This window comes from Plecotus auritus (genome assembly GCF_963455305.1).
Source record: "Plecotus auritus genome assembly, chromosome: 3".
Classification (NCBI taxonomy): Eukaryota; Metazoa; Chordata; class Mammalia; order Chiroptera; family Vespertilionidae; genus Plecotus; species Plecotus auritus.
This window is the reverse complement of record NC_137772.1, coordinates 31,348,323-31,588,151: the sequence shown is the minus strand read 5'-3', so window position 1 is coordinate 31,588,151 and position 239,829 is coordinate 31,348,323. Positions and strand designations below refer to the sequence as shown.

Sequence of the window (239,829 nt, the reverse complement as noted above, 5' to 3'; positions counted from 1 at the left end):
GTCTGGGGTTGGGGTAGGGATAGATGAATTCTCTATCTGAAAAGAACTGTGGTGAGGAGTAAATGAGCTGAGAGCAAATGGAGAAGGCTGTTGTGTGCTTTGAGCATGTAGGGCTCTGAGGTCGACATGGGCCAGGTTCTAATTTGTATGGAAGATTAAACCTACCTCCAAGATTAAGGACAGGACAACACCTTTGAAGTCACACTGAAGTTACAGTTGGGCAGACCCTCCTGATTAGCTCCTCTATCCCCTCCACCCTCACCTCATCATCCCCAGGCAAATGCAGTGGGCTTAGGTGTCTTCTCCTTTCAGGGCCTATAAACATGTTAAAGCACTCACTGGACCAGACTTGCCCGTAACATTGTTTGATTTCCATCGAAGGATTTACCATGTGCCAAATAAGCCTTATAAAATTTGGGGACCCAGACCATCTCTGTCCAGTTTCTGACTCCCAGGCCTCTGGGGGCCAAATCTGAAGGAATGCTGTGTCCTCCACTTTGCAGGCCACACACTTCTGTTTGGCCACTAGAGCCACCTCGTGCACCATTGCTGTTTTACATCAGTTGTGCTAGCTGCTCTTTGGGTCAAGCACAGTATACTTACATCTCTCATCTTCATAACAACTTCTCTTCACCCCGTTTTACAGAAGCGGAAACTACAAGCTAAAGTTATAAACAGCCCATCCAAGATGAGAGCTGGGGGAAGACCCAGGGTTCAAATCCATGGTGCAAGCCTCTGAGACTGGAGCTTTTCAGGGCTGCAAAGGCACCTCTCCTTCAAAGACACTTTTGATTGCTTAATACATTTTTTGATAACCACTCTCGAGCCCTTGAGTCCTGAGGAATTGGAAGAAAGCTACAAAGGAGAAATCTGATAAGACATTTGGAAAAAAAAAAAAGAAGTTAATTAGTTTTACGGATGATTAGAGTGCTTATTGCCCTTTTGCTTTTGCAAATGCTTCACCAAGTTAATAATGTGAAGGAGATAGGGAGCCTCTTTTGCCCACAAAACCTTCAGCTGCAAACTCTTCCAGGAGCCCTCACAGTGAGCTGAGTCCTCACAGGCATTGAATGAGGCTCTTCACGCCCCCTTCCCCGCCGTGCATGGAGCTTTGTGCTCAGTGATTGATTTGAAGCACATGAGTGACTGGACGGCTCATTTATTTCTATAATTATCTATTATAAATTACCTTGGCAGCGGCAGAATCCAGTGCACCTCTGCAGAGTAGAGAACAACATTTGTCCTTTGTCACGTTTTTATATTTGCTGTGCCTCACAAAACAACTGAACGGACTAGAGCCCTGTCATGCACGACCACTACTGTTGGTTCATTCTCCATAAAATCCGTCTAATGTATTTTTAAAGATACAGCTGGAATAGGAAAGGCAAGTCTATAGCATGTGAAGTACAGAATCAAAACCAAATGCCTCTGTCCTGTGTTTCACACATTCACTCTTTAACTTACACTAATTACACCCTTAGACAATCCCTTACTAAATTAACAGCCAGTATATAACGTAAATAAAATAAAATTACCGTGTAGATATCCCCTAGGGAAGGTCTGCATTCTAAAGTCCGTTGTGCGCAAACTCAGTTTGCGGTTTCAAAGCAACAGATTTAAAGGACAGGCAGAACACTGAAACCAAAGACAGGGTGGCCCTGCTACTTACAAAGGCGAATCGTTTACTTTCTCCCCGCCTGCCTTCCAGTCGGAAAAACAAAGCTAGTATTTTATTAATTTTGTTACACGTCAGGTTCCTCCATCAGATTTACACTCCAAGGTAACGGCTATGTTACATCTTTGCAGTTTCCAAGGCTGTCCTTGTGTTTATGTGCAGGTTGTTTCAGAATTTACCTCACCTCAGACTGGGCTAGTCTTTGTTCTTTCCTGATCATTTTATTTAATTATGAATTATCTTTATTTTGTAAATTTATTTTGCTTTGGTTCTAAGCTCAGAAGCTACTAAGACTTCAACATAACAATCCAAAATGTTAATAACATTCACAAATGTATCGCGCTTAACTTTTTCATCTTTGGTTTAGTGGGGTCAAAAGTAATATGTTCAGGAAAGCAAAGCAGGTAGGAAGGAGTAAGGAAAAAAGACCAAGAAGGAGGGAGGAAAGGAAAGAAATTGGTTTTGCTTGCTTGATGGGAATTTTGCTTGCTCTGCTCCAAATGTACACTCCAACCCTCTTATTTTAATTGTCAAACTGTCTAACTTTTCTATTCAGATTAGCATTTCTCCCTAGGATCCTCTAACAGATTTCCATGCAAAAAAAAAGTCACTGCTTAAGCTCTATTTCCAAAATTCCACTTGTAAAGTCATGAATTTAGAGCAGACAATCGCTCTATGTCTTTATCGAAAATGTTACCAATTGAAATTTAATTTTAAAATCTCTATTTGAATAATAATGGTCTATAAATATATTAATACTTCTTATTTTAATACTATTAAAAATTAAGAGATAAAAACTCAATATAAAATTGTATATTAAAAAATCTTTACCAATTGACTTCTACCATGTTACAAAGCTGCTATTTCTTTATGTGGTTTTTTTTTTTTAAGCTCAGCATTTTTCCCCTCTGGTGAGCACTGTTTTCTTCCCAAATGTCACTGGCATGTTGCATAAAAATTTAAGATTTTTTCTGTAATTTCATCTAGCTTCCAGGAAAGCATTTGTAGTTTTTGCTGCAGGACATACAATCAGAAATACTTTTGAAGACAGCAATTAATGTGTTTGATGCAGAAAAAACTGCACTATCAGTTACTGACAGGATCACTACATGGAATGAGTTACTTGAGAAAATGTGTATTTGGTTCAGAATTGTCCCAACTTTTTTCTCCATTCTGTAAACATGCAGAGGACCAGAGAGGAAGCCTGGAGAAGAAGAAAGGGCACCCTTCTTCTTTCTCATGCCCACTACACCCTTCATGACTTACAGAGCCAGGCCACCAGTGCCCCTCAGGGGCCTGAGATGAGCTTCACCAGGTGATTAGTAGAGTCAGGACAGGATGATGTTGGTCCTGCTTGGGACCATCCTCCATGAGCCAGCCTAGTGCTGCCCTCTGCTGGCCAAAGGTTCTGAATTGCTGCCCTGAGACACTGGAATTGCAGCTTAATCAGATCAATTGGCTTAGAGAATAAGTCTAATAAGCATTATGTTAATAACACAATTTTCATAATTCTGCAAATAAGTCTCTCGTATACTAGTCCTAAATCTTTGCTTTACTGAAAAAAGCTATTGTTGGAATAGTTCATCTCATTTTCAGAATGCTTGCAAGACTGTTCCACTCTGCCATCAGTTAAGAAAAAGTGAGAGGCAGCCAAGCATATTGCAAAGTTCTTCAGAAAGCCTTCGGTTCAAATCTTGCTACTAGATGTTATTACTTCAAATTTCAGTTTTCTCATCATTAAGATAAAATGAACATTTTTACCTTACAAGCTTTTTTTTTTTATTTTTTAAGTACCTGGGGAGTATTTGAAAATCAAGGAAGGAAGGAAGGAAGGAAGGAAGGAAGGAAGGAAGGAAGGAAGGAAGGAAGGAAGGAAGGAAGGGAGGGAGGGAGGGAGGGAGGGAGGGAGGGAGGGAGGAAGGGAGGGGGGAGGGAGGGAAAGAGGGAGGGAGAGAGGGAGGGAGGGAGGGAGGGAGGGAGGGAGGGAGGGAGGGAGGGAGGGAGGAAGTCATATCTGTACCAGAGGTTATGGAAGGTCTATTAGTAGATGTCAATATTTGAATTTTTTCCAGATTACATTAGAAAGACCAACAAAGAGATTCATTTTATCACACTGAATCTATTTAAAAATGAAACCTAATTCAGCATTCCACACATGTAAATATTTAATTATTTCATGTCCTAAAAATTAATCAAAGATCATTTGAAAAGTAGCAAAAGGCCTGAACATGTAAAATTATTTCAATAGTAGTAATCAATGATCAGAGGCCTGGTCTGTAGAGATTCATTGATTCCGTAAGCACAGAGGTTTATCTACCTGTCTCTAAAGTATCACCATCCACTTGAAATAGATGAGTCACAAACAAGATCACATATACAAGGGAAAACTTCTGCAACCATATTTTAAACGAGTAAAGTTAACTAATTTGTTAATGAATTCAAGTCATGTTGTTTTATATCTTACTTTCTGAAAGAGAGCATTCCAGCTCCAGAGTCTGAAGTCCTAAATTTGAATCCACATTTGGCCGCTGGGCAAACACTTCGAGATGCTGGAGAGTATCTTTGAGATGGACACATCTTAACCCATAGGCACCAAGAGACCTCGTACCAGCAAACGACTGCTACCTGGGATTAAGTCTGACTGCTGCTTCTCCTCTGATCCCAGAACTGCTCATCTGCTCCTTCTCCTCCCAGCCAGGAATCCTGGTCATTCTTTTGGTGTTCACCTGGTCTTCCATGCTAACACATGGGGTATAAAATATATGTCCATATGGAGGGTTCACTTTTCTAAGTAGAAAGTAAATACTGTACATGCTTAGTAAAATTTGGAACCTTGGTGAAATATGAAGTTGGCCAGAATAGCATTGAAAGGGCCCTGAACAATAAATTGCCCTTGTAATTACAGCTCACAAAGCTAGGTGTAAGCCAGGCCTTATACACTAAGCATAACCAAGAATGACTTCCTGATAAAATAGGAGACTTGCCAGGCCAGCATGACTCAGTGGTTGAGCGTCAACCTATGAACTAGGAGGACATGGTTCGATTCCCAGTCAGGGCACATGCCCAGGTTGCAGGCTTGATCCCTAGTGTGGGAGTGCAGGAGGCAGCCAATCAATGATTCACTCTCATCACTGATGTTTCTATCTCTCTCTCCCTATTCCTTCCTCTCTGAAATCAATAATAACAGATATAAAATAAGTTTTTTCGGGGGAGAAACCAAGATGGCGGCATAGGTAAACACCTAAACTGCTGCCTCGCACAACAATTTCAAAACTACAACTAAAAGACAAAACGGACATCATCCAGAACCCCAGGAAGGCTGGCTGAGTGGAAATTCTACAACTAGAAGGAAAGAGAAAATCACACTGAGACTCAGAGGAGCTGTGGAAAGCAGAGGTACTGAGGCGCGCACGCGAGAGGGCTGGCAACTGAGTACGCGGCTGGCTTTCTCAAGCAGGAGGGAGACAAAAGCTCCTGACTGCACTCAACTCCAGTTCCGGGCAAGACTCTGGGGACCCAGACTCATTCGGGGAGAAACTGGACTGTCTGGCAGCGGGCGGAATTCAAGGACAGCTTTCTCTCAGAGGTGCTTGCAGCGATTACCACGGGACACTGAGACACAGGGGCCTATTAGGGCAGGGCTGATGGGAAACCAATGCTGTGTGCTCTGCCCTAAGACTCTGCCCCATCCAAGCTGAGCACAGAAGCTTTTGCAAGTCTTGTCTCATGAGGGTGTCTCCAGAACAGAAGTTCTCCCAGCGTAGACACAGCTGATCCTCACAGCCAATTGGCCTGGAGGTCAATTCCTCCCAGTGATACCAACAACAATCAAGGCTTAAATACAACAAGACTATGCACACAGCCCACAAAGGGGTGCACCAAGAGTGTCCACCTCCAGTAACTGGGGAGGCTGAGCCACTGGGCCCTCTAGGACACCTAGCACACAAAGCTACTCTATCAACTCAGGGAAGCATCCAAAATGCGGAGACAAAGAAACAGGTCACAAATGACAGAAATGGAGGAAAGCAAATGACTGGGTATAGAGTTCAAAACCACGGTTATAAGGTTTTTCAAGAATTTTCTAGAAAAGGCTGATAAATTTAGCGAGACCCTCGAGGATATGAAAAAGGACCAACTAGAAATTAAGCATACACTGACTGAAATAAAAAATATTATACAGAGATCCAACAGCAGACTAGAGGATCGCAAGAATCAAGTCAAAGATTTGAAATAAAAAGAAGCAAAAAGCACCCAACTGGAAAAGCAAAAAGAAAAAAGAATCCAAAAATATGAAGATAGTGTAAGGAGCCTCTGGACAACTTCAAGCGTACCAACATCAGAATTATGGGGGTGCCAGAAGAAGAGAGAGAGCAAGATACTGAAAACCTATTTGAAGAAATAATGACAGAAAACTTCTCCCACCTGGTGAAAGAAATAGACTTACAAGTCCAGGAAGCGCAGAGAACCCAAACAAAAGGAATCCAAAGAGGACCACACCAAGACACATCATAATTAAAATGCCAAGAGCAAAAGACAAAGAGAGAATATTAAAAGCAGCAAGAGAAAAACAGTTAGTTACCTACAAGGGAGTACCCATACGACTGTCAGCTGATTTCTCAACAGAAACTATGCAGGCCAGACGGGAGTGGCAAGAAATATTCAAAGTGATGAATAGCAAGAACCTACAACCAAGATTACTCTACCCAGCAAAGCTATCATTCAGAATTGAAGGTCAGATAAAGATCTTCACAGATAAGAAAAGCTAAAGAAGTTCATCACCACCAAACCAGTATTATATGAAATGCTGAAAGGTATTCTTTAAGAAGAGGAAGAAGAAGAAAAAAGGTAAAGATAAAAATTATGAACAACAAATACATATCTATCAACAAGTGAATCTAAAAATCAAGTGAATAAAAAAATCTGATGAACAGAATAAACTGGTGAATATAATAGAATCAGGGGCATAGAAAGGGAGAGGACTGACAATTCTCGGGGAGAAAGGGGTGTGAGGGGGTGCGGGAAGAGACTGGACAAAAATTGTACACCTATGGATGAGGACAGTGGCGGGGCGTAAGGGCAGAGGGTGGGGTGGGAACTGGGTGGAGGGGAGCTATGGGGAAAAAAAGAGGAACAATTGTAATAATCTGAACAATAAAGATTTATTTTTAAAAAATATATAAAATAAGAGACTTGAATAGGAGGAAAAATCTTCTAATATAGTATCTAAGATGTACAGAATACAAAGGAAAACCACCTGTCATAACAAGAAGCAGGAAAAGCACAACTTGATAAGGAAATGAATTCACATAAACACTACAGCAAATCAGATAGTAAAATTGTCTGACAAGGTTTTTAAAGCAACCATAATAAAAACGCTAAGATCGTAAATGTTCTTGCCATAATACACACAAAAAATAGTGACTGTGTAAGGTGATGGATGTGTTAATTAGCCTTGATGGGGTCATTATTTCACTATGCATTATCAAATCATCACATTGTACACCTTATACTTTCACAATGTTATTTATCAACTATATCTCAATAAAACTGGAGAAATTAAGGATATACATAAATTAAATAGGTAAATGTGTCCTTTAGATTTATCTTTATTACTTAGAATCCTTCTGCCTCTTAACACACAGTTACATGTCCCTTTCTAACTATAAAAATGCAACAAGATATTTCAAGTGAAAGGAAAAAGTTGACTTTTATTGTAGGTTAGATGAGCATTATCTTTCTCAGGAAATGTCCTTCTTATCCACCTCAAGTTCCTTTTAGCATCTGGTTAAGATGAAGAGAAAATGGTCTTCTGATATTAAATCAATATCAAAGCAGGATAGAAAGAGTGTTTTATGTCAGGTTTCCACAATGCCAGCGTCGACTGTGCGATAATGCTTAAAAATAATGCTGCGGTCCCTGCCAACAATAGACTCAAAATTGCAATTTTGGCAAAATAAAGAAAATGATGGTTAAAAAATGGTTTTCTTTTGTAATGATCTCATAGGTCACAATTTTGAAAGCAAGGACACATTTCTTGCAAGGCTTGCAGAATACATGGCAGGCAGCTGGGGGCCGGGGGGGAGAGCCATTGTCATATATTTAAACTATGTAGAAAGTAGTAAAAAAGATGGAGAGGAAACCGAGATTTATTGTGTGCCTACTAAGTGCCAGGAACTTTACATAAATTATCCTCACAACAATCCCTGAAAATGTACTAGGCTGACACCTTTAGCCATGGTTCTCAATCCTGGCTGCACAAATTGCAGGAAGAATTCTTTCAAAATACCATCAGGATCTCTGGGGTTGGGCCCAGGATGGGTGTTTTTAAAAAAATCTCCCCAAGTGATTTTCATGTGCAGCCTAGGCCTCATCCCTTGGGATAGCACAAGATGCACCCACCCCTCTGCCCTCCATCCCCTCTCCCAACCTCAGGCTTCTGGCTACCTTCTGCTTTTCCTCACAACAAGGCCTGGCTCTTACCTGCCTCTGGATTTTGACTCTTCTTTCCGATCTCTGACAAAATGCAATGAAAACAGCAGCTAGCCATTTTATTTTTAACTCAGCGCTCTATTTTTTAAAAAAATTTTAATGGTGAATCACCTCCATGGAAACTGGGGATAAAATACCTATCCTGTCTACTTCATGGGGCTGTGATGAGTATATGGTACAACAAATGCAACATGGTTTTGTCAGTGCTAAGATGCTGAATAAAAAAAATTTTAAAAAAGATGCTGAATAGTGGAGTTGTAGTGGAGCCAAAAATGTGGGTGTTTGAGTCCGAATTCTTGTCTCTCGAAAACAAAGAATGAAGACAAAAACAATTAATAGGAGCAAAGTTTATTGAGAGCATTTATGCAAATTAAAGTCTATTAGTCTATGTGTAGAGTCCCACAAGGCCATAAGCCACGTGGGCGATGGGAAGCGCCATTTACCAGCGCCCAGAGTAGTTTAGCATCCAAGCTAATTAAAGTCTAATAGTCCATGTGCGTGCGGGGGATGTGCTTCCCTGCAACAGGAATGTCAGGTATCCATTGTGTGCTCCGCCAGAGGAGACGGAGAGGACAAGAGAAAGCAAGTGCCTTTTAACTTAGGGGGTGGAGACAGTCTTGCTAGTTCCTGATTGCTCTTTTCGAAGAATTCTGCCTTAATAACATTTTTGGAATTGGTTTTAAGCCTCACTGTCTTGTGATTGGTTACCTACAAGCTGTCTACCTTACTAACATTCATACATTGTAAAGCTCATGTCTCCCACACAGGCCCTTCCTTTCCCACCCAATTGGGGTGTCTTAGTAACTCTACCTAGTTGGGTTTTACTTTCCCTTCCCGTGGTCCCGCCCCTATCTACCTATTTTTTGTGCCTCAGTAGCACTAATTCCAATGGACAAAGCTGGCAGGCAAGTAGATGCCCACATGTGAGATACTTTCCAACTCCATCCTGTTCTCATCCTTACAGACAGCCACTCTGCGGCATTGGCCAGGTCATGATGTCCTAGTTTTGCCCAGATCAATTTGAGCTCTCCACAGCATTAGACTACTATCTTTTCGTGGTGTCAGGAACACCATTTTTTCCAGGTTCTGTAAAACCAGCTGTTCATTGTTTTTGTCTCCTTCAGTAGTTCCTTCTTTCATCAACCTCTGGAAGATGTCTCAGGTGCCCAGGAACAGTCAGGGCTGGGATGGGGGCCAGATACTGAGAGAACCTTCTGGACACAGCCCTCACCAGTCATCCCGTGATTTATCCATTTGACTGTGAACTCCTGAAGGGCAGAGGCCACATTTTATTAATACCTATATCCCAATATCGATATATTGCCATTCAATAAGTGTTCGCTATGAATAAATAAATAAATGCTGATTAAATACGATTCAAAAGGCACTTAGGGGAAAGACCATTTGTGAATCATAAATATTTAGAGCAACGACCAAAGTGTACTTAAGCACTTTATGAGGCTAAGAAAAGATACTTTTACCCTTAATTTTGGCCTTGTGAAATAACATAAATGATGTGTGATATTCATTTGTTTGGCATAAAACCAATAACTTGAAAACAGTATTTCTTTGAATTGGAACTTTAACCTGCCTTAACTGCACGCAGTTTCCTTGGAGATGATGACAGCCTCCACCTGCGAGGGCTCTTAAGTCACCATTTCAGTGTCCCAAGGTCCACCAGCCCAGGGCTCCCTGCTCATAGGATAGTGGTATAAGCATGCATTGTGAGTGGTGTGATTGTTCTCACTGCTGACATCAGCTGGTTAAATATCCCACTTTCCTTCATGGTAATTTGTAACTTGACCCCCAATTCATTTAAGCCATTTAAATCTTCTTATTTTGTTTTTTTGTTTTTAATCCTCTCCCAAGGATATTTTTTCCATTGATTTTTAGAGAGAGTAAAAGGGAGGGAGGAAGCTGGAGAAGGAGGGAGGGAGGAAGAGGGAGAGAGAGAAACATCCATGTGAGAGAGACACATCCATTAGTTGCCTCCCGCACGCACCCTGACCCAGGCTGGGTATCAAACCTGCAACCCTTTGGTGCACAGACCAACACTAACCGCTGAGCCACGCCAACCAGGGCTAAGTTTTTTTGTTTGTTTGTTTGTTTTGTTTTTTTTGTTTAAGCCGTTTAAATCTTCTTATTGCTAATTACAGATAAGGAGTTCCATGAATTTACTAATTGTGAAAAACAAATACCTTCATTGAGTATGCAGATTTGCCTCTTCCAAATTAAAGGAGGTTCTCTCCCAGTTCTGGGATCCTGAGATTAACAACCAGTCTGTGCACTCTACCTCTGATCTTCATGGTTTTACAGACTTCAGTCTTGCCCTTGAAGGCTTCCTATTTCCAGACTGATAACTGTCTTTCTAATCTGCTTTTTTCCAAGAAGTGACTATTGCAATTGATTGCCTCTTGATATTTCTCTTGCTTTCTCCATGTCTGGAACTTTTCCTAGTATTTCTGGAATAGATTTCACACTAGCATATTGTCCTAAAATATGCTAAAGTGTATATATATATATATATATATATTAATCCTCACCCAAGGGGATGCTTAGAGAGGAAGGGAGAGAGAGAGAGAGACATTGGTGTGAGAGAGAAACATCAATTGGTTGCTGACCGGGGATCAAACCCATACCCAACTATGTGTCCTCACCAGGATTTGAACTGGCAAACTCTTGGTGCACAGGATGCCCCTCAACCGACTGAGCCACTCTGACCGGGCCACATTTATCTTTAATGCCTTTTTGGATGACCTAAGGCATTTTGCTGTACTCATTGTACTCATAAGCTGCTGTTGATAAGAGACCAAAATCAGAGTGTTTTCTATAATATGAATTACTTCCCACCTCATATGCAAACAGATCACCTATAAGTCCAGGCAAAGCCCATCCAGACTATTCGGTTTTCCAAAATGCATTCAGAGTTGAACTTTTCTTATTTCAAATGGTGGAGAAACTGTAGAATCACTAGGGCTAGGAAGGACCTTGACAGTAACTCTGATCCATTTTCTTCCCTTCAGAAGGACCTATTTAACCCATCCTAGACAGGTGGAAATTATTTCTATCTTTACAGTCCTTCAAAAAAAAGTGATTCCATTTCCTTACCCAGCAATCAATTCTTACTGGAACATCTCCTTCTTTCGACCTGGATACATCGAGCCTATCTTGAAGAAGCGTTTCTGCCAGGAAACTTCTCTCCCACTATAACCTGAATCCATGTGTTTATTTCCTCATGTCCTTTGCTAAGTCAAGGTGTAGAGCTGCTCACTCCTACCCTCTGTGTAAGGTGGCTTTATTAAGCCCAGCAACTGGGGTTGACTTCGATTGGTTAGATTCCAACTGCCTCATCTGTCTTTGTTGGAAGGTCCAGGGCTGAATGTATGCACACCCCTCCTGCTTCAAATGTGTGCTCCTCTCAGGCCTTGAGATTCAGACAGAAATAGAAAGACCTGGGGTGCCTGCAACCTTACTGCAGGATCTTCCATGACCCTTCCTAAAGTGGGAAAAAGATTAGAGGAGAAGCAATGAATAGAAGACTCAGCCTGGCCAAGTGCTGGAGAGGTCCCATGGGAGCTCAAACCACAACATGCTAGACAAACATTACACCCTCAGACTCTACATGCTCAAGCTTGGGGCTGGGAAATGGAGAATTCATGCCTTTGAATCTGGAGATACTCCACCCCCACCCCAAGTGAAAATGCAGCCCTAAGGACTTCACTCAGTTGCCTGTTTGTTGCCTTCTCCAAATACAAGTATCCCAGGGCCTGAATTTCCTCACTGGAAATATTCCACAGAGAGGCCCTTTCTCACAAGAAGTGCAAAAGACCTTGCTGAAACCGGTTTGGCTCAGTGGATAGAGCGTCAGCCTGGGGACTGAAAGGTCCCGGGTTCGATTCCGGTCAAGGGCATGTACCTTGGTTGCGGGCACATCCCCAGTGGCGGGTGTGCAGGAGGCAGCTGATTGATGTTTCTCTCTCATCGATGTTTCTAACTCTCTATCCCTCTCCCTTCCTCTCTGTAAAAAATCAATAAAATTTATAAAATAAAAAAAAAGTGCAAAAGACCATCTCAAGACAGGACAGTGGTAGCTCAACCCCCAACACAATGGTTTATCCCTATGACAAACTTATGGCAAACTGTGCTTGTTGCAAAGTCTCTATGCATCCCTACTCAGATGTGAATCCACGAACTAGTCAGCCAATAAGTAATAACTGAGTTCCCACCCTGAGTGAACTTAAGCATCACGAGAAATCCAGCATGGTGCTGAGTCCATGGAAGGATTTGCTGAGAGCTCTCTTCATTTCCTCTTGTCCTCTCTAAAGCTACCCCAGCAACTAGAGCTGGCCTTAGCAACAGGAGACTAGAGTGGTTCCCCTGAACCACTCCCACAGTCTTTCTCTGCTATCCTTGGTCTCGAGACAGCATGGTAATGAATGAGCAAGGGGCTTGGAGCCAGACTTGTGGTTGTTTCAAGTCCAAGTCCACTATTTTCTAGTTGTCTGATCTTGGGTGAGTTACTTATCTCCCTGAACTGAGTCCTCAACTCTAAAGTTTGATGACACAGGGTTATGACAAATTCTAATAGTTTCTACCATTATTTTTCCAAAGATTCCTTTTGATGGTGGTTAGCAACCTGTGGACATGATCATTTTAAGCTGAATGCTGGGATTGTCCTTCTGGACACATCTGCACTGTCAGCCCCTGATTTTCCTAAACCTTCAGGGTTTATGGTTATTAGACTGGTTACTTTATAAAATACCTGAGATTAATTGACTTATATGACAATGAAATGAATATGGATCTCTGTCATTCCATATTTTAATGAGAGTCATATTTAGAAATAGATTTGCATCAATGATTCTGTATTCTTTATTACTAAAAAGTAAAAAATATAGATTCTTATATTTTAGAGAATAAATAATCATAACATATAGGCATGTCTTTATGTACTAAGCACCATTCTAAATGCTTTATAGATATTAACTTATTTAATCCTCACAACAATCCTGCGAGGTAAGAACTATTTTTATCCCCATTTTAAAGATGAGGTAACTGTGACATAGAGAATTAATTGAGGGCCCAAAGTCAGACAGCTAGAGAGGTCAAATCAGGCAGGTTGGGTCTAGAGTCCATGGTGGTATTCAATGCCTCATGCCTTAGAAATTATGGATCTTTCTTGGAATTATGGATCCATTCCTAAGAAGGCTTCTAAATCCTTTTTTTAATATGAATATTCTAGATACATACATATATACATACATACATACATACATACATAGAAAAAATAGGTCGTGCTCTATTTTTTTAGGGTCCAAGAGTTCTATTACATATGCCATACATATTTTCCATCTTAATCTGAAAAATTCAGCATATTGAAAATTATGCAATAATTATTGAAATTATTGCCAGAGCCCTGCCCTATCCATACCCTTGATTGTGCTTATGACCAGTACTCTGCAGATAGCATCTTAGAGAGACAATGTTTTGATGGTAATTATTAAATGACTAGAAGCCCGGTGCACAAATTCGTGCACAAGTGGGGTCCCTCAGGCTGGCCTGTGCCCTCTTGCAATCGGGGACCCTCGAGGGATGTAATAGTGTGCAAAGCGGCAGGCAGCCGGGGAGGAGCCCATGTCTGAGCTGGGCACCACGCTGCTGCGCCTGCTGCCACCACCTGATAGTGCTACCACAGAGGCGGGAGAGGCTTCCACTGCCTCAGCTGTGCTTGCCAGCCATAAGCCCGGTGTCTGGCACCCATCAGTCAACTGAGTGGCATTCCTGCTGTGGGAGAAAACTGACCACTAGGAGGCAGCTCCTACATTGAGCATCTGCCCCCTGGTGGTCAGTGGGCATCATAGCATCTGATCAACCAGTTGTTCAGGCTTTTATATATATAGTTTGGCTAATCTAATTGAATCCTGGTGAAATGAATTTGGTGGGAAAAAGAAAATATAATCATGATGACTCAACTGATCATGTACTATGCTCACAATCAAAAGAGTTAGTTGGGCTACTGAATCACAAAATAGGCAAATTAATTGGTATTTTACATAAACCAAAACAACTCATCTATTATGAAAAAATGTTGTTAATTAAAATTTTATTGATTTGTCTTATTTTCCTTGCTATAAATATGAGTTCATACATGATTTCACACTTGTACATATTTAAGTGCTGGCATAATTTTTTAAATAAATCTTTATTGTTCAGATTATTACAGGTGTTCCTCTTTTTTTCCCCCTGTAGCTCCCCTCCACCTGATTTCCCACCCCACCCCATGCCCTTACCCCCCGCCACTGTCTTCATCCATAGGTGTAAGATTTTTGTCCAATCTCTTCCCGCACCCCTCACACCCCCTTCCCCCTGAGAATTGTCAGTCCACTCCCTATGTCCCTGATTCTATTATATTCACCAGTTCATTCTGTTCTTCAGATTTTTTATTCACTTGATTTTTAGATTCACTTGTTGGTAGGTATGTATTTGATGTCATTTTGTTGTTCATAATTTTTATCTTTACCTTTTTCTTCTTCTTCCTCTTCTTAAAGAATACCCTTCAGCATTTCATGTAATCCTGGTTTGGTGGTGATGAACTCCTTTAGCTTTTTCTTGTCTGTGAAGCTCTTTATCTGACCTTCAACTCTAAATGATAGCTTTGCTGGGTAGAGTAATCTTGGTTGTAGGTTCTTGCTGTTCATCACTTTGAATATTTCTTGCCACTCCCTTCTGGCCTGCATAGTTTCTGCCGAGAAATCAGCTGACAGTCGTATGGGTGCTCCCTTGTAGGTAACTAACCGTTTTTCTCTTGCTGCTTTCAAGATTCTCTCTTTGTCTTTTGCCCTTGGCATTTTAATTATGATGTGTCTTGGTGTGGTCCTCTTTGGATTCCTCTTGTATGGGGTTCTGTGTGCTTCATGAACTTGTAAGTCTATTTCTTTTACCAGGTAGGGAAAGTTTTCTGTCATTATTTCTTCTAATAGGTTTTCAATATTTTGCTCTCTCTCTTCTTCTGGCACCCCAAAAATTCAGATGTTGGTATGCTTAAAGTTGTCCCAGAGGCTCCTTACACTATCTTCATATTTTTGGATTCTTTTTTCTTTTTGTTTTTCTGGTTGGGTGTTTTTTGTTTCCTCATATTTCAGACCTTTGGTTTGATTCTTGGGGTACGTTGATCTACAGTTGACTTTCTATATATTCTTTATTTTAGACAGTGTATACTTAATTTCTGACTGGTCCTTTTCCATTTTTTTGGCATTCTCATTAAGATCCTTAAAGGTCTCACTAAGTTCCTCAGAGATTTTTAGAAGATTCTTGAGTAACCTTATAAATGTGGTTCTGAACTCTATATCATCCAGTAGTTTGCTTTCCTCCATTTCTTTCATTTGTGACATGTTTCTTTGTCTCCACATTTTGGCTGCTTCCCTGTGTTGATGGAGTGGCTCTGTGTGGTAGGTGACCTATAGGGGCCAGTAGCTCAGCCTCCCAAATCACCTGAGGTAGACGCTCTTGGTACACCCCTTTGTGGGCTGAGTGCAAAGTCTTGGTGTAGTTAAGCCTTGATTTCTGTTGGTACACTGGGAGGAATTGTTCTCCAGGCCAATTGGCTGTGAGGACCCGCTGTGTCTATAATGGAAGAACTGCCGCGCTGGAGACACGCTTATGGTGCAGGACTTGTTTCAGTGGGGCTTTGGTGCTCACTGAGTCTGCCTCTTGAATGTGTCACTTATGGATGTGAGGAGTTGAAATCTGGTGTCTCACACTGACCACTAGGTACACTGGCTTCTGGATCTCCAATGGGGTGCAGGTCAGCTACTGTCTGAGGCCACCCAGCAGGAGCTACAGTGAGAACTAGTTTTCTCCTCTTTGCTTGGGGCTTGGAGGTTTTAGAGCTGTCTGACCCGGGCTTCAAGTTTGCTAGGTTAAGCTGCGATAGGGCAGGCCATTCATATGCTAAAGCCGCTACTTGGAGCTTGGGTGGGTTTGTAGGTTGTGCGGGGCGGGGTCTCAGGAAGACACTAGGCTAGGGTGTGGCAAACAGCGATGGCTGCCAGTTAGCCATCTCTGTGTCTCTGACCACGTCCCCGTGTCCCGCGCCCCAGCACAGTAAACAATTATTCCTGCGTGCAGCTCTGCAAGCAAGCCACCCTCACTTTCCCACCCGATGGCAGACAGTCCAGCTTCTCCCCGTAGGAGTTTGGGTCCCCTGCGTCTCCCCAGAAACTGGAGTTCAGAGTAATCGGGGGCTTGTCTCCCTTTGGGTTGAAAAAGGCAATGCCTGTCGCCAGCCCAGATCACGCGCCTCCGTACCTCAGCTTCTCAGCGCTTGTGCACGTCTCAATGCTCTTTTCTCTTTCCTTCTAGTTGTAGAACTTCCACTCAGCCAGCTTTCCCATGGTTCTGGGTGATAGACGTTTTGTCTTTTAGTTGTAGTTTTGAAATTGTTGTGCTAGTCATCAGTTTAGGTGTTTACCTACGCCGCCATCTTGGATCCTCTTTCAGGGCTGGCATAATTTAAAAATACTTTGTTGAAACTGTGGAGCAACAGTATTTTCTTTTTCAAGTGAGATCCATATATTTCTCCAACTTGAGAAACAGCAGCATAAAATAGATAAGTTATATTATATTACATATAATGTGTTATATATATGTTTGAAATGTTGGTTCTAATCTATCTCTTGGTGCTAACAAATTTCAGTTTTTTATTGCTGAATGTATTAGTACTTACTTTGTTTTAAAAATTCTGCCTGCTACTAATTGGATGATTAATGCAACTTAATTTCACTAGGATTCAGTCTACCCATGGGTAATACTAAGACAATAATGCTGGTGCCATAGGGAGATTGTGAGTACTGAATTGTATGATGGATGTGAAGGTATTCCAAAGAGTCATGGCATAATGTGAGTTCTCTGTGAGGGTGCATGTATGTATGTTTTTATTATATTAATTCATGTTGAACTTAACTATTTACAGGCTGTATGCATGTTCTCTGCCCTTCTTATTTTGAAATAAGATAATCAAAAATTTGCTTAACCTATTAATCATTACATTTTTCTAAAATATAGCTTTTCTTCTGCTTATTTTCAAACTAGAAAGTAAAACTATTTTCTCTGTATGCTTGAGAATATTAATAGCTTTCTTGCATTTTTCTTAGCTTTATTAAGTATTTATCAATTTTGACAACCAAAAAAAATAAATAGATTTCCAGGTGCAGAAATTGGTAGTATATTTTCTGCTCTGTTCCCAACATCCTTCTTGATGATGCACAGCAATATTTTGTTGACATTTTTGTTGACCACAGCAGTACATTGGGTTTTGATTTCATCTGTCTGGGCCAGAATACTTCACTTGAACATTTCTCTTAACCTCAAACTCCACCTGTCTGCAAATGAGCCTCGTCATCTCTCCATCTGCCTTCCTGCATTTGTACCTTTGTCCTTCTTATCACAACCTAAAATTCTTGGGTTTGACTCCTCCTTACCCTCTTCTTGTCAGCAGATTTATCCATTCTTCCTTCTGAATTCCTTCCAAACCCACCCTTTTCTTTCACTTCCATTGCTAGACCCCCAGTTCATCCATCCATTCATTCAAAAGGCTATTTAGGCTACAATATGTCAGGCATTGTGCTGATGCTAGGAATCAAAAGAGAAGTAAACTCCAGTGTCTGTCCTGAAGGTCATGAATTAGGCAAGATGACATGCACTTACTGGGCAGCCGCCATCTGAGGCTTGCCTGTGACTCGGGTCGGCCCTGGGTGGCTGGGGGGCTGAGAGGACTGGGGGACTCCAGAGGCAGAGGTATACCACGTGTGCATAGGGTTCCAGTAGCTCTGCTAAGAAGAAAGTATAACTAGTTTGGCTTGTTCAAAGAATACTTCCCAGGTAAGTTGATGCCTGAGGATATAATGACAAGTATTAGGAACCTTCAAGAGAAAACAGATAGGAAGGACAAACTATACAGACAGAGGAATCTGCCCCCTTACCTAATCTTCAAAACTGGGATAATCATAGCTCTTACCCAATGAGGCTATTGTGAGACATAAATTTAAAGAGATAATGCATGTAAAGTGTTTAGTATCTACCACAGTGTAGGCACTCCATGCCAGTTATTATTCTTCAAAGAATGTACAATCATATTAGGAACATAAGACATAAAATTATGAAAAGCACCCTAGCAGATTTTGCTTAGTGGATAGAGCTTTGGCCTGTGGACCAAAGGGTCCTGGGTTTGATTCTAGTCAAGGGTACTTTGCAGGCTCCTCCCCAGCCCAGGCCCTGGTCAGGGTGCATGCAGGAGGCAACCAATCAATGCGTTTTTCTCACACCAATGTTTGTCTCTGTCTTTCCCTCTCTCTTCCACTCTCTCTGAAAAATCAATGGAAACTATCCTCGGGTGAGGATTAACCAAAAATAAAACAAAATAAAATTATGAAAAGCTTCACAGAGATAAAAATATTTAAATAACATTCTACTGGCAAAAGGGCTAAAGTGAACACTGCCTGTTATTTATCTCTACATTATTTATTTTCAACAATACACAGCTCAATACCTCTATCATTTACTCTCATATTCTATCATCCCTATCATATTCATCATATGAGAACATATGCCTGCTGTGTTCTACAGGCTTTGCTGGATGCTTAACATGTATTATTTCTAATCCTCACATTATCTATAAGGTAGATATTTGATTTCCCACTTGTGCATGAAAAATATTAGACCTCAGCTTGGTAAGGGGCCTGCCCAGGTGGGTATCCTATCTAATAAAGAGGGAATATGCTAATTGACCCTCACACCATCGCAAAGATGGTGGCGCCCACAGCCAATAATGAGGGAATATGTTAATTGACTGCCCCGCCCTCAAAGATGGCGGCACCCACAGCCACAAGATGGCGGCGCCCAGTCCCTTCAGCCCGCCGGGACAGCAGGCACGCGGCAAGGCCGGGCCCACCCCCAGGCAGGCCCAGCCTTGCCGCTCCTGCCTCCAGAGTCCCCAAGTCCCCTCAGCCCCCCAGCCGCCCAGGGCCTCCTGAGGCTCAGGTAACCAGGGCCAGCCGAGGCTTGCACTGCTGGCAGTGGCAGCAGCAGAGGTGTGATGGGGCATCGCCTTCCCCTGATTGCCGGGTCACCTCCCACCCCTGAGGGCTCCTGGACTGTGAGAGGGGGCAGGTTGGGCTAAGGGACCCCCCTCCAGTGCATGAATTTTCATGCACTGGGACTCTAGTATGTCATAAGTGGCTGGTTGAGGTTTGAACCTAGGCCTGTCTGCTGTAGGACACACTCGCTCAGTCCATCAGCAAGGTGAGAACACAACTTAGAAAGTCATATCTCATCAACCTGCCTCCTCCTGGAATCCCTGAGGTAGGTGTCACTGTGTGGCCCTTCATCCAGACAATTTGTGAAACTGTTAAGTGAAACCAGTTATGACAATGTCCTGGCAGGGACCCTTGAGAATGACAGAACCATAAGTCAGAAATGGATCAGACTATTTTGAGGACAGCCCAAAATTAGATTAATCTTCCTTAAAAGGTAGAAGGGGAACTGAGGAAGCATTTAGCAAGAAGGAGAGGAGAAAGTTTGAATAAGCATGAGAGGAGGCAGGTGGCAGGAGAATGTCCTGGTGAGTAGGGCGAGCAGGACATCAGGGCCATCTGGACACAGCCAGGGAGGAGAATGCTGGTGGGCAGACAATTTCAGACTGGTGGAGTTGGGGGTAGTAACCATAGCTTTGCAAATAAAACCAACTTCATACATAAGGAAGACATCTAAATGGGCAAGGTTTTGAGATCCCTGGCATTACCCATATCCTCTATTGAGTGTCCTTGTTACTTCTCTGGCCCGGTTTATCCACTGGTCCCCATTTTCCAGCCACATCGTCCACAGCCAGTGTCCTCTCCTTTCTAAGGCTAGTTGCTCTTCCAGTTTCAGTGGCCAGGGGCTGGGCTTTCCTGTCCTCTTGAATTTCCAGAGACACAGTGGGGATATTGAGGAAAGCTTTTCCTAAGGAAACCTAGGAAATCCAAACACAACAGCAACAAAGAAAATAGAAAGGCATAGAAATGGCTGAACTTTGAGAATATACATTTCTTATATGCCACAGCTCAAGTCAACCTCTGATTACAATGACAACAGCATATGCTGTTTCCTCCTCTCCAGCTATAAAAGCATGCTCCATATGCAGCTGTCTTTGTGGTTTTCAGCCAAGTAACCCACATCCTTCCTCAATATCACTGGGATAATAGCAGCAGAAGTCTTTATCTTGGATGGGCTGAAGGATTAGACACATGTTGCCAGTCTGAGATGAGGGGAGCCTTTGCATATTCTACCTCAGCTTGCTTCCTGGTGAGGGATGTGGGGCACTTCTTTCAAGAGGGCAGGTAGCACCCATCCTTAATGTCAATGACATATGGACAATGTGCAGAGAGCCAAGACAGGAGCCCAGTTACCAAAAGGGACTTCAAAAGATGACTTGGACATAAGGAATAGGAACCTAGTTACAGATGCTGAAGTATGGGGCCAGAGCAGGGTGGCTGCCAGACAGACATGGTGCTAGGTTTGGGAAGAACCAGTGCATGACCGGATCTCTGTCAGGGCTATGGCTGCCAGTGAGGGCTCTGGGCTTGCTGTAAGGATGGGAGGAGGGAGAAGCAGGGAGTCTGGTGGGAAGCCTCTCAGTCTTACTTTTGGGCCCCTCATCTTCCCTCAAGGATGCTTTCTTTCCAATATGGCTCCTGGCCCCACAACCCCTGGGTCAGGTCTAGTTCACTTCCAACCTCAGCCCTAGTTCCTACAAATTCAGCCAGAGGTTGGAATTCACCTGGCCCCTAGGGCCAGACCTAAAACTAAAGTGATTTTTCCTAGTCCTTGTCTTTTTTTAAAATACATTTTTATTGATTTTAGAGAGAGAGGAAGGGAGAGGGATAGAGAGATAGAAACCTCAATGAGAGAGAAACATCAATCGGCTACCTTCTGCATGCCTCCCACTGAGGATCAAACCCAACCTGGAATCAAACCGGTGACCTCTTGGTTCATAGGTCAATGCTAAACCACTGAGCAACAGCAGCTGGGCCCTCGCCCTTGTCTTGTTCTCTCTTTTCTCTTGATCCTGATGTCTGAGGTCCAGTAAGACTAATCCTTGAGCCAGAACAAATCAGGACATGCATGACTCTTCCCTGACATTCCCAGGAAGAGGTGTCTGGTTTTGAGTTTATATATCTTGCCCAATATTACATATTCTAGTAGCTTGGGAGGAAGGGAAGGGACAGCTTTGGGGTTTTACCTGTAATACAAATGCTAGAAAATTACCCAATGTATATTCAGCACTATCGAAGTAAGAGGCTGCCTTATTCTATGTGACAATCCTGGCTCTTTAGACCAAAAAAATTAAAAAATTAAAATAAATAAAACCTACATACGTAAAGGAAAATAAACTAGGCTAACCAGGACAACTAAGAAGCACCCAGGGAAAGCTTCCAGGCCCACCCACTCCCGGGCTAGAGGGCTCCAAACACATCCTGCTCCGGGTCCCAGGCATAGCTTCTCCTAAAATTAGCATATAGATTCTGGCCTACAAGTCTGCCCTAGCTCTGGGTTAGAGTGGTAGTTTATTAATTTAGCATAAACTAATAGTATTGTATTTCTTGAACATGAAAAGTTGAGGGCTTGTGAGGCCAACAGGAAAGAGCTTGGCAGGCTAATATACCCAACTACAGATCCTCCACCCCTCCCACGCTGACGTGAGGTGCCAAGAACACTGAATGACTCCAGCAAAGGACTGCACTATTTATTACCCAAACGTTGTTTTCCCATGATCTATGTAAAATAATAGCTGCAAGTGCATGAACTCACAGGGAGAACGGAGTGGAGGATGGAGAATTAAAGTAACTCAGTCAGGGCTTAAATTGCATCTCTGCCCTCAACCCTGGGAAAATAGTTTCTTTGTCTCAGTTTCCCCAGTGCTCCAAAAGGATCATGGTGGCTTCCCGGCTTTTTGTGTGTGTGTGTGTTTTACATATATTTTGATTTCAGAGAGGAAGGGTGAGGGAGAAGGAGAGGGAGAGGGAGACAGAAACATCAATGATGAGAAAGAATCATTGATCGCTGCCTCCTGCACACCCCCTACTGAGGGTCCAGTCCACAACCCAGGCATGTGCCCTGACCTGGAATTCAACTGTGATTCCTAAGTCGATGCTCAACCACTGAGCCATGCTGGCCCGGCTTCCCAGATTTTTGAAACAGATGTTTTTGTGGATCTCTATCCCTTCACACCTCATATAAGGAAGGGCAGACCTGTACCTAGGACAGTTTCTGGGGTGGGTTAGACAGTAATTATGGAATGAATAAGTGAATGCCTAGAGGAGAAAATTCCTTTTATGATGGGATAGAAGCCTTATGAGTTTCATGAAGAATTAAGATCTCTAGTTGCTGTAAATAGAGAGGAGGATGGAGAGAACTTATTTCTAAAATAAGTTGTACAGATGATATATTATCAGAAGTTGCAATACAATAAGAATAGTAATTTCTTATTATTTGATGATTTAAGTGTGTCTCCTATTTTATGGCCAAAGGAGCCCTCCCAACAAACTGGAGAAGAGCAAAGACAATAAAAAAAGGAATGATACTCTTAACCTGCTGTTTGCCCACATTTATCTGATATATGGGTGTTCAGGAAAAAGAAACAAACCTATTTACAGCCACAGAGAAAATGTTGTGCACCTAAGGCGCTGGCTGACACCACCAATGCGTCTTGCCAAAGGTGTCTGGGAGGGAGAAGGTCCGGCAGCATTGCGCCTGCTGCGTCCAGGGAATGCCCGATTTCTCACAGGGCTCACTGTGTCTCTTCTCTCATTAAGCCTCCTTTTTTTCCTAAGCCAGGAGCATTTAGTTACCTGCACAAAGCCAGGTATCTCTGGCTTTAAAATCTCTTCCAGAAACAGCAAAACTTTATAATCAAGCTAGTGTTGTTGATTTATGTGATAGAGATAATTTCATGGGGGAAATAAGGTATTACAGTGAAACATCACTGTGCCTCTAGTAAAGATAAAAGGTTACATGAAATTATTCCTGGAACTAACTTTTGATAACCAACTTATTAATAAGAAAACTGCTTTAATATTATGAATTTCTGGACATTAAAGTTCTTGGCAAAAATTCAAGATGAAAGGATTTTTTTTCTATCAATCTGCATTTGAAGGCATGTTTCCAAATGTTTTATGGGAACTTTTATCATGAGGAATTCAAATCGAGTTTTTCCCCCCCACTTTCTTAGAACTGTAAAGACAATATGTGGGGGTGTTGTTACCTAAAAGATTAGGCCATTAAGAGACAGGGTATGAAATTTTGGATGAAAATTATAAAGCAATAACTTAAAAGTATACAACCAATACCATTTTTCTTGTGTTGAGGGAGAGGAAGGTAATTGGAAACAGTAGAAGCTAGAAGGGAGGAAGCAGGAAATAATTTTACATGAAGTGCTGGGTTTCAGGAAACTTGCCTTTGGCATTAAGAAACAAGCAACTTAGATGATGCATAACTATTGTTTAGAGGATAATAGCCCAAGACCAAGCACAGAAAAACAATAGGTGGGAAGTAAGATGTTTACCCACCTGCATTCCTGACTTCAGTTTATTAATTTTTTAATCCTCACCCAAGGATATGTTTTTATTCATTCATTCATTCATTCATTCATTAGAAAGAGAGGAAGGTAAAGAGAGAGTGGGGGCAGGGAGAGAGAGAACGAGAAAGATCAGTATGAGAAAGAAACAGTAATCAGTTGCCTCTTGTAGGTGCCCCGGACCCAGGATCGAACCTGCAACCTAGGTATGTGCCCTGACTGGGAATCGAACCTTTCTGTGTACAGGGTGACGCTTCAACCAACTGGGTCACACAGGTCAGAGCTTTGACTTCAGCTTATTAACCTTAGTTCCCCTGCCCTAGGAACCAGGTATTATTACTGATTAATCAGAGAAGCCTCATCTGGACCGATTGTACTATATGGAAGAACCGATCTACATTTCATTCATTTGGAATGAGAATTGCTCTTAGAAAATGTGGACAATGTTCCAAAATACTTTTCAGGGCTTTGCAGCTAATGGAGAGATTTGTGCTGGAGGGTGTCAGTTTTGATCACGTCCCACCTCTCGTGTGAGAAAGCTGGTGAGCATCCTTCACTGGCTTTTGTCATTGGAGGGTTAACAATTATGTCCGTTGAGGGTGGTGTCTGTGGTGTGGGAGGACAAGCTTGATGTTTACTGTGAGAATTGCTGTCGAGCTTTTCTTTTCCATGTGGAACTATGGCTGTGCCCTAGAGTTGAGATGAGGAAGATTACTGATGTGGTGACGCAGCTTAATCACTCTAAAGGCCCTGGTGCCTGAGAGGCCACCACGTGTCCTCTCCAGGACATTCTTCAAAGTGCATGACCAGCATTCCTCAAAACTGCTGAGGTCATGAAAGACAAAAAAGACTAAGGAATCATTACAGACCAGAAAACAGGGAGGTTTCTTAAATTCAGCCCAGAGATCTTAAACTTTTCATTTGGAAAAGTTAAAGAAGATTTACAAGAATAGTACAAAAAATATCCATATATTTTTATGCCCAGATTTAGCTATTGTTAACAAATGCCTTTTTGCTTCAGAGAGTGCTGGGGACTGAGAGAGAGAGAGAGAGAGAGAGAGAGAGGGATCTTCCTGCTAAACTATTTGAGAGTAAGTTGCCTACATCAAGGGTATTCTCTAACATAACCAAGTGCAGCTATCAAGTTCAGTACATTTAACACAATATTTTTATCTAATCTACTGTCTGCATTCCAATTTTATCACTGACCCAATAATGTCTTTCAGCCCACTTTTTCTTCTGGCACTGGATCTATTTATTCTAGGGTCATATATTGCTTTTGATTTTCTCATCTCCTAGTCTCCTTTACTCTGGACCATCCCCCCAGACTTTCGCTGCCTTATTGTTTTAATGACAATAAAAGGCATCTATGGTGTTGGCCCTATTGTCTAACGGGGAGGGGAGAGCAGCATTCACAAAGCCACAGAGGTTTGGGGTGGGGTGCATGTAGGCTGAGGGGCTGGCCCACTCTTTCCAGCAAGGTCCAGGGGCATCAACAGTCCTCATCTGAGTCTCTCCTTTTCCTTAAATTCCTACAAATTATTTCTGTTGCATAAGCAGCTGGGTAAATGCCTGCAGGCAGAAGGGGCACATCTCACGCCCTGGACGGCCTCTGCATTGCCTTCCTTTTCTGCCCTGAAAGGTCAGATGGGCAGGAAGAGGGAAGGACGCCAGGGTCTCCCAAAACCCTAGCCCATACCCAGAGAAGGCAGCACTGGAGAATGTCCTGAGAGCCAAGTGTCACCGAGAAAGAGGAGGGGCTGAACTGCTCCACACCACTGCCCTGTGTTCTCTGCGTCCTGCGGTCACTGACAAAGATCAGCAGAATTCATACGCCTGCCCCTGGGCTTATGGGAACAGGTCTGACAGAACCGAAGGGAATGTGTTAGATAAAAACACCCAAAACCCGTTTTTAGGTTCTATTTCAGTTATTCGGGCTAGCTGAACTCTGGCTAACTCCAGATATTTCAGAATTTGGGCATCTTCTAAGGAAAAGTGAAAAGCCCTGGAAGCACAATAATAGAACATGAGTGACTTTTTTTTTTTTTTTTTAACTAAAAACACTTAAGAAATCACATGTTTAAATCAGATTTGATTTAGCTGATACTGATTACTCACTTGTGGTGGATTCCAAATTACACTCTGCCCTTACTTTTTCTGTTGGAAAAAAATCAACGTCTCTTTCAAAGACAGGATCCTGTGTTTTCCTTCATTCAGCATTTAAATTACCCGTCCTTTCAAACTGGTTCTTTTTCTGTCTCATTCACCAGCAGGCATTGGTTTCTATTCTGCAACACTCTGCTAGCTTTCTCTGTCAAGCCAGTGCTCAACGCTTAGCAATTAGGGACGCAAATTAACTAAGTTGCCAACCCAGAATTAGAAGAACTGGGTTTCCCTTTTTATTTTAAGAGCGTGATGAAATGCCAAGGAAAAGCTGCTGTGTCAGTCGGAATGCTTTCAGCAGCAATGAACAGAAAACCCAGCTAAAGTGCGGGGAATGTGTCCCCTGACCGGCACTGTATTCCTGTGATGATGCTGAGGCTGATACTGAGCAGACAGCAAATGAGCATCTGAGCCTTCATTTCTTTCCTGGGGCTGTAGTTTCACCTGGGGAGCTTCCCAAACAAACCTGGCCAGGACTCGACTGCCAAGTCTTCTGAGTCCATCACTTGGGGGGTGGCCCTTGATTGATGTTTTCTCTAAGTTGCCAGATAACAAGCCAGTTTGATAAGCACTCTTTTGGGTCTTTGTCCTGTGGTTTGGGGTAGAAGCATCTGTCTAATTTAATTAAGCACTGATTCAAGGAGCCCCTATATTGCGCCCAGCCTGAGTGAGGTCCTAGGGCAGTGGTTCTCCACTTGTAAGGACCAGCAGAATGTGCTTGGCAACTTGTAAAGAATAATGATGCTTGGTTCCACCCTTGAGATTCTGCTGCATTTGGCCTGGCTGGACCCTGGCATGGGGATTTGTCAACGCTCCCCATGTAATCCCAGGTGTAGACAAGGTTGAGAGTCACTATGCCCAGGATATAATCATGTTCTGCTGAATGAATGAAGCCCAAGGTGAGTGGGCCCCTAATTGTACGCTGCATGTGGATGCCATTCCCCAGATCTGATCATTCAGGCGGGACCCTACAGCACACCTCATTTCTTCTCCAAGCGTGTGTGCTGTCTGTGCTAACATACTAGGAAAAGGGATTCAAATTAACAAACTTTTCTAGGTCTCTAGGCTTGAAGTAAATCTTCCAAGTTAATTTCCTTGAAGGACATAATTACCCTGAGCTGAGGAGGGCTTGTGTGATCCTAGAGCAAGGAATTGTGTGTGTGACTTACTACTATTTAAAAGGAAATAAAATATTCATCACTGAGAAGTGGAATTCCAAGAGCCCTGCAATGCAGGACCTTGCTGGAGGATTTGCCATTAATAAGCTTTGTGACCTTGGGCAAGTCCCCCAACTTTCCTAATCTTACCCATCAGTAAAATGAGGAGATTGCAGCAGCTGATCGCCATACTCCCTTCTAGCATTGAAATGCTACAATTCTATACTTTTTTTTAAATTTTTTTATTGATTTTTTTATAGAGAGAAAGGGAGAGGGATAGAGAGTTAGAAACATCCATCAGCTGCCTCCTGCACACCTCCTACTGGGGATGTGCCCGCAACCAAGGTACATGCCCTTGACTGGAATCGAACCTGGGACCTTTCAGTCCATAGGCCAACGCTCTATCTACTGAGGCAAACAAGCCAGGGCTACAATTCTATTCTTCAACATAACTTCCTTATACAAAATGCTGGTATCCATTTCCCAGGCCCCTATAAGAGGAATCAAACAATAAAGATTCTATTTCAAGTGTGATAACCAGCTCTCTCTTTTTTTTTTTTCATCTGCTCAGTAATCACATACAAATCATCTGAGTTCTTCAAGGCTGTTGTTTCTCATCTGTGGACTCTGGTTAACAATGCTGGTCACCCACCAGTCCGGGAAGATTCATTTGATCATGTCTGTGAAGTGCCTGACCTCATCAAAAGAAAGTGCTCTATGAATCCAAGGTATTAAAAATAGGAGTGAAACCAGAAGAAGTTTAAACTCAGGGGTAGAAATTTCCTGTGCAGCTCAATAAGCTGAGAACTCCAAGAGAGCACATTGCACGACTGAAGGTGAAGGACAGCGCTCTACTGGGGGCGCTGGAAACTGTGACAGTCTATGAGGCATCAAAAGGAGAGACAACACTGTAGTTAGTTGCCAACTATTGGTAAGAAGGCCTGTTTTGTGACCAAAACATGTAGATGATAAACAGGATCACACATTACAGTGCCTAGCTGCTCCGATGAGGAGACAGGGCAACTTGGAATAGGGGATGAGCAGTGGAAATTCGGGGATAGGGTCCTAAACCTTTTCTAGACCTTGAGCAGATCATCCCCTCCCTGAGCCTCATCTAACAGAAAAGGGGTTGACCAGATAACGTCTTCAGTTTAAAGTCCTATAACATGTTTGCAACAAGACTTTGGTCAAATCCCTTAAGCCTCTGGGGTCTAATTCTTCCTGCTTGAGAGGGAGTGGCACGTGGTGGCCAAGAGCTCTCGACCAAAGCTGTCTTGGTTTGAACCTCAGTTCTGCCACTTTTAAATATTTCCCCCAACATTTTGTGACGACAAACTTCAAACACAGAAAAGCTGAATGAATTGTTTAGTGAACACCCGTGTACCCATCACCTAGATTCATTTTATCCATATCTGTTCATCTAGTCAGTTCTCTGTTCACCAATCCCTCTTGTTATTTATGTATTTCAAAATAAACTTCAGTCATCAGCACAGTTCCTCTTCAGCATAATTCTGCCACATTTTAGTTGGGTGAGTCAATGTCTCTTTATGTATGTTGACCTACTGGTACATCTATCGTTGTTGTGAAGTTAATGTACATAAAGTACTTAGGGCCAGGCACCAAGTAATTGTTACCTATTGTTATTGGAAAATTGAGACACTGCAGGACTCACTGTTCCAAAGCAATGGTCTCCAAACCAACTTTGCCCCAGAAAGACCAATTGTCTGGATGCCATTTCATAAACAGGATGCAAGATTAAGGAGAAAACTTACACAAGAAATTGTTCCAATGTGCCCAAGAACTGTCACTGAATGGTAGGGGCATTGCTGCTTGCCCTCAGCCCCAGGCTGCCACAAGCTAACCACTCTCATGCCTGCTGACGGAACAACTGAAAAGGCATGTCTGTTTAGAGAAAACATTCGGACCAAGAAAACAGAAGGCTTTGCCTCACAATCAAGTCATCTACTTATATCATTCTTTGTCACATTTTTTTCTTCACAAATAATTCCAAACTTAGTGAAAGAATAAATAAAACACCTATTGCCTTGACTTAACTATTTGTATTATCCTTTTTTCTGATCCATTTCGTACAGATATCATGGCAATTCACCCTAAACAATCTTAGCATGTGCCTCTGAAAAGTAAGGTTGTTCTCCAGCACACAATGCTCTTGCCACAAACCTAATTCCTTAATACCATCTAATATAAAGTCTAATGCCTTTTATTAGAGAACCTAGTCAAGATTCATGCATTATATATTTTTTACTATATTTTATTGATTTTTTACAGAGAGGAAGGGAGAGGGATAGAGGGTTAGAAACATCGATGAGAGAGAAACATTGATCCACTGCCTCCTGCACACCCTGCACTGGGGATGTGCCCGCAAACAAGGTACATGCCCTTGACTGGAATGGAACCTGGGACCCTTTAGTCAACAGGCCAACGCTCTATCCACTGAGCCAAACCGGTCAGGGCTATATTTTGTTTTTATGTCTCTTTCATCTCGTTCAATCTAGAACAGTCCCAAAACTTTCTCCCTTCATTGGTTACCTAATATTGGCTTTTTGGAGAGACCAGGCCAGTTTTTGTGTAGCATACCCTATATTCTAGATTTGCCTGATTGTTCCCTCCTGTTATTCTTTGCTCTATATTGTGTATTTCCTGTAAACTAGGAAACTGGTCGATTTCATTTCTAGAGTTGGATATAAGGGCATATTTTATTTGTTAATATTAGAAGATTTTCCTCCTTTCTCTTCATGAGGAAATTTAAGTAAGATCAAAAATGGCATATGGGCCCAGCCAGAGTGGCTCAGTTAGTTGAGCATCATCATCTTGTGCACCTGAAGGTCTCAGGTTTGATTCCTGGTCATGGCCCCTGGGTTGTGGGTTCGATCCCTAATTGGCATGTAAGGAAAGCAACAGAATCTCTCTCTCTCTCTCTCTCTCTCTCTCTCTCCAAATCAATCAATAAAAAGATTTTTAAATGGTAAATAGTGGGTCAACAGAAACATAGTTTATTAATAAATTTACTTATTAATAAAAGTTAAACTCAAGTTATCCCTTCAGTTTTTTTAGATATATTATTAAAACAAGTGTGACCTCCATTATCCCACTAAAAGTTTATTTCACTGCAATTTAGAGGCATATTGACACTCTTCACTCTTTCATGCTATGTTTGTGAACCAGCTACCAATTCAGAGGAATCACTATAATGTTAATAAACTCAATGCCAATTTTACATTCTTTTTTTTTTAAGCGGCTTTATTAATTTCACATCATGAAAAGAAGATTTTTTTCCAAAAACTGAGTGAAATTGCCTTGCTGGACAGAGAGTTTTACACTAAGACAAAACATTATTCAATTAGAAACTAGTAAGAGGAAACATTAAAAGGTTTACAGAAAATTAAATCACAAAACTACTAGCTTTTGGAGCAGAGGCCGAATTATTAGCTTCAGTGGAAACCTTAGGATTCAAGGCATAAAGCAAAAGTCATAATGATTATCAGGTTCAGGAGTTTGGAAGCATATAACATGCCTCATTTGCTGCTCCTTACTCTTTCTCCTGATTTCCATCTGCTGCTTTGCGATCTTTTCTACATTATCTCCCACTGCACTGTGATCAACACGCTTGTTAGATATGGCCCCTAGAAAACTAGGGACCAATGGCTTAACCCACCCCAGCCTGACATTTCCTCCAGGCTTCTGGGCTTCGCCTCCTCCCAAAGTTCGGGTCCTCCTCATTCTGCACAGGGGCCTGGTCCCCTCCTCCGTTTTCCTGTCAGGCGTTTTCCATGTTGAGATTTTTTACTGCTCGTTCCTCTTTGGACTCCATTGCTCCTGCTCCACCTTTGCCTCTGGGGGCTTCCTGGATGGGCTGTGCACCCTCAGGGCCACTGGGAGCTGCAACCGAGAAGGGTGCGAGCCTCCACAGGGTATCACCAATTTTACTTTCAAGTTGAAAAGAATCTATATATATTAAAGCCTAATATGCAAAGTGCCCCCTCAGGAGTTCGACCCACTGGGAGTTTGATGCCTCACTATGACATGTGCTGACCACCAGGGGGCGGCGTGGAACAAAGGGAGGGCCCGGCTGGCAGCTGGCAGCCACTAAGGACCCTACCCATGCACGAGTTTTGTGCACTGGGCCTCTAGTATTCCTATAACACTTCTACCTTTTATAAAAGAGATTTTTCTTTTGTTTATAGTTTATTTGAAATGATAATTCTGCTTTCTTGTTACTTTTTTACTCTGAAGAGGTTTAGAACTGGTCTCCCCAAGATGTCCTCTCTGGCATGTGAATTATTTTTAGCTGAATGCATCAAGACCCTGCAGGTTCACAAGATACTTTTACCTCTCCCTCAAAGAATTTTAATTAGGGGCCATAAAGACAGTTATCACTAGAAATAACATTTTGGGACTTATCTGTAGGGCAGGGCAAACTTCTAATTACTGAACATCTGTTCTTCTTCTCATCTTGTGACTAACCTTCCTCCCTTGTGAAGCCCTAAGGTGATGCTTAGCTCGAAATGTCATTTATACATCATTTTAACTTTCTGTCTTTGAATCACTCATGTGTGTGGGGTGTCTGACTCTCAGTATGTGGGATTCCCATACATATTTACGTAATTAAATTTGGTCATTTTCTCTTGTTAGTCTGTCTCATGTCTATTTGAGTTATAGACCAGCTGAAAGAACCCAGCAGGGCAGAGAAAAGTTTGTTTCTTCCATGCAACCTCTTAAGCCTCAGAACAACTAGAAAAGGAACAACAATTCATGTGAACTGAAATCATTAGACTCTAAGTGACTGGTCAATCATTTGCTAAGTCAGATCTTTTCCACATGGTCCCTCCATTACTGCTAAAAATAATTTACTCTTGAAATTAATTGGATTTTATAAAAAGTACCTTACTGCCCCCTGTTTCAGAACTAGAAACAGAAATTATAGCATTCACAAGGCAACTTAGTAAATGATTTGAATGTTACTTTGTACATATTTGGAATTTGCTTTCCATTAACACATTGAAGTCTTGCATAAAGCTAAAATGCAAACACATTCTTCATTTAAAAATAAGCAATCTTAGCCCTAGCCAGTTTTGCTCAGTGGATAGAGTCTTGGCCTGCGGACTGAAGGGTCCTGGGTTCAATTCCAGTCAAGGGCACTTGCCCAGGTTGTGGGCTTGATCCCCAAGAGGGGGTGTGCAGGAGGAAGCCAATCAATGATTCTCATCATTGATGTTTCTCTCTCTCTCTCCCTCTCTCTTCCTCTCTGAAATCAATAAAAATATATTTTTAAAAGAGCAATCTTATTTAAAATTAGTAAAAAGTGATCCCATTGAGGTTGTTCAGTCTAAAAGGCATAGCTATCAGCATCAAGCACAAAGTCGAATACCAGCGTGGGGCTTGGAGAAGCCGCCCCAAGGTGGTTCCTGCCTCCCCTGCTCCCAGACAATGGCGGCAGACCTCCCTCACCCTGACTCGGACAGGCACTTACTCACCAGTCCTCCTCTGGTTCAGTCGGTGTAGTGGGCAGCGTTGAGATACGGGGAATTTGTGAGCTGGTTGGAAAGCACTGTCCAAAAGCAGAAGTAAATTGGATGATGTTTCCTTTCTGAGCTCCTGCCCCCCTGTCATTGTCTCCCATACCATAGGCCCCAGAGCCACACCTCAGAGAACACTCCAGCAGTCCTTTTCCTCCCTAAGCAGTGTCTACAGCCTTGACCACAAGTCCTGCCTCACAAATATCATCACTGCCCTCTGGCTGCCACACTGGAAGGACAGTGGTAGGTGCACAGGGTTGGATAGTGTCCCCCAAAAGTCATGTCCAATCAGAACCTATAAGAATGTGGTCTTTTGGGGACCTTTGTAGATGTAATCAAGTTAAGATGAGGTCACACCTAATACTGGCCACACCTAATCCAGTATTACGAGTGTCCTCATAAGAAGAGGGAAATTTGGATACACACACACACACACACACACACACATACACACAGGGAGGGAAGGAGGCCATATGACAATGGAGGCAGAGATTGGAGTGATGTCTTTACAAGGATTGGTAGCAAACACCAGAAGCTGGAAGAGACCCAGAAAGATCCCTCCCTAGAGCTGTTGGAGGGAGCAGGGCCCTGCTGACACCTGGATCTTCGATTTCTGGCCTCCGACTGTGAAACAATAACTTTCTGTCGTTTAACAGCCTTGTTTGTGGTACTTTGTTCCGGCAGCCACAGGAAGCTAATACAGGAGGTACTGATGACTAGTAAAGGCTGCCCTTTCTAAAAGCAGGATAATGACTCAGACTAGAAGGAAAAAAATCTCAGATGGTGAGAGTGACACAACATGGAGAACATGTGTGGAAGGAGGGCCTTCCTGTCACACCTCAGAATGAAAAAGGAGCATTTGGGAAGCTGCTTTGATATGCATGTCTTGAAGCAAACAAAGACATTTTGATGTTGCTCTTCTGAGCAACTGTGTTAAAAAACAAACAAACAAACAAACAAACAAAAAACCGCCCTAACTGGTTTGGCTCAGTGGATAGAGCATAAGCAGGCAACCAATTGTTGTGTTACTCTCACATCGATGTTCCTTTCTGTCTTTCCCTCTCTTTCCCTCTTCCTAAAAATCAATGGAAAAATATTCTCAGGTGAGGATTAAAAACAAAAAAAACCACAAAAAACCCCCACCATGTCAATATGTGAAATTGTAACTTTACTTCCAAGGAGTGCTCACAACAGACATCCCTGATCACCTCACCCATCACTCCCCCCAGCCCTCCCTGCTGGGGAGAGGCTTGGCCTGGGGAGGAAAATTCATTCAATCCTCCAATGAAATAATCCAATAACTTTCAAAAGGGTGGAAGTTAAATGTGTGTGTGTGGCGGGGGGGGGGCGGGGGTGGTGATGGGTGTTTGTTTTTTTGAGGCCAAATAAAAAATGTCTTCACAATTGTTCAGTGGGTTAGAGTGTCATCCCAATACGCCAAGATTGTGGGTTCAATCCCGGTCAGAGCACATACAAGAATCAACAAATTAATCCATAAATAAGTGGAACAACAAATTGATCTCTCTTTTTCTCTCTCTCTCTACCCCCCACCCCCGCTCTCTCTCTCAAATCAATTTAAAAAAAATTTTAATGTCCACCTCCCCTGCCAAGAAAGCAATCCAGTCACATGCCCTGGAGCAGAATTCTATCTTTACATCATCAATTGCACCAAAATCACAAACATTTTTTCTCCCCCTTTGGTCTCATTGTTTGCAGACCAATAATAAGAAACACATGACACGCACTTTGATGTTAATGACTCTATTTCTTACAATCTTTAACAAAGGCTCTATCACACCAGGTTCTTTGGCAGTTCTTTAAGAAGAATTTACAAATGAAGTAATAAGCCAACTTGTGTACTTTTTTAAAGGCAAAAATGAGAAAAGCATGTGAAAGTGTCTTTTAACCTTTCCTTGAAGAGGAGGTCTTTAAAATGATAGCTACCGGACCCAAAATCTGCATCCAGAATTTTAGTCCTCCTGTGGTGCGACCACATAATGCAAGCTGTGTCTTGTGGTAACCTGAAATATACATTTTCTAATGACCTACAGTTTGGGGTTAAATTAAATATTGAAGCAAACTCCAGAAATATCTACAAGGAAACACACCAGCAATATTGTATTGATTGTGCTAGGCTGTTTAATAATTAATTCACTCACCTCGGTTTTTGAATGTCCTTCTGTTTATCCCTCAGCACCACTAACAATTGAGAAAGGGACTGCCTCTCCAAACTCCTCACCAGGTGTGTCAAATTCTAAGCAGAGTGCTAGTGTGGGGAAAACGAAGAGAACGGATCGCTTTGTCTCTACTTCATGCTAACCACCTGGAGCTCCTGAGCTCATCTCTTCTTAGAGCAAAAAAAAGACCAAATTTGTTCTTCCCCTCCACAGGGTGAATGAACATCCCAGGATTGTTCTAGCGATTGTGTAATACATAGTCTGTTCAAGCATGGTAAGAACCAAATGGGTATTCGTGAATGTTGGGTTATGGTTGACTTTTGTGGCTTTGCTCCAACCTGATTAGTCCTGGACATTGTCCCTGGGCATGAAGACCATTGCTGTCCTGGTGCTGAAAAAAAACTAGTTCAGTGGTCCCCACGAAGTCTGAAAATCAGAAACACTTGCCATGTTTCCACTGCTTTGCAGATAGTGATCACTGGAACGGTGAGCCGAGGGTTTTTCCCGTGGTCGTGTCCCATGACGCCGAAGAATGAGCTCCATGGACCAGAAGATGTAAGCAAAAGTGTGGAAAATTTATTACAAGCAGATTCAGACTCCCCTCACGGGGAGGGAAGGCCCAGTAATGGGCTGCCCCACTTAAGCCTTGTAGTCCAGGGGTACATATTTGCTACAAGCCTGCTCTGTGTCTACCTGTGTGGTCATCTGTTTGATTCCCTCCTTGTTCTTGCCCAGCAATGGTCCGGAACTTTGTTTCTACGTGTATGTACACCTTGTTGCAGGCCCTCCCTCGGTTTCCCATGCCTTCCGCTCTGTGTCCAAAAACATTTTATTATTTCTGCTCATTTGGTTTCTGTGATTAGGCTTGCTCAAACTGCTGTGTCTGTCCCTGCCTATGTTCCACCTGCCTTTGTTTTCCACTGGACCCCTGCCCTATCTGCCTGCACTTCAAGTTAACCCTCTCAATATGACCTGTGTCACACCTCCAACCCAAACATCACACCAAGAACTTGTACTCAAACCCAAGGAAGGAGCAAACCTGTGCACATCCCTGGTTGGCCATCAGTGCTGAGCTTCGGAATGTGGCCGAGGTCGGCTCTGTTTCCGGGTCTTACCTAATTCTTAACAGGCCTGATCGAGTTACAAATTTAACAGCTAAACTGGTGAAAATGATCTTGTGGAAAGGATTTGCCAACAGGAAGAGTTTTGGATTATTCTTTCGGCGTTTGTGTGTTTTGTTCTGTTTCCTCAACATTGACAAAGAGATGGTGTACTTCCTCATTCCATCATAAGGGCAGGAGAAGGATTAGTCTCATTTCCCTGCTTCAGTTGTCAGGTCTCACAGCAGCACTGGAGGCCGATGGCCAGCTCCCGCCTTAGAAGGGAAAGGAGCAGACATCCAGCTGTGGATCTCACAGGGATTTGGCACTTTCATAAAGGTGCTGGGGCCTGGGTGGAGCTGACAGTACTGACCTCCACGCTTATCTCAGATGACTTGGACTTAATCCAATAGCATGGGAAAGGGTAACAGGGATAGAGGCTTATAAACTGAGGGGCGATGTTGAGTGGAGATGACCATTAGGACCTTAAAGGAACAAAGGGGCCAGGCAAGGAAAACGGCTACCAGGCACTTTGCTTGCTGGTCTTGATCTGATTCTCTAAATTTGTGAGTTTCAGGATTTAAGTAGCATATTTATTCAAATTTGGCTTCCCTGCATGACCTGGGACTGTGGAGTTTATGCAAGTAAAATATCAACTATAGTATTCATTAGGCCAGGACACCAAGAAAATCAACATTTCATATTTTAATTCTTCCATAAATATTTCTCTAGCACCACTCGACAGGCCAGCACTTCCTCAAGCACTGAGGGACACACAACCCAGACACACAAAGTGCCTAGAGGTGCCCCTCACCACTATGCCTTCACCATGAGTCAGTGCCACCTTGTGTTTGGTGCTGTGTCAGTTGATGCTCCTCTGAGACGTACCGGATGCTCAGTTTCGTACTGGGAGTTCCGTCATCTGTAACTGAAGGTGTAGGTACACTGGACTGGACTTCATTGTCTGCGCATTGCCTGGTCTAAAATTGGAGAAGCATTCATTTGGCCACAAAACTTTTTTTTTTTTTAAATATATTTTATTGATTTTTTACAGAGAGGAAGGGAGAGGGATAGAGAGTTAGAAACATCAACCAGCTGCCTCCTGCACACTCTCCACCGGGTATGTGCCTGCAACCAAGGTACATGCCCTTGACCGGAATCGAACCTGGGACCCTTGAGTCCGCAGGCCGACGCTCTATCCACTGAGCCAAACCGGCTAGAGCGGCCACAAAACTTCTGAATTCTGTCAACATAAGAAACATCCAAGCCTACAGAGAAATGCTTTTGTTATTATTTTTAAACAGTGTTTTTGAAGTATAACTGATATACCATAAAATTCACCCTTTTTAAGTATATGATTCAATCAGTTTTGCCAAATTTACAGTTGTACAAGCATAACCCCCATCCAATTTTAGACCATGTCTAACACCCCCAGTGCCCGGATGTAGTCACTGCCCCTTCCTTTTCACAGCCCAGGCAACCAGTAAGGAAAGATGTTTATCCTCCTCTACTCCTGGGAAGTTTGTAGGGAAGTTTTATGAGTTAATCTGAGCCAAATTGACAACATATGCTGGGAAGCAAGAGCTCAAACACTCTGGAAGAGAACACTTTTGCAGCTTCTTTGTGCTTTTGAAATTAAGAGGGACCATAAGGAAGAGTATGTGCAGGAGGGAGATAGCAAATCAGCAATCAGATTACAGGATTGTTAACAAGACTATGTGTTCCCTTGTGAGTCACCAACACCTGCTTTGAGGAGAATTACTTCTGGTATTTCAAAGGTGTTGTAACCTAGTTGCACAAGAACAATGGACAAGGCTTACTTAAGGCAAAGATAAGCCTTTTACTAAAAAGTAATGGACTGCTCACCATGACCTGTCCCATTAGAAATTTGTGATAAGATCAACTTGTGAGGTTACTTTCCCTTTTTTTAAAAAAATATATATTTTATTGATTTTTTTTTTTTTTTTTTTTTTTTACAGAGAGGAAGGGAGAGGGATAGAGAGTTAGAAACATCAATGAAAGAGAAACATCCATCAGCTACCTCCTGCATGCCCCCTACCGGGGATGTGCCCGCAACCAAGGTACATGCCCTTGACCAGAATGGAACCCGGGACCCTTCAGTCCGCAAGCCAACGCTCCATCCACTGAGCCAAACCGGTTAGGGCCATAAGACCCCTTTTGTTAAAATATATACATATATATTTTTTATTGATTTCAGAGAGGAAGGGAGAGGGAGAGAGATAGAAACATCAGTAATAAGAGAATCATTGATCTGCTGCCTTCTGAACGCCCCTTACTGGAGATGGAGGCCAAAACCCGGGCATGTGCCCTGACAGGGAATCGAACCATGACCTCCTGGTTCATAGGTCAACACTCAACCACTGAGCCATACCAGCCAGGCAGAATCCCCTTTTCCATCCATAATTTCTACATTTTGTTACATTACTTCTAGAGGTCCCCATGGTGACCTCTGAGTAGCCAGCCTCCACTATAATCTGTAATGTTTTGGAAATGCTTATTCCCTTCTGGAAGGTGGTAGGTTGGGTCTTTACCTCCATGGACCCTTCCAACTCTATCGAAAAACTCCTGGCCATTATTTCTCTTCTGGGTCCCTCATGAGCCTCGCCAGTAAAACGAGAAATGCTGGTGGGGTTGCATTCTCCCTGCAGCCCAGGCAGTTAAACAAAGCTTGCCCTATTTTCATCCTGTCCCCACCTTGAGGCCATCCATACCCAACCCTTTTCACTGCCCCTCCCCTATAAACAGACTCAACATCATACTCATTTAAGAGAAACATTTTTACAGACGACATCATGGGGAAAGAATTTATATTTCTCATCATGCAGCAGACATTTAACATAATTACTTTGAGGCAATTGTGTTCTCTTCCTAAATTCCTCCTTCCTTTTGTTCATTCCGACCAAGTCTGTCTGAAGTTCCTACTTCTCTCCATGATTGTAAATAATCTACCTCTGTGCTCATTTTCTATGCCCCATTCAGGCAAAACAAAGTCCCACCGACACCTGGTGACCATCTGTTGTGCTTCAGGACTGTCCTTCAGTGGTCTCAGCCCCCAAACTCTGTCACGGGGCAAGATCACAGAAATATTTCAACTGACAGACAACAAGCAAGCAAGCAAAATTGTCCGAGGTTATTCTATTGCCAAGAGAGGGTTTTCTCCATAATATCATTAGGTCAAACTTTCTAGACTGCCAAGGGTCTTCCCATGATCTTGCCTTGTGCCCTTATATGAACCATGCACCCTTCTAGGGCCTCCGTTTCCTCATCTATAAGAAGAAGGGTTGTGTTGCCTGAAGAAATAGGACTTTTCTATGGTTTCACAGAAAATGCATTTCAGGGATGCACAGGAGGATTTGAGGTATAGTGGCAAGATTTATTGAAGCAAAAACAAAGGAAGAGCTCAGGTGATGGCTCATTCACAACCAGGTGGCTCAGCTCAGAAGTCCAGCCTCTGGGGCCACAGGCCTGCACTTGTCCTCTCCAAGCCCAGGAGGAAGGCCAGGACCCAGAGCTGCTGTGCCATTAGCCCAGCATCTGAGGCTCCAGCAGCATAGCTTAATCTGTTCCCTTCTGGCCTGCAATAGGTGCTGCATGCGGCTGCTGAAGGGAGAGAGAGAGAGCGCAGCGCGCAAGACCTGGGTCTTTGTTAAGCTTTGATTGTATTTCTTTGGGCTTGGGGAAGAACAGGCTTTTTTTCAAACTAACCAATCCCTTTCCTGGGTCTTTGGGGTTTCATACCCTTATCCTTTCTGATCTTTTCCCCAGGTTTTCCCCCTCTCCTTTATGGTGCCCTTTTTGCTCCTACTGTGCATGCCTCATAGTAAAAGGACCACCCCCTGAACCATCTTGGCTTCTACTGAGCATGTCTCAGCAGAGGAATTTCCCCTCACTGTTTATCTGTCCCCTTTCCCTGTTAATCTACGGGAACAGGACAGTTGTTCCATGGGGAGATTGGAAAGCCATCTTTCCTGCCTACTTGGGGATTAGCATCCATTTGATGGAGGATTTGGCTGTCCCCTGGAGGTCTGTGAAGCTGGCCCTTCCTAGTTAATCCAGCTTAAATTAGATGTCTGTCTCCCTTCTCTTTCACTAATATCTAACTAGCTGCGTACTGTAACAATTGGTAACCTTTAGTTCTAACTAGATCTGGAGCAGCCAGGGTCTGACATGGGGGAAACATTATTTATACTGAGACATGCAAAGGCCATGTTTTCCCCAACAGTGCTGTGGAACCAACTGAGGATTCACACTAGTCCCTCATGCTCCATGTCATCTGGTTGAAGATATTTGGAAAAAAATGGAATTCCTATAGTGGGCCAGGTCCAGTAAAGAGACAGCTGAACAGGTGGTGGAGCATTGCCTCATTCAGTTTCCATGCAGAGCCTTGATTTTCATACTAAGGATTCTAACACTTTGCTCCGAAAGTTCATGGCCAGCTGTCTGTTCTCTACATGGAGTTAGTCTTTTTCCCTTTTCCCAACTCTGCTATTATTTCTCCTAAGTCACATGTTGGACAGTGGATTTCCTACATGTTTGCAGTCATTTTCTTGTTTGTTTGGTGATGGAGGTTGCAAGAGATGGCTGGGTTAGAGCTCAGTATGGAGAAGACCAAGCAGAAGAATGCTGTTCTCTTTTGCTAACCCTGATAGTCTCTGGGAAAAACCAGAGCCTTAGGCCTGGCAAATAAATCAGAAGGTGTTTCTTCAAAAGCTTTAAAATTCAAAGAACAATTCAAGGTAGAACTCAAAGATAATTATAACAATAACTCCCCAAAGTACTTTTGGCAAGCATGTGAAGCACCTGAGAGTGACTACACAGACCTTAAGAGCATTAGAAGGAATATAATTCCCTTGAAGGAAGTAAGAAAAGAAGAAACCCAGCAAGACAGAGTGATAGAGCTCCCTTTGAATCTGGGAGGTGGCAGATTGGATTGGAAGCCGAATCTTATTATTAAAACTAGAGGCCAGGTGCACAAATTCGTGCATGGGTAGGGTCCCTCCACCTGGCCGGTGATTGGGGCCCCATCGGGCTGTCTCGTCCAGTCCCGATGTGGGCCAATGGGGGCTGGCCAGCCGGGGAGGGACTGCTGGAGGGCTCCAGGGCATGTCTGGCCCTCTCGCCTAGTCCTGATCTGCTGGATCCCAGCAGCAAGCTAACCCACAGGTTGGAGCATTTGCCCCCTGGTGGTCAGTGCATGTCACAGCAACTGGTCGAGCAGTTGACGGATCGGTCCGACACTTAGCATATTATGCTTTTATTATATAGGATGTGCTCCACCCACTGTGAGGCCCTGAAACTTAAAAGTCATGAAGTGCTTATGAACTTTCTAGGACTCACCATAACTCTACCATACAGCACTCTTGCAAATCCCAATGTTAACATTTGTCAAGCCGATAAGGCCTTGAAAGCATTTAGAAGAACAGTCAGAATTTTGCCATTCAAAACTTTAAATGACCTCCAATTTTATGAATCAGCCTTTGAAGTTGATTATAATGCAGCCTCTTCAATTATAAAACTTTACTGTCCTACTGAAATCTTGGACCTTATATGGTATACAAGAAAAGCACAGCTATTATGAAAGGAGAGTCAGAAGAGCAAAAATGAATATGAAAACTGTTGCAGAATACCCTTCTGATAGGCATGTCTTATTCATGAGCATAGATCATCAACACTTAAACCACACAGTTTGTAATACAAGTAGCATTGCTAAAGAAAATGGCTAACTTAAATTTTCTCACTTCAACCAGCTCTTTATGAATAATGTATCATACTATCTAAGATGCTTATCAAGTTTCACTTAGAAAATGAAAAAGTAGATTTAGTGACATAAAAAGAAAAGGAAAAACTCCAAATCATTCAAGCACTTGAGATCCACAGTGACAACAAAACATTACAAGCACTTAAATAAAAACTGACCAAGAGAAATTCCTCTTGGTGTATCCAGAAAAAAAGAAATCATCATGTATGAAGAACTTCACTTAATGTCATTGGTTTGCAGTGTACATGTCCCCTGTCCTTGATCCCGGCCTGACATCAGGGGCTCAGTGTTCCCCACAGGCTCTGTTCCAACTATTTGGTAAGAAATAGTCAGGGAACTTTTAAGAATTTGGCAGACCAAAGAAGTTCTCCTCAGAAATTAAAGGTCTATCATTCCCTTAGGACAAAAGAGAATTTGGAAGCAAGGAATTTGAGCAAGACTCTATCTCCAGCTTGCAAAGCATCAGGCTTTAAACGTGAAACATGAACCTGAAACGAACATAGACAGAGGCCACTGCTCCTGCAGCTGTCATGGCCACTGGCAGGTCTCAGCTACTCTGATGGGAATCTCAGTCCTTGGTCACCTGGGAAGGAGAGAACGAAGAGAATTGGAAGATGGAGGTGACGATGAACAACAGAAAGAGGAAAAGGTGGTGACAGGCAGTGCCAGTGTGTCATGTGCTCATTAATGGCATCTTGCTCTATCTGGGGAGAAAGGAGTGCTGAACCTAGACCCAATAATAGGCTCTCAAAAAATATTTGTTGAGAATAAATTTTAACTAAATTTATTTTAATGTTCTTAGGTTAAATCTAATTCAAAAAAAAATTTATGTTGAACCATGCTCAACTGCCATTTTTGTAGGTGAAATAGGTTAAATAGAGGCAATTTTACATAGTTCAACCCAACCTATTGTTTATTAGGCTCAGCTATGGCTCAGGCCCACATGTGTTACACCCTCTGGGTCAGGGGTCCACAGCCTTTAATGTTTTTACTGCTTGCCTTGGGGGAGGATGGTGGTTGCTACCAAAATTTCATCTTTGCAAGAAACTCAATGGCATAAATATCAGGAGAGGCACCCAGGAAGAAAGCCACTCAAACCTCAGACGCAGAGCTATGAGTGAGAGGTTGTCAGGGTGGGATTCTACATCTGGAAACAAGCTCTGGGGCACATGATCCTGCTGCTGCGCTGTATTCACTCAACAAATATTTTTTGAGACCCTACTCTGCGAGGCACTGCTAAGTTTGGGATAGTAAACAAGACAGACATCATCTTTGCTCTCTGACCTTTCATGACCTAAAATATAAAATTTTATATGATTTCTCAGATATAACACCAAAAGCTTAAGCAATCAATAAAAAGTTATTGATTAAAGATAAATTGCCATCAAAGTTAAAAACTTTGTATTGCAAATAATACTATTAAGAAAGCAGAAAGATAGCCTATAGGATGAAGGAAAGTATTTGAAAACTAGAGGCCTGGTGCAAGGATTCGTGTACCAGTGGGGTCCCTCAGCCTGGCCTGCACCCTCTCGCAATCCGGGACCCCTTGGGGGATGTCGGAGAGTCGGTTTCAGCCTGATCCCTGCAGGCCAGGCCAAGGGACCCCACTGGTGAATGGGCCTCTAGTATGCATATAAGATCTTTGGTTAATCTCTTCCCATCCTCCTGCCTTCCCCCTTCCCTCTGAGATTCATCAGTCTGTTCCATGTTTCCATGACTGTGGTTTCCACTCCTGCATTGAGTGTCTGCCCCCTGGTGGTCAGTGTGCATCATAGCTACGGGATGGTCGTTCGGTGGCTTAGGCTTTTATATATATATACTAAAGGCCCAATGCACGAAATTCATGCAAGAATAGGCCTTCCTTCCCCCAGTTGCCAGCACCCGCTTCCCTCTGGCACCTGGGACCAGGGCTTCCCTTGCAGCCCTGGATTCGTCCAGAAGGTCATCCAGAAGGACATCTGGTCAAATTAGCATATTATGCTTTTAATATATATATAATTTAATCCAATCAAAAATCAATTCAATTAAAAATGGACATACAGATGGCCAATAGACATATGAAAAGATGCTTAATGTCATTAATCTTCAGAGAAATGCAAATTTAAACCACAATGAAATATCACCTCACACCTGTCAGAATAGCTATCATCAATAAATCAACAAACAAGTATTGGTGAGGATGTGGAGAAAAGGGAACCCTGTGCACTGTTAGTGGAATTGCAAATTGGTGCAGCCACTATGGAAAACAGCATGAAGTTTCCTCAAAACATTAAAAATAGAACTACCTTATGATCTAGCAATTCCACTTCTGGATATGTATCCAAAGAACCTAAAACACTAATTTGAAAAGATATATGTATCTCTGTATTCATTGCAGCATTATTTATAATAGCCAAAATATGGAAGCAACCTAAGTGCCCATCAATAGATGTTTGGATGAAGATGTGGTACATATATACAATGGAATATTACTTGGCCATAAAAAAGAATGAAATTTTACCATTTGCTACAGCATGAATGAACCTAGAGGTATTATGCTAAGTGAAATAAGTCAGGCAGAGAAAGACAAATACTATATGATTTCACTTATACATGCAGTTTAGAGAACAAAATAAATGAACAAAACAGAAACAGACTCATAGATACAGAGAACAATATAATGGTTGCCAGATGGAAAGTGGGGGGGAGGTGAAGGAATTAAGAAGTACAAATTGGTGGTTACAAAATAGTCACAGGGAAAGTAGTCAATAATATTGACAACTATGTATGGTGCCAGATGCGTACTGGAATAATTGGGGAATCACTTTGTTAAATATAGAATTGTCTGACCACTATGCTGAAACTAATATAAAATAATGTCAATTGTATTTTTTTAAAAAAATTAAAAAGGCAGCATAAGGGATCATTGTGATGGAACTTTTCTATATCTTGACTGTGTGATGACGTTTCACAGAAGTAAACACACACCCATGTGCGGGTATATACAAAAGTGCATGAATACTGATCAAATCTGAATAAGCTAAATAGATTATATTGGTGTCAGTTTCCTGGCTGCAATATTGTACTAGAGTTATGCAACATGTTCCACTGGAAGAAACTGGGAGGATGACATAGAGATCACTTTGTATTATTTTTTAGAAATGCATGTGAATGTACAATAATCTCAAAATAAAAAGAATTTAAAATGTTCATAGAAAAAAAAGTCACAAAAGACCACATAGTATATAATTCCATTTATATAAAACTAGAGGCCCGGTGCACAAAATTTGTGCATGGGGGGTGTACCTCAGCCCAGCCTGCACCCTCTCCAATATGGGAACTCTTGAGATATGTCCGACTGCCCGTTTAGGCCCAATCCCACCGGGCGCTCAGACATCCCTCTCACAATCCAGGACTGTTGGCTCCCAACCTCTCACCTGCCTCTGCCTGATTGCCCCTAACCGCTTCTGCCTGCCAGCCTGATCACCCCCTAACCACACCACTGCCAGCCTGATTGATGCCTAACTGCTCCCCAGCCAGCTCGATTGCCCCTAACTGCCCTCCCCTGCTAGTCTGGTCACCCCTATCTGCCCTCCCCTGCAGGCCTGGTCCCCTGCAACTGCCCTCACCTGCAGGCCTGGTCCCCCCCAATTGCCCTCCCCTGCAGGCCTGGTCCCCCCCAACTGCCCTCCCCTGCAGGCCTAGTCCCCCTCAACTGCCCTCCCCTGCAGGCCTGGTCCCCCCACAGCTGCCCTCCCCTGCTGGTCTGGTCCCCCACAACTGCCCTCCCCTGCAGGCCTGGTCCCCCTCAACTGCCCTCCCCTGCAGGCCTGGTCCCCCCACAGCTGCCCTCCCCTGCTGGCCTGGTCCCCCTCAACTGCCCTCCCCTGCAGGCCTGGCCCCCCTCAACTGCCCTCCCCTGCAGGCCTGATCCCCCCACAGCTGCCCTCCCCTGCTGGCCTGGTCCCCCTCAACTGCCCTCCCCTGCTGGCCTGGTCCCCCTCAACTGCCCTCCCCTGCAGGCCTGGTCCCCCCACAGCTGCCCTCCCCTGCTGGCCTGGTCCCCCACAACTGCCCTCCCCTGCTGGCCTGGTCCCCCACAACTGCCCTCCCCTGCTGGCCTGGTCCCCCACAACTGCCCTCCCCTGCAGGCCTGGTCCCTCCAACTGCCCTCCCCTGCAGGCCTGGGTCCCCCCCAACTGCCCTCCTGTGCCGGCCTGGTCACCCCCAACTGCCCACAACTGCCCTTCCTTGCCAGCCATCTTGTGGTGGCCATCTTGTGTCCACATGGGGGCAGCCATCTTTGGCCACATGGGGGCAGCCATCTTGTGTCTTGGAGTGATGGTCAATTTGCATATTACTCTTTTATTATATAGGATATCTAGAATCATTAAATCCATATAGACAGAAAGTAGATTTGTAGTTGCCTAGGTCTGGGGGGATGGGGTAAAGGGGAGTAATTGCTCATGGGTAGGGGGTTTCACATGGGGGTGATGAAAATGTTCTAAACTTTGTGTTAATGGTTGCACAATTCTGTGAATATATTAAAACCACTGAATTGTATACTTCCAATGAGTGTATTCTATGGTATGTGAATTATATCTCAATAAAAATGGTTTTTTCCTAAAAGATATACAATACAAAAGTTTATATTTGGGGAATAAGAAAAGCACCCATCATTTCAAAATGTAAAGTTCAGGAAATAAAGTTCAACAAAATCAACTTGCTGATAGAGTTTGTTAAGTCACTAGGAAGGTGATGCTGAGCTATCTATTAAAGCATGCCTGGCTTATTGATGTTGAGAAACATGGTTCAGGCCGGCTTCCTGATTATACTCAACTTATAAGATAAGGAACATGCTACTTGGAAGAGAGCATATGTGACACAATATGACATTTTACCTTTGACTTCACATTGCTTTATTAAACTATGTTATAACAAAACATATTTTAAGATTTGGAGTTAACATTATTTTTTGGTAGCACATATTAACTGTTAACCAAAAAAGGTGTTTTATGATTTTACAGAGCTGTTTGGACGTGGCTGAAGTAAAACATCCCCCTTGGGTTCTCTTCTTGGAGGTACAGAGCGAGAACAATCTAGTTTGTGAACAATACGATATGCTTCAGTCTCAGCCCTAAATTCTTTGTTGAAGAGATTTGGGTCAAAGAAAACTGCAATTTGCTTTGCTTTTTGTTTTATACAGGCAACTTACAAGACATATTAAGCAAGTACTTCAGCACTATTAACCTGGGAATGAAATGGAAATTAACCTAGGAAATAAAAGGCTCCACACAGCCAATTAATGCAGTTTTAGGGGTAACCCTGTGGCCTGAGCCATGAAGTCCAGATTAGCCTGGCCCCCACTAAGGCTGGCTGTGCAAGTGGACAGGCTGCAGGCTGTGTGTAAGGAGAAGGCAGAGGAAGGAGCTGCTGGTCTACCTCCGTGGCTTGTTATCCCACTGGCCATATACCCCTGAGGGGTTGTCCTCTAAGGCAAGCATGTCAAACTCCCGGCCGGTGGGCCACATGCCTCGTTTATTTGGCCCATGTTTGCCTTTGAGTTTGACAGGCTTGCTCTAAGGTTATTATGAACTGCATGCCTGGGGTTCGCAAAACCAAGGACCTGAATGTGCTCATCTTATCATTCTGGACAGATTTTATATCCAGTCCCTTCTCTGACTTATCCCCTTAACAACCTAGGCCACCATACTACCAAAGCAACTGTTAGTGCAATTCTGATAAAAATCTGCACAGAGACACAAACTACTTAATAACATGCAGGAGCCAGTGACAGTGACTATACAGCAGTCTGTCAGAGGAGAGGTCTGCAATCAAGCGGAATTATCAAAGCAAGAAGCAAGCCACAAGACTTAAAACGATCTAAAATTGATGTGGGTGTAGGCAGACAGATCATTAGACAGAAAATAGAATCCAAAAATAAACCCAGGTGTATAGGTGCATTTTGCATATGAGAGAAGTACTATCAGATCAATGAAGAATGATTTGGGCTGTTCACTAAATGGTCCTGGGACATCACTGGTGGTGGTGAGGAAGGGAGCTCTGTAACCCTCTGTCATTCCATATAGCCACATGAGTACAAGGTGGAGAGAATTTTTAAAATAGAACCATTAGAAGAAAACAAAGGCACATCATTTTGAACTGGGGAAGGCATTTTCAAGGATGGCAGAAAACCCAAGAGTCAAAAGGAAAAAGACTGATAAATTTGATTACAGAAACTTAGCATTTTTAAGCAATAAAGAAAAAAAAGAATGCATAAAGGAAAAAGACAAGGATCAAACTGTGAAAATATTTGCAACACATATGACAAAAGCCTAATTTTCTTATGCAAGCAAGTTTTACAAAAAAAAAATCACAACAGCAAAACTGTCTGAATAAGCAGTTCAGAAAGAAGGAAATAAGATGGCCCAACTGATCAAACTCACAATGAATTTAGAGAAGAATCAACTAAAACAATGATTAAATAGTATTTCACACCTATTAATGAGCCCTCCAGCATTTGAGAGGGTCTGATGAGAAACTAGGGTATGCTCACATGCTGCTAGTGAGAGTATAAAGTGGCACAATTTTGGGGGGAGAAATCTGACAATATGAATTAAATTTACAATGCACAGTCTTGGAGATTCCACTTAAGGCTTCACCATCAGACAAGTGGTCATACCCATGAACAAGGGTTCACTCTGGAATTTTTTGTAGTAACAGAAATGAATACAATATGAACACCTATCACTAGGAAATTGGAGAAATAAATATGATGGAGCTAGAGAATAAAACTCAATATAGCTATTTAGAAAAGAATAATGTAGATCTAAACATGTTGATACAGAAAATTATCTAAGATGTTTTATTAAGTGAAAAAGCAAGTATTAGAATATAATATTATGGAGATGAAAGGAACACACACACACACTTCTGGGGAGCAGAATTAGGGGTCTGGGAGAGGAAGGAGCTTTCAATTTTCACTTTATACACTTCTGTATTATTTTTAATTAAAAAAAACATGAATGTGTCTTATAATGAAAAATGAGTTAATAAATATTTTTCAGTATCTCTTCCATGAAAATAACCCCACCAAAGTTTACTGCTTTCCAGTCCCAGTTATCAAAATGAGGATGTGGAAAAAAGAGCATGTTGTGGGGAAGATGAAGTTGAGTTTTCAGTGTTGAACTTCAGGCTGAGCTGTCAGAGCAGAGGTGTCCATAGGTATTTATGTTTATCCTGGCTTGGCCCGTATAAGGGAGGTCTGAGCCAGTTGACTTGTGGGATTCCCCCATAGGCTTTAGATGACAAATGAAGCCAGAGAGTGAGCCAGTCTGCCCAGAGAGAACGTGAGGGGAGAGGAGAATAGGAGCCCCACATATTCCTTCAAACATGAAAAGATTCTAAATCTAACCAAGTCTTTCAAAACAATCTGAGGGTCTCCTGTTTGGGGGAAAGAATCTCGTACCTTCTGTACCCTTTATTACCTGAGATTGAGTTTCAGTACATGCAATTCCAAAAATACTATTCTCTGGGCTCCTCAAAATACATGACACACAGCCCCTCTCTTGTAGATGCAGAACTTGGCTGCAGAGGAAGGAGTGGGACTCTGTGGAAAGAGCGTCTCAACAAGAAGGGGAGACCTGGATTCCCTTCTTGTCTCTACCAATAGCTGACGGGAGGGCACTGGCAATCCATGGTAAAATGGTCTTGTCACACTCCTTAATGCTCTCCCACCTCAGCAATGGAGAGCATGAGGGAAAGAGAGGAACCTGACTACAAATACAGCGTTCTTCAGGTAGAATTTCTGGAAGGAGGATGCTTTCTTTCCCAGACATCTGTCTTGGCCTTGGTCCAAAACAAGAGATGCTGAGCATGAGTCTCATGAGGGTAGCGTCTACCTTGTTCTCAGGAGGTTCCAATAACAGTCCTGGGCACATGACAGACACTCAGAAAACGCATGTGGAGTAAATCAGGGCAGCGCCTTCATGCTGTTTCTTGGGATAGCTGGCAAAGCGGGCATGGCCATGGATGACCTTGCCCCGGATGCTATGAGAGTGGATTTGAAGATCACTCTGCAGGGAAGTCTCTCAGAGGAACCAAGATCTCACAGGACTCCTGGGCCATGCCTCTGAACCTGCCAGGCCCTTTTGTATCTTATGGACCAGCAAGATAACAGTGGTCTATACAGATTAAGTGAACAGTTAGTTGGTGGTATTACCAAACCTATAGTGACTATAACATATCACCCTGAGAGTGCGTCCTTCACTCTGTTCTCCATCGCACTCCTGGGCCTTTAGGGTAGAGAAGGCTCAGCTCAGGGCTCTATATATTTCTGCATTTAAAATAGTAACAAATTCTCCTATATGTCAACTTTCCTTTTATATGACAGGATAAATTGCTTTTGTTGCTTCCTATCGCCTTGCTCTTTAATGATTTTTCTCAGTCTTGGTGAAATGTACACTATTTTTATAAGAGAAAGGGGGGGGGGGAAAGAGCCCCAAAGCGTCTAAAAATAAACTGCCTCTGCTACGCCAGAACTGAGGCCCCTCCGGGGGCTCCAGCACATTGTTCCATCCACCAAGGGATGCGTCTAGGGTTGTGCATCCAACAAACCAGCTCAAGAATGCATGCTATCTGAGCCTTAAAGTTTTTCAAGATTGAAAAAAGCACCTTTTCATTAATATAAAGAACATAGCCACACTGAATAAGATGTTTTATAGATAGTGACCAAATGCAACTCAATAGTTTTTCCACTTGAATTTCGATAGGAAAAATGAAATAACTCCATTTGTGAAAATAGAAGACTGCTAGTAGAATGGAAAAGTCTGATTCCATATTTATCCCCTTTTCATTGTAAAGGCAGCATTATTTGTGGACCGCTAGTGACTGAGACTTGACGTGATCTCAATATGCTCTTGACTAGAATAGTTTTCAGAGATGTATTATCTGTCTCTGTGCATGAAACAAAATTCTATTCTCAGATCCCATTAGTAAGCCCTTCACACATGTCAGATAAATGTTTCTCTCTTTTTTTTTTCATATGGAGGCTACTTGATTTTCAGGCATATAATCTTTTTTTTTTTTTGGTAATTTATCTTTATTGTTGAAAGTATTACAGATGTCCCCTTTATTCCCCCTATTGCCCCCTCCACCCTACTCTAGCCCCCGCCCCAGGCCTTCACTGCACTATTGTCTGTGTCCCTGGGTTATGCATATATGCATATAAGGTCTTTGGTTAATCTCTTCCCACCCGCCTCCCCTTGCTTGTGAGATTTGTCAGTCTGTTGCATGCTTCCATGTCTCTGGATCTATTTTGCTCATCAGTTTAATTTGTTCATTAGATTTCACATATGAGTGAGATCATGTGATACTTGTCTTTCTCTGACTGGCTTATTTCACTCAGATAAATGTTTTCTTTTTTTTAAAAAAATTCTTTATTGTTGAAAGTATTACATATGTACACAGGCCCTCACCCCCACATTGTCTGTGTCCATTGGCTATGCTTATATGCATGCATACAAGTCCTTTGGTTGATCTCTTGCCCTGTCCTTCCCACCCTCCCCTGCCTTCCCTTTGAGTTTTCTAATCTATCGCCTTAGACATTCCTCAAAATAATCTTACAAATTACATCAATATTCTTATGTTGACATGGCAAAACTCAAGATTGTAAGTGGATTAGTCAAAGCACTTTGGCAATTTAGTAGAGGATGTAAAACTTTCAGATCTCTCCCTTAAACAGCTGTTTCTGACTGGCCTCTCCTTGGCCACAAGAAGGGCAGGTTCCGTCAGGTTTCTTCTCATGCTTCCGCCAGAAGCAACCCTCCATTGTTGCATGATCAAGTCACAATGGGGCTTAGGAAGGTCAGACTCTACCAGTCTCTGGCACAGGATGCGTGGACCTCAATACGTAATATAAGAGAGCTTACTCAGCCCAGGCTTGCAGGGTTGAGTTTATTCATATGAAAGAACTTAATAACAAAAAGTTAGCACAAAAGAATTAAGCGTTGTGTCAACATAAGGATTGCTACTGCTCTTGAAAATATAGGGTAGTATCCTTGTATTGTTTCAACTCCAGGAAAAAAATCAATGATTTATTTCAAACATTTTTTCCTGGAATCAAAGAGGTTTTCTACACTAGTTATAGTACATTATTCTTAGAAAGACCCAAGACTCGATGTCTGGGGAAATACTTTCTGTGTTTTCCTATAAAGGGCAGCACTGTATTTGTGAATCACTGTATTGGTTGATTCATTTAGAGAAAAGTTGTACATTTTATTTTTGGAGTTGAATTTATAGAGACTTATACTTTCTGCTTCTTCCAACACCAGCTCTACCTCAGTTCCTGAGATAAGGCCAGCTGCTGGGAGAGCTGCTCTTCGATCTTGATCAATAAATAATGTAGCAAACACAGGACCCACTGCAGGACCTGGAGAGGAGGCAGCTCTGTACTTTCTTCTTCCCTGAATTTGTGGAATTCCTCCCAAGAGAAAATGTTCCCTAAAAAGTCTGGACCATATGTTTGCCATGGCCCCTACCCCACCCCTCACCTCCTGGCCAGTGTCAGGTAGGAGGGCTTTCTGATGCCGAAGACAAGACCTCCTGTGATTAAAAAAAAGAAGAAGTGGGGCTTAATCACAAATCTGAAAAATGTTGGTCCTCACAGATAAGGGGCTGTATCTCCCAGCCAGTTCGTTTCAAATGCAAACGTTTTTTGTCAAGGTCAGAAGTAGCAAATTCATTTCACTTGAGGCCAAACCTGACTGAGGTGTGGGCTTGGGTGTGCAGGCTGCTGAGGCCTTTTCTGGGCTCAGCTGAAAAAAAAAAAAAAGCTGTAATATTTTTGTACAGCATTTATAATGTGTCCAGCATTATGATAAGCGCTTTCTATATATTATTTTATTTAACCATTGAAGAAACCCTCAGGGCCTTGCGGTATACAGTGCTCTTAATTACAGAAGAGGAAATGCGATGGGCTCGGTGGACCAGGGACATTTTCATAGGGACAGGAGCGTGTGCTCAGTCTCCATGCCAACCCCGCTCCTCCTACCTCACCAGTCCTTGTTCCCCCTACACCCCACAATCTTCCCACCTCCAACAGCACCCTACTCTCCTGCTTCCAAAATCCCGTCCTGGGACTGAGACTCCAGGTCCTCACTAGCACCCAACGAAGGACAGAGACATGATGGAATACTGCAGTAGGGTGGAGAAAAGGGGGCAGGGGGCAGGGGACAGGCCTACGTTTAAAGGGGGACTGCCTGATAATGACTTAGAGGAACAGGGTGACCATTGTCACCACTTACCAGAAACTGGGGGATTGCTCAGAGGATGATCTTGCCATGGTAAACCAGGAAAGTCCCGGGAAGCCAGGACAACTGGTCACCCAGGGTCCAGTGTTCCAACCCCTGTGCTTCTCGAGTCACACCACATCGCGCTGGACTAACCCCAACCGACTTAAAGACAAAGTTGCCAACTGTAGGTATCTCTCCCATATGCCCTGTTGGACCACCCTTCTGATAGGGGGTTTGGGTAGGGGTAGAGGGGCTGTTAACTTCCAGTCACCACCTACCTGTCTGCCAAGATTCTTACCACTATTGGGGGGGCGGTGGTATTTATAGCAGTAAGTGCTTCTTGGAATGTGCATTAGCCGGGCTCGAACACTGACAAAACTTCACTATTGACTTAAAGGTGCCCACATGATTGGAGCTCCCCAGCTTCTGCGTGAGGTTTTATTCCACATGTTAAATAATTTACAGCACTGGCAAGCAACTTCAGAAGTTACATTTGCAAATGCCAGAGTGTTTAGTTCTTTAGTTTTGGGGTTTTTTCTTGACTTCACTTTGAAAGTATAAAGTAAAAAGGGATAAGCTTTAAGGCTTTTTCTTCCCTCAATTAATGGTTTTTCTTCAGGAGCTTAACGGAAATTACTTGGAGTCAATTGCAGAAAATAAAGTGGAAATTTGCTACTTGCAGCCATACGGAGAAGAAAGAAAAAAGGAAGAGAGGAAGGGAGGGAGGGAGGAATATACATATATAGATAGCTTTATATTATACTAGTGGCCCAGTGCATGGATTCGTGCACATTGAAAGGAAATTAATTAGAAGAAATATTTTAATATCGCTATTTTCCCTTTCTCTATAATAGAAGTGTCAGAGATGAAAGAAAATTAGTAAAATGCATATGAAAATACATAAATTGATTAATAAATAAACAATAACAACATGATATAACAACAAAAAAGACATGATATAAAAACACGAAAAACATGATATAAAAACAATGACTGATAAATTGATTAAACTTATTCTAATATCTCCCTGTATACCACATTAAGAGTAAAAACTCTTTCAGAGTGCTTGACTGATTTCCCTTGTGATGAAGTATTTACAACTTTAACTTTAACGTCACATGCTCTTCTAACTCAAGAGAAAGCAACATATAACTGACCATGTGCAAAAATGGGTTCAGGTAGGAATATTCCTACTCTGTCTAGAGTTTGTCCTTGTGATTTATTAATAGTCATCACAAATGCTGGCATCAAGGAAACTGTCTTCGAATGAATTTAAATGGGAGGCCAGTGTCAGATGGGGACAAATCAATTCTTGGAATAAGAACAACCTCTCCTTCCTCAGATCCTGTTAATACTTCAGCTTTGATTATGTTAGGTCGCAATCTTTTGATAATAAACCTAGTACCATTACAAAGACCCCATTTACTATTAAGATTTCTCAGTAGCATGATGATTGCACCTACTTTCAATTTTAATTTATGGCATGGCATTCCCGAAGACTATTAAGAAATTCGATGGGAAAAGTTTCCTTTTGGCATCATTCATTGAATCGATGGAATCATCACTCAAATAGGTGTGAAAATCTCCATAGAGTATATCCAAAATTTCTTCATTTAATTTATGAATGTGCTCATTTTTAGGACAAAGAATTGCATGTTTAGATATATTTTTAACATTATCTATAGATATACTATTTCCAAAGGTAGCTTCAATAATAGATCTGTTACAAATCATTTCACGGGGAATTTCAATAATATCCATTCCTAAATGAAAACTGCTATCAAGTTTGCCATCTCCAAGTTTTACTAACCATTCGCTATAAGCAGAATCCTCTGATCTCATATTTGTTTTAAAAAACAACTGTCTGAAACATCCCAAACACTACAGTACTTTAAACTCCTTTGTACTATGGCCGGTAGCATGCGGCACAACACTGAGACATTATCAAAAATCCCCTCTGAGAAGGAGAACTTTCCCACCAAATGCAACAAAAACAACCAAATTCACGATAGACAATGACAGATCGAAACACACGTGTGCGATTGGTGCTGGCGAGAGCTTTATATGTATCGCGCATGCCAAGTAATGTTTATTTTTAAATTACCAGTGCACGTCATATGTACCAGCCAGTCAGTCGGTCAGACGGTTGGATGTATGTATGGTTGGTTAGTTAGCTTTTTATATATATAGATATTATGTGTATATACATATATATTCCCCTAGCACATAACATAAACATGAAGGTATAGGGACCAGATTCACTATTTTGCGGCAATACATTTTCTAGGGGGAAACAAGTGAGAACATGATATAAGTTGTATTGATATTTTGTCTAAAAGTGACTACACACATGTGTGCCGAGGATAAAGGGAAAACATGTTGAGTTGTGCTTATAAAATCTCTCTCTCCCTTTTTAACCTCACAGAGGGACTCCCTGCCCCATCCTGGACCTTCTCAGGCAGGCTGCATGGTCAGCTGAGGAACAGGAGAAGGTGGGGATGCCCATGTGTCTTCAATGCCCCCTTCACCATTACCCGGATATGAAGTTCACATATGATATGACCTAATCTCACACACAATTTTTAATAAAATCTATATAGTGCCCAAATCACTATTCAAAGAAATATAAAGAAAAAAACAAGAGTGATTTATAATAAAATAATACATATTTAAGTATGTAAATTCCTAATTATGACCATAGTAAAAAACATGCTAGTTACACACTTACTTTAATGCATTTGTCTTGATTTTTTAAAATATGTTTTTATTGATTTCAGAAAGAGGGAGAGGGAGAGAGAGAGAGAAACATCAATGATGAGAGAGAAACGTTGATCAGCTGCCTCCTGCACACCCCCTGTTGGGGACTGAGCCCAAAACCTGGGCATGTGCCCTGACTGGGAATTGAACTGTGACCTCCTGGTTCATGGGGTGATGCCCAACCACTGAGCAACACTGGCCAGGCTTGTTTTTTTGTGTGTGTGTTTTTTTAACGGAATTCAGAAGCAATACTGTGCAAGAAATAGAGGAAAATGGCAAACCAGTGGTAGGTGTGGACACAAGAATTTGAAAAACAAGTATATAGTTTGTATGTTAAAACCTGCACCAATTGCTTATATGTATATGAATTAAATTCTAGACTCAGATAAGAGAAAGGCTTTTCACCTGTGTGAACATCCAGGGTGACATTAAAGACACCTCAATGACATGCAGCACTGCTGGCCCATATCAAGTATTGTGACAACCAAAATGCCACATATATAGTTCTAAAACACACCCTGGGAGGTACCACTGCACCTGTAGAGAAGATTTACCTCTGAGGGTGAATGAAAAACCAGGTGGGACAAGGGCAGGGAAGTCTGTGTGTCTTTTCATGAGGAGTTCCGACGTCATCTAGAGAGAGCCCAACGGAGGCATAATTAGCAGTGAGACACAAAGGAAGGGAATTGTGAAAAGTGACAGATTATGAGATGGATCCCTTCTGACATTCCCCAGGAAGCACCAGTAAAGTCTGAAATTGTTGTTAATGACTTTTATCTGTTTGGCCATGTGTCTCTGAATGGACCCTGCACAGCCTCACATCACAGGGGGATCCCGTGTGATCTGTTACCCACCAAAAGGAAAAATAAATGTGTATTTGAGTTGATTTCTTCAATTTCACCATCTTTAAAAATCACATCCAACAATAGAGCCACTTTCTCTACATCACGTTTTTCTCTTCAACTAAAAAAAGATTGTAGGAAAAATCAGTGAGTAATGGTTACCAAAAAGTGCCATGAAAAGGAATCTGTCTACCTCACCTCCCCCTAAGAAATAATTTGGTTGGGATTTGTTCTTCCAGGTGCTAGCAGCAGCAGCAGTAGCAGCAGCTGGGAACTTTTGAGAACTACAGATCTCACCAGATCCGAGGAATCCAAACCTCTTTTTCACAGAAGTCTAGGTGACTGTGTATGTTGAAGATTCAAGTGGCAACACTTGCTTTTCTCAAGCTCAGTGAAAGTTCCTCTCCTCCTGCTATTGATGGAAAATCATTGCTTAAAATGCTTCATTGGATTAAAAAAATAGGGCTCCCTGTCTTGTCCCACATTCTGTACTGCCCCCAAACTGTCCCTCAGAGTAGGGATGAATGATGTTCCATGCTGAGTGGAGTGGCCGGTGTGTCTCTTAGGAGCACATTTAGTCCTTTCTTTCTCATACAGAGGACGTTAACAATCCTGCTTGGTTGCTTTGGCATACTCCCTTTAGCAGAATAATAAAGTATTTCTTCTGAAAATATATTCTTCTAAAGAAGAATTTTAGTCAATAAAATTTTCTTTACCTTGTTATTTATTGCTCAGAATAGTAGGGCAATGAAGTTGTTACTATATACTTTTTTTTAAAAATATATTTTATTGATATTTCACAGAGAGGAAGGGGGAGGGATAGAGAGCTAGAAACATCGATGAGAGAGAAACATCCATCAGCTGCCTCCTGCACACCTCCCACTGGGGATGTGCCCGCAACCAAGGTACATGCCCTTGACCGGAATCGAACCTGGGACCTTTCAGTCCGCAGGCCGATGCTCTATCCACTGAGCCAAACCGGTTTCAGCTGTTATTATATACTTTGATCAGTTCATGTATGCTTCAATTTTTTTAAATGTATATTTCCAAATAAACAAGCTTGTAGGAAAGATAGAGGCTTAAGCTGCAAGAATGGCGAATCATCAGCCTCTGCTCCTTTTTATATCTGCCCTGCACATACCTGCCATTATCTCACTGGCTTTTCATCTCCCCCTCTGCTATTCATGGCTTTCGTCTCTAAGCATCCTCGTCCACAGCTTCTTTTTGGTAGGGATACAGCTGGAACATCAAAAACTTTAGTTTATCAAATGAAATAAGTCTGGGATGGTGTTTCCAAAACTGTTGAAGACCGCCCCACAAATGCTCATTGCTATTTTCAGAGGCCTATAATGAAGTACATTTCCCTAAGCAGCCTTGATGGTCATCCTAAGTCAACTTTAAAATCAAGAATATCAAAGTTGGAAGAAGCCATAAAGATCCTATGGTCGACTCTCCTAACTCAGCATGCCTTCTGCACACACCTGCACAGTTGTCCAGTCTACACCTGAACGTTTCTGGTGGAAACACCTCAAGACCTGCCAAGCAGCCTATTCCATTGGCTCTGATTTGCCTATTAAGACAGTTCTTTTATATGAGTCAATATGTGCTCCAATAGCATTTTTTATTTATTTCCGAGAGGAAGGTAGAGGGAGAGAGAGATAGAAACATCAATGATGAGAGAGAATCATTGATGGGCTACTTCCTGCACACCCCCTACTGTTGATCTAGCCCACAACCCAGGCATGTGCCCTTGACTGGAATCAAACCCAGGACCCTTCAGTCTGCAGGCTGACTCTCTACCCACTCAACCACACCAGGTGGGGCCTCTATATAGCATTCTGCCAAGGATTCTCAAGCAAAACTTAATTCATTTCTTTCTTTCTTTTTTTTTTGCCAGTGGGATGACAACAGTGAGACAAAATAAATTTGTAAAAAAATTTAACCCCTCTTGGTTTCCTTAAAATTGGTTCAACATAATTCTAGACTTAAACATGATAAAATCTCAGTGGTGGTGGTCATCCGTGTCCATAAATCTTGGTGATGCTACATATGCTACCTTGACCATAATTTTGATTGAGGCTACTGTTTGACATCTAAAATGGGCATACTACAGGAGAGGAAACCATTCTGACATCTGATTCAGGTCTATGAGTCCATTCATACCCAAGAGATGACTGTAAGACAAGATTTCTCAACCTCAATGCTATTGATATTTTGGAAAAGACAATTTTTTGTTGTGGGGTTATTCTGTGCATTGTAAGATGTTTGGCAGGATCCCCTAGATGCCAGCAACACCCTCTCCCCCAGTCATAAGAATAAAAAATGTCTCCAGGTATTGCCAAAGGTCCCCTGGGGGACAGAATCTGCCCCAGTTGGGAACCACTGGAATAAGCTATATAATGTCCTCATTTGGTTTCTGTTTAATGTATGGAGTGATTTTCAAAAAAACAGAATATGCTATATAGGAGCTTAATTTACCTTCTTAGAACAAATCCAGATATTGTTATATTGAGACCATGAAAGTTTTCTCATTACTTCAAGAAAACTGACCCAGAAAAATTAGCATTTCTTACTTTATTACAATTAAGAGTTCTCATTGCCTTGTGTATGAGTTTAGCTATTAGTGTACTGGTATAGCTATTTTTTATGATTTTCTCAACCAAACTTTGAAACAGTATTAACATCATAGGTATATTTTTTTGAAGCTTAATGGTTATAAGACATTCAAAATCAGGTTTGATCAATACCATCATAATGAAGATTAAAATGTGATTGTGGGTTCCTCAAAAAACTACTGGAACAATTTATCATAGCCAGTCAGGTAGTCAATATAAACAAAACTTGCTGGAGAAAAACAATCAATAGCTTATGTAATACTAATTTAATTGATTTACTTTTTTTAAAATAAATCTTTATTGTTCAGCCACTGCTTGGAGCTTGGGTGGGTTCGTAGATTGTGCAGGGCGTGGCAAACAGCAATGGCTGCCAGTAAGCCGGCTCTGCGGCTCTGGGTCTCCGACCGTGTCCCCGCGTCCAGCGCCCCAGCACAATAAACAATTGTTCCTGCGCGCAGCCCTGCAGGCAAGCCTCCCTCACTTTCCGACCCCATGGCAGACAGTCCAGCTTCTCCCCATAGGAGTTTGGGTCCCCCCGCGTCTCCCCAGAAACGAGTTCGGAGTAATCGGGAGCTTATCTCCCTTCGGGTTGAAAAAAGCAGCGCTCCCAGTCACCCTTCGCCAGCCCAATTCGCGCATCTCCGTACCTCAGCTTTTCAGCGCTTGTGCACCCCTCAATGCTGTTTGCTCTCTCTCTCTCTTTCCAGCCTCCCGCCCCCTCTCCCTACCTCTCTAAAGTCAATAAAATAAAATAAAAATAACAATTTGATTACTACCTTTTTTTACTCTAAAGCTAAGCAGATAGATGTATTTAATATGGTCTTAGATTTTACCAGAAAAACATCCATGTGCTAGCTAGTAAAATTTGTAATCTTTAGTATTTTGCATTTCCCTAATTTTATTACTGTTTTTAAATTTTAAACTTAAGTTGTATGCATACATCTTTTCAATTTATTCAAACATACCTTACTATTACTCTAACTTGTAAATTGAGTAGAGAATTTAATTGTGCAATGTTAAAACTGTAGCATTTCAACATTAAACATTACAGTGAAATAATATTTTTGAAGTGTGTTCCATGTGCTAGGAATTTCTTACAGCGCCTTATTTTATGTTTAGTCCATTTTACAGGAAGGAAGTGACTCAAAGAAGTTAAGTAATTTGCCCCCAAACCCACAGACAACATCCATAACAAAACCAAATGACAACGTCTTTCTACAACCTGGAAATGTGAGCAGGTAAGAATACATCACCAACAACTAGAAAACCAACGTGGTATCATTATCTGTGTTTAAAATAATAGAGGGAAGGCAGTGGGACACCCGATGGGACACCTGAAGTGGCTGTGGGTCCTCATCAAAAGGCACAGCAAAACCAACACAACAGAAGACCAAACTGGGCGGGGGTCTGCAGATTCCAACTTTCAGGTGGCTGCAGTGCGACCACAGCAAAATCTGAAGGAGCAGGTCTGCAGAACTGTGCAAAGTCCCTTTGCAGGGCCACGCTCTGCTCTGGGGAAGGGGTGCTGAGAGTAGAATTCAAAGTGCACAGAATAGAGACACCGAGACAAAGGAAAGAGAAGATCTTGATAAGAGAAAGGAAGAGGATTGCAGGGGGCCTGTCTCAGAAAATATGAAACCATCCTTCCTTTTTTTTTCTTCACTTTATGAAAGTGAATTAATGCTTTAACAGTGGTTCTCAACCTTTCTAATGCCGCGACCCTTTAATACAGTTCCTCATGTTGTGGTGACCCCCAACCATAAAATTATTTTCGTTGCTACTACATAACTGTGATCTTTATTCACTATGCTTTATCGGATTCATCTTTCTGGTCATTTCATGTCTTTATCAAAGTAGAATCCCATTGAACTACAACTACAAGTTCTTTTTTTATATCAGTTGTATTTATTTTTGTATGTATTTATTAAAGTTGGTTCTTACAAAAAGAAGCTTATTGAGACATTTAACAGAATCTTAGAATTTATTTTTACTTGTTATATTTGTTTTATTAAACTTGTTTGAGTTTAAAAGTTTAAAAGTTCTGTCTCAGGAATCCTCACTGAAGTTTCACTTCATTTATGGTATATCAGTAGATTTACCGGTAAAAGTAAACCACCCTTAGACTGTCATTATATGAGAAAGTACCAGAAGATAAAATTTACTTCATGATTAATGCAAGTAGTTCATACATATCTAGCCATCTGTGCTTTATGTGGCCTGCCAATGTGTTAATAATGCATTAGGATGTGTTTGTATCCCAAATAAGTCAGATGACAGGAAAAGACACTGGGATTATAACCCATTTCATGGCGTCTAAGTTGCATGTCAGGTGCAGATGACAATGAATGCATTGGCCAGAGTATTAAGATTAGGTTCAGGTGAGAATGACACACACTCAACTTATTAGCAGCCTCAGTAAGGTAAGAATTTACCATTCTCTCTTATATAAACAGTGTCCAGAGGTAAGCAGCCCAGCACTGGAGGACTTTGGGTCCCAGATTCCTTAGGGTTACCCCTTTCCCATCTCCAGGTACCTGTACCTCACAGTTCAGGAACAGGATGAAGAAAGGGAAAAAGAAGGGGGCCCCGGTCATTTTCCAGCTCCCTCTTAAGAAGGTTCCTGGAACCTGCCACACCATATCTAGCCATGTTCACAAAAACTGTGTGTCATGTGTACTGCCTTATATGACTATCATGATAAATTTTTCTCAGGCTGATGGTTTTAATTGTTAAGTCAATGTCAGTTTGTAAAACAGTGTCAAGTAATGACAGTTAATATTAAATCATTTAACAAATACTAGCAACCAGGTACTGTTCTAAGCACTTTAATAATACAGGATGGTTAACTAATTTATATGTATAAAAGCCTAAGCAACCATCGTAACTGAAACAATCGAACAGATGACCAAACAGGCTGCGTGGGGTGACCAGGCCAGCAGGGGGGTTAGTGAGGAACAACCACACAACTGAGCAGCAGGCTGCGTGGGGCGACCAGGCTGGCAGGGGGGGGGGGGGGGCAGTGAGGGGTGACCAAATGACTGAACAGCAGGCTGTGTGGGGTGACCAGGCTGGCAGGGGGGCAGCTGAGGGCAATCAGACCGGCAGGCAGAGGCAGTTAGGGTGATCAGGCTGGCAGAAGGGGCAGTTAGGGGCGACCAGGCCGGCGCGGGGGGGGGGGGGGCAGTGAGGGGTGATCAGGTCAGCAGGCAGAGGTAGTTAGGAGCAATCAGGCAGGCAGGCAGGTGAGCGGTTAGGAACCAGCAGTCCAGGATTGTGAGAGGAATGTCTGACTGCCAGTTTAGGGATCGGGTCTAAACGGCAGTCAGACATCCCCTGAGGGGTCCTGGATTGGAGAGGGTGCAGGCTGGGCTGAGGGAACCCTCTCCCTCCCGTGCACAAATTTTGTGCACCAGGCCTCTAGTTTAACAATAATCATTTGAGAAGGGACTACCACTACTTCAGGGTCTAGTAAGTAGAAGTGGTAGGACCTAGCCAGTCGGCCCCAAGCCCTTCTTCTCACTCCTGCCTCTGATGTACTTCCTAGTTAATCCATCTCTTCATCTAAACTACTTGCTATAGAGACCCTACTGTTGTCACAGGATTTACAACACTGTCCGTTCCACCCTCCATCCCTTTCCGTTTAATTCTTTTCTTCTTCCTTCTCCAATACATCTTCTGCTCCCCATTCTTCAGATAATATAGAAAGTTTGATATGGGACCACATTTCCTCAAATCAGCAAAAGCTCTGATTCATAGCATGATGTGAATGTCTGGCTGGTCATAAAGGGTCCCAAATCACCAAAATGTAATATGATGCTCTCTGCCTGATTTATCATAAATCAACTTCTTCCAAATCCTCTCATAGAAAGACCTAGTCCAAGTTTACCATGGCTACAACATGTTCCCTATTTTGATTCATTTTGATTTACCACCATGACCCTTCAATGTCACTTTTACTTTCCCATCAAGTTCCATTAGCCTTTTTCCTTCCCCTACTTTTTTCCTCCCATCCCTTCCACTTCTTTCCTTTTCCTTCTCGTCCATCCCATCCCATTCTTTGCTGAGAGACATAGAGAGATAAAGAGATAGAGAGATAGAGAGGTCAATTTATTGTTGTACTTATTTATGCATTCATTGGTTGATTCTCATATGTGCCCTGACCAGGAATTGAACCCACAACCTTGGCATATTGGGACGATGCTCTAACCAACTGAGCTACTGGGCCAGGGCTCATTATTTTACTAACTTATTACATTAAAACCAAATTTGGTTATTTGCAATTAATTCATTTCTTTATTCTGTTCTAGCTGCAAGTGCTGTATTAGGAGCTGATACCGTCAGTACACCCTGGTCCATTTGATGTGGTGATAACAGTTGATGTCTATGCTGTTGCCATTCTGGTTGTTAAATATTTTTAATCTCTTTCCAGCTATTTAATTGGAAAATGTTGCCCCTAAATGGAGTCTGAATAGATTAACAGTACTACTTTTTCAAGGTCAAATAAGAAAGCTAGCCCTAACCGGTTTGGCTCTGTGGATAGAGCATTGGCCTGCGGACTGAAAGGTCCCAGGTTCGATTCTGGTCAAGGGCATGTACCTTGGTTGTGGGCACATCCCCAGTAGGGGGTGTGCAGGAGGCAGCTGATTGATGTTTCTCTCTCATTGATGTTTCTAACTCTCTCCCTTCCTCTCTATAAAAAATCAATAAACTATTAAAAAAAAAAGAAAGCTACAGGACTGGACCCAAGCCACCCTGTGTTGTGAGAAGTAGCAGAAACTATTTCCCCAAGGCTATGAGAAATGACTTGCAGGTGGAGAGGATTAGGGGAGGTGGGAAAGGGCTGCTGAATCAGGTGGAAATGGGGTAGAGGTATCTGGGCTTTAATCAGTTCCCTGCAGGGATGCAATAAACACTTAGGTTAGTTAGAATCATCAGCATCCAGAGCCTTCTCTGGAAGAATGTATGGAATGCATAGAGCACGGTTCCCAGTATTGTCTAGAAACCACTCCTGGTAAGGCCTTTTTATCCAGGAGCAGGTGCAATTTTCTGGTTGGGGAAGTACCTGTGGTCATGAGTTCCATGACATCATGCCATGCCTGAACTCCATCCATGCTTGGTGACCTAAAGGGAACTGAAATAAAGAATAGCCTCTTACCTGAGGGATCTTACAAGCTATGTTGGAAAATAGACTAATATATAAAATAACATTGTCCATAGTCAAACAGAATAGGATGAAATAATAGCAGAACACATAATGGCACAGTCTCAAGAGTTTTACATATGTTAATTCATGAGTCTGGGAATAACCCATGAAGTAGGGATTGTCCTTATTCCCCATTATACAGACAAGGCCCAGAGAGCATGTGCAGCCTTCCAAGGTCTGGAAGTTAGTTAAGTAGCAGACCCAGGATTTGAACCCAATAGTCTGGCTTCAGTGTTACCATTGATAGTATGACAGCTGTAGATGTTTCATGGAGAAATGCTCAATGATAGCCGATAGAATGAGGAAGGTGACTCCACCAGGGCTTTTGGTAGCAATCACATGATCTTATAGGACAAGAGTAATTCACTGGAAGGATACAGGGCTCACAGAATTGGGGGAGCCTATGAAGTCAGGCTTATAAAACAAACTCAGAAAATCACCATGCTGTCTGGGAACAGGGTAGTCACATCACGGTTGGCCTAGGCTGGGTGCTTCTGCTGTGAGGGATTCCATCTGCAAACACACCTCTTTGCCTTTGGGTTGTTTGTTCAAGGATAAAAGTCACAAGTGATGGTCAAACACCACCCTCTGGCCATATCAGGGAGCAGAGAGGGAAAGTCCCTCTCACTGATCTCCTGTGGTCAGAGATCCCATATGTTCCATCCACTGTAAGTCACCCCCACCCCCACCCCCACCAGGTACTATAGAGGGAATGAAGTAGAGAACCATCTCCTACCCAAAGGATTGCTGGGAACTACCCTTCATCCAAGACCACACATGATGGGATGCCTCAAGAGGAGACTAGGGCTAGTAGGAAGCAGGTGGGCTGCTTACTGTAAATGTTGCATAGCCCCAAACTGGCCAACATGCCCTAGAGCAGTGGTCGGCAAACTCATTAGTCAACAGAGCCAAATATCAACAGTACAACGATTGAAATTTCTTTTGAGAGCCAAATTTTTTAAACTTAAACTTCTTCTAACGCCACTTCTTCAAAATAGACTCACCCAGGCCGTGGTATTTTGTGGAAGAGCCACACTCAAGGGGCCAAAGAGCTGCATGTGGCTCGCAAGCCACAGTTTGCCGACCACTTCCCTAGAGCAGGCTCACTAAGGAGGAGTCTGGGCTGGGTCTTGGCAGGCAGAAGGAAGGCACTATAGTCAGAATGAGCTAGGAGGGCGTGGAAGATATCAAGCTATCTGTCCAAGCAGGTTCTTCTTTGTGCTTCAAATGTACTCTGGTAATTATCGCCCAAGTGCAAAAATGACTGTTATGGCCTTTACTGGAGAATTCACAAAAGCAGTATGAGGGAGAGGCACCTAATCAAATAATTATACGTTAGTAGGGAAAGTGCTATGAGAAAAGGCCATACTGAGTTCCATGGGATACCTGTATTAGTTTCCCATTGCTGCATAACCTATTATCACAAACTTAGGTGCTAAAAATAACAAACTTACTATCTCACAGTTGCCATGGGACAGGAGACTGAGTATGGTTAGCAGAGTTCTCTGTTCAGTGTCTCATGAGGCTGAAATCAAGGTGCCCGTTGGGGCTTTGGTCTCCTCTGAGGCTCAGAGCTGCCTTCCAAGCTCACTGGTTGTAGCCAGAATTCAGTCCTGTGGAGAGCGGCTACAGTGTTGGGACAGGTTCAAGCCTCAGACTAATGAAAGGGCACGGTCCTCTCGTAGCAAAGCCATGTGCAAGTTCTAGCTTGGAGGGCAAAGCCCTCACAGCACAATTATAGCCAAAAGCTATAGTTGTAAGCTTGACCTTATGGTCCGAACCTGTGGTCCCACGTGGCTAAGTGATATAGGCTGCAAGTAAACAAAGCTTGATCAGGTGCATGTAATTGAGTAGATTCAAAACCCTCGAGAACATTGTAACATCTTAACCACGCCCTTACTTTGCCTTGTGGAATCTGGCTATAAAATAAAGACTCGGCTTGCAGGCTGTGGCGATGTCTCTCCATCAGAGAAGCAGCGTTCCACCTAGCCCCCTCCCAGGTTCACCCATGGCTGTGCTGGCGTGGCACACAGTTCCTTTCAGCTGAGGGACTAAGGTTCCTGTTTTTTGTTGCCTGACAGCTGCAGAGTGTTCTCAATTGTTGGGGTCCGCCTGCCATTCCCTACCATGTGGTCCTCCTTTAAGGCTAACAAGAGTGCATTTCTGTTTAGTATGATGTGACCTAATCACAGGAGAGATGTCCCAACGTAGTCAGGGGTTCATTGTCACAATTCAACTCCCACTAGAAGGGAAGGGATTATACCCCCAATCAGCACCTTGATTTCAGCCTCATAGAGTGACTCGCAAGCATGTCAAACTCGTGGCCCGTGGACTGCATGTGGCCCACAATGAATATTTTTGCAGCCCAGCCAATATAACAGTATGTAAGAAACATTTTAATAAAAAATTGTAACTTAATTTTTATAATATCCTGTTATACATAATTTTTTAAAAAATATATTTTATTGATATTTTACAGAGAGGAAGGAAGAGGGATAGAGAGCTAGAAACATCGATGAGAGAGAAACATCCATCAGCTCCCTCCTGCACACCTCCCACTGGGGATGTGCCCGCAACCAAGGTACATGCCCTTGACCAGAATCAAACCGGGGACCCTTCAGTCCGCAGGCCGACGCTCTATCCACTGAGCCAAACCGGTTTCGGCTGTTATACATAATTTTTAATAACGAACTACAACGTTCGATAATGACTGATTACTATAATCATGTCGCATTCATTTCCCTTATGTGCTTTACAAGCAGGTGCACCATTTCTCTCCACTAATACTAGCAGCAAATATTTCAGCAGCCAATTGCCACGTCATTAGTCATTAGTCTTGGACTGACTTGTTTGGTGTGTGCACCAGGAAATATATTGCTTTCGGAGAACAAGAAAGCAATATATTATAGGTTTATTTGCATTACGCTTATTAATTTGTGCAGTTATTCAGTGTCTGGTAAGTTAATGTTCAAGAAAAGAATATTAATTTTTATTAAAATGTCCCAGTATTTTACGTTAATGATTACTCTTTTTATTCAGCATGTCTCTATCGAAATAAACCTACGTTTCTATGAAAATTGAAGCTTTTGTGTTTTGGGGTTGTTGTTTTTTTTTGTTGTTTTTTTTGCAGCCCACATAAACTTAAACCTTGTTTATTTGGCCCGTGTTCGCCTTTGAGTTTGACATGCTTAGTGTATAGCACAGTGTGGGAGTCTTGGGGGACCATCATAAAATTCTGCCTCTAGCAATACCGGAGAAAGAAGCACATACTTAAAGGAGGGACGCATTCTTAAAGATCTAATGAGGTTTGCCCAGCACACAGGAAGACGAGGAATGTTCCAGAGAGATGAATGAGCACTGCAAGTGAAAGGAAAGAAATCTGCTGCTAAATAGATAGGTATGAGAGTCTGTGAAAACTGGATGGAGAAGTTTAGGTTTCATTCCATAAAGCAACTAGATCTAATTAATATTTAATTGTTAATAGAATGACCCTAAATTGGGTAATATGATCAAATTCTTATAGTAAAATTTACAAAAGTAAAATTATTCCATAATTGTATTGCGACAAATAATAGGGTTTAAAAATAGGTCCTAAGCAGCCACTTAGTATTCAGTTGGACCAGAAAGCCACAGTGCTATCAGCATTTCCTTCATCTGTCATTAAGAAGTCTAGGTACCGTGTTTCCCCGAAAATAAGACAGTGTCTTATATTAATTTTTGCCCCCAAAGACATGCTAGGTCTTATTTTCAGGGGATGCCTTATTTTTCCATGAAGAAGAATATGGTACACATTTATTGTTAAATGAAAATAAAGGAAATTTATTACCTGTATACGGTACGGTAGTACGGTAGTTGTCAACACAAACCAGACAAACTGTGAATCCTACAGTATCAAGAATTTACTCATTTATTCAATGACAATCATGTCATCATCTTCTGGAACATCATCATAACAATCCAATTCCTGAATTTCCTGGTGAATTTCTTGTGACTCCATTTCTTTCAGAATCAGTGGACCAAATCTCTCATGTTTAGCAATAGCACTGTCTTTAAATGAGTACTTCTTGTCAAGGTAGCCTGCTCGCAGTGCATTTGCAATGCAACTGTCAGTGATTTTCTCCCATGAATTCTTCACCCAAGTCACAACTTCTTGCAGTTTAGGTTTCACAAAGTTTCCATGCTGATTTCTCTCCATTCTATTTTCAATGTAGTCATTAATTTCCATGCGCAAATTGTCTTTGAATGGCTTGTTTATTGCAATATCAAGAGTCTGGAGATAGGCCGTCATTCCTGCGGGAATCATTATCTGATCTATTTTTCTTTCGTGAAGAAATGTCTTCATGTCTTTAGCGTGGTGAGTGCTGGCTGCATCCCAGACTAGCGGACCTCTTTGGCTCCCTCGCATAACAAGCGGCAGCATTAAATCGACCCACTTCCTTATAACTGCTTGTGTGGCCCAGGCTTTTTCAGTTTCAAGAATAAAAACGCCCAAAACACGTTCAATCTTTTCCTTCTTGCCCTTAGAAATGATTAAAGGTGGGATTTTAGTGCCATCCAGACGAATTGCCAAAATACAGGAAACACGTGCACTTTCGTAAGCAGTGGAGGGAATGTACGCTAAGGAGGCACCCTGCTGTTCAATTGTTGTTTGAGATGATTGGCCCATAAACACTGCAGTTTCATCCATAGCAATCATGTTGGAAAGATTGTATTTAGAGAAGTCAGCATCATCAATAAAGGACTTGAATGCAAGTGCTCGCTTAATAACTTGAGTATCTTTCAACCTAAACAATGTTGTAGATCTTCTTAAAGACAGTTCACTTCGCTGAAGGAAATTATCCAGCCAGTGTTGTGATGCTTTGAAGTCTTCGGGGGCTATGTCAAACTGTGGTGCCATTGCAAGGGCAAATTCTTGAATCTGAGCCCTATTCACAACCAAAGCCTTTGCTCTCCTGTCAACAACCCATTCACAGATCAGGTCTTCCAGCTCGGAAAATAATGGTTGCCGACCTGATCCACACTTGCGCTTTTTAGCATTTCCCTTGTCCACTTGTTCAATGAGGTTACCATACTCTGCTCACCATTTTCGGACCAATCGGATACTCAACATTTTCTCTTTGCAGAAAGCAGTAAGATTTTGGCCCCAAGAGTCTTCCACGATTCCTTTCTTGTACTCCACGGAGTAGCTTTTTCTTTTTGCGCTCATTTCTAGGGGTAAAAAAAAAGGAATTGGGGTATCAAGGTGGGGGGAGGGGGATCACTCAAAATGACACAGGGGGGATCAGAGGGGGGAATCAAAATGGCACAGGAGAATCAGAGGGGGGATTACCATTTTAGTAACCCCTTTTGATCCTCCTGTGTCATTTTAAGTGATCCCCCTCCCCCCAACCCTGTGCCACTGAACACCTTCACCAGACATCCCCCCTACCCCTTTATCAGACATTTACCCCCTCGGGCCTGCCTGGGGACTGTCACTGGGCTTGCTGGGGCCTGGATCTGGGCTGGAGCAGGGTCTGCCACTGCCTGAGAACCTTCAGTCATCATGAAGGCGGCCGCGAGCATCAGGTAGTGTCACCAGAGACAGACCAGCACTCACCACCTTCGCCGCGTCCTGTCCGCTCTAATCCTCCTGTTCTTTTACACGCATCTGCGAAAGTCTCCTCCTCTCTCCCGCCCCGTGCTCACCGCTCACTCCGACCTCCACTCTGCCTCCACACAGCAGTGACGTCAGGACTCCACGTAACATCACTGGTTGCTAGACGCCAGTCGGGGCGGCCCTAGCGACCAGTTTACGGTAAATTAATTTTGATTCTGAGACAGAGCCTGGGGGCCTTATTTTCGGGGGATGCCTTATATTTCACTCAGAAGGAAACCTGTAAGTAGGTCTTATTTTCGGAGAATGTCTTATTTTCGGGGAAACATGGTAGTATTGATTCTTATACAGCAGCTATCAAGATGAACAAAGGGTACCTCCTCTTCTCTACCTGTCCCCCACTTATCTGATGACATTATAATGAGGTCCATTTGCCCAGCCCTCCCCAGCTCACCATTGTGCCTTGGGCATGAGCATTCAATAAGTGGATTCTGGGGTGGGGGGATCAGCAGAGAGGGTGGAAGGAAATGAAAGGGATAAGTAAGGTAGAGAGAAATTATAAGTAGGAAACAGGAACATTTGGTCACTGTGGGGTGCAAGAAATGTCAAGAGATTCTGAGGTCCCTTCATTGCAGACCAATGTTTCCAATGGCTTCATCTGTCTCTTGTCTGTCCTCACATAGTTTCAAAATCTCAAGAATAAAAACAAGAAAAAGTTAAGCTTTGTTTTTTTCCATTCTTCATTTACATGGAATTCTAAACAATGTAAAGTCAGAGCCCAAACAGGTGACAAAGAAGCTTGTTAGCACCCCTGCAGACTTGAGAGCAGATCCCAAATCTCCTATTGCACTCAAAGTAGTAAAATATATGATCTCTGCAAGTTCCTATAGAGATGCATGCATTGCCTACCAGCTAATGTAATATTTTTATCACAATCAATACCTACACATTCATTTTCTGTGACTACCTTTGCCACTTGGTGCATGTTCCCTCCAAACAGTTAGAAAGAAAGGGTGCTTATAAAGGGTTTCAAATATGGAAATTAGTGCACGTGCTAAGTTATTGTTATTAACTAGAGGCCCAGTGCATGAAATTTGTGCATGGGTAAGGTCTCTAGTGGCTGCCGGCTGCTGGATGCCAGCCGCTGGCCGGGGCCTCCTTTCCCACTGTTGGCCAGCCGGCCCTGCCCCCTGGTCAAACTCCTGAGGGGACAATTTGCACATTAGGCTTTTATTATATAGGATAACATTTCAAATTGGGTACACAGAATTTGTGGCTGTACTGAATGGCATTTTTAAAATATGTTTTTATTCATTTATTTATTTTTAGAGGGAGAGGAAGGGAGATAGAGATACATATCAATGAGAGAAGAACATCATCATTGGCTGCCTCCTGCATGGCCCCTACTGGAGATTGAGCCTGCAATTGAGGTATGTGCCCTTGACCAGAACCGAACCCAGGACCCTTCAGTCTGCAGGCTGATGTCTATCCACTGAGCCAAATCGACTAGGCCAGTGGTCGACAAACTCATTAGTCAACAGAGCCAAATATCAACAGTACGATTGAAATTTCTTTTGAGAGCCAAATTTTTTAAACTTAAACTTCTTCTAACGCCACTTCTTCAAAATAGACTCACCCAGGCTGTGGTATTTTGTGGAAGAGCCACACTCAAGGGGCCAAAGAGCCGCATGTGGCTTGCGAGCCGCAGTTTGCGGACCACAGAACTAGGGTATGAATGGCAATTTAATTGAGTTTGTAATTTTCCCAAGCCAGGGGCAAAAATAATTTGTTTTTATCTTCATGCCTAAAGTCATGTCAGGTTCCCAGACATCAATAGGATTTGATCAAGATGCTTGGGTTTTGGCTGAAGACATTTGTGCAATGGCTTATGTTGTTAAGGTTTCCAAAAGTAGATGGAAGAGAACAGCTTCTCCAGGTGCATAGAAGCTTTGGGCATTCATGTTTCAGAAGAGATGTCACACCAACAGAAGCACTACATTCTTACTACCTCCTGCTATGTTAGCCCAGAAAGTGATCACTGGTAAGCCTTCCTCCATTTATAGCTTAGATTAAAAAACAGGAGATAATTATTGGAAGATAATTTATAGAGAAAACTTACTGGTTTAAACTAAATTTACTTGTTATTCGGAGCAATGAGTTCTTTTCATTAAAATTAGATTCCCCAAGTAAGAAATAAGTTTTAAGAAATTTCCACATGCACTTTGCTTGATTTTTAAAAGTTATTTATTTAGCCTGGCTGGCGTGGCTCAGTGATTGAGCATCAACCAATGAACCAGGAGGTCATGGTTTGATTCCTGCTCAGGGCACATGCCCGGGTTGTGGGCTTGATCCCGTGTGGGGCATGCCAGAGGCAGCCGATCAATGATTCTCTCTAATCATTGATGTTTCTATCTTCCTCTTCCTCTCCCTTCCTCTCTAAAATCAATAAAAATATATTTTTTAAAAAGTTGTTTATTTTGTGACTAATTTGCAAATTTCCAGTACCTATGGTGGACCCGGAGAGCTTCCCTTAGTAATATCTATTCATATGCCACTTGTATTTGGAGTTTCAGGGGTACCTTGTCACCTAATTTTGTTGTAAATGTGGTTCATGGGTTTTTGGTTTGGCTATGTAGTTGCTCTTCTTTAATGTTGGGATTTGGAAAGATTAAAAACTATGCCACCACCACCTTCCACCTTCAACATTTTTAAGACAAGTATTTCCTACCTGTGACCATATGCCAATCAAATCCCATCAAGAATAACATTGGGAAGAAATGTTTTTAACATTTATTTCCTATGCATCCTTTTCCAGGAAGCTACTGGAGAATATATTTCATCAAAATTAAGAAATAAATCAGGAGATCCAGGAGAAAACCCCAAAATAGATTATGAGAGAGGTGGAGGGAATTCCCAAGACATTGGTGAAGTGAAACGTAAGGACAAAGTGCAGGCAACAAGCTTAACAAGTTACATGGGGGCAGGACTTCAAAGCGTAACCAGAGGGATGGCTCCAGGGGAAAAGATGGAACTGGCAAATACTGATGTGATTACTCACATTGAGAGAAGTCTTACAGCTTGGTCAGTGTTGATTGTACATTAGTGGTAACTATTTAGAAAACTGAGAAAATGAGAAAGGGAAGCACTGACTACCTTCAAGAAAGAAAAGATGTGTAAGAAAGAAAATGTAGTCAAAGTACATCACAGTGCAGCGGCAGCATAGAATGCACGCACTGATATTTACTCGCTCATAACAATATGATATTATTAATACACAGAATACTGATTTAATGAAGCCTTGTGGTAAAGCTCTGTGGAGATAGGTGGTGTGGGGGGGGAGGGAGTGCACAGGAGTAGAAAAGAGGGGAATACTTCATCTTTCCTAATAGGACATCAATTGATGCTTTCTAAAAAGTTAAAAATTACATGGTACACACATTATTTAGAAACTAGAGGCCTGGTGCACAAATTCATGCACGGGGGGGGGGGGGGGGCGTGGCCTGCAGGGATCAGCCTGCTGTGGGAGCACCACTCATCCAGGTCAGCTGAGTGGCTGTGGACCCGCCCTCTGAGCTGCTGCTTCCGCTGTCGGAGCACACTGACCACCAGGGGGCAGCTCCTGCATTGAGCGTCTGCCCCCTGGTGGTCAGTGTGCATCATAGTGACTGTTCGACTGGTTGTTCTGATCATTCCAACATTCAGTTGCTGGGCTTTTATATTTATATATACGGAAGCAATAAAGGAAAAAAAAGAAAGCAAAGAGTTCTAAGTGATTGCCTCTGCAGAAAAGGATTTGAATTTGAGGGGAAGATGTCTGGTTATTATTATAAGCCAGTTAATTCTATTTTATTTTAAAGCTATGCAAGTGCAAGTCTTTGGTTAAAGTTAAAATGCATCTCTACTGGAGAAACCAAGATGGCGGCATAGGTAAACACCTAAACTGCTGCCTCGCACAACAATTTCAAAACTACAACTAAAAGACAGAACGGACACCATCCAGAACCACAGGAAAGCTGGCTGAGTGAAAATTCTACAACTAGAAGGAAAGAGAAAACCTCACAGAGAATTGGAGGTACGGCAAAGGGGCTTTGTGCGCGCAGAGAGGAAGGGCGGCTGAGAGCCTGGCTGACTTTCTCTGGCAAAAGGGGGAAGGAAGCCTCCGACCGCACTGAACCCCAGTTCTGACTGCACTGAACCCCAGTTCCGGGCGAACCCCTGGGGACCCATGCTCTTACGGGGGGAGTCTGGACTCTCGGGCGGAGACTCGAGCTGGGAAAGGCAGAAGTCTGAAGGCGCACGCGGGCCAGTGTGCACAAAGGCTGCGGAGGTTGCCACAGGCTTTCCCTAGTGGAAGGGAGTCAGAGGATCCTGACTGCACTGAGCCCCAGTTCTGACTGCAGTGAACCCCAGTTCCAGGCGAGCCCCTGGGGACCCACGCTCTTGTGGGGGGAGTCTGGACTCTCGGGCGGAGACTCGGGAGCTGGGGAAGGCGGAGGACTGAAAGTGCGCACGCGCGCGTGCCAGTGCGCACAAAGGCTGCGGAAGTTGCCACAGGCTTTCCCTAGTGGAAGGGAGTCAGAGGATTCTGACTGCACTGAGCCCCAGCTCTGACTGCAGTGAACCCCAGTTCCAGGCGAGCCCCTGGGGACCCACGCTCTTGTGGGGGGAGTCTGGACTCTCGGGCGGAGACTCGGGAGCCAGGGAAGGCAAAGGACTGAAAGTGCGCACGCGCGCGCGTGCCAGTGCGCACAAAGGCTGCGGAGGTTGCCACAGGCTTTCCCTAGTGGAAGGGAGTAAGAGGCTCCTGATGGCACTGAGCCCCAGTTCTGACTGCAGTGAACCCCAGTTCCAGGCGAGCCCCTGGGGACCTACGCTCTTGTGGGGGGAGTCTGGACTCTCAGGCGGAGACTAGAGCTGGGGAAGGCAGAGGACTGAAAGCGCACATGCGCGCAAGGGCAAGGCTGACAGGAAGCCAAGACTGAGACTCCACCCCATCCAAGCTGAGCACAGAGGCTATTGCAATTTGGCAAGTCTAATCCTATAAGGCTGTCTCCAGCACCGAACTTCTCCCAGCATAGACACAGCTGATCCTTACAGCCAACTGGCCCGGAGGTCAATTCTTCCCAGTGATATCAACAACAATAAAGACTTAATTACAACAAGGCTGTACACACAGTCCACAAAGGGGTGCACCAAGAGTGTCCACCTCAGGTTAACTGGGGAAGCAGACCCACTGGGCCATATTGGAAACCTAGCACAAATATCTACCTTACCAACTCAGGGAATCAATGAAAATGCGGGGTCAAAGAATCAGATCACAAACGAAAGAAATGGAGGAAAACAAACGACTGGATATAGAATTCAAAACCACGGTTATAAGACTTTTTAAGAATATCCTAGAAAAGGCCGATAAATATAACGAGACCCTCGAAGATATGAAAAAGGACCAACTAGAAATTAAACATACACTGACTGAAATAAAAAATATTATACAGAGACCCAGAAACAGAACAGAGGAACACAAGAATCAAGTCAAAGAATTGAAATACAAAGAAGCAAAAAACACTCAACCGAAAAAGCAAAAAGCAAAAAAAAAAATCCAAAAAGTTGAAGATAATGTAAGAAGACTCTGGGACAACTTCAAGCGTACCAACATCAGAATTATAGGGGTGCCAGAAGAAGAGAGAGAGCAAGATGCTGAAAACCTATTTGAAGAAATAATGACCGAAAACTTCCCCCACCTGGTGAAAGAAATAGACTTACAAGTCCAGGAAGCCCACAGAACCCCAAACAAAAGGAATCCAAAGAGGACCACACCAAGACACATCATAATTAAAATGCCAAGAGCAAAAGACAAAGAGAGAATCTTAAAAGCAGCAAGAGAAAAACAGTTAATTACCTACAAGGGAGCACCCATACGACTGTCAGCTGACTTCTCAACAGAAACTATGCAGGCCAGACAGGAGTGGCAAGAAATTTTCAATGTGATGAACAGCAAGAACCTACAACCAAGATTACTCTACCCAGCAAAGCTATCATTCAGAATTGAAGGGCAGATAAAGAGCTTCACAGATAAGAAAAAGCTGAAGGAGTTCATCACCACCAAACCAGTATTATATGAAATGCTGAAAGGTATTCTTAAAGAAGAGGAAGAAGAAAAAAGTAAAGAGAAAAATTATGAACAACAAATACATATCTATCAACAAGCGAACCTAAAAATCAAGTGAATTAAAAACCTGAGGAACAGAATAATCTGGTGAATATAATAGAATCAGGGGCATAGAAAGGGAGTGGACTGATAATTCTCAGGGGGAAAGGGGTATGGGGGGTTCATGAAGAGAATGTACAAAAATCATACACCTATGGATGAGGACAGTGGGGGGGAGGTAAGGGCAGAAGGTGGGGTGGGAAATGGGTGGAGGGGAGCTATGAGGGGAAAAAGGAGAAATAATTGTAATAATCTGAATAAAGATTTATTTAAAAAAAATTTAAAAAAATGCATCTATACTAATAAAAGGGTAATATGCTAATTAGACCAGACATCTTCTGGACTACTGTCCGGACGTCCTTTTGGACAAAGCCATGGTGGTGGGGCCAAGGCAGAGGCAGTTAGGGGTGATCAGGCCAGCAGGGGAGAGCAGTTAGGGGGATCAGGCTGGCAGGGGAGAGCAGTTAGGGGGATCAGATCGACAGGCAGGTGAGCAGTTAGGAGCCAGCAGTCCCGGATTGTGAGAGGGATGTCCCAGATTGGAGAGGGTGCAGGCTGGGCTGAGGGATCCCCCTCCTGTGCACGAATTTCATGCACCAGGCCTCTAGTTTTTATGTAAACAAAGTTGTCATTCAGAAAGTAAACTTTTGATACACCTCTGCAAGATCACACAGAAGAAACCAACAATTCCTTTGCCTTTCTTCTTCCATTTCCAACTGGAATAGATCCACACATCCCCCTCACAGAAGACTCTACTGCAGCAGCCTCAGAAGATCTGTTTGGAAGCTGAACCAAGGTTTGAGGATGCTCTCCAGGTAGCCCTGAATATCAGGGCATTCTGGGACCTTGCTAGGATGTGTGGGCCACAGGTGTCCTCGTTTTGTTCTAGGCAGTGGCCCTTAACCAGGTATCAGCCTTTCAAAGACACACGTGCCAGGGCTTCTTCTATGCAGGTCCAAAGCAAAGTTCATTGTAGTGGACACTGTGATGAGGTCACGCCTAGTTGGCCAGGTCAAGTGATGGTGTAAAGGTCACAGGAGGAGTGACCTAGTGGGACAGTGGTGGTAAAAGGGCTCTGAGGCAGGCCAGGCCTCTGAGTCAAATTACACAAATGATGACATTTAGCAATGCTCCCTCTGCTCCTCCATGCAACCTCCATGCTCACTATACATCCTTGATTGTCTTCCCTAAGCTGGGGAAACAAACCCTGGGTCATACTTCTGTGTCTTTTACCCTCCAAAGCACTGGCCCTGTTCCAACATTGCTATTTGGTGTGTGAGGAAGCTGGGCCTAAAGGGGTGGGGTGCTGGGATGAACCTTTCCCTCAGTGGGCCAGAACCCAAGCACCTTCATCCCGGGTGCTCCTCAACCCCAAATGGGCCTCTCAGCACCTCCCACTGGATGTGGAGAGTTCTCCAGAACTCTTTTTATCTTCCCAAATGAAACTCTGCATCCACTAAACACTAACTTCCCACCTCCAACCCCACCCTCAAGAAACTACTATTCTTCCTGCCTCTGCGAATGTGACTTTTGAGGGACCTCATGTCAGTGGAATCACACAGCATTTGTCCTTTTCTGTCTAGCTTAGTTCACTCAGCAGAATGTCATCAAAACCATTAAATTTGTTAATGTTCTTTTGCCTCTTTGATTAGAATCTGTTCATTTCTAGTTAAAACTGAAAAAATATTCTTAGAAATTATGATAGATAAATGATATATTAAGGGAAACCATTTTGTCTTTGTTTATAAAAACAAAGGGACAAGAGAAAGCATTTTCCTAGTTTTCTAAAAAGAGTTTATGCCTGGCTGGTGTGGCTCAATGGTTGAGCATCGACCTATGAGCCATGAGGTTGCTGGTTCGATTCCCAATCAGGGCACATGCCTGGGTTGTGGGCTCGATCCCTAGTGTGGGGCGAGCAGGAGGCAACTGATCAGTGATTCTCTCTCATCATTGATGTTTCTAGCTCTCTCCCTCTCCCTTCCTCTCTGAAATCAATAAGAATATATTTTTCTAAAAAAGAGTTCATAAATAGAATATGCAGTAAAGTGATGTTATGTAACATCAAAGTGACCTGTGGAAGCAAAGGTGCAAATTACCTGGAACAATGCTAATTATTGTCTAATTATTGTCTAACTCTTAATTCAGTTATCCTATGATTTTATTTACTTTGGAGGAACAATATTTTAAAGTTTTTGTTTAAATAAATGAGAGCAGCAAATTGCTTTAGTGACTTTATTGGTAATTTTAAGCACTTCAGAACATAGGTTTTTATTTTTATCCCTGAAAGAAAACGTGAATGAACATAATTGATCTTTTTAGAGAAAACAACAAACAAACAAAAAAACAATGTAGGAAAGGGGGTGTAAAAAATAAATAAGGAAAGAGAAACAAATTCTTAGCATATTTTTCTTTCATGTATTCTCACTGAAAAAAAACCTAAGAAAAAATAAACTGAGAAGCAAAATTAATCCTAATTAGGTTCATTTTGGGAAAGCAATCCCTTTGCATGATTACCCATTGTGAGGTGTATAATTGGCCCCCTCTGTGCAATGAACACCTCACTGTGGAGGGAAAGGGCCTGGAGACTGATCATCCTGGACTCACTCCTGATCTGTACCTCAATACCCAAAGCGGTAGTGGACTGACAGAGGAGAAAAACATCTCAAAGACATAGAATCAAAGAATGCATGGCCTCTCAGAATGGATGTTAAAGGAGGCAAATATGAGATTCCCCAGACAATCAAACCTATGGATGACCTGGTATAGGATTTGGTGATGATTTTTATGGTGGAGATCATACTAACACTACCTGGAAGATGAAATCTTGCTAATTCTTTGTGATTGCCACTCATGCTATTCACATATTTTGGATTAAGAATGATAATGAAATGTGAACATACCCAATTTTTCATACCTGTGTAATGACCAAGTTAATCTAAACTTTCAAAGGTAACTAACTCAGTGGCACTGCCCCACAAGCTCCTCCCAGGCGTGGGAGGCAATGTTTCATCAACACATTCCAGGAAAAATGGACTGGTAGAGCGTGGTGGAGTAAGATGGCCTCAGTGACATTTCTTACCCAAGACCTCGCTGCCCACAGCATTCCTGCAGGGTTACAGGTATCCATTCTGGATAGACTTCTCTGTACACTTTTTTTCTTGCACATGCTAAAACTTTGTGCCTTCCCTTTATTCTATCATAATAAAGCTTAGTGGGTAAAATAGCAGTTAAGGTACATTTAATCTTTTCACCATTTATTCAGTACCTATTATGTGTTCAAGGGACTGTGCTATGCCCTGGGGAGTAAAAAGGAATCAATAATTGAAGTCATCCTCAACAAGTTCACACTCAGGCAGGGAGACAGACATTTAGATTAATGGATCTCAAAATTTGCATCTGGGAGCTTTGCAAAAAACGCTGATGCTTGGACCCACTCTAGACCAACTGAATAAAAAATGTCTAGGCTGGCAGGTGGGGTCCAGGGGGATAAATAAGTGCCACTAAAGTGGTGTCATTAAGTGTGCTAAGGGAGGGAGTAACTAGTTATAACTGAGAGGGAACTGAGGAAGATGTGTAGGAAAATTACATTCAAGTGTGACTACAAAGGATGAGTAGGGTTTTGTGAGACAAACAAGGAGTGGGGTAGAAGATTCCAGTCAAACGGGATAAAGGAGTTGAGAGGGCAGCCTGTGTGAGGTACAGGAAATAGAGTTTCTGCCATTAAGGAATTCTAGAACCAATCATGGGAAAGATAGCACTGACATAATTCTGAACCTGTGGTAACAGTGACCCACAAAAGGTGTACAGAATGCTCCACCAAGGATGCTCATCTGAAGAGATCAAGCCTCCAACCTGAAAATAAAACATGTTAATAATCCACACTTTCCTGTTTTATGTTTTCAATCAGCAGTTTTCACTTCAGGTTTGTTATTTGATGGCCCAGTAACAATGATCCCCCGCCCCATTACCATTTGATAATGGTTTGAACTGCCCTTCCAATAAGTCCTTGCTTTTTGACCCTCCCTTATTTTCACTTAGAAGTCAATGAATGCAAGATTTCTGATTTCCATCCTAGTCCCCTCTGGGGTGAAGGGGAGGAGTGGCGAGCAGGTGTTTATGAGTCTGTGCACAGGTGTGGGTGTGGATGTAGCCTGAGCATCCAGCTGCAGAACCTCAGTTTAAGTTTTGGGGTTTGCAGCCTATCTATTGTCTCTTCCTCCTGATGTATCACATCAAACCACAATGGTGAAGCAGCCATACTGCTAGTGGGTCAGGGATAGGTCCTGAGGACCCAAAGTTGACTAAGATTATTCCATTCCCCTTGGATAGTTACTAGCCAGGGATTTTCACTCATCCAGGCCTAAGGCAATCATCTGATGGCATTCCAACAGCCTAGTGACTGATTGGCCAGGAATTGGCACAGGACTTAGCTGTTTCAATTGGAGAGAAAATTCTCTTTCCCTTTGGATGTGAGTGAAGAAACATGTAGACTCTGGAGTCTCTGGCAGCCATTGCACTTTGAACTTACTGTGATATTGCCGATATATTCCAACACTGCACCAACACATTCCATTACTGTATAAGTCTATCTACGGTAGATTATTCATAAAGGTGGCCACTGACAAATTCTTCATCCCTTTATGTATGAGGTCCTCCTCTCACCAAGAAGTGAAATCTATTCTGCCCCTCCCTTGAATCTGGGCTGTCATTGGAACTTCCTTTCCCCAACAGAATATGACGGAAGTGATGTTCTGGGACTTTCCAGCTCAGGCTTTCAGCAGTGGTTCTTGTCTTCTTTGACCCTCTTGGGATCCAGCTGCCATGGAAAGCAGCTCAGGCTAGACCACTAAACAATGAGAAACCATGGGAAGAGAGAGTGGCCAACCTGCTCCCAGCTTCCCAGCCACCCAGCTCAAATGCTGACATGTGACTGAAGCCATCTGAACCAACACCAGGTGGAGTAGAAGAACCATGTCACCGAACCACAGAGTCCTGAGAAATAGTAACTCATGTTATTTAAGCTCCCCAGTGTGTGATGGTTTATCATACAGAAATAAATGATTCTCAGGGCGAGTTGGGTCTTCTGTTACTTAAATGGAGTCTTCACTGGTTTGTTTCCATAGGCTTAAAGTTAAAATGCTGTCAGCCACTAGTAACCAAAAAATCCAACTCAATAAGGATATTTATTATCTTCATGATATGAAATCCCATGTTAGGGCCACAGCAGGATTGGTTAATGTAACTATTTTCTCTCTTTTCCGCGTCCAGTGCGGCTAGAGAGCGGGTCCAGTTCCTGAGTAGAGGAGCTGGGGATTGAGAGATAAAAGAAAAAAAGAGACAAGACACAAAATGGAAGGAAAAAGCTGGGACCACCGTCCTCTTCTGATGGAGGGACAATGACCCAAAGCCCATGCAGCGTGTTTATTTTATACCCCCAAATACCAGGAAGTTTCACCAAAAGTCAAGACAAAGGAGATTATTTGCATTCTTGAGTAGGCCTGAGCATTCCTGGTGCTTGACTGGATTTATATATCAAAGTCCCACTACCTGACACCTGGGCAAAGGTAAGAGTCAGTGCTGATAACACATCTGCCTTTTTGGCAAATGTGTATCCAAGACACGACTTTGCCTGTCCCTTTGGGTTCAGCTGACAATAATTAAAGAAATGCCCATGTGCCTTCCCAGGGGGCCCTCTACAGGTTAATGGTTCAGTGGTTTCATTAAGGACCCATAGCCTTCCCATTTTCCACGCTGTCATCCCCAGAGTTCCTCAGGTTACCTCCTGTCAGGGATGTAAGAGGTTGCAAAAAGCCAGACATCACATCCAGACAGACAACATCCAGCAGGAATCAAGGAATATTTCTTCTTTATATGGCTTTTTAAGAGTGAGGAAACTTTTCCCAACATCAGGATTCATTAGCTTAAACTTGTTTTAAACTAATTACAGGAAAAGTGGAGTACCAAGACTAGCTTACATGAACCAGTTTACCCTAGCCATGTAGAAGGTGGACACCTGGACCAAGGTGTGTTTCTGCCAGCAAGAAAAAAGGGCATGGTTGCTGCACTGGTAACCATGGTGTCTACTACAACATGAAATTAACATTTACCATGGAATGAAACAGACACTCTTGAAAGACAGGCAGCCTTTACCCAGCAGCCTTAAGTGATCTCTGCTTCTGTTCTTCCACACACATCTCTGCCTCCCCCGCCACCTCCCCCCACCACCATCCAAATGTCAGTTTTCAAGGTAGAAAGCTACTCAAAACCCCAATCTAGCAGTTAGGGTCCTGGCAGGAAGCAGAAGGAATTCTTGGGAGGAGATTTGGAAGAGAATGTGATGAAGGGACCATTTACTGCAGTGCAGTCATGGTTCAACAGCCCATCAGATGATACTGTTACCCAGGGACCAGCAACAATGGGAGGCAGACATCACTTCCCCAGGCTTAAGAGGCATGGGGCAGAGAACTGTAGTTCCTGGAGCTTGATATGATACAATGCAAAAGGAAGCCCAATAAGAACTGTCCTCACAGAGGCATACAGATCTGCCAGGCCTGGGTGTGGTCAGGACAGAGAGGAGGGAAGAAATACCCCAGCCACTCTCCGTGGGCTCCAGTCTGTAGCTGGCACCCCTTTTGGTGAAGAGCCATTAATAATGCCTATAGGCCTTTGGGGCACAGAGCATTACAGAGAAGGCAGAGAATAGATTTAGATAATGAGTGGAGAATCAATGAGTTAATTGACCAAAAAACTGGAACATTTTATTGAAGTAGTTCAGAATCCAGATAGTTTAGTCACTATTACCATTCACTAATACTCATTTCTAGTCATCTGTGGCTAACTCAAAAAATGTCCAATACTGCTTCTCTTCCGCAGCCAGTCAGGAAAACAAAACTGCATTCCTGCCCGGGTCAGGAGCCCTGTTCCTTACAGGCTGCTAAAGGTGTTGTTAATGCCTCTGTGATGACCTGTGAGAGGAGAAGGGAGGTTGTAAACAAAGTACATCAATTAATTCAAGGCTGACTGTGTAGTTGAAGAGAGAGTTTGTTTCACTGTTGAGAAAACAGAGACGTTCCCTAGGATTGAAATCATGGTGCCATGGAACAGTTCTCAGGTCTGGTTCAGAGCTGACAGCACCAAGTGTGTGCCTCCGGACTTGGAGGCAGGGCAAGCCTGGAGTTTTTACCCTGGTCCGGGCTTGGCCTCCTGGTGGCCTGCCCAAGCAGAGCCTGGGGCAGATGCAGAAGCTGGACCGGCCAGACCGGGAGAGGGCTGCCCGCTGGGGCTGGCGGCTGGTGTAACAGGTTCTAAGGCTGACTCCAAACCCCCCAGGCTACCGGATTACAAGGGTCTGGAGACTTGGGGCGGGAGGCCAGGGCTAGGGATCGGGTCGTGTTTTAGAAAGGAACACGGATCCCAGGTGGGAGACCCAGTGCTTACCTTCGCTCGGCGCAGAAAAGCTGCGCGACCCTGGGCAGACACCTGAGCCACACTTCCGCCCAGTCTCACCTGAAAAGCAGGAGGGGCCACACGTGGGTGCTGGACTCCCAAGGGAGCGCGACCCGGATCCGGGTTAGCCGGTCTCCAACCCAACCAGACCCGAGTCCCCACCCATATCTCCTCCCCCGCGGGCATCCCTCGGGTACCTTCGCGATCTCTCTTCCACCGTCCGGCCTTCAGTAGAAAGATTAAAGTTTCGGGTCGGAGTGCGACAGGGGCCCGGTACGCCGGCCGAGGAGGACTTCCGCAGGGCACACAGTCCCTGTGCCCTGGTCCCGCAGGGGGCGCTTAGTTCCAGCCCCGGAGGCCCCGCGCAGGAGTACAGTCCCCGCCGCCCGCCCCCAGGGCAGAGCTCACTGAATCCGCCCCGGAGGCGGAAGCAACAGGGAGTCGCCCCCACCTGTCGGCCTCCGCCCTCAGTCCCTGGCTCCTCTCTTCTCCCTCGCTCCGGGGGCAGGGAACCTGCCGAGGCGGGGAGGGAGGGCCCCAGCGCGCGTGCACACGCGTGAGGGCGAGTGTGCGGGCGGGGGCCGGGGCCGTGGGGCGCATGCTCACACGCGCCCGTGACGTGAGCGCCCGGACCGGCGGCCGGAGGCAGGGCTGAGCGGGGCGACGGGCGGAGGACCCGGGAGGAGAGTGGAAGAGAGCAGATCCCAGAGCAGAGCTGGGGAGCAGAACAGCAGCAGGATCCGCCCAGGCTTCCGCGCTCCCAGCCGTAGCCCCACCGCCGGCAGCCCGGGCGCGAAGCCACTACCGCCAGCAGTCACCGCCGCGCCGGCCGCCTCGGGCCGGGCGGGGCATGAGCGCTGAGGGGCCGCGGCCGCCCCCCGCACCGCCCGGCGCGTCCTGGCTGTGACCGGGGCGGGGGCGTGCGGCCACACTCGGGCCGGGGCCCATGGGCGCGCTGAGCCGGGCGCCGGGGCGCTGAGCGCTGGCGGGCGCGGCCGGAGGAGCCATGGACTGCAGCCTCGTGCGGACGCTCGTGCAGAGATACGTGAGTGCTGCCCTCGGGAGGTCCGGGACCCGGGCGGGAACGGGACCCGGGGAACAGACACCGTCGCCCCTAGTCCCCGATCCCGCTGCGGCCGCCAGCCCGGGGTCCCTGACGGCTTGGGCGGCCTCCTGAAGCTGGCCGTCTTCCGGGGGACGAGCAGGACGCAGGGAGGACCTACGGAGTTTGCACCCTCGGGCTTCCGACGGGTGCAGCGCGCCCACACTCGGCCCCGGCCCCCACTTGCTCCCGGTGCACAGCCGCGTCCCTCCCCGGAGCCCGCGCTGGGATGGAGCTGTCCCGGCAGATCTTAGGCTCAGCTCAGGGCTCAGTGCCGGAGGGATGTTCAGGTTCGGCCTCCGCCTGTCACTTCTCCAGGCGGATTAGGAGATTGGGAGGGTTACACTTCTACAGGAAAAGGCGGTGATTTTGCTTGTTTGCCACACCACTGGGGGATTCAGAAGTGAAGTTTGGAATCTTTTTTTCCTGAAAGTAACCAATCAGCTCAGAGGCCCCGGGTGTTCTGAAGTCCCCTGGAATCCATCTTCCTTGGTGACCGGGTGGTGAGGTCAGGGGGAAGGCCGGGAGGGGAAAAGTTAGTTTTGTTTTACATCACACCGAGGGAAAACTGCGTGTGGCAGTGATCGCTGGCACTGGATAGCAAAAGGGGGTGTGTGTGCCGAGAGAAAGAAAACTCTCCGGAGGGTGTTGTTTCCTGGCCACTGTCTTTAACAAGAGGCTCGTTGTTCCCCAGCGGCTGCCGGCCCCTGCCCGAGGTTAGTCACAGGTTTGAGAAGTCCAGCGCACGGAGGTTTGGGACCAGAAGAGGGCTTTATGATGGGAACTTCGTTTTCCCCCCCTGGTATAGGAATTACCATAGGCAGTCCTTCATATTTATGAGCTTTCTTTGAGAAGGAGATCTTGGCACAAGGTGAAAGTTTCTTTTCATCCAAGGGGAACGCCAAATCAATGCTTATCTCCTGAATCTAGTCACTATCCAGAAGACTCAGAATCTGTCTAGGGAACTTGTGTGCACCTTTGGTAGTTCTTCCCTTATGAAAGTCAGTTACCTTAAGTGGAGAGAACTTATCTCTCTCTCTCTCTCTCTCTCTCTCTCTCTCTCTCTCTCTCTTCCTCTCTCTGATTCTAGCTTAGCTGATGAAAGACTCATGTTATTTCCCAAAGTCCATACTGTAATGTGAGTGGTAAACATCAGGTGCCACCTTTGTGTGTGTTTTTTTAGAAAAACCAATAATAGTGACCATAGGTAACCAGATTTATACGAGAAATGTTTTCTTGGCCAGGAACCTTCTTTTCTCAGCTGTATTTCCCAGGAGGTGTGGGTCCCTACGCCAGTTATTTTCAAACTGCCTCGGTTTCCTCAAAGGGAAAATGTACTCAACCTATTTTTCGAATTAATTTTAACCTTCTTCCAACTCTAACATTTTGCAGTAAAAAGAAGGGTTGAATTGTGAGAAGTAAAGCGCAGTTTTGTCCCCATGAGAGGTGAAGGGTGGGTGGGACATCTTTCCTCTTCCTCTGACCTGGCCCAGGTGCACTGACTGGTGGGTCTGACCTTACCACGCGTTCCGGACTCCTTCATCCTGAGACTGGGCGGACATTATGTCCAATTTTTGTGTATCTTTTACTCTCTCACTTCCTCTAGGCCTTCAGCTGTTTTTTGTTATATCAATCTATAGAAATGTCAATGTAATTTACATTTTAAAATTCCCTTTTGCTATGTTATTAGACTTAAGAAAAAAATTTTTCTCTCAAATCCAAGTGGTAAATATTTTTTAATGGACTTTACCAGCATATGCATTGTTGGTAATGTCCCTGGACTGCAAGTTATGGGATACTATTATTATGTCTATTTTTCTGCACTTTTTTTTTTCAGTCTGGTCATTTGGCTACTACACCATATTCACATACAAAGTCATTCATTTCTATGCTATTAAGCTCATGTCCATGCTATTAAACTAATTTGACCTTTCCCAGAAACAGACATGATCTGTTTTCTTATAATTTGGTTATCTTTCCAAAGATGTGTAGGACCACATTATATTTCCTTTTGGTAGAGGAGGGAAAAGTCTGGGGTTGACCATTCAAATTTCCTGCAGTTGTGGCTTAAACCCCTTCTCTGGTAGTGATCACATAGTCAGAATTTCTAGGAGAAAGAAAACTTCTCAGCTGCTTCTGATGCATGAGGGTTGCCAAACGATAAAGAAGTCCTTAGAAAACATTGCTGTAGGTATTTTATTCTGGGTTAATTCCAAAGGGATAGAATGGGCAAGTAAATGAGAGCATTCTGTTCCAGGATTGGATGTATATACAGCCGCAGGTGGCAAAGCATATATTACTGGTTGTTTGAATGTCTGGAGGGATATAAGCCATTTAGAGATGTTTTGTATTTATAAATAGAACAGTGCGTATGTATCATGCAGTAGTTTGATTTGTGTGTGTGTGCGTGTGTGTTTGTTATTTTTTCCGAGGATATTTTTTCCATTGATTTTTAGAGAGAGTGGAAGGGAGAGGGAGAGGGAGAGGGAGAGGGAGAGAGAAACATCCATGTGAGAGAGACACATCGATTGGTTGCCTCCTGAATGTGCCCTGATCAGGGCCGGGGATCGAGCCTGCAACCGAGGTATGTGCCCTTGACCGGAATCGAACCCGTGACCCTTCAGTTGGAGGGCCGACACTTTATCCGCTGAGCCAACTGGCTAGGGCCGATCTGTTAAAGAAATTTTTAACCAAATGGATAGAAAACTAATGTTATCTCCTTTTTGTAGATGTGAGGTAGAAAAATTAAATTCTGAAAGAAATAGTACACCTTCCTGAGTTACCTATAGATTCTGTAGGCATAGTTACAGTGTAATCTTGGGCACGTTGTTTCTTTTTCTCTGCCTCAGTTTTCTTATCTGAGAATAATAGAAGTACCCATTTTCTAGGGTTATTTTAGGGATTAAGTGAATTCATACAGGCCTAGAGCTAAGAATGGTGCCTGGCTCCGGGGAAGTGCTCAGTGAATTTATCACTGCTCGCTGTTAACATAATGTTGTTGATTATGCTGTTAACATAATTTTGGGAAGGTGGGCAAGGAGAGAGCAAGCATTTCTGGTGGTCAGTTAGCAGGGGCCTGGGATGCAGTAAAGAGGTAAACTGGGCACCCTGCTATTGAGCAGAGTGTAGGCCTCAGATAAGATTTGGCAAACTTTAAAACAAGGGTGTGCTAAAATACGGCAGGCCAAACAAAAAGTCTACAGGCCACGTTTGGCCATAACCTTTATTTATGGGTGAGCCGCCTTCTAGGCCTGGACAACCTCACTGGCAGGATGCTTCCTTTTCTCCCTCTCATCCATGCTCCACCTTTAGGAGATTTGACTTTAAAGTTCTGTAGATCAAGAGCTTTCTTTAGTTGTGTCTCTGTAATTTGTTTTCAATTCTTTAGCCTGGGTATTGCTTACTGGTTTTGTTTTGCTGCTTGTCAAAGTTTCTACTTGTTTCCATCTTATAATGTTTGCTTTCTAGGATATTTCTTACATTTTAAGATAGCAAACTTAAGAAAAACCGGGTGGTTTTCCTTGCTGACAGTAGATATTTGGTTTTGAAGCAGTTTGTTACATTAGGATTTTCTTTATAAGGGAAAAAATAAACATTATTAGTCCCTGGAGAAGCTTGGCTATATTAGAGTGCTTTAAACCTTCTAAAAAGTCCAACCACTTTTATTTATTTTTTTATTGTCTAAAGTTTTATATATGCCTTCTTTTTTCCCCTATTGACCCCGCCCTTCCCACCCCTGAGGGCAAGCCCCCACCACTCCAGTGTCTGTGTCCATTGTTTATGCTATTATGCATGCATGCAAGTTCTTTGGTTGATCTGTAAACCCCCTGCCCCCCATCTCCCCTGCCATTTGTCTCTGGATCTATTTTTGTTCATCAAATTATGTTGATCATTATATCCCACATATGAGTGAGATCATGTGATATTTATCTTTCTCCAACTGGCTTATTTCGAGTAGCATAATGCTCTCCAGTTCCATCCATGCTGTTGCAAATGGTAAAAGTTCCTTCTTTTTTATAGCAGCGCAATGTTCCATTGTATAGATCAGTGGTCGGCAAACCGTGGCTCGCGAGCCACATGCGGCTCTTTGGCCCCTTGAGTGTGGCTCTTCCCCAAAATACCACGGCCTGGGTGAGTATTTTGAAGAAGTGGCATTAGAAGAAGTTTAAGTTTAAAAAATTTGGCTCTCAAAAGAAATTTCAATCGTTGTACTGTTGATATTTGGCTCTGTTGACTAATGAGTTTGCCGACCACTGGTATAGATGTACCAGTTTTCTAATCCACTCATGTGCTGATGGACACTTAGGTTGTTTCCAAATCTTAGCTATTGTAAATTGTGCTGCTATGAAGTTCAACCACTTTATACATGCACATGTGTCTACTTTTGTTTATTTTTTTTATCACCAAATGGTACCTGTGAGGTTTCTTGTTCTAAAAGGCAAACTTATTTGTTTGACTCAGTTATACCACTTTATTTTAAAAACTTAAAAAGCTGCATGATTTTGGAGTTGTCTTTCCTAATACAGCTTCACATGTTGAAACGGGGGCCTTCCTGTTGTTCAGCTCCTGGAGTCTACACCACCTGATTGCTAAGTTGAGCCACTTTCACCACCAAGGCTTCAGGTGTTTGAAATAGGTGACCCTTAGGCGTATTATCCATGACTAATAGTTGGTCTGGCTCTGGCAGTATAAAGCAAGGCTGTAGTACGGCCTTGTAAAGTGTTTACACTTGGGTTTACCAAGCCCAATACCTGTTTTCAGGACTTGTGTTTTAACTGGACATTTTAAAGCATCTGCCTCGATGTATAATTCAACCTTGACATTGTAGATATTAAGTTAAATTTTTTCTATTGTTTTTTCAAACCTTTTTAAATGCCTGCTTATTAGGAACAAGGGATTTTGAGGTAGTTTTATTTCATGCCAGAGGGTAAATTTAGTAACACAGGAGAAAAGGAATGTATATTACTGGGTTTTGCTATAGTCAGTTAAATTTCTAGGGATGAGAAAACTGCATTGACTCTACTGACGAACATATCTGTTTAATTATACAGGAAGTTCTCTGTTTGCAGATATGCTGGGACCATCTGTTCCAATGGGTTAATATGAGATGGTTAGATCCCCAAGTCCCAGACTTATAAATACTTTTTTAAAATCAAGTTAAATGTAGGCAAAAATGCTATTTATGTGCAGTGAAAATCAATGAAAAGCAATTTTTACAGCACTAGAAATTCAACAGGATTGGATAGGGGTTGTTTTTGCTTTCACTTGGATACTGGTATCCGAGAAAAACAAAATAGATCGTGGAGGTCAAAGATCAGCATCAAAGCCTACCAAACTCTGGTTCAGACCCTGCCTTGGCCTCTGATTGTGAAACCAACATGGGCAGGCTCACTGATGTCTTCATGCTTGGTTTTATCTTGAAATGGAAGTGATTATTGGGCCTCCCTGAGGGGTAGCTTGGAGGATTGAGCGGGTGCAGTGTTTGCATAGGTAGGTGTGCAGGCAAGGGACATCTTGTTTGAAATGTGGATTTAATGCTGCTCAGCAACCCTGCGATTCTCACCTGCTTTCTCAGACCTCTATACCCCTTCTTCTTCATGTGGAGAATGGGCGACCTTGCCTTGTATTTCATGGAGAGAACTGCCGTATCCCTCTCCCACTCATCTGACCAGCTCTTCCCGTTTTAGGTCTTGCCTCGCTCCTGGTGTAGGGCAAGGACCTCGTTCTGATAAAGGCCTGTCCCCATTCTGATAAAGGCCTGTCCCATAGTTGTGCTTGGGGTACCCCCACAGCCCTCCCTGCAATATGTAATCATACCTTCAACCATCCTTTTTTAAAAAATAAACTTTCTTGACCCTACATTCCCCTCCTGATGTTATCCCCACTTCTTTGTTTATTTTCTTGTCCTATTTATTTTTTAAATATATTTTTATTGATTTCAAAGAGGAGGGGAGAGGGAGAGAGAGTAGAAACATCAATGATGAGAGAGAAACTGATCAGCTGCCTCCTGCACATCCCACACTGGGGGTTGAGTCCACAACCTGGGCATATGCCAATGACCAGGAATCGAACCATGACCTCCTGGTTCATAGGTCGACACTCAACCACTGAGCCATGCTGGCTGGGCTACTTTCTTGTTTTAGATGGTTAAAATGTTTACTCCATTTATGTGCTTCTTTAAATTTGTTTTAATTAAGTTTATTAACCTACAGTTAATAAAATTATGTAGGTTTCAAGTGTACAGTTCTACATAATAAGTCATCTGTATATTGCATTGTGTGTTTATCACCCAAAGTCAAATTTCCTCGTGCCACTATATATTTGACCTAGACAGCTAAAGGTGGGCACTCTCTTCACCATCTCCATACCTCCTAGCTGGCTCCCTCCAGCGGTCACCTTTCTGCCCTCATGCTGGAACCTCGGAAACACTGAATGTACTCCCAGCATACATTTAGTGAGTGCCTTTGGTAAATCGGTGAGCCACACAGTAAGAAGACACCAAATCCTTGTCCCTATGGCACTTTGGATTGGGGCCTGGAAGGCAGGAACCATCACATGAATAAATGTTGGGAGTGTGCTGGAAAGTGACAGGTGCTGGAAACCCTAGAGTGGAGTGGGGGACTGTAAGTTGGGATTTGCAGGCCTTACTGAGCAGCAGCCTGAAGGGGCGAGTGACAGACCAGGAGGTATGCGTCCCAGGCAGAAAGAAAGGCCATGGAGTATAAAGTAGCATCAGCAGCCCCACAGCCTCTCCTGATTGTAGATGGCCCTTATCAGGCCACCCCTGTCCCTTTTCCATCAATACCTCTGCCTTGGAGGACACCCCAAATACCTTCTTTATGTTTGTAGATCCCAATTTGCTTTCTGAATCTCAGCTTCTCCCCACTACGCCCGAACAATCCTGGTGCAGGGTGTGGTCGGCACTGCGCCAGCATCTGCTGAATGAGTGATTACCCTTCTTATCATTATTGTTAATAAGGACGTGGAAGAAGTTGCCCTTGGGCGCTTCTGAAGGAAACTGTATGGTACTTACAAGGACAGTTTTTAAAATCATGTTTACTGTCACTTCAAACCTTTGGATTCTCTTTCCTTGGTATATTTCATAGAGTTATAAACGTGTGGAAATGAACTGGGAAGGCCTCTCACTTAACAAACAGTAAATTGGAGGGTGTTAAGTCCCCAAGGTCGCAGCTCATAGTCCCTGCACCTCCAATGGGCCAACCTGACTTGGTTATGTTCCGTGTGCAGTAAGTATGTCACCGTGCCTGACTCGGGCTCTCTCGGTGAATTGTGGGCTGACCCTCTCATAATGGGGGACCCTAGGATTTGTTTCCTCTTCTCTTGCCCTCATTCCTTAGACCATGGGGCCTGGGAAGGAGAGACCAGCAGCAGTGCCCCTCTTGTGGAGTCCGGTCAAGAACAAGTGCTCTTAATGGGTCCCTGCTGGGACCCAACCTCCCTTGAAACAGTGTGCAGAACTTTTTGCATATATGCTTTTTGGTTTCTGGGCAGGGGTTTCCCAATTTTTGTTAGCTTCTCAGAGGAGTGCCTGCCCTTTTGAAAGCTAAGAACTCTTGTCGGAGAACACACACCGGCCCTTTGAATATGTTGCCATTGGCCCATTCAGTGGCTTTAGAACTATTTGCAATTCTTGTCAACATTTAAATATGGATGCGTCTACATAAATTTACCCACTTTTGGTGTAATGTGGCAATGCCTCACTGTGTGGCTTCCCCACGACCACAGCTGCTGGAGCGAGCAGCCACTCTCAGAGTTTAGTACTGTCCTGTGGCTTCCTGGTCACTGCACCTGAGCTGCTTGTGACACGCCCTCACCCCCAGGAAGCATACTGGCTCTTCCGGTTTCGTGGACACTTGAGGAGCTTAAACGCAAACTGTTCACATTGTTTTGCAAGTTGCTAATGTGCTTTACCTGCTTCCGTCCCCTGATGTTCTCTCTTTGTTTTAGAATGTACATGACGATGGTCGTCAAGAGCCCAGGAAGTTTCTATTTCCTTTGGTGTGTATCCTGGGAAGGAAGCCCTTTTAGCAGTATCTACAGGAGGGTAGTTGGCTTACTTGTGCTGGCACGCCCGGATAGGAAAAAAACCAAAACATTAGAACCAAAAGAGAGGATTTTAGGTTTCCTCTATCAACCGTTACTTTTGTAACCTGGGCACAGGCCAGACCCAAACATGTGAGCACTGTGGGCAAGTTAATCATTAGTTGTCTCTTCAAACCAATCCTTTAAGTCGTTTTTTCACCTTTTTAAGTGGAGTGGGAAGAAACTCATTTTCTATGAATAAAAATGATCTACTTCATGTTCCCCAAAAGGAATTTGTTAGTAACATATTTATACTTATTTGCAATTGCCTTTTCTTTCAGTGTTTTGTTTTTTTCAAAATCATACATGATTTAATTGAGTTAGTCATTCTCTAAGGATAAAGCTAATCTAGGTGGATATAGTTTTAAATTCCTACTCTGAATGTATTTATGTAGACACTTCCGACCTTTCCTGATTTTCTGTCAGCAAAATGTTTCCCATTTTCCTGTGGTTTTAATTTTATTTTTTATGGGATTCAGAATCAGAGCAGTTCTTGGGAGTCACATTAAAAGGTTTACAGATGAGACAATAGAAGAAGTCACTTTTTCAGGGAGACAGCAGTATGCCATGCATTATTTGGTATCAAAATTTCCATTAGCTGGCTGCACTCAGGGTTGGTGGTCCATTGAGAAATTTGCCATCTGTTTTTTGCATGTAAAAGAGAATTTAACAAAGATAGGTTGGCACTGGAAGGAAGTTTTTTTAACTTCCATTCATTTTACTTTTGCTCTGTTGCAGCAGCGCCTGTCTCATGGATTATGTAATTGGTAGAGACCGAAGTTAACCAGAACCTTACTTGAGATTTATGCCAGCAATGATCTTCTAGATCGGGGTGCCAACAGCCTTTTGGATGGCAGCCCTGTCTCTAATCCTGCTCTGTGCCTGGCAATTCACTTAACCCCCAGAGGCAACTGTAAAATGACACTAATGGCATTTGTTGTCTCTGCTTCTCTGGGTCATGAGGACCAAATGAACTCATGGACGTGAAAATAATTTGTGCATTGTAAAGGGCTGTAAAAATAACTCAGGAAAGCACTGTCAGTTTCTTGTATATTTCATGTGACAAAGGTAATTGTTTTTGGCTCAGAAAGGGAATGAAAAATAAGATCATTTTTCCTGGTTTACAAGACAAGAGAGTTTCAAGAGAAGGTTTGTTCCTTGTGAAAAAGACTCTTTGGCCAAAGGCCAGTAAATTAAGAGTTCAACAGAGGTGGGAGAATGTGTAGCCTGGGAAATGCGGCATCTCCATCCTTATTCTACTTGTCCCCTCTCTTCATGCCCCCCAAAAGGGAGTAAAAAGTAGAGGACTGCGGTGAAAGACACCCTGGTTACTGTGCATACAGGCACCTCCCTCAAGCAGCCTGGGACAGCTTGGTACCCTTTCAGAGAGAGAAGGGAGCTGTCCTTCATTTATGTCTGCTGTGCTGGGTCCTCCCCAAGAGTTTCAGCCAGAATCTCTCACTTTATCTTCACAGCAACCCTGTGAAGGAGTGCTGTGTGTATTCTGCACAAGAACACTGACCTCTGCGTAGCAGATACAGGTGGCCCTTTTGTCTAACTAACCGGCGTCCTGTACAGGAGTAAGGTTTATCTGCGGCTAAGGATGATCAGGTGTGTAGTTTGCCTAGTTCAGCCCCAGTTTATGTTGTTGTCGTAGTATACTAATTAAGAGTGTCCTTTTTTTCACTCACAGTTCACTAGGGAGATCACTTCATTAAAATTTCTCCACCTCTTTTAGTTTGTTGGTGAATTTATCCTCAGGTGGACTTGCACGGACCTGCTTTTCCCTTTATGAGCTTAGATTTCGGTAAACTGCTGAGGGGAACAGCCTACCTGCGCGTTGCTGTAGACTTTTCAGGAGGATGTGTAAGCTAGTAGTAAACTAAAGAATGAAAGTCTTCTTTGGAGTCTTCAGATGTGAAATCCAGAGAAATTAGGGTTCATTACCAACATCTGCTTCTAGGTGCATGTGTACAGAGAAGGGGAGGGAAGGAGGGGGAGAAAGAGAGAAAGATAAATAGATAATAACTTTATTTAACCTTAATTATATCCTAAAATTCCTATCTCTAAATTCAGTTACATTGGAGATTAGGACTTCAATATAAGAATTTTGAGGGAACAAAATTCAGTCCATAGCAGTATACTATTAAAAGTAGGCACTGATTAGATTGTAAATATTGAAATAGGTGGGGAATATCAAAGAGGAAAGTTTGAAAAAGCACATTACTTGCTTACTGTTTTATCAAATAATTACAGAAACAGATGTTCCACGAAATCTGGAAAAGTAAAAGGAGATAAACATTTAGTGGGAATGGGTTTTTTTTTTTAATTTAGGCGATTGGACCATTATTAAATATAATAGACAACAACTTCTAAGATTTGATCAGATCTACTTAAGGTTGTATGCATTTGTATCTTTCTCTTTTCCTTTTGATTCATCTTCTTTGGTAGGAGAATGGTGGTTGGTATTTTAAAAGGCTATATGGTATATTGTTTGGGGTTTTGTATTACCCCAAACAATATACCACAGTGTCTGGCTGTTGACAGGACAGATGTCACAATATATGCCACATAACTGGATTGGACACATTTGCTTATTACATGGAGGCTGCTGGGCAACGATCCAGTTCTTTCAGTAAATGGAATTGCATTTTAGGGACTTCCTGTTCTGTTGACCTGCCTCTGTACAGGATGACATTTTACCTTTGGCAGAATTGGAAAGTGATAATTGGAAGTTAAACTGGAAATATTAGTTAAATAATAGGGACATGTGATCAATCTCTGCGATTATCTGTAGTAGTGGGACCAAAACATGCTGTTAGCGCTCATGCTATGTTACCCAAACTTCTGTTAACTTCATGTGTTTTCATGGCAGTCTGTGAGTTTTCAAATCAACTGTCTACCTCTGTTTTGTTTTGTTTGTTTGTTTTGTTTTTAAATCACAGCCTTATTATCTTACATGAAATATTTGCTCATGCTATTATAAGCATATATTAGAAATTATATAAAACTAGAGACCCAGTACACGAAATTCGTGCACGGGTGTGTGTGTGTCCCTCAGCCCAGCCTGCACCCTCTCCAATCTGGGACCCCTGGAGGGATGTCCGACTGCCCATTTAGGCCTAAATGGGCAGTCGGACATCCCTCTCACAATCCAGGACTGCTGGCTCCCAACTGCTTGCCTGCCTGCCCTCCTGATTACCCCTAACTGCTTCTGCCTGCCAGCCTGATCACCCCCCTAACCATTCCCCTGACAGCCTGATTGATGCCTAACTGCTCCCCTGCCAGCCTGTTTGCCCCTAACTGCCCTCCCCTTCAGGCCTGGTCACCCCTAACTGCCCTCCCCTGCAGGCCTGGTCATCCCTAACTGCCCTCCTCTGCAGGCCTGGTCCCCCCCAACTGCCCTCCCCTGCAGGCCTGGGTCTCCCCCACCTGCCCTTCCCTGCAGGCCCCGGTCACCCCCAGCTTCCCTCCTCTGCTGGCCTGGTCCCCCACAACTGTCCTCCCCTGCAGGCCTGGTCCCTCCCAGCTGCCCTGCCCTGCAGGCTTGATTGCCCACAACTGCCCTCCCTTGCAGGCCTGGTCCCTCCCAACTGCCCTCCCTTGCTGGCCATCTTGTGGCGGCCATCTTGTGTCTACATGGGGGCAGCCATCTTGTGTGTTGGAGTGATGGTCAATTTGCATATTACTCTTTATTAGATAGGATAGAAGCCTGGTGCACGGGTGGGGGTGGGGGCCAGCTGGTTTGCCCTGAAGGGTGTCCCAGATCAGGGTGGGGGTTCCCTTGGGGCATGGGGCGGCCTGGGCAAGGGGCCTGTGGTGGTTTGCAGGCCGGCCACGCCCCTCAGTGACCCAAGTGGAGGCCCTGGTATCTGGGACTTATTTATCTTCTACAATTGAAACTTTGTAGCCTTGAGCGGAGCCAAGCCTCCTGCTTGCTCGTGGCTGCAGCCATTTTTGTTGGGATATATTTATCTTATATAATTGAAACTTTGTAGCGGAGGCGAAAGCTGGCCCGGGCTGCGGGAGCTTGGCTTCCTCCATTGCCGGGGGCAACCCAAGCCTCCTGCTCTCTCCAGCTCTGCTGCTGCCATTTTTGTTGGGATTTATTTATCTTCTATAATTGAAACTTTGTAGCCTTGAGTGGAGGCCTGGGCCCGCCAGGGTGTGCGGAAAGCTTGGCTTCCTCCATTGTCGGGGAAACCCTTGGTTGGGTTAATTTGCATACTCACTCCTGATTGACTGGTGGGTGTGGCTTGTGGGTGTAGCGGAGCGATGGTTAATTTGCATATTACTCTTATTAGATAGGATTTTATGAAAGCATTGTCAACCTTTGGTCAGGAATATGGCCTCTGATGATTGTTGGAAGAGTTCTAGATACTTTTCACTCATTTTGCCTACAAGTGCAAGGCTGAGTGGTTCCAGCCTTAAATAGAAACCATAAATAATCATGACACTATTTAAAGCCACAGTGGAGTGCTTCCATTTCACAGCATGGTCCTCCCTGACTGTCTGCAAAATGAAGTCCTAAAGTGGAGGGATGCACTTACTGAGTATCTCAAGTTCATATTTTGGGAAATGTGAGTTTGAGATTGGCGTGTTGGTGTCCCCCTCCCTCACACCGGCTCCACACACAGGGGCAGCTGGCCTGCTTCTCCTTTCTCTCTGCAGAGACCTCATGGCTGTCTGGAAAGGAAGCTGCCATTTCCTGGGCATTACATAATCTCCCTGCCTCAGAGAAAAGAGGATTTCCTCCAACCTATTTTCTGTAAAGGATTAGGGACAATGAAGTTTTGCCATTAGAATGTCATCTAGATTTTTGTGTAATTTTTCAAGGAGGTCTGAGCAGTTGCTCACTAAAACACAAGTATGGTGATAAAATCCAGGACTAATCAGTGATGTGGCAGATATGCCATTTTAGGGTAAACCAGACCTAGATTTATATGTCACTTTCAGATAAAATACCTGATAAAATATCTGAAAGTCACAGATAAAGGCTATGCATGTGGAATAATTTAAATTATCTTTTCTTTTTAGAAAGTGTTTGAAAGTAGTTGTTTTGATTCAGATATAGATAAACCATTAAAATGTTATATAACCATGAGGTACATAATGCATTTTTCCCTGTAATACTCAACTTCCATATAAATCTGAAAGCAACATGCATACAAAGAAAGCTGGAATGGTTGTCATGATGGCGAGAGTCCTTATTTCTGATGTTCCTTAACTCATTTTACCATTTCTCTGATGTAAAATGAGAATAGAATAGGCAGCCTCATGGCATTGGAAAATATGTGTAGGGGTAAACCCATCAAGATTCTTGTAAGGGAAAGTATTTGATGTACTTAGTACATACTAGGTGCTCAACATGTTCATCAAATACTTATTGAGCACCTGTTGTATGCACCGGGGATGTGCAAACACCCTGGATCTACTGGAGACTGCATTTTGGAGGTAGAAAATAAATAAGCACATAGCATGCTGGGTATTAGAAGTGATGTGGACATATATAAGATGGAAAGAAGGATCAGGAGACGTGTTGGAGTGATAGAGAAGGTGAGGGCTGGCTTCCATGGGAATGTGACAGGAGCCAGGTCCCTAGGGGACCAGGGGCCAGGTGGTGGTTCCAGGCACAGGAAGCTTGAAGGCTGGACCCACTGAGCAGCCTGATGGAGGAGGATGCAGGGCCTGAGGGGAAGGGTCCATGGGAATGGGGGCTTAGGGGAATGTGAACAGAGAGGTGGCAGGTGAGTTATACCTTATTTAATAGGAGCACATGGCTGCCCCTCAAGTTTTATTGCTTAAAATATGGCATATGTTATATGTGTTGTTTTTTAAAAAGTTTTAAAATTATATGGCCAAATGAAATGTTACATAATAGATAAATTAGGATGATTTATAACAGTATAAAGGTGTGTTGATTTATTAAATGACTATATAATAAATTGATTTGTGGGCAATTTTTTTTATTGTGGTAAACATATATAGTGAAATTTACCATTTTAACCATTTTTAAGGCAGTGTACCATTCAGGCTTTAAGTACATTCATTTTGTTATACAACTATCACCACTATTTATTTCCAGAACTTTTCCATCATCCCAAACCAGAAACTGATTTATGGGCAGTTTTAAGTAGCTTATTTCACATTTGATATTGTCTATCTTGCTTTTTTGGGAAACTTTTTTTTTTAAATCAACGAAAAAGATCATAATCAGGTCATGAGAAAAGACTTATTGAAACCTAAGCACTAATTAACTTTTAATGGAAAATGTACCCAGGTAGGAGGGATTTTTTTTCTTTTACATAATTGGTGGTGGTAAGTTTTATTGTAAGTTAAATATTTGAAATTGAGGATTCATTTGAACTTCGTTTTGCTTAATATGTGCTTATCTGAGAGCAAATACAAGCCATGATTATTGTTCCAGAGAAGAAAATCTGACATTTGTTTTTGAATAATTAATTCTTTAATAAGAGACAGGATACCTTAAAAAGTATGTTTAGTTGGCAGTACATTCAGTAATACAGTCATCCTGATAAGTTTGTGTATGATGTTGCATTGGCTAAGTGTATTTATGAGGAATTAAAGCATTTTATGTGAAATTGCTTCCAGAAACTTCATTCTACCAACTGACTGGTTTGGTTTGAATAAGTTTTCCATTTTCAGTTAATTCCTTTACTACCTGTAAAATTAATAGCAAATAGATTATTTAAAATTACATTTGAGAATGTTTTTCTGTAAACTTGTTGATTTTTATGAGAAGCAATTTTCTGTAATTTCTACTGTAAAAGGGATATGAGATTCTTTTTGTTCTTAAACTGAATTCTTTGATTCATAAATTGTGCTGTTGCTTTTTAGAGAACTGCCCATTTTCCCTCCAGGTGCCCGAGCCCTGGTCCTGCCAGCCTGCAGGCCAGGCTGAGCCCTCTGCCACAGGTCCATAGCAGGTCGGAATTGGGTGCCAGGTTTATGTGACCCCCAGTCCTCGCTGGCCTGCAGCAGTTACCAGTTCTCCTCCCATCTCCCCTCCAGGTGGTCCTCACACACCTGGTCCTCACACCAGGGGGGCATTTCTAAGGACACCAATGCCCAGAGTGGAGAGGGCAGGTTGACCGCAGGCGTTGGACCCGGGGTTCTTGACATTCTTTCTTAATCCAGAGCCACTTTCCTTTCCTATTCTGTTGTAATTTGGAATTTAGTAATCACGGTAACATTTTGTGGTTTAAAAAAGTGACTTGAAGTAGTCAAGAAGAAAATTGTCCTAAGTTAGTTACTGTTCAAACTAAAATCCCAGAGAGAAAGAAACTAACTTACATCAAATTTCAACCCCACCCAATAAGACAAAAAGAAGGAAGGGAAAAGGGGAACCCCCCCTAAACTTGCTCATAAATGACTTGTCAGAGGGTCGAGTTTAGGGGTTATTGGTTTCACTTTTATTTTTGAAGCCGCTGGAAGTTGTGGCTTTTTGGAATTCCAGACCTGGATTTACTAGAGAGTGGAATCTCCAGGAACTGGGAGACTGCCCAATGTGTGAACCAGACTGAAAGGGAGGCTGCGAGTGTCCCCTCCAATCTTTTCTCTGCTTTCTAAATATAACCTGAAGGAGCCTCCCTGGCTGACTCAGTTCTGGAGCCTGCCGATGAGGAGAGGGTGGGAGGGAGAAGCAAGCCCTCATTAACTTTCTGAATATGAGAATTCTCATTCCAGCCATGTCTGGGGAACAGAGCGCTGGACAGAGGTTGGACATCTGACTCTAGTAAAGATGGCCCAGTGTGTGAATTGCAAGACATTTTATTGATCAGTTTAAAAACCAAAACAAGAGCTATCACAGGCTTCTTCTCCACGTTTGCTTCCAGATGCTTTCTCCATCCTTCTTTCCCCATGCTCAGTGCTGCTTGCTCCTTGAAAATCACTGCAGTTGGTTTCTGCTTCCTGTCAATGTAAGAAATGTCCAACCTTTAGAGAATATTTTTTTAAAAAATATATTTTATTGATATTTTACAGAGAGGAAGGGAGAGGGATAGAGAGCCAGAAACATCGATGAGAGAGAAACATCGATCAGCTGCCTCCTGCACACCTCCCACTGGGGATGTGCCCGCAACCAAGGTACATGCCCTTGACCGGAATCGAACCCGGGACCCCTCAGTCCACAGGCCGACGCTCTATCCACTGAGCCAAACCGGTTTCGGCTAGAGAATATTTATGAGTTTATTTGAGCCAAACTGATGACAATTGCTGGGAAGCAAAGTCTCAATGGATTGATAAAATGCTCTGGAGAATGGCTGTTTTACAGCTTATTTTATACATTACAATCAAAGGAGGAGATAGAAGGAGGTTACATGAAATCCACTGGTAGTAGATTAGGGAGGTGGGAGAGAGCAAAGTGGGGAAATCTCTGGGATTGGATACAGAGTAAAACAGAGACAAATACTTCTTTTACATTGTTGGGGATAGGATAGTTAATTCACATTTACAGCACATAGAGATGCTATTTGGGGGGAATGAGATAATAATGATGGGTTCTGAGGTGGATAATGATTGTATCCTGAGGGGTCCAAAAAAAAGGGGATTACTTAGATATTCCAAGGGTATATTATCTTAGATGCAGAAAGACAATGGACAGGCTTAACTGAGGTAAGGTTGACTTTTGTCAAGGAAGCTACAGACCTAGGACATGACTACCCTTCATGACTCACTTTTAGGTAGGAGTTTTATGTTTCGACCGTCCTATGTGGTTACTTTCGGTCTCTGAGTTTGTAAGGCCTCCCCTGAGCTTCTCAGGTTCAGAATGTGGCCCCTTTTTCATCCACATTCCCATAGAATTTGGTCAGTAGCTCCCCAGCAGTTAACAGTGCAGTGTCCCCACAGGTAAATAGCAGCCTCATTAAGTCTATGCCCTCCCACCCTCCAGAAATGCATGAAATGCCTAAGGTTTTTAGCTTCCCAGGGGATCCGGGTGTGAAGGCTGGTTTCCAGAAGTCCTCTTGTCTAGGTGGCATCATTTATACCCCCAACTTACAGATGGTAAGAGGGAGTCCCTGAATGTGCAGGCCACTAGTGCAAGGCCACACATGGGCTATAGGGAGGCAGAGGCTGGCCTGTCTCCAGGGCAGGTCCTTTTCCCTTCATTGTGTCACCACCACACAAACCGTCTTTATGAAGCTCAGCTAGGTTCTGTAGTTTGGCCAGTAAAAAGTGGGTAGAAAGAGAGGAATACCCATGGACAGTCCTGGAACAGAGGCCCTGTCTTTATCACTGGAGATGCTGCTGTTGATTAACTTGTGGTCACAGGCCCCAACTTCTCTTTTCCTTGGACCCCCCTTTTCTGGATCAGCCTAGTGCACCAGCTGAGGCTAAAAACCTATTTCCAACATGCAGCTCTGTGGCTGGAGTGAAATCAGTCAGGCCGAGGACCAATTCTAACCAGATGGTGCCCACTTCCGCCTTTTCTTATGTCTGTTGGACAGAATAACAAAGAGCTGTTTCTTGTTGAGTCTTGGCTGGGGCTTGGGGTTAAACACGCATCCCTGGGGGTTGTGCCTTTACTGTTGTAACACTGTCAAAGTGGGTGGGTTTTCCAGTGGTAACCTTGGAACTCAGCCTTTGAACAGGCCCAGAGTTGGCATCTGGCTGATTTCATGAATGAAGCATATTTGGTTAATGTGAGCAGATCCTTGAAAGTTCAAAACAAGTTCAGTGGAATTTCAGTGTACTTTTAATAGCAATAAATTCATGTTTTAATAGTCTGTGTAGGACTATATAACACAGAGTTCACCAAGCTATACAAATATTTGTGAATTGAAGTGATTTTTAAAAATTTCATGGTTCTTGTGGATGTAAGGATTCATATTATTTATTGAGCATGTTCAAATAAAAAATTGTGCACTGCATTAATGACAATTTTATAGTCTTCTTTAAGTGTCATTATGCCTGTGTTTTAGAAGAAGACCTCAGTGGGTTTTTAATTCTTGTTTAATGTTATGCTTCTAAGGCTCCCATTGTTTCGGGCAGGGTGGAAATTTCATTCCCCATTCAGCTGTGGAAAGATCACATTCTGGCCATTTGATCTTTTGCTGACAGGTAACTGTTGATAAGGATGAAATGAAACCAGATATCAGTTTGGATATACTCAATTGAGGAAAAAGAAAGCCAGGAATGCTGATGAAGTGATAGCCAGGCTGGTTGGTGTAGGACAGAGGAGGAGTAAAATGAGATGTCGTTTTAATTACATCTCATTCTTCCAGCTGTGTTCTCTGGCTCTTCTCAGACTTCCTCTCCCCTTGATGACTTTTATTCCTCCATGATATGCCTGGTCTCCCCTGCCTTTTCCAGCCCACATCTCCCATTCATTGGGTAGAATCTTCTGGGTTCGGGGATCCCTCATGAGCCACAGACACTTGACTGGGAACATTCTCATCTCATCCAGAGAAAATGCTGTGGTGGTTTTTCTTTGTTGATGGATGTGATTGAGACAGCCCCTTGGAGGAGCCCCAACCCTTCCCCCTCTCCCAGTTCTAAGGCATCAGGGCCAGGATGTCAGGAAGGAAGGAGCAGAAGTTGGGGGGTGGAGGGTGAGGGTGGGACAGGCCTGGCTGCTTATTTGGTAAAGTTGCTTTTCTAGCCCCACATCCTATGCTTATGTTGTATGCTTCTATGATATAACAAGTATTCTGTATAATAAAGTTTTAACAGAGACACAAAAGAACATGAAGGTGAAATAGCTCCTGACCACAGTGATACGTGGGGTTCGGGGTGCAGTTTCTTTTGTGGGTCCTTGTCCTATGAAATTGAAGAATAAATTTGTAGACTAAAAGGCTTCTTTAATAAAAACATGGGAGTTTATTGGAAGCATATACAAACTCTCGCTGGGGCAGGTTCCCAAAAGGGGAGCACCCTGGGGAGGGGTCCCTAAATAGGAAAAATCCACTCTCTCTCTAATGGGAAAAAATGTAAAAATCTTAATTCTGCTGAGTCTTTGTCTCCAGGTTTACAAAGGCTGTAGTTCTTTGTCTCTTCATGACCCTTTCTAATTGGACCCTTCCTTAATTTAGGACCCCTGTGCTTTCCTCATTGTTCACTCTGCTGCATAGTATCAGTTTCAAAGGTCAGAGCTCATGTGGTGCTCCTCTCTTTCTCTCCCCCTTATCTTGCAACATTCTTCTATTCTCTGTGGAAGTATGTTTTCCTCTTCCCCATATCTTGTGACTTTTCTCCATCCTCTGTAAAAGTAAGATAAACATTTTAGCGGCTCCAAGCCCTCATCTATGCATTCTTCTCTCATGGAACCCCCGCTTTCTCTGTCCTGTCTCTAAAATTCCTTTCAACAGGATGGATGCAAACACCCAAAGATATTTATCCCATAGTTCCCAACCTATTATATTACATAGATAATTATGCAGCAGTATTTTTTATTGTGGTAAAATATACATACCATTAAGTTTATATTTTTAACCATTTTATGATCTAAAAATCAGTGGCATTAAAAAATTTACATTATTGTCCAAACATCACTACCATCCATCACCAGAACTCTTCATCTTGCAAATCTGAAACTCTATCCCCATTAAATACTAACTCCCCATTTCCTCTCCTGTGGCCTTTGGTAACCTCCATTTTGTTTTCTGTCTCCATGATTTTGACTAGTCTTAAGTACCTCATATGAGTGGATTCATACAGTATTTGTCCTTTTGTGACTGGCTTTTTACAGTTAGTATAATGTCCTCAAAGTTCATTCATATTACATCATGTGTTAGAATTTCCCTCTGTTTTAAAGTTGAATAATTGTATGTATGCCACACGTTTTGTTTATATATTCATCTGTCACATGAATTGTTTCCTGCAGCAATGTTTATGGACCCAAAACCTCCCAAAAGGACCAGTGCCCTCAGGTTGCTCCAAACTGCCTGAGAAGAACTTGTTGGCACAACTCTAACTGTATGAAAGAGTCAGGATCCTGGTGAACTCGGACTGTGTGTTTTAGCTTTGTAAGGTGCTGGCTGTAGTCCCTCCACACCAGGACTGTTTTTCTCCTTGCCACAGCACTGCCCCATCTGTTCTTACCACACTTGATTGAAATCTCCCATTCTCTGGGAATTCTTTACCGATTAATCTTTCTTCAGGTGCAACTTTAATCTGTGTCCTTTCAGCACAAGTGTGGCTGTTTTGCACATGTTAATTTGCACCCTGTCTGCTGCTTTGTGAATATTCCTGAGTAACTTGGGTTGGTCCCTAAGGGACCAGAAACTCCAGGGTCCCCCTGTCTGGGTATTGCTCTGCTTGTGAGGGATGGAATGCAGGATGTTAAGCATCCCTTCCTTAGAAGTACTGTACATTTCCCTTGGTTCACACTGAAATCATTTCACGGATGAAGAGCTGGATGTGTTGTAATGTTTGGGGTTTTTGCTTCCAATTCCCTGTGGCCTGTTTTCTGAGCCTGGTTCTCCAGCCCTTGGAGATGCTGTGTGCTGCCTAATATCCCTGCAATAAATTATTTTGGTGGAGCTAACTATTTTCTGTGTCCACAGTCCTGCCTGAATCAGCACCCAAAAGTGCCCACAGGCCCCAGAGGTTCCAGATCTTACGGTCAGAGGGCTTAGGTGACAGACCTGCTCTGGAAGCTGAAGTGTGAACCCACAGAAGGTGTTCCTAGTGTCTGCTTGCGACTCTGGTAGTTACCTTGCTTTTGCTCCACCACAGCTCAGGGACACTCAGGGGAAGCCACTTGGTGTTGCTGATCTATGGGGCTGACACCCCCTGCCAGAGCCACTCTGCTTTCCTTCCTTCCCTAATTGCCACACAGGCACCAACTCTGCCTTCTGGTGGGCAGGTCGGGGGCCAGGACCAGGGCAAACTCCCCTGGCTCACCCTCATCCAGGCCAAAGCCTGACTCCTGCCTATTGGCTCTGATCCCTACACTGCTCAGGTGACGTGATTAGAATGTGCATGGAGATGTGTGGGCAGTTGGCGAAATCGAAAAGGAGGTGCAGGGGCTAGGAAGCCAGCACCGTTTCTGCTGGTGGGAACTCAGTGGAACTGAGCGTGGCCATCCCAGCGCGTCAGAGAGGCCCTTTGGTGGTACTGGTGGGATGCCATGGACGGTTGAGGATTCTTCCTGCCCCACTTTCCAACCCTCTCTCTTTCTGCTTCTGGTCACTACCAGCATTAGAAAGGTAAAATCACAAAAGCAATAGTTCGGAGATGGCTGGGAGTAGTGTCAGCCCGTACTCTATGCTTTCTCGGCTCCCGGTGTTCATGGACCAGCAGACCTGGTGGTGGTGGGCTCTGTGGGGGATGCAGGCACCTTCTGGGAATAAGAAATTCTGCTAGGAATTCTCTGTGAATGAGAAATGAGAACCATGAACAGAGATTTTTCTATTTGGGGAAGAAAAATTTTCAAGTATAAAAAACTGAATGGTCAGGACAAAATGTAAAATGCAAACTATGGTTTCATTTATATGTAATAAAAGGCTGGTGAAGTAGATACATGAATAGTTCAGAGCTAAAATAAACTTTTTCCCCCTCCCAAATCACATCTAACCTGTTTGGCTACTTTTATTTAAAAATGTACTTTTAAAACCAGAGGAGATACTGGCTTTCCTGTCCAGGAGGGACATGTAATTCTTTAGAAAACATAGTTTTAGAAAGCAGCATTTTAACCACCAAACATAATGGTGTTGAAAGTAAATATCCTCACACACTCTTGTAAATATTTGTGATTTTAGTGCATCTGGTTGTACAGCCTTTAGGTTACTGTATATTAAAATGTTTAAAAATATGTTTGTGTTAAAAATGGCTGCCATGACCTCCCTCAGGGTGTAAACCAGGTTGTATTTCCCTGCCTTGTTCACTACATGAGATTCTCTGTGCTTGTCTCTATTTTTGCCTTTTCTGTAAGAAGCACTCATTACTTTGTAACATTGGAAAAAGGCACAACAGCAATGTAAATAAAAGCATTTGGATTTTTTGAAGCTTTAACCATTTCAGATGCATTTTCGGCTAATGATGTTCATTGTGCTTTCTGTTTGAGATCATAAAGTTGTATTTGTTAGCCAGCCAAAAATCAGTGTTTTCAGTTAACAAGTTTATAATGTTCTGCATATAAAGTTATTTCTGGTGTTAACTCTTACTATGAGCAAGGCCCCTACTTACATTCTTTAAGAGAGAGGTAAAAGTCAGCTCAAAATAATCTACCTGCCAAAGTGGTATATTTTGAGGAGGCCTGTTCAGAACCCCTACACTGCCTTTAGTTGGAGGGCTTACCTCCAAGTTGTGTGTGGTGGACTTTGGGGAGCAGGGAGATGTTGGGTCAGCACTTCTGGATTGTGGCCAGATGCCCCTCAGTTTAGGTTCTTATGACTGTCCTCTGAAGAGGTGGAGTTAGCCCTCAGCAATCATGATTAGGGTAGATTAAAGGCTGGTCTATTAGAATTGAGTATTAAGGGATGAAGGAGGCTTAAAACTTGGACATTGGTTTTAACATAAGAGAAGACATTTTTTTGAACTGTATCTATGTGTATCTAGGTGCTATGTTGGCAATTGGTGGGAGGGGCCCGCAGGTGTGGGCCTGAGTCTCCTTTTGATGCACAGCTAGGTAATTTTATGATCATCTGCTTCAGGTGTATAAACTTTCAGAGAGGCAATAGAAATAAACTACCTTTTATTGTTTCCTTATATAATTTTCCTGTTTATTACTTTGTTTTGAAGTAATATTAAAATCTAAATTAACATGCCAGCTGTGGGAATAATCCCATTAATTTAATCAAACAATGTATTCTTGATTCGAAGTATATATTTCCATTTTATTTTAAGGAATAAATCTCAAGAAATCATGGCCCAAATGCACAAAGATGATCATATTAAAATGTTCTTCGCAGCACTGTTTACTGTAGCAAAGAAAGCAATTCAAATCTCTATCAACAGGGGACTGATTAAGTACATTGCTAAAAATTCATACAAGGAAAAACTATGTAGTCCTTTAGAAAGGTGGTATAGATTTAAATTTATTGATGTGGAAAGAAGTGTATACTATGTTAGATTAAAAAAAGCATATTGCAAGCTGTACATATAACATGATCCCATTTTACGTATGAATGTCTTTTCATGTAAATATATGCATAGAAAAAAATCTGGAAAATATACACAAAATGTTAGCCAGTGATTATCTCTGGATGTCAAGATTATGGGATTTTATTATTTTTGTTTTTGAATCAATAAAGAGGTTCTCCCCAGAACAACTTAAAATACTTTTAAAATCACTGTGAGGGAAAACAAGCAGAAAGAAAAATTGGACAGAGACGGCTTTGTGGATTGAGGACAGAAGTCTTATCACATGTGTGTTTGGACACATTGGAGTGAGTCGGGGGGAGTAAAGGATTTAAGTGGAGATCAAGGCTGGAAACCAGGCTGGCACTCCACTGTGACTGTCCCTGTTTAAAAGTTTTCCGTAATTTTGGACTTGAAGCCAAAGATGGTAGGTGTGACCTGAGAATGGGGGGTTAGGTTAGGAGGATGAGGGCAGGGGCTAACAAGATGGCAGAGGGGGCTGGAGGGGCAGAGGTGAGTCCCATGGTCAGTTAGGGCTGAAGGACATCATAACATCGTAACACTCTCAGGTCCACCTTTGGCCTACCTCATCCCCAGATCCCCCCCAAATTGTGTTGCCTTATGAATGATGGTGAAAAAGCCATTTTCCAAATTTTGATTAATGTGAGCAAAAGAAGGAATCAATAGGTAGAGGCAAAAATTGAGGGTGATCCAGAATGTGGGGGCAGCTGGGAGAGGTGCGATGCCTGCCCCTGCTCAGACCTTGAGAGGTAATGAGGGGCCAGGCTGACATCCTGCCATATATAGGATCATAGTTTGAGTCATTTTAATTCAAATGTCCTGGGACAGTTTGACCCAGAAGTCTAGGGTTGTGGAGAAGATTCAGTTGGCTGACATCTGGGTTATTTACACAGACATACACCTGCGTTTCTTCTCCCAGCCAGCCAGTGCCTTCCAGGGGTGTGGAGGAACCAAGTGCCTCTGGCAGCCCACCACTTGGAGGCTGCTCAATAGCTTTGATTCCGAAGGAATCACTTCACATATGCCGTCTGAGCATTTTGTAGGGATGTATCATTTAATATCGTGAAAAGCCTGTCAGATGGCCGTGGTATGGTTGAAATTTTTAAATGAGGAAAGTGGGGCTAAGAGAATTGGCTGCACCTCCAGAATCATGCATCTGGTGTCATAGCTGGTGGAGCCTGTTCTGACACCAGCAGGTGTCATGCATCATGCAGTTCAACTATGTGCTGACATGATACTGGAGTTGAGGCAGGCAGAGCCACCCCACAGGTTAGGGCCCAGTCCCCACAAGACTGCCCCAGTGCAGACAACAGCCAGAAGTCTTGGGTCCACCTGTACTTCTGACCGACCAGCTATGAATCCAGGGTTCTCAACAACCCTTTCAGGTTTGATAATTTACCAAAAAAAGCTCCCAGAACTCATGGAAAGTGCAATCCTTACAATTACAGTTTTGTTTTATAAAGGACACAAGCCGGCACCAGCAAAATGGAAGCGATGCATGGGGGTGTCTGGGAGGAGTGCAGGATTACTGCCCTTTCCCTGAGGGTGGGTCAGGGCTGTCACCCTCCCATCACTTGATGTGGCCACTCACCCATCCGGAAAGCTCCCCACACTTCTCACGTGGGTCTCAGCATGCCATTGGCCACGTGGTTGAGCTATCTCACCCTCTGAGGGGTGGGAAAGAATTCCAACCTGTAATCCATGTGTGGTCAGCCCCTCCCTTGAAACTATCCAGGGACCTACCTGAGTCACCTAAGGAGGTGTGGTCAAAGAGGTTCATTATAAATGACAAAGGACACTCCTACCACACAGGAAATTCCTAAGGCTTTTGAAGCCTGTTTCAGGAACTGGGACAAAAATCAGCTATATTTTGCCAAGGCCAGAATCTGAATCCAGGTGTTGCTGTTTCCTTTATTTTATGCCACCTTCTACAGCCACCATGACCTCCTGTATTTCACACTGCCCTTCTCCAGGCCTGCGCCTGCTTCTTCTGCCCTGGACTGTGGCATCGTCTTCGGCCCTGCCCCTTTCTACTAAGCAGTGGCTGTGCCATTCCTTGTAAATAACTTGAACCTCATCCTTGCCTCAACCCAGTGACTTTTACAGAAGTCTCGGAGCCCCACCCTTCCCAGGGAGCTGACCCGTTGGGGATGGCTGGGATGGCAGCTGGGTATCCGCAGGCTGGGGCAGACAGGTTCCTCCGTGATTCCAATACATGTGGCCTTCGGTGGTCAAGGCAAGTCCAGATGCTTTAGGAACACAGGAGTGGGTGAGAGGAGGCTTCCAGGGGAGGGGATAAGATCCATGTTGAAGGCTGTTTCTTATTTCTCTCCTTCCAGCCTCTCCTGGCATCCCCTGCCTGAGAGAGGCTGGTATTAAGCATCAAGGCTCTCCATTTCACTGCAGTCTACCTTCCCATTTGTATTTCTTACTGCCCTTCACATCCCCCTCATGCAGCAGCCTAAGGGGACCATTTGCATCTATACTTGCCTCCGTTTACCTAGGTACCTCATAGAATATATCAAGTGCTCAATTGGTTTAATAACCCTGAAGACCAAGTACAGGTTGTTTTTCCACTCTGCATAAAATTAGAATGCAGTGATGTAATAGCATAGACATAAGGTAAAGTAGGTTCTGGATCCAAATCCACTGGGTGTGTGTGTATGTTCCCCACACATTCAAGTAATTCTTCGACACCAGCAGGGTGACCAAGAATTCAACTCAAGCTGACACTATCTACCAGGAGACAGCTTCAGATTCCACAGGTTAAGGGCTCAGTCCCACAACAGAGCCTGCCGCATCACCACTACTTCAGATGCCAATTGAAAAAGTCCAAGTTGTCATCTGGGCTTCTGACTACCTACTGGCTATGAATCTGAGGTTCTTACGACTTGATCTTGGGTTTGATGAATTCGTTAGAGGAGCTCACAGAATTCAGGAAAACAGTTTACTTACTAGATTACCAGTTTATTATAAAAGTTACAACTTTGTGAGGAAAGAGTGCAGAAATGAAATGGAGTCATTATAGTCAAGCTGCTAAATTCCTAAAATCAAGTAGGCTAAGGCATACGAAAATGAGTTTACTCTTGCTTTAGCTGGGAACTTAAACTTTAGAACCCTCCAGTTATGCCTGGAGATATATGTATATTCTATATATAACCTCATTACCTCTGAAGGACTTAGGAAAGAATATTCACATACCTAACCGACCTGACATCCATGACCCAGATCACCAGACATCTGGAAGATTATCATTTCAGCTCAATTAGAAGCAAAGAATGCATGACTGAATCTTGTTAATAATGTAATTTTTTTCCTGTAAGAACTCTTAATCTTTTCTTTCTTTTTTGAAACACTCAGGATATTGCCTAGTTGTGTTTCAATTTTGCAAGCCCTAAGACCCTTGAATAAAAATCTTTATTTATTTCTAACCAAAGCCTCCTGATTCATTTGCATTCTGTAGACATCAGGAACAGCCGATAGTATAGATGGGAGAGATGCATAGGGCAGGTTATGGGGAAAGAGTGAGAGTTGCCATGCTCTCGCCAAGGCACCACTATCCCCAAATTTACACGTGCTCACCAACCTGGAAACTCTGAACCGCATTCTTTTGGGTTTTTATGGAGGCTCCATTACCTAGTCACAGTTGATTAACTCATGGGCCATTGGTGATTGATTCAACCTTCAGCACCTGTCCCCTCCCTGGATGTCAAGGGGCTGGGTCTCTAAGTTACCATTCTCATTACAAGTTGGTCCCCCTGGCAGTCAAAGGGTCCTTCCAAAGGGTCTTTCCAAAAGTCACCTGCCTTTGTCCTAGACTGAAGGAGGTGGCTGCTGGCCTATGAACTTGGTGATTTCCCTCCCACCTCCTTGCGTGACACCTGTGTCACAGCATCAGTATTGATGTAGCTTTAAAAATATTACTTATTCTTTACCTCTGGTGTTCATTTTCTCCATCTTTAACATGATATTCTTATTGATTGGTTGGAGTTATTGGTTGGATAATACATACACATGGTTCAAAATTCAAACGTGAAAGAGCACGTACAGTGAAAGTCTCCCTCTTGCTTCTTTCCCCCAGCCACCCAGCCTCCTTCCCAGGAAGCCACCTGTGCACCAGGTTCTGCCCGAGCCTCCCCCAGATGTGGAGGGATGGGTGAGTGGGCACACCTATTTAGAGTGATGGGGAGGTTTGGCTAAAGCAGGTTTTCATACTGGTAGCTTTCGGGGTACTTTATTTAATGGATTTAAAGCAAGGAGTTTCTTCTCTCTTAAAGTCCAGGCATCTAAAATCCCTGAGTGATTAAATCTTAAGATTGGAAGACTTCTTTGATAGGATAGCATCCAGGATGGTCCAGGATTCGAATAATCCTCCAGTCTCTGATTGAGCACGACTTTCTGTGGCATGCCACTCCATTATTGATCAGATACTACCTTTCATAACTCATTGTTAGTGTTATGTTTTCCTCCCTGCAGCCTTCATGAGTTTATTGAAGTAGCACATGAGTCTGTTTGCCTCTGTGATACCAGCCTTGGAGAGTCCAGTGTTTGCGAGTGAAAAACGTCAGAGGGACTGCCGCAGCGCCCAGCTATTCTGTTATCCTGCTATCTTTAGCTGATGTAGTCAGGCCACCATGGGGCCAGCAGGCTGCCCTCCTCACAGAAGGTTTAAGAAAATTGTGAGGCTGGCTCACCTCTTAAAAAGGTAGCAAAGAAAACCTGGGAAATGACTATTTTGGGAAGTCTTGGGAACTGCTATTTTAATTGGAAATGAACCTGAGTTGAAGCCTATTGGGGGGAAAATGATCATTCTTAAATGTCTCCTAAGTATGATTTGGCAAATACTTTAGATATACCAATAAACATGCTTCTCCATTGGCCAGTGATTATACTTAAGCAAATTAAAAAGCTAATTCTTAGTTATAGATTTGGGGAGTGGGATACAGAGACATCTCGTTTGTCATTTTCTGTGTCTGTATTCAGTGTGGGTTCCTGATGACCATGGACAGGAGTGTTCCTTTGTGGGAAATAAGATAACCTGTGGGAAACTTCAGTGGCTGTAAACATAGGCAGTGGAATGTGGGAACATCCTTGGGCCGGCCACCCCAAGCTAGAGAGCTGGAAGACATGCAGAGTGAAATGGCAGTGTCTCGGGATCCAGTCTGCTGGATCTCTGCATTAGCAGCTCCTTGGGCATCTCCCTCCTTAGGTCTTGGAATTCCTTTACGGATTATTTTGTCTTTATTTACATAGATCTGGGATATCCACTGAAGCCTGTGGGAGGAACTGTGCTGATAAGGGAAAATGAGGACGGCAAATTTCTGATACATAATAGTTCATTCTCACAGCAAGATCACACGGGGACACAAGGTGTTGTAATTTTGATACTGGCCCAACAATTTAAGTGTGATGCACACATTCACTCTTCATGCATCACCAGTCTGTAGTAATAAGTGAAGTAGCAAGGGTAGAGTGCATAAGCATTTCACAGACAGTTAGACACGTGAAGACACTGGAGACCCCATGCAGGTTTAGCGTGGATGGGATTACAGAGGTAGGTTCCCACTGGGGGATTTATAGGCAGGGTTGTGGTTCAGATCATATATTTGTGAATAATTCTTTAAGAGGGAGGCTTGAACATATTTGGAGGGGAATTTCTGTAAAAATTTAAAAAGTAGAAGTTAAATATTTTTTGGTTTGTTTGCACAGATTTTCATTAGGGTAAGTAGCTACTCACAAACCACCCCTCACTTCAGGATTTTATCCGATACCAGAGACAATTGGGGTTTCATCTCATGACCCAAAGAGCAGAGTTCTTAGAAAAAAAATCTAATATGTCAAATGGTGAGGGATTAATAGGACCAAGAGCTCCTGAAGGGTCGGAATCAGAGCTGACTGAGTAGTACATGCTGGCATTACAGGGGACTTTTCTAAATTTGGTTGCTTTTGTGAGGGGAGTGGGTTTTTCAACAGTACTTTCTCATGGGAGGATTGTTGTGTTCATTATGTGTTCTTTCTTAAATAAAACATAAAGTAGAAATGAAGGAGAAATGCCATCTGAGCAAAGATAGAAGCTAAATTTCAAACTCTTACCATGACAGTACAACACATGTACTGAACACAGCGACCTGTTTCCCAGCTAGAATCACACAGCCTACATCTCATCCAGCCTTCTGAGGTTTTCATAGTTCATAATCAATTGCCTACTTTAGAAAGGCCGAGATATGTATTATACATATCCAGACTGGACTGAAATAGGTTTGCCTTCAAGGAATTTTTAGTAACCAGAAAGAAGTTTAAGATGAAAGTGAAAAGTCTTGTCTTGATTTCTAATCTGCAAACTAAAAAAAGTGAGTCTGGGCAGAGGTGAGGTTTCAGCTGCCTATTTAGTAACCATCAAACGAGGGTCCAGCCAAACCCCATCTGTCTTGGATCAAAAGTGAATTTACTAGTATGGTAAATATTAGTAACAAATGTGACCCAATACTTCAACGCTTCTCCTCTGCGTAAGTTCCTTTTTAGAATTCTGTTGTTTCCAAAGTGAATAACAATATGGATTTGTCTCTCTGTCCACGACACTTTGTTTTTCTTGACACAACAAGAACTCTCCTATATCCTGCGCTTGGTGCACTCTGCCCCATGGCTGCATGTGGGGACGTCATCAGAGTGTTTTGGGGTTAGCATGGGCTTCCTCCTGAGCTGGTAACCCCACTTGTTGAGCATTATTTTAAATAGGCCTCAGTTTCCAGAATATAATACAGCAGAAATGGTGTGAGCCACTGATGCAGCTTGGCTGGGAGGTCAGACTGAATAAGAGAACTGCTCATGAGATGGTCTAGTCTTCCTGCTTCCAGGAAAGAGTTGAAGTAGCTTATGTAGTAAAGTGCAACATAAGACAGGACATCAAAAGGAAATGTTAGCAGAACATAGCTAACATTAGCTTTTGTTTTCTGGAAGTTAATGTAAAAAAAGGAAATGTCCCTCTGGATCTGATAAGACTTTCAAACAGTGTACCCAAATCTTGGAATAGTTGCTAAATTGGGAACAGTGCAGGTGAAGCATGACTTTTGCCCACATGCATCCGTTCACTTGTTGTATGTTTGCCCTTGTACTCTGATGTAAGCATAAGCAGAGCAGGTGCACCACACCTTGCATTACAGACTTGCTTACATGTGGACCATAGCTATGACGCTTGTTATGAGAGCAGTGTGGATGGAGGGTGAGATCTGGAGCCCCAACCAGCTACCCTGGGTTTGAATTTGACTGTATCACTTAGTAAATGTTTGACCTTTGGCAAGTTTATTTAGTTTTTCTTAGCCTCAGTTGTCTTGTCTGTAAAGTGGGGGTTTTAATAACGCCTTCTTCATGGGAATCTTAAAATGATTAAATGAGAAAATATATGTAAAGCTGTTAAATAGTATCTGACCTATAGTAAGAACATAAAAAGTAGTAGCTAATTTTATAGGAAAACACGTTTTATAGGTTAGCCAGGCTTTCTCCTGAGATAGGAACTCCAACAGTTGAGTGTTATTTTAGCTTTGCTTCAATTTGTTGAAAATAGTGTAAGTAAATATAAATCACCAATGCCACTCAGCTAGGAGGGTCAGGCTGATGAAAGAAAAAGAACTGCTAATTAGGAGTTCTAGTCTTCCATCTTCCAAGAAGGATTTGAAGTATAGCTTATTGGAATTAAAAAAGAAAAAAAAAAATCAGTGTGAAGCTACAAACAATAAAAAAAGTTCTATTCTGAGTTGCTAAAAAAAAGTGTATTAACCTGGCAACACAAATTAAATTAAAATTGGAATAGTTTCTAGCATGTTAAAATAATGTTTATAATACATTTCAGTGTGCAGGTTTCCTATCAGTATAGCTTGACAAATTTGTTTTGAAAATCTGTGCCCTAATGCTGTACACCTAATAGAGTGTGCATTCTAGAGGGAGAGACTGACAGTAAACAAATCAATTATTAAAATTACATAATAGGCAATACCAAGTATTGGCAAGGATGTGGAGCTGCCAGAACTCATATATATAATATATGTATATAGCTTGTGGGAGTATAAACTAAGAACCACTTCAGACAACTGTTTGGCAATATCCAGTCAAATTAAATATATGCAGCTGAAAACAACCCACACATTTGTCAACAGTTGGAGAAGAACCCACAACATAATTCATGGTATGTTCATACAATGGCGTAGTATACATGAAATAGCATGAACAGCACACATCACTCATAGACCTCGTATTAAGCCAGAGAATCAGGACAGACAGAAAGAGTACACATTACCCAATTATATTTACATGAAGTTCAAACTAGGCACAGAGGTCCCCATGCCAATCCTTCTGGCGAGAGTGGCTGGGAATAGCAGGAGGGAATTGCTCTGTTTCTTGATCTGGGTCTGGGTACCCTGCTGAAGGCTGGGCTGCACGTGTGGGATGGGCGCTTTTTGAATGTGAGTGACTTTTCAATGAAATGTTCATTAAAATGTAGAATAGGACTGGTGCTGGGGAATGGTAGGCTGGGTTACAGTTTTAAATAAAATGGGAGGGCTGGCCTCGATGAACTAATGTGGGATAAAGACCCTGGGAGGGGGGTGTCTGAGCCGAGGTGGTCCAGGTGAGGAACAGTGCAGCAAAGGCTTTGAGGTGTGAGCAGTGAGGAGTGTGGAGTGGCTGGAGCAGTACTGACCAGCCTCAGCACATCTTTCACTCTTACTCTAGTCTAAGTGGATGGGAAACCCTGGAGGATATGAGGAAAGGAGTGAAATGAGCCAACCTGTAAAAGATCTAATTCTAAAAGATCACCGAGGTTGGTGTTGAGGATTTCAGCGGGGTCAGCCTGCAGCAGTTCCTCGTGTTGTACTGGCTCTACAGTGATTGGCGGTCTTGAGTATGTTCCCCATAACCAGTTCACCTCGGTGCCAGGAAACACTGCTTCTAGTACCGTCTTGCAGAACTTTCTAAGTGGCCTAAGATTGGCCATTTGAAGCTGTTGCGTGAACTTCAGAGGTACTCACAGTCAGCCGTTTCCACTTCCTGGAACCTCGCTGCTGTCCGAGCCCTCCAGAGCGCTCATGGCTTCCCAGGACCGGCTTTCCAAAGCGCCTGCCTTGGAGGCAATAGCTGCAATCACATCGCCAGTTTGTAACTGAAAGTATTAGCAACTCAGAAAGGTATTTAGTCCTCTGCTCACTGAATATTGAACAACCTGTGGCATTTGCATTGTGTATCCACCAAGGGATGATTGAACATGAGGAGAACAGAGAAGGGAGGGAGAAGAGGTGGCCATCACCCATCTCCTACAGTTGTTGGTATGACATCTTCATGGGTGATGGGGGAGGAGAAGGCTAGCTGAGCAGAAGGCCTGGTTTTGTCCTAGGGGGAGGTTTCATGTTAAGGAGGAGGGTATATGCCAGGAATACTGAGCACATCTGCTGGAGTGAGAAAAGCAGGAATCGCTTTGAAGCCAGCCCACTGGCGTGCAGGGTGCTGGTTTTGTCCTGGACCAGGCTGTGTCCCCCTGGCAGGCACTCAGTCTCCGCCCTCGAGCCTGGAGCTCTGCTTGGAAGGCCTTGGGAGGGGAAGGAAGCCCTGGTAAGCCATCTGGCATGCTGCCTACTCGGCCCCACCACGTTGAGGATTTGGCCAGCAGGTGGAAGGCCCCGATGCCTGCCAAGGTTTTCAGGCCTATTCCAGATGTGGAAAAGATGTCATCTTTTGAAGACTAGTTTTCTCCACGACACATCTCATAGGAAACACTGTAAGGTGTGCACTGCTTAAGTTAAAAAAAAAAAAAAAAAAAAAAAGTGTCCTTCAGAAATTTCCTGTAAAGTGTGTGGTTTATATTTAACTTTATTTATATTGGACTTTATTTAACCTTAGACATTTTTGTTAGATAATACTTCATTTTCTTGGAGAATCCAAAGGAGAGGAGTGTTTGGAATTAAAATAACATCCAGTAACATGCCACACTTGTGAAGTTCGCTGAACTGCAGTCACCTCTCATCTCCCTAGGCGAGGATATTTTGCTTTTGCCAGGATATACATTTCTCCACACTTTTCACCTGGCCAACTTAGTCGTCTTCCTGGTGAATAAAGTGCAGCGTGGTATGTTCCCCATATGCTCAACTGTAGTTAGAAAACTGTTAAAGGAAGTGTCAGGAACCATTTTACACTTAAATCCTGCAAGCCATGATCACAGGCAACACAAAGACCACGCCATTCTTTTCCAAACATGCGTAGAGCTTTAACCGCACCTTCCCAGGGACATGTCTGTTGCTACTCAGTCTCTTTAGGGTGAATTTCAGCATACAGAATCAGCTTTACCCTACGGTAGAGTCTACATTAAAATTCTTTAAAATGAGTAAAATTATGTCTGAAAAAGTCACCCTACATGGCAGTGTTTCAAACCAAGTGAAATGAGCATGATTTAAAACGATAACTTTGATAGTTTATCAGTTAGTAAAGAGGCAGGTTTAACCCAGTGGGAAGATTGTGGTTAGGCTGATGGAAGGACAAAAGACATACTATTTCCCAAGTACTTTCCCTTGACACCCACCCTCCCACCCCCACTTCTTCTTTGCATTCCTGTTCATCACTCAGTGGGTTAAGAATATGAAAACGCTGTGATGTTGTAAATTTTTTAAAATTTTTATTTAGATATGAAGTTAACACTCTAACTCAGTTGGCGGTAGGGAGATAAGATTGTTGAATCAGAAGCTCAGAAGCCTACAGAGGGGCACATATGGAGAATTAGCAGGTGGCTTTTATGTTTGACGTCCAGCAAGCTGTTTATTAAGGGGAAGGTCCCCGGGCAATGTCATAGTGCATGGCTGTGAGACTACAGAATTACCAGTCTCCAGCCCTGGTGCTGCCCAGCTTCTGTGGCACCTCGGCTGTCCATCAAGTGGCATCTTATTCTGTCTCCTCCCGAAACACACACCCCACCGTTGTGGCGGTGTGAGCTGTGTCTCTGAGGAGTGGGGACTGCCGTGGTCTGGACACACAGGATGCGATTACAGAGCACATTCATTGGTGCCTCTATAGGTTCATTTTTTTTTCTCCTTAATTAAAAAGGAAAGGGCATAAAACAAAAATGAACTTTCATGTAACACTGGCTTTTGCTAACTTCCGTTAATTTTTACTATTTCTTGAGACTTTTTTATGACCCCAAGTTAAAGCATGTAGTCACAAAACTCCAGTTCCTATCCCTGCCCCCACTGATGAGTTTCTTAGGCTCTTTAGGCTTCTGTTTCCGCAGCTATGAAATGAAAAATAATAATACCTCTGGGAGTGAATAAGTCCGTGCCTGGCACATAATAACCCATCAGCATTGTTATTTTACTAATAAGAAAACTAGGCCCTGAATAGCCAAGTAAAAGACTTACTAGTCTTGAGGTAAATTGGCAACAATTTAGCTACTGGTATTTATGATTTCAGTCCAGTGTTTTAAAAATAGAGTGTCATCACTTCCGAGACAGTCATTCATTCTTTTTTTCAGTTGGTAGTCATGTGAATGTTTAGTAAGTACTAAGCACTTACTGTGGGCAAAGGATAAAAAGATATGCAATAAATTAATATTCTTAAAGAGAGTTTTATTTTTGTTTATAATTTGTAGATTTTCTTATGGCTATCTATTAGGATCATATGAGAAGCTTTAAAATAAAAAGATACCCAGGCTCTACCCCAGTTAAATTAGAGGCACATAGAGACAGGTTTTTGCTTTTATTAATTTCTTCAGTTGTTGTAAAAAACACATAGCATAAAATTGACTCTCAATTATTTTTAAGTGTACAGTTCAGTAGTGTAACCATAGTCACATTAGTGACAGAACTTTTTCATTTTGCGAAACTGAAACTCTATACGTGTTGAACACTAACTCCCCAACTAAATCCCCCATTCTCCCTCCCCTTGTTCCCTAGCACACACATTTCTACTTTCTGTCTCTCTGAACCTGACTACTCTAGAGACTTTGTTCGAGTGAAATCATATAGTATTTATCTTTTTGAGACTGGCCTGCTTCACTTAGCATAGTGTGCATAGGTTCCATCCATGTTGCAGCATATGTCCGAATTTTCTTCCTTTTAAGGTCAGTGATATCACATTGTATGGATATACCACATTTTGTTTACCCATTCATCTGTTGATGGACATTTGGGTTTTCAGATCTTGTCTACTGCTATGAACAATTCTTTTGGATATATATCCAGAAGAGGAACTGCTGGATCATATGGTATTCTATGCTGAATTGTTTGAGGAACCTCCATACTATTTTTCATGGTGGCTGCACATTTTATATTCTCACCCATAGTGCACACTTTCTCCACATCCTGCTGACACTTGATATTTTCTGTTTTGTTTATTGTTTGTTTTGTTTTTATAACAGCCATCCTGATGGGTGTTAAGTGACATTCTCATTGCAGTTTTGATCTGAGTTTCTCTAATGAGTAGCACTGTTGAGCATATTTCCATATGCTTATTGACCATTTGTATATCTTTGTAGAAATATCTATTCAAGTCCTTTGCCCATTTTTTGTGGGGGGGTAACTTATTTTGCTGTTGTTGAGTTATATTGGTATTGGTTTTTCAAAGCTTCCTAAGTGGTACTGAGGTGCTGCCAGGGTTGGAAACCATTGATCTAGATGTAAAACAAGCACATAAGTAATAGGTCTGATCTTAGGTTTTGGTTATGAGTCATAAGAAACACCCCAAAGTGTTCAGAAGGGTGGAGACGGGTGGGAGAGTATCTCTGGATAGATTGACTACAGGAGGTAGGATAGCTGATGTGTGTGCTGACAGCGAGATGTCTAGCAAACAAGTGCTCAGGTCAGAGTCAGGGCCAGGGTGTGGATTTGGGAGTGGTTCACTTACAGTGATATTTAAAGCTTGAGAATAAGTTGATCCTGGAGGGAGACTGGTCGGAGAGCAAGGGCAGGGACTCTTAAAAAAATGTGTGTGTGTGTGTGTGTGTGTGTGTGTGTGTGTGTGATACACACACACACACACACACACACACACACACTGAGTGGCCAGATTATTATGATCTCTGAATGCATAATAACCTGGCCACTCTGTGTGTGTGTGTGTGTGTGTGTGTGTGTGTGTGTGTGTGTGTGTTTATTTATTTATTTATTTATTTATTTATTTATATTAAAGGCCCGGTGCATGAATTTGTGCATGGGTGGGGTCCGGCCAGCCTGGCCAGGGGGAGGGGACATGGGCAGTTGGCCGGCCTGCCTGCTGGTCGAACTCCTGGTGGAGGGGACAATTTGCATATATTACTCTTTTATTAGATAGGATATACACTGAGTGGCCAGATTATTATGCGTTCAGCGATCATAATAATCTGGCCATTCAGCGTATATACTAGCATATGTGTGTGTGTGTGTGTGTGTGTGTGTGTGTGTGTGTGTGTGATATACACACACACACACATATATTAAAAATTGATTTTAGAGAGTAAGGGAGAGGGAGAGAGAGATAGAAACATCAATGATGAGAGAGAATCATTGATTGGCTGCCTCCTGCACGCCCCCCCACAGGGGATCAAGCCCGCAACCTGGGCATGTGCCCTGACCAGGAATCGAACAGTAACCTCATGGTCAGTGCTCAACCACTGAGCTATGCCAGCTGGGCAAGGGAAGGGACTTTTGAACCCTAGTCCCCGATTAGGGGCCCACAGGAAAGTAGACACTAAGGGAGATGGTGGCAGAGAAGCCTTTGTGCAGTCCTCACAGACTGGCAGTCGCTGATGCAGCCTCCTGGAACGCCCTGCCATTGATTGGCAAGGATTCGCTCCACTCAGAATGTGGGCCAATTATGCCAAGATATGGCAAAGGCAAAATAGTTTTCTTGGCCGTGTTTCAAAGAAACAATGCTTTTCTTAGAGAGTGCATGATGTGCACATTTCACATCACTGTTATAGCCTTTTGCAAATAAAAAAATTATGTAGGACTGTGTGCAAAAAGAAAGGATAAGACAAAATCGAAAGGATGGGATGAATATATAAAACATTTATAGGCAGAGGCTAGAAGCTATTACAGGACTCGCAAACCAAGATGGGTCTTTATTACCTTTTAATTTTGATGAGCATGTAGTCAGCATATTTCTTCTGAGAAGTAATCATCAGTATGAGTATAATTTTAAAATTATGGGAATTTATGCTTATTTTTTGTAATCTGAATAAGCAATTGGGTTGTTAGCTAGCCAGCTACAGAGATAATGTAAAAGATTTTTTTACAACCATTTTATCAGGCAGAAAATGCTGCTCATAGGTCATTATCTTCAGCATTTGTACCATAAAACTTTCAGTGTGTGGTCAGCTCTAATTGCTAGAAGAGCCTCAAAGTCATGCTGATGTCTTTTTAACATCTTAAATTTGTTAAGGACAGCCATTATGTCCCCTGTTGCAGTGCTTTCCAACCTTTTCCACCGCATAGGATGCAGAGTGGTGATATTGGTACAGTGCCCTGGTAAGTGGATGAGACTGGGTCCGAGCATGCTGCTGCTGTGTGGCCCAGCCCCTGTAAGCCCAATGGCATGCTAGCATTATCAAAGTTAAGAGCAAGTTGGAATTTGTCACCCCTGGCCTGAGGCTTCTATTTGCAATGCCACACTGTTTTGAAAAAGAAAGAAAGAAAGAGCTTTTATTTCACTTTTTTAGCATTTTTGGAGGAAGAGATTGTAAACATTATGAAATATATCATGCATACAAAAGAGTATGTGCAATGCACATATGTTGTTTAAGGATAATAATAACACAAACATCCAGCTTAATAAATAGATTGTCACTAATACTTTTCAGCTCCTGTGGGTCCTTTCTGATATAACACCCTCGCCTTCTGTAGCATTTTTAAAAATTGTATTTTTATTGATTTCAGAGAGGAAAGGAGAGAGAGAGAGAGAGAGAGATAGAAACAATGATGAGAGAGAATCATTGATCCGCTGCCTCCTGCACGCCCCACACCGGGGATCGAGCCTGCAACCCGGGCATGTGCCCCTACTGGGAATTGAACCATGATGCCCTGGTTCATAGGTCAACGCTTAGCCCCTGAGCCATGCTGGCCAGGCTTCTGTAGCATTTTTAATAACATTTATTTTAAAAGTTTTTCATCATTGAATAAGTATTTCTTGAATTAACAGTGTTCTCATAAAATATACCCAATGTTGGTCAAGGCTTAATAAATTTTTCATGAAAAGTGTTCCAACTTCTTGAGAAAATATGATAAGCCCTATAGATAAAAGTGGGCACAAAAGGTGTACATAAGTTGAAAAGTAAAAAGAAAAACAAACATGCTTTGGGGAAAATACTGAAGCTAGATTTTAATCACTAAGCCTATTGTGAATATCCTGTTAATATGCCTTAACACTTGTCTATTGGGCTGTTCATTTTTTTCTCTTGATTTATGAGAACTCTTTTTATATGTATTGATGAAATTACTCTTTTGACTAATAGGCATGTTGCAAATATTGTCCCACTTTTTCATTTCTTTTGACATTAGGGTGTATTTAAACATGTATGTATATGTGCTTATATATAAAATGGTATGTATATGCCTATATATACAGTATCAAATACTGCATGATATATGTTTATCATAAATATTATTATATATAAGTATTATTTTAAAAGTAATTATGTGGTCAAATGATAATCTTTATGACCTCTGTGGTATCACATGCTTTTATTGGACTATTTCCCTTTCCACAGTCATAAAATCATTTATATCCTAGGAAATTTGTGTTACCTTCCCAAGGGCATTTCACTTTGAACCTTGTGTCTAATTATGTATACAAGGTGTGGCTCCTTTCAAAGGATTGTTGCTTTTGTGGTATGGCTGACAGGAGTTAAGGCCCTTCCCTGCATCTCCGCAGTGTAGTGTATGCACTCTGGCGGGCCACCTTTCTCTGCTAAGGGAGTCAGGGGTGGGCCTATGTAGTGAAGGGAGAATTTTTTGTTGGTTTTTACTATCCACACCTCTCTCTACCAAACAAAATGCCATAATATAGTTTAGTAGTCTGGAATAACAGTAGAATGCCAACAATTTACTTTTCATCACAGATAACTGCAGTGTGTTCTCTTTGTCCTAAAATTGCTAAAGAGAAATGTAGTCACCAGCGTAACATCAAGAATTTCCAGGAACGTCTGATGCCTCCTCCACTGGGAGGCTTGCTTCCTCCTGGTTTCTGGCAGCTGCCTGCCTAAGGGTTCCCTGGGGGCCGCTTCCTCTGGACTTAGTCAGGAAGATTGAGAAACCTCGTATTATTTACACGTGTTAGATGATCTAGAAGTCCTACTCACATGATAAGCTAAAAAGATGTTGTCTTTATATTTTTCACCCAAAGTTTTATCACAAGAGATAGAAAATAAGATAGAAGATAAGAACATCAGGTCTAGCATGAATTCCTAGGGCAGTCATGATAGTCATGGGCCACTAATAGTCTGGGGAATACAGCTTGCGATTTAACACCATCAACAAAATTAACTTTTGTAGACACTTGTTTGGAGAAGGGCTATGACTTTTGTGGTTGAGAATGAGCTGAACTAGAAGTAAGATAGTACTTAAAACATAACAGATTGGTACAGTAGATAGTTGTTGAGTAGTATTAAATATCAATTAGCAAATTCCTTACTTTGTATAACAATCAGGAAGCTGGATTATTAATATAGAAATAAAGAGAACTATAATCAGCAAATGGGACTTTCTATAATCACATGTGGGTCTGGAGGTAGAAATACTTTATGAAGAATGACTAATTTACAGTATTCGTGTGGCTGAAATTTTTTAACCAAATTTTGAAAAATAAATGGAGTTTTAGGAGTATATTACCATGTGAACATGTAGATTACATGGTCCATCATCTAAAAGTTTTATAATACTCATATATTTAACACGGCAGTTCTCAGTGGGAGGAGAGTTGCCACTGAACAGACATTTGGTGTTTTGGGTTGTCAGAGTTGGGGGATGCTCCTGGCATCTAGTGGGTAGAGGCTCGGACTACTAACATCCACAATGCACAGGACAGACCCCACGACAGAGTTATCCTGGCCAAAATGTCTCTAGGGCTGATGGTGATAATGCCCGATTAAACATTATGCTTTTAGTAGAAAAATATCTTAGATTTTGAAGTCATTTTTGATGTGTTTCTTTACTGTTTTTGAATTAAAGTTAATGGTCCTGGCCAGTGTGGCTCAGTTGGTTGGGTATCATTTTGCTGTGCACTGAAAAGTTGCTGGTTTGATTCCTGGTCAGGGCACAAGCCCAGGTTTCGGGCTTGATCCCTGGTGGGAGGTGTGCAGGAGACAGCCGATTGATGTTGCTCTTGCATCGATGTTTCTTTCCCTCTCCCTAAAAATCAGTAAATTTTTTTAAATTTCAAATTGTGAAATACAATAGAATATCATACAGCAATTAAAATACAGATAAAAATATTGATGTGAAAAAATCAAATCCTGTATAATAAAGATCTAATATGCTAATTAGACCAAACAGCAGAACGACCATCCAGATGACCTTCCAGATGAAGCCGGGGCTGCAAGGGCAGGCTGGGGCTGCAAGGGCTGACAAATTTCATGCATTGGGTCTCTAGTATAGAAATAATAGCGTAATGAACCCAATCTAGTCCAGCTTTGGCAACAATTAACTTATGACCCATCTTGTTTAATCTATACCCTGCAAAAGTTTTTTTGTATATGTTTGAAAATGTCTATACTAAAATGTTAAAATACAGAGAATATAATCAACATATATGTTCCTACCATCTAACTTAAGCAACTTCGAATGGCCTGTGCAATATTTGCATGTCCGTTCTGACTTTGGATTTTTGTTTGTAATAAGAACAAGAAGAACCTGTCCTTCAGGATTGTTGCAAAGGAATTTAAAGTTTCTGGCTGCCTGCTAGACATTAAAATGGCAGCTGTTGATATTGTTTCAGATTTTGTTCTGAGTTTTAAAGCTGGACTAAAAATGGGTGTGTGGTCCACATATGTGGCTGCTATGGATTCTACAGCAGACACCCCACTATTCTCAACATGTCTTGGTGGGTAACTGGAGCATTCCTTAGCTTGTAAGGCCACGGAGCTTCATGGTTAGTTTATGGTAACAAAGGTCTTTGACTCATCTTCCCAGACTGTTTCTCAATTTCCTTGTCAGCAAGCAAGATAGTATCTTTCAGGGTTATCATAAGGTTCAGATGTGCATATAAATGAGCTGCAAACTATAAAGCATTTTGTAAATGTCTGGTATAATTATTATAAACTAGAGGCCTGGTGCATGAAATTCGAGCATGGATAGGGTTCCCTAGGCCTGCCCGACAATCAGGGCCGATCAGATCAGGTTCCCTGCCTCCTGGCCTCCCCGCCTCCTCCTTCCCTTGCTCCCTCAGTGCCCCGCCGTTGCTGCTGGTCACCCGCCATGTTTCGTGCTGCCCCCTGGTGGTCAGCGCACGTCATAGCAAGCGATGGAACTCCCGGTTGAACTCCCGAGAGGACAATTTGCATATTAGCCTTTTATTATATAGGATGTTAATGCTACTTGTGAATATACCTCATGTCAGTCTAGAGTTAATACCTACTGTTGAGACCCCCAAACTTTCTCAAATATTTTATTTCCACCATAGGGTGATTGTCCAGTCAAAGTTAAAGCATTAATTTGTCTGTGTTAAGGCAGTATGCGTGTATTTATTCACTCAGAAAATAATTATTGGGCATCTACCATGTGCCAGACATCCTTGCTTATTCAATTCATCTGTATTGTGTGGTGCTTCTCTCCCTCTCTCTCTCTCTGTAGAAAAGCAAGCAAGAATGTATTGACTGCAGCAAAAACATACTTCGGGCAGTGAAACAAGGAAGGGCATAGAAGAAGCAACAGGAGAGCCTAGGATGGGCTTCTTCGGCTCACTGGGAAGTCAGAGAAAAGCGGGGGAGGGGGTCTTGGAGACAGGTTCAGCAGGTTAGCTCAGGGATGAGCTGCTGCTGCCCCATTGCTCCCCTGGTTGCAAGTCTCATGAGATCCCTTAGGGGTTAGGAGATATGTGCCTGTGGGGGTAGGAGAAGGGTAAGGGAATGGCACCGGTGTGCTCCCTGGAGGGCGAGAGCCCTGTGGCTTTGTTGTTGTTTTTTAAGTGCAGGGATTAAAAATGTGCAAGCTGCATATTCTACCTTCCAGGGATCAAGCCTATGTATTGTCACATAAGTTGACAGTCATCAATAACAATGTCCCAGGAATGATTTCTCCTTGTGGAAGCATTGTACAGAGCAACATAAACTTCTTAGAAACCCCCACACTGAAATAGCCCACTGTGTGCTGGGGCTGGCCTGCACTAACTTATGTGTTCAGGAGTCTTAGGAGCCATTATTACAAAATAAATTATACAAACTTACACTTAAATAAATTATATTAACAAGAGAGGTAGTAGTTGCCCTGGCTGGTATTGCATCAGGCCATATATACTGAAGGGTCGAGGGTTTGATTCCCGGTCAAGCACAGGTACCTGGGTTGCGGTTTGCTCCCCACCCCACGTCAGGGTGTGAGTGGGAGGCAACCAGTTGATCTCCCTCTCTCCCATCTCTCTCCCCGCTTCTCCTCTCTCACTCCCTTCCACTCTGTCTGAAAAAGCAATGGAAAACATATCCACAAGTGAGGATTAACAAAAATAGAGAGAGAGAGAGAGAGAGAGAGAGGGAGGTAGTAAACACCACAACATATTACTTTCTAGTTTCACTATGTTCTGTGCTCTAAGTGCCCTGGGGGTGTCTATCGCATGTGTTTAGTAGAAATGTGATATAATGTCGGGCTGCCGTACATCTCTCACAGCCCTGGTCAGGGTAGCTAGAAACCAGCTGGACACTGGTGGTTTTCTCAGAGAGCTGGCTGGTAAACCTCCTCAGCACAGCAGTGCTGTGAGTGTTTCCAGAGCCAGCTCCACGTTACTCATTAAAACTCTCATCAGAGCTGGTCATACATGGACACATACTGCTAAGATTTCAATTAAATTTTAGTCTTTGCTTCCTACAGATATTTGACATAAAATGAATTGATCAGTACACGTTTTCAGATTTCTGAGATCTGTTGTACTAGCTCCTCGTATGTGAAATCAAAGAACCACTAATAAGTATACTTGTAGAGCATCTTACGATTTTCACAAATGCTATCTCGAAACGTCTCATTATGTTAGGTGCATGTTCTTCATCAAACTGACTCACGTGCAGCAACTGGTGAAGAAATGGGCTTTAGAATGTTCAGTTTGGTAGTTGAAGCTGAAAGAAAATTTCTCTTTCACTTATAACCCAAGAAGTTCTCATGAAGTACTTCTCTTCTTTTTTCTTTCCTTTCCTTCTCTTCCTCCTGGTCCTTTTTTCCTTCACATTTTCAGTTGTGGTTAACCCCTTAGCTGAGGCATCAGAAGTTACCAGCTAAAATGCAAAACAAAATCATTGAATAAATTCATTCACTTAGTACAAAACACTTAGTAATACTTGTGTTTTGTCACTTCCTTGAGTAAACACTGTAGGGGTTCAAAGCAAGTCACCCGATGATGTACCTCTGTGGTATGTGGATTATTTTTTTTATTATTATTTTTATTTTTTTAAATTTTTTTTTTGTATGTGGATTATTTTGAGCTAAAGGCAATTGAAACCTTGCAGGCTCAAGAGAAACATCTGCCTCTCCTTAATCACCTAGAAAAATTTATATTATTGGCTTTACCCATAATAAAAAATTCACAAGAAATAACGTTATATTAAGAGTGGTTGCTAATGGGTGCAGGGTTTCTTTTAGGGGAGATGAAAATGTTCTAAAATTAGAAAGTAGTGACATTTGCACAATTCTGTGAGGAAGGGAGAGGGAGTGACAGAAAGAAACATCAGTGATGAAAGACAACCATTGAGCAGCTACCTCCTGCACACCCCTACTGGGGGTCGAGCTTGCAACCCAGGCATGTGCCCTGACCAGGAATCAAACCTTGGTTCATAGACCAATGCTCACCGACGGGGCAAAAATAACTTTTTTGACCTATCTGTATTGCTGGGCAAACTACTAATTACTGAATATCTGCTCTTCTTATTATCCTGCAATGACTTTTCTCTCTCTGAAGCCTTAAGGTGATCTTTAGCTCAGAATGTCACATATACCTCATTTCCCCTTTCTCTCTCTGAACCTCTTATATATGTGGTGTCTCTGACTCTCTCGTGTATGTGGGGTTTCCATGTGTTCCTATGTAATTAAATAGGGTTATTTTCTCTTGTTAATCTGTCTCATGTTATTTTAATTAGACCAGCCGAAAGAATCTTGAAGGGTAGAGGAAAATATCTTCTTCCCCACAACATAATACCAAATTCTTCTCTTTCTTGTAAAAATGGCAACATGCCATTTATACTTTCATACCTTTTGGTTCCTTCTTATCCTGTTGAAGGTCCTAAGATGGAGCTGAGGATTTGCTCCAGAAAAAATTAGACCCAGATCCTGCCTCAAAGAGTTAAAGTCTTGTAGGAAAGATGAGAGGGTTGTTAAGTAATGGGGGCAGAAGCAGATGATGGATGTTGTAATGAGAGATTCAATCCAGACGGAAAATGAAGATGAGGGTGGCTTTCAGAGCAGGTGTCCTGGGAGCTGGTGCTGGATCACTGTCACAGTCACCAGGCACATAGCTAAGAGTGCTATGTTAGCATCCTCCTTTGTGCCCAAATGCTCAGTAATTCTATCAAATCCAAAAGGAAGTGGTGAGAAGTTTACACATATTTTAAATTTGGATAGACTGCAAAAAACAAGAATGGGTTTTCATTCCCATTCCAGAATTTATAGTACACCCACTTCTTCTTTTTTCATATATATAAACAACAGCTTTATTGAGATAAAATGGTTCACTCTTTTAACGTGTACAAGTCAGTGTTTTTTAGGATATTCACAGAATTGTGCAAATGTCACTACTTTCTAATTTTAGAACATTTTCATCTCCCCCAAAAGAAACCCTGCACCCATTAGCAACCACTCTTCATCCCCCTTTCCTTCAGCCCCTGGCAACTACTGATCTGCTGTCTGTTTCTTTAGAGTTGCCTATTGTAGACATATATATATATATATATGTGTGTGTGTGTGTGTGTGTGTGTGTGTGTGTGTGTGTGTGTGTATAAATATAAAGAGGAAATATGCAAATTAGGCCGGGACTCCGTAACAGGTCACGCCTGGACAGGAGGAGGTTGCGCGCGCAGGTGAGGCCCGTAGTGAAGATGGAGACAGAGACAGGGGGGCTGGCGAGCCACTGTGCCCTGGTCCAGGCCGGCCCCCCGGAGCCGGAACAGACAGGGACGGGGGGCTGGCCCACAGCCTCCGCGGCCTAGTGCAGGCCCGGATAGGAGACGGCGGGCCCGCCTCCCGCAGAAGCAGTGCAGGTCCCTCCCGGTTCCTGCAGAAGTGGTGTGGCTCCCTCCCGGCTCCCATAGGCGCCAACGGCTCGCTTCCACCTCCCGCGGAAGCCGTATGGCTCCTGGCAGTGCACTGCGGTTCCCGCTGGCTCCTGCGGAAGCGGCAGGTGGCCTACTGCGCGCGATATTGTGCGATGGGCTACTAGTTTTATATATACAGAATCATATATATGGCCTTTTGTGTCTTGCTTCTTTCACTTAGCGTGTCTTCAAGGTTCATATGTCAATGCTTCATTTCTTTTTATGGCTGAAGAATCCTCTATTGTGTGGATACATCACACCTGATCCATTCATCAGTGGATGGACACTTGGGAGACTTCCACTTTCTGACTAGTATAAACAATGTGGCTATGAATATTTATGTACAGTTTTTGTGTCTACTTATGCTTCAGTTCTTCTGGGTATATACCAAGGAGTAGATTTGCTGGCTCATATGGTAATTTATGAGTTATAAATGAGTAGTTATCTCATTGTAAGTATATTTACTTTTGATGATGAACTCAAGAGACCTATACTAAACTGATAGCAAAAATATATTCAAATGGTTGAAATTTGAATTTTAATGTAGCTACATTATACCTACTTTAAAAAATACTAGAGGCCTGATGCACGAAATTCGTGCAAGTGTGGGCCTGCACAGCCCTGCTACCTCGGCCCTCACAGCCCTGGCTGCGTCCAGAAGGTTGTCCAGAAGGTCGTCTGGATGGTTGTTCTGCTGTTTGGCCGTTCAGTTGATTTGCATATTATGCTTTTATTATTATAGATTGATAGAATTGTATGGAGGACATGGAGTTTTATATAAGATATATGATTACATTTTGGACCTCTGGGTAAAGAAGTTTCTACAGAATGAGCAAGGGCAACTGAGTAATGGCAACTTCATATAAAAAGGGCAAAGGTCTGTGCTCTGTTGGGACTTATGCCCACTTTCTACATGTTTTTTGTTTTTTTTTTGAGGCAGCCACTTTCCAGTAGTGTAATATCTAGACCAGATTTACACTATGACCTTTGTGCTCCTTCTGTGCAGATGTATGGACGTAGTTACCTGATTTGTGTAACACAGGGTTCGAGCCAGCCATGACTACAACCTCTCAGTTTATGTTAACAGTCCATTGAACTTGTACACTGATAAAACGTCTCTGTCATCATGAATGGCTCAGCCAATTTATTTGCTTTATTGTTGTAAAAGTCAGAGATGGGCTTTTTTTAAAAAAATATATTTTATTGATTTTTTACAGAGAGGAAAGGAGAGGTATAGAGAGTTAGAAACATCGATGAGAGAGAAACATCGATTCAGCTGCCTCTTGCACACTCCCTACTGGGGATGTGCCCGCAACCAAGGTACATGCCCTTGACCAGAATCGAACCTAGGACCCTTCAGTCCGCAGGCCAATGCTCTATCCACTGAGCCAAACCGGTTAGGGCAAGATGGGCATTTTTTATCTTTTGTTTGCTGAGATCAAGATCTTCCAAGATTAAAAGGAGTTTTGGATCCTTTTTTCTCTCTCTAAGTATTTATTTATTTTATGGAGCAACTTCATTTTGTTCCTGTTTTGCCAAGCAGACACAATGACGTCAGTTCTGAACTGGCAAATTCATAATTAATGGCGTGTCATTTGAAAAAAAATAAACCACCTTGTGTAAGTTATTCTCTTAGAGAACTATCGTAACCTACTTGGAACAAGTTGTGCATTTTTTATGTGGGTTGCTTTTCATTTAAAACAAATGTGTACAACGGAAAACAAAACCTTGTTCAATCGATATGCAGTACTAATTCCTGTCATCGTCAGCTCGGTAAGAACTGCAGTAAGCCTTCTGTCAATATGCCTCAGTGACAGCTGCAGCTTGGGGTTTTAAAGGAGGAGAAATATAAGGCCTTCACTGTGTTGAAGAACAGTAGATCATCCCCAAGCCAGAATCCATTGGAGGTTTTGTGATCAGAGCACGAGTCTTTTCATCTCTCAGTCTCTTCCATGTATGCAGTACAGAAGGTGGGAACAAAGTCACTTATCTTTTTCACATTATCTAGAACTCATGAGAGTAATGTCAAAGAAGGTTGCTCAGGGGGAGATCCTGTGCTTCCATTCATCACACAAATGGGGATTGAGACCCACTGTGTGCTGAGCAGGAGCCTGTATTCCTGCATCTCCACAGCTGCCCCTGGAATGGCTGCTGGCCCTGGGACACACCCACCCACTTCCCTCACTTAGTACCCAACTGGTCCTGCAGGTGTTTGAGTTTCTGACCCTGAGAGAAGTTAGAAACCAACATTAAATATGATCCCTGTTATCAAGGAGTTTTAATCTAATCAAGATCATGAAAACGAACACTTATGAAAGTTTTTTATTCTTCCCTAATCATTTATTTATTCACAGCTTGACTTCTTGGAATCTTATTTCAGTGCTCCAGGTCCTGACCAGCAGGGAGAGCACACCTGATCCTCTAGGTTAGAGGGACCAGACAGGGAATCAGACCCCTGGGGTTTGATCTCCACATGCTGCTCTTGGCAAGTCACTTGTCTTGTTGGGACTTTATTATTGTTCCTTCCCTCCTTCAGGGGTCTTCCCTCATTGGAACAATCAGCTGTCAAATTTTTATCATCTAAGAGCTGAAGTCAGATAATACTTCCTTTAAAAATAACTAGATATAAGAAGTGTTTACAGAAAGATTGGTAAATTTGCATGACAGCGTAAAACTTCTATGTGATAAGACTCTGAAAATTAAAAAAGAGAAGTGTGACTGTGAGGAGGTATGTGCAATACTTTACTGCAATTATCAGTGCCCGTCACCTGTAGCAAACTTCTGTGAATCTGTGGGGAAAAGAAAGCCCAACAGAGCAATTGGGTTAGTGACTGGAAGCTCATGGTTCATGGGTTAACTAAATTAACCAATAAATGAAAGAGGGCTGAAGAGGGGAAATTGGGGACTTTATCTGTGATGTGTTAGTTCCAGGCATCATAAAATGTTAACATCTGGCAATGTGGGATGGCAGGGACAGGAACGCTTATCACATGCTCTTGGGTCCTTTTCTTCATTAAAAAAAGTCTATTACCACAGAACCCTCAACCCTCTTCCTGTTACTGTCTACTTTGGCATTTATAAAATCCCAGCGGAAGTGGGGTCACTGCACCCTCCACCTTGGAATTTTTCTCTTGCTGCTGCTAAAGCTGACGGGCCATTTCTGAGATATGAGTTGTGACGTGAAAGGCCGTTATCAGTTAGTTAAATAGAATGCAGGAAACTGCCAGATCTTCATCAGAGCAAACTACATGATGGTCCATAAAACTGCTCTGCACTGGATTCAGGAAAATGGATTGAGAGGCTGTTCTTCAGTCTCTAATGGTTCAAAGTGGATTGTGACCAAACCTTCTAGCATGTTGTTCAGTAATTTTGTTACCTGAAGATAAGAGAAAGCCACAGATGGTCTCCTTTGGGGTGTGTAACATAAGCAGAGTATCCAGAAATGGTTAGTGTGACTTCATTTCTGTGTCCTTGTCCGGAAGCTTTCATCACCGTAACTCAGTGACCTTCACACCCATTTATGCTCAAATGGTACATTCCATGGAATAATTTGATTCAGGGTCACACAACTCAGAACATCAGAAGCAAAAAGTGCTTGCTGACAAATGCTCACGACATAATAGAATTTGCAAACTAAAAGGAAGCTGATCTGTGATTTAGTCTCGGATGTAAGCATGCCTTACCCGGAGCTGCACACAGTTCCTAACTCTCACTTTGCTCAAAGCTTGCTTTCCTTGCCTTTCTCCTCTCTTTCTGGGATCGGTAACATCCTCAAGATCTTAAGGACCCAGAGGTTTTCACGGTATGTTTGCCCACGTCCTCACAACTCTTATCATTTCCTGCTCTGGGTTTTTCCACTTCGCATTGCATCCTGACTCACATTCCAGCCATAGTCTCCCAGGGCACAAAGTAGGATGGGTTCCTAACTGCAGTGTGACAGATTGCACAGTCCCCATCTCCACCAGTAGGAGCTGCTTGCAAGCTGGGCGTTAGAAACCAGGTGGCAATCGCCCATCCCTGTGGAGTCCCCACTTTAGTAGCCAGTTAGTGAGAGCACACGTGCTTTCCTCCTTAATTCTATTCATCTATTATTTGGGGAGAGAGAACCAGGTGCCACCCTCCACTGCGATTGTCCTCAATGGAGGCAGGAACGCCCTGCCTAGGGAGTTTGGGGGATTCGGGGGGCATTTGGGTTGTCACAGTGGCTGGTGGCCTGTCGGCAATGCAGAAGCAGGGCAGGGAGGGGCGTTGGACATGCTACAGTGGGGATAGCTCAGACAATGAAAATGGGCCCACATTTGTAGTTATCTGAACCCAGAACCTAGCTCCACTTCACATGGAACCACAAAGTTTTATTTAGTGATTTTTAGAGCATTGAAGGTCCTAGGAGCACAGCGCTCCTCACCATGCTTTTTCTTATTGTGTTTATATGCTTTGGCTGACTCTGGAGGAGCAGCCCACCCAGGGCTGGGCATTTTCCTCTGAGGTATTCGGCGGGGATGCGGCCCCAGAGCTGCGGCTGTGGGTCAGAGTTGGCGTCAATCAGGAGAGAGAGGCGTTTCACTTCAATCTTCATGTCACTCATCCCAGGGCAGGAGAGGGCAGGCCTGGCTTATTCCCCTGACCTTGGGTAGGAGGCCAGCTCCGAAGTGCACAGCTTCTCCTGCCCTCCTCCGCATAGGTCCATGCCCCTGTGGCCCCAGGGAATAGAGCCAATGGTGTGGAGGGTCTCTGTGTGGCTGCCCATTTCTCATGACTTTTACACATTTTTATACATTCTCATCCTGCGGGCTGGAAGCCTGCCTGGGACCCATGGCTCCCGGGCCCAGCGGCAGCCTCTTCCAGCAGAGAAGGCAGCAGACACTCATGCCCCCTGCATCCCAGGCTCACTTTTCCTAAGGACCAGAGTCTGGGAGTGGGGCCAGCCCCCCAGCAGTCATCCTGGGACCAGCAGCAGGGAGCCTGCCCATCGGGGCCTCCAGACTGTAGTCTGGGCCCCTCATCCTCATCCCCAGATGCTTTTGCTGTGGGAGCCAATTGTGAGGATGCTGCTTCTCCGTCTCCTGGACCCCTGGCTGCAATAACCATTTTCCTGCTGCTGGTGTCCCTCAACCTGCCAACCATGAACAGGCCGTCTGTGTGTGCCTCCATGGTCTTTCAGGAAGACAGTGCGGTCCCAGCCGCTGCCTCCAGGACAGTTAGCATCACATCTTTGTCTCGGCTTGTGGGGTCTGTCCGACCTGAGACCCAGGAGCCATTGATTGTGCTTTGCCTGCTTTTCATCTTTTGCTGGTGGAAGGCTGGACAGCTGCCTCCCCAGAATCCTCGTAAAGATCAGCTCACCCCCGAGTAACAATGAGCAGAATGAATTCCGCTTCATTTCTCTGTGCGGTGTCTGCTTTTGTTTGATCACCTGCCACCTGTCTATGAGGTGGTGTGCTAATTCTCACCTTCTGCAGAGGTGCTGTGGACAGTTGCTGACACTGACCCTGCCAGTCTCCCACTGCAGGAGCACTTACCTGGGGGGTGGAGGTAATGACCAGACCGTGTGATTGAGGACAGTGCACTTGTACTTTGTTATACCATCTGTTAGAAATCCATGGACTTTGCAGCCTAGAGATGTTTCACTGGCTGTTTAATTATGTTAACAAAAATGACAGTGAACTCAGCTAGAATTTCGCTGTAACTTTGCCCTGACCTTCTGCTCACTGGGCTCTGGGTGGCTTACGTGGTTTCCAGCGGCCCCCTCCCCTCACGGCTGTGTTCTGAGTCTCAGTTCTTTCTTCTAAAGGATTTCCAGGCCCAGGTCTGCTTTTTGGAACTCTCCCTCTCTGCCTTATCCTGCACCCTCATCCCCTGTCCTCTTCACTCTGGCCCATGGTCCTGGATGGCCTGCAGTGGAGCCACCTTTAGACAACAGAGGTGGCCAGGTGGCTCTCGCCTCTGGTTTCTTCGACCACCAGCCTCAGGTCGAAGGACTTGCTGATGGTCTTTGCCCGGTCACCTTCCTAGTCCCAAGGCACATCCCTCTTGGGGTTTGGTGACAAGGGGTTGACCTCAGCCTCAGACTCCAATGCAGTGATCTTTCCTAAATAGAGGCATTGCTTCTGTTTCCGAGATTGATGCCGATTTCGGGCAGCCTATTTCTAGACCGTAGCCAGCCAGCTGAACCACAATTGCTGAGGCTGTTCTGTGTATGTTGTTATCCAATTTGTCAGTATTTTCACTAAACAGTGTGCCGTAATTCCTGACTCAGTCCTGCAGTTGCCTTCATTAGATATATATTCAATTTTCGAAAAGATGCCTACAAGGCAGTTGAAAGTTTATAATTTCAGCTGTTAAAAGCCTATATGTATAACAACATGTTCTTGTTTGTGAATTGGATATGTTGTTTGTGTAGTTTTCTGGTTAATTCATCTCTAGAAAAAGAGACTCAGTAGTGGGAAATAAATATAGAAATTACATGGCTTTCCTGCCAGCCTCCTGGGTGACAGTTTTTATAGGGAGTTGGATATTTGATTATTGGAGCATCTCTCCTGCTAATTGATTCTTTTAAAAATTGATTTTACAGAGGGAGGAAGTGGGGGGGATAGGGCAGGAGGGAGGGAGGGAGGGAGGGAGACAGAGAGAGGGAGAGAGAGACAAAAAATGTTGGTATGAGAGAGATACTAGTACATCGATCTGTTGCTTCCCTTATGTACCCCGACCAGGGATCAAACCTGCAACCTAGATATGTGCTCTGACCGGGAACTGAACCCATGACCTTGTCATGCATGGGATGACGCTCCAACCAACTGAGCCACACTGGCCAGGGCTCTCCTGCTAATTGATTGTAATCCACCATCCTAAGTGCAGTGTTTTCTGCTGACCCATGTACTTTGGCTAATTTCTTTGGCTTGTTGATGTTCTGGATCTTAATCCACATTTTACTACTGAGAAGCTACTGAACTTGCATTGCATAGCTGGGGACACACCATGGTTTATTTCTGTCCTAATGAGAGCTGTAGGTGCAGGATAGCCAGTTGGAAGCAGGTGTAGGAATTGGACAGAGTACCAGTAGTCTGCCCACTTCTCACTCCTGTCCTCCTCAGAACCTGGTCTCTGTCCCTGTACCTCTTGACACTAGCACGCTGCTGCTGACCCCAGCATGGGGACTGCTGGGCCTCCCTCCTCCATCTCCCTTTCTGAAGCTCTCAGAGACAGGGGGGGGAGCGGGAGAGTGCTATGCTGCCGGCCATGGGAGCCCTTGGCCTCTGGCTCACAGAAGGATAGTAATTCTTTCGTCAGTGACTCATGATTCACTGTCCTTTTCTCTTTGGGGCAAGTGCCAGCAAGGCTGGGCAGCAGTGGCCTTATCCTTGATGAAGGGCTGGAGTTGGGCACCGTGGCCTTCATGCAGGGCTTTCCTCTGTGGCTAGGACCTAGCTGAATTCACTCTGACCCCTGGGGCAGGGGAGCTGGCCTCACATTCTAATACCTCAATGTTTGATTCTTCCTGGAGGCCTCCCAACACTTGTAAATCTTGTCTCCTCTCTTAGAATTATCTTGTTTTACCACTGGGTCACTCACTTTAGTTCACTTTTTAAGTATATAGATAGATAGATAGATAGATAGATAGATAGATAGATATATTTTTATTGATTTCAGAGAGGGAGAGGGAGAGAGGGATAGAAACATCAGTGATGAGAGAGAATCATCGATTGGCTGCCTCCTGCACTTGGGATTGAGCCCACAACCTGGGCATGTACTCCGACCAGGAATTGAACCGTGACCTCCTGGTTGGTAGGTCTATGCTCAACCACTGAGCCATATGCCGGAGGGCTAGCTCATTTGTTAACGTCAGCTTCCATTTTAGTTGTTGATGCTTGCTGTCAGGCCCTGGTTCCCTGAGTTCTGACTTGGGAACACCCTGCACAAGTGCATCTGTCTCCTGACTCTGTGGGTCCTCCTTCTAGGCAGGGACACCTCCCTGCTCCTCTTCTCCCCACCTGGCCCTGCCCAGCCCCAGAGCCAGCACACAGTGAGTCCTAGCCTGTCCCGGTGTTCTAATGGCGCTGAGCCTCTGTGGTACACACACAATAGGTGGTGGAAGGTAATTTACCTGCAGTTTAACAGGAAGCTGCCTTCTCTGTGGTGAGGTTTCTGAGCCCTCCGGATAACCCGTGCAAAGGTGGTGATGTCTTCATTGCTGAAAATGCAATGATGAAGAGCATTATAAGGAGGTGGCTCAGAGCCACAGCGAGAAACCGGGTTGGAAAACCCAGTCCATTTGGTCACTTTCCTGCCATTTTGGGTTTAAAGTTGCAGTAAAGATGGCAGCTTCTTCACATGCAACCTTGTCTGGAAATGTATTTCTGTCATAGACGTAGGGTGAGTTGGATGACATCAGTGTCGGTTTTGCTCCTATCGCATTTCACAAGGACTGGGGAGTCTGTTTTCAGTGCTTACTACCCATCCAAGCAGCTTCAGTCTCTAAGGTTTCTTGAGTCCAATTTATATTTTTATTTCAGTTCTAGACCCAGTAAATTATAGTTTAGGTCAGCTGACGTTTAACATTTTCCACATGGTCACTGTTTCCAAATGAAGTGGACCATCACTTGTGCTTTTGTGATCCAAATGATATTGTGTTAAAAAAATAGGTTCGCGGCAGAAAAATGCCACTGAGAGACTTGTAAATACTCCAGGTTTTCTGGGGAGGAAAAACCAGGCGTTACCATTGATTACGGTGAGAATGGTGAGGCTGCAACGAGGAGCCAGGGTCACAAGTGTAGTGTGGACAGAAGGGAGGGCCCGACCGGGGTGTCTGCCTCACCAAGGGTGGCCTCGAAGCCTTGAGGTCCAGACCCTGCTTCCTGGCCCTCAGAAAGGCTGGGGATCCCTGGCAGACAGCTTTGATCTCATCAATATGTAGGTTCCCCTTTGTAGTATCTCATTATACCTGAGTGAGGCTCACGGCAGCAAGAGTGAAAAACTCTGCCCACGCAGACATGTGTGGGATGTGGGCTGGAGGACAAAAGGAGCCAATGTCACCATTGTCTTCATCACAAGAGCGCCGGAGCTGCCTGGGAAAAGGGAGCCGGAGAAATGCCTATTTTTAGAAACACCTATGTTGTCTACTTACACCATCAAACAAGACATGTTGCCCTTTAAAGCTATAAACAGATACCAGAACGAGGAATTGCTTTGTCATTGGATCTCTGTAAATTTGAAAATGGTTGTTGAGAAGAACCACCGCTATAAAAATTGATCTAGTAATTTGAGGCTAGATGACATGCTTGTGTTCCGCTCCTGGTCCCACAATGTAATTCAGCTAATAGGTTTTGTTTGTTTCAGCTGAAATTCAAAACTCCCATTAGGTGACTGACACTGGCTAAAATGGATTTGCAGCATATTTTTAACAATCTCTTTTGTCCTTGTGTGGTTTCTAACTTTAATACTCAGGCAGCCATACCCCAGTGGCAAAATTGGTAAAGCCATGATTGCTGGAACTTGTTTCCCTTTGGTAATTAAGCCGTTTTCTGGTTGAATTCTAATTTCAGAGGAATCTTGTCCTTACTGGAGTGGGCTGGAGAGTGGGGGTGGGGGAGGGAGCGGGGTGGACGAGAGTGCATGAAATCCCTCTCTCTTCTCTTGACGGTTTGGCTTTGCCGTTCAGGGAGGAACACGGCATTGCATCTAAAATAATTGGTAGCCACAGTGAGTCCTTAGGAGTGAGTTATTTTCCTTGGTTTACATCCAGAGTGTGAGGATGTAATGCTTGCTCTCAGCTGTTTTTATCCCATTGTGCTCTGGGTGTAAAATTTTCACGTTTATCTCCTATTAGGCATACTCCTTTGGAAATGCTTTCAACTCATTTTTATTCATCAGGAAATGCTCTGTATTAAAAAACAAACCTGAAAAATGTTCATTTCCCCTAAAATGGAGAGAATCCTGCATTCTGGTAAAGGCCATCCTTCGCTGCCGTGAGAGATACGGGAAGGTAGGAGCAGCTTCGACGAAGCTGGGTGCCGCTGCCAGAGGTGAGGGCTGCATGGATTTGGAAACAGATGAGGCACAATGCTTGGAACCCCAGAATTTGCAAGGAAAGAGCCAACCAGCCACTTGAATGAGAGATAATTTATATATCATAAAATTCTCTTGTTTAAAGAGTACAATTCAATGGATTTTAGTACACTTACCAAATAGGATCATCACCATAATTTAGTTATAAGACATTTTCATCACCCCCCAAAGAAACCCAACACTCATTAGCAGTAACTCCCCTACCCAGCCCTTGGCAACTGCAAATCTAACTTCTCTGTGTGGATGTGCCTGTTCTGGACGTTTCATGTCATGAAGTCACACAATATCCGGACCTTAGTGTCTGGCTTCTCTCCTGTGGCCAGGGTTTGACTTGCATTTATTTCCCTGATGACTTTTGATGTGGATTTTGGAGAAGTATCTATTTAAATCTTTATTATTGTCTTTTTTTTTTTTATATTTTATTGATTTTTTACAGAGAGGAAGGAAGAGGGATAGAGAGTTAGAAACATCGATGAGAGAGAAACATCGATCAGCTGCCTCCTGCACACCTCCTACTGGGGATGTGCCCGCAACCAAGTTACGTGCCCTTGACGGGAATCGAACCTGGGACCCCTCAGTCCACAGGCTGACGCTCTATCCACTCAGCCAAACCGGTTTTGGCTATTATTGTCTTTTTTATTATTGAGCTGTGAGAGTCTCTTCTGTATCCTAGGTACAGATCCCTTATTAGAAATACGATTTTCTAGTATTTTTGTAGGAGACTGACTCCACCATGAAACCACCTGTGTGGTCCCCAAGGATATGAGTCTTGACTCCTAGTTCTCAGACATCTTGGCAGAATGTCTTGTGATTCCTCCAGGAAGTTAAAAAGGGCTCACTTGAACACAAGCACTGTGATAACCACAGCCCTCAGTCTGATACAGAGGCTGCTACTAACTGAATACCAGGCAGGGAGCGGATCCACCATAGATACGCTGGACAAAGGGATGCTTCATGTAAAAGCACAGAGCAGAATTTAGATCCTTCCTTTTATCCACCTGGATTAAGCACTTAATTACAGCCACGTCCTTAGTGCCTCAGCTTTGCCTGTCCCTCAGAATTACTGTCTCTCCTCTCAGTGCTTTATTATTAGTTGTGGGTAAGGTCACCTGGTGGCCTAGACTAGTATCGTCACTCATTTTTTAAATAGATGATTGAGCCTGGTTTAAGTCATTTTGCTAATTGACCTTGCATGACATTTTCCTGTTAATGAGCCAGGCCTCCTTGGTGGTGGTTCTTGGCTTAGTATTACTCTCTGTCAAGTGGGAGGTTATATTAAAGTCTATTTAAAGAGAGAAAATCAGTCAAGTGACTTGGAGGGTGAGCATTTCTGGGCCCTGGACTCCGAGGTTCCGGGAGCAGGAATGAATATTTAACGGAACACTTGAGCACACACTGGAGCCTTGCGCCATACGTCTTTCGAGCCTAAGTGTCACTTGAACAGAGAGGGGCACGGATGTTTTAGAGAACATTCCCCCACAGGTAACGCTTCCCTGGTGCTTAGAATGTTTCCTCAGCCACCAACACACACGCACTACCTGTCAGAAACAGTGCTTTTCAGGCAGCCCTGGATCAACCCCAATTGTCAAAAATATCCTCAGGAGAAAAGAATTAAGGAAGAAGCTGAGAAGGATATTTGGATAGCTATGTCAGCATGATTTATGGGGACATTTTTCCATACCCTGTTTTATGGAATTGCAGCCATCCTCCCTGTTCTGGCAGGTAGCTGCTGTGGGTGTCCTGTGTGGTGCCTGAGGGCACACTGGGTAGGAGAAGGGATGTGCCCCACTGTGCGGCATGGACCACGCCTTTCTCCTCTTCACGTGGCTTTCCAGCCACCTCGCCCTTGTGCATTACCTCACCTAGCCCCAGCCAGCCAGCCTTTCTCCTCCAGCCCCAGATAAGTTCTTCCAGGAGGCCCTCTACTGGCCCAGACCAAAGGCAGTCCGTGTCGCAGACCTTTTGCCTGTATGGCTCACTGTGGTCCATTCTTCCGTCCTTTGTCACTCTGTCTTTTGTGTGTATCATAGAAATGAAACTGGTCAGCATTACTTAACATCCTGCGCCCCAAACACACACCTTTGGCAAAAGTGTACATTGCTAATGGACAGGTGAGCAGGTGGTAACATGGATGGAGAGTTCACCCAGCAGCTCATATCAGCCTAGTCATGCCTCTGGTTAATGGGGCCAAGCTTTGGCAAGACAAAGGGTCTATGAGCTCAGCCATTCTGCAAAGTGGGATGGTCCAGCTTCCGAAGTCCCTGTGAACTCTGTTCTTCTGTTTGGTTAAACAGGGTGAGAAATGTTAATAGGACCCTATCACAGCCTACTGTTTCCAGAGTTAGACAGAAAGCCATGGATTTAGCTAATTGCACGTCCTCCTCTTTTTCCTTGAGGTAATTTGTCATTTGCTCATGGGTTAATAGATAAGAAAAAGAACGAAAGCATAATGTTAAGAGGTCTTTTGCATGAAATTCTATCTGGTCATGTCCCCTGGTAAATTTTTTTACTTCCTGAAAGATTTTAGGAAGAGCTTTATGCTTAAGTTCCTAGAATTTAACAAAAGACTGAAAAGGGGAAGCAGCTGTTCAGACACTTCAGAACCCCTTCTCCCTCTAAGAAAGTACAGAGGAAAAGCTCTAGAATAACTGAACCAAAAACAAGCTGAAAATGAGAAGAATTACCTAATGATAGCTGTACAAGTGAGTTCTATGATGTTTGATGTAAACATTATCCCATATTATCCCATTATGTCCCTAGCATGAAAAATAATTATCCCACATGCAGGCAAACTACATATGCCTTTCATTTAAGCAAAAACACTTGCTCAATGGGGGGAAAGGAGGATGGATATATGTAATACTTTCAACAACAAAGATTTAATTTAAAAAAATTTTTTTTAATATTGATTTTTTTACAGAGAGGAAGGGAGAGGGAGAGAGAGTTAGAAACATCGATGAGAGAGAAACATCAATCAGCTGCCTCCTGCACACCCCCTACTGGGATATACCTGCAACTAAGGTACATGCCCTTGACCGGAATCGAACCTGGGACCCTTGAGTCCACAGGCCGACGCTCTATTTGTTTTTATTGAGGTATAACTCTCATACTATGAAGTTCACTCTTTTAAAGTATATGATTTTTTGGTCTCAATTGGAATATATTTACAGAGTTGTGCAGCCATCACCATCCTCCAATCCAGAACATGCTAATCGCCACCAAAAGAACTTTATCAGTAGTCACTTGCTCAGCTTTTGGCAAACGCTGTCTCTGTGGATTTACCTGTACTGGACATTTCATGTGAATAGATTCATACAACATGTAGCTTTTTGTGTCCGGCTTTTTTCACTTACATATGTTTGCAAGGTTCCTCCATGTTATAGCATGAATCCTTTTTATGGGTGAATAATACTCCATTGTGTGGATATATCACTCCTTTTCTGTCTCTTCTTCAGTTGATAGACATTAGGGTTGTTCTCATCTTTGGGCCATAGTGAATAGTACTGCTATAAACATTCATATACATGGTTTTATGTGGACATGTGTTTTCATTTGGGGGGAGGGTATATACCTTGGAGTAGAATGGCTGGGTCATATGGTAACTCTTTGCTTAACTTTTTGAGGAACCGCCAAACTGTTTCCTAAAGCAGCTGCACCATTTTCTATTCCCACCAGCAATATATGAGGGTTCCAGTTTATCCACATCTTTCCCAACTCCCTTATTTTTTATTTTAGCCATCCTGGTGGGTAAGGAGTTGTGTCTCCTTGTGGTTTTGATGTGCATTTCTTAACCCACAAATGATGTTGCCCATCTATGTGCTCTGTTAAATAACAGCTTATCCAATTTTCATTTTAGTGACCTGAACTCACTGGACATTAGAGCCTTCAGTAATTTTAACCATTTCAGGGTTGATCATCAAGATCAGAAGTAGAGGAAGGAGGGTTTGTTGTGTTAACATAAGTTACTGACAGGTGTCACATCTACATGTGTTCTGGATTTACTACAAGAATTCATTTGCACACTGAGTATAGGATTTTAAGAAGTAAGTAGTAACATGTAATTTGCCAAAATAAATACACCATCTACCTACATATCTTATCAGATTGGTTGTAAGCATACTGCGGGTGTGAGCAAAATGCTCATATTCGTTTGCAGCGTTTTCCACACTATAGAACGGAAGTAGAAGTTTTTATTTTTAGCTCATCAGGACAAAGCTACTGAGCCCTCTGTTGTGTGTGTACATATATTAATTTTCTCCATTACTTCAAGGTGACGGCTTTGTTAGCAATCCTTATTTATTCATTAGGGGTTATGAGAGCAAAGCCCCACAGCACATGGGGGGATCCACTTTCCATCCCTGGTCTCACTTGCTGCTGGAAGAGGCATCCTTATTTGTGGTTCTTCTCTCAAACTCACACTCTTCCTGGAACTTCTTTATGAAACAAGGCACCCACCTGGCTACCACTCTCTCTGCTAGTCTCTCTGATGGTACATTTTTTCCCAATAAGCCTTGTTGTTGGTTTTGGGTTTGTTTGTGTGGTTTTTTTGTTTGTTTTTTTGCTTGTTTTTTTGGTGCTTTCTCCTTGTTTCTGTATGTGACAATTTAATTTTATAAAATAATAAGAAAAAAAGATTCCTTGGCTTCTTCTTGCCTTCCCTCTTCTGACTGTGTTCAGTCTGGTGGTTTGCAAACTCTCCAGGTAGTAGTGGCCTCTCAGCTGTTGGTTTGGTGATTCCCAAAATTTAGTGGGAAGCCCTCCACCACCACCCTCTGGAAACAGCTCAGGGTCTGTGGATGGGTAATTTTGCATCTTAGAAGCAACTGAGTGCTCAGCCCCATCCTCACAGTTTATTTATTTTATATTTTTTTAAAAAATAAATCTTTATTGTTCAGATTATTACAGGTGTTCCTCTTTTTTTCCCCCTAGCTCCCCTCCACCTGATTCCCCACCCCACCCCATGCCCTTACCCCCCGCCACTGTCTTCATCCATAGGTGTAAGCTTTTTGTCCAGTCTCTTCCCGCACCCCTCACACCCCCTCCCCGCTGAGAATTGTCAGTCCACTCCCTTTCTATGTCCCTGATTCTATTATATTCACCAGTCCATTCTGTTCTTCAGATTTTTTATTCACTTGATTTTTAGATTCACTTGTTGGTAGGTATGTATTTGATGTCATTTTGTTGTTCATAATTTTTATCTTTACCTTTTTCTTCTTCTTCCTCTTCTTAAAGAACACCCTTCAGCATGTCATGTAATCCTGGTTTGGTGGTGGTGAACTCCTTTAGCTTCTTCTTGTCTGTGAAGCTCTTTATCTGACCTTCAATTCTGAATGATAGCTTTGCTGGGTAGAGTAATCTTGGTTGTAGGTTCTTGCTGTTCATCACTTTGAATATTTCTTGTCACTCCCTTCTGGCCTGCATAGTTTCTGCCGAGAAATCAGCTGACAGTTGTATGGGTGCTCCCTTGTAGGTAACTAACCGTTTTTCTCTTGCTGCTTTCAAGATTCTCTCTTTGTCTTTTGCCCTTGGCATTTTAATTATGATGTGTCTTGGTGTGGTCCTCTTTGGATTCCTCTTGTATGGGGTTCTGTGTGCTTCCTAAACTTGTAAGTCTATTTCTTTCACCAGGTAGGGAAAGTTTTCTGTCATTATTTCTTCTAATAGGTTTTCAATATTTTGCTCTTTCTCTTCTTCTGGCACCCCAAAAATTCAGATATTGGTACGCTTAAAGTTGTCCCAGAGGCTCCTTACACTATCTTCATATTTTTGGATTTTTTCTTTTTGTTTTTCTGGTTGGGTGTTTTTTGTTTCCTCATATTTCAGATCTTTGGTTTGATTCTTGGGGTACGTTGATCTACAGTTGAGTTTCTGTATATTCTTTATTTCAGACAGTGTATGCTTAATTTCTGACTGGTCCTTTTCCATTTTTTTGGCATTCTCTTTAAGGTCCTTGAAGGTCTCACTAAGCTCCTTGGAGGTCTCATCAAGTTTCTCGGTGGTTTTTAGAAGATTCTTGAGTAACCTTATAAATGTGATTCTGAACTCTGTGTCGTCCATTAGTTTGCTTTCCTCCATTTCTCTCATTCGTGACATGTTTCTTTGTCTCCACATTTTGCTGCTTCCTTATGTTGATGGAGTGGCTTTGTGTGGTAGGTGACCTATAGGGGCCAGTAGCTCAGCCTCCCCAATCACCTGAGGTGGACGCCTTTGGTACACCCCTTTGTGGGCTGAGTGCAAAGTCTTGGTGTAGTTAAGCCTTGATTGCTGTTGGTACACTGGGAGGAATTGACCTCCAGGCCAATTGGCTGTGAGGACCAGCTGTGTCTATAATGGAAGAACTTCTGCGCTGGAGACACGCTTATGGTGCAGGACTTGTTTCAGTGGGGCTTTGGTGCTCACTGAGTCTGCCTCTTGAATGTGTCACTTATGGATCTGAGGAGTTGAAATCTGGTGTCTCACACTGACCACTAGGTACACTGGCTTCTGGATCTCCAATGGGGTGCAGGTCAGCTACTGTCTGAGGCCACCCAGCAGGAGCTACAGCAAGAACTACAGTTTTCTCCTCTTTGCTTGGGGTTTGGAGGTTTTGGAGCTGTCTGACCCGGGCTGCTAGGTTAAGCTGCGATAGGGCAGGCCATTTATATGCTAAAGCCGCTGCTTGGAGCTTGGGTGGGTTCGTAGATTGTGCAGGGCGGGGTCTCAGGGTGTGACTAGGCTAGGGCGTGGCAAACAGCAATGGCTGCCAGTAAGCCGGCTCTGGGGCTCTGGGTCTCCGACCGTGTCCCCGCGTCCAGCGCCCCAGCACAATAAACAATTGTTCCTGCGCGCAGCCCTGCAAGCAAGCCTCCCTCACTTTCCGACCCCACGGCAGATAGTCCAGCTTCTCCCCGTAGGAGTTTGGTTCCCCCGCGTCTCCCCAGAAACGAGTTCGGAGTAATCGGGAGCTTATCTCCCTTGGGGTTGAAAACAGCAGCGCTCTCAGATGCCCGTCGCCAGCCCGATTCGCGCGTCTCTGTACCTCAGCTTTTCAGTGCTTGTGCACCCCTCAATGCTGTTTGCTCTTTCCTTCTAGTTGTAGAACTTCCACTCAGCCAGCTTTCCCGTGGTTCTGGGTGATAGATGTTCTGTCTTTTAGTTGTAGTTTTGAAATTGTTGTGCGAGGCAGCAGTTTAGGTGCTTAACTATGCCGCCATCTTGGTTTCTCCCATCCTCACAGTTTAAATTTGTACGTTTGATTGGAACTTGAGGCCAGCCTTCCAGAGGGCATGCCAGGTGTCTTCTTGATGCAGTCAGGGCACCTGGTGGTAGTGAGACGTTAGGAAGCCTGCCAGCCAAGAAAGACCGCTTAGTGCTGGTTCCAGTCTTGCCTCGCTGACCAATGTCTCAGGGTTCTGAGGGGAGAAGTCACGTGGAGTTTGTTGGGCATCATCACACATTCTATCTAAGATGAATACCTAGAAAGAGAGGCCACTGTCTCTATTTTGCCGCCCTTGGGAGAATTTATTATAACGCACATCTTCATTCTTAGAGCACCATGTGGCATAACTTTCTTTTTGTCTGTACCACAATTTAACAGTGAACAGTGTGACTGGTGTTTGTTGGTTCAAGACTGGCTAGATTAAGAATTGCATCATAGGGACTAAGTGTGTTTTCACTGCCAAGTGTACAGAGAACCAGAATTTTAGAACTTAGAGCTGATCTAGTCTAATCCCTTCATGTTACTGCTGAGTACAAAAATGTTGAGCCACTCCTCCATAGTTTCACAGCCCGGCAGCAGCAGGACACACGCGTGACCGGGAGGGAGTGATTGTAATGGTGGTGATGAAACCAGCCATTCTCCAGGAGTGCCCTCTTTGTTGTATTCTCTTCAGCTTTTGAACATTTAATTTTAGCCTTAGAATTGGACATTTGTTCAGAAAACAACATGCAGAGCTCACCGGGGTCTTAATCTGAACACAGAAATGTCCCCTGCCTGTCAGTGCCCTGTGTAAGATCACCGGTCACTTCATGACTTCAGAGCATGTAGTTCCTCTGTGTCCCGCCTTGGGCTCCGCTGTGCTGACTGAGCTATGTCAAGGGGAAGCGTAGCTTCACTGACCTTTCAGTCCATGAGGGGAAACCTGTTACTAGAAGCAAGGAGCTTAAAGGAACTGGTTGTTCCATCCCCAGGAAACTGTATAAAGGCAGCGTTGTTGTACAGGGGTTAGCTTTCATTTAGCTAGTATGTGGTCCATTCAGTCATCCTGCATATCTCGTCCCACAGGCAGGAATGGTGTTCTGACCTGTATTTGTTGAAACGGCACTGCACTTTTGAGTTATGTTTAAGATGTTAAATTGTTACACTAAAAACAATAAGGATCTACTAGACAGGGTTGAGAACATGTGTTAGCCTTAATAAAATACATTCTGACTCAGCCTCCCTGGAGACGGGTGCGCTCTGTCCCTGGCCAGAGTGCCGGGAAGCACCAGCTCCATGCCAGGCACCGCGGCGTGACCCCTGGGAAGATTTGGGCTTCCAGAGTCAGTACTAGGGCTGAAAGCCAACTGCTATCTTTGAAGTTTAGAAGAAAGGTTTTCTATTTTTGTATTAAAATTTATATTTGTATGCCTTTCCTTTTCTGGTTCATTTGTTATATATTCTTTGTCAGTGTCACTTCCTGAATCCACAGGAATGAAAAGCACGTCTTTGGCCATGCTCTGAGAAAGAAAGGGATGTCAGAGACTTTTTTTTATTTTCGTAACTTTCCTAGCCAGAGGTTTATTTATGAAGCTTTTAGGCAGGTTTTTAAAGTAAATATCCCTCATGGGTGGCCTCACCCAAAATGGGGAGGCTGCAGGGAGATGAGAGGGCCTGAGGAGGGAGGGCTCCCGCATGCTGGGCCTTCAGCAGCCCCTCGGTCCTATGGAGCAGTAGGCCCCTTGGAGGGAGCCACAGGCCAAGCTCCTGCCAAGGAAGAAACCCTCGGCTCATGCCCAGTGAGGTAGGCGGCTCATGGGCCGTTTCTGTCCAGGGATCTTGTGCCATTTCCGGCGTCCCTGCTGAGCCTCTCTGAAACATGGGTGGAGTCACAGAGGCGATTTCTCTTTATTCTTTAGTCACATGGACTGTCCCACAAAGTTGGGCCCTCATGAAAGGAAATGTGGGTGGAATTTGCTAAGAGAATGCGCAAGCATGCTGCTCCGCGGATGCTGTGCTCCACAGGTAGGGGGAGCGGTAGAGAGGGGACACATGAAAAGTCTTATTCCCGAGAAGTTGATAGATGGGCAAAGGTGATGATAGTATAAGCCAAAAAAAAAAAAAAAAAAAAAAGGGTGGAGGTGGGGTAATGCAAGACTTATAATAGCCTTAAATAATAGAAATGCTGGGTTTCTTGTTACCCCTCTCTTTTTGGCTTTGGAAAGTGAGGGTTCCCTGAAGCCGCAAAGGGTGGACCCAGACAGAGATGGAGAGCAGAAGGAACCTGTGCCACACTGGGAGCTTGGCCATGTATTTTGTGGCCCAGTTCATTCCCGACAACTCTGAGGAAAGTGCTGTCATGCCCTTATGGAGGAGGAGGTTCAAGCTCAGAAACTTGCCTGAGTCTCTTGAGTGTCTCAGCAACAACTGAGCCAGACCTTTGACTCCGATGCCCATCACACTGACGTTCTCTGCAATTAGAAAGGTGTCCCTCTCCTTCCCAGCACTGTACATCATACCCAAGGGAGGCTGATCTCTTCAGAGTTCCTTTCCGGAATTGGGATGTGACGCCAGGACCCTGTGCTGGGGTGCTAGTCTGAAGGAGGGCTGGGGGGGTACATGCTTTGGCTGCTAGTCTGAGGGGGAAGGCGCCTAGGACCATGTTCTGGGGTGCTAGTCTGAGGGAGGGCCAGGACCCTGTACTGGGGTGTCTATAAGAGTCTGCATTTTAGCCTCAAATCAGTCACTATAGTGTTGTTATTAGGCACTTAAGTGCTCATGATAGCTTACGGTCTGGTTGGGTGTTTTTAAAGGATCCTTCTATTCAGAAGATATTTACTTAATCCTCATGTGCACAGCACTCTGAGTAATACAAAGATGAGTCAGACGCAGTCTCCTCTCTTTCCAGGAAAGCCTTATTGATAGAGACACCTGAAATGGTTGAATAATTCTTCTATTCTGTCTTCGAGATTTTACTCTTTTTTTCATTAACGACCTTTCCCCAAATTTCTGTCCATCATTGTCTTTTCTCTTTTGGAAGCCTTAAGATTTTGCTGTTGTGTTCTGTTTTTTACACGAACCCACCCCATGTCATTTCCACCGTAAATCAGCTTTTTCAAGGCTGCCCCTCAGCTCTCACTGGGAGTGCAGAGTGCCCACTCAGGCTGTTTCCTCGAAGAATTGGGCAGGGATCGGAAGCACTTAGCCCATAAGCGTTGAGTAAGATCGAGGTGGGGTGGCGATCTCTGGCAATGGCAAGTGGGGCTCAGCTCTTCTCCGTGGCCCTGCGGGAAGCTGTAAGTTCATATGGACAAGTGTTAAAGCCAACACTCCAGGGAAGAACTTTCCCACCCACCGTCTGAGGTACTTGTGCTAACGCCACTCCGTTTTCCACAGTGTGCTGGAGAAGAGAATTGGGTCGACAATCGGACCATTTATGTGGGACACAAGGAGCCCCCCCCAGGTGCTGACGCCTACATTCCGCAGAGGTACCCAGATAACAGAATAGTCTCCGCCAAGGTAACCTCCTTGTCTTTATTAACTTCCTTTGGGGAGCATTGGGATTTTCTGACAGCAGTTAGCAACCCTAATCCGAGAACTGCCTTTACAGCTGCTATCCACTCCCAACGGAGGGCTGTGATTGCAATTTACACAAGGCTTGTGAACTCGTTATCCCTCTGCTTGTCCCCAAAACACTGTTCAGACTTGCCAAGATGTAACAGCACATTTTCTCCATTTCTCTTAATTATATCATGGATATAGTGTCACATTGGAAGTCTAGGATATTCACTTCCTACTACTGCCACTTATTTATTTGCCGTCTGGCCATGTGCCCATCACAAACCACCCCAGGCTGAAGTTTCCTCATCTGTGAATAGAGACGATGTTAGATGCCTCCAGTGAAAGGGTGTGTGTGCAACCACCTTGTAAACAAAAACACCAAATCCATGTCAGAGTCTGTCAACTAGGTGCAATAAATGCAAAGAAGAAGAAAAGTGATTAGAATGTCATCATGTGAACAAAGTGCCCTGTTTTTGTTGACTAGGGTGGGACTGCAGAGGCGTATTTTACATATGGAGAGCGTAACCTGGTGAATGGGTCTTGAGAATAGGGTGGAGAATTTTGTAGTTGGCTTTTGACAAAAAAAGGTAAATGATGGCTTTCAGGATTATGGAGAACTTTCCTTTTAAGTGGCTACACACATATATCCATGAAGGCATACACACATTCCTGGTGCCTGCATACAAGTGTCCATGAAGGCATACACACATTCCTGGGTGCCTACACACATGTGTCCATGAAGGCATACACACATTCCTAGTGCCTGCACACATGTGTCCATGAAGGCATGCACACGTTCCTGGGTGCCTACACAAATGTGTCCATGAAGGCATACACACATTCCTGGGTGCCTACACACATGTGTCCATGAAGGCATATACACGTTCTTGGGTTCACTAGCTGTATAGATCTGGGATAGACTGACTGAATTCACATGTGAGTGATCAGGTGTGTAGATCTGTGTGGTCCACCGACTTCATTCTTCTATGAGCTATCAAAGAATGTTTGTTAAGAATACTTGCAAACAGAAAAACATTATTTTTCAAGGCAGTTTTTTTTTTTTTTTTTTTATAATATATTTTATTGATTTTTTACAGAGAGGAAGGGAGAGGGATAGAGAGTTAGAAACATCGATGAGAGAGAAACATCGATCAGCTGCCTCCTGCACAGCTCCCACTGGGGAGGTGCCCGCAACTATGGTACATGCCCTTGACCGGAATCGAACCTGGGACCTTTCAGTCTGCAGGCCGACGCTCTATCCACTGAGCCAAACCGGTTTCGGCTTCAAGGCAGTTTTTTAATGGAATTATTTTATTTTAAAACTGCAGTACATAATAATAGCAGCTTCAATCTCGAGAAACACAATGTGGTTAATTGCTCGTAAACAAAATCTCAACCAAATAAATCGAGTACGCAGTTACCCAGATATGATCTATGAAAGGAGAAATAAAATGAAGGGAAACTCCACATCCAAAAACGCGTCTGTCCAGCAGTGACATTTATAAATCTAATGCAGTCTCAAGTAGCGATGACTAAAGATGATTTCTACGCACATATGTACCCTCCCAACCCACTAGTGTGGCCAAAAAAGAAAAAATCGCAAAAACATTTCTTTTTAAAAAAGGGTTTTTAAATTTTTCAATTGCAATTGCACGCCCCCTACTGGGGATGGAGCCCGCAACCCGGGCATGTGCCCTTGACTTGAATCAAACCTGGGATGCTTCAGTCCACAGGCCGATGCTCTATCCACTGAGCCAAACCAGCTAGGGCCCTGTGACTATTGTTACAATTGGCAATTTGTACTTCTTAATCCCTTTACCTTAATCCCTTAAGCACCCCCAACTCCTTCACATCTAGCAACCATCAATTTATTCTCTGTTATTTGTGAGTTTGTCTCTGTTAAAAACATTTCTTAAAAATCTACTCCTTTGCAGCACAAATGCACCAGGAAACGGGGCAGTGCACTGAAAAATATTAAAATGTTGTGCCAGTGTGAACTTGTCAGGACAGGAGCTGGGGAACAGGTGATGGGGTGACCTGCCCACGCTGCGCAGTGTCTAGTCTGGGTAGGATGTTTGTCAAAGCACTTCAGCTGCTGATAAATGCCTGTACAGCTGCTTTCTCCCTCCGGGGACAAAGCTTGTCCTCGACCCTTTCAGCCCCAGGTCCTCCAGGAAATGTGGCAAGTTCTGTACAAGGCTTTGTGGAGGAACTTTCTGAAACCCAAAGCACCTCGATGACTGCAGGCATCAGAGGGTCTTTTTGATGCAATTGGCAGAATATGGTTGGGGGTTGAAAGCCCCTGTCAGTGTTTTGGGGAAGAAAACTGAAAGCAGTGATTTCTAAATCCTATCCCCTTTGATTCAAGTTTCAGAACCAATTTATTATTTTCCTATTTTTCTTTCAAATATTCCTGCAGCCGATAGCCAGCAATAATTTTGTGATGTTTTATCTTCCCTCCTCACTCTGCAGCTCACCACCCTTTTGCCTGGCCTATCTTTTCTCTCCCTGCATGGTACCTGCCTGGCCCCAGCTGCCCTACATGCATGGGAGCCCCCAAAGCCTCCTGGGTTGCTGACAAAGGAAACTCTGTGCTGGACATTGGGTTTGATAAGGACTTGCAGGTTGCTGGGGGCCTTTTTGAAACTGTTTTCTGCTCAGGAAAACTCCTTCATACCAGGAAACTCTAGAGTAGGAACTAATAGAATTAAGTCAACATCCTTTCAGGAGGTGCGTCAGGCTAAGTCCCCACAGAAGAGGGGTTGAGTGTTGGGTAAAGTACTCATCCACTTTCATCTCAGCTCAGAGTGGACGGGGGACTGTGCTCTCCAGTTCATGTGTGTGCAGAGAATGATCTGCATTCCTCAAAAAGCAGGAATCCTGGCTTTCTATCAGTGGATGAAGGTGTATCAATTAAAGGGAAAGTTATGTGCAACATCACATCACCTCTATTGCTAATCATATTCGTCGCGGAAGAGGACCTCAGAAAGATGAGGACTTAGACTGTAAGTCAGTAGCTGGTTGGACAGTGGCATTGATTTAGATCCACTAGGGTAGAAATCCAGAGTACGATATTGTTTTCATTTAAAAACAGCGTAATATATATTAAAACTACAATTTAATTAGCAAAATATAAGTTTAGAAGCAGGTTTGGAAAATATGTTTGTGGTAATATATCTATGTTTTCTTGGGAAGAAAACTTTTATTTCTACTTAAAGAAAAAGATTGCTAGCTAAGACTTCTTCAGGGCACAAAAGCATGTGCTCAGGAAGTCTCATTTATCACGGGCAAATTTATACTAGGGGATGAAAAGGCCAATCTAATTATGTTAAACTTCTGGCCTGTGGCATAAAAGCACGGTCATTGGTAATCAGTGATTGATTTGACTTCCATTTCCTTTTTGGGGGAGGCACACCAGACAAGTGTCTGATAGAAGAAGGAAAACTAAGAAATTGCTCCTCAGCATGACCCCCTTCCTTCCTTTCTGATCACATGCAGAGCTCCCCGCCCAGGGCCTGAGTTCGCCGGGCAGCAGGTCCTGGACTCAAGAGAACGATGGAGCACTGCTTTATCAATTTCACAAAACTGTACTTTTGGGCACAAAATTCATGTGGTTTCCAGCTCTGCCCTAAGATGCTGCATACTATCTAATAAAAGAGTAACATGCAAATTGACCGTACCTCCACTACATCCACAAGCCAATCAGGAGCGAATATGCAAATAAACCCAACTAAGATGGCTGCGGCCACAGAGAGCAGGAGGGAAGCTTGGGTTTCCCCGGCGATGGAGGAAGCCAAGCTTTTCGCCTGCCCTTGCCGGCCCAGGCCTCCACTCCAGGCTACAAAGTTTCAATTATAGAAGATAAATAAATCCCAACAGAAATGGCAGCAGCCACAGAGCTGGAGAGAGCAGGAGGCTAGGGTTGCCCCCGGTGATAGAGGAATCCAAGCTTCTGCAGCCCTGGCCTGCTTTGGCCTTCGCTTAAGGCTATAAAGTTTCAATTATAGAAGATAAGTAAATCCCAACAGAAATGGCTGCCACCACGGAGCAAGCAGAAGGCTTGGCTCTGCTCCAGGCTACAAAGTTTCAATTATAGAAGATAAATAAATCCCAGATACCAGGGCCTCCCCTTGGGTCGCCGGGGGATGTGGCCAGCCTGAAAACCACCATAGGCCCCTCGCCCAGGCCGCTCCATGCCCCAAGGCAACCCCCACCCTGATCCAGGACACCCTTCAGGGCAAACCAGCTGGCCCTCACCCGTGCACCAGACCTCTATCCTATCTAATAAAAGAGTAATATGAAAATTGACCATCACTCCAACACACAAGATGGCTGCCCTCATTTGGTCAAAGATCCTGCCCCCATGTGGACATAAGATGGCCACCACAAGATGGCCAGCAGGGGAGGACAGTTGGGAGGGACCAGGTCTACAAGGGAGGGCAGTTGTGGGTGATCAAGACTGCAGGGGAGGGCAATTAGGGGTGACCAGGCCAGCAGAGGAGGGAAGTTGGGGGTGACTGGGCCTGCAGGGAAGGGCAGTTGGGGGGTACCAGGCCTGCAGGGGAGGGCAGTTAGGGGTGACCAGGCCTGCAGGGGAGGGCAGTTAGGGGTGACCTGGCCTGAAGGGGAGGGCAGTTAGGGGCAAACAGGCTGGCAGGGGAGCAGTTAGGCATCAATCAGGCTGGCAGGGGAGTGGTTAGGGGGTGATCAGGCTGGCAGGCAGAAGTGGTTAGGGGCAATCAGGAAGGCAGGCAGGTGAGCAGTAGGGAGCCAGCAGTCCTGGATTGTGAGAGGGATGTCCGACTGCCCATTTAGGCCCGATCCTGGTGGGTTGGTGCTATCGGGCCTAAATGGGCAGTCGGACATCCCTTGAGGGGTCCCAGATTGGAGAGGGTGCAGCCTGGGCTGAGGGACACCCCCCCCCCCCCAATGCACGAATTTCATGCACCGGGCCTCTAGTAATTAAATAATAGGCTCTGGCTGTACTATCACTCCATACCTTCAACACAACTAAATAACTCTTGACTATTGGCAAGGGAAAATTACCTCTGCCAATTAGATATGGGCAGTGTTCTTAATGACTTCCAAGTTTATCATGTCATGTAAGATCTAAAACAACCCTGTGAAGCAACTCTTACTTATTAAATCCAGCCTATTCCACCAAGCCTCAGAACAAAGTGGATGAGCCAGTCCTTAAGCCGCGCACCTGACCCTGAGCCCAGCACTCTCTCTGCAGGGCCAGCACTACCTCGCTTACTGGGCCATCATGATGCTCACTCACTTTCTAACTCAGTAATCCAGAATTGGGGCATAATTTTCTACATTCCCGTCTCCCAGTCATAAATGAAAGAGAAACTTTAAGTCCATGTGAGTTGATTGTCTCTCATAGAAGACCAGTGACAGGCCTCCAGTGCGTTTTTAGAACTGTCTCGTGCACACCTGTGGTGCTGGATCCACTTTCAGGTACAGAATAGCCGAGACTTAGGGCAGTTTCCAGGTGCTCTCATTTTACTTTCTGGCAGCTGGCAAAGAAGAATAGCACCCAGGGCTTTTTTCTTAGAGTTTTCTTTCACCACATGACTAAAGGTAGACCAAGTGAGACTGTTCTCTTTGTCATGAGCCATACTCAGTGAGCAAGCCAGAACCAGAGGTACTTATGTGTAGAGCAGAAGAGATTGGACAGTAAGAGATCAACCAAAGGACTTGTATACAAGCACATAAGCATAACCAATGGACACAGACATTAGGGAGGCAAGTGCATGTGCTGGGGGGCAGGAGCAGGTGGGGAGAGGTCAATGGGGGAAAAATGAGACACATGTAATACTTTCAGCAACAAAGAATTAAAAAAGAGAGAGAGAAAGAATGGACAAAACTGAGCTCAGATGCTCATGAGGCATTCTCATCTCCGGGCTAATGACACACAGAACAAATGCAAAGACTCTTCGAATGTAGTTTTTTTGTGATGTGAAATAAATCCCAGGAATAGTAATTGTCTTGTATAATTCAACATTTCCCAAAATATCTTATTAAAGTAAAGAGAGGATCTCTGGTAGACTCAGACTTCTCAGTTTTCTTATAGCAAGAAAAGGCCCTTTTTATTCAATGCCTACAGCTCAATCCAGGGGTTTCTGCTATTAAGTACTGACTATATACAACAGGAGGGAGGAGTTGGTAGCTGAATTTAGGTCAGTGTTTTATTATTCTTTGTAGTACACAAAGCATTACATTCTATTGTGGCCCGAATGTCTAAGCAAATATTTAGATGATTACCATTTAACAAGGATGAAAATTGTATAGTTGGCCCACTAATATCACTTTTCCAGCTCTTATATATGTAATTTTATTTCATTTTATCCATATGTTACTGTTAGTGCAGTCATGAATGTTTAAATTATCTCGATTGGTTTTCAATTTTCTTATACATCATCAGGAAATAATAATCTTCTTTTGACCATATTAACATATAATCAAAGTAATAACTTATTATAGTAATTTATTCTATGAAATGAGGAAATTACAAAACTTAATATCAAAGCTATAGCATGGGCCTTCTATGCCTGATTAGAATAAAGAAACCATTTAACTGATTTTATTTTATTATTATTTTTTAAAATATATTTTTTTTATTGATTTCAGAGAGGAATAGAGAGGGAGAGATAGAAACATCAATGATGAGAGAGAGAGTCATTGATTGGCTGCCTCCTGCACACCCTTCACTGGGGATGGGACCTGAAACCCAGACATGTGCCCCAACTGGGAATCAAGCCAGGACCTCCTGGTTCATAGGTCAGTGCTCAACCATTGAGTCACACCGCTTGCACCTTTTAACTGATTTTAAATTCCAAATTTGTGCAGGTTACCTGGCCGACCAGAAGTTAAAATTAAAAACACAACATCATTTACATTAGCACCAAAAGGAAAAGTAATACATTCTTAAGTATAAAGCCTACAAAATATCTATATGAGAAAAACTATAAAACGTTGATGAAAGAAATCAAAGAAGATTTAAATAAATGGAAAGATATTCCATGTTCATGAATAGGAAGACTCAATGTTGTTAAGATAATGAGTTCTTCCCAACTTAATCTATAGATTCAACACAATCCTTACCAAAATTCCATCAAGTTATTTTGTAAATAATAGCAAATTGATTCTAAAGTTTATATGTGAAAGACTGAAAATAGCCAGCGCCATATTGAAGGAGAAGAACATAGTTGGAAGACTGATACTACCCAACTTCATACTTTCTATCAAGTTGCAGTAATAAAGACAGGTGGTATTGGTGGAAGGGTAGATGAGTAGAACAGTGGAACAGAATGGAGAGCCCAGACGTCGGTCCACATAGATATAGTCAGCTGATTTTCGACAAAGGAGCAAGGCCAATGCAGTGGAGAGAGAAAAGTCTTTTACACAAATGGTGCTGGAACAAATGGACTTCCATGTACGAAAGAAGAAAAAGAAAATCTAGATATTGATCCTGCATTTTCACAAAATGTACTCTAAGTAGATTGACGATAGCCCTAAATCTTTTTTTTTTTTTAATATATTTTATTGATTTTTTTACAGAGAGGAAGAGAGAGGGATAGAGAGTTAGAAACATCGATGAGAGAGAGACATCGATCAGCTGCCTCCTGCACGCCCCCTACTGGGGATGTGCTCGCAACCCAGGTACATGCCCTTGACCAGAATCGAACCTGGGACCCTTCAGTCCGCAGGCCGACGCTCTATCCACTGAGCCAAACCGGTTATGGCAGATAGCCCTAAATCTTAAAACACACAACTAAAAATGTCCTAGATCAGTGGTCGGCAAACTCATTAGTCAACAGAGCCAAATATCGACAGTACAGCGATTGAAATTTCTTTTGAGAGCCCAATTTTTTAAACTTAAACTATATAGGAAGGTACATTGTTATTAACTTAATTAGGATACTCCTAATCTGGTCTTTGCTAAAAACTCAAGGGGCCAAAGAGCCGCATGTGTGGCTCGCGAACCACAGTTTGCCGACCACTGGGATGGGGAACCACTCCTTTGTTTTCTCACTCATTAATGAACTTCATTATGAACTTGTGAATATAAATTAGAATAGAAAATGGAAATTCTCTGTATATTCTCTAAGCAGTCAGAAACTGAAGGCAAAGAAGCTTTTTCTTTAAACTATAGATATAGAAATAGGTGAAATAGATGTAAAAACCCAATTCAGAATATGTTGGATAGTTTAGGGCCATTCAGTTTTCAGGAACTTGTGTTTGAGATTCTGGTACTAAAGGAGGGCTTGGTAGGAGGGCTTGGTCTCTGATGTCTGGGTCTGCGATGCCACACACTGCCCAGCTGGAGCTGATGTAGGTTCTGTTCATTATACAGACAGAGGGCAAGGGTCACCATGCAGATTGGGCAGAGCCCTTTCTCACTCATTAGACTATCCTCATTAAAGGCAAAAACTTGACAAATGGAATTTTAAAAACCATTTCCATGCTTGATGCTCACTGTAGATTGAGGACATCTGGGACATTGTTGTTTTCAGCACAAAAGTTAGGGAAACTCTCCTCCTGAAGCAAAATTGCAAGGTTTGGAAAGGAAGTGGCACCCAGAACCATTCTTCCTGCTTGCTTCTCCGTTCCCTCTGAATCAAGAGGAAGGGCTGTCGTGTGTGGTGCTGACACAGACAACCCCCTGGGTAGGAACCGTCTCCAAACTGGGTCAGGACCACTTAATAACGTTGGCTTCTTCTATTTCAGCTTTCTTTTACCATCTAGTCACACTGCCACACACAGAAAAAGCTTATGAAGAAAATACCATCAAGGAAAAATGCTAAACGTGTACGCTAACAATCATAGGTTTATATTTTACGAAAGACATTTTAATAATAAAACTATTGTTAAGGTACTTTGCATTACATCGAATAATGTAGGAGGGAACTCATACATCCTGCCTTTGGAGAACACATTCTCTGCCAGCGGTTTGTTTTTGTGGTCAGCAAATTGAAAAAAAAATGTCTGCAAACGCACTAAATTTTGAATTATGGGTTTTGTATCTAAACTAACCATTTTGGCCTGGCTGGTGTTGCTTAGTGGTTGAGCGTTGACCTATGAACCAGGAGGTCACAGTTCGATTCCCAGTCAAGGGCACATGCCTGGGTTGTGGGCTCGATCCCCAGTTGGGGGCGTGCAGGAGGCAGCCGATCAATGACTCTCTCTCATCGATGTTTCTATCTCTCTCTCTCCCTCTCCCTCCCTCTCTGAAATCAATAGAAAGATATTACAAAGATAAAAAAATAAAACTAACCATTTTGTACAGTGAGATCCAGTGCTACTTATCATGTAGTAAATAACACAAAAAAGTAAAAGGTGACCAAAATGACACCTTTTTGTTTTTCTTTTCTACAGTACACATTTTGGAACTTCATACCCAAGAACTTGTTTGAACAATTCAGAAGGATCGCCAACTTTTATTTTCTTATCATATTTCTGGTCCAGGTAAGGCCAGGGACCGTTTCTCTATCACCTCAAATCTAAATGAGTGATCTTTTATTCTCAGGTGTTTAACTGTGGTTTGCTAATAAGAAGGAGTACCAATTTGGTGCCACTTACCTACAGTCTCTTCCTTTATTTTCTTCAAGGACAGGTATTGGTTCAGGAACCTAGGTGCTAAAACATACATGGGCATTCTGCATTTGCATTGGTTCTGGCCACTGTCCAGCACTGGAGGGGAGATCAGGCAAACCTTTAGGAGAAATTCACCAGCCCAGTTAAGCATTATGACACTTACCCTCTTCTAAGTATACATAGATTCTCCGAAGAAAGCATTAAAGAGAGAGGTGGATTGTGGGGGAAGAAAGAAGTGTGAAAACCACAATGAGCTATGAATTAGGAAACGAATCCATCAGATGTGTTTTAAGAACAACAATCCAGTTTTTCTCAATTATACAAAATACAATTGAAGAACTTCTAAACTTTCCCCCACATTAAGTTAGCCAAATAACGTAGTTAAAGTGTGGCACCAGAAGCAGAGTAGTAAATTAACATAAAATGTACACTGGTATCAGACTGTGTCTTTGCCACCGCTAACATGGTTTTCTTAAGCACTTCCCTTATTTAAAAAGAACTGCCCTCGGTTTTACAGTAAAGTAGAATGATTTGCTTCTTATCTAATTTAGCTCTAGTGGTGGGAGGAAGTCAGGTAACAGTAAAGCAATTTAAAATAAGTAAAAGCAAATGTCGGGTGGCCGTGTGATAGGGCCAGCCAGTCTGTTTAAAGTCACTGATGCGTGTTTCTGACAAGGGCTCTACAATTCTCTTTTAATTGCAGTTGATTATTGATACACCCACAAGTCCAGTAACGAGTGGACTGCCACTGTTCTTTGTCATCACTGTCACAGCTATCAAACAGGTAAGATGTCACAGGCAGAGGGAGAAGGTCGTTATCTTTGTTGTGTGATGTCGCCTCTTACCCAAAGTAATATGATTTAATTTAGCTAGTTCATAGAAAAGCTGAACTACATTTTAAAAATATATTTTTTAAAGTGATAAGCTTTTTAAAAAAAATATATTTTATTGATTTTCTACAGAGAGGAAGGGAAAGGGATAGAAAGTTAGAAACATCAAGAGAGAAACATTGATCAGCTGCCTCCTGCACACCTCCCACTGGGGATGTGCCCGCAACCAAGGTACCTGCCCTTGACCAGAATCGACCTGGGACCTTTCAGTCCGCAGGCCTATGCTCTATCCACTGAGCCAAGCCTGTTAGGGCTAAAAATGTATTTTTATAACTGTTTCAGATTGATGCTTGAGTAGGAGAGAGATTCTATACCTTAGATGCTAATTTGGTGCCCTGTGTATAGTTTTACACTGAATCAGCCAGGGATGTTGTCTGATTTTAGATAAGTTGCTCAACCTGGCTGTGTTCTTGATGGTCTTAACTGCAAGGATCTGCTCCCTACAGAGAGTCTGGGGTGTGGCTTTATACTAGAGCATGCTAACTCCCAACTCACTCAGTGTGGATCGAATTGTTCTTTCTGGTCCTGATGAATAAAGCCAGTTGACTAACAGTAAAAAGAATGCATCTCAGTTATTTCCACTATCCATTTAGCCAGTGGCAACCATCCCCACCATCTAGTTCCAGAGAATTTCCACCACGTGACAGCTCATGGGTACAGATGTGTAGCCACATCTGGAGATGTAGACAGCTCTTTGGGTGCCTGGTTTCCCTTTCATGTACTGGGAAATAGTACAGAGAAGAAGTAATTCATCATCTTTAAACACACTTTCCACATTCAATGAAACCCAACTCAGAAGGCATGTTAATCAATTCAGAAAACATCAAACTCTTGGTTGGAAAGTGTGTGTTTTCTTCTACTGGGGAAAGAATTTAAAATTGGAAAGAATTTGAAATTGTGCCTATTTAAGAACAAAAGAATTTAGCAGAGTTCTTAGTTATGAGAATTAGGTCAGGCTGCTTTTCCAATGCTTGAGCTGGTGTCTGAGTTGACATAGGAATAGCTGGTATCAGTAGCTTCCAATGTTCGTTACAATCAATAAAATGCATATGTGCATGGGTATGCTGACATATCCTCTTCAAGGTAGAATATTTAAGTTCAGGTGTTGGAAATACTAGTATAATTAGTGCCAAGTGTCTTGAGGACTTTTGTTCAGTTCATATTAAAAGCCTAAAAGTTTTATTTATCTTTTGACTCAGACGTTTTCTTTTTAGGAATCTATACTAAGAATATATAACGGATATGCACAAAAACACAATTGTAAAAATGTTTATCAGAATTATATGTATGACTATAATTCAAATTGCCTTGAGAAAATGCCCATGATATATTGAGGGTACAAAGTAGAATAGTAAGTGCAGTGTGATTGTAATTTTGAAAAACTATACCCCCATAGGCTAGAATTATCTATAATAATAAAAGCATAATATGCTAATTAGACCGGACAGCCAGACGACCTTCTGGATGAAGCCAGGGCTGTGAGGGCCAAGCCCCTGGCACGAATTTCATGCTTCGGGCCTCTAGTATTTGTATATAATTATATTTATGTAGTGATAATTTATGTATTAATAGTTTTTATGGAGTGATAGGAATAGGACATTTTTAGTTTCTTTTTTTGGAGGAGTGATTTATGTATGTATTTCTTATTTTTGTCCACAAACCGCATAAAACTTTTGCAATATAAATGCTAAAAACTGATTTGGGGAAATTATTTTTTATTCTTTTATTTATGTCTTGATTTTGTTTTAAAAAATGTATTCTCTTGCACTGAGTGACAGAGTGGAGAATAGCAAATCAGACAGAAGACCCAGAAACACTGGGTGGAACATGATCCAGGCATATGGTTAAAAAATATTTTTCTTTTCTAATTTTATGTATTATACATATTCATTTATTCTACAGATATTGATTGAGCTTCTTTCATGTAGTGAGTCTTTTTGTAGGCCCTAGAGATGATATTGTTGAACAAGAGACATTCCAGTGAGGGAGGCAGACACCAAGAAGCCATGTGTATGTGCACCTGTACACAAACACATATGCACATGCATGTATACACATAAGCCCACATGTGTACTGTAGAGCATCACATACACTTGGACTAGGAACCAGGCGAGTGCAGTAGAAGGGAAACCAGAAGACCCTGCCCCAGACATCAGGCCAGGAGCAGGCCCTAGCTTGAGCCACCTGGTGTGTCACCACAGGGGGGACTCGAGAATGGCCATTCCACACATGTCTAGATGGGGGAGAAAGTTTGGGAAAGCCCTATTAGATGGTGTAGAGTTGGGGCTCCCAGCAGTGACAGGACCAGTCTTGTCCCTGTTCAGTTTGGGGGGCCCTCCTTCTAGGGTCCAAGGAAGGCTGGGATCTTGACCAGCATGGTGGCCAGAGGACATGAAGAAGTGGAAGATTTAGGATCCATTTGAGGGAAGAATGCCAGGACTTGCCAATTCGTGGGTTTTGGATGTGAGGTCAAGGAAAATAAAAGGTGACTTCTGGTGGTTCTGTGGCCACATTTTTCCTCATGGACACAGCTGGGAGCTCAAGGGCCCCAGGGCTCCAGGCCACCTCGCTTGTGCAATGGTCCGAGGCTGGCTGTACCGTACTCACTGTCATGGCCCATCACAACAAAGTCCAGAAGGATTGGCCCAGAGCTGAGGGATCCTCCATGTTTCATTTGTCACATGGAATTTTCTCTCTTTTTTCAGGGCTATGAAGACTGGCTTCGCCATAAAGCAGATAACGCCATGAACCAGTGCCCTGTTCATTTCATCCAGCATGGCAAGCTGGTTCGGAAGCAGAGCCGAAAGCTGAGAGTAAGTAATAACTGACACCCTTAACTGGTGTAAAGCCAATAACAATTTAAAACAACAACAACAACAGCAGCAATGTAACAGATTTTTTTATTAGGTACTAGAGGTCCGGTGCACGAATTTGTGTACAGTGGGGTCCCTTGGCCTGGCCTGCGGGATCGGGCCAAGACCAACTCTCTGACATCCCCCAAGGGGTCCCGAATTGTGAGAGGGTGCAGGCCATGCCGAGGGACCCCACCAGTGCACAATCAGGGCCTGGAAGGGACGTGGTAGGTTGGCCAGCCAAGGAGGGAATGTGAGAGGGCTACAGGGCGTATCCAGCCCGTCTTACTCAGTCCTGATCGGCTGGACTCCAGCAGCAAGCTCACCTACCAGTCGGAGCATCTGTCCCCTGGTGGTCAGAGCACATCATAGAAACTGGTCGACCGGTCGACTGTCTGCCCCCTGGTGGTCAGTGCGCATCATTGTAAGCAGTTGAGCGGCCTTAGCATATCATTAGCATATTACACTTTGATTGGTTGAACAGCCGACTGGATGACCAGACACTTAGCATATTAGGCTTTTATTATATAGGATACACCCAACCTCTTCCCCTAATATTTCAGGCAAACTCCTATCACTACTTTTTTAAAAAATTTTATTTATATATTTTTAAAGTTTTAATAAACAACTTTTAAAGCAGGATCATACTCATTAACCAGTCAAGACAAGGAAAGCTCTAAACACTTAGAAAATCTGTTTTAGAACAAGGCAAATTCTTATTAACATGACCTTCACTTGGTTCACAGCAAAATTGAGCAGAAGGTACAGAAATTTCCCATATACACCTTGTCCTCCATCCCCAACCCCCAATAGCCTCTCCCATTGTCAGTAGTCCCAACAGGGTTATTTGAAGTTTGTGAGATTACTAGAGGCCTGATGCACGAAAATTGGTGCAAGATTAGGCCTTCCTTCCCCTGGCTGCCGGCACCAGCTTCCCTCCGGCACCCAGGACCTGGGCTTCCTTCCTCCAGCTGCTGGCAGGCACCTGGGACCCGGGCTGGCTTTCCTCTGGCCCTGGCTTCGTCAGGAAGGACGTGCAGAATGACGTCCAGAAGACGTGCAGTCTAATTAGCATATTACCCTTTTATTATTATAGATACCAGTGATTTTTAACCTTTTTCATCTCATGGCACATATAAGCTAATTACTAAAATTCTGTGGCACACCAAAAGTATATTTTTTGCTGATCTGACAAAAAAATATAGGTATTTTTATTCATTCTTACCAGGTGGCTATTGTTGTGTTGGCTGTTGTCATTTTTTATTTGACAACCTAAGGGAAGAGAGGTCAGTGCCCCTGACTAAATAAAATAGGTATTGCATGTTTTTAAAATTCTTGTGGCTCACCAGTTGAAAATCGCTGGATCATACTTACTAACCAGTCAAGACAAGGAAAGCTTTAAACACTTTTAGAAAATCTGTTTTAGAACATCCCAAAGTTCATATGAATATGATCTTCACTAGTTAGAAATTATGGAAATTGAGTCTGAAACCTCACTGAAAGTTTCATTTTAAAGTTTTCTCAAATGAATTATTAATGTAACATGTAATTTTTTATCTTTGAATGTGTGTTTGAGTGAAGTGGATTGCATTCAAACCTATATGATCTGTTTAGAGCACCAAATGTGTACAAACAATAAGTATAATTTTTACAGTTTGTCCTGGAGTCTTGTTTAGCTGTGAACCTAGGGGTGGAGCCCTGTCACCTTCTCCTGTCCTTGTCGGCCTGACCAGGCCTCTCCTCCACCCACCTTTCCTCCTTGCCCGGCAGCTCCACTGGCTTTCTGGCTGCTTTCCTGGCCCGAAGTCGGGGTAGGGTTCTCAGGAAGTTGCAGAAAAGGATCGTTGCCAGCTCTCGTGCAAAGTGACAGGAAAGTGGGCCTCCACTTCCAGGCACAGCCCTGAAGAGGGATAGCCCAGTCAGCTTGGGGGTCGTGGTGTTTGGAAAAGGGCCGAGTCCAGAATACAAGAACACAGTGGGAGGCCTGTTCACATGTCATCGGCATGGGGTCCACACATAACCTACTTTCTGTTATGTGTATTATACCCACTATTGTATGTGTTTTTTAAACTATGTTTTTATGTATTTGAGAGAGAGAGAGAGAAAGGAAGGGAGAGGGATAGAGAGAAAGAGAAATATTGATGTGAGAGAGAAATATCAATCAGCTTCCTCCTGTATGCACCCTGACCAAGGTCAAACCCACAACCTGGGCATGTGCCCTGACTAGGAATCAAACTATCAACCTTTGAGTGCATGGGACGACACTCAACCAACTCAGCCTCACTGGCCAGGGACCTGTATTTTTAAGTTTTTAAACATTTTCTTTCCCTTATAAATTTTACTGTCCGGTGTTTTAGTAATTCTGAATTCAGTTAGTCTCTATTGGTGATGTTTTTCTAGTGGTCATGGGGTCAGGGAGGTGAGGGTCTGTGAGCAGGGCCTCACAGCCATGGGAACAGTGTTAACAGGTTCCTTTAGACCCCAGGCCCTAAATGCAATTTCCTTGAACAACTCTATTTGCCTTGCAAAGTCTTCTGAACTTTTTTTTTTATTATTTTTCAATTACGGTTGATATACAATATTAGTTTTAGGTGCATGACATTCATATACCTTGCAAATTGATCACCCCGATAAGCCTATACAATATTATTAACTACTAGAGGCCCGGTGCACGAAATTCGTGCACGGGTAGGGTCCCTAGGCCTGGCTGACAGTCAGGGCCGATCAGGGCCTTCCAGCTGCTGGCCAGGGTCTCCTTTCCCCGGCTGCTGGCTGGGGCCTTTCTTCATTCTGTGCCACCCCCTGGTGGTCAGCACACGTCATAGTGAGCAATAGAACTGGCAGGCGAACTCCCGCAGGGACACTTAGCATATTAGTCTTTTTTATATATAGATATTCCCTATGGTTTACTTTAGATCCTGTGATGATTTTTATAACTGGCAATTTGTAACTTTTAGTAAACATCTCTTTCTTTAAACATACCTAAGCAGTGTCCACCAGCAGAAAATTGAATTTTTAGTGTATTGATCTCCTGTGAGAAATGTCTGCTTTGTATCCAGCCTGTGCAAACCAGAGGATTCTCAATCGACTGTGAGACCAGGAAGAACAATCAGGCGTCCTTTGTGACTCTAGGCATCATCTTTCATTGGCCATAATGGCTCAGGCCCTCAGAGGCTGCGCCAGGCTATTAGAAAAGGAACCTTTAATTTGTCCATCTCTATAATTTCAAGAATGTCATTACATAAATGGAATCGCACAGTCAGAAACCTTTTGGGACTGGCCTCTTTCACTCAGCCCAATTGCCTTGATTTCACCCCCATTGTTTGTTTCGGTAGCTCCTTCCTTTTAGTGATGAGACCATGGTGTGGGTTAGACCAGAGTTTGCCTACATTCAACAGTTGAAGGACATGTCCATCTTTTCCAGTTTGGGGCTATTAGGAATAAAGCTGCTATGAATACTTGTATGCAGGTTTTGGTATGAATAAAGTTTCCATTTCTCTGGCATAACAGCTCAAGAGTTGAATTATTGGGTCACAGAGCAAATCCATATTTAGTTTTAAGAGGAATTGCCAAACAATTTCCCAGAGTGCTGGACAGTTTTCCATTCCTATTAGCAATGTGTGAGATATCCAGTTTCTTCACATTCTCACCAGCATTTGGTGTTGGCACTATTTTTTAATTTAGTCATTCTGATATCTCAGTGAGGTTTAAATTTGCATCTCCCTAATGGCTAACCATGTTGAGTTTCTTTCCATGTGCTTATTTGCCATCTGTGTATCCTCTTCTGTGGGAAAAAAACAACAACTCTTTATGTCTTTTACTTATTTTCTAGTTGGATTATTTGAGGGTTTTTACTGATGAATTTTGAAAGTTCATGTATTTTAAATATTAGTTCTTTGTCAGAAATCCCTTAATGGGGCATTCACAAAGCAAGATTTTAAAATTTTGAGGAAGTCCAATTTATTGATTTTTTTTTTTTTTTTTCCTTTTATGGATCATGCTTTTAGGGTCAAGATTAAGAGTTCTTGCCTGGTTGGTGTTGCTCAGTGGTTGAGCGTCAACCCAAGAACCAAGAGGTTGCTGTTTCGATTCCCAGTCAGGGCACATGTTTAGGTTGCCTGCTCCATCCCTAGTAGGGGGCGTGCAGAAGGCAGCTGATAGATGATGTTTGTCTCTCACTGATGTTTCTATCTCTCTGTCCCTCTCCCTTCCTCTCTTTCTAAAAATCAATAAAAATATATTATTTAAATACTATTAAGAGCTCTTTGCCTAATTTGGAGCCCACAGATGTTCTGCACTTTTTTCTAACAGTTTTATGTTTTACGTTTAAGTTCATGCTCCATTTGGAATTAATTTTCACATAAAATGTGAGTTTTAGGGCAAAGTTTCCTTTTTTTTTTTTTTTTTTTTGCTTATGATTGCCCAAATGTTTTACTGTCATTTGACGGAAAGGCTGTTCCTTCTCCATTGAATTGTTTTTGTACTTTTGTTGAAGTTAGTCGGAAGCTATTTGTGTGGCTCAGTTTCACTGTCCTCTGTTCTGTTTCATTGCTCTTTGTGCCAGTCCTCTGCCAGGACCGGCACATCCTGGCTACTACAGCTGCATAGAAAGCCTTCACATCGGCAGAGTGACTCCCCCACTTCATTCTTCTTGATCAGGATTGTCGTAGGTATTCTAGGCCTACACCTTTCCACATCACTTTTAGCATAAGCCCATCTGTGTCTACAAAAATCTTTGCTGGGATTTTCTATAGGAATTTCACTAAACACAAAGGTCTACTTGAGGAATAACCCTCCAATGTGAAGTTCCCAGGCCTCAGTTGGGGCAGTGAAAGGGAACTGTACTTACAGTGTAGGCAGAAGCACGCTGATGTCCTGATTCTGGAAGCACCTGCAGTGGCAGCAGGAACATCCAAGCGCTTGGAAGGATTTGAACCCTCTGGCTAGTCGCCCTGATTTTAATGGTCATTTACCTTCCAGACACAAAGTCTGAAGTCACAATCAGAGGAAAGGGGCCTTTCTTGGAGGTCATTTAGATGTCTTGGTTGGTAATACACAAAAAGTGGGATGTTTCATCTTATTTAAAAATCCGTATGACAGACATTCTGTGGCTCTTTTTTGCTCTAGTTTTTTAAGGTGATTGCCACTTCTGCGTTCTTCTTAGTCCCGCTTGAGGGATCTGGACAGTGTCTTGGTTCTGTTGTTCAGCCAGCGTTTAGAACTCTCCTACCTGGTTTATGGGACACTTCGTTTTAAGTCAGCGCCTTCCTCCAAGGATAATCCCCACTTGGACACATTAATGAAACACTAGAACTCATCCTTTTGGGCTGAATCAAGGATAATCCTGTTATGGATGTTTGTGTTTCCATTGCAAAATATTCAATCGTAATGCACTTTGATGCTTCCCAGATCTAAAATTGGTACATTGAAACCTCACCTGGTCTGTCCTCAGTTTGGGCAAAATGCCTGGGAAATGATCTTTCTCTAGAGTCACATTAGCATCCATATATCCTCCGGTAAACAAACACCATAATGGTATCTGTGAGTATCGACTGGCACATTAGGCAAAAAGAAAATCTTGCTGCACAGAGGCAGAGTTCATTTGATGGCACTGTCTGTCTGTCTGTCCTGCAGGTTGGGGACATCGTCATGGTCAAGGAGGATGAGTCCTTCCCCTGTGACTTGATCTTCCTCTCCAGCAGCCGTGGAGACGGGACCTGCCACGTGACAACCACCAGCTTAGATGGAGAGTCGAGTCACAAAGTAACGTGCCTTTTGTTGGAGACCCTGTGCAGGGCCTCCTCCCCTTTCTTCCCCGGCTGTGCTTGCGGGGCTAGAAACTACATCATGTTTGGAAATCCAACTTTCAGTGGAAACCCGGGGACTTGTGCTGGCCAAATTGTTTTTTGACTTTTGTTTCTTTCTATTTTCTACTTTTTTCTTTCCACCCTCGGTATTTGTAACAGCCATCCATTGAGTTAACAGAAATAACTTCATGTTATTTATGTAGTTGTGTCCTTTAGCAGAGGTACCAAAGAATCGATTGCTGAAATTTTGAAAGTTTTCATTTCACCAGTCAGAATTAGTGTCTCTACTACCCTGGAATTATGTGAAAAGTCACACACAAGTCTAGATTTTTGCCGCACTCACTCTTGCTTCAATGAGTGTCTTTTTGTTAAAATATTTTAATAATATCTGAAGTTATAATTAACTTCTTACATTCAGTATGGAATTCTGTACTGGTAGCTGATGCTACAAATTTTAATTAACAATCATGAGAGAATAGGACATATCACTATTAATTTTAAAGTTTTCATTATTTAAAAAATCGAAAGCTTCCAAGGAGTTTATAAGATTGAGTATATCTCAATGGAATCAAGGCATTAGGTCACAAAATTGCAACTCTAACACGATGCTTAAACGATACCTATGAATATAGGCAATTTCTAGGATGAGAAAGAGAAATTTTTTTTTTTTTGCAAAACCCTAAAGAATATGCTAATCTTTTATGGGTAATTCATGGTATCATTGTACAAAGTCCTGTGAGAGTTTTTTGGCATTTACTTTCACATTTTCTATGTAGCACATCCCAACAGAGTTGACATTCTGGCACAAGCCGTTGTGAGCAACAGTGATTCTGGGAATGGAAATCCCTGGGTTGAGTTTCAGGTGTTTATTGTAACCTGCCACTGGGCTCTGGAGCGTGAGGAGTTTATGTACCAGTCCTTTCTGACAGGAAACATCTCTTATTCTCCTCACGTCTTCCTCTCTAATAATCAAGTGCTGGATGAATACACTGTGTAATAAATAAACAAAACAAATGAGCCACCCACACCCTCACTGTGGGCAGTGGCTGCCCTCTCCACCCCTCTCCCAGGAGGGATGTGGCTGCTCACAGAGGTCCCAGCATCGCTGTGAACAGATGCTACAGGCCTCCAGGTATATCACTCTTCTCAGGTAAAATTTCATAGCAGTCCAGAACCAGAGATATTAGAGTCCACATTTCACTTTGACCTTTGGCGTGGTGTGCTTAACATCTCGAATGTGTGCCCTTCGGCATCATTTCTGTGCATTGGGTTTGGCTTGGGGGCTGGATAGATCTGAGCCCTTAAAAGCACAGTGGGGAGTGGGACTCCTGAACTGGTCACATTCATTCCTCATGACCGTGGCAGACATCTGGCCTCTCTGGAGCTTCCACATCCATAAAATAGGGACACACCTGTCTTCTAGGGGCTCCTGTGAGACATAACTAGAAATTTTCCCAAAGTGTTTGATACACAATAAATGCCCTGAAATGTTACAAATGCTGCTGCTGTTGCCGCGATCATATCTCCTGTTTGTTTTGATTTATTGAACATTTTATGTATCTAACACTTGGTCATTAGAGAGACAGATAAGAGGAGACGTAGTGATGTGTCTCCTTCACCAGGCCCTCATGCACGAGTATTGCTTTCCTCTCTTCTCCCAGGCGAGCCCACCTGTCTGTTCATGCTTACTAATACCATCTGGCCCCATGGTCTCCAAACGGGGTCCCAGCCCAGCAGCTTAGGCATCATGGAGGATCATGTTAGAAATGCAGGCCTCGGGCCCCACTCCAGACCCATGGCATCAGAAACACTGGGATGGGGCCTGAGAATTGCATTTCTAACATGATCCCCGGTGGGGTCCAGGAGTCAGTGCCTTACGAGCCCTCTGTGGATATTCTGACGAACATTTAGGTTCGAGGAGCCCGCAGGTGGGAGCCAAGTGATAGGTATGCAGAAAGCTTACATTCCCCTGTGTCGGACGAGGGCAGTTCCTGATGCTGATGACAACTCTCTGTAAACCAGGGGTGGGGAACGTCTCCCGTGGGCCACGTGAGGCCCGTGAAATCATTTGGTCTGGCCCTGCCTAGACAACCCCAGGCGGGATTCGAAATGCAATAAATCTAGGAGCTTTTTTCATAGCAACATAAATTTATATTAAGTGAATGTTGTTATAAATATTCAAATGGCCCTTGGCAGAAAAAAGGTTCCCCACCCCTGCTATAATCAATAGGATGTTATATAAACAAAAGAATGTTTTAGCTCTTAAATTTTTTTTCCTAATTGATAGTCATCACCATGACAGATAAATCGAGGTGTCCAATTTTGAAGAAGAATTCCCAGCACTGCTATTAGCTTTAAGTTGAGGAAACTGGGTAAGAAAGGAAGAACTTTCCGGCACCTAATAGATATAAGAAAAACAGCAGTAATCTATAAGTCTGTAACTTTTAATGTTTTCAAACTCTTTTTTAAAAAAGTATATTTTTTTATTGATTTCAGAGAGGAAGGGAGAAGGAGAGAGAGATAGAAACATCAATGATGAGAGAGAATCATTGATCGGCTGCCTCCTGCACACCCCCTACTGGGGATCGAGCCAGCAACCCAGGTATGTGCCCTTGGCTGGAATTGAACCTGGGACCCTTCAGTCCGCAGGCTGATGCTCTATCCACTGAGCCAAGCCAGTTAGGGCCAAACTCTTTATTATACTTCACTCATATGCTAGCCAGGCTTTGTCATCGGTCTTATTTATATGCACAAAAAATTGGACGTCAGTGCTGCCCTGGGATTGGAGGCATTGGCTGCTAGGTTTGTGTTGTTCATTTTGTTGTGAATTCACATTTCTTTTCAATCTGTAGACACATTATGCAGTTCAAGACACAAAGGGATTTCAAACAGAAGAAGATATAGATGGCCTCCACGCTACCATTGAGTGCGAGCAGCCCCAGCCCGACCTCTACAAGTAAGATCTGTGCTCCCCATGAGTATTTCTTTATCCCCTAATGTTCTTGCTCTCCACCCCAAATAGTCTAGTGGCCTGGGGATTTGGAAAGAATGTCAATCACTGCTTAAAAGTTAAGACTGAGTTAAAAATAGGTTACGTATATATTTCCAGAGTCCAACAACATTTAAATCTATAGCTACTTATACAAACATTAGAAGTGGCCTAATGAAGCTAAATTTGTTGCAGAAAAAATATTTTTTTCTATGTTGAGGAAGTGATTTTAAGGAAAATCATTTAAGTCATGGGTTAATAAGAACAGAAAGTAAACTAAGAAAAGGGGAGGAGGGTGGAGTGGTTTAGCTACACACAGACGTGCTTTTTGGTAAAGAATCCCAGATCGTGAGCGCACATTCCTTCTTTCATAGAAACAGGAAGGCAGGTGTGTAAGCCAGGGCACTTCCGGTCTGCCTCTTCCCCCCAGGGTCCCCCGCCCCCGTGTTGCTGCTGTGCCACTAACCTGACTTTTCTGTTGCCAGGTTTGTGGGCCGCATAAATGTTTACAATGATCAGAATGACCCCGTGGTGAGGTGAGGTGATGTGCTTCTTTTAAACAATTTTGGAGACTTTCATCTCTTTACTTTTAAATTATGAGTGAATTTCTTTTTACTGATAAAGAGTTTTTTAGTGTTGTTGTTCTATTGGGTTTTGAAAGTAGAATTAGGCTTTTCCAGAAGTCTAGGTTCTAGTGTTTTCTGATTTCTCTTGAGTATACATACAGCTATATGTGTGAAAAAAAGAACGACGCTCATGGGAAATGTTCTCTCACAAGACTCTGCTGAGGGTCTCACAGCAGGGAAGGGTCAGGAGCCCATGTAACAGTTCCCAGGCAAAGGAGAGGGTTTCCCCCATTAGAAATTCCTTTTCAGCCCTAGCCAGTTTGGCTCAGAGTGTCAGCTGCAGACCAAAGGGTCCCGGGTTCGATTCCGGTCAACGGCATGTACTGCAGTTGCAAGCTCCTCCCCAGCCTGGGCCCTGGTCAGGGCTCCTGCAGGAGACAACCAATCATTGTGTTTCTCTCACATCAATGTTTCTCTCTGTCTTTCCCTCTCTCTTCCACTCCCTTTAAAAATCAATGGAAAAATATCCTCGGGTGAGGATTTAAAAAATACTTAAGAAAAAAAAATTCCTTTTCAGCCCGGCCAGCATGGCTCAGTGGTTGATTGTCGACCTATGAACCAGGAGGTCACAGCTCAATCCCCAGTGTGGGACATGCAGGGGGCAGCCAATCAATGATTCTCTCTCATCATTGATGCTTCTATCTCTCCCCCTCTCCTCTCTGAAATCAATTAAAAAAAAAAATTTCTTTTCAGAATATATAGACAAGTATGTCGTCAACTGTGAAGTTGAAAGATTTCTGGCTTGGAAGCCCTTTATTGGAATGTATGATCTACCCATAATCATTACTGGGGTATGGTTTTGGCTCTGGATTTCATCTAGACTTAAGGGGCTGTTCCGCACAAGGGCCTGTCTCAGGTTCACATCCATCTTTTGGCCGGGCATGGGTGTGCTCAACCGCCTGTGGTCAGGACCAGTGTGATGTTACCATCTAGCCCACATCTCTCTGGGTCTGTGCTGTGTCTGCTTCCTCAGATGTTTTATCTGGACATTCTTTCAAGATCCTGTCAGTTCATTGGAGCCGAGGTATTTGAGAGCTACAGTTTAGGAAATTGACTTTAAGTAGGTTTAGGAGTTGACCTTTTTTTATAAATCTCACCTGTTAAAGAAATTATTCCTCCCCCCTCCCACCCCCAATCTAAGCAGTCTCCAAGTTGCCAATATCCTGATAGTACTTTGTGTATTTTTTTTAAAAAGTTGCTCATAAGTAGAAATAAACTCAATGGGAAACTGTCGCAAAATAATAAGTTACTGAAATAAAATTCATTGGGGCTTATCTCCTTGTAAGCTCCTGAAACTATTTGTTTAAAGGAAACAATTTGTGCACTTCTTAGCATGTTTTCATCATTATTTATCAGCTGGTTAGTTGGTAGTTTTCAGAATTTTTTTAAAATATATTTTTATTGACCTCAGAGAGGAATGGAGAAGGAAAGAGAGATAGAAACATCAATGATGAGTGAGAATCATTGATTGGCTGCCTCCTGCAACCCCCACACTGGGGATTGAGCCCGCAACCCAGGCATGTGCCCCCGACCAGAATCGAACCTGGGACCCCTCAGTCCACAGGTGGCTAGGGCAGTTTTTAGAATTTATGGAGGCATTGCCATGGTAATGCCTAAATAGATATTAATCTACAGCTAATTCCTAGTTAGTTTGGAAAAATGACCTGTATTTCTGTGTCTTGTAAAAACTACTGTTTGAACAAGTAATAGATTACGATTTAGTCATATTGCTGATGGAATGAATCCGACAAAGTAAACACTGCAGACTTTTCATGCTTTCTGTCTGGACGAAGTTTAATGCCAAACATCTTGGGAAGATAATTACTAATACATTTTGTGTTTTGATAGCAATTCTAGTTTAGCTTTTTATGCATTTATACTATTCCGCAGACTTTTAATATTTGGGTACTTAAAGATGTTTATAAGTTTGTGGTGTGGACAGTTATGAATTATATATCTAAATTCTTAATCCACTCAGGGTAATATTTCTTCATCCTCCTGTCCAAACTGGAAGCAAAGTACTTTTTAAAGTAAATTATTTTTAGACTTCCCAGAGCCACTTTTTAAAGGGGCCATTTGTTTTCATGAGCACGCTCAACATGAATTATTGTTAGTGTAGCTCACAGAGGCCGACAGTGCTTCTAACACAGCCAGACGGCAGCAGGAATGCGGCCCTGGAGGCTCTCAATGTGGCTGCCAGGCTGAGGGGCGAGTGCTGAGACCCTCGGGCAGCCCTGGGCAGACACGTCCGGTCAAGTGTGTCCCAGCCAACTCTTCCCTCTCAGCAGACCCCTCTTTCTCGTCTTCAGCTGGACACAGTCCTGAGCTGTATCAGCTAAATACACTGCACACATTTGAGGTGTTTTTACACTGATGGAGTAAAAAGCAAACTTCAGCAAAAGCGTTCAACTCTTTCCCTTCCAAAGAAAATGATGAGAATGCTGACAATAGCAAACGGTGTAAAGTTGGATTCTGCTTCATGTTTCCCTTTTCCTCTTGGGAAATTATTACTCCATCAACAAGGGGAACTGCTCGAATGTGAACCTCCGGGAGGCAGAGGTGTTGTTGGTCGCTCCCTGTTGAGTGTTGAGTGCTTAGGGCAGTGCTTGTTCTTAATGCGTGTTTTTTAAATTCCTTGGTTGTTGCCTGTTTCTCCCCAAAGTAGCAAATGCATGGATTGTTCCAGACTCACAGCCACCCTCATTTAGAGGGTCTCTGTGGACTTGACTGCCAGTGTTTATAAAGGCACACACAGTATCCTAGCCTTCACCTTTATTTATTTTTAATATATTTTTTATTATTGATAGTATTACAGATATATCTCATCTCCCCTCCCTCCTTAACCCTCTCCTCCTAGTACCTATTCCCCCCCTCCCCCCGCCCAGGTCTTCACTACCCTATTGCCTGTGACCATGGGCTATGCCTATAAATATTTAAGTTCTTTGGTTTATCTCTTCTCGTTCCCCCAACCCTACATCGAAGTCAGTCTGTTCCATGCCTCCATGCTTCGGGTCTTATTTTGTTGGTCACTTCATTTTGTTCATTAGATTCCACAAATAAGTGAGATCATGTGATATTTATCTTTCTCAGATTGGCTTATTTCACTTAGCATAATATTTTCCAGACCCATCCATGCTGTTCCAAAGGCTAAGGGATCCCTCTTTTTTATAGCTGCATAGTACTCCATAGTGTAAATGTCCCACAGCTTTTTTATCTATTCATTTACTGATGGGCACCAGCCCGCACCTTTAAAGTGTGATTGTATTCCATGAGACACACTGAGTGATAGACACAGGACGTGATAGAAACGACTTGATGCCACATGACTCAGAGGCACCACCCTTTCGCTTTTCCAGAACATTTAGGGGTCCTCCCGTCCAGTGGTCCTGAAACCTGATACCTGTTAGGAGCAGGTTTCTGATTCAGTCTGTCGAGGTGACTTTTCAGACAACTTGTCCGGTGCCGCTGATGGCACTGGTGCAGGGACCCCACTTGTCAGCCCACCACCTGCACAAGCGATCGCTAATAGAATGTTGTTAAAATGTTCAGACCTGGCTCGGTAGGTCTGGGAGCCTGCTGACATGTGCCGCACAGGAGAGCAGGTGCCCGCAGAGCTAGAACTCTGCAGAATTCTTCCAGCAGAGCGGGTTTTTAACCTCTGGCAGGCAAGGGTCACACACACTGTCCCATGGACCCAGGCTGACTTTTCTAATCTGACTATAAGCAAATCTACATTTAAACAACTTCCTCTTACAATGAAGTCTGTTAGGCAAGTGAGTTGACTTTCACCTTGTAGCATGCCTCTCACTATGGTTTCTCCATTGCCCTGTTTCTTTCTGGTCATTCTTGTCTTTACAGGCCATTAGGATCGGAAAACTTGCTTCTTAGAGGAGCCACACTAAAGAACACTGAGAAAATCTTCGGTAAATGTTTTAATTAGTGAATTATTAGTAACTAGAGGCCCGGTGCATGACATTCGTGCACTGGGTGCGGGGGGACGGGGGGTCCCCTCAGCCCAGTGTACGCCCTTTTGCAGTCTGGGAGCGCTCAGGGGATGTCTGATTGACGGTTTAGGCCCTCTCCCCAGCCTAAGCCGCAGTCAGACATCCTTAGTGCTGCCTCAGAGGCAGGCCACTGTGCGCGCCAGGTGTCAGCCCAGCTTGTGGCTGAGCGGTGCTCCCCCTGTGGGAGTGCACTGACCACTAGGGAGCAGCTCCTCTGTCGAGTGTCTGCCCCCTGGTGGTCAGTGCGTGTCATAGTGACCAGTCGTTCTGCCATTCTGTTGATTTGCATATTACCCTTTTATTATATAGGATAGCCTCTAAAATTAAGGGTATGTTAAGTAATTACAATAGTGGTACCATGAAAGCATCTTCTGTACTTTGAAGTACTGTAGACTTGATGGCAGCAATAATTCTGCATCACTAAGAAAAGCAGTATTGATGTATAACCGCAATCCATAAAGCAATGACATCTGAGGATATTGCTTATATATTAAGTGCCTACAGATTTTGACTCAAGAAACAAAGTTAATCCATGAAAGAATCCACACAGTATATTTTGTAACAATTTTTTTAGTGGCTTTTTTTCTTTACTAGTATCTCCCATTTCTGTGTGGGTTATTGTTTATGTTTTAATTAAAATAAATTTTTAATTAAAATTGCTGTACCCTTTTGTGGGAAAACCCAAATTATTAATATCTGAACTTTATAAAAAATACAGATTGTTCTCTGTGCAGGAAATTTAAAAAAAGTATTTCTTTAGTCTAAAGAACCCTATTGTGTGACTCTGTTTATGAACAGCTAGCTTGCCTAGTGAAATAAAAAATATAATTTCTCTTACCCCAAATTCCATTTTCACCATAGCTGTGTGTAACTTACTATGTAAAGGCAAATACAGTTGTGTTACTGTTCTGACATTTATTCTCTGCTTTACAGGTGTTGCTATTTATACGGGCATGGAAACCAAGATGGCATTAAATTATCAATCAAAATCCCAGAAACGATCCGCTGTAGAAAAGTAAGGTTCAGTCCCCATTGTGTAAAGTGGGTAAAAATCTGTGACTTACGAGACCAAACCACAGTAGATATGAAAACACTTTTCTCTTGGCCTGGTTAGCAGTTCCTTCATGGTGTCTAGATAGACAGTAGAGCTGAACACTTAGATCGACTGTCTTATTTTGGGGGGTGGGGAGAGTGTAAATGGCCACACATCTTCAGCCCACTTCTGCAGGCTCCCTCATGTGGACACCCCAAAGTCCCAGTTTGAAGTAATTTGCAGTTGCCCTTCAGTTCCTCCCATCATTTCATGAAAAAGTCAAAGTTGGGTCATTTTTTATTTGGGGTGTTGAAACCACCTGTTTTCCTGAGCAAAGCATTAGCAGGGAGAACAGAGTCTTCTTTTTATTGAACCATAAAATGTTTGTAAAAATATGTCAAGGAGAGAGTTGCATTTGTAAGAAAATGTGGCCCAGATTTTTTCCGTCTTTGCCTTTTGTTAAAGTGTATCCTTGACTTGAAGTGGGCCACTGAGCGGTTACAAATTTTTTAACAGAGAGATGTGTGCTACTTTCAGATTTGGGGGGAAGACTTGACAGGGTGCCTTCTGCCCACTCTCAGAACGCCAGTCTTGAAATGTGATCCTGGGCCCCAGTCTATCTCTGGCTTCATCAAATACCAAAATGCAGACTTGGCTCTTAAACAAGAACGCTTTGTTTCCAGATGTCTACATTGACAAATAAGTTTCAGAAATAGATTTTGGAAAATCACCCCTTCTTCATGAGCATTGGCTACAGACTGAGCATTATTCTTACGCTGAGGGCATTTCTTTTAGTGTTGACTTCCCTCCATCCCTCCTCCCTTCCTGGTGGTCAGCTCTAAATTCGGAACTCATTGGTTGATGCTTAAAGGTAGAAGAAATTTGTTTCTGGATGTTCTTTAAATGATAGAGACCTAGACTAGTGGTCGGCAAAGTGCGGCTCACGGGCCACATGCGGCTCTTTGGCCCCTTGAGTGTTCTAACGCCACTTCTTCAAAATAGACTCGCCCATGCCAAAAACCGACTTCTGCGCATGGGCCACGAAGTTTCAATCGCACTATATGTGTGCGCCCGCACGTGGTATTTTGTGGAAGAGCCACACTCAAGGGGCCAAAGAGCCGCATGTGTGGCTCGCAAGCCGCGGTTTGCCGACCACTGACCTAGACCTTACAGAAACCTGTGTCAGCAACGTGGTTGTGTGGAGTCTCTCTCCTGTTTACGGAACTTTCCTTTACTGAGCTGTTTCCCTTGTGGTGTCTAATATCACACACCAGTGACCACGGAGGAGACTCAGAAATGAGCTTACGTTATTTTCACTGTCAATGGTTTGGGAGAGGAATCTTTTAATGGCACTCATTGCTGTGCCATTTATTCCTAATCTGTTTTGTCACAATGTGTTCATCTTGACACACAGGTGTGCAACTCTCAATTCTTCAGGGAGAAGTGACTAAGTAACCATTACTGTCTTGTGTTTTAGATCAATGAATGTGTTCCTCATAGTGTACCTCTGTATTCTCATCGGCAAAGCGCTGATAAATACTGTCCTGAAATACGTGTGGCAGAGTGAACCATCCCGAGATGAGCCGTGGTATAATCAGAAAACCGAAGCAGAAAGACAGAGGAACCTGGTATGGACACTGACTTCCTTTGCAGTGATCAACGATGCCCTGTGGGCTGCTGTTGTGAAAATGTGTTAACATGATGAAGTTGTGATTGATCAAATCTTTATAATAAGTGATGCATTGATATGGAAACCATCGGTTACCTCTCTAGCTGTAGATACTGGTTGCTTTTGCATTCTTTGGATTTGAATATCCAAGCCTGGAAAGGTATTAGTTCCCATAGTAAATTCATATGGATGCACCTTAAATGCATCCAAATTCATAGGGATGCTCCTTAAATGCATCTGGATGTTTCCAGAACCCAGAGCAATGTCTGTATTTAGAGGATGCTCAGTGAATGCTCGTTAATGATTGTGAGGTAAATGGTACTTACTTATGGTATGTATGTGGACAAAAAAGAGACAGTTATATGGTCTCTTATTATTGCCTGTAGCCCCTGAATGAGCCTTATCTTTGGATTTGAAATACTTGCATTTAAAATCTGCACTTGGGTGATTTGTGCCTAAGCTTTACATAGTTGTGATGTTGGTGTGAGGACGTGGGCAATCACGCGATGTTTACTCAGTTTCTCAGGGCGTTCACTGACTTCCTGGCCTTCATGGTTCTGTTCAACTACATCATCCCCGTGTCCATGTACGTCACGGTGGAGATGCAGAAGTTCCTGGGCTCGTATTTCATCACCTGGGATGAAGAAATGTTTGACGAGGACATGGGCGAAGGGCCTCTGGTCAACACCTCGGATTTAAATGAAGAGTTAGGACAGGTCAGTGTCTTCTGAAGTGTCTTTCATAATCTTGTGATGACTGAGTCCCTCCATTTTATGTTTCCAGGTGTCTAGATTCTAAATGATTCCTATCATGCAGGCAAATCATCCAGATGGCCAGATGACAACTTTTCCATTTTAATTAGTGCAGAGAGATAGAACCTGTAACTGGGGAAAGACAACAATAAAATTGTTAGTTGTTTTTTTTTTTTTAACTTTACTTGAATGACAGTTGGTAGTGCTTTTATATTTATAATTATGCAAAATTAATTACATTAACTGGTTGAGATATGCTCATCTGTGGCCTAAATGGCGCTCATGCTGTGAACCAAGGTGAAGGGGTAAAGGTGAGCTAACGTGGATTGAGTACCTGCTTCATCGGCATTGTACGCGGCTTTCATCCTTGATTTCCTTCAGTTCTGACACTGAGCCCGTTATCCTCATTTTAAAGACAAGCAAAGTGGGACCCCGGCGAGTTTCAGTAGCTGGATGTATTGCAGGGTTCAAAATCTCCACATAGAAATCCTGCTCCACATTAATGACTTCATGGCCTGGGGCGGGTGGCCTGAGCGCTGTGCACACTGAGCTTCTCTATCTATAAAATGGGCGTAATAAAGGCACCTGCCTTGCCAGAGTGCAGTGGGGATTGAATGAGATAACAGTGTCTAATGGAACTGCCTTGGCAGGAGTCATTGTCATCTGGGATCGCCTGGATGGGCGGTGGAGCCCATACTGTGGAGAGGCCTGTCCCCCTGACCTCGCCTTGGTCCTCTGGCCTTCAGTGGGAGCCTTCCCGCTACCCCAGTCTAACCTTTTCACAGCCTTTTTGTTGCATGAAAGAGCATTTGATAAATGCTGTTAATATATTTGTTACAGGAAGAAATTTTGAGTAGGTTTTTTTTTTTATAAACAGCTATTTTCAACTAGTAGCTGAAATCCACTCCCTGTGCCCCAGCACATTGGTCTGAAAATATATGGTTAGACGCAGATAGCTGCATACTGCTTCACCTCCTCAGGACAAGGATACTTGTTACTAAAAGATGATATTTTGCTTGTTCATGAGTTTGACCTTTAAATCATTCCTCTGGGACACTCCACACCCCCCGTGGAGTACTGTCTCAGTCAGCAATGTGCAAATTATAAGTTGGTGGCTCAGTATTAGAATATCTTCACCTCCATGGAGTTCATTTCCTTTGCAGTAGTAAATGGTATATTTTGTACATTCCAGAGAAATTCATGGAGGAAAGAATTTTTTTCTGTAACAAGATAAACGGAGAGCTGTATTCAGTGCAGAAAATTATTCTGCCTCAGAGTAAGGCTAAGAACGCCTTTGTGACACAGGAGCTCCAGAGATCGGTGGAGAGGCTTGTTGTAGGGGAGGGAACGTTGTGAAATATTCATTGTTAGTGTGGATCCTCACTTTGAAAAAAGTCAGGTACCTGGTGAAGGGGTAGGTTGGGGGTAAAACACTGATGTTAGGAATCACAGCTGCTGGGGTCTGAGGCAGCCTACCGCTCCTTCTCCCCTCCGAGAGGGGCATGTGAATCCTAGCCAGCACCCCAGCCATTCCTTGTGTCTGCAGGTGGAGTACATCTTCACAGACAAGACTGGCACTCTCACCGAGAACAACATGGAGTTCAAGGAGTGCTGCATCGAGGGCCACGTCTACGTGCCGCACGTCATCTGCAACGGGCAGGTTCTCCCCGGCGCCACTGGCATCGACATGATCGACTCCTCCCCGGGGGTCAGTGGGAGGGTAGGTGCTTGCCCTTTTGGACCAACACTGTCACATTGTCTCAGTTCACAAGGTAGCCTGGTATCCCCTCTGGTTCTGGGATCCAGGAAGGCCATGAATCTTCCAGCGACTTGAGTGAGAAGAATGGTAGGATTCCACCATTTCCCACCAGTTAACCTGGCCAGTCACGTCATATTAGGAACAGCTTTAAAAATGTGGACCAGCAGGAAAACGGTCAGCTGTGAGCAAAGTGACCTGGGTACCACATGTGCTTGTACTATATACGTGCTCACACTCGCACCCAAACCCACATGCACACACATGCGAGCTCACATGCACATATGTGCACATAGACATGCACACAGAGACCCATGCCCCACACTCACACATGTATGCATGATGTACTTATAGACCATGCACATGTACTTACAGACCCCATGCACATATCTTCATATGTGTGCACACAGATATAGGCCACACACACAATGCACTCACACACACACAGACATGCACACACATACACCAAATGCGGTGGCTTCAGATCTCAGCATTTCTAGGAGGCAGCGTGACCCTCAGCAGTGGTCAGCCAGGAGACCATTCCAGAATCCTTGGTGACCGCAGAGACCTCTGTGGTGTCCTCTAGGGCACCAAGAATGGCTGCTTTATTGGGCTGGGCTGTGACCGCCTGTTGTGACCAAGCGGACCACCCCCCCACACACACATGCTTCAGGCAATTTCACCCAGTCTGGGAGGAGAGGGCAGGTCTATGGCCTTCATAAGGTGCTCCACAGGCATGGCACCCTCTGGCCACCTGCTGGAACTCCCCTGCCTAGCACATGTGATGCAAGTCCAGCCCTCCTTGGCCCCCCTCAGCCACCGTGGCATCCCAGAACCCCTGAGAAAGCTTTCTGGAGTCCCCAGGGAACCCAGGTTCCTGGAGGCCCTGCAGTGCAGCCTCTGCTGGCCCAAGGCTCTGCCCAGCCATGTTCTCTTGTGACCTTGAACCTATCGCCTCCTCTCACTATATTCATTTCTTTTCCGTCTTCTTAGCCCATTAGTCTTGATCGTAGCTACCGTAGAAGTGCTCAAGAATGAACAAAAGCCACAGTTACACTCTACCTTCTAAACCAGAGGCAAAACTAATACTAACCTTTAAGAGTTGCATGTCCTGCTTTATTGTTTATTGTCTTCATTTGGTTTCTTCCTCCTTTAAGCCGATATGCCATAGATGTGTGGGTTTCTGTCCTGCATTTCTATAGGAGCGAGAAGAGCTGTTTTTCCGGGCCCTCTGCCTGTGCCACACTATCCAGGTGAAGGATGACGATGACGTGGATGGGCCCAGGAAGTCACCAGACTCGGGGAAGTCCTGTGTGTACATATCGTCCTCGCCCGACGAGGTGGCCTTAGTGGAGGGTGTCCAGAGGTACGTCTCTGGCTGCACACGAGTCTGGTCGCAGCTGTGAGGGGTGTGCTGAGCTGGTCCTGGAGTTCTTTCCCACCCCAACAATGTACTCCTCCTGGACTCACACTGGACCTGTCCTGAGTCAGGCCCCTGTGCCTGGGAGGCTTCCTGAGGGGTGAGCTGAGCAGGTACAGCCTTTGTGCTCAGTGTCCCCTCGACCTCCACAACCTGCCATCAGCGTGAGAAGCAGCATGGTCCCAGCTGCCAGTGTTTGTCACTGTCTTACTTGGGTAGTTTTTCCTCCTCACTTCTTCAGTAAGAAGGTTAGAGGTCTTTCCAATTAATCACAGGCTTTTAATGATGCAAGCAACCTTAGACACCCACATGAAAAGTCTTCCTCGTCCGTCCTAAAGAATTGATGCCCAGAGATGTCAAGCAACTTTCCCAAAGTCACATAACATGAAGAGGGATTAAGCTGGGGTGCTGGGGTTTTCTTTACCGGTAGCTTCCCTATCTTCGTATCCTATCATATTAAGTCTATGTGCTTCTTGCACCCTCCTTCAGTATCATTTTATTGGGAGTGTTTGCTGCCTCATGACATACAGCATTTAAGCAAACACTTGGAAAAGTACTTCAAATATTCCAGATATGTGGCATAATTTCAAGTCAAGGGAAATGTTCTTCTAATGATCACAGCTTACAATTCAAATTTAACACGAATGGTACTAATCTTCCCTCTTTGCTGCCATTGATAAGTGGGTGTTGAACACCTCTCCTCTGATTAGAAGAGTGTTTTTATTGTTGACTAAACTAACGTATGTTTCCCATGCAGTTTGAATAGTAACGTGAGTATGTAAATCATGTCAATTATTAAGTGTATAAATCCACACGTACGTATAGGAGATTTCTCAAAGCTAGATTTCTCTCTTCTTGGAAAACGTGTGTTCAGAAATTAAGCCATATTCTATCATTGATATCAGAAGTGAGGACAGGCTGCTCCTGCCTGTCATTCTAGACCAGTGGTCAGCAAACTGCGGCTCGCGAGCCACATGTGACTCATGAGCCGCCGTTTGCCGCTCTGTTGACTAATGAGTTTGCCGACCACTGCCTTAGGGAAGAACACTTTAAAAAAACATTTTAATAATGTACTAATGTCTTTAACCTGAAGTCAAAACTTCTGGGTAAGGGAATGCCTTACAGCAGTGGTCGGCAAACTCATTAGTCAACAGAGCGGCAAACCGTAGCTGGCAAGCCGCATGTGGCTCGCGAGCCGCAATTTGCCGACCACTGGTCTAGACTCACCTTCCAAGAAGCCTTTCCTTCAGCTGCCCCCTCCCCCCCCTCCACCAGCTCCTGCCTGGGTGGGGTCCCAAGGTCCCCTGGTGCCTTCCTACCATTATGGCTCCATGCTGTCATTAGGTTGATACCTTTCACCTCCCACAGCTATAAGCTCCTGGAGTCCAGAAGCCCCGCCCTCTTTCTGCCCCCACTCCCGCCATGTGCCTAACAGCCCATGGCTTCATGTGTATGCCGGTGGAGGGGAGGGTGTTAGATTAAGGGCTCTGCAGATGTTGTTGACCGGCAGCCTGCCCTAGAGCTAGTGTCCTCATCAGTTAAGTGAGAGTTGGTCTGGAGAATGACAGTCTCTCAGGGTCTTTCTAATCCTGATGTGTAACCTCTGCTGAACAACCCCACTGATGAGTGAGTAAAACTGTGTCAGTATAGACAGGGACCAGTCCACACACCTGCTGTCTTTCTGAAACCTGTTAATACCTACCAGTAAGAGTGGACCTCACCACCGTGGTGCTTAGGAGGGTAAGTCAGAAATTCACTTGGTCCTTGGAGAATTTTTGTGAGATGGTGAATAAGTTCAGTATTATAATTTCCTAAGTTTATAATCCAGTTTATTTCCTCTTGTTTTACCAGGAGTATTTCTTTTTTGAAAAGAAAGCTTTACCAGAATGTAAAACAGAAATATTTTATTGAAAGAGGAATATCAAAATTTCAAATTAACCACTGGTTTGCCTTCTCCTTTACAGACTTGGTTTTACATACCTACGGCTAAAGGATAACTACATGGAGATATTAAATAGGGATAATTACATTGAAAGGTAAGAATATTATACATTATATTGTGATGTAATACAGAATTGTTTTACAAGGCACTAGGCGTGAGTAAATTAAATATTTGACCAAATATAGCAGGCTAACTTTTAAGCTGACAATGTTGTATGACCCGAGAATGAGGTTATAAATAACCTTGGCAGAAAAAAGGTTCCCCACCCCTGCCCTGGGACTTCAGAGGGGAGCTCATTCGCAGGATGATAAGAAGATTCAGTAACTAGATGTTTACCTTGTCATGGATATAGATTTTTAAAAAAACAAACAAAAAAAAACGTGTTATCTCTGGTGATAGCTCTTATTTTTTTTAATCCTTGTTTTGTTTTCATTGATTTTGAGCGAGAGAGAAAGAGAAATCAATGTGTGAGAAAAACATCGATTGGTTGCCTCCTGTCTGCACCTGTATATGCCCTGACTCAGATTCGAACCCACAACCTTTTGGTGTATGGGACAACACTCCAACTGACTGAGCCACCTGGTCAGGGCTGCTGATAAAGGGAGAGATAAAAGTTTCTCATGAGCCTGCAAGGTCTCAATTGTCTTCAGCTCAAAATAATCCACCCACCTGCCAAAGTGGCACCTCTTGGGGAGGCCAGTTCTGAACCCCTTCCTCAGCTTGTGAGCGGGGATTGACATCACAGAAGTTTCACAGTCACTTCTGAGCCACTGGCTGGAGTCTAGACCCTAAGGAGTTTTCAGGGGTAATGTCAGGGGTGGCTCAGCTATTTTCAACGTTTCAAACTCCAGACAGAAGTCTTCTGATGACTTTTATCAATTTAAAGGACACTGGTTTATTCTCAGGGATCAAAAGCTCTTATACAACCTGTGGATCTGTGCTCAACAGAATTTAGGAAGGTGAATCAGCACATAAGATAGATAGTTCTTTTGATGCACAAACTCCATGAGCATCTGTAATGCAGGCTGGGGGTGGGAGGTGGATGTCCAAGGCCAGGATCCTAGTGGTGAGGAGATAAGAGCCTGGCCCTAGCCACCCTCTGTCCCCAGAGGGCACTGGTGGCAGTAGCGTGGAGCAGATCACCAGTCACATGAATCCAGACATTCCCATGTGTCTGGGGGAAACTGCCCTACCTCCAAATTCTGCCTCCTCTCCCCATTCCCTCCCAGCTGCTGTCAGCAGTGCCCTGCAGGCAGAGGTGGGGTGGGGCATAGATGGAGGTGACGTTTTCAAAGGCCTGGGCGTTTTCAAAGGCCTGGGTGTGGTGGGGAGAGGACTGCCCCAGACATTCTTCTGTGGAAAGGCTGATAAATACCCAGATTTTATGACATACAGAGCCACATGGGTACTAAAGACAAATTTTCATCTATTTTTCAGGTTTGAATTGCTGCAAATTTTGAGTTTTGACTCAGTAAGAAGGAGAATGAGTGTAATTGTAAAATCTGATACAGGTAGAAATTTCTTTTTCTTTGATGTCTTAAATTATACATTGTGCTGGGGTTTTTTCTGATGCTCACATTCTTCAGGAGCTTTAAAGATTTAACTATTCTCTTTTTTAAAAAAAATCAACACATAGATGAAACAATTATAGGTCACACAGCCCCTCACACCCACTGCAGGTGACATCATGCCTCAGTTCCTCATGTTCCCGTTTTTCTCCCAGGCACTGCAAGGCTGACTACAAGGCCTGCAGAGCCTATCTCCAAAGTGTCTCTTCCTCCCCCTCCTTTCAGTCCTCTCACACAGCACCTGCTTTCCAAGGTCTCCATCGCAGTCTCTGCCTTTCTATCATCCTGCCACCATGTCAGTCTTCTTAAGGCCCTGGAGCGCTCACTGTCCTGGCGGGGCCTGGTGGCTCCTGTTCAGTGTCAGGCCGCCACACCTTCCCAGGGTTTTTTCATGGAAGCCCTGAGCTGCCTTCCTAGCTTCCATTCCCAGCAACCTCAGAATGTGTGCAGCATGGACTTTTTCAACTGGAGGCCCTCTACCTGGTGGGGAGTGTTCTACCTGAAGTTCTCTACCTGATGGGGACTTCTGCACTTGGAGGCTCTCTACCGAGTGTGGGCTTTTCTACCTGAAGTTCTCGACCTGGTAGGGACTTTTACACTTAGAAGCCCTCTTGCTCATTTGTACTGTTCCAAGGACAGCTAAACAGCCACCTGGTAGGAAGCCTGGCCTGGTTGCCTCAGTCAGATGAGCTGTTTGTCTTCTGACCTGGCTAGACTGCAAGCATCCTAAATGCAGAATCTATGCTTTTATCAGCAGTATATCCACCACAACACTACCAATGATTGCTCAATAAATACTGCTAAGTTCAATTTACGAATGCACCTTCAAAATGCATTTTATCAAGAGATGTGGGATCTTGTTCTATTTGGTTTCTTAAAACTAGGCAATACCAGACTATGTTTATCTCTTTGGAAAGTTGCCTGGTGAGCAACCAAATGCAGCCACTACCCTGGAACTAAACAGACTCAGCCTAAAATAGTGATCTGAGGGCATGCTGGGGAATTTTGTGTCAGTCCTATCTAACACTCATGTGGAGAGAATTTCATTTCGATGGGGAGTAAATACACAAAGTACCTTTCATTAAACAGAGCCATTCTGACTTTCTTCTGATAGAACCAGCAATACCTTGTTTTCTCCTCTAAGACCATGGAGGTTGCTGAAGGCATATCTTTGCCCTGTGCATTATTTTTCAAAGAGTGGAGTTCCATGTGCTGATTGCTGAGCCTGGTGGCAGCGCCCTGGCTGCCCTGGGAGCTGGGCTGTCGTAGAGCTGTATCTCTCTCTCTTTTTTAAAAAATATATTTTTATTGATTTCAGAGAAGAAGAGGGAGAGAAAGAGAAACATCAATGATGAGAATCATTGATCAGCTGCCTCCTGCACACTTCCTGCTAGGAATCGAGCCTGCAACCCGGGCATGTGCCCTGACTGGGAGTCTAACCATGACCTCCTGGTTCATAGGTTGATGCTCAGACACTGAGCTACGCCAGCCAGGCCAAAGCTGGGTCTTTTATCCACATGCTTTGCTCCTCTCTGAACCAGCTTATCCTACGTGGATAAGAGTGGGCTCCACCAGTGAGACTTGCCCTAAATATCATGGGACATAAAGTAGTTTATAATATGAACACTGCCCATACACATGGAAACAGAGATTTTACCAGTAGGATCAGCAGGACATTGGGAAGCATACACACCATGGTGTTTGAAACAGTTCAGGTCAATGTGCTAACACTTGCCCAAGTGCAGAAGGTTATTTCACTGTGCACAAATGAAGGACTCTCCTGTGAGTTTAAGCCGTTCAGATTTTTCCAAAAGAAGGCATTGCATTGTGGAAATCTTTCTGTCTTGATATTTTCCCCCTTACAAATGTGAAGTCTAGGAGCTGAATCATGCAGCAGCCCTGAGCCTGCAGTAATGATCATAGTATCAGGAAGCAATGCATCCGTTATCCACAAACCGTCTCCTACCCCACTTATGCATTCTCCTGAACTGCATGGTCACAGTGCTGGTACCCACGGGATGTACCGCGGAATCTTCCTTAACAACTTCCATTTACCATCAAAAAGGGCATCATGAGAGCTTGAAAAGGGGCGGGGTCACATTAAGAATGTATGCCCATTCACGTCATTAGAATATCTCTTCCACGAGATACCTACATATTTCCGAAGGCATCTTTGAGGAACTGTGGGCTTAGAGGGGTGACTGTCATGCCATCTGACCTGGCCACTGCATCAATTCATTGTAAGAGAAGTTTGAATATTTAATTCAACAAGTTGTTCTCTAAGTAGTAACATCCCCGGAGATGACACTGATTGCACTGGTTTTACAGCCTAATGGACCCTTGACTCCATTAGGGGAGACTGGAGACTATAGGCCACGACAGCCAGTTAACAACTTGAATTTCTTTTTTTTTTTTTTTAATATATTTTATTGATTTTTTACAGAGAGGAAGGGAGAGGGATAGACAGTTAGAAACATCGATGAGAGAGAAACATCAATCAGCTGCCTTCTGCACACCTCCTACTGGGGATGTGCCTGCAACCAAGGTACATGCCCTTGACCGGAATCGAACCTGGGACCTTTCAGTCCACAGGCCGATGCTCTATCCACTGAGCCAAATTGGTCAGGGCAACAACTTGAATTTCTTGGTGAGAGCTCTCCACTGAGAAGTGCTACAGCCATCAGACCTGAGCTCGGTCCCACAGCATGCTCTTCTGTAGCTTAGCATCAGGTCACCTGTGTGAGCTGCTGCAGGTTAGGGTCACCTCACCTGTGTGCTGCTTTATCTTATTTATCACCTGTGTGTGCACTGCTCTGGGTTAGTAGCTGCCTGCTTGCTTACAAACTTGGAAAAGAAGATCTAAGGCTTGTGCCAAATAGTGTCTGCTCTTGTCTTTGAAGATTATATTTTGCTTTATATTGTGGATATTTTTGTATCCAAGTCTCTCCTCACCCAAATCTTAAGACTGAACTTGTCCCATGTCTAAAGTGGGCATAGAGCCCTAACCGGTTTGGCTCAGTGGATAGAGCGTCGGCCTGCGGACTGAAGGGTCCCAGGTTCGATTCTGGTCAAGGGCATGTACCTTGGTTGCGGGCACATCCCCAGTGGGGGGTGTGCAGGAGGCAGCTGATCGATGTCTCTCTCTCATCAATGTTTCTAACTCTCTATCCCTCTCCCTTCCTCTCTGTAAAAAATCAATAAAATATATTTTAAAAAAAATAAAGAGGAATCGACACATTGAGACAGTAAAGAATTTAAGCCTTTTACAAGCCATTACTATGAGTCACCCATGATTTTCCTAGAAAAAGAAATGTATTATTGTTTAAGGATGTATCATTATGTCATCTGGACTACAGTTCTTGTTCCAAGCTGTATCTGATGACATAGGAACATTGGCTAGAAGTTGTCTGGCAGACGGGAATGGAATCTGACATCAGGTGGTTGGTATGTGACTAAGAATCCCAGGTCACAGACCTGGGCGGTCACGTGGCCATCTTCTAGGGATGGGACTTCCTGCTCTGGTGGATTCCTGCTCCGTGTGGCTGGCCATGCTCCCAGGTCTGTCCCAGCCTCTGCTCAGCCACAGCTCAGGTCATGTGCTGGCGACACAGACATCACCAGACACCATCCTTTCTAGCCAAAGGTTGACGTTACCCTTGGTTTAATTTCAAGACTTGTGTGAGCATAAATTGTGCTGTCTTTTTAACTAGAGGCCCAGTGCATGAATTCGTGCATGGGTGGGGTCCCTTGGCCTGGCCGGCAATCAGGGCCGATCGGGCCTGGCTGGCAGGGGGAGGGGTGAGAGGTGGAGAGAGGAACCATGGGAGGTTGGCTGTGGGAGCGCACTGACCACCAGAGGGCAGCTCCTGCGTTGAGCATCTGCCCCTTGGTGGTTAGTGCGTGTCATAGTGACTGGTCAACTGGTCCTTCTGTTGACTGGTCTTAATGGTCACTTAGGCTTTTATATAGATATAGATATAGATATAGATATAGATATAGATATAGATATAGATATAGATATAGATATATAGATGTTTTCACTGTGTGTATCCCAGGAGTTAGTTCTTTCTGGGACCAAGGAAATAAGCCAAGATGCACTATGCATACTGTAGCTGAGTACATGAATGGGCCCAAGTGGGTTCCCCGTGTGCTCTAGCCCCTGCACACAGCCCCTCCCTGACCGCCCCACTGGGGACTTGCTGAGGTGGGACCATTGCCGGCTTCTCCTAGTGCCTCTGGATTTGGTTTCCCAGATACAATTCTGAGGACCGTCAACATCTAGGGTTTCTAAGGATCAACCCCGGGCCAGGGAGCTCAGCATTCGAACTTTCTGTCTGAAGAAAAATAAGAATACAGCACAGGTCACAGTGGTAGTGCCCCTTCTCAAGCCCTGCAGCCTGTGACAGGCCACCCCAGCTTTTCCTTCCAGGAGCTGAAGATCAGCAAAGCCCGCCTGGCAAAGGGGCTCATGGCTTTGCAGGCCAGGAGCCTCCACGCCCGAGGGGCCTGTGTTTCAGGACTGGTGTCTCTGTCGCTCTAATCTCCTTTTGTCATAGACTAGAGAGTCCCCCTACTTATCTGGAAGAGAAAATCGTTTTATCTTGAGGGACAAGAAGCATGCATCTACAGTACAAATATGTGCATAGTAATTGGGATATTACTTGAAAGGTGGGGCCACAATGATAAAACAGACATTTCTTGTAACTCTGGTTGATGGTGACTCAAATGCCGTGTTCTATGTCAAAGTGCAATGCGTTCTACTGGGATTTGATGTTTACTCCTAGCATTTCACAAATTGTTATCCCCACTTCTGGGTCAGCCACACCCTTTATTTCCTTACCCCCTCCTGGTCCCAGGGTCATTTCATTGCTCACTCACATCCTAACCCGAGAGAAGGCAGAGTGACAGGAGGCAGGACACTCCGGAGCCACTTATTTTCCTTGTTTGTGGCTTTCCTAGGAGGTTTCTGGGGTTGTAAGGATAAAATGAGGCTTTGGGGTGATCCGTAGATTTAATTTTTTCCTGACTTTTCATGGTAACTGAACTATTGAAATCTCCTTTACAACAGTCTCAGCACTGGTATCCCTGTTTTTATTTCTTAGTAGCATAATATGAACACTAATTTAGTCTTCCCCAAATTGTGATTAAATCAAACATCTTTTTATTTTCTTCTCATTTTCTAGAAGAAATTTTTCTCTTTTGCAAAGGAGCAGATTCTTCAATATTTCCCCGAGTCATAGAAGGCAAAGTCGAACAGATCCGATCCAGAGTGGAGCGCAACGCTGTGGTGAGATGGGAGGCTCGGGGCACGGGTCCCATGGTGCTCCCGGGTCAGGAAGGAAAGACTCCTAACTGAGGATGCCACGTGGCTTTAAGGGATGCACTTAAAGTCAGAATGGACCACGTGTGCACAACCTGGAAAATCCCCCGTTGATTTCCACACGGGTGGTGTTCGACCTGGGTACCACCCCCAGCAGGTGGACTCAGGAGCCCGTTGCATGTTTTGTTTACTTTTATTTTGAGGTGGGGGCTGGGTTGATTGGTAGATGATTGTGGGATCCACATTATAAGCACATTTGTGGTGATTATATTGGAGAAAGTAGATCTTTATGCTGAACAATTTCTAATGATTCCTTTTCAAAAATCCATTGGCTCTTAGGCTTTCGTGTGTCTTCACCTGTTTGGTCTTCTTCACACCTCTCATTCTGAAGCATAGTCTGTCCTATAAATTCAGCAATATTGTTCAGTTTTTTACCAAATCTGAGCTTTCGAGCTCCCCCTTAACCCCACCCCCACCCACCCCAGGCTCCAGTTCCCTCTCTCCAAGCACTGCTGTGGGTGTGAGACAAGCTGTGCATCTCTGACAGAGGGAAACCCTCCTCCCCTCCACATCAGACTGTAAACCAGTGATGTGTGGCTCTTCATAGACACATTCCCCCTGCTTGACTCTAAATATTATGGCATTAAATGTGTATATTGTCTGAGAAGCATCCTTCTTCCACTGAGACCATGCATGCCTGCAGCAGCTGCTGCAATGGTAAACTCTGTTAAATGTGGCTGCCATGTGCAAACCCTTTGGCTTCCACTTCGTATTAAAGCGCCTAGTAACACCTACTGGTCCAACAAAGCAGCTGCCACGGAACCAGCAGGAATCGGTAAATAAGCTGCAGGCTTAATATTATGGAACCTTTTGTGTACAGAATCGTGAAAATAACAATGGCACAAATTTCTGCTACCCACTGAGGTGAGGAGCCTGTTGGAATAGAAGATGAAGGACTTCTTTTAAGTACTTAAGTGTACACATGCAGAATGTAATCCACTTACAGACGATCAGTTTTAATACAGGGTGTGCAAAGTTAACCCTGAGGGGGCAGCCCCATCTGCAAGTCACTTCAAAACCATATCTGAAATGACAGCGAGGCCTTTTCCCAGAGTGGTCAGATGGCTGTGTGACACTGGCCACACTGATAACCACACAAGTCAGTAGGATAGGCTCTGGACGGGATGCTCATTGCTGAACCCGGGGGTCTCTGCCCAGGACAGGGGAGAGGATGTTCTCTGCTCCCGGTTTCTCCCATGCACCCCTCCCACTCCTTCAGACGCAAATCATATCTGAATGAAAGGAAGTTCATGGGACCAAAATGGAATTCAGTGTGTTCTATCCAACCAGTGCTGCCCGGGCATCAGGAAAACCCAGACTTTAAAACTCAGGGTTCCCACAGCGTACCATTATGGCATTATGTCTCCTGCCCTAGAGGCTCCTGCAGAAAAGGGTACAGGACTTTCCACTCCGGGGCCCATTTCTTAACCAGGTGGTCCCTTTCCCTTAGAACCCGTTTTAAACTTTTGTCTCAACTCTTTAATAACTTGGCTTTCTGACATTAAACTTTTCACCAGGCGTTTTGTGTACCACAGTGCATAGGGGAATGCGCTCACTTCTTTCAGCTTATGCCATGAGCCTTCTCTCAGCTCCTGGAAATCTGCTAACGTTCTCTTTGAGGGGCAGAAGACCATCTCCCTGTAGTCATCCTGCCAGGCAGAGAGGAAGGGACAGGCACATTCCTGCTGTGAAAGCCCCACGCTAACACATTGATGGAATCCAGTGTTCTGTGTGTGGCTTATCAGTTCTGAGAGACCAACTTACATGTGTCTCGCTGGCTGGGGTGGTGCGTTTATTCTCTGTGTGTGGTGACACCCAGAATTATGATCACAGCAGAGAGTTTGTTATTCCTAAATTCTTATTTCACTCTCCTGTGGACCCAATGGGTTTGATACATAGCCTAGCCCAGCCTTGGGCAAACTACGGCCCGCGGGCTGGATCTGGCTGTTCTATCCAGTTCTCTTGCTCTCCCCTCCGCTCCTTTACTTTGAATTTATATTAGTTTACACAAACACTCCATCCATGCTTTTGTTCCGGCCCTCCAGCCCAGTTTAAGAACCCATTGTGGCCCTCGAGTCAAAAAGTTTGCCCACCCCTGGCCTAGCTGCTTCCTTCAGCAAGTGCTACATAAGATCAAATGGAATTACAAACTCCTGTGTGAAAAATGTTTACTTTAGAAATACCATTTGGTATTCACCATAGAATTGCAAATTACTACCCTAAAAAAGTTTATCTCTTCATCTATACTAATAATAGAGGAATATGCAAATTGTCCAGGATGCTGTCATGTAATGACCAGTCAGGATGGGGGCGAGGCCATGGTGGAGAGCTCTCAGCAAGTCTGTGCCGGGGTCCGAAGGGCAAGGGCGCAGAGAGGAAGGGAGAGCAGATAGGCAGTTGGGGGATCAGGTCAGGAAGGGAGTGCAGATAGGCAGTTAGGGGGATCAGGCCAGGAGGGGAGAACAGATAGGCAGGGGGATCAGGCCAGGAGTGGAGTGCAGATAGGCAGTTGGGGGATCAGGCCGGTAGGGGAGAGCAGTTAGGGCCATCGGGCCAGCAGGGGAGCAGTTAGGGGCATCAGGCAGGCGGGTGAGCAGTTAGGAGCCAGTGGTTCCAGATTGTGAGAGGGATCCCGAATTGAAGAGGGTGCAGGCCAGGCTGGGGGACCTCCCCCCCACCCCATGCATGAATTGCATGCACCGGGCCTCTAGTTTTTCAAAATAAAAGAACAAAGTCTTATCTTTGGATGGCCCTGACTTTATTATTTATTCCCATGCTTACTAGTTTGAATTTTTTCTGTGATCTGTAATGATTATATTTGATATAGATGTGAATAACGCAGTTGTAAATGGTCAACCCATTTTAGGGTTGGTTGTTTTAGAATTCTTTGGTTAGTAATTCGAATTAAAGAAAGGAAGTATCGAGAAAGCTATTGAAACATAATGTTTTGGCACAGTGACCCTGGAATTCACGTGAAATGCATTGTCTCCCACAGGAGGGTCTTCGGACTTTGTGCGTTGCGTACAAAAGGCTCAGCCCAGGAGAATATGAAGACATTTATAAATTGCTACAGGCTTGCAAGGTGGCCCTTCAAGATCGAGATAAGAAATTAGCAGAAGCCTATGAACAGATAGAGACAGATCTTATTCTGCTTGGTGCTACCGCCGTTGAGGATCGGTAAGTAAACACTATGCCATCTCCAGAAATAAAGCATGATGCCACACAGGTGCTTCAGAGGAAAGTGTCAGCCACACGGAAGGCACGTATTCACAGGTCAGAAGAGACAGGCTGTCTGACTGCCTGTCGGGGTGGACAGGTGAGGATGAGGGGAGATGCTATCACAGGCAACTCATGACTGGGTGATGTTTTACTTTCCATGAATAAGATTCCTGAATTCACACTTTCCCAGAAGAAACCAGAAATAGTCAGCATTTTTGAATTATGTTATGCATAGTCAAGATATTTTACAGGGTTATTTTTTAAAATGATTCTTTAGAATGGAATCAATAACGTGTCTAAATTTGTTACTAGTTCTTTCCAAATACAGGTGTAAAAATGTAGGTCTTAACATGCTTAATGTCATCAAGTGGAATATTGCAAATAATATAAGAAGAACTGGTAAAATTACTGATGACAGGTTTTCAAATGCTTCTAAAGAAAGAGCCTCTAATCTGTGACAAGTCTGAAACAAGAGCTAAAAGTTACTTAAGGCTTATTAATGCACTAAGAAATGGCCATGGACCTGCTGAGAATGAGAAAATGGAAAAGAAAAAAATATTCCAATGTAAAAGAATGAAATAGAAGCTCCATAAGTTTACTGAGATTTTATTGCCTATAAAGGTTGAAAGACTTTAATATCTACATATTGGTCCAAAATTTAAATCCTTAACTCGAAACCTACAGTTTTTCCATGTTTTTAACAAGCATTTACTGCGTTCTCAATCTCAATAACATGAGATTGGACAATGCAGGAAGTTTTGGGTTTATTTGGATTTGTTTTTTGTTTTTTTACATTGGTCTTTATTGTTGAAAGCAATACAGATGTACCCTTTTTCCCTCCCCTTCCAGTCCTCCCCCACTGTCCTAACTCCAGGCCTTCACCACACTATTGTCTATGTCCACAGGTTATGCATATCCTATCTAATAAAAGAGTAATATGCAAATTGACTGTCACTCCAACACACAAGATGGCTGCCCCCATGTGGACACAAGATGGCCACCACAAGATGGCCAGCAGGGGAGGGCAGTTGGGAGGGACCAGGCCTGCAAGGGAGGGCAGTTGTGGGCAATCCGGCCAGCAGGGGAGGGCAGTTGGGAGGGACCAGGCCGGCAGAGGAGGGAAGTTGGGAGTGACTGGGCCTGCAGGGGAGGGCAGTTGGGGGCAATCGGGCTGGCAGGGGAGCAGTTAGGCATCAATCAGGCTGGCAGGGGAGTGGTTAGGGGGTGATCAGGCTGGCAGGCAGAGCGGTTAGAGGCAATCAGGAAGGCAGGCAGGCGAGCAGTTGGGAGCCAGCAGTCCTGGATGGTGAGAGGGATGTCCGACTGCCCTTTTAGACCCGATCCTACCAGGATCAGGCCTAAATGGGCAGTCGGACATCCCTTGAGTGGTCCCAGATTGGAGAGGGTGCAGGCTGGGCTGAGGGACACCCCCCGCCCCCCGTGCATGAATTTCGTGCACTGGGCCTCTAGTTTGCATATAAGTTCTTTGGTTAATCTCTTCCCACCTGTCCACCCCCACCTTCCCTCTGAGACTGATCAGTTTGTCCCATGTTTGTTTGGGGTTTTTGTGTGTGTATTTGTTTTTGTTTCTTTAGTCCCTTTCATCATTCAGTCCAGAGTATAACAGGTATGGACACAAGTATAAACATGAGAAAGCATAGCATGCACAGGACAGGTTTACAACGTGGAACCGTAGTCATAGAATGGAGTTGTGCATTCGGCAGGAGAGAGATATTTCGGAGGTTGGTGTTTGCCTGGGTGAGGGTTGGGCCTGGACCTGGAAGGAAGTGGTGGGAAAGGGGAAGGCTCTTTCGAATGGAGGAACCGATCAGGCAGAGCCAATGTGCAGGGGCCCTCAAGAGGGTTGTGGAGCAGATTGACTCAGTGGGGAGTTGAGACATCAAAATATTGATAATAGATACTGGTGTGGGTGGCTTTGAAGTGATGATATTTGTGTACATCTTTAAAATCTCTGGCCAGCCTCTTTGCAGACCACTCTCAGCCTCAGTTTCCTTAAAAAAAAAAAAAAAAAGATGAAATTAGAGATTTTTTTTCTATCTCTAGAATACTATGATTGTGTGGTCAACCTTGGAGGCTGATTCCAGAATCTAACCAAATCTTTCCAGTTAGAATCTGAATCCATTTCTTCTATGCAGTGCTTGGCAGAGACACACGGCATTACTCCACACGCCTATCCAAACCTAAGACTCTAAAACTTGGAAAAAGGCCAGGCCCCCCCAAAGGAGGCAAGCATGGTTTTGATGGCAGACTTCCATGGATAGCGAGACAGTCTGACCAATGTCAAGAGAGCCGTTTACCCTCAGACACGTTTTGTAAGCTCTGCAGCTTTGGATTTTCCACACGTAAAATGGGGTGGTGATAAAGTCCTCACCCCTTACGTTGGTTGTAAAAGTGAAATGTCACACGAGAAACACTTCACACAGCAGCTGACACTTGGGAAGCTTGTGATGCCTGTTAGCCAGTCATAGAAGCACTGCTAACATTGTCAGCGTGTTACATGATTTACAGCAACCTGGGCTCCAGTTTGATAAGAGGCAACATTTGAATAGTTTTTGCCAAAAGAAAAGATAATGAATATTACTGACTATCTCTTTTCCAGATCTCATTTTTCCCTGGGTTGGACTTTTTGTTGTTGATGGTTATATGGTCTTTCTTACAATTGCCTAAAGCCTCTCTGGGTAGTGAGTCCCAGCTAGACCAAAAATGCCATGCTGGTGTATGGCAATGCAAGACAGCCATTACTTCTGGATATTTTATCCATGTTATCTATTAGGTATTAAAAAGTGTTTAGTTGGGGAGGGGGTAAAAATTTAATACACTTTAAAGACAGATTCGGGCATTTTACCATAAGATCATTGAGTCAGCGCAATGGTGCTTTTTTTTTTTTTAATATATTTTTATTGATTTCAGAGAGGAAAGGAGAGGGAGAGAAAAATAGAAATATTCAGGATGAGAGAGAGTCATTGACCAGCTGTCTCCTGCACGCCCCCCACTGGGGACCGAGCCCGCAACCCAGGCATGAGCCCCTGGCCAGAATCGAACCCGGGACCCTTCAGTCCACAACCGACGCTCTATCCACTGAGCCAAACCAGCCAGGGCACGATGGGGGTGCTTTTTAATTCTGAAGGCCTATTAAAATATTTTAATAGATCACAAGTTTCTAAAATGGTTTGTTTTGATTTGCCTTTGTCAGCCCTGGTGTTTGTTGTTTCGTTTTTTGGGTTCTAGGCTCCAGGAGAAAGCTGCTGACACCATAGAAGCTCTGCAGAAGGCTGGCATCAAAGTCTGGGTGCTCACCGGGGACAAGATGGAGACAGCAGCAGCCACCTGCTATGCCTGCAAACTTTTCAGGAGGAACACACAGCTGCTTGAACTAACCACCAAGAAAATCGAGGAACAGAGTTTACATGATGTCCTGTTTGAGCTGAGTAAAACTGTCCTGCGCCACAACGGCAGCTTAACCAGGGACAACCTCTCAGGGTAGGTGACCTTCGTTTGCAAGGAGAGAGCCTCAACACCCTTGCTAGGAATGTGGTTCTGCCCTCCCATCAGTAACAGCATCAGCGTGGTTAGAGGGACCACCTGAAATATGAGCAGAGCTATTTCTTTTTAGCAACTGTAACGTGTCTTTTTACACAGAGGGTGTGCATAAGAGAGGGGTGTGTGTGTGTGTGTGTGTGTGTGTGTGTGTGTGTGTGTGTGTACTTTCACACTGCTGGTTAAAGGATACAAAAAAATTTGATTGATGGATTTATAAAATATTATGAATGGGATCATTTTCATGTGTCTTTTTAAAAAAATATGTTTTTATTGATTTCAGAGAGATGAAGGGAGAGGGAGAGAGCAAGAGAAACATCAATGATGAGAGAGAATCATTGATCAGCTGCCTCCTGCATGCCCCCTACTTGGGATGGAGCCTGAAACCCGGGCATGTGCCCTGACTGGGAATCTAACCATGACCTCTTAGTTCATGGGTCGACACTCAACTACTGAGCCACACCGGCTGCGTTCTCATCTGTTTCTAAGACACTTGGGGTGGGGGAGGACAGGCGGTACTTTGGATTCCTCAGGGCATCTGCCAGACCAGGGAAGGATATACTAATAATACATGGTTACTTGTCTGTTAAGACAAAACAATATATGCTCCAGAGTTGTTTTTTTTCCAAGAATACTCAGAATTTATTCTGATACATTTTATTAATGTTGTCCTTGCTGGTGTTACTTGCATGATCTAAGAATAGATTTTATTTGAATCGTTTTAGGTTGTCATTAATGTAGGTAAAGCAAAAGCAGCTCTCTGATCATACGAAAATTTTAAATTGTTCATAAGTAGTACAAAGCTATTTCCCTTCACCTAATTCTGCAGAGTCCCTCTTGGGGATTAGAGATATCCCTTATAATTTTGAAACCCAGCAAAGAGAAATATTATAACCATGTTCTTCCCAATGCAGGTCATTCAGGCATAATACCAAGGAGATACTAGCTGTAAAGATGAAGACTGAGGGTGGCCAATGTGGCCAGGAAGTTTGGGAATAAAGACTGACCTCTAGACTGCAAGATAAATGCTTTCCTTCTCTTGTTGGGCAGTACTGGGACACACACATGAATCCACAGTTAGAACTGTGTGTTTGCTTTGCCTAAGTGAAATGTGAATGTTTATTTAAAACACAATTTTAAAATTTAGTCAAAGGCTTTACATTCAGTACTTTGAAGACCATATTGATAAAACAAGAAATACAATAGTCCCTCTCTAGCCACAGTTTCGCTTTCCCCAGTTTCAGTTACCTGTGGTCGTGGTCAGCAAGTATTAATGGAAAATACCAGAAATAATTAACAGGTTTTCACTGTGCACTGTTCTGAGTAGCATGATGAAATCTCAAGCCATCCTGCTCCGTCCCACCTGGAACGTGAATCATCCCTTTGTCCAGTGTATCCACAAGAGAGACAGAGAGAGAAAGACCCTGTTGAGATAACTTTTATTACAGTATGTATTTATATAAAAGCCTAAGCAACCATCGCAACCGAATGCACAACCAAACAGGCTGCATAGGGTGACCAGGCCGGCAGGGAGGTTAGTGAGGGGCAACCAAACGACTGAGCAGCAGGCTGCATGGCGCGACCAGGCTGGCAGGGGTGTTAGTGAGGGGGACCAAACGACCGAGCAGCAGGCTGTGTGGGGCGACCATGCCGGCAGGGAGACAATGAGGGGCGACCAAACGACTGAACAGCAGGCTGCATGGGCGACCAGGCCGGCAGGGGGTGCAGCTGGGGGCAACCAGGCTGGCGGGGTGGGGGGGCAGTTGGGGGTGATCAGGCCGGCAGGCAGAGGCAGTTAGGGGGTGATCAGGCCGGCAGTTAGGGGCAACCAGGCCAGCAGGGTGGGGGGGGAAGTGAGGGGCGATCAGGCAGGCAGGCAGGTGAGCGGTTAGGAGCCAGTGGTCCAGGGTTGTGAGAGTGATGTCCTGTATTGGAGAGGGTGCAGGCTGGGCTAAAGGGACACACCCCCCCCCCCCCCCCGCCTGTGCATGAATTTCGTGCACCGGGCCTCTAGTATTATTATAATTGTTCTATTTTATTAATTGTTGGTATCTTTCTGTACCTAATTTATAAATTAAACTACATCAGAAATATGTATCTGGGAAAACATAGTGTATATAGGTCGGTACTACCTGCAACTACTATGGGCTCTTGGAAAGTGTTCTCTGAGGATAAGGGGGCGGGGATTACTGTATAGCAGGGCCTTAAAAAACATCATTTCATTCAATGCTATTTTGTTATAACATTGATGAGACACCGTGGGAACTTAACTCTTGTGTACATCGGCCTATAGTAAAATCAGTTTCCTTATACATTGTTTTTTATATGTCACAGGATCTATTGACAACATCAAGTTGCTATACTAGTTTCGTAATCCCTTGATCATAGATTTATAGCATCTCTAGATATTCAAGGAAGTTATGTAGTCTTCTAAAATCTATAAACTTAGTTATTGAGTAATCTCTCTAATTTGTGTCATTAACAGACTTTCAACAGATATGCAAGACTATGGTTTAATTATTGATGGAGCTGCGCTGTCTTTAATAATGAAACCCCGAGAAGATGGCAGCTCCAGCAACTACCGAGAACTGTTCCTTGAAATCTGCCGGAACTGCAGCGCCGTGCTGTGCTGCCGGATGGCCCCTCTGCAGAAGGCCCAGGTCTGTGCTCCTGTCCCTTATGATTAGCTAGTGGTTGATGGGTATTTAAATACTGAAAGCCATTCATTAGTTGTCATAACCACTGATAATATTTTTTGAAATCTAGCGAAGTACCACCATTTTTACATAGAAGCAAATGTGATAGAAATTTAAAACATGGGTCTTGTTTTGCTTATTGTGATGAGTACGAGTTCACTGAATCAAATGGATGACCCTTTTCTAGGGGCGATGTCTCTGTCTGACTTGTCTCATAAAATAAAACGGTACCACAAAGGTATGATCATTGATAGGAATGCACACTGAAGGCAGACGGTGTGACCTTAGCATTATTGAGCCAGTCACACGAACCCATTTCACCTTCAGAGTAACCCTGATAGATGGCTGATGTTAATCTGCTTTTACAAAGGAAGTACCTGATGTGCAGAAAACCAGGGTAACTTTTCAAAAAGGAGGCATTTGGAAAATTACAGCCAGAATTTGGTTTCCTGTTTGTCGGATTCCAAACTCATGTTCTACCCACTGCAATATATTCTTGTGGAAACACACACCTGATGGTTTTTTAAAAAATACTCTTTAAAGCATTATGGCATACATATGTGAACATAGATCTCTTTCTGATATAAAACTATTCCAGTTTTATATTTCCAATTTTATTAAACCACATTTTAGATACATTAGACCAATTTCTTGTGAACGATTCATGAAAGAAAACCGTAACTGCTCAGACTAACCCAGTGGGTTAAGGTAAAGTCCCTTGCACGTGCACTTCACTAATCTGTTAAGTGGCAGTGTTACTAAGAATATAGGATTGGACCTCCTTGGGTAATTCTTTGTGAGGACAAGTTGAGACTTGAAAACTCATATACATTCTATCTAAGATAAAAACCGGTTTTATTCCCTACCCCCCTCTTATGTGTTTGATTCTATGTCAACCTTATATGTACTATACATAAACGCAGTTCTGAACCGAGTCTAACAAACTTTTTTACAAATTAATTTTTGTTTCAGTCTATCATCTTGAAACAAGAAGGCAATCTATACATTTTCCCCCTAATCTTTTTACTTCTGTATCTCAAACCATCATTTAGACACATGAATGGAAAATAGATATATTATAAAGAAATTGGCTAAAACATTTGGAAATTCGTGATTGCATTGGGCTGTCAGATTTGTTTTTACACACATGACAAGTTTGAAAATTAAAATAGCATTAAGAATAGCGTATTTTAAAAAGTAGATGCTTGATAGCAAATAGTTTGTAATAGTAATATTTTCTAATAGAATACAATGTTGAGATTTTTCTTTTTATATTTAAATATACTTTCCCTTTTGTTTAACTATGTGAGTGTAGCCTGTAACTGAAAACTACTTCATCTATTTTATGTCTATCTTCATTTTGCTAACCAGCCATTTCCTACATATCTCATTGTAATAAAACCTTAGCTACTTTTGCTTTATTTTGTTTTTCTTTCAATATGAAATATATCCTATATGGATAAAATAGATCGAATGTAGTACTTACTTTAAGCCAGGGGTGGGGAACGTTTGGCCCCGCCAAGGCATTAGGGGTGAGTTAATTAAATGCTTGACCAAATATAGCAGGCTAATTTTTAAGTTGGTAATTTTGTATGATCCACAAATGACGTTATAAATAATATCCAAATGGCAGAAAAAAAGTCCCCCACCCCTGCTTAAGTAAATAATTTTTTCATTTTTCTTACCTAACTTATATCTTTCTTATTTATACTTAGTTAATGATAACCTTATCAAAAGTAAAACAGAGAAGATCAGTTCTGTATTTCTTTTCCAGATTGTTAAATTAATCAAATTTTCAAAAGAGCACCCAATTACGTTAGCCATCGGTGATGGCGCAAATGATGTCAGCATGATCCTGGAGGCCCACGTGGGCATAGGTAAGCCTCTTGTTTTTTGATTTCCTGCGCATCTTGTTAACTGAGATTTATCACTTCAGCTAAACAAAAAGGGGATACAGCCAAAGGCAAGATCATAGGCTTCAGATGACACATTTAGGGCAGCATCTGGGATTTAGTACGTTCATGGCTGAGAAATCTCACAGCCATGGTTGTATCTAACCTTATTTTCTTATTCCCATTTTCACTTGCATGTTGTTGAGAAAGCGTGCACTCAGCACATTTATTCCCTCCTTATAGGCGTCATTGGAAAGGAAGGTCGTCAGGCTGCAAGGAACAGTGACTATGCAATACCTAAGTTTAAGCATTTAAAGAAGATGCTACTTGTTCATGGGCATTTTTATTACATTAGGATATCTGAGCTTGTGCAATACTTCTTTTATAAGGTAGGAAGTACTTCCTTGCTCCTATCACTGTTTCATGAATACTACATGCAATGGAATGACACATTAGACAGATGCCTTACAGGGTGACTTATGTAAAAATAGAATTGTCTGCAAGGAAGGGGCTGATCCCAGCGCTTTACTCCCATTCACACAATTTTATGTGGAATCGATAAGAAGATATCATGAATGAGAAAGGGGCATTCTTTTATAATTCCTTCAACTAATTCCTTATTTATTATGCAATTTGATTCTTTCCTGTTTACACTGATACCTACATTGCTCCCTTCTATCTCTTCAACAAATTTGCTTTTATATTATCTGTTCTCAGAGTTTCCAGAACATGGTCACATATGCACTGTAGGTGCTATTGAAAAAGAAAAAAAAATGTAAAGCCCATTACCTGCTCATATGAGAATGTAGGACATTTTGGGTCACTCCCCAGATAAAGTGGTGTCACATGGACAACCTCTGAGGAGGTTAGATGCTTCTTCCAGTGTTCCCTTGAACTAACAGGCATGTGACTTGTCTTTCAGAATGTCTGCTTCATTTTCCCTCAGTTTTTATACCAGTTCTTCTGTGGGTTTTCACAGCAGGTGAGTCCTAATGTCTTAAGTCAGAAGCTCCCCTGAGCCTTATCTCCCTCCCACATGGGGGTGGCTGCAGTGAGGGGAGAGTAGACAGCAGAGGCATGCAGGCCAGGATGGGGAGGGAGGCCTAAGTGCCCTCAGCAGCCCATCAGCGGGTGGAGAGATGGAGGGGCCCACATCTGCTAACTGCAGGCTCTCCCTTGGGGCCCAGTGAGTGATGTGCCCAGAACTTGCCTACCCCAAGCCCGGGAGAGCTGTGTTGGGCTTTCTGAACAGATTGAATCTAAATCTGCGATTCTGTCTTGGAGTCTCACAATTCATTGGCTTCTGACACTTTCAAGTGCCAAGCAGAGGTGTGCAGGCCATCTGACGGGAGAAGAGACCGTCAGGGCACCTCCTTTCCCTCGCTCACTTGTTCTCCTGTCCTGCTCAGATGGGCTATGGCCACCTGCTTTTATCTGAAGGGTCCGGCACTGGGGAAAATTGAAGCTTGAAGATGGCGATCAAAATAGCAAGCTTTTATGCAACTTTTTTTGTTGCAAGTTTGTAGTGGCCAAATGGGGTGGGTCACCATCGGGCCTTCTCTCAGCCATGATTTTAATCTTGACTAGTTGACATCATGAAGCTTTGAAAATGGTCCTGGTCCTTCTAAATCTGTAGAAAGAAGGCTCTGTCTGTATTTCAGAATGCTCGTGTTAAGTCTTTGCAAATTAAAAATATATGTTTAACAAGGTGTACGGGTGCCGTTTTCAGTGGATGTTCTCCTTCCTGCAGACGCTGTACGACACCGCCTACCTGACACTGTACAACATCAGTTTCACTTCCCTTCCGATTCTCTTGTACAGCCTGATGGAGCAGCACGTCAGCATGGACACACTCAAGAGGGACCCTTCCCTCTACAGGTACGGAACCTGACTCAGGCACACTTGCTTTAGAGCTTGGAGAATAACGAGGCAGCCAGAGGGCGGTGCCTCCAAATAAATGCCTGGTTGAATTACTTTAAAACCAGAAACATGCAGTGTCAGCTGATGCACTTGCTTTTACCAGAGTCCTTCAGCAAGAATCAATGTAATTTGACTGATTGTACTTCAAATTTACTAATAGATAGAAGATCTATGTTGCATTTAAAATGTACATATTAAGCCAGTTCGTATTTTGCCATATTGTGTTTTCTTTACCATGCCTTTTGTTTTTTTATTTTTTTACCATGTTTTTTTTTATTTTATAAATTACGAAAGGACTGGGGATAAGGATGTCTATCCCCTTATAACCCCAGTGCATCTATGACCTGAATTATTCTTTAAAAACCAAATATGCTCTGCTTTATTCAGTGACGGGGGGAAAAGTTAACAGATCTGATTTTGGTGTGTTCTTTTCTGCTTTTAAAAAGTATGTCTTAATAACAAGGAAATTATGTTTGTCTGCACTTCAGGATGTCTGGCATATGTCAATGTGTTACTCGTTTTTTTTTATGGCTTTTTAAATTAAACTTACTGTATTTCAGAAAATTTTAGATTTCAGATGTAGTTGTAAGAAAGAATACAGAGAGCATCTGTAAAACTGGGACACCCAAGTAGGATGGGTGGATGGTGCCCATGCCAGTGCCCTGGTTGTGATTTTTGTCAGATGTTTTCACTGGGGGAATCTCTCCAGTGACTTAGAGGCCCCGAGTGGACACAGGTGGTCACTGCAGAGCACAATGGAGACAGCGGGGTTCCTGGCTGAGGCCCATTTTAATGGAATGCAGCCACTATTTTCTCACTGTTTTCCTTCCACAGAGATATCACCAAGAACGCTCTACTCCGCTGGCGAGCGTTCATTTACTGGACATTCTTAGGAGTATTCGACGCTCTGGTATTTTTCTTTGGTGCTTACTTCATGTTTGAAAATGCAACTGTGACCAGCAATGGACAGGTTAGTACCGAACTGGGCCTTGTTGTCTTGGCTGCCTGGGAATAACCCTCAATTGGTGTTCAATCCGTGGTCAGTGCAGTCATTCAGCACAGCCTGTGGGGTCTTCTGATATTTGGGTATCTAGCTACCAAATCACTTACAGGACATAGTACGTCAGTAAATGCACTGCTCTGCATAGCTCGGCTGACTGTGGGAAATCCCCTTCCTGAGGGTTTTCAGACTTTGTTTCTGTAACTTATATTTCACCATTAGCTATTTATCTAGTGGTTCAGTTAGATCTGCCAAGCATGGCTTATTTAATATGGGAATTACTTTTGTATTTAACACATTTTCCCATTTTTTTCACATGCACTTAAGTGTTTCCTTTGCAATGAGTAGATTGTTAGTTCCTAATAGATATCAGCTCTCTGGTTGTTGCATAATTTCTAGGGTTTGTTTTATTTGTATCTTGATTTTTTTCTTTTTGCGACTTGCTTTCCTTCCCACTCTCAGATAATGACTACCAACACACACATGGTAAGACAATTGTGGGTGTGTCCTCTTATATGTTTTTGGAGTGCATTCTAGATAAAATATTTCTTGAAAATATTTTCAAATTGTAACTTCTGTGTGCTTGTCAGTAGAAACACTATTAGCTGCTGCTCCCCTCTCCGTCCTGTAGACGAAAGTTGTATTAGAGAAGTCTGTGTACATCTGATCATTTGTACTTGGTGTTTATCTCTGGATTTCTGTGTCAGGATTGCCACTGAGTCAGTGACGGTTTTCAGATTGACTTGTTTGAGCTTCCTTTTACCTTAAATAAGAGGCAACATATGCAGGCATGCGGGGCCTGTTGGGGACACTGCTTTGAATGTGGCAAACCCGTGCTACCTGGGACAATTGCAGAAGACATGGAGCTCATGTCAGAATTGTGCCCTACTCAAATATCATGTATTTACCTAGCCGTAAAAATAAACACTGTTGTTGATGTAAATAAGGGTAACACCTCTCCCTATGTTGTCCTCCTGTGTGGCTCATCTCTTAGAACTGTTGGCTTGAAACCCAAAGGTCTTGCTACAGGTCCCATGGAATTTGTTTACCCATTTGTTCGTTTCTCATTTCTCGTTACTAAAAGGTGCAGTTATCTTTCATTATAACGTAAGCCAATTTTTACTACATTGATCTTGAGAATTTTTTAAATTCTTTCACTCTTCTACAGACTTTGCATTTTTCTGGAATTTGTTCTTTATCTTAGTTTATTTTAATTGGATAATTTCTGGATGCCAGCAGATCATAAATGTCATTAAATAGAGCTGTCTTATTGTTCTTTATGTTTCTTTTATAAGATTGTCCTTATGGGTTACGCTTTAAGTAAGCATCTCGTATGTATCTTAAAAAGAACTAAGCTTCTGTGTCCTGAGGACTGAAATTCCAGGACCGTGGTAGCCAGCCGATATGGAAGTAAGTGCCGTTCATCGGGCACTTTATTTGCAATTCACTTTCACAAATCTTATCCTCTCTCAACTGCCATCGCCCATGGATACATTCATAGTTGAGGAAACTACACTTCAGACAGATTAAAGAATTTGTACAAAGTCAGGTAATTAGAACTCAAACCCAGGATATTTGGTACAAAATTTATAGTATTTGTTGTAGTCCATGCTGCTGCTTAATTGTTTAATCTCAGTGTTACATAGTAAAATTATAGGTGTGCCTGAAGAATCTATAGGGAGTGCTGGGGCTTTGGAGTACAGACCATAGAGAGGCCTTGCCAAGGTGACGTCTGAGCAGCATCTTCTCCTCCTGCTCAAATTCAGTAGCCCTGATACATCTCCAACCAAACTTCCACCAGCCACTCCTTATACCGCTGTGGGTCAGTGGATGCGGTGGTGTTTTGAGGCCTTACATATGATTCAAGGATTTCTACCAATTCTTGACTTATCTCCTATTTCCTGTTTCCTTAAGGATGCCCTGAGCCCTTACAGATCCTAAATACTAACGTCTCAACTTCTAGAATGATGCTTTTCTGCAACACTTTTATATCTCCCATAATTACCACTTGCTTGCCTTTGCTCAGCCATTATTGGACAGAACTATTAATTTGAATTTGAAACAATGACAGAAAGAGATATCAGGGTAAAGAAAACACAAGTTGACCTGTACCACTCCCACTAAGAAATGCCTCGTGGGTGACTTGCCACTCATTAGCCAAGAGCTGTGAGAGTCCTCTGCTCACTGGCCTGTCACGACAAAGATTGAACACACATAAAGCACATCCTGTCATATGAAAATCTTCTGAGACGCATGGTGGTATTAGGAAGCAGTACATGGGGCATTTGTTGCCAAATAAGGTATTTAATGTGAGGTGTTTGTCTATAGTTATGCATTTTAGAGGCGAAATTAGCTCCAATTCACTAATACTCTATAGAAGTTAAATAATCTAAGGACCTAGAGTGTAACCGCAAGACAAATAATACTCATAGCATCCCTAATTACAAGTGACAAGGGTGTAAAGGACCTAGTGTGGACACTTACCCTGTGTCACTAGGAGGACAGGAGCTCCAAGAGATTGGCATAGCCCAAGGCCACTCCAGGTCAAGTGCAAGGCCAAGGTTGCATGTCTGCTGTTGTAGCTCTAGTCAGCTTCCTTCCCTCCCCCACCCCACCCCCCCACCAACACACACACACTGTGCCTGGGCATCCCCAGAGAGAGCCTTTCTCATTCCGCATTGTTGATGCTTAAATTCTTGTTTGTTTGGGGGAAGAGAGTGTTAGATCACTTGCAGAACTAAAAGTAGTGTCATAGGCTAGTTTGTAGAAATTCAAGTAAACCTGCAAAATGCCAGTAAACACGGGTAGTCTCAGGTGACTTGATGGTGATGCCCTTGGTTCTAAGGTGGCAGGGCAACGTGGAGGTGCTAATGCTCATCGCTTTTCTGATGGTGTGTCCTGATAAACGAGAATGCATCTTCTTGGTGGTATTATTAGATGCCCTGTTTTATTGATTGTCAGTAGAGGAGGACCACTTTTTTAAAGACCTAAATCATTTTATAGGAATGTGTATAGCACACATGTAGTATTGAGACAACACTGAATCATGGATAACAATTTTTAAAAAGGGAAATTCACTTAGGGGCATTTTCAGCACAGACGTCATGACCCATAATTACTTCTCAAGTGAGAATGCTAAGGCAATGATTATTATTGTTGAACAGCAGGGTATTCCTAGGCGAACACTTGAAAGTTTAGAGCGTGGTATAATATGAGTCAGTAAACATCAAGGTAGCTGCAGTTTGAGCCATCGCCAGCCAGTGGAGTAAGGACAAATTATGCCAGCAGACTTGGTAGCAATCCGGAATCAGTGCATGAAGGAAATGTAGTAGGTGTTTCTTGTGGCTGTGATCTTGAAAAAAAACGCAGGTCAGGTTTGTTGTGGGATATTTTTATGCATAAAAATTAAATTGGTCTGGATCTTAGGGCTTTAAAAAGCAGGAACATTTTCTGCAAAATACCCATCTTCAGAAGAGAGAGGAAGAAGTGTGAGGAGGGATTAAATGTAGATCTGGTGGAGGGCAGGCTCCAGGGACATTCTACAAAATTCTCATTATCATCTGAGTGAGGCTATGAAGTTAGTGACATTCTCAATGGAATAACATTTAGGAAATCAGACTCATGGGGGGCATGGGAGCTAATGAAGCTTGGAAAAAAGATGGTCCCTCCCGACAGTTGTTTGAGAAAGAGGATTGGTATCCCAGTGAACCATGCCACCTCCCACCACAAAATCCATAGAAATAATGGCAAACACTTTTAATAATACATTGACTATTAGCAGTTAGCCTAAGGGCTCCCTTAAAACAAATAAGAAAATTCAGAGGAATTTATAGAGATAATACCATGACTGTCTATCCCAAAGGGCCAGAAATAGCGAGAGAGCATAGGTGAGGGTGGAGCAGATCCCTGCATTGCCCAGGGTTCTAACCAAAGTTTCAATTCTGGGTTCAAGGTAGTTGTGCTTTGTTGCTGTTCACTTGTAAACATGACAGCTGAGGCCCATGTGTTTTACTGGACTGGGCATCGGGATGCCTAATTTGTGATCCCAGGTCTACCATAATCCACAAATACAAGAAAACCCGGCAGTGCCCTAGAGAAGTACCCCCTTACCTCTGGAGAGAGAGAAATAAAGAAGTCACTTGAGTGGCTGAAAGCTTGTCCCTGATTTGTGATGCTGTTGGAGATATCCTGTCACTCTCTGTGCAGACTCCATTTCTACAATTTGCTATGATTGAACACTTTATAAAATGAGTTTCAGGTTTCCTACCCAGCAGGGGTGGCAAACAAGTGGGCAGGGTGGCAGCCTTACTGCCAGGTCCTGCCCATGGTGCCCGCATGGGATTCAGAGCTGCCCCTCGCCCTACAGCAGGTTCACCCCTCACTTTGGCTAACTTCATCAGCCTCCAGTGAAAACAAAACAGAGCCACTTTGCTCTCCAACACCCAGCTGGCCAAGCATTTTTGTAGTCCTCTGCCAGACTGCAGCCAGACTCAGAGTTATGAAATTTTCCTGCCTCAGAAGTTAAGCATTGAAGGGAGAACACTTATTTTTGAGTGTTTCCCAGCCTGACCATTATTGCCACATGGGGCCAGAGAGCTCTTGGTTATGGGTTGCCCAATGCAATTAGCAGACCCCTGGCCTCTGCCTGCTAGATGCCTATAGAACCTCTCCTCTCCTCCCCCCATGGTAACAACCAAAAATGTCTCCAGACACTGCAAGTGTCTCCTGGAGACAGAATTCCCGCTCCCCTCCCCACTGAGAGCCACTGGTGAGTGTAGCTCTGAGTGACGGAAACCCAGTTTCGCTCATGGTGCTAAAGTAAAGTGTAAAGAGATGTTCATTGGGGGCAGGATCCTTATGAAGTCTGTTTACGACAAAGTCCTAACGCATTACTTAGTTTTTCTTCTGGAATTCTACCAGTAGTTCTTACCTCACTAGATGTCTCACAAGATGAGTAGCCTACACATTCACCTGAATCGAGTCACATGTAGGTTGAAAATTTGTATTCCAGTTTTTTAAATTCGTTGTGAAATAAAGCTTTATATTCTGTTAAAGAAGGACAGGAACGTTTTCTCAGAGGCATGGTTCGCATTATGGAAACCTTGAAGAAACTTACTCATAGAATTGTCCCCCATAAGGGAAAGAAGTCTCAAGCAGTAGGTGTTTTATTTTGCTTGTGTCTTTGTCTGTAGGTGGGAATGTGTTGTTTTCATGATGTGACCCGTGAGTGCTTCCATCCCACACCATTCCCCGGCGCCCTGCCCGGGTCCTTGGGCGCCTGGAGCCCTGCTCCCTGCTCTCGCCTCTCGGCGGCCTCTTCTGAGGGACTGTTGACATGTCTGTGATTCTGGCCATCAGACTGGCTGCAGGGGGCCTTCACGCAGCTCTGTCTTGTCTGCCTCATTTCTCCCTTTCCTGCGATTTTCTCGAGGAAATCCCATCCATGTGTTGCACATACGTGACATGATTGTTTTCTCTTGCTGCTTATTAGCAAAATGTTCCAGCGTTTGCTTTTCTTCCAAAGCTGGCAGGTGGTGGACTTGAGAATAGACAGAAACTCTACTGAGTTTATTCTTGAACGTACAGAAGGCGTAGAACTGGGTAATCGGGTAAATGTCACTTCGACATGAGACTCGAAACAGAAAAACCAGAGTTAGCATCGTGCGTATGTCAGTGTTTTTCTTGCTCCCAGTTTGTGACGTTAGGACTGATGCGTGTTGACAGCACCGAGGGAGCCAGTATTGGGGTGACAGGACTGTCAGTGTAGGAAGGGCTGTTTCCACCTCTCAGTCACATCCCTCTCGGCCCTGAGGGATGGCACTGGGGAGCCGGGGGGTTGAGTGACCAGGGTAGGGTGTTCACTGCCATCTCCTTTCACTTTGTAGTAACAAGACCTAGTCCCTGTATCTTGGGGGTGTGAAGTGTTGGCGCAGGGCAACAATGAGATGTATCCTCTAAACACTCTCGTTTTGAGTGTGAAAGGGGGAAAATGCATATTAACAAAAGACTGCTTGGACTCTTTGTCCCCACAGATATTCGGAAACTGGACCTTTGGGACGCTGGTGTTCACTGTGATGGTGTTTACCGTCACACTAAAGGTAAATTCTCCCATGTTGGTGCTGCTGCTTCTGGCCACAGTTAACCCCGGCATGTGTAGGTCTCCCCATCTTTGAACTACAAATCCATTCCAAGTTACAGTCCACACTAGCACGCAGCCCAGATGAGCACCTGGGCCCAGTCAGGCGGCTTCTTACCACCATTCAAACAAGTGAGGTGCAGACTCAGCTCACCCTGTGACCCAGTACACAGACCTCCAGAATGATACAGAAGGCAGGTAAAGGCATGAGCCTTTTTTCTTTTTAATTTGTTTTTTATTAAATTATGTATTAGTTACAGTGGACATACAATATGATATTAGTTTCAGGAATACAGCATAGTGATTAGACATTCATGTACCTTATGAATTGATCACCTCCATAAGTCTAATGCCCATCCCGTAACATACAGAGTTATTACAGTATTATTGCCTGTAGTCCCTAGGCTGTCCTTTACAGCCCGAGACTATTTTTATAACTGGCAATTGGTACTTCTCAATCCCTTTCACCTTTTCCACCCATCCTTCAATGAGCCTTTTCTTTGTAAAAGGATTCAGATTAGAATTATTTTCATTGGCAAGCCCACCTGCCCCCCAGCATAATAAAAAATGCACTGAAGCCAAAACCGGTTTGGCTCAGTGGATAGAGCATCGGCCTGCGGACTGAAAGGTCCCAGGTTCGATTCCGGTCAAGGGCACGTAACTTGGTTGCGGGCACATCCCCAGTAGGAGGTGTGCAAGAGGCAGCTGATCGATGTGTCTCTCTCATCAATGTTTCTAACTCTCTATCCCTCTTCCTTCCTCCCTGTAAAAAATCAATAAAATATATTTTTAAAAATGCACTGAAATCAGTGTATTATGGAAAATCCAGTTCTTTTGTTTTTTTATTTATTTTATTTATTTTTTATTTCAGAGAGGAAGAGAAAGGGAGAGATAGAAACATCAATGATGAGAGATAATCATTGATCAGCTGCCTCCCGCATGCCCCCCACTGGGGATCAAGCCTGCAACCCAGGCACGTGCCCTTGACCGGAATGGAACCTGGGACCCTTCAGTCTGCAGGCCAACGCTCTATCCACTGAGCCAAACTGGCCAGGGCCCAGCTCTTTTAAAAGTCAAATTCTATATGGGACATTATTATGAAAGTCCCCACACCTATCAATCTGAGTTTTAAAAAGTGATACAAAGAAAATCCAGAAGTAATTTTCTTAGTAGTAATATAGCCAATACCTTAAGCCCGTGGTTGGCAAACTGCGGCTCTTTTGGCCCCTTGAGTGTGGCTCTTCCACAAAATACCACCGCCTGGGCAAGTCTATTTTGAAGAAGTGGCGTTAGAAGAAGTTTAAGTTTAAAAAATTTGGCTCTCAAAAGAAATTTCAATCGTTGTCCTGTTGATATTTGGCTCTGGTGACTAATGAGTTTGCCGACCACTGCCTTAAGCAATCGCCCCTGAGTCCCGGCTGCTGGAGAAACACTTCCCAGTGCATTTCCCCCAGATCCTGGTGAGAGTTACTAGAAATGCTCTGATTACAAGGACGTGACGTCACACATTCTGTATCTTCATTGGAAGAATAAGGGTTTGTTTTCCTTGACCAGTTTCATATGGACATTTTGGCTAAAATTAAGGTATTGGTTGGTTTCATTATTTTCTGGTTTTCTTTCCTCGCCATGGCTCACATGACATGTAGATAATATCACTGTTAATCACCTTTTTTCTTTCAGCTGGCATTAGATACACACTACTGGACTTGGATAAACCACTTTGTCATCTGGGGGTCGCTGCTATTCTACGTTGTCTTTTCCCTCCTCTGGGGAGGAATTATCTGGTAAGTATTATGTAATCATTATTACCGTTATAGTCCTGTAGTATCTTTCATCAGGGTCTCAAAACACATTTTCCATTTAACCTCATTCCTATGTGCAAGTATTTGTTGAATGCCTGCTGTGTGCAAGGCACTGTGCCATGGTGGGAATGAGGTAGGCATGGTCCCTACCCCTTGGACCCCACATTTTCAGTGGTGGCAACATGCTGAATAATAACTCATCGGGGTTTTGACAAGTGAAGAACAAACCGGATGCTATAGCAAGGGACCTATTTCACACTGAAGGTCAGAGAATGTTTCTCAAATAAAATTGTTATTTAAACTGGAACCTGGGAGAAAATCACCATCATCATAACAGGTCTCACTTATTAAATGCTCCCTAGAATGAGGCATGGGCTAAGTATTTGACAGCACATGTCTCATTCCATCTTCCTCCCAACCACATTCTCCATACACTGTAAGTGATAAGATGGACAGAGAAAGTAGCGCCATTGGGTCGAGGCAGCCCCTGAAAGCAGAGAAAGCCTCTGTGATCAACTTTGTCCCCATGTTGGCAGTTGCTGATATCCACCCAACCTCTCATTACATTACTGCCCTCTCGTGACCAAAGCCATGCATTACATGTTCTTTGCGATCTGGAAATACAGAAATGTTAGATAAGTTTTGAGGGGGTTTTCCAACAACCCTGTACCAAGCTTAAAAAAAAAAAATCCCTGAAATTCTAGTGAACTTTCCAAAGCTGTTAAAGCTGCAGCCGTGGAAGAGGAATATTTCATCCTGGAAACTTCTCTGACTGGCTCCTGGGCCTCGGGGTTTAGGGATCATGAAACTGTAACTCAAGTTCAGCATTATATCAATTGCTGCATCCTTTTCAACTTCTTTTATGGAGCCCAATATAGATATTTCCTTTGAGTTATAGATTTGCCTGACCGGGAAGCCATTTCATGCTCTCTATTCTTATAGACAATTTTTAAGAATTTTATGGCATAGTTAACTAGAGCTCTGATGAACAGAACCTTTGTAAATCTTCATATTAATAGCCATAGTGATTCTGAGATACCAAAAAAATTACCTATTTTAATCTTTTTAAATCTTTTTTGTTGTTCTGAAACTGAACTTCAGGGACTTATTTTCCCTTTGGGATGACTTCAGACAATTCCCTCCTCCTTTTCCCATTCAGAACACCCCAGCATTATAAGGGAAGTTTCCATCCCTTTCGGGCTATGATTAATTCGAAGCAGGCAGGTTCAGTGGCTTGCCCAATGACCATCGCTGCCAGGAATAAAAGCTGCTAGGACGATGGGCTCTTTGTGCTAGTGGAGAAAACAGAGCGGGATTTCAGTGTTTCTCCTGATGATTTCTGACTTGCCATCCTGTTGTTTTTCTTCTTTCCCTCAACACTCCAGGCCATTCCTCAATTATCAAAGGATGTACTATGTGTTCATACAGATGTTATCTAGTGGCCCTGCCTGGCTGGCCATCATCCTGCTCATCACGATCAGCCTCCTTCCCGATGTTCTCAAGAAAGTCCTGTGCAGGCAGCTGTGGCCCACCACCACAGAGAGAGTCCAGGTACCCAGCGGCTCCCACAGGGGCATGGGCGCCGCAGCTCCCCAGATTCAGAGCAGGATATGGTCATTACCAAGGATAGCATGAAAAGTTTGGGTTGAAAGTGTCATCAGTACAGGTATTCTAATAAATTTCATGGTAGATGATTTTAAACATTAACTTAGGTAAAATTCAAGATGACCAATGTTTAGACCTAAGCATCTAGTCAGCTGAAATAAGAAAAAGATTAGGCCAATACAAAAGACCAATTATTTCATGTAAATCTAAAAAAGTTTGTTTAAATCAATAATTATTTTAAAGATAAAATTGCATTATTTTTAGGGATGGTGAATTTGGCTCAAAACTTTAGCATTTACGCTGGGAAATTCTGGTAGTTAGTCGGGCTACTTATTTTCCACATTCCCAAATTGAGGCCAACAAGCTGAATTCTGGATTCAGGTAAGAAGTGAGATATGCAGAATGTCCAAACTGGCATAGGACACAGAAGGTGTCACTCAGAGCTTTCCAAAACCATGCTGGCCCTTCCAAGAGCTCTCAGGGAGGACACATCCCCCACCCACTCACCCCTGCAATCTCAGGGAGGGCACAATCCCCACCCCCTCACCCCTACAATCTCAGTGAGGGTACAACCCCTATCCCTTCACCCCTGCAATCTTAGGGAGGTCACATCCCCCACCCCCTCACCCCTGCAATCTCAGGGAGGGCACGTCCCCTATCCCCTCACCTCTGCAATCTCAGGGAGGTCACATCCCCCACCCCCTCACCCCTGCAATCTCAGGGAGGTCACATCCCCCACCCCCTCACCCCTGCAATCTCAGGGAGGTCACATCCCCCACCACCTCACCCCTGCAATCTCAGGGAGGTCACATCCCCCACCACCTCACCCCTGCAATCTCAGGGAGGGCACGTCCCCTAGCCCCTCACCCCTGTGATTTGCCCATGGAGGTGCAGAGCCTCAATAAGGAGAAGGAAGGGCCCTGATGAGAGGGCGGAAGCCACAGCTGAGGCTGTTCCTGCAGGTCGCATGTCTTCCTCGTAGAGCACAGGTGGTTGTGCAGGTGAAGGAGGGCGGGCGGTGTAAGGCAGAAGAGGACGTGTCATAGGTTCTGGAAGCAGTGGTGAGGCGCTCTGGAAAGCTGGATCTCCAAGTGCTGTTGCCTAGGTTTGGGATGAAAAACAGGTAACCCCCACTGGGGTGCAGTGGACGTGGCCTGGCACTGCCTTTTCCCCACCCCATCTGATCCCGGCAATGGAATGGGATCTGGGTTGGTGAACTTTCTCAGAACTCCAGTGTTAATTTAAAATGTTGAAGCCGGTGGCACCAGTTCCTAGCGATTCCCTCCTGTGTATACCTGCCATGTTTGTAAAGGTGCTGACACAAACTCAGGAGATCGGCGAGAGTATGCACGTCTAACTGCCCTACGAATTGTTTCAAGTTTTCATCTTTAAACAAGTGATATAGGGCAGGGATGTTTTTAGGGCTTTGCTGGCAAGGAGGAGAAATACAGCAAGAATGAGGTCCACACGGCCTTCTAGCAAGTGAGAGTCCCCGGACACGGGGGGCTAGAACTGTTAGGAACGTGGCCCGCATTGTCTGGTCGCTTAGCACGCTGCATTGTGGGACATTGTTGGCATTTAATCAGACTCACCGTTGTTCTTGTTTCTCTCTTCCTTTCCTCGTTCCCTTCCGTCTTCTGACCTCTGTGCCTAAATAACACTGCTACCTTATCTAATGATGTGCGTGGCCCCTCCTGAACCTCCTGGGACTGTCAGGCTAAGAACCAGTGCCTTTCTGTCGAGCAGTCCACCATCTTTATGCTTTCTCAGACTTCCAGCAGCCTGAGTTTCTGACGGAACAAGGTGATGCTTTCTGTCTTTTTGCATGTTTGAGTTTATAGTCACAGGACAACAGAGGGCTGACTTTTAATAGAAAGAGCTGCCGAACACACTGCTGTTCACGGCTCCTATGTCTGTGATAACCACCACTGCACCAGGAAATACAGGGCTAACTTGTACCTGGATGTGGGAAGGTCATGTGGACTGGGGTTTCTATCAATACCACTAACCAGTGTTTCTCTCTCAGCGTCCATTGGAAGTATTCTATCCCACCTGCAGGGATCGGCTGCGTCTTCACTTAGGCCCAGCCGAGCGCATTGGGCTGTGCTGCCTTAAATTCGTGGTTCCTGCACATGAAGGTGTGGGTGTGGCAGTTTCTAAGTCACGCAAGCCCCTGCGTGAGCAAAGTTTCCTCAGTGCCGTCCTTCTCTCCGCAGCCCAAAGAGGATGGGTAGCAAGACCTCCTCGCTCACATTCACCTCTTAAGTCCATTCTGCAGACAGGGAAACTGAGGCCTCCCCAGTGCAGTGTGCTCGGGCCAGCCATCTGGGCTGTGGACAAAGCCAGGAGAAATGTGTTTTGAGTCAAAAGTTCTACCAAATTCATTTTTAAAAATTTTGTTTTAATCTGATGGTTTCTAGAAAAAGGCCTTCTACTTTGCTTTAAATAGTTGTAGTAGCCTATTTCTCAGCCAGGTAGAGCCAATCACACAGCATTTCTCCGTGACAGTCGCCTTGGATCAAAGCCTTTTTATCAGAGCCAAGATTTGAGGGACAACGCATTAACTAGAGACTGGTGTCTGTGTCCCAGCTGTATGCCCATGACCCAAATACCACATTTATGTGTTCCCCCAAAGTAGTGATACTTTGAAAACACATTTGGTATTCATGGTTTACTAATGCAGCTTAGGAAAATGTTTAATAGGAAAATGCTTAAAGCAAGGAAAGGCTCCTTTTTTCTCTAAATAACAGCTCCTCTTCTATACATTTTAAACACTATTTTTTAACTAACAAGATGGTACTTTCTTTTTTTTTTCAGTTCAAGTGGTTATTGGCAATCAAAGTTCTCTAATCTGGTGCCATCAGAATTAGAATTAATTACCTAGCTTCATGTCGCTGTGTACATATCTGAAAAGGTTCAGGATGGAATTATTGGGAACACTTCAATCAGTCCCAGGGGCGCTGATGAAATTGATCCAGTCGTGCCAGCTCTGGGCTGAAAGTGAGCGCTCTAACTATCGATGCCGCTTAGAGTGGATTCGCTTCTGCACCTTTACAGAAGCCAGACTCTGGCTGCTTGGAGCAGGCCGTCACTGAGTGCCCTGTGGTGTCTAGCCACACGGGTTATGACCACAGGTGTCCCCACACCCACACCTTCACACAGAGTCCCTGCAGCCAGCACGCTCCTGGCACGCACGAGGTGAAGGCTGGTGTTGCTGTAAAACCACCCCAATTGTTGCAAAACTTTGGAGGAATAAACATTAGGCTAGTTCTTATATGGAATATATAGTACTTCAAATGGATGGATTTTTTTTTCTTTTAACCTGTTCTATTAAAAAGTAAAACATCACAGGCACCAGGTTTCATATATATGTGTGTGTGCATACATATATATATGTATTTATCTATAGCTACCTATATTTTTATATATAATTGAATTATATATAATTCAAAGGGCAACAACTCTACCTCCTGTATAGCTCATTCTTCTCCTCCCCAGAAGACATTCTGCAATTCAGACCTGTGGTTCTTCACTTTTTTAAATCTTCTTCCTATTACTGAGAAACTAATATGATCGGACTGGAAAGTCTTAGTGTTCATATTCCAGCCCTGCTGACCTGCAGCACTGAGCTTTCAGGATCCTAGCTGTGGGCAGGACTCTTCTGTTTGACTAGAGACAGGGCTGAGGATCAGAAGGAAAAGGAGAGATGGGAGGACAGAAGGACTGGGGCAGACAGGAAGACAGGCAGAAGGACATGGATGGACAGGCACACAGTTCCTCCCCTCAGGGAACCTTGGTGCTGTTTTTGGGAGGGTGGGGGGCAGCTGTCTAGTAAATGGCACTTGAGAAGCCTTCTTCTGAGTGTGGCAGGATTTTTGGCTTCAGGGTTCTGAAAGCATTTCCTGTGCTCGCGACAGAGGCTGGCCTTTGCTGGGTTGGAAGCAGGCCCGGCAGGTGGCCCTTCAGCTGAGACCCTGCTCTCCCGCGTGGCCCATCCTCTCTGCACCAGCTCCCTCCTGCTAGGGAGACCACCTCTTTCCCCCAGCGGAGCCCCTGGGAATGCCCACACTAAGAGCCCCTTGCCCATCCTGCCCCGGGTTTTGCACAGACTTTCACGTGAATCTAACATGCCCTATTCACACAGAGGGGCCTAGTGAGCGGCCCTCATGGGCACTGGCCCCCACCCCAGCTACATGGCTGGATTCTGCCCTCAGCCGGCCCGGTGAGCTCTCTTGGTTCCCCATGTGGCAGCCATCTCAGTGTCTTTCCTCGCCTTGCAGAAGAGCTCGAAACTCAAAACAGCGGTCGATGCCGCGCTGAGTCCGGACAGGCCACTGCTGAAGGACGTCTTGCCGGGGCCGAGGCGTGATTAGCCCATGGATAGGTAACGGCATCCACCATGCTGCCTGGCAGGCCCCCTGGGTGTGCTGTGATCTTACAAACTGTCTGTTTTTCCTCCAAAGTTTTGCTGTGCTGTGCCGTTTTGATAACAAAGATTCATTTAAAACAAACAAAAAAAGGAAATCATTTTTACACACACATGTGTATTTCTATCCCAGGTAAGTGACCTGCCTGAGAGTGGCTGGACTGCATATGGTTGAGTGTTGTGAATACACATGTGGATGCGCACACATCACCTACATGCACATACACACGCCGTGGTGAACATGGTTCCACGTGCACTTGCGTGAGGTCCCCGCGTGGTGTGCTCCGTGCTCGGTGTGCAGAACAATCTCATTCCTCGTCCTTGGTGGTGGAAACGCTTCCTTTCACAGGTCAATCAGGAGACCCTCTTGGGAAATAAAAAAAGGAGTGTTGAACATTAGCCCAGGCAGGTCTGGTACGGATGCACTGTGGTCTGTCAGCTGAAGCCTGGTGTTGTGTCTGGGCCCAAAAAACAAGGAGAGGAAACGCAGCCGTGTTCACACTGAGCTAGAGTCTTCAGATTTGACAAACCCCCTTCTCTGCCCCAAAGCAGGCACACTTGGAATGCTCATTCCTTTAAAATAGATTTCTCCTTGCCCGGCCGGCACTCAGTGGTTGAACATCGACCTGTGAACTGTCATGGGTCAATTCCCGGTCAGGGCACATGCCTAGGTTGCGGGCTCAATCCCCAGTGTGGGGCGTGCAAGAGACAGCCGATCAATGATTCTCTCTCATCATTGATGTTTCTATCTCTCCCTCTCCCTTCCTCTCTGAAATCAATAAAAAAATATTTTTAAAAAATGGATTTCTCCTCTCTAGCTGCCCCTCACTCCCTGCCTGCCTGCCCAATGTAAAGGTGTCTAGGACGAGTCACAGCACAGGCCCCATTTGTGTGACTAGACATAAGCATAGGCTGGAGCCAGCGAGCCGGCCGGTCAGGCTGACGTGGACCCCGTCTCTGAGGGATGGCGTGGCACTTACATTAAAGGAATCAGACCTGGTCCCTGGGCCTTTATCAACATTGTCTTGACCCAACGATGGGACAGCAAGGGGAGTTTGTAGCCAGACCAAGGTTCACCGCTGCCTCTGTCGCAGTTCACCTGGATGGACGCCGGCTGACTGGTGTCCTGCAGTGGGAGCCCCCGACCAGAACCATGGCAGTGATTGCAACAGATCATCATGGGTGGGATTCTTGTGGAGGGGCCTGACTCTGTCTTATCTGTTTTCCGACAGAGCATGCACACCCAGAGTCAGGACCACTCTGAAGTCGGCCGTTTTGTCTCTCTGCACAGCCCCCACACCTCAGCCTTCTGGCCAGGCTCCTGCTCCACACAGGTGACATTAACGTGCCCAGAGAGCAAGGAGTGCTCGGTCCTCCCTCCCATGGTCTGTGATTCAGACACCTGTCGCCATCCCAGCGGGAGACCCTGCTGCCATGGGCTCTGCGGGGAGGCAGGTGGCGAACAGATCACCAGTTCAAGCCTTTAAGAACCGCACACGAGTGTGCACCGTGCACACGTGTGCTTGTCCTCTGCTCCCAAAGGAGGAAGAAGGGGCACCAGGACCCATCTGGAGTGCGGAGGCTGGCAGTCCGGGTTGTCATTTCTCACAGGCCTGGTGGCCTCAGGTATTTAGTTGGGCTGCTAAAAAGAAGGCGTGCACTGGGCCTGGTACAGGGCCTGCTACATCCGTCCCAGGTCAGGGTCTGTCTGCGCCCTCCGTTATCTCCGCCACACGCATCACCCGAGGAGGACATCTGCTTGGAGATGGACAGTCCAGCTTTAGGCGGGAGGCAGTCACCCCACAGCCATCCTATAAGCACAGATGTGACTCTCCCTTGCGGAACTGATGTTCTGGCCGCCGCTTCCTTCTCCAGAGCCCTCTGGTACTTCCGCTTGTGGCACAGACACGAGTAATCGCGCATCCATTTCCTGTCGGAGTCCCGCGTCGCCCGGCCCCCCCAAACCCCCCACCCCGTGCTGTTGCTTTTGTTCAGAACCCTCCACATACTGAAGCTGATTCTTAGGGTTGTGTCTGCTTCAAAGTTTGTTTCTCTGAGGGAGGTGTGACCCCCTGTCTGTTTTGGGCTCTGTGTTTCCATGTATCTTCCTTTCCCGTTCCCTGGGAGGGGAAAAGAGTATTCACATAGGAGGAATGGGCAATACTGTCCATTTAAGCTTTCCCAGTACAAGTTTTGAGATACTTATCTTTGCTTCCAAGGGTGAAGCGTGTCAGTTTACTCTTGTTGGGAAATGTTTATTTCGTGGGGGCTGAGGGAAGGGTGGTGGTCTCTTTAATCGCCCTCCTGGAGAGGTGGCCTCTTAGGGGCGGTGTTCATCTTCCAAAATCTATACAGGCCCACGGGTCTGCCCCCGAGAGGGCCCGTGAGTTCTAAAAAGCAATATCGCCACTTGAGGCTGCCACCTCCCTGGTAGCTCTGACCAAAGCTCACTCTGAGCTTTCTGTTCGGCCTCTGCCTTGCTGTGCGTGCGTCCAGTAGGTAGACCATCAGGAGGCTGCTGAGTTCAAGTTCTGTCACTTTCCTGCACTGGTGTTTCTATTTCTAGGAATAGCCTAGTTGACATAATAGCCTTAATGGTCCATAAGGAAGACATTTCAGTGTGAGATTCAAACTTTAAACGTTAAAACTGATGCCTTTTTAGAAAAGTGTCACCCGGAAACTAAGCTAAAAGCAGGGACCTGGTCCGCTAGCTGATCTCACGCTGCGGAATTGGGGGACACTGGTAAGTGAACCCCGATTCTGCTTCCAAGATGCTGGATGTTACATAGTTTTGGAAGTTCAAATTTCACAATTTGATTGTATAATGTCTCACCTAAAATATTTATTTGATGTAGCGGGTAAATTCACAGTAAGAACAGTGAATGCAGAGTAGTTGGGATAAATTGAGGGGAAGTGTAAACACCATACCAAAGACTAGGTAACGAAAGTCTGGCGCCCTGTCCATCCTGGGGGTCCTCCTTGCCACACCCACCCGTCCATCCTGTCTTCCTGTCACTCCCCATGTTCAATGTGTGTGTGGTGGCAGCCCTTGGCCATTCTGGTCCACACTAGACCCTGCAAACAATGGTGTGCGCATTTTTACAGCCGTTTTTAAGAACCTAATATGGGTATAAGTATAATACCTGTAGGGGGGACAGAGTCTCTGTATGTTTAGTTAACAAATTCTTTGTAATGTATTTTTTTAGGAATCTTAAAATTGCCTTTGCACTGAAGTATTTTCATAGCTGTTTATATCTCTTATTCGTTTATTTGTTGACATACCATATCTAATTTTTAAAGTATGTTTTTAAAGCTTTTTATTTTTTAAGTTGATGAAATTTTGGCCACTTTAAATTCTGGTGAGAGTTTTGGCTGAATGTCTCGATATCTGATGAATGTGAATTTTCAGGTTTGATTTTATTCTCTACACCTGTTCATTTTTGGTGTTTCTGGTGACGTGATTAGTTGAAAGGCATATTCAGAGTATAATGTTTTGCTATGCTTATTCTTCACAGTTCACTGCAATTTCATCTGCTTTTGGTTTTGTTTTTGATTTCCATCTTTCCGCCTTAACACAGAAGCTTCTTACTTGATGGTTCGGTATCTTCTTTCCACCTGTGTTGAGACGGTTACCATTTACCTCAGATAACTGAAGTCACATATGAAAGTTACTAAGCCTGTATGTACATGCTCCATGATGTTTCTTAAAAACGTGTGTGGGAAATGAAGGGGCTCTGCCTGTGAGGGCCTGAGACAAAAACAAAGGGAGGAAGAGAAGAACCCCACTGAAATGACATTTCAGATATGTCTCTGATATTCAGATATTAATGTGATTTCTTTTCACCTCACAGGAGTTAGTATTTACTTACCTTTAACTTTAAAGCAAGTAACTGTAAGCATTTTTTTCTTAGTTTTGAAACTCTTATTCATGACTGCCTGTGTTAGTAGATCATTAACTCATAATTTCCCATGTTGGTCAGAATATCTGGTTCCTAACCCGCATTCCAGCCCGACATCTATAAGCACGAGTGGTCCCGACCATGTCACCTTCTCTCACTCTCAGCGTCACATCCACTCACAGCTACACGTGCACATGTGCCAGTTCTCATGCATACACACAGCACACACACATACACGTTCCCCAGGCCCCAAGCATCCTGCCTCCTTCCTAAGGGGATCACGTGAGGAGCCCCCAGAAGACAAGGCTTCTTGGGCCTCCATGCCGCGTGCCCACGGGGACATGGGGAGGCTTTGCAGGGCAGCCCCTGGGTTTGAGCGGAGCTGCTGGGTGGCCCAAGCAGCAGTGCCCTGGCCTAAGCTCCTCCTTTTCAGGAAGTCCAACCTCTCCCCTCCCAACTGACATCCCCCAAAGCTTCGCTCTTAGGACAAGTGGCAGAAAGTGGCATCTGGACCCTCCCAGCTGCAGCGTCTTCACAGGAGTCCAGGATCGCGGGCTGGCCCTCTGCCACGGGGCAGCTAGGAAGAAAGCATCCTTCCCTTGGCATTCCTATTAGAACCCAAATCAACCCACTCCTGTGCATTTGACTCAATAGGGTGAACACAGACCAGGTAACACCTGGTGGTGGCAGCCTGGACTAGGGAAGGAGGCTGAAAGCAACCTGCTTCTGCAGTAACAGGTTTATAGAACTGCAGTTTGGCCTGATGAGATCTTGCAACTTTAACTACAAAAATGTCTCAGCCCTGCTGTGCTCACTATTCTTAAATTGCTGGGCATCACCAAATGTTCAGTGCAACCTAAAGGGAGTTTTCTGGCCTTTTCCTTTAAACCACTAAGTTCACTTGTTTTGCACTGACTAGTAATAACCTAAAGCAAACACTTCTACTTTACCTTTAAATTAGTATTATTTATTTGATAACTCAATATAACACCGTAGTATGCAGTTTCTTGTGTTCTACATTTCTTTTGGAAGTTTCCCATTTGTAACTTTAAAAACAGGAAATATTTCTGTTGGTTAATTCATTTTTTTTTTTAAGTAGAGGGTATGTATATGAGAATGAGAATCATTCTGATATTGTCTATCAACGAAGTTTTAATGAGACATGTTGGAAGTATTATTAAAGTGTGATTCTACTTTTGCAGAAAAAATATATAAAGATCAGTTTATATAGCTTTATTTTTTACCTTATCAAAATACACAGAATTTTAATATGCATATATTGTCTGTGACTTAAAATTATAATGTATGTCTACATTTCCATTTAAAATGTCCATTGATTATGTAATGTAATAAAAGAGAATCTTCAAAAAAGTATTTAGCAGGAATGAAATCTATAGTTGTCATCATCATAAATACTGGAATTTATTTTTAAATTATTGACTATAGTAAGTGCATTTAAGATAATGTCAGCATCCAGATAGTCATGTTTAATTGATAGTAATTCATTAACCTGCTTTGAAACATTAAATTATAAATTAAACCAAATCTTACATTTCTGTACAGTTTATTTTGTATGCTGTTTTTAACTTTTATTTCTGTAGATAAAGTATGAGTTAATATTAATTATATTGGACTTTTCTGCAGATTATCTAAGGAGACTTGAATCTGCTTGCAATAAAGAAGAAAAAATGTCTGATTTAATTTCTTTATAAATAAAAATCATCAGAGAAGTTGGATTTAAATGTCTGCAAACAGAAGCTATGGAGAAAAACACTCTCCAAGTGAGGGTTTTTGTTGCCAGATCAAGTGGACAACAGACTGTTGAAACAGCTTTGCTGAAAATGTATGGAGTGGAGTAGTTTCTGCCCCCCTTTTGCCCCTGCTGGCCCAGGGTCCCCCTGCCCTCACTAAGACCATAGTGCCCAGCTGTGGTTGATGAGCCTCACAGAACAGGAAACACAGTATTGGGGTTTCTTAATGCTCTGCCCATCCACACGCCCCCTCCCTGATCGTCATACCCAAGATCCATGCCTTCAGCCACATTCCTGAGGTCTAAGCTTCCCCTTTCCATTAGGTTCCTCTCCCTTTCCTCTTGGCCAAACTCCAGGCCCCCAGCCCTCCATGGGTCTCCTGGGCTATGCTGTTTGCACCCAATTGTTATAATGGAAATCTAGTTAGTTCTGTGCACCCACCACTGCCCACCCAGTTAGATCCTAGGCACTGCCTGAACACCCAGGAACGCCCCACCTGGCTTGGGGGACCTGTGGTTTAGCCCCCAATCCTCATCTTCCCCAGCCCTGCATCTTCTGGTGACCATCTGCCTCCCCGCCCACTGGCCACTGCCATCCCCTCCCAAAGCCTGATGCCAGGTTTCAGTTCCTGGGATTCTGACATGCATGAGTGAAAAGGGTGGAGTCAGTTGAGGACCCCCAGAAACGGCTTCTTTGGACCTGAGCTTGCACTGTCCTTTTGAAGGCTTACTGCTCAGCTAAGGTGTCACCACCCCAGACCCTGGGGAGGGACTGTCAGGCCTCAGGCTCTGCTGTGTGCAATTCTAAATTTAGCACTTTTGCCCTAGCTGGTTTGGCTCAGTGGATAGAGCGCTGGGCCTGCAAACTGAAGGGCCCCGGGTTCGATTCCATTCAAGGGCACACGCCCAGGTTGCGGGCTCGGTCCCCAGTAGGGGGCGTGCAGGAGGCAGCCAATGATTCTCACCATTGATGTTTCTATCTCCTCCCTCTCTGAAATCAATAAAAATATAGATATAAACTTGGAACTTTCCCCCTGCCAGCCCTGGAATGCCAGCAAGCAAGCACACAGCAAGCACTGAGAAACACACGGAATGGGTGACCTTCACTGTCCCAGACCAAACCCCAGTAGCCAACACAGAACTCTACAAAATGCCAGGGCTGCAGCAGGAAGTAAATGCCACAGGTGAATCCAGGGTCCCAGTGCTGCTGGCTGCTGTTTAGTGTCCACTGTTCACACCTGCCTCAGGTGACTTGAATGTGTGACCGCATTAATCCTGGCAGCTGGGATGAGCCAGGAGATTGCACATTGGTATGAGGCTTGGCAGGTGTAAACAGCCAATGCCATCCACTTGTATACATGGGGAATGCACAACCATTTATTTCTCTGGGTCACATCCCAGCTTGATCAACACCCATACATTATTAAGCTTCTCTTTCATGGAGAAATCTTGGAACACTTAAATTTCTCAATTCCTGCCCTAACTGGTTTGGCTCAGTGGATAGAGCATCGGCCTGCGGACTGAAGGGTCCCAGGTTCGATTCCGGTCAAGGGCATGTACCTTGGTTGCGGACACATCCCCAGTAGGGGGTGTGCAGGAGGCAGCTGATTGATGTTTCTCTCTCGCTGATGTTTCTAACTCTCTATCCTTCTCCCTTCCTCTCTGTAAAAAATCAATAAAATATAAAAACAAAATTTCTCAATTCCTTTCTTGTGCCAGAGGACACCACTAAAATTTTAGAGTCATATTAACTTCCTCAGGGAAAATGCTCACCTTTGTTCATTTTTATTAGCCAGGGAGCTATTAGAATCACTCAGAAACATCCAATCAGATAGCAGATTTCTAACTCATCATTGACATACATGTATGAGTCTTAAGCCTAACAGAAGCCCTACAGAAATCTGAGAAACCATTTATGAATCAGATGAAGAATTTCATACTAAATTCAACCCCACAATTAGGGGGCAGGGGTCATGGCTAAAGGAGGTGGACCTTGAATAAACACTTGCTGCTCGATGTCCAGAAAAATGTACACTCATTGCCCACAGCAGATTATTCAAGGCACCCTGTCTCTGTCCTTACAACATTTTGTTTGCTCTGTTGACCCATCAGCAAGATACGGGAAATCACAACACCATGAGAGCCACAGAAGGCCACGCCTTGCACCCTGGGCCTGCTGACGGACTGTCCTAATGAATTTGTTAAAACTTTAATGAAAATATGGATTCCTGGATGTACTTATTAAGAGTATATATTATCCTTTAAAGTTAGTTACACAAAATCGTAACTTGAGAAAAAATACACTCATCAATGCTCTTATTCATTTGTCTTTGTTTTTTATTGTTGTTAATCCTCACTCAAGGATATGTTTCCATTGCTTTTTAGAGAGAGTGGAGGGAGAGAGACAGAAACAGTGATGTGAGAGAAATCGATTGGTTGCCTCCCACAATGGGATTGAGCTTGCAACCGAGGTACGGGTGCCCTTGACCGGAATCGAACCTGGAACCCTTTAGTCCGAGGGCCGATGCTGTATCCGCTGAGACAAACTGGGTAGGGCCTTATTTATTTGGTTTCTACAAGATTGAAAGAAAGGGAGAGGGTTTAAGTAAACTAAGAATAAATATGTCCTCTTGAGAATTTCAGATAGTTTTGATACCTTCAGAATTTTCAAAAGATCTGTTATAAAGTCTCAAAATATGAATTAAATATCAAAATAAACATGCTTTAATTAGCTAAGATTTTGTTTCATTTATGGATGATTATAGTTCCTCAATCTTTATAAACTAGTTAAGTAAAAAAGAAAATGTATGTGATAAGAGGCAAATGGAGCTTAAAATCTTGACCAGTGACATTAACATACGAAAACTGAGACCTCGCGGTTATTGTCAGCATTTGTAGGTTGTCTTAGGACAGTTAGGGAGACAGTTTGTATAAAAGAAGAATCAGGCAGCACAGAAATGGCCGCCCTTCTTGGAAACCTATCTGTGTCTTCTACAGCACTCAATGGAAGAGCAACATAAAACAAGCTACCTGCTGCTCACTGTATTCCTCCTCTGGGGTGACTGTAACAAAGCACCATGGCCTGGGTGGCTTGAACAGTCGGAATGGGTTGCCTCAGTCCTGGAGGCAGAAGTCTCAGAGCAGGTGTCAACAAGTTGGTTCCTTCTGAGCCGTGAGGGAGAATCTGGTCCACGTTCTCCCCCAGCTTCTGGGGTAGCTGGTGATCTTCGGTGACCCTTGGCTTGTAGACCCATCAGCCATCTCTGCCTTCACCTCCACGTGGCATTCCCCCTGTTCGTGTCTGTGGCCAAATTTCCCATTTTTATGAGGACACTGGTATATTGGGTTAGGTACCCAACCTAATGACCTTAGTTTAGCCTAATTGCCTCTGTAAGGTCACATTTTGAGGCGCTGGAGGTTAGGATCTCAACATATCTTTTGGGGGGAAGGACACAATTCAAGCCATCAGAGTTTGGGGAAAACATTGAGACATTTAGTCTGGCTTTAGAGCAGTCAGGTGAGCACAGAGGCTATGCATGCAGGGTGCCTGTGGAGAGATGAGTAGAAGACAGTGGGTGGGTATTTAAGTAGGGCACCGCTCAGCTACACCTGAGCTCACATCACCCAGAGCTGTACCGGATGCTTACCAACCATGCCTTTCCTCTGGTCCTCCTTGGGCCACTGAGCCTGGGAGGGAACCTCGTAGACATGCAGACCCTGAATGGGGAAGAAGAGTGCTCCTGAAATGGAAGGCTAGAGATGAGGATGTAACCCATCTTTCCTGCCTGCACGATTTCCTCAGAAACCAGCCTTTGTCCTAACAGAGGTGACCCGTGGCAGGTGAGCAATCTCCCCCTCTCTCGACTGGCACCAGCGTCTCCCTATCTGCTCGGTTGTCCCGTCGGCATCAGAGAGCCCATCGGAAACTGTAGCCTCCCATCAGCTGCTGACACGTTTCTCATCTCCCCTTTTATAAAACCTTCCAAAGGTATGTGATGTTGCCTGCCACTCTCTCCTCAGCCCACCCAAATTAGGTTTGTCTCCTGTTCCACTGGGACAGCCCAGGGGCCCCCCCACCACTCAGGGCCCTGTCTTGTCTTCTTCCCCTGCCTGGCCTGTGTTCACAGCCCAGCTTGGTTCTGGGAGGTGAGCTCCATGGAACTGCAGACTATGCTTTGTGCCCTGTGAATGTCCAGTGTCTAGCTCTGGGCCAGGCACCACGTTGCTGCCTGAACAAACTCCATGCCTGGAGGGCTCTGAGCCCCACCGCACCTGCCCTGCCAAGCCAGCATTTTGGGGGCCATATGCATTCAGAACTAGACTTGTAGAAGTCCTCCCCTTGTGGAGCCGAGGCACCAGCTGGGAGGAGCCATGATCAGCAGAGCAGCAATTAAACCAGACCTCTGCCTTCCTTCCTTCAGGAGGAAGGGCGGGCGGGGAAGGAGGGCAGGATGGCTGCCAGGGTCAAGGCAGGGTTGCTGCTGATTTAGGGGACCAGAGAAGATAATGTTTTCCTTCCCCCCTTCCCTTTCCAGACTGGTTCTCTGAAGCCCTGGGGATGGGGTAGGCAGCCCCAACCCCCCGACGATGGCCCCTCAGTTCTCCCAACAACCAGCCCTCACCTTGCTCTCAGTTTCCCAGCTTGTTCCCTCTCCACCTGGACCCAGCATGGGAGGGGGTGAGGGGCAGATTCCAAAACACACCGAGGGTGCCCAGGGTTTTCTGAATGAAGGAAGGAAGGAAGGAAGGGAGGGAGGGAAGGAGGGAGGGAGGGAGGAAGGGAGGGAGGGAGGGAGGGAGGGTGTCCTGTCACCTTTTTTCCTTCATCTCAGATGGAGAACAGTGAGTGTTTACTAGCTAAGGTGTTATTATTTATTTTGCTCTAGACTTATTTCGAGAGCAATGCTTTACATAAAGAGTTTAATCTCAAATGGGAACGTTTCAAACACTAAGTCAGAGAAATTGGGGGAAATCTGGAAGGCAGATGAACCTTTCTCAACTGCTTGCTGGGCACAGTGACCAAATGGAGTTCCAATCACAATGGCCCACAGATGCCCATTCTCACAACCTTCCTGAGGCTGCCGAATGTAACGTGATCGCTCTAGGCCTCTGCGATTGATGTGGGATCTGCAGCAGGTGAACTGGAAAGTCCCACCTCTCCAGACAGAGCTCAGAACATGCGTGTGCCAAGACACGAACTGTGTGCTCTGAACACGGCTGGATCTCCTCACCGCAAGCACATGATACCTCCGCGTGAATTATCCCTTGGGTTCCTGCTCCTCCGCTGCACTTTCTAGAACCCCTTTGTGATGGTAATTCCTGTGTGCCTCGCTGGGGCTCTGGTGACTGTGAAAACCACAGAGCGTCACAAAGGACTCATCTGACCATAACAAGCCAGACATCAGCAGGGCACTGCTCAGGACAGTGATAAGCTGAGCTGGGCTTTTGTTCTTGGGGGAATTCATTTCCTCTTGAATTACCTCATCTTTAGAATTAGTCCTAAGATTTTCTGAACAGCACAGAAATCTTGGGGTTTGTCCTCTGTATTTTCACTGTGGCCGTGTCCCAAAGTAGTAAGTGTTCATGGAGAAGGTAAGGCAGGCTGGGTCTGTTGGTTTGTTGGTACCAGGGAGCTGCCTACCAGTTCCACGCCAGCTCGTGGGGTGCAGAACGGAGATGACTATTCAGGATCCTGCATGGGAAGCCCCCCATTGCGGCAGGTTGGGGTCTAGGCTGTGCTGCTGTGGGATCTGAGCCTGCAGCCTGCAGGCATTCTCCTGCCGGGGTCTGGGCTCGGGTCACTGGCCATTTCCCTCATTTTCTGCACCAGCGGTGCTCTCTGCTTGCACATCCTGCACAGCGTTCCTCCCAGGCGAGCCCCAGGGGCTGCCTCCTTTTGGACTTTTATCGCTCAGTGAAATGATATTTAAGATAGCTTGTCAGAGAGAATCTCTATACCAGAGGGCCTTTGATGCTTTCATGGGAAATGGGGGGTTGGGCTTTAAAAAAACAGTTAAGAAACACCACGTTGGCCCACTATGACCTTTTTCTCACAGGTTTTTGGGGGTGTTTCTAGTAATGAGCCCCTCCTGTTTCCTGGGTTCAAAGCTATTGGGTAAGGGAGTTCCCCTTCCATTTAATTTCCTGACCCCCTCAAATCGCCCCAGACCTTCTCCAGCACAGCTTGCCCATCCCGCTGGCTCTGTTCATTCAGGAACCCCTATTCTCAGGAGCACGCACCACCTGCCTCAACACCTCGCACGAGAGTGTAGTGCCTGGAGACACAGCATCGTAGGCAGGGAGAACTTGGACCCCAGTGTGCACGCCCAGGTCGGGAGCACCCCCGATTCTCCCCAAGTCCTCAGGTGGTGCTGTGCGCCTCAGGTCCCCCCCCCCCCCCCCCGGGGCAGGGCCCACCCCGTCAGGTCCCACCTAGGTCTTCAGGGCCCAAGCACCCTCCCCTCCAGCTCAGTGTGGGCAAGTCCCTGTGCAGGTCTCAGGCGTCCCGGTGACTCCTCACCTGGTGCGTCTGGCAGTAGGAGTCGCCTTTTGGGTTTGTATTTATTTTCCTCTCGGCAGAACTCCGTTTTTGTTTTATTCAAGCGGGCTGCCCACTAAATGCAGACATTTTAAAGCCCCAATTACAGTTTATGTATAGACAAACATTTAAGATATTTTAGTCTTTCTATACCACTTTTTTTTTTTTTTAAGTTTAGTTCTAATCTAGATCTTCCGTTTCCCGGAACCTTGGCAGACAAGAATTGAAAGGCACGGTCTTTTTTCCTTTTCTTGCAAACGTGTTCCAAGGAAAGGTATCAAGCAGCCGGCTCCGCGGCACCTGCTCGCCTCTCTCAAGGAGGCGCTTTTGCATAAATATTGAGGGGTGCAGTTGAGCCCCTGCCACCTCAAGTGCCCTCGGGTAGCCATAGTCCTCATAGATTGCGGAGCCCAGATTTCCTGGTTTTTGACCCACGGGTAGTGGCGATATGCTACGGACAGGCACAGCCTCCTCCCACCCCAGGATGGCCCGCAGCACCGGATCCTCCTGGGGAGGTCGCGGCGCTCGGGGGAGGATTGCGGTCCACTGGGGGTCCCCGCGCACCCGGGCTTCAGAGAGGACTCACAATCTCTCCCTTCTGGCCGAATCTGGCCCGGTCCATCGAGGGAGCGGGTGGGACCCCCGTGGTGCAGGTGAGCCCGGGTCGTGGGGTGGGGCCCGGGGGGATCCCGAGCAGACCCCCAAGTCCAGCCTATGCCCCTCCGGTCGTGCGGTCTGATCCGGGGTCGGAGTGGCTCCAGGCGTAGAGGCAGGACCCCAGCCCTATTGCTCCTGGCTGACCTGTGCGGGTCTTCCCCTCCCCCTCCCGGCTCTGTCACCGGCTCCCTGGACTCAACTCCTCCTGACCCCGTCCCTCCTCGACTCCTCCCCCCACCTGCCCTTTACTCCGCCCCCTCCCCCTGCCTCGCCCTCCCACCTCCTTCCTTCCTCCACCGGTCCGTGCCTTCTCCCAAACTTTAACCCCTTCCCCCCTCCCTCTGCCCCTCCTCCCGGCCCCGTGGTCTCCCTGCCTCTGCCGCCGCTCTCCCTCCCTCCCCCGACTCCTCCCTTTCCTCCTTCCCCTCCCTTCTCCTGCTCTACTCCCTCTACCTCGTCCCGTCGCCCACCTCTCAGCGGCCTCTCCCCAAGCCCTGTCCTTTCTGCCCCTTCCCTTCCCTTCCCTTCCCTCTTTTTCTCCTCCCCCTGTGCCTTCTCTCTCCGGCCCCTCTCCCACTTTTTCCTCTGCCCTTTTCCCCTCCCCCCTCCCTCTCTCCTCCCCTTTCCCCTCCCCCTGCTCCCCTGGCCAGCGCCCGGGAGCCTGGTGTTAGCGCGCTGGCACCTGTGGGCTTGGAGGACGGAGAACGCAGGACAGCTGAGAGGACGGTCCCACGGCTGGGCAAGGTGTGCGGGGCGGGGGGCGGGAGGGGTGCATGGAGAGTGGCAGGAGGAGGTGGGCGGACAGGGTATCCGGAGGCAAAGGGACTGTGGTCTGGGCGGACTCGGACTATTCCCCCCTAAACTCCCGCCGCCGCAAGGCGTCTGGCCTCTGGGAACCCCAGGATCCCTGCCTGGGAGCTCGGATTCAGGGCGTCCTCGGGCGCGGGCTCCACTTGCACAGATACCCTCTCCATGGTCGTGGGCAGGAGATCCTCTCATGCCCCGGCAGGTGTCACCCAAAGGGGCCCTCTCCTTCTGAGGTTCCCTCACACCTCCTAGAGCCACACCGCAAGCTCCCCTGCCTGCTGAGCATCCGTTTGGGGGACCGGTGTGGGGACAGGGCAGTGCGGATGGGTGTGGCCTGGCCAGCGCTCCTCTGGGCCGGTGGGGTCCCCAGCTCAGCAGTGGAAAGGACCTTGGCCAGAAGTCTAACTGCTTTGCCTTTCAAAGGGGTAAGGAAAAGAGGACTCCCGCAGTTTAAAGAAGAGAATGTCATTTTCTCATTCAGCTCCCAGGCTATTCTCACCACATGTTTTTAACGTCACCTTTGTTGCTCGTCACCGGGTTGGCTCCTGTGTAGCTCTAAACACTTAAACAGGATCCCGGGTGGAGGGTGGGGGGTGGGGAGTTACCTGGAGGAGACTTTTTTCTAGAGCAACTGCAGTCTTAACTTTACTGGAAACATCCCTGCCTCGGGACAGGTGGCCTGGTGTTGCCCCTAACAGACGGCATGTGAGCCTTGGCCCAGGAAGGAGTTAAGGTGACCCGAGCTCACAGGCAGGATGTGCAGGGGATGGCCGGGGGAGGCCCCAGGATGCGTGGCCACCAAGTGGCAGGGCTGAGCCACAAAAATAGAAGTTCATCCCCAGAGGCCGCTGGTGGTGGAGTGCCTGCAGCCCACTCCTGTGCAGGCAGGAGACCCCACTTAGCTGGTAAGTGTGTGTGGGCGGGGACCCTTTGTGGAGCCCTCACACTGGAGGGTCTTCTAATATGCAAATCGATGGACTGACTGGCCCAAAGCTGGTTTTGAGACCTGAGTTCTCAGACTGAAATTTCTCCAGTTCTGAGTTCTGCTCCAGCCTCCTCGGATCAGCTGCCACTGGAAGGGCCCACCGCCCTCTCCTCACACCTCTGGGGACAGGGAGCAGTCCTGTCCTGCAGCCCCCGGTGGGTGGAGAGGTGGATGAGTTGGTGAAACGACCCATAAGAAGAGAGGGTTTTAGGCTCTATTTTAGAATCCCCTTCGATTTTCAGCTCCTCAGACTTTGGGCCCTGCAGCACCCTCCCAAGTCCTGACTTCACAGTCTGGGCAGGGACCTGCAGGGGCAGAGATGGCAAACCTGGGTGCAGTGCTGGTCAGGAACACCAATGCCGCTGTGAACCTCAGTTTTGTTCTATGTGAAATGGGGGTGACACCTCCCCTGGCTGCCTCACAGAATTGTGAAAGCAAGTGATGGGTGTGAAAGGCTGCTGTAGAGAACTGTACCAAGGGGCTTGCAACAGAGAGGGTGGGCTTGGAGCCCTGGAGGCTTAGTTACAACTCTCTTTGTGTTACATACTCCCAATTTCTGGAGCGACTCTTTTTTTTTTAAAGAGTGATAGAGGCAACGCTTTCTTACAAGAGACCTGCAAGAACAGTGAGGAGGGGGACAGTAATCTACCTTACACAGGTGGCTGGGTCTGCAGGGCGCCGAGCAGGGAGAACATCTCTGCGCGAAACCCTCCCCGTTCACTGCTGGGCTTTATTGCATTCATGTCATAACCAGGTGGGCCAAGATCAGCTTTCTAGTTGACATGCTTCCTTTCGGAGGTTGGAGACTTTCAATAAGATATGGACATTTACCTGGGAAAGGCAGCATCTTGGTGACTCGCAGGGAAATTACAGTCAGTTCAAAAGGAGAGGTCTCTGCCGCTAGGTTATTTAGTAACTTTTGTACCAGGGGGGAGAGCCTGAAACTGAAGCAGAGGAGACTGTAGTATCCTCAAGAATGTTTCTGATTGACAGCATCTGGCCCCCACTTTAGTTGATGTGGTACAATTGTAAGAGGCTCCTGGCGAAGTAGGAGTTAGAAGTGTAATAGTAACAATCATGTGAGAAATGTAATGTTCTGTGTAAAGCTTTTTTCTCTTAAGTTCACTCCATTTCACCCTTTGTGTCAGCTCCCGAGAACAGGGAGACCCTGGGCTGAGCACGGAGGACACGCAGGTTCGTTTTCACAGTGATCTTCAGGGGGGAGAGGTCTGCAGCTCCATGCAGTCTCATAGGCTGCTTGTTAGAATGTGGGCCCTGGACCCCCAAGCCCTCCGAACCTGGCCGAGGTGGGCCTGGAGCCCGCATCTGAAGCAGGCCTGCTGATGGCAGTGACTTTTCTCCCTGGAAGAGGGCTGTAGAGGATGGGGTGGGGGTGTCTTCACCAAAACACATGCAGCAAGAACTGCTTTGGGCTGAGCGCCTGCATTACAGAGGAGGCTGCGGGGGAACTGGGCGGAGTTTGGCTGTGCAGTTGTTGAGGGTGGCTGGAAGAGGCCCACACAGCACCCCCTCGAGGACAGCACCCCCTCGAGGACAGCACCCCTGAGGACCACCCTGGTGCTTGCGGTGTCCTCGTGGGCTTTGAGCTGGCATAGCCTGTCTGTAGCCTTTACCCCTTGGGACAGCCACATAACCACGCTGCCTCCTGGCTTCCTCCACCAAAATGTTCAGAACTGCAGCCCATGACAGGATACCAGATACTCCATGGTTACCATGAAGCTCTTGGACATCTGGAGGGCTGGACAGCTTGACGTTGTGGTCAGGGGCCTATCCTGAGTGTGACTCATCAAACATCATGGCAGCCCTAGTCAGCTCCAGAATCCACAGGAAACCCAAGCCCTCCCCAGAACCTCCCAGTATCTCTTTGGAGCCCAAACGACCAGTCCCTACCAGCTGGAGAGGGCATGGAGCGACCAAGTGTCCATCTGAAGAGGCTGCACCTGGCAGGTAGCCTTTGGGATTGTCAGGTGAAGTGTTTGCTGGCCGTAACTCACAGCTGTGGGCCATTCGGCCCAATCTCTTGAGAAAGTGAAGAGTATTATTCAAATTACAGTGGAACCTCATTTCCCAAACTGAATTTGTTCCGGAAGGCTGTTTGAAAACAGAATCATTTATTCCCGTTAGAAATAATGTAAATTGAATTAATCTGTTCCAGAACCCCAAATGATTCCCTGTTGTAACCTTTCTTATATACAGTATATGTCTCTTGTACTATTTAATTTATAAATACTTTAAAAAGAAAAAGACATGAAATATAAATGAAAATTTAACAAAAAAGGATATGCACAGTAAAAAATGAAAATTTTACAATAATTATAAGCAGCAACAAAAGCAAAAACACACACGAACATATTCATAGCACAGTATCCCGAGATTTTAACAGTGGTAAATGGACTATATTCTCTCCTTGTTTGCCACCTGAGAGATGCATGATGCATCCTACAGGTATCAGCATGAAAGGGCTGTCAGGTTGAGAAGCAAACTGTTCGAGATGGGAGACGTTTGAGAAACGAGGTTCCACTTTACTAAATTGAAACAAAGATACAACTCTGAACAGGTTTAATAAGAAAGTGGTGATATGGATGCCAATGAGATTACCAGCTGGCAAGCATTTAACATCTTCGCAGTGTCTCCCTTCTCCCTTGTCTACTTCTTATTCAGAATTAAGGTTAGAGAAAGAATGCAGGACTGGACTGACCCCTGTGGGAAAGGCCCTGCTCCAGTCCACACAAAAGGGGTGTGCAAGGAAGAACCTGAGTGAGGGGGTGAAGAGAGAGGGGTGGGGGTAAAGATGGAGATGGATGGAGGAGGTGGAGCAGTGGGGAGAAGGAGATGACAGATAAGGGGGTGCAGGGAAAGCAGCTGGACCCCTCACATCTGGACACTGGCCTCCCCCCTCACCTTCAGCTCTTCCTTTTTTGTGAATGGTAAGACTACATGTTTAATATGGGCGACTCATAACTGAGATGCATTTGTTATGAGTGCCACCAGTGCAGCCGGTTGGGATATTTCTATTCGAAATGCCTTTTTCTAGTGTTCCTGCTTTAATTAAGAAGCAGCTGGAGCAGGCAGAGTCCGATTTTCACACGGATGCAATTGCTCCCTGTTAGTGCGAGTGTGGGCCCTGGTGGAACAGCCCCCAGTTCTCCCTTCATCAGACTCTCCCAAGGGCCCTGAGACTGCACCGTGAGCATGAGCACTGCTGAGCCAGGATGTCGACCTGTTTGCATGGGACTGTGGTCCATGCACAGAGCGGCTCTCCCAGGACTCGAGCTCCTTGAGGGTGGGGGCTGCCCTGATGACTGTGCCCTGAGCACCCAGGTGGACCACACAAGGATGCTGGAATGCTTGCGGGGCAGATAGAAGAGCCAATGAAGCTAGTTGACTTGGATCTCCCACTGTGCTTGGCCAAGTCCCGGCTATCCAGTGACCGAGTTCTCACCTGTGTGCTGTGTGGGAAACACCTAGGCTCTAGAGAGAGACAAAGACCAGCC

The 239,829-nt window shown here is 44.1% G+C and overlaps 1 protein-coding gene, 1 long non-coding RNA gene and 1 pseudogene across 7 annotated transcripts; 1 reads left to right on the top strand and 2 right to left on the bottom strand.

Annotated features, from left to right (window-relative positions):
• Window positions 1-30,565: 30,565 nt before the first annotated feature.
• On the bottom strand, window positions 30,566-30,926 carry LOC308244629 (protein BEX4-like; annotated as a pseudogene). The gene has a single exon. The product of its transcript is annotated as a protein BEX4-like (transcript).
• Window positions 30,927-82,907: 51,981 nt separating this feature from the next.
• On the bottom strand, window positions 82,908-84,448 carry LOC308245041. Its single transcript, XR_013960196.1, has 3 exons — window positions 83,819-84,448; window positions 83,613-83,681; window positions 82,908-83,140 (listed from the first exon to the last, which is right to left on the bottom strand). It is a non-coding gene; the product is annotated as an uncharacterized lncRNA (long non-coding RNA).
• Window positions 84,449-84,493: 45 nt separating this feature from the next.
• On the top strand, window positions 84,494-227,126 carry ATP11A (ATPase phospholipid transporting 11A). 5 transcript variants are annotated; one of them, XR_013960194.1, is made up of 30 exons: window positions 84,494-84,666; window positions 150,969-151,091; window positions 160,518-160,607; window positions 161,440-161,520; window positions 164,332-164,439; window positions 170,113-170,241; window positions 173,138-173,241; window positions 173,760-173,810; window positions 177,759-177,823; window positions 178,838-178,919; window positions 180,415-180,565; window positions 181,125-181,322; window positions 182,905-183,078; window positions 184,317-184,480; window positions 186,499-186,570; window positions 187,914-187,987; window positions 193,228-193,331; window positions 196,420-196,601; window positions 199,893-200,144; window positions 202,687-202,861; window positions 204,672-204,774; window positions 205,033-205,178; window positions 205,712-205,771; window positions 206,611-206,667; window positions 207,544-207,679; window positions 213,742-213,807; window positions 215,526-215,629; window positions 217,033-217,198; window positions 218,969-219,055; window positions 222,911-227,126. XR_013960194.1 is itself a non-coding variant. In XM_080661614.1 (30 exons), exons 1-29 carry the CDS (start codon window positions 84,628-84,630, stop codon window positions 219,044-219,046), a joined length of 3,405 nt encoding a protein of 1,134 aa, XP_080517740.1. In that variant the 5' UTR covers window positions 84,494-84,627; the 3' UTR covers window positions 219,047-219,055; window positions 222,911-227,126. The 5 variants fall into 5 exon arrangements, 3 of the variants coding, with proteins under 3 accessions (XP_080517740.1, XP_080517739.1, XP_080517738.1); XM_080661614.1 differs by having other exon boundaries at window positions 206,540-206,667; XM_080661613.1 differs by lacking the exon at window positions 218,969-219,055 and adding an exon at window positions 221,533-221,636 and having other exon boundaries at window positions 206,540-206,667; window positions 222,911-223,027.
• Window positions 227,127-239,829: the final 12,703 nt, after the last annotated feature.

Bases quoted from the DNA above. Each gene is read 5' to 3' on its own strand.
- ATP11A (XM_080661613.1), top strand. From the start codon at position 84,628: ATGGACTGCAGCCTCGTGCGGACGCTCGTGCAGAGATAC. The intron at 202,862-204,671 runs GTCTGTGCTCCT...TTTCTTTTCCAG, and splicing joins CCCCTCTGCAGAAGGCCCAG to ATTGTTAAATTAATCAAATT. The intron at 207,680-213,741 runs GTTAGTACCGAA...TTGTCCCCACAG, and splicing joins CTGTGACCAGCAATGGACAG to ATATTCGGAAACTGGACCTT.